At 44.6% G+C, this 288,358-nt stretch overlaps 3 protein-coding genes, 1 long non-coding RNA gene, 2 other non-coding genes and 1 pseudogene across 9 annotated transcripts; 3 read left to right on the forward strand and 4 right to left on the reverse strand.

Moving 5' to 3' along the window:
- Positions 1 to 7,274: 7,274 nt before the first annotated feature.
- Positions 7,275 to 128,248, reverse strand: ADGRG4 (adhesion G protein-coupled receptor G4). Its single transcript, XM_081792955.1, has 25 exons — positions 128,121 to 128,248; positions 127,281 to 127,363; positions 124,608 to 124,715; positions 105,793 to 105,871; positions 90,515 to 91,111; positions 68,375 to 74,017; positions 67,193 to 67,287; positions 65,607 to 65,671; positions 64,425 to 64,456; positions 62,771 to 62,831; positions 61,668 to 61,831; positions 60,102 to 60,234; positions 58,237 to 58,355; positions 48,592 to 48,808; positions 47,860 to 48,022; positions 38,247 to 38,381; positions 33,799 to 33,918; positions 30,294 to 30,339; positions 28,509 to 28,612; positions 26,020 to 26,141; positions 21,432 to 21,700; positions 17,847 to 17,925; positions 14,836 to 15,116; positions 8,741 to 8,842; positions 7,275 to 7,569 (listed from the first exon to the last, which is right to left on the reverse strand). The coding sequence occupies exons 3-25, from the start codon at positions 124,665 to 124,667 to the stop codon at positions 7,349 to 7,351; spliced, it is 8,907 nt and encodes a 2,968-aa protein (XP_081649081.1). The 5' UTR covers positions 124,668 to 124,715; positions 127,281 to 127,363; positions 128,121 to 128,248; the 3' UTR covers positions 7,275 to 7,348.
- LOC145714389 (protein SET-like) lies at positions 30,550 to 31,662 on the forward strand (annotated as a pseudogene).
- On the reverse strand, positions 87,226 to 87,298 carry TRNAK-CUU (transfer RNA lysine (anticodon CUU)). Its single transcript has one exon. It is a non-coding gene; the product is annotated as a tRNA-Lys (tRNA).
- A 14,894-nt stretch (positions 128,249 to 143,142) lies between the features above and the next one.
- On the forward strand, positions 143,143 to 175,257 carry MAP7D3 (MAP7 domain containing 3). Its single transcript, XM_081792956.1, has 19 exons — positions 143,143 to 143,275; positions 148,746 to 148,841; positions 148,949 to 149,032; positions 150,121 to 150,284; positions 153,364 to 153,478; positions 153,994 to 154,098; positions 157,126 to 157,215; positions 158,471 to 158,596; positions 161,416 to 162,020; positions 162,607 to 162,734; positions 163,006 to 163,211; positions 165,173 to 165,299; positions 166,744 to 166,876; positions 168,090 to 168,194; positions 169,191 to 169,244; positions 170,484 to 170,586; positions 171,666 to 171,864; positions 172,761 to 172,806; positions 173,852 to 175,257. Exons 1-19 carry the CDS (start codon positions 143,215 to 143,217, stop codon positions 173,999 to 174,001), a joined length of 2,697 nt encoding a protein of 898 aa, XP_081649082.1. The 5' UTR covers positions 143,143 to 143,214; the 3' UTR covers positions 174,002 to 175,257.
- A 3,426-nt stretch (positions 175,258 to 178,683) lies between these two features.
- On the reverse strand, positions 178,684 to 240,679 carry FHL1 (four and a half LIM domains 1). Of its 4 annotated transcripts, XM_081793069.1 has the most exons (8): positions 240,544 to 240,679; positions 219,016 to 219,089; positions 183,329 to 183,510; positions 182,907 to 183,081; positions 182,016 to 182,185; positions 181,366 to 181,552; positions 180,543 to 180,742; positions 178,684 to 180,192 (listed from the first exon to the last, which is right to left on the reverse strand). In XM_081793069.1, exons 3-8 carry the CDS (start codon positions 183,482 to 183,484, stop codon positions 180,109 to 180,111), a joined length of 972 nt encoding a protein of 323 aa, XP_081649195.1. In that variant the 5' UTR covers positions 183,485 to 183,510; positions 219,016 to 219,089; positions 240,544 to 240,679; the 3' UTR covers positions 178,684 to 180,108. The 4 variants fall into 4 exon arrangements, with proteins under 4 accessions (XP_081649195.1, XP_081649194.1, XP_081649196.1 ...); XM_081793068.1 differs by lacking the exons at positions 219,016 to 219,089; positions 240,544 to 240,679 and adding an exon at positions 190,773 to 190,893; XM_081793070.1 differs by lacking the exons at positions 219,016 to 219,089; positions 240,544 to 240,679 and adding an exon at positions 184,470 to 184,637.
- LOC145714039 (uncharacterized) lies at positions 192,975 to 194,660 on the forward strand. Its single transcript, XR_014136775.1, has 3 exons — positions 192,975 to 193,047; positions 193,462 to 193,531; positions 193,618 to 194,660. It is a non-coding gene; the product is annotated as an uncharacterized LOC145714039 (long non-coding RNA).
- On the reverse strand, positions 217,011 to 217,115 carry LOC145714737 (U6 spliceosomal RNA). The gene has a single exon (XR_014136954.1). It is a non-coding gene; the product is annotated as a U6 spliceosomal RNA (small nuclear RNA).
- Positions 240,680 to 288,358: the final 47,679 nt, after the last annotated feature.

Raw genomic sequence — 288,358 nt, forward strand, 5'->3', positions numbered from 1 at the left:
CTGTAATCAGTTGTGAAGTCTTCAGGGCAGATGTGGGAAGCCACAGACAATTAAGCTCATTTTCATGTATTGATTTTCCTTGGAGTAAGGTCAACCTGTGTACCCAAGATCTCAAAATCATCATTGATAACAGCACTCTTCTCCATCATTCGGGGATGCTTATTTGGAACTCTTCAGCTCTCTCAACACGTCCTGATATACCCTAGCCTTTAAAAAACAAGTGAATATGTGAATAAGGCATGGGAGGAACCTCCTCTCCCAAGCACTGTTGCACCCTCATTGAAGAAGTACGTCACTGAACTAGCCATTCATTCAACCAAAATACATTCAGTCCTACGTCGTGTGTTGTGGGCAAATGTGGGACTTTCCCCTCGCTTATCTGTTCATTCTTTTTTTTTTTTTCCAATGTTTATTTATTTATTTATTTTGAGAGAGAGAGAGAGAGAGAGAGAGAGAGAGAGAGCACGAGTGTGGGAGGGTCAGAGAGAGAGGGAGAGAGAGAATCTCAAGCAGGCTCCATACTGTCAGTGCAGAGCCCGACGTGGGGCTTGATCTCGCAAAGCGTGAGACCACAACCTGAGCTGAAATCGAGAGTCAGACACTTAACTGACTGAACCACCCAGGTGCCCCCTACTTGTCCATTCTTAACAGTAGTCTCATTTCTTTTTGCAGAATGACTTCTTTCCTGGTGTGGGTTTTCCCGGCAGGATGGTAAATCCAAGCTCCTGTGCTACCACTAGCAAAACCAAAAGGCTCCCTGAAGGTTTCTTCTGCCATATCCCTTATCTGACTGCTTATTACAGCACAAAATTTAAGCTCGGCTGATCAGAAGCAGTCTCATGAGACTCTGAATCGTAAGCTAATAACATGAGGATAGAAGAAATTGCTCTTTATTTTTCCCAGGATTGACGTCATTTCAAGACTTTTCCTGGCTAGAAAGTTACCCCTATGGTTCCTGGTTTGTAGGTCTCTCTTTTTTTTTAGTCCTATTCTTTAACCCTCCCATTAATTATTTGAGTTCCCCAAACCCTTTTAGCCAACTCCCTTTTCCTTGGGTAACCAGAACTGACAATATTGTCAATTTAAAGGCATTTTGTTTCTGTCGCTGGCAACCGAAGAACCTTGACTGAAACATTGTGCCAGGCACTGATTGTACAACAATCAACAAGACAGATGTCGATTCTGCCCTCATGAAGCTTACATATTAGTGGGTAACATAGGTTTACTCAGCACTAAGAAACCTGAGATAAGGAAGTCAGCCATTGCTTTCATAGACTCTGTATTTTAGATCATTCATTCATTCATGCACATGTTGAATATTTATGGAGGGCCTATGAGGTGCCAGACATTATAAGAATGAATTTAATCCATTTCATTTGTTTTGTCTGATCAACAGAAGTATGTGACTAGGTCTTTCCTCCATTGCACCAAACTCATCATGTCCCCTAAAGGCTTGAGATTCAAGACCAGAAAGACCATCAATTAACCTTAGGTCTGAACTTTTGGAAGATACAAGGCTTACCTCCTCTTACCCTTTCAACAGCCCACCTTCCCGTATTTCTAGGTTCAGGGGAGGTGGACCATCACAGACGGTCACTGTCACCTTTGGGACTTCATAAAGAACATTTGCCTATGGTATTGAGAAATGAGATCCTGCCTTACCCAAGCTGCCCCACTCCAAACCTAGAACATCCCACCTTCAGCTTGCCCAAAGACTGTGCAATTTCCTGCCTGTGAAGCACGACTCTTCCCGCCATACCCTTGCTGCTTAAACCATTGACTATTCCAGTATGTGTATCTGGTCTCCCCAGGTGGACAGTAAGCTGTTGGAGGTAGTGACCTATGGATGACACGTCTGAATCTCTCTCTTCATGTCAGGGCTCAATGGGGTAGGTTGTTGATTGAAAGCAACACAAAGGTTCTAGGGCCTCTTTTCCATAATCACATGGGCCTGCCTTCACACGAGGGTCAGCCATTTTGTGGGCCCAGAAAGAGCAAACCAAAGGATGCCTGAAAGATGTTTAATCGGTGTTTTCCCCATAATTTCCAGCTGTCATCTAATTTGCAGAAAACCCATATTTTCACTAATTAGTAGGAGGAGCCATGACAGGAATCATGAACTTTTCTTTTTTTTTTTTTTAATTCTTTTTTTTTAACGTTTATTTATTTTTGAGACAGAGAGAGACAGAGCATGAATGGGGGAGGGTCAGAGAGAGAGGGAGACACAGAATCCGAAGCAGGCTCCAGGCTCTGAGCTGGCAGCACAGAGCCCGACGCGGGGCTCGAACTCACGGGCCGCAAGATCATGACCTGAGCTGAAGTCCGGCGCTTAACTGACTGAGCCACCCAGGCGCCCCAGGAATCATGAACTTTTCTATAAAATAATGTTTCTTTTGCTTGACAGCATATCAGGTCATTAGAGATGGGCTGTACATTCATCACTCCAGCCGCAGCAGAACAATCATGGGCATTTTCACAGCCAAAATGATCCCCCAAGTCAAAGCATTTGCAGAATGCATATTTTTGTAGATTTGCTAATTATACCCAAGTCCTGTCCCTAAATTTGTTTTTGAATGAAGCTGACAATATTGTCAGTTCAAAGATATTTTCCAACATTCAAGACATTTCGTTCATTGTTTATGTTAGTCCTTTCGCACGCACGTGCACACGTGCACGCACACTCACACTCGCCTTCCCCTACAAAAAGTACACATAAAGAGTTATAGAGAACAATGGTTGTAGGATTGCCTCAAGAGCAAAAGCCCAAAGGCAAGGGGGCTGACTCTGAGGCAGGTACGCAGGGGCCTAAGGGCCTACCTACATCTTTACGTTACTTCAGACGGCAAGGGGGGCAAAGGGAAATCTAGGAGCTTTATACCGGTGACTGGCACCAGTGTTCCAGTCTACGTAGCAGTCAGCATTAACTCTTGCTTACGGGATCCGATGTAGTGCCTTTAATGGGGCCGATACGGCGGGTGGGCCATGAGGGGCTGAGAGGCATGCGGGTGCTAGAAAATTTGTAGACGTCATCTCGTTTCTCACTTGAACTCTATGATGAATGTACTATTGCCGTTATTTCCCTGGGTCTCGATTCTGGGAAGCAACAGAGCTGCGATTTGAACCCAGCTCTGCTGTCTCCACAGCCCGCGACACCATACATATTCCCAAGGATGATGGGGGACTTGATTTATACTATTGAAACCCAGGAGTCTATCTTTCTTCCTCATTGGAAAGGTCCAGTCGTCCTTATTTACGTATTCATTCATTTATTGCCTAAAGAGTAATACAGTCTCTCAACACAACATTCGAAAGAGGGATAGGGTGAAAAGTACGTCTTCCTTCTTCCCAAATACCCGGCTCCCCTTCCTGAGGGCAACCACTGATGGCAGCTGCTGTGCATCGCTCCAAAATGTTCACCTCTTCACTCCTTCCTACCCAAGGTCAAATGTGAGCAGGCTGCTTGGCTCGGAAGCCCCAGTGGCAATATTTGGAACAGGATTAAAAAGGCCACACGTCGTGCTTAGCCACAGAGCATAAAGCAGGCAGAATTCATCCTCGGTACTCACTCTGTTGCCTTTGGGTGACTCTCTCCACCTCCATCCCTGTACTTTCTTACTCACCCTAACTTGTCCTCTCCTCACTAGAGAGAACCACCCGCTTCAAACAGCTTCTGCTCTGTTACGTTCCTCAGAACCCTACTCGCTATGCACCCCCCACCCCAGGGGCTGTCTTGGCTGAGAAACTCATCCCCACTAAGGAGTTCTTGGGTGTCTGTGGACTGATGAGGCACCCTTTTCACAAAACACGTTTCCACTTCAACAAGAGGATTCAATCAAAGAGTGACTTGAATAATGGGGATTTCAGATACTTTGTCATGACAGGCCAACAGGATATTATTTTTTCCAGTCTGACTCTTCCTACTTCCCCTGTGGGTGTCAAGCCAACTGGGTGTCAGAGAACTTTGGCCACCCGAAACCGTTCCATTCCCAGTGCAGTAAGGACCCTGATCTTGATTTTTTTTTTTTTCTTGCACGATGGGACACTTAGAGTTTTTGAAACCAAATCTCCAGTGCTGTAGACATTTCTCCCCTAATATGTCATAAATACAGGCTCAAATCTTATCTAGAAAAAGAAACAGCTACAACAATGAATAGGAGAATTATGCTGACTTTAATATCCACTAAATGCTATTTGATTCTGCTCCTTCCAAAATAATATTTAGAGTTGGAGCAAAGTTGGAGCAGATGGCTTCACAAACCCAACATTTTTCCCTAATCTGGGGGTAGGGGGGGGGCGGGTATCTCTGCTGGGAATTAGTGAAGAAATCCTTGTGAGTGGAATTCATTTGGACGTCCACAGGTAATATTCTTTTCACATAATTAGACACAACTTCATAACCCCAGGGAGAGAAACACTAGGGATCTTCATCAAAGCCACCTGCATTAAAGAAACAAAGAACATTTTCAGCCATGGCATTGGGAACTTTGCACATAGTAGAAGCATAAGACGTTTTTTACCGAACAAAGGAGCATACAGAGGAATTAGAAAGGAAGTCAAGGTAATGGTGCTTCCCTTGGATAGTTCATACAGATCCAGGGCAAAATAATTCATCCTGCCAGTACTGTTGAGGCAATTACAAATGCATGTGTTCGTCGTGCATTGAGAATAACAGGCTGTGTTCTTCATGGTAACCTTAACCTGGGGGGAGGAAATTCACGCACAAACCTTGAAGGTCTTCAGGAAGAGACAACATAAAATGGTAACACACACATACCTACGTCCCCTGAAATTCTTACCCGGAAGGTTTAGCGGTTTCTCAAGCCCGAGGCATAATTTCCCTCTGTGCTAATGGAAATTAAGCTGCTGGCTCTGATGGCAGCATCCATTCCGCAGATTTAGAACACGTGGCCCAAGAGGCTACACTATCTGCCCCACCAGATGAGTTACTATTGCAACTCCAGGCCCCTTGGCTCCCTGGATCTATTGCTTGGTACAACATTAAGATCCTGGACATGGTATTAAAGACAACCCCCAAATCCTGGACGTGGCGGGACAGTAGAGACATGTACATTTGAGCCATATATTTGCTAATGAAACAATATCCCCCAGGGACAGCAGGAGAGCCAATACTAATTAACTCTTTTGCAAAAATGATGTTTCCCTGTCAGCCTCAACTATTATCTACTAAGCAGCTTCCACCGCTCCTGCCCTCTCTATGCTATGGCTCCCCAGTGCCTCCATATGAGCCCTGGGACGTATTTGCACATCAGCTTGCCAGAGTGATGGACCCTTGTGAGCACGGAAAGAGTTGCTTCCTATGACCAACTTTCTCGTACAGAGATGGAGACTGAGATTGTACACTAGCTAGTCAACCGGCCTAAACTGGAAAACAAAGCTGCCCCATATAGTCCTGAAGCTGGTAGGCGCTTTCGAGATTATCTCTCCGAGCCTCCTCGTGTTTAAGGTAGAGAGAATATAGCTCTGAGTAGAGGAGGGATGTGCCTGAGGTCACAGGGTTAGTGACCGAGCTGGGCCTTGAACGAAAGCCTTTTGACTCCAAGTTTGGTGTTTTTATTTTACGTTTTCAAATTTATTTATTTATTTATTTATGTATTTATGTTTAAGTGATTTCTATACCCAACGCAGGGCTCAAACTCACCATCCCGAGATCAAGATTCACACGTTCTTCCAACTGAGCCAGCCGGGCACCCCTTGGTGCCTTCATTTATTTATTTTTTTACCCACCATACTGACTCCAGATTCACTTTAGCCTCTGGGAATAAATCTGCTGTGTGGAGCCAACACGATGAAAAATGCAAGTGGACCAGGCGGGTCTATAACCAGCACCGAGAAGGTGGGAGGAGGCCTACGGCCAGGCCTCCAAAGGTGTTCTGGGTATGTGAACTGGCATCTCCTTCGGTCCTCAAGGAAGGCAAGCAAACGTCATTGCACCATTGTCCAACTAGAAGCACAGAGTGGTCACGGCAGCAGCCTGAGTACCTAAGTCCTTGCTCCCTTGGTCTTTCTCCTCGCTTTGGGCCTCTGGATCGATCCTTTCCCTACATTTTCCCTCCCAATACCCGTCTCCACCTCAAAAACTCTCTCTGGACCTAGAAATTTGGCTTCCTGGGGAAGAAGCTGAGCATCTAAGAGTGTAGCGCCGCTCAGTGGGCATTCTTGGTGGTGTGCGATGTGCACTAGTCTGAGAGCCAGGCGACCTGAGTTCTGGCCCCGGTTCTGCTGCTGATGGCGAGTGAGTGTCTATAAGGCATTTTTCTTTCCCTGCTTAAGGTTCCTCATCTGGAAAATGAGGGGATCACACTAGACAATGTCGAAGGTTCCTTCTGGCTTTAATAGTCTCTGACAATTATTATTATTTTTAATCCAAGTTAGTTAACATATGATGTAATAATGATGTTAGGGAATAGATTTAGTGGTTCATCACTGACTTATAACACCCCGTGCTCATTCCAGCAAGTGCCCTCCTTAACGCCCCTCACCCATTTAGCCCATCCTCTCACCCAACACCCCTCCAGCAACCCTCAGTTTGTTCTCTGTATTTAAGAGTCTTTTATGGTTTGCCTCCCTCTCTGGTTTTATCTTATTTTTGCTTCCCTTCCCTTGTGTTCATCTGTTTTGTTTCTTAAATTCCACATATGAGTGAAATCGTGTATTTGTCTTTCTCTTATTTCACTTCACATTATATACCTTCCAGTACCATCCACATTGTTGCAAATGGCAAGATTTCATTCTTTTTGATCACCAAGTAATATTCCGGTGTGTGTGTGTGTATGTGTGTGTGTGTGTGTGTGTGTGTGTGTATGTGAGAGAGAGAGAGAGAGAGAGGCGCTATCCCATCTTCTTTATTCACCAGTTGATGGCCATTTGGGCTCTTTCCATTCTTGGGCTATTCTGACAATTGTTTTGAATTACACATGAATCTGTTTTGACCTTCCGTCTCTTCCCTCCCGCCTTAGTCTAATAACCCACCAGATTTGCACATACTAAGTTCACTAAGTGCTTCCTTTTTTATTTATTTTTTATCTGAGAGAAAGAGAGAGCATGAGCAGAGGGGGAGGAGTAGAGAGAGAGAGAGAGTGAGAAAGAGAATCTCGAGCAGGCTCCACGTTCGGTGTGGAGCCCTATGCAGGGTTCAATCCCATGACCCTGGGATCATAACCTGGGTTGAATTCAAGAGTCGGACGCTCAACCAACTGAGCCACCCAGGCATCCCTCACTAGGTGCTTCTAGACACACTTTCTCAGCCAGGAATAAGCCCAGGTATATACCTGCACGTGTGCCTTTAGTTTTAAGGAAGAAGTATTTCCCAAGACCATGTATGTGGTCACTAATTCAGTATTTCTGGAATGTAAGTGTAGACAACATGCCTTTGTCTCTCCCCATTTGGGAAGCTTGTTTCTGAAGGAATGCATCGTGCGGAGCCTAAAGATTTGAAAGTAGAACTGGTTGCAGGTGACTTGAAGGATGGTGAAAATACTTTGTGCTGGAAGGTTTTCTTCAGTCGCTCTTGTTTGTGCCTAACCTGCTGTCCACACCTGCTGTCCCCATCTGAAATAAAACCAGAAAAGTTAAAAACATAAAACTCACCAAATTCTACACTTAACATGGGTGAATTTTATGGTGTGTAAGTTGTACCTCAATAATCCTCTTAAAAACATAAAGTTCAATGCACAGAGTGTCTGTTCTAGGCACCTCAAGGAGTCAGCTTTTCTATGAAGTTGTGAGAAGTAAGTTTATACTGTAATGTGTGGTACAGGCAGGCCCATTCACTTGCCAAGGATGCCTGCTTTCCCTAGAGCCCGGTACGGGGACCAGCAGGTTACTGACATGCCCAGTACAAAGAGGGAGACCTAGGGGTGCCTGGGTGGCTCAGTCGGTGAAGCGTCCGACTTCGGCTCAGGTCACGATCTCGCGGTCCGTGAGTTCGAGCCCCGCGTCGGGTTCTGTGCTGACGGCTCAGAGCCTGGAGCCTGTTTCGGATTCTGTGTCTCCCTCTCTCTCTGACCCTCCCCCGTTCATGCTCTGTCTCTCTCTGTCTCAAAAATAAATAAACGTTAAAAAAAAATTAAAAAAAAAAAAACAAAACAAAGAGGGAGACCTCTGTGCTGCTACTTACAGAACCTTTGAGTCCAAGCACTTTCCTTCCCTAAAAGAAACACACTGGGCTTTGCATTGAGACTGAGAGAAGCTGTCTGAATCGGATGGAAGAGCCTTTTGATACATAGGAAATCAGTTGTCCTGGACTGGAGATATTCTCAGAGGCAACATCAGGGTCCACCACGTGTCGCGCTGTACAGGATGGGCCATCGCTCCACCCAGCCTGGCTTCTCCTGCCTCCACTATCACTCCTTGCTTCCCACATCCACTCAACCCACTGTTGGCTATGGGCCAGAGAGCCCCTGTGATCCGGGGCCTGGAACACAGTAGGGCACGCAATCAACATTCTTTTAATTGAATTGAGATTGAGGTGACAGCAAGGACAAGCAATCCAAGGAATCTGGGCCAAAAGACAAGGTTCACTAAGTTAAAATATGGTCCAAGTCGCATTCTTCGCTTGACTTCATTCATCTCGGCACGAAAGTACAAATCATTTTCGTGACACGGAAATAGCCGCCATTTTGATGCTGATACTCTATAAACTCAAGTCAGGTGACAAGTTAATCGGATCAGTTATATAAAACCTATAAAATTCAAAACCTTACCCAAACGGGCATCTTACCAGAAGAGTTATCCAGTCGTAACCACCCACAACAGAGATGTGTCTGCCACTGCTCCCGCACACTCTCCTTCATCATGCAGTAAAACACGAAAATGAGGAATCCTACATCAAAAGAAGAAGGCCAGTCTTCTTCAGTTTCTTTCACTAGCTGTCACCAACACCCAGACCCAGGTCTACTCTTGTCACCATAGATATTCCTCCTGAGGAACCCCAGGGCCATTCTGGCTTTCCGAGCTCATATTTCGAGCTTCCCTTTCAAAGGCAGTGATGGTAAGAAGGCCTCTATCAAGACTTCAAATCAACCACAGTTTTCGTCTTGGGCTGCTGTCTATCCTAGAGCTTGAGACATCAGCTCTGCAATGGTAGCCACCCTCCAAGATGGCTCTCAATGATCCCTACGTACTGGCATCTGTATCCTTGTGTAGTCTCTTCCCACACTGTATCAATAGAATATGGCAGAAGTGATGGCATGTCACTTCCAAGAATAGGTTATAAAATACATTGTGGCTTCTTTCGTCAGTCTTTTTTTTTTTTTTTTTTTTAACATTTATTTATTTTTGAGACAGAGAGAGACAGAGCATGAACAGGGGAGGGTCACGAGAGAGGGAGACACAGACTCCGAAACAGGCTCCAGGCTCCGAGCTGTCGGCACAGAGCCCGACGCGGGGCTCGAACTCACGGACCGCAAGATCGTGACCTGAGCCGAAGTCGGCCGCTCAACCGACTGAGCATTGTGGCTTCTTTCGATCTCTGATTACTCCCTCCAAAGGAATCCCAGTGTTATGTCTTAAGGACACCCTGCGGTCCTGTGGAGAGGCCCACATAGTGAGGAATTGAGGCTTCCAGTCCACAGCCATGTGAGTGAGGCTTCCTGGAAGCAGATTCTCCAGAGCCAGTCAAGTCTCCACGTTACTACAGCCTTGACTGACAGCCTGATTGCAACTTCGTGAGTCCCTGAGCCAGAAGCACCCAGCTAAGCAGCTCCTGAATCCCTGATACACAGAAACTGGGTAAGATAATAAGCGCTGTTGTTTTAGGCTGCTAAAATTTGGGAACACTTTGTTACACAGCGATAAATAACTAATACACATGCTCTTTGGCACAATTACACCACGTGGAAACCATACATTTGGATGCCGTCATTTTTCACTGCCAACCCTGATTTTGCCCTGAAAGTGGGATAGACAGAGAGAAGCTGATGGTATCCACCAGCAGTGTTGGCAATTTCTCACCCCCATCCTCTAAAATACCTCCTTGTGGGGCGCCTGGGTGGCTCGGTCGGTTAAGCATCCGACTTCGGCTCAGGTCACAATCTCGTGGTCCGTGAGTTCGAGCCCCGCGTCGGGCTCTGTGCTGACTGCTCAGAGCCTGGAGCCTGTTTCCGATTCTGTGTCTCCCTCTCTCTCTGACCCTCCCCCGTTCATGCTCTGTCTCTCTCTGTCTCAAAAATAAATAAACGTTAAAAAAAATAAAATAAAATACCTCCTTGGGAGAGAAAAGTAGGACTTGAGATTATCCTGATGGCAAATGCTCTGGAGGGCCAATTGGATTTCCTGAAGTTTGGAGGCGGAATTGGCAGAAATAACTCCCATCGTCAGCCTGATGTTTATTTGTGGCCCAGGCTAAGTGTCTTTTTATCCACCAAGCCTCTCCAACTGCCTCAAACTGGAACTCATCCTTTTCATTTCTGAGCTCCCATAACACTCTGTTTCTTACACAGTTTGCTACATGTGGCCACTTTCCCCATGGATTGTCTATCTCTCCACCCAGCTGTAAAGTCTTTTCATCTTCATATCACATCTCCCTTTGCCTCCAGTACTATGTGTGGCAGCCCAGCAGATAGATAAGTTTGTTGACTTGGCCTCCAGGGCACTCGATACGCAAACTCTCACAGTTTTCTGCAACCTTCGTAATATCTTCCTGGGCCTCAGAATCTTTCTTTTGTCCCAAGTGCAGGTTGTCACCCTTTGTTCGCTACACAAGGTTTGACTTGCCCCCTCACTGGCCAGTTGTGCTGAAGTAAATGATCAGTGACGGATTGAATCTGTCTCGACTCATTGCAAGTTGAGCATGAGCCAATGGTAAATGCCCCCAAAGCTCGCTTCAGCTATAGCATTTAGTGGAAGTCAAGAATCTTTCTCATTGCCACGTAGTACTCCATTGTGTATATAAACCACCATTTCTTTATCCATTCATCAGTTGATGGACATTTAGGCTCTTTCCATAATTTGGCTATTGTTGAGAGTGCTGCTATAAACATTGGGGTACAAGTGCCCCTGTGCATCAGCACTCCTGTATCCCTTGGGTAAATTCCTAGCAGTGCTATTGATGGGTCATAGGGTAGGTCTATTTTTAATTTTTTGAGGAACCTCCACACTGTTTTCCAGAGTGGCAATGAGAAAGAATGAAATATGGCCCTTTGTAGCAACGTGGATGGAACTGGAGAGTGTGATGCTATGTGAAATAAGTCAGTCAGAGAAAGACAGATACCATATGTTTTCACTCTTATGTGGATCCTGAGAAACTTAACAGAAGACCATGAGGGAGGGGAAGGAAAAAATAAAAAGAGGTTAGAGTGGGAGAGAGCCAAAGCAGAAGAGACTCTTAAAAACTGAGAACAAACTGAGGGTTGATGGGGGGTGGGAGGGAGGGGAGGGTGGGTGATGGGCATTGAGGAGGGCACCTTTTGGGATGAGCACTGGGTGTTGTATGGAAACCAATTTGACAATAAATTTCATATACTGAAAAAAAAAAAAAGAATCTTGGCTGAGGTGGGTGAGGGTCTCCTGCCATCTTGCCCTCGTTTCGACCTTTCTCCTACCAGCACCGTATTCAGTTTGGGTGGCTTTGTTTTGAGACGATGACAACAAATCGAAGTACTCGAGAATAGAGAAGTCTTGGAGTGGGAACACAGGGCAGGGAGAGATGGTAGCTATGGCTACAGATCTGAAGGGGCTATCACGAAAAGAACAAATTAGGCGTGTTCTGTGTGGTGGCCAGGTCAGAACTGGGAGCAGTGGGAGGGAGCCACGGAACAAGCACGCAGTAGCACATCCCAGCTAATCTTTACTAGGTAGTGTAATCATAGCCATTATGCTATTCGTCTTGTTTTTACAGATGAGAGACCCCACAGTCCAAGAAGTCTAGTACATTTGACCCAGTCACAGGGCTAATGTGAAGTGGCCGTGTCTAGACCAAATGAAGGCAGTCTGGCTGCAGAGCCCAAGGTCTTAACCACGGCCCTATGGATACCACCCTCAAGAAAGGGCGACCGGGTGAGATGTGGAGCCGATCGGAAGCTTCAGTGGTAATCATATTACAATATATCAGTGTATCAAATCAACATGTTGCACGCCTCACATTTACACAGCTTTAAATGTCAAGTATATTTCAATTAAAAAAAGGAGAAGAGTTGAAGGCTCTGCTTTATGGAACGGTGAGCTCTCGGTCCCTGGAAAGTTTCAGGGGGAGGCACGTGGCTTCCTGTCACTCAAAGGGAAGTTGGATGGGGAAGATCTCGGGTCCCCAGCCCCAGCCCTGAGACTCTCTGAGTCCAGGTGGGAGGCAGCAATCTGGAGGCTAAACGGAAAGACATGTCTCACCAACTCCCCTGAGGGCTTTATCTCCATGTAACCAAACAACGGTGGTGATGAATCGAGCAGCGTTCACCCTTTCTGAGCAGCAACCACCTGGAAGGCGCTGCAGCAAGCTGGTGAGAGCAAAGCCCGGTCTCGGAGCAGGTAAAACTCCTCCAGCTCCAGCACAAACGAGGGGCAACAGTGACAGGAAGCACCTATTACCGTTCTGATTTCCTGCGTGGCGTTTAGTTTGTTCTCAGACTTAAAGGTTATTATGTGAATTCCAATGAGCTGCCTGCCAGCTCTCCCTCTCTGCCTGACAGCCTTCCCTTTTCTTTCCAATAACAGATTGATCTGCTTACTCACTAGAACACAGGCATGAGGGAAGATGTCAGGTTTTTGTCACCTGCAGTTTTATTTGTGCATCCCTCCTTCAGAAATGGCTCATCAGGCGCATAATTTTTTCACGCCGGACCACAGGGCAACCCCCTTCAGCCAGAATTGCAAACTTGCCATCTGTCTTGTAAAATGGCTAATTTGTTCACTTGTTTCACTGCATTCTTGTTCCGGGTGTGTGTGTGTGTGCGTGCGTGCGTGCATGTGTGTGTGCGTGCATGTGCGTGCGTGCGTGTGTGTGTGCAACCTGAATTTGAAACTCAGGGCTCTGCAACCCCCTCCTCTGCAAGATGGCACATTCTATCTTGTGAGGCAGGACTAGGAACTGGAGACACTTGGTGCTTGATTGACATGAAGCGTATCTGACAGACAGAGACAGCTTGACTCTGTTGACGCTGGATCTGTGGGACTTTGGATTTAGTCCTCAGGAGATCCCCAGTTGGATTCTGCTTCTAAGCCATGGAGACTTCCTGCTTAGATACTACTTTCTCTTTCCACCGCAGGAATGGAACACTTGCTGGTTTGAAAACACCCCTCCTTCCTTTCTAAGCTCTAAACTGCTTTGCTTTCTCATTCTTTTCTCAGCTTCCCCGTTAACCCCTCTTTCCAAACGGTGAGTGTGTGTCTCTCCTCAGAACTAGTGGGTGGGGTTATTGCCGAGGGAGAAATCCGCCCCGGCATCTGGTTCCTAACCCACTTCTGTACACATTCTACACCGAGGCATTTTGTGTCTTCTTACGTCTCGATCAGAACGTGCTTGGAAGATTCTGGTGGGACAGAAAGTCTCAGCTGATACACTTCATTGCTCTAAAATGAAGATGGTTTCTTGAATTGTATGTAAGACGTGAGAGCAAAAATTGTGCCTTATTCTAGATTGCTCCCCCGTCTCCCTGAAGCACCTTGCAAATGCCTGGCATAGAGCCACTACGTACCAATTCATATTTCCGAAGATTCCTCAGGGGTTAAGAATCAGACGACAAAGTGTTCCGAAGTTATTTAAATGCTAGGTTAAAATAAATTTTAAAGTCCCCCCCCCCCCAGCAGAATTTCTCAGAAGTTTTTACCTTGGTAAAGGTAAAAACATGTATTGTGCCATTTTAAGAATGGGAGAATATAGTTTTCTGCACTTCCCAAACTTCTTTGGCCATAGAACTCTTCTCTTGCTGGAGGATCCTATGGACCACCCACGGACTGGAGTTCGGTAAAGGGGCTTATTAAACAGATACATAGGAGCAGTAGGCGAGACCCTAACTCAACATGCTGCCCAAGTTCACTCACAGCTGCCCCAGTAGCTCAAATGAACTGGGCCAAACTTGAGAATAAGAAGAACACAGAGCAGAGTTTTGAGAGTCCCAGGAAACCGCTCTGCGTGCCTCTTGCCCCCAAGATTTTTAATAGGCCAGGTCAGGTTAAAATGAACATCAACAGTTACTCAGGGGTATGTTAACCAGATCCCTGGTTTTGGCCTCCCATTTAATCACTTCATTACCACTTGCTCCATTCACCAGAAAATCGGGGTGAAATTAAAGAGCTATAGAAACACTAGCTTAGGATCATCTAATTCAACCAGTCGTGGTGACTTTTTCAAGGTCAATGTGCAGCAATACCAGAACCTTGACCTCTCACCTTGGCCCTCTGCTGTTTGCACCTCACCTGCATTCCTTCGTGACTGTCCACTTTCCTAGCCCGGCTCCTTCCCACAAGATTAGGATCTCTGATGTAGCCAGAGCCTAGGGGGTCAAAAGTTTAATATTTCTACTGTCCAGTAATTGGTGTATTCAACTGGATCGCGCACTTAAGAATGTCAATGCAAGTGTGGGTCTGTACACTTATGCACAATGTGTTGATGCAGCGAAGACTGTAGAAAGTATTACCAGTCGGTGTTTGATATAAACATCGCCAACTAGCTGGGGTTGAATTAGCTCTCTGGGCTTTTCTTTATATCCCCAAGCAGGAGGGAGCTCATTCAATGAAGTCCCGATGGCTAGCTAATGTTTCCAATGGCTGCCTGTCAATTCTTTTCCTCCTTTCAACCCCCAAAAGGTGAGATTATCTTCCCAACCAGCAAAGCTTTGGTGGAGGTCTGGCTAGCCAGAGAAAGTACAAAGAAACAGATGTTACCTTGCAACGTGTTGAAAATGGCAAAAAGATATAAGAAAAAGATCCTCACAGGTCCCCAGGCAAAGAAGGCAAACCCCCAGGTGAGGCCAAGTAAGAAGGTCAGGCTTGTTGTGCCTTTGAGGTCACGCAGGATTATCTTCCGCCGGGTCCTCTGGCTTTGGGGGTTCATGGAATTCAGTTGAGCGAAAACAGCGCAGAACATGGAGAGATTCATTAGAAATATGAGGCAAAAATAGGCCACAACTGAGGTGTAAAAGATAGAATCATCTTTAATCCAACAACTGTAAGAGACAAAGAAGAGAGGGCCGTTGTCAGGTAGAGAAGCACAAACTTGCATTTTGTGGTGAGAATCTGAAGATCACCTCATCGGTTTTATTTCACCTGAGAGCACCTGCCCCTGGAGAGGGGAACCGGTCTGGCAGGAGTTCACTCACTGGGGACACACTGGGGCTGGAACCCCAACCTCCTGAGCCCCCAGCCCAAGGTTGTTTCCAGCGCCAGACATCCTAGAGGCTTTGCAGGAACTTCTCAGTCCGAATCCCCAGGAGGCTACTCTGTTTCTCAGCAGCAGAAAAACAGATTTCTTATTTTCTTCCAAAGTGGCTTTCCACCACCACCCCACCCCGCGCGCCCTCCCCCTCCACCTTACACCTAAGCTTTTATTTGCAGGATGGATTCTGCTTTGCATGATAAATATCACAGTAAAAGGACATGAGCAATGACTGCTTTTCTGAATGTTATATCAAACAATGACGAGATCATCAGTGTTAATGAAAATGCAACAAAAGGAGAGCAGCTCCGGTCGCATTGCTTTCAAATGTGATGTATATGTTAAACCTCTCTCCGCAGTCTCAGGTTTGGTCGACAAAAGGGAACACTGGCCGCTGGGATTGATTAATGAATGGCTCTACTGTTTCTATTAAAGAAGAAATATGTGACGATTCATAAGAACAGATACTTCGGCTAATTAACATTTCCAATTACTAGAGGCGGAATCTCGGGTTGTTGAACACGGACAAGCTTTACTAATTTAACTGTGTGTCAACTTAGCCGAGATCTCTTTTCCAGAACCAGGAAAATCCTTTGTGATGATATCGTTCGCGTTGGTGTGGATATTTTCATGTATGTGAGTTTGTGTGTGTTTGTGTGTGTTTGGAGGGAGGGAGGGGAGAAAACATTTGATTTCCCTAATGGAGTCTGATACTTAGGGTTGCCTGAACATCATCTTCAGCCTTAAATGAGGCTACCGAAGACATTTGAAAAGGGGCAGCGCTACATGTTTGGATACAGAATCATCTCTAAGGCATATTGTTAAGTACCAAACAGAGTACGTCTACCATAACAGAGTGTGCAAGAGAATATCTACACAGATCTGATTGCTGGTAATAAGAGTTGCATCAAGGGACAGAGACTGTGTGGCTAGAGGTTGGGAGCGGGGCTTACTTTTCATCCTCTATCCTTTTGTACGTTTGAATTTTGTAGTGTGTGCATGTATTACTTCTTCAAAATATAATTATAAACAAAGCTCTCAGAGCACTCTGCCTCTTACTAACCAATTCACATATGAAAGAGCTCTTTTCATGAGTGGAGTTGGTTTTGTTCTGGTTTTTGCTTTTGCTTTTGATCTTTGAAGAAGAATCTCCATTAGGTAGACACTGGGGACCCTTTAAGCCATGGAACAGGCATGGAGGAAGGACAGAGGAGGAGACGAGAAGGAAGGGAGGGGAAAAGGGAGAGAAAGGAAGGGTAACAAGATATTAGAACTGGAAGGCATCTGCTGAAGAGGACAGTATAATTCTGACCCTCTGGAAACTGTCGTCTCAATAGGAAAGATGGGGGAGTCTGGGGGTCCAGACCTCCTACGTTTGATTCAAGTCCAGTGGGAGAGGAAATCTGTAGTAAAAACAAAAACAAAAACAAAAACAAAAACAAAACAAAACCAACTTGAGAGGCAACAATGAAGACAATGAATCTGCATTAGTAAAAAAGCAATAGTGCCTGGCTGGTTCAGTTGGTTGAGCGTCTGACTTTGGCTCAGGTCATGATCTCATGGTTCGTGAGTTTGAGCCCCACACTGGACTCTTTGCTGTCAGTACAGAGCCTGTGTCAGATCTTCTGTCTCCCTCTCTCTCTCTCTGCCCTTTCCCCACTCGTGTTCTCTCTCTCTCTTTCAAAAATAAACAAACATTAAAAAGAAAAACCCAATCAGAAGCATGAAATGAAATCATGCAGTCTAAAGAACCACATGGTAACTAGCTATGTGCCTATAAAAGAAGGTTCTGGAAACGTAAATGGCTACCTTCTTGGGGCTGTGGATGAGAGCATCAAAGAGATTGGGCTGATACAGTAAGAAGAAAACAAAAGATGATGAACACAGCATGATGTATAGACTCATCAAATCACTAAGCTGTACACCTGAAACTAATGTAATGTGGTGGGTCTACGGTACTCAAAATAAATAAATAAATAATAAATAAATAAATAAATAAATAAATAATTAAAAAAAAAAAGAAAAGAAAAGAAAAACAGGACAACAAATCTGAGCCAATTTACAAAGGAAAGCAGTGGAGTGTTTTTCAGGGGAGGCCTTTGTGGAAAGGTGGAAAATTTCCTTACAGTGGCCACGATAACTCCTTCCAAGTTCTGTGAGCTTTCTAATCATAACTGCTGCAGGTTAAGTAGCCCTTACTATGGAACAGGCCCCATGCTGAGCACTTTATATACATGATGTCATCTTAATTTGCACGCTACATTGACAGCAAACATTATTGTTCCCATTTTCCAGTGGAGGAAATGGAAGGAAGAGGTAAAGTAAGTTGCCGGAGGTCACACAGAGAGCAGGCACCTAGCCATTATATGAGTGCGCCCATGACTGAGTTTAAGCCAAAAAGGCTGAGGCTGAGTCCCCCGCCCTCCCACCCCCCACTGAAGCCAGCATCAAGACTGAGCCGCAGGTCAGAACACCTCCCCGCACACCCTGATGGACAAGAGCATCAGCGCCTGGTACTTACAATGGAGTCGTTGAGCTTAGGGTTCCGTATAGATCTTTTTTCACACTGAGTGTGATCGCCACCATGATCCCTGGGATTCCTAGAGTGGGGAAGCAAGCCAAAGGCATTCCATTAGGAAGCAAGGAGCGGTCCTGATCATGGACTGTGGGCCCTGATACACCAAGACACTGTTTAAATGAGCCACAGATGTGCGGGCATCAAAATACCATTGTTTGCAAAATGTTTGTGAAGTCTTCCAAGTTAAACATTTCTAGGAGTTCTCCAATCTGCTAAACTAAACAGCATGCCAAAGGCTCCAATACAACGCCCACTGGTTATTAAAAATAGCTCAAGCGCCAAAAAATCAACTTGGCAATAGAAGTATCTAGTTCGGAATGCAGGTTCATATCAAGCACTTCTTCCCAGATGATGGGCTGCCGATTTTTTCTCCTTTTCCATAGAGCCCCTGACTTCCCGGGACCTTTTTGTCTAGGTCACCTTGGAGGAAGGGTGCAAGCAATCAGCTGCAGCCTTCGGTGCTTTCTGACAGGGGAGCTGTTTCCACACTCGTTACTATTTGACATTTTGACTAGATCGACCAGTTAACGACCAGTCAATTCTGCCAGACTATAATAAAGCAATCAGTTCAGTCAAAGTGGTCAAACGTGACCCGAGTGTAGACACAGGATCGAAAAATCCAATTTCAGGTACATTTGCAAAATTTAAATGATCTCTTTATTTCTAACAATGTATTTCTCCTAAACTAAGAGCATTACACCTGCACACATTTTAGGGGTTTTTGTGAGATACTTTGCAAGGCTGTTCTAAACCCCAGAGTGCTAAGTAGGCATCTTGAAAAACCCTCTACTGTCCGATTCTGTGAGAAACGAGACAGTCCCTTTTGATCGGTGTATCACACACTTAGCGCAGTGCCTAGCATGATGTAGATATTTACAAAAACACCTGTTGGGGAAAAAAACCCACAGGAACAGACCCGTAAATATGAGAAACAAACTAATGGTTGCCAGGGCGGGGGGAGAGAATGAGGAATGAGCAACTTGGGGGAAGGAGACGAGGAAGAACAGGCTTCCGGTTATGGGATGAATAAGTCACAGGGCTGGAAGGCACGGCGTAGACTCGTCCGATCACTAGGTTGTACACCTGAAACTCATGTGACATTGAGTGTCCACTATACTGCAATTAAAAAAATGTTTTTAATCTGTGAGAGGCCAGAAAGGAGGGATGGAGGGAGCTCTCACGCTCACGATGGAAGTTGGGAGGTGGTCCCCAAGCTGTGTTTACACTTCGGTAATTAACAAGTTAATAAATTACCGATTAACAAACAAAAAGATCCCGACTGGTTGTTAACAAATGTGGACTGATCTGCTGCCCTGGACAGGGATTTAAATACAGGAGTAAAACCTTGTCAACAGGTTGCAGAGCAGGAAGCCGATCTGAATCTGGGCGGCACACCCTGTGAGCCCGCACGACTTTGAGAAGACCGCAGGCGCAGGCCTGTGAGGAGGTGCTCTGAGGCCATCCCCTACCGCCTCTCTATCTCCTGAGTGGGGTCTGTCACGAAACATTTTCTCATCCCTCCCAGGTTCGGAGGAGGTGTGGGGCTTTGCGCCCTGCCCCCTCAGAACAGAGCTGCAGGATATAGAACCGCATAGCCTCAGCTCAGAGCTGGTTCTTCAGCGACAGGGAATCCCTCAACTCGTGTGGTAGCCATCTGTTCCCTTTTGTCCTTCTTTCATAGCGAGCGGGACGAGGCCTTGGCAGCTGGCACCTTTAGCTACTCTTCCGTCCACCGTCTATGTAAGTGATCAGCTGAATCTGGAAGCAGCTTCTAGCACCGTGACAGGTCGAGCCAGTCAGGCCGTGGCCTTGGCTTGGGTGTGTACTTGACACTCCCGAAATGTATCCTGCCTCCAAGTACCGAGTCTTATTTAGCCTTTCCTGCCTCTCCTGGTACACCAGCAAGTGCGTGTGGGCCGAGAAGATCGGAAAGAGAAGTGAGCTCTGGAGAGCACACTTAAGGAGCAGGTGAAGCCGGAAGGGGCTGAAAAGGAAGCTGAGGATGACGACGAGAGAGGAGAAAAGCCGGGACCAAGCGCTTTTTACAGCCCGTTTACTGTTAGCCATCTGTGGGTTATCTGCATGGGGGGTTATCCATGAAGCCCCTCCCATATCAGTTTTCAATCCCTTGGTTGACTTGAGATGAAGACTTCCAGGCACAGGAGGAGTATACTGACTGCTTTTAGCTCCATGTTCCTGATGGATTCTAACATGTACTAAAACAATCGTAGATGATGCTTTGCTTAATATTTGCCTGTCTCTGCCCCCCGACATTAGCATGGATAACAGCACTGTGTATCCAATGAAAGTGTGTGTGCTATGTTAATGAGCTCATTAAAAGCAGGAGGAGCTAATTGGGAAGCTGTTGTCTTTACAAGGGCGGCGGAAGATAAGATCTATCCTCACATGGATCCGAGGCATCCCACTTAATATACATCTTCTGTGTATCCAACACATTCTCTGAAGTCAAACTCTGGTTTGAATAGGCAAAGCGAAGGGACAGGAGCTGGCCTGACCGTGTCAGAAATACAGGGCGGCAAACCAATTAAATAACATTTAAAAGAGGGAATAGTCATGCTGGGTTCCCTTCCTGGCTTTTTCCATAGAGAAGCAGTGACCGCCAGGAGGTATAGGGGGAATCGGGGCGTGTCTGACCCCGCACCCCTCCCCACATTGCACGCGCTCTGTCCCTTCAACAGCAGGGCTAGGTCACAGAGGTTACATGTCCAAACTCCGGAGCCAGATACCTGCTCCAGATCCTAGCCCTGCCACTTACCAGCTGTGTGCATTTTGGCAAATCACCTAACGTCCTTGTGCCTCAGTGTCCTCACCAGTAAGTGGTTATGATGATGAAATCTTTCTCACAGAGATATAAGGAGTGCTAACTAAGTTTGCAAAACACTTAGAACAGTGTCTGGCACGTGTAAGTGCCACCTACAGAAGTACTACCATACGTGTAAGTGTTGGCTATCACATCAGTAAGTATTTGTTGGGTTTTAACTTCTGTAGAGAGAAGGATAGCATCTGACAGGTTCACCGCGGCAGGTCCTCCATTTAGCACAGTACACAGCAGGTGCTCAATAAATATTTGTGGGCCAATTCCTCACCATAGAGGTGAAAAATTGAATTTAGGGGCACCTGGGGGGGGGGGTCTCAGTTGGTTACGCACCTGACTCTGGTTTTGGTCATGATCTCACGATTTGTGGGTTCGAGCCTTGCATGGGGCTCGTGCTGACAGTGCAGAGCCTGCTTGGGATTCTCTCTCTCTCTCTCTCTCTCTCTCTCTCTCTTTCCCTTTCTCTCAAAACAAAGAAAATAAACTTAATTTTTTTTTTAAAAAGTTGAATTTATAGAGCAATACAGGCAGAAAGAGAGACGCACAGCCAAACACCAGTGAGCCAATCCTTAATCCCTTACTGATGCTAATACCAGAATTTGGTCCTGAATAATGCGTCTCATGAAGCTTGAATTAGAAATACGCACAAGGCTTCAAACAGAGACATCGAGGCCAATGGCAGATACACTTACCCCAACCAACTAGACAAAATTTAAGGATATAATTGGGAACGTAGATGTTGAAGACTCGGACCAGAGAGATATACATGTGGACCCCCTCCAGGCCCATCCAAGTCAAAGAAACGAGCAGGAAGTAATGAAGCGCCCCTGCGGCTGTGATACACAGTCCCGCCTTCTGAAATGACGCGGACCAGGAATTGACCAGAAATGCCAGGTTTAGCATCAGTAGTGCTGTGCACAGGTTGATCAGGATTTTGGAAGGATGATCTTTTCGAAGTTTGCTAAAAGAAAAGACACAGTGTTTAGTTAGGTAGGGTCTCTGGTTTGAATCAAGCATTGCCACATCTGATCTGCCTAATAAGTGAAAGAACAAAAGAAGTGACTGTTGAACTTGCTCGTTCTACCTTACACGTCTGGATTATTGAGCTCCCCACCCTCTTTCCAGGTAGTCAAAGTATCCTAAATACGGTGCCCTTTTCTAACAGGAATAATACTAACCTCAGGCAGCTAAGCAGCCCCCTTTTATTTTTCTTTTACTTTCTCCTTGTCTTTTTCTCTTGGGGAGAGGGGAGGGAGGTGTTTCCTGAATACTACCATTCTATCATCACTCCTTCAGCAGACTCAAAGCTTGATCTACTTGTTACTTCTTGTGCTGTTGATTTTAGCTACCCTGACAGGGGTGAGGTGGTATCTCATTGTGGTTTTGATCTGCATTTCCCTGATGATGAGTGATGTGGAGCATCTTTTTGTGTGTCTGTTGGCCATCTGGACGTCTTCTTTCGAGAAATGTCTGATCATGTCTTCGGCCCATTTTTAATCGAATTATTTGTTTTTGGGGGGTAGTCAGTTGTATCAGTTTTCTTACATATTGTTTAAACCATTGTATTGTACACATTTTAGAAGTTTATTTATTTATTTTTTAGTAATCTCTACACCCAACGTGAGCCTCGAACTCACGACCCTGAGATCAGGAGTCACACACACTTCCGACTGAGCCAGTCAGTGCCCCAGTTTTTTATATATTTTAGATACTAACCCTTTATCAGATATGTCATTTGCAAACATCTACGCTAGAGGTAGAATATTTTCAAATCTCAGAAGGCTCCTTCGTTCCTTCTCCCATTCAGTAACAACCCCCAACTCCCCCTGACACATAGTAGAAGTAACCAATATTTTAGCTTTTGTCCCCACAGGTTTAGTTGGGCCTGTACTTAGTACTTCATGTAAATGGAACCATGCAGTATGCTTTCCTTTTTTTCTGGCTTCCTTTTGGCTCAACTCTGTGTCTATGAGCGTTTGATATTATGTTGTATTGTTCAGAAACAGTTCATTCTTTTTGTACTGCTGTGAAGCATTCCGTTTTATGAGCATACCACAATTTATTCATCCAGTCAACTGTTAATGTACATTGGGGTTGTTTCCAATTTGGGGCCACTATGAATGAAGCTGCTGTGAATATTCTTGTATATATCCTTTGGTGGACACATGTCCACATTTCTCTCGAATAGTAAAGTTTCCGGGTCAACAGCTAGATATATATTCATCTCCAGTACGTATTGCCAAAGAATTTTCTAAAGCATCTGTGCCATTTTGCATCCCTACCAGTAACGTATAAGAGTTCCATTTGAGGGGCGCTTGGGTGGCTCGGTTGGTTAAGTCCGACTCTTGATTTCAGCTCAGGTCATGATTTCATGGTTCGTGGGATCAAGCCCCGTGGAGTGCAGAGCCTGCCGGGAATTCTCTCTCTCCCTCTCTCTGCCCCTCCCTGGTTTGTGCACACTCTCTCTCTTTCTCTCTCACTCTGTCTCACCCTCTCAAAATAAATAAACATCTTTAAAATTTTTAGAAAAGAGTTCCAGCTGTTCCACACCCTTTTGGGCACTTGCTCTTGCCAGTATTTTTAATTTTAGCCATTCCAGTAGGTACACAGAAATATAACTGTGGTTTTAATTAGCATTTCACTGATGAATAATGATGTTGAGAACCTTGTCACATGGCTATTAGCCATATGAGTAAAGGTTAGGATTACACATGGATATCCTCTTTTGTGAGGTACCTGCTCAAGTCCTTTGCCTACTTTTTTTAAATTAAACATTTGTACTTCATTTTTTAATTTTTATTTATTTTTATTATTTTATTTATTTTATTTTTTTAATTTACATCCAAGTTAGTTAGCACATAGTGCAACAATGATTTCAGGAGTAGATTCCTTAATGCCCCTTACCCATTTAGCCCATCTCCCCTCCCACAATCCCTCCAGTAACCCTCTGTTTATTCTCCATATTTATGAGTCTCTTCTGTTTTGTCTCCCTCCCTGTTTTTATATTATTTTTGTTTCCCTTCCCTTATGTTCATCTGTTTTGTCTCTTAAAGTCCTCATATGAGTGAAGTCATATGATATTTGTCTTTCTCTAATTAATTTTGCTTACCATGATACCCTCTAGTTCCACCCGCATAGTTGCAAATGGCAAGATTTCATTCTTTTTGATCGCCGAGTAATACTCCATTGTGTGTGTGTGTGTATGTGTGTGTATACATATATATATATACTACATGTTATTTTTCCATTCATCCATCGATGGACATTTGGGCCCCTTCCATACTTTGGCTATTGTCGATAGTGCTGCTATAAACATGGGGGTGCCTGTGCCCCTTCAAAACAGCACACCTGTATCCCGTGGATAAATACCTAGTAGTGCAATTACTGGGTCACAAGGTAGTTCTATTTTTAGTTTTTTGAGGAACCTCCATACTGTTTTCCAGAGTGGCTGCACCAGCTTGCATTCCCACCAACAATACAAAAGAAATCGTCTTGGGGCGCCTGGGTGGCTCAGTCGGTTGAGCGTCCGACTTCAGCTCGGGTCACGATCTCGCGGTCCGTGAGTTCGAGCCCCGCGTCGGGCTCTGGGCTGATGGCTCAGAGCCTGGAGCCTGCTTCCGATTCTGTGTCTCCCTCTCTCTCTGCCCCTCCCCCGTTCATGCTCTGTCTCTCTCTGTCTCAAAAATAAATAAACGTTAAAAAAAAAAAAAAAAAAAAAGAAATCCTCTTTCCCCGCACCCTTGCCAACATCTGTGGTTGCCTGAGTTGTTAATGTTAGCCATTCTGACAGGTGTGAGGTGGTATCTCATTGTGGTTTTGATTTGTATCTCCCTGATGATGAGTGATGCTGAGCATTTTTTCATGTGTCGGTTGGCCATCTGGATGTCTTCTTTGGAGAAGTGTCTATTCATGTCTTTTTCCCATTTCTTCACTGGATTATTTGTTTTCTGGGTGTTGAGTTTGATACGTTCTTTAGAGATTTTGGATACTAACCCTTTATCTGATATGTCATTTGCAAATATCTTCTCCCATTCCATCAGTTGCCTTTCAGTTTTGCTGATTGTTTCCTTTGCTGTGCAGAAGCTTTTTGTTTTGATGAGGTCCCAATAGTTCATTTTTGTGTTTGTTTCCCTCACCTCTGGAGACGTGTTGAGTAAGAAGTTGCTGCGGCCAAGATCAAAGAGGTTTTTGCCTGCTTTCTGCTTGAGGATTTTGATGGCTTCCTGTCTTATGTTTCGGTCTTTCATCCATTTTGAGTTTATTTTTGTGTCTGGTGTAAGAAAGTGGTCCAGGTTCATTCTTCTGCATGTTACTGTCCAGTTTTCTTAGCACCACTTCCTGAAAAGAGTGTCTTTATTCCATTGGATATTCTTTCTTGCTTTGTCAAAGATGAGTTGGCCATACGTTTGTGGGTCCATTTCTGGGTTCTCTATTCTGTTCCATTGATCTGAGTGTCTGTTTTTGTGCCACCTTTGCCTACTTTTAATTGTATTGTCTATCTTTCATCTGTAGGAGTATGTATATATATATATATATATATATATATATATATATATATGTATATATATGTGTGTGTGTATATATATGTGTGTGTGTGTTTGTGTGTATATACATACACACACTCATATGCATCCTACAAAAAAGTCCTTTGTCAGATATATGCATTACAATATGCATTGTAAATATCTTCTCCCAATTTGTGGTTTGCCTTTTCACTATCTTAATGGTGTCTTTTTTTAAAAAAAATTTTTTTAATGTTTATTTTTGAGAGAGAGAGAGAGAGAGAGAGAGAGAGACAGAGTGTGAGTCGGGGAGGGGCAGAGAGAGAGAGAGAAAGAGAAAGAGAGAGACAAAGAATCTGAAGTAGCTCCAGGCCCTGAGCTGTCAGCACCAGAGCCCCATATGGTGCTCAAACCCAGGAGACATGTGATCATGACCTGAGCCGAAGTCGGACGCTTAACCAACTGAGCCACCCAGGCACCTCAATGGTGTCTTTTGATAAAAGAAGTTCTTAAATTCAATGAAATCCAGTTTATCAACTTTTCCTTTTATGCTTAGTGTTTTTGTATTGCTTTTTAAAAATCGAATTACAACCCCCCCCCCTCTCTTTAGAGGAGCCTGGGTTGTTAGTTTTTCATCTATGCACTTCATAATCTAATGGATTTGACCTCTTCTTATTGTGATGAATAGGAACATTTTACGAAATTAACATGGTTACAGTGACAACAGCATTCATCAAACCAAATTAAACCTACTCAGAGCAGGACTTTATCAACTTACTGAAAAGCTATGTATGTCACCATTGCAACTCCCAGGAAAATGGAGGAGATTCCACATCCAATGTATGTTATAAGCACTAATATCCGTTCATTCACTGCATCCACTGCAGACCTGGATAAATCCTAGGAAATGCAATAGGCTGTGTTTGATACATTTTCCAGAGCAAGTTTATGGTAAAAGCCTTCCAGGGATCACTAGCGGCAGGTTCTCAGGATATATAGCATCTCAGCTATAGCTCTTACAAAACCGGGGTACGTGGATGGGTATACGATAAGACTGTATGTTGTTTTTTTGAGTATGCCTAGTGCAACTTACTGTGTACAGGTCATGAAGAGTCATCAACAGCACTGGAAGAACATTTAGTCCTTGGTTTTATTGTCATTAACATGTTCCACACTTAAAATATAACCAAACTAATAGAGGTGAATTTGGGATGCAAAGTGAATCATTATTTGAACTAAGCGTTCCCAAACACTACACAGAACATTAAAAAATGTTCCTTTTCTTTAGACTTTAAATAACTTTCATGAAATTAAGAGACAAAATGGGCTTTAGGGATCACATAATCCAGAAATGTCTTAACCTGAGGACCATAGGAAACCTGAAATGGCATGCAGAGTCATAGGAATCTGTGTGTGCCTTGTTCTGGACACAAGGTCCGCAGTTTTCCTCAGATACTTATAGAGATTTATGAATTATAAAAGGTTAAGAAGCACTGGTCCCCCCGGTAGTTCCCAACTGGAAGCGATATTGCCCTTCTCCCAGGGACATTGGCAATGTCTGGAAACATTTTGGTTGCCATAACTGGGGGTGCTACTGGCATTTAGTGGGCAGAGGCCAGGGATGTTGTTCAACATCCTGCAATGCAGAGAACAGTCCCCACAGTAAAGAATTCTTTGGTTCAGAATATCATTAGTGCCAAGGTTAAGAAATCTCGGTCCACTCCCACCTTTCACGTTTCAGAAGACAAATCTAAGGTCCAAACAAGTAAACCAACCTGATCAAGATCAGATAGGTAGTTAGTGACAGAGCTGGGATGTGAGCCCTGGTCTTTTGACCCCCTACCAACTTGGAGAGAACTCAACGTAATTCCTACAATTCAGTAAGTATCAATGGAGTGCCTCTCCTTTTTGAATAAACATGGTTAAAAAAGAAAAGAAAAGGAATATAAAACAGACACTCGGCCCTCAAGGAGCCTACCATTAGTAGGAGAAACAACTCGTGCACAACACATTTAGATAACAGTATATCATATATATAATAAAGTAAGTTAAGAAAACTAAGAAAGTACTCAGAAAGGGGTCGAGAAGAAGAAATACATTTTAGAGCCATCGTCTTCCTTCCTTCCTTTTTTTTTTTTTTAAGTAAACTCTCCGTGCACCATGGGGCTCAAACTCACAAGCCCAAGATCAAGAGTGGCATGCCAACTGAGCCACCCAGACGCCCCTTTGAGAGCCATTTTGGAGGAAACCTCAGCAAGTCCTGATGTTAGGGAGGGCCATAGGGAACTAAAGAGATGGTAGAGTTAACTAACTAATGAGGCTCTAAGCCCGAATATGTGAATTGGTCAGATAGCTCTTATACTGTTCTTGCAGCCTGACAATTAAAAATTTGAATGACGATACCCTTTGACCCAGCAATTCTACTGCCATCAATTTATCCTACAGAAATAGTTACACCAGTGTTAGGAGATAAAATGAGTAAAAATGTGTCTTACAGCATTGCTCATGATGGAGGAAAACAGCAACAACTAAAACGCCTGTCTATTGGGGACTGGTTAAATTCACTGTGTTAAATCCACACAAGAGAATTCTATAAAGATGTTGTGAAAATTGAAGTAGATGGATATGTATTTGCCCGAAAGGTGTCCCACTGTATTGTTTAGTGCAAGGCCAGTGGCAAAAAGAGGGTGAATACTTTGATCCCATTTTTATAAAATAACAACGTGTTAATATACACATAGGAAAGGAATGTGAAAGAATGCATATAAAGGTGTTAAAGTGGTGATCTTGGGGTGCCTAATGGCTCAGTCAGTTTTTAAGCATCTGGCTCCTGATTTTAGTTCAGGTCATGATCTCACAGTCATGAGATAAAGCCCTGTGTCCAGCTCCATGCTGACAGCACAGAGCCTACTTGGGATTCTCTGTCTCTGTCTCTGTGTCTCTGTGTCTCTCTGTCTCTCTCTCCCCCCACCTGCCCTCCCCCCCCTCAAAAATAAATAGATAAACTTTAAAAAAAGGTGGTGATCTCTTGGGAGGGGGATTATAGGGACCTTTTCTGTCATGTTTGAATTTTGAGAAGCAGACATTACTTTTACAAGGAGAAAAAATAAATATTTATTTCAATCTGCCTTACTTCGGATGGACGAAGAGGGGGCTTTCTCCCCCTTGCATGCCACTTTTCCATAAGAGTTCACACATATATTTCTGGTCTGTAATCTAATAAAAGTTGTCCAAATTCTATCAAGGAGCGATTAAGAGACAACTCACCATTAAGACTCCAAAATGGGTGAGGTGGTCACACTGACAGATTGTGTGATTTACGTCTGTTTCCTTTACTTTACAGCCTGACGAGTTCCATCCACCTTGCCCATCTGCAGGAGACAGAAGGGAATTTCAAAGCAATTTTGTTTTTCTCAGAAATGTTTAACTTTTCATTATGGGCACCTTCCGAGCGTGTGTTATAATTAGTATTCTTTGTTAAGAGAATAAGATAGAGGTATAGTTGAACATTGAAATGAAATTAAGTCTAATAGGTGAAATTGACTTTTTGGGAACTTCATGCATGGCATACCCTCTTTGGCTCTCACTTCTGGTTCTGGCACAGGAACTTCTACAGATTCCTGCCAGAGATGAGGACAGACTCTAATCACGAACAACAGTTATGCCACCATGCTGGAGTGACAGAGTAAGAACTGTTTTCTTAAGTAGCACAAATAGAAAACAGGTAGATCTAGAACTTTCTGAAGGACATGAGCTATGGAATATGGGCTGACATTTTGGCCTGCTTGGTGGCCCCAGAATAGACATCTGAAACAACCAGTTCAAGCCAGATCATGGTCTGTCACTCCTTAGGGCCAATTAGAGTCTCTGGTTTACTTGACACTTGCCTAGTTTCTCACTCCTGAGCTTATTTAGGGGTTTTAAAACCAACCCTCGCACCTCCATAACCTGTAGATCTCAGATACTAGGCCAGATCTAGAGTAAAACGTCCAGTATAGCACTAGACCAGAGAGGTTATCATAAAATAGGCAGCTAAGTGTCATTAAAATTTGTCCATCCAGGATAACTCCATAGATTCCAGAGGTTCTGGATCCATGGACGGAGGGTGGGGGGCAAAGGGTGACCCGGGAGAAGTCTGGCAACTGGCATTGGTGAGCATGTGGATTAACTTACTGAGGCTGTGAGGGTCAAGGCTCATCATTTTACAAGAATCTTATCCTGGGAGACTTGGAGAAGATCAGGAAAGGACATGCTATCCCTGTTGTAGGAAAGGACTGGTAGTCCCACATCCCAGGGAGTCAAGCCGGAGGAGAATTTCCTTTTTCTCCCAGAATTTCAGAGAGACTGAAAAGGGAAAAGTTCCCAGGCAGAGGGGCACATAGTCATTCTTGGCATTCCAGGGAAAATGGATTCTGGGTGGGAATACTTTGAGATTTGGCAATATCCCTGGAGATTCCAAGGGAGAAGGCAAGCCTAGGAGGAGGCCCTTTAGCAATCCCCAAGCCCAATTCCTTCTCTTACTGTCCCCAACGACTCATACCTAGCCAAACAGGAAGGGCCATTTGAGACCCCCCCAAGAAGTCTTACCCCCTCAATGAAAAGATAAAAAGATTGGGGCCCCAGGAGAGTCAATGGACTACCCAAGGTCACACAGTCAGTCTAGAAGAGATGAGGGGAATAAAGAAGATAGTAGATGTTGCAAATCTTCATGGGAAAACACAGATGAAAAGCCAGGTGTTCGTTTCTCAACTTGCTTCAAACAGCTCAAGGCCACTCTGCACCCGGTCTTCCAATTTTCCTTATTCCCGAGCTATATGATTTTTTTCTAATCCCCCAAATAAGTCTCTTATCAAGAAGAAAGGGCTTCTTTTTTTAACCTCCCATGCCCTAACTAGGTGTAAAACTAATATTCGTATCTTGGTCCGTCAGAGTTCTCTGTAGGGTCTGGTAAGACAGCACGGTTCCAAGTCATCCAACGGCCAACTAGAAAAATGGTCAGGGGCAAAGTCACACTGAGAGCCGAAAACAAAGCTTGCTAAGAAAAATACTTACCGTTACTCCCAAAGTCCCAAAACGCACAGTGAACTTGATCATAATTCTAGAAAAAAAAAAAAGACAAATCGGAGGTAAACATCTTTCCTTGTGATACTCTCCACATGATGACAACTACACACAAGAAACATGTTTCTTCTTCATGTTTTTTTCAAACAGTAGAGACACACATACTTAGATCATTCGCTAGTTGGTTTTAAGACTAACCCCAGGTGACTTGGGGTTTACAAGTGAGAAAATGGCATGTTACCGAACGATGGTCTGGTGTGTGCCCTTTAAAATATTTGGTAAAGAGGAGTAATCAGAGCTTCTTCCAGATGTGCATCTGCCCTTATTTCATGGCCCTTCCTCACAGCATGGCTCTCAAAGCCAGTCTTCCCTCCCGCCTCACAGGAAGAAAAAGAGACTGTCTCCTGCCCCTAAGCTGAAGGAGACGTCAACTTGTCAACACTTGCCGAAGGGGGGAAAAAAAAAGAGCAGCAAGAAGGAGCTGAACATATTGATGAAGTACAAAATGAAATAGACAGACTTATGCATGAGCCAGTGAGGACATTTTGAAAGTACAACAGGAATATAACAAATTCTGCCAACCATTTTTTCAGAAAAGGTTGGAATTGATCGCCAAGATCCCAGATTTGGGGGTAACAGCATTTGTCAACCATCCACAGTGTCTGCACTGCCTGGGGAGGAGGGTGGAGACCCTGCATTATTTTTTTTTAATGTTTTTAAGTAGGCTTCACACCCAGCATGGGGCTTCAACTCACAACCTGGAGATCAAGACCTGAAGCTGAGATCAAGAGTTGGACGCTTAACTGAGCCACCCAGGTGCCCCGGAAGGGGGGCTGCATTATCTGACAAGAGTTGAAGTGACAGAATTTGGAGATATTCAATCAGGTTACAGAATAGATTTTTACTGTGATGAAAACCCTTACTTCAAAAATAAAATTCTTTCCACAGAATTTCATCAGGACAAGAATGGCATTCCCTCTTCCAAGTCCACTGAAATCAAGTGGAAATCCAGAGAGGATCTGATGAAATGTTCCAGTCAAACACAGGATAGAGCCAGTAGGAAGAGACAGCGTGAGGCATCAGAGAGCTTCTTCACCTGCTTTACTGACCATTCTGATGCAGATGAGTTTGGAGGGGTCACCAAAGACAGTATTTGGCCAGATCTGTGACAGCGCTATTTCGTTCCCAAAACGGATGATGAAGGAGGAGGAGGGGAGGAAGAAGATGATGATGATGAAAATGAAGGAGGATTGGAAGATATTGATGAAGGGGGTGACGATGAAGGTGAGGAAGCCGAACGTGACAATGAGGGGGAGGAAGGAGAGGAGGAGGAGGAAGGAAAAGCTGACTAATGGAACACACATGGATTCCAACCTTTCTTTGTCTCTGGGAAATTTCCTCGTCCCTGAGAGCAAGTAGCTCTCTTTCTTTTCCCCCTCCTCTTGTGCTCATTCACCCTGTTTTTTGAAGCCTCTTTTCTCCCCTTTTATATCATGGTTCTCAACTTATTGTGGGGGGGAAATACCTTGAGCATCATACAGTGGGAAAATAATCTCTAGCCTTTTCTGTTCCAAATGAACTTTTATCCCTTCCTGTCTCAACAAAACTTGATGGAGTCAACACCACCGTGCTCTGTGAGAAAACAGAAAAACTTTCTGCCCCCCTAGTTCCGCTGGAGTCCGGAGGGTGCTAGCCCCTGGGTAGGAGGACATATAATTCTAGCTTTTTCCCTACTTTCTCTGTATATTGGGCTCAGAGATTGCAGTGTTCCTATGGGAATATGAACAGTGAGCATTACCAACGTGTACCTGTCCACTTTATCTTGTTTAAAACAAACAAAAAACCTTTAAAAAATGGGGTTATAGAAGGTCAGCAGGGGCGCCTGGCTGGCTCAGTCAGTTAAGCGTCCGACTCTTGATTTCGGCTGAGGTTGTGATCTCATGGTTTGTGAGATCGAGCCCTGTGTTGGGCTCTGCACTGACAGCGCAGAGCCTGCTTGGGATTCTCTCTCTCCCTCTCTCTCTCTCTTCCCCTTCCCTGCTCATGCTCTATCTCTCAAAATCAAGAGTTTTTGTTTTTTTTTTTTTAAATAGAAGGTCAGCCAAGGGTTGGGTTTGAGATGTTTGGGTGGGGTAAGTGGGCATTCTGACAACAATAGCTTCTCCTCTGGCATGTTTAGTTGTGATGTTTAACGGACATCCTTGCAGTTGAAGATGACACTTTGATAAAATGACATTCTCTCCTAATAATGACTTGAGCCCAGCCACTCAACGGGAGAATCAGCAGAACCTGTAGGATCATATTTGGAATTGACATGCGTTATTGTAATTTTGTTCCTATTGATGTTTAAATTTTCTTTTTGTTTCACTGGAAAGGAACGATGATGCTCAATTTGTTAAAAGTGTACAAGTGGCTTTGTTACAGTAAAACTAAACATGTACACACACACACACTATATATATATATATATATATATATATATATATATATATATACATGGTAACACAAGAATTTGTCACACTCTCCTGGTGCAAGACCCAGGAGGAGCCTCTGGATGGTCAATGCAGGTCTGATGTGGGGTAGGTGTTCCTGATGGGACTTTGGAATTTGGAGCTCACAGCTGAGATCAAGCCTTATGGATACCAAGTTGAGCTGCATGCTTATTAGACCCAGCGGGCATTGCTGGGGCCTCACCAGCTCCTAGAATGTCCAGGGAACTGGAGACAATGAGAAATTGGTTATTGGTGGATGCCTGGAGAGCTGGGGCCCCTGCTGGAATTGAGAGCTCTTACCCATCTAACATGTTCCATTTGGTATCTGTTTTTTATTACTTCCCTCTCCCACTCTTCCTTCTTCCCCTCTAGAATTAAGACCTGTGAAAAATATGCTGTGCCATATGGTCTTCTAGATTGGGAATAAAGGAAACTATTAAGACTTCACACTGGACATACATTAACATCAAAGAATGGAATAGTAGTTCATTCTTATACTACAGCTAAATTTGATCATTTAGTAATATATACCGTATGTTATGCCATATGACTATGGCTTTAATCCTTTGGTGATAATTAATACATATTTTGATGCTCTCCATGGCAATTCAAAAGGATAAAAATGTCCAATTATTTTAAATTGCTTGCCTCACTCAAAAACAAATGGAATTAAATATCATTTAGTGTGATGGGACAACTGAAAGACCCACCCACCCTAGTCAGTCCTCTCTGCCGATCTGTCATAGTGCTAGGAGCCCACCATTACTTAGTTATCCCCTGAAGCTATGGCATTATTTCTAGAAGGCCTCCATTACTTAGTTATCCCCTGAAGCTATGGCATTATTTCTAGAAGGCCTCCATTACAACACATCTCTACTATCTGGAATGGGACGATCTTCATTGAGTCTTAGAATCACATATGTTAAGTAGCCAATTGTGTTTAACAAGAAATTCACGAGGGGTTCTGAGGCCTTTCTATTCCGAGGTGAAAATGGGTATGTTACCTGGTTTCCTCCAACATGCTGCAGAGAAATAACCACTGGGTCAGCCAAGTTTTGAACTGATGTATGTGAAACGCTGGCACTCACCACAAAGGTAGTTAATGCTTTAGTGACATTTTTGGTCTGTAGATGAAACATATAAGGGAGAGGGGTTCAGGTCCTAAATTTCCAATTTCTTGCCTGTTAATCGACTCAGAATTATTAATGCATGGCACTAGGTACAGAAATATAGAAAAGAAATTCACAAGCTGAGGAGAAATCTTTATTTTTTATTTATTTTTTAATTTTTTAAAGATTTTATTTGTTTTCAGAGTAAACTCTGCCCCCAACATTGGGCTCAAACTCACGACCCCAAGGCCCAGAGTCGCGTGCTCTAATGACTGAGCCGGCCGGGTGCCCCTGAGAAGAAATTTTTAGACGTCATTTAGCTCACCTCCTGTCTTCACATAAGGTCTCAATTTTACCCAGCTAAAACAATTCACTAATCCCAGCTACATACCCAAATATCTATTAAAAAAAAAAGCATTGGCTTTGTTAATATTTTGTTGTTACCTGCAACTCAGTAGCGCACTAGGAACAAAGTGAAACTATTCCCGACTTTGATAACTCTCTGAACCCTGACACTTGGGGCACTTTCAGAAGATGCCACATTTCTGAGCCCTGAAGCCACTGAGAACTGGCTGATTGTGAACACAGCCTGGGGCTCTGCTAGGAAGCTACTCATTTCATGTTCCTGCCCAGCTGTGTTCATCCGAAACCAGCCTAGTGGTTCAATGCTCCCTTCCCAGAGGAATTCCCCCGGGGCGGCATGAGGTAGAGGTGGACCTACAGCACAATATGGTGGCAAGGGCCCTGGCTGACAGTCAAAAGACCAAGTGCTAGCCCAAGCCCTCTTGTTCCTTGAAAGCCTCTTCCCCTCTCTGTTACACTGGTAACAGGAAGAAAAGTGGACCAGGCGATACCTAACAACCCTCTCAATTTAGTCTAAGACATACAGTTTTCTGTAATGGAGATGCCAAAAGAGGGGCAACACACAGAGACCCAGGACTTAATTAACCTGTCCTCAGGTTTTATTTTCCTTTCCTACAAAACGGCGGCCATGCGGGAAAAGGAGCTAAATCATTTCTCACTCTTCCGCTCTTTGGTTCTAGGCTCAAGTTTTACCAGTTTCACTTCTGAACCTTTTAGAGAAGCTGTTCCCTCTGCCCAAAGCGCTCCTCCATCCTTCTCCCTGCCCCCTTTCATCTCCTAGCTTCTACTCAACCTCGGGTTTCAGCCAACACCTCTGTAGGCCTTTCCTGATCTCCCAGACAAGGGTAGGTGTTCTCTTCTATGCTCCCAGAGCCCCTGTGCCATATTGTACTTGCCTAATGCTCCGTCCTTCTCCTAGAGAACTGCCACTAGTGGAGGAGGAGGTGTGTGTTTTCCAAGAGGGGTGTCTTAGCAACAATTTTTTTTAATATATGAAATTTATTGTCAAATTGGTTTTCATACAACACCCAGTGCTCATCCCAACAGGTGCCCTCCTCAATACCCATCACCCACCCTCCCCTCCCTCCCACCCCCCATCAACCCTCAGTTTGTTCTCAGTTTTTAAGAGTCTCTTATGCTTTGGCTCTCTCCCACTCTAACCTCTTTTTTTTTTTTTCCTTCCCCTCCCCCATGGGTTCCTGTTAAGTTTCTCAGGATCCACGTAAGAGGGAACACATATGGTATCTGTCTTTCTCTGACTGACTTATTTCACTTAGAATCACACTCTCCAGTTCCATCCACGTTGCTACAAAGGGCCATATTTCATTCTTTCTCATTGCCACGTAGTACTCCATTGTGTATATAAACCACAATTTCTTTATCCACTCATCAGTTGATGGACATTTAGGCTCTTTCCATCATTTGGCTATTGTTGAGAGTGCTGCTATAAACATTGGGGTAAAAGTGCCCCTATCTTAGCAACAATTTTTAAAGTAATATGGTGTAATGGCAGTTAAGATTTTGATCAAAAGATGTTAGAGGAAGCCGCATCAAAGCAAGGCCATGAGACTCGGGACCCGGGGGAAAGGGAGCTAGAGGCTGGCATCTCTTCTAAGTAGCCCCCCCAACAATCAGGGGCACAGGCCCCTGGCTCAGGTCATCCCCTTCAAAGTTGGAATCTTTAGGCTTCTGTTCTCCCATCGGACTGTAAGCTCTATGAGGGCAGGCACCATGTCTGTCTTGCTTGCTGTTGTATCCCCAGCATCCAGCACCACACAAGACACACAGTAGGAATTTGATAAATATTTGCTGACCGAATAATAATTGTGTGACCAAATGAATACACTGTGTCATCTCTAGCAGGTCCCTTCCCCTCAATACCCTCATTGGTAAAAGGAGATGCGCCACTGTGAGTTACAAGGGCCCTTCCAGTTCTGAAAGTGATGGCACCATGACGTCTGTCGGCTAATTTTGGCAAAGATCTTTAATCCCCTTCAATGGAAGGTGTCAGTGAATAAAAATTACTGATTAGGGGTGGAATCTATGCAACATAAATTTATCTTCTGTTCTATGAGACAAACACAGCCCTCTACAGAAAGGAGAGAAATTAAGACAAAAATAATGGCATGTCAGATGATACAGGGAAATTTCAAGCTTACCAAAAGGGTCGGAGTGCTATGAGCCACATTCTTAATTTTTATTAAAGTCTTTGTTCATTAACTCTCTTGTCTCAGACCTAACCAGTTTTTTTCCTTGTTTTTTAAAGATAAGCCTTAATAAATATGTATCTACTGAAAACATGTTAGGTACCTAGCCCTGTGCTAGGATCCACGAAAATAAAACATGTCTGACCCATGACATATGCCACAATCTACTTAGGGAAACCAGACCAGAAACTAGATGGAGGTGTAAGACAAGAATGCAAGCAGGGGGTGAGGAGGAAAGCAGGGGCTCACGAACTCCAGGCAGGCTTTCTGGGTGGGATTTGAGCTAAATCCACAAGAACAAATAGGATTTAGATAGAAAGAAATGGGAGCCACTAGAGAATTCCAAGAGAACAGAACACCCTACAGATGTAGCCGGAGACGATGTATTATATTTGAGTTGGTATGTGGTATGGGTATGTGGTATATTTAAGCTGGCCCAGTACAATCTCCCTGCAATGACTCTGTGAATATTTGACCATTATAAATTCATTCCTTTGGATAGCCTCTCTAGGAAATGAAAACATACTTGACTGTTAATGTATGGATCTCTTAAATACTTGAACTTTGGAGTCAGACAGCCTGGATTGGATTACTAGTTATGCCACTTCCTAGCCGTGTGACCTTGAGCAAAATCACTTAGCCTCTTGGTTTTAGTCCATCCAAGCTGTTAGAACAAAATACCAGACCGAGTGGCTTATCAACAGCAGAAACTTATTTGTCACAGCTGTCGAGATTGGAAGTCCAAGAGCAGGGTGCCCACATGGTCAAGTTCTGGTGAAGGCTTGCTTTCTGGTTGCTAGATGGCATCTTCTTGCTGGGCCCTCACATGATGGAAGAGTCAAGCAAGCTCTCTGGAGCCTCTTGCATAAGATAACTGATCCCATTGTGACGGCTGCACCCTCAGGACCTCATCCCCTCCCAAAGGCTCCACCTCCTAATACCATCATCTTGGGGGTTAGGGTGTTAACGCATGAATTCTGGGGGACACAGCATTCAGACCACAGCACTCTTTGGGTCAAGGTTTCTCATAAGCAAATGAGATAATAAAGTGTGAATGTTAACAGTTAATAGTGATCATCAACTATTTCGTGCCAGCTCTGGGTGCTGTCTTCCCAACAGCTAGATGGGGCAGAGTGGGCCAAACAAATGAACCTGTTGTTAGACTGAGCCCCCCAAACAGGCCAATAATGATAGCAACGCATAGTTGACTTTAAATTCTGCCGGTCTGGCCCCAGAATCTGTGCTCATAACCACCACATCGTACTGCCTCTTTGTTTTAATGACGGGTGGGACAGGAGCCCTCAGAAAAGGTTCTGTGGAGGGGGTAGGAAGGAGCAAAAAGTGCTTGAAGGCAAGGGTCTCGCTGGACACCACTCAGCTGCGAATAAATTGGCCCCAAAGAGTGGGCATGTGAGGCTTTGAGGAGCCAGGGGAGATTCGGGGGCAAAGCACAGGCCAGCTGAAGCAGCATTGCAGCAGGAGAACTTGCTGTTCTTTTCTGGTTTGAAAACATCTTGAGGCCTCTGTTTGGTCACCAGATAATCCTTAAGGTTCCTTCCAAAACTGAGAGGCTGTGAAAATTAAACACTGTGGAACATCATTAAAGAAGATGTTGATTCATTCTGAGGGCCAGGGTTTGTGCCAGGAGACTCACAGAATAAATCAGAGAGCGTATTCTAAAATAAACAGAACGTCATGAAAATAGCAAGAGTTCATAATTACAATGAGTCACCGTATGTCACCTCGTGACAGTTACCAGAGGCAAGAACTTACCTTAAAGAGTGAAGTTTGGCCAAAAAAATTAAACAAGATGGTGTGTAAGCTGCTAAGAGGAATTCTCTCCCTCAGTGATTTAGGCAAATATATGGAAGCCAAAATCCTTCCCAGAGGGACTTCACCCAGATAAATCTGCCAAGACAAGCCAGAAATAGAAACTGGAATCATCACTCATGAACCTGAAGCCCTCCCGACCTCCCACCCCAGCCACAGCCACAACCCTGGAGGACCCCGCTGTGAGGCGGAAGGGTGGGAACGAGTTCTACAAGCTATCCTTTTATGCATGGACACAAGCACACACACAAGCTCTCTCTCTCTCTCTCTCTCTCTCTCTCAGATCACAGGGAAAGACATGACCAGGGTGCACACAGACACACACACACACACACACACACAACTTTTTTCTTTCCCAACTTATCTCTGACTTTCTCTCCTTCTGATCTACTTCCACCTGGGTATGCACAGAGGTGGAAAGGGGAATGATGAATCAGGTGATTTGCCTGATTTATTGCTGAGAATCAGAAAGCCTTTGAAAGCAGGCCCTCTTTGCCCATACATTTCTGAGAGGGAAAAAAAAAAAAACCAGAACAAAAACCAACACAATAGGAGCATTAGGCACTTGCCCCAAATGTCACTGGGCGATGCTTTTGTTAAAAAGCAAGGCAGAGAAGTGAGGCATTAGGCCTTAGGAATTCTTCTAGGGGCTCACTATTAGAAGAATTTGCTGATTTGATTTGGTAATAGTATTTTATAAGTACTAGACCATTTTTGAGAGTGAAAAGAACCTTTACCAATCAACTGGGACCACAATTGGTAAACCTGGACAATCCCAGGCAAACTAGGGTATATGGGCACCCTTACATGAATTTGCTCATTTAATACCTTTATCAGCTCTGAAATATATGTTGTATTATGATATCAAGAGGTTCAGGGAGATTAAATTACTTGTCTAGGGTCACACAGCTGGGATGTAATTGAATGAAGATATTTGTCATTTGGGCCTACATTTTCCCCATTATCCATGCTGCCTGTCAAGGAACTATTATCTAGCTAGCTGTATCATGGGGACATGAGAGTTTATAATATTTCTAAAAATTATTTGTGAACCCCAAAGCCATACGGTTCTTCTCCCGCACAAATGAACTCTGCTAGGGCAATGAAGTACCATGGAGAAGTTATGATTTAGCTTCAATGTGTAAGCAGTTTGGTACCCAGAATGTGCTTGAGGTTGGTTGATTTGTTTCTCCACCAAAGTCTATAATAGAAAGCCCTGTATGTAGCCCAGATACAACGGAAGTCAACATCTGCCTCCGGCGTAGCTGAGTAGCTCGGAATGGATTCGACCCCCCTGCACATAACTATACAAAATAACCACGACTCGAAAGCACTGGAAAATGAACAAAAGCAGGCAGATTCTGGACAAGAGTAGACACGTGGAAAAAGGTAACATTACAAAGTGAGTTAGTTACCTGTTTTTACAGCTCTTAACCTGATGGCAAGGTGAAACTAATGCTGTGAACACCACTCAAAATTCTGATAGAAAACTCGCGGTCTTGGTGGCATGAAGAATCATAAAACAAAGCCCAGGGTAACCCCAGTCTGTCACTGGAAGGTCGGGGCGGGGGCTGGGGTGAATCACGGAAAGGAGAAAGCTAGAGAAGAAGAGCCAAAATCCTGAGTATAAACTCTGTCTGGCCTCTGAACCACTAATGTACAGGACGGACTCCAATGAAGAATAAAGGAACTTAACTGAGATTTATGCTGCCATCCCAAAGATGGAATCCACAGTTCAATTCCAACTGAGTTATTTGCCTGGTATAAAAAAAAGTCAATAGTTTTCTGAAGAATATACTAGAAGCCAGAATCTCCATTGTATAACATTCACAGTACCCAGGACATAATTCACAATTACCCCACGTGTGAAGGAAGAATGAATGTGACCCACTTTCTCTCTCTTTTTTTTTAAAGTAGGTTCCACACTGGGTGTGAGCCCAACATGGGGCTTGAACTCAGGGCCCTGAGATCAAGACCTGAGCTGCTATCAAGTGCCAGATGCTCTAATGACTGAGCCACCCAGGTGCTCCCAAATATCACCCATTTTCAAGTGAAAAGACAATCAATGGAGATCAAACTGGAGATGACCCAGATGTTGGAGTCAGGAGACAAGGATTCTTAAGCACCTCATGTAACTATGCTCAGGTATTTAAAAGAAAATATACTTGCAATTAATCCAACAAGAAGAAATAAAAGCAGAGAAACAAGCAAAAGAAGGGACAAAATGGAAACTCTAGAACCAAAAATACAATAGCAAAAATGTTTTAATTGCACTGGATGGGTTTAAGAGTAACATGAAGATGATAGAGGTCACTGGACTGGAAGAGAAATCAGAAGTTATACTATCAGAAAAATAGATAGTAAAATGATTAAAAACATGAACTTAACCTCAGGGACCTGTGGGGTGACATCCAAAAATCTTACATACATGTAATTGGAGTCCCAAAAGGAGAGGAGAAAGAGAACAGTGAAGAGGTAATATTTAAAGAGATAATGATGGAAATTTCCCCAAATTTGATAAATTTACAGATTCAAGACATAAATTTACAGATTCAAGAATCTCAGAAAACCTCAAGCAGGATAAATGCAAAGAAAAACACACTCACACACATAAGACCAAACTGTGAAAAAACAAAGAAAATATTGAAAGCAACCAGCGAAAAATGACCTTTTATACATCAGATACAGAGAAACAAAAATTCAAATGATTACTGACTTCTGATCAGAAAATGTGGAATCCAGAAGAGAGTAGACTATGTTCAAAATGCTAGGGGGAAAATGCTGCCAAGGGAATCCAGAATTCTATGGTAAACAAAAATATCCTTCAAGAATAAAGGCAAAATAGAGTCATTTTCAGATAAACTAAAACCAAGAAAATTCATCACCATCAGACCTGTACTACAAGAAATACTAAACAAATTTCCTTAAAGGGGTGCCTGGGTGGCTCAGTCGCTTAGGCGGCCGACTTCGGCTCAGGTCATGATCTCGCGGTCCATGAGTTCGAGCCCCGCGTCGGGCTCTGTGCTGACAGCTCAGAGCCTGGAGCCTGTTTCGGATTCTGTGTCTCCCTCTCTCTGACCCTCCCCCGTTCGTGCTCTGTCTCTGTCTCAAAAATAAATAAACGTTATAAAAAAATTTTAAATATTAAAAAAAAAATTTCCTTAAGTTGAAGGGGAAATGTTACCAAATGGAACTCTGACCTTCAGGTAAGAATGAAGAGCATTGAAAATTATAAATATATACATAAATATTAAAGACTATTTTTTTCTCTCGATTGCATAAGACTCTTTAAAGCAATAATTATAACACTGTCTTGTGGAGTTTCTGATCTACTTAGATATAATATATATGACAACTATAACATAAAAGACAGAGGTGTAAATGGATATGGATGGTCAAAGTGTTTTACATGAAGTAGTACAATATCTCCTCTAAGTATATTGCAAAATATAAAGATGCATATTGTAATTTCTAGAGCAACCATCACAAAAATAATGCAAACAGATATAACTAAAAAGTCAGTAAAAAATGAAAATTCAGTTGTAATACATATTAAAAAATTAACAAAAAAGCATCAGGAAAAGAGGATCAAAAACCAAAGGGACAGATAGAAAATAAAATAAAATGGTAATCCTAGATCCAACCAGATCAAACATTACATTAAATGTTAAAGGACTACACACTCCATTTAAAAGGCAGATATTTTCAGGATGGATAAAAAACGTGAAACACAAGCTGTATGCTATCAACAAGAAGCACACTTTTTTTTTTTGAAGTGCACTTTGAATATGAAGAAATAGAAAATAAGTGGGTGTAAAAACAAATGTATATGGAATAGTAAGCATGAAAAAACTGCAATGACTATATTCAAATCAGATAAAATAGACCATAAGACAAAGAACATTACCAGAAACAAGTAAGATTAGAGTTATTATGGGGAAGACACAACAACACAAATGGATATTATATTTATGTCATATTATAACAGAGCCCCAAAATAAGTAAGGCAACATTTGACACAGCTAAAGGGAGAAAGAGAGAATTTCACAGAGTCAGAGATTTTAACACCCCTCTAAATTAGGAAACAGCTAGTAAAAAAATCAGTAAAGACACAGATGGCCTAAACAACATTATCGACCACCTTGAGGTCTGATATTTAAAGTACAACATATGCAACAAGTAGAACACACCAAGTGTTTCAAGTGTGTGAAACAAGTCCCAACAAATTTAAATGGATTGAAATTATCCCAAGTACACTCTGTGACCCATACGAAATAAACAAGAAATCAAAAACAACAATATGTGTTGGGCGTTCCCCAAAAATTTGGGACTTAAAGAATGCACTCCTGAATAATCCACGCATCGAGGAAGAAAGTAGGAAATATTTTGAACTGACTGCTTATGAAAATACAACACATCAAAATTTGCAGACTGCAGCTAAACAGTGCTTAGAGAGATATTTATAGCTTTTTATGATTTACTAGAAAAGAAGTACCTAAAATCAATGGCCTATGGATCCACCTTAAGAAACTAGATAAAGGAGAGCAAAATAAACACAAAATAAGTACGTGAAAGGAAATACTAAAGAGCAGACAGTAACAAAATAAAAAACACTCAATAAAGAAAATTAACAAAGCCAAAAGTTGGTTCTTAAAAAGGATCAACAAAATTGAAAAATCTCTGGCTATACTGACCAAGAAAAAAAAGAACAAGAAAAGAAATCAACACTATCAAGAATTAAAGAGGGATTATTACTATAGATAAGAGATTGACAAATTGGTCAGCAGGTCAATCCTACCTATGGCTTGTTTTCATATATCTCAAGCTAAGAATGGCTTTTACGTTTCATTTTTAAAAGAATGTGAGGAAGGAAAGGAAAGGAAAGGAAAGGAAAGGAAAGGGGGGAGAGAGAGAAAGAGAGGAAGGGAGGAAGGGAGGAAGAAAAAGAGAGAAAGAAAATAAAAATTTCATCAGAGACCACCTGTGACTTACAAAGCCTAAAATATTTACTGCCTTTTACAGAAAAACGTTGCTAACCATCCCTATAAATTCTATAGACATTAAGAAATAGGAAAAGGGAACCTGGGTGGCTCAGTCCATTAAGCATCCAACTCTTGACTTCAGCTCAGGTTATGAGTTCGTGAGTTCAGCTCAACTCATAGTTTGTGAGCTCCAGCCTTGCAATGGGCTCTGTACTGACAGTGCAAAGCCAGCTTGGGATTCTATCTCTCCTCTCTCTGTGTTCCTCTTCTGCTCGTGCACGTGCTCTCTCTCTCTCCTTTCTCTCTCTCTCTCTGTCTCTCTCTTTCTCAAAATGAATAAACATTAAAAAAAGAAATAGGAAATACTATGAACAACTATTGTCAACAAGCTTCACGAGTTAGATGAAATAAATTCTTAGAAATATATAAGTAACCAAAACACACAAGATGAATCAAAACATATAAATGGCTCTATATCCATTAAATTCATTGGGTTTGCTATCAAAATACTTCCCACACAGAAATTCCAGATCCATAGAGTTTCCTAGTGAACCCTATCAAGCATTTGATGAAGGAATAACACCAACGTTACAAATACTTTCCAAAAGTAGAACAGGGACTATTTCCCAACTCACTGTTAGAAAGTTGGCACAACCCTAATCTAACTAAATAAATAAAAATAGAATTAAAAAATTAGAAAATAAAAAAATAATTAGAAATAAAATATTATTTTAAAAATGAGAAAAAAATCCCAGACCAACATCCTTCATGAACATAAACACAAAAATACTTAAAATATAAGTTGAAAACAGCCGTATATAAAAAATGATAATACATTGTGACCAGTAGCTTTTCTTCCAGGAATACGAGATTGGTTTAACATCCTAAAATCAATGTAATCCACCATATTAGAAGAATAAAGGAGAAAAGCCAAACAATTATTTCAAGAGGTACAGAAAAAACATTTGACAAAATTCAACAACCATTCACAATAAAATTTTTCAGCAATCTAGGAACAGAAGGTAACTTCCTCAATCAAATAAAGGGGATCTAAAAACAAAACAAAACAAAAACATGGCTAACATCAGAGTAATGGTAAAACAGTGAACACATTTCTTCTGATATCAGGAACAAGACAAGGATGTCAATTTAACCATTTCAATCCAACATTTTATTGGAAGCACTAAAATCAAAAGAAAGGAATAAAAGGAATAAAAATCAATAAGGAAAACATTAAACTGTTTCTATTGCCAGATGACATTACAAAGAATGTCCTAAGGAATCTCTATAGCAGGCACCTGGGTGGCTTGGATGGTCAAGCATCTGACAGTGGCTCAGGTCATGATCTTACAATTCATGAGTTCAAGCCCCTCACTGGGCTGTCTGCTGTCAGCACAGAGCCCACTTCAGATCCTCTGTGCCCCCCTCTCTCTCTGCCCCTCCCCGACTTGCACTCTCTGTCTCTCTCAAAATAAACTTAAAAAAAAAAAACCCCACAAATACTTTTTAAAAAAGGAATCTCTAAAACAACTGCTACAGCTAACATGTGAGTTTAGCAAGTTCATAGGATAGAAAACTAGAGATAGATAGATAGATAGATGGATACAGAGAGTATCAACTTTATTTTTGTATACTTGCAGCAAATAATTAGAAAATTAAATTTTAAAAAATCCCATTTGCAACAGCATCAGAAGACATAAAATATTTAGGAATAAACCTAACAAAAGACATATGAAACTACTCCACTTAAAAATACAAAACATTGGGGCACCTAGGTGGCTCAGTTGGTTAAGCATCCAACTCTTGATATCAGCTCAGGTCTTGATCTCAGGGTCAGGAATTCAAGCCCCATGTTGGGTTCCATGCTGGGTATGAAGCCTACTTAAAAAACAAACAAACAAACAAACAAACAAACAAAAAACCAAAACTATAAAACATTGTGATACTGCTCTGTTTAAAACTAGAAAGCATAAATTTATTCCTAAATATTTTATGTTTTCTGGTGTTGTTGCAAGTGGAATTTTTTAAATTTAATTTTCTAATTATTTGCTGCAAGTATATAAAAACAGTTGACATTCTATGTCTATCTCTATTTATCATCTAGGAGGGCACTTGTGATGAGCACCAGATACTGTATGAAAGTGTTGAATCACTATATTATACACCTGAACCTAATATGACACTGTATGTTAACTAACTGGAATGAAAATAAAAACTTAAAATAATAAATAAATAAATAAACAAACCACAAAACATTGTTGAGGGAAATTAAAATCGACCTGAGTAAATGTTCTTGGATGAGAAGACTCAATATTATTAAGAAATCAATTCTCCCCAAAATTGATCAACAGCATCGAGGCCATCTCAGTCGCTCTCAACACTTTTTTTTTTTTTTTTGGTACAAATTGATAAGCACCTTCGAAAATTCATACGGACACAGGAAAGGCCTAGAATAACCAAAGCTATCTTGAAAAAGAACAAAGTTGAAGGACTCACACTACCTTGAAGTTGAAGGATTTCAAGACTACAGGAATCAAGACAGTGTGATAATGGCATAAGAATCCATAAAAAAATTAAAGGAACAGAATCGAACGCTCAGAAATAGACCCACATCTGCATGAGTATTCGATTTTTTTTTTTTTTTTTTTGGTCAAAGATGCCAAAGCAAGCCAATGGGGAAAGAAAAGTCTTCAATAAATGGCAATGGAATAACTGGGTATCTATATGGACCAAAATGACCTCCAAACCATATGCTACACCACACCTTCTCACACCACACATAAAACTTAATTCGATGGGGTTTATAGTCCTAACCATTAAAGCTACAACCATAAATCTCTTAAAGGAAAGCATGGGAGAATATCTTCATGACCTGCCGGCAGGCAAAGATTTCTTAGACAAGTCACAGGGTGTTGCTCATAAAAGAAAACAACTGATAAATTATACCTCATCAACGTTAAAATTTATCCTCATCAAAAGACATCACTGAGGAAATGAATAGGCAAGCCACAGAGAAAACATTTTCAAGACATGTATCTGATAAATGCCTCGTATCCAGAATATACAAAAAATATTTACGACTCAATAAGAAGACAGACAACCCAAGTTAAAAAGGGGCAAACGATTTTAACAGATACGTCACCAAAGAAGATACCCAAATGGCCAATACAAAATTGAAAAATCAAACTAGTGTGACACTGCATATCAACTGTCGTTCAATTTTTAAAAAATGAAACAATCACTCCACAATCCACTTAGGAGCCAGCATGATAGGTTCTTACAAATTTAAACTTATCACTCCTAGGTATTCACTCTAGATACATGAAAACATATGTCGACACAAAGACTTTTACATGAATGTTCAATGAAGGATTTATTGTTCATAATAGCCCCGAACTGGAAACAATCCCAACATCCATCAACAGGAGAACAATGTTTGGTATGTCCATACAGTGGAACATTATACAGCAATAAAAAAGGACAAACTATAGAAACAAAAAAAAAGCTATATGAAAGAAGTCTTATATAAGAGAAAACATATTATATGATTCCATTTATATAAAGTTCCAGAACAGGCAAAACTAGGGTGGAAAAATACCAGAACGGTGGCTGCCAGTGGATGTAGTAGCTACAGGGATTGACTGGGAAGGAGCAGGAGGGGAATTTGAGGGATGACAGTAATGTTCTATATCTTGATATGGGTTTGGAGTTACACAGATGCACACTTCTGTTAGAATTCAGCAAATGTATACTTAGAATTTGTGTATTTCCCCATAAGTAAGTTTTATAATTTTTCAACCTGTATATATTTTTTTAAAAATGGTGCCCTCCCAAATTGTCTTGAGCAAGGGTTGACAGCCTGTGGCCTGAGGTGGTGTGGTGTGGTGGAAAGGGCCCAGGCTTTAAATTTTTTTTAATGTTTATTTATTTTTTGACAGAGAGAGAGAGAGAGAGAGAGAGAGAGCGCGCGCGTGCAAGTGGGGGAGGGGCAGAGAGAAAGGGAGACACAGAATCCGAAGCAGGCTCCAGGCTCCAAGCTGTCAGCACAGAGCCCGACGCGGGGCTTGAACTCACGAACCACGAGATCATGACCTGAGCCTAAGTCGGATGCTTAACCGACTGAGCCACCCAGGTGCCCCGAAAGGGCCCAGAATTTAAAGCCAAACAGACATAAGTTTGAACCCTGGCTTGGCCATTAGGTTGTGTGTCCTTGGGCAAGTTACTTAACTGCTCTGTTTCCTCATCTGTACAGACAGTAGCATAGTGCCCCAACATATAATAAGTACTCCATAAATAGTAGCTAATAATAAAATAACATGTGAGATGATTTCGGGTCATGGGGCCAAAGATGGCGTCATCGCACATCTCGTGGACACCGTTCCAACCAAGATATTCATCTACTAAGGGTTCTATCTGAATCTTCCCTGGGATATGTGTACTTCCATAAGGTCCTCTGAAGACTAAGACCTTTAAAAAAGACAAAAAGGATCCCCTCTCCCTCCCAAGGAGTAAATGAACGAAGACTTGGAACAGTGCTTGCCTGATTGGCTCTCAGTTCCCCGAACTGTACTCACCTCAGGGTCTGCGCCTTCGTTGTAGGAGCGAATGCTGAAGGCCATGCCTTCAAATGTGTGGTCTACCCGCAGGATGGCCAAAGCCAGGCTGGCTGCTGTCAGATTTGCTGTCCTCCCAAAAAACTCCATCTTGTGACCAGCACGCTCAATTATCCTCAGAATTCTGCAAGGAACCACAAGTAGAGAAGAGCATTACTACCTCTTTAATATAAAACCCATTCTCCTTACAGGATTTCCTCAGTGTAAGACCTTTCCTTCAGTTTTAATCTCTGTTTTTTACATTGTTTAGGAATTACTGAATAAAAGCACCGGCAGGAATATTTGGGGGATTAAAAACATCACATACGGTGCCTCCTACAAGACTTGGTTACTGATAGGCCATAAGGTAGAGGGAGGTAACTGGTATTATTCTCAAGCTTTTTGCTTGAGCACTGGGTGGATGCATTTTATAGAAATTGGGGGAGCCCCGGGGCTGGGAAAATAGATTGGAGGCTTGGTTTGGGGTAGCTATTTATTTGAAAAGCTGCTACGATTAAAGTTGAGTTAGAATTTGCCATGCATTCCTTCACAATTGGGACGTGAGTGCGATGACCCCCTTGCATCACACAAACACGGCTTTGGATGCATAGCTACCTGACCTTGAAAACTGGTGATAACTGCATACAAAGGAATGAATTATAAATATTGTGAATATCATGCAAGAATTTATTTTACCGAAATATTAGTACTTACTCATTTCTCACTTCACGCAGATCAGATGCTGAATTGTTTTGCTTTCCCAAAACAGCACTGATTATTTGTAGTATCATCTGGGTTAGATTCATACTTATCTCATGACATTGTGAAATGTCAGATACTTTAGAAACAATAATCTTTGTCTCATCTTCATCCAGAGTGGGGGATTCATTTATTAAGTTTAAAATGTGCTGTGCAGCATCACCTGCATTCTCTGGGGAAAGAAAATCGAAATGTAAAACCTGCATCACTTTGTTTTGGGAAATGCCGGTCTGCTTCCTTCCCTTTCAAAAGTAAAGGCAGTGAGGATGCCTGTGGTGGCTCAGTTGGTTACGCGTCCAGCTCTTGATTTCAGCCCAGGTTATGGTCTCACGGTTCGTTAGTGCGAGCCCTGAGTCAGGCTCTGTGCTGACAGCGTGGAGCCTGCTTCAGATTTTCTCTCTCCCCCTCTCTCTGCCCCTCCCACACTCGTGCGTGCGCACATGCGCTCTCTCTCTCAAAATAAACATTTTTTTTTTAAAGTAAAGGCAATGAAATAGAAATACATACCAAGGCAGCAAAATTTACAGTCAATAAAATGCTGGACCTCAATTTCTTTCTTTTTTTTTTTAACGTTTATTTATTTTTGAGACAGAGAGAGACAGAGCATGAACGGGGGAGGGTCAGAGAGAGAGGGAGACACAGAATCTGAAACAGGCTCCAGGCTCTGATCAGTCAGCACAGAGCCCCACGCGGGGCTCGAACTCACGGACCCCGAGATCGTGACCTGAGCCGAAGTCGGACGCTTAACCGACTGAGCCACCCAGGCGGCCTGGACCTCAATTTCTATAACAGACGGAGTCCCAGCAAGTAGCACAGAAGTCAAGTTTTTATTCATTAAATCCTTTTTAAAATACACCAGGGAAACCTTTTTGGCACTGAAGATTAGCTCGCAATTAGATTCTAATTAAGTTAAGACTTTGAGTATTGGATTGAGTTAAGTAGATCCCACCTGTACTAAAATATCAGCAAACACTCTCAGTCTGTGTTTTCATAATCAAAGATGGCAATGATATTTTTTCTGTCAAGAACCAGCAAGCACAGGAAAAAAGCAACTATGGACCAATATATAGTAAAGAGCAACTTAATTTAGATTTTTTTTAAAGGGTAAGAACAGTAGATATTAATTCGCCCACTTTTTTCTTCACTTTTTATTATGGAAATTTTCAAACACGCACAAAAGTAGAAAGAATAGTATAATGACTCCCCATGTACCTCATGAATCACCTAGCTTCAACAAGTGTCAATGAAGAGCTAATCTTAGTTTATCTACACTCTCACCCACCTTCCTCAACCCCAGATTATTTTAAAGCAAATCCCAAAAATATCATTGCATCCATAAATACTTCAGTATGCATCTCTAAAACCAAAGACCTGTTTGTCATAACCATAATGCCAGTATTTGTTAAACAAATACAACACAAATTAGATTTTCGTTCAATATAACCTCTATAAAGCTGAGCTCCTTGGGGTGCCCTGCTAGTTTAAACTCCCGTTTAAGTCCAATAACCAAAATATAATGGAAAACAATCGAAACATACAATCCCTTGAGAGAAGTCCGGAGAGAGATTTACACTCATAACGCTTAACCCAGGTTACACTGCAAATAACCAAGTCTGTTGGGGAAGACAAATTAGCAAAAACACCACCCTCTCTCTCTCTCTCTTTCTCTCTCTGCCTCTCTCCCTCTCTCTCTGCAAACAACTCTCTGTCCTTGTCAATGTAAATTAAGCAATCTTTCCCGAGATTCTCTCAATTTCCACCCTGGCCCCCCCCCCTTAACCATTACCACAATCTGCCCAACAATGGAGGTGGCAGAAAGGGGGAGCTTGAACAAGGTTGTAATTACTTCTAAATTAATATTTTGTCCTTGTCACATCTATCTTCTGGTCTGTTAAAGAAACTTGAGAAAATAATAAGACTGAGATGGGGGAAACGTACGATGTGCTCATTCACAGATTTTTCTATTGCTCTTAGTAAATTTTCAGGCTTTTGTTGTAAGTGGGATAGCCAGCGCCACCTACCCAGAGTCATTCTTTGGGCCTCAGTGGCGTGACTTCAGTCCATGCAGTCCCTGCTGTCACAGAAGGAAAGTAAACAACTGGCCAATGGGAGACTGACTACACTGTGGAAAGTAATCACAGGCTTTTCACCTAGAGTCATCCAGTTTTTAAGTCAAACGCAGGACACATCACACTCTTTGCGTAAAAAATGCTAAGTCCTCGAGCGAAAGCAGTGGAAGGAATCCTCCCTTGTTTGTTGTAAAATAAATCGGTCTGGGGGGCCTGGGGGGCTCAGTCGGTTGAGCATCCGACATCGGCTCAGGTCACGATCTCACGGACCGTGGGTTCGAGCCCTGCGTCGGGCTCTGAGCTGTCAGCTCAGAGCTTGGAGCCTGCTTCGGATTCTGTGTCTCCCTCTCTCTCTGCCCTCCCCCCGCTCATTCTCTCTCTCTCTCTCAAAAATAAATAAACATTAAAAATTAAAAAAAAATTTTAAATACATGGATCCCCCCTTGCTTGAAGTAGTTACAACTAATCTGACAGTAATTGCGCAATCAAAACAGTAATATATCTGTTATTTATTGAGCAATTTCTACAAGCCGGTATTGTTGTCTGCAACTGCATTACAAGCCACCCCAAATGGAACGACTTAAAACAATTCATCGTTATCCCTCATGGTTCTGTGTGTTGACCAGTTTCAGCTCAGTGGTTCTCATTTAGGGGCTCTCATGCGGGTGCTATGAGATGACAGCTGGAACCAGAGTCATCTGGAGACTGGACGTGACTGCAAGTCCAAGATGGCTCACTCTCATGGACTGGCCAGTTGGGGCTGTTGAACTGGTCAGTTGGGGCTTTGTCCTTTGGCGGTCACTTGAGGCTGTTCCCGACACGGCCTCTCCCAGTGGCTTAGGCTCAGTGGTATGCTGGATCCAGCTGGTATCAACTTGTCAGAACTAATTGTTAAATTTTCGGGAGTTTTGTGAGCTGGTTAAACACAGCCATTATGAACAATTAAACTACAGAAACTTTTATGAAATCAATCATATTAAAAACAGTGGTGATACTCAAAACTCATCACTTCCCAATTACTTTCCTACATGTCAATAATCTGTGCTTCGGTGTTTATTTTTACCTACTGTCTCCGTGTTGCACATCTCTTACCAACTTCGTGTTCAGTAATTGCATGTTGCAGTTTATATTCAGCCATCAGAGAGTATTTACATCAAGGAAATCGGCGAACGCTACCAAAGCACCTTTTGGGGCAGAGCGGGTTGTTACACGTTTTCCAGCACGCCACTGTTTGGGCTTCTTACTGCACGGTGTCTGGGTTCTGAGAGGACGGATCCCAAATCACAGTGTGCAAGAGAAAGGAAGCAGGGATTTCCAGTCCCCTTAAAAGCGAGTCCTGTGATTGGCACAGCATCACTACTGCCAAATTCTGCTGGGCTAAGTAGTCACGAGGCAGTCCAGAAGTGGGGCGCCAGGGTGGCTCAGTCGGTTAAGCATTCAACTTCGGCTCAGGTCATGATCTCGCGGTCCGTGGGTTCGAGCCCCGCGTCGGGCTCTAGGCTGACAGCTCAGAGCCCGGAGCCTGCTTCGGATTCTGTGTCTCCCTCTCTCTCTGTCGGCACCTCCCCCTCTCTCACTCTGTCTCTCTCAGAAGTAAACATTAAAAAAAAAAAAAAAGGCAGTCCCAAAGCAACTCCCAGTTGACAAGGAGGGAACGAATCGATGGTGGACATTTTGGAGACGAGATCCCACAAGGCATCAGACATACGCTTTCCAATTTAATCCTCACAACAGCCCTGTGTGGTGGGTACTAATTCCCTGTATACAGATTAAGACATTACGACACAAAGTTCTAACCCAGAGTTTGGTCCAGTGCTGTTTGATTCCAAAGCTAGTGCTTTTCAACATCACTTTCTACCACAGCATCCGCGCCTTTGTCCCTCTTCTCCACGGTTTGGGGGTTGGAACAGCTGTTCACTGCAGTTCTTCTCTCTGACATCCTGGGAATTATATTGTTCTCTCTCCACCACGCACTATCCTGTCCTGACAGAGGATGGACGCACACACAGGACACACTTCATTAGAGTGTGACACATCTTCAGTACCTTGGGGGTAACAAAAACCGGGCCAAGCAAAGAACCCACAGACTTCCGAAATAACGGTACCTTTTCTAACTCTGTGATATTGAGGGGTGACATGACACGAGCATTGAACGGGGGGAACTGACAAGGTTTTCTCCAACCAAGACATCTAATGCTTGTCAGCAAGATAGAAAGCTAAAGAAACATTATTTCAGCGTGAGTGCATTTTCTTTCCTTTACATTGTACTCATTTTTTTTAATGAAGCGCTTCATTTACAAGGAAAAGTATTCCTCCAAAGCTAATAAATTTGATAATTTATTCTCCCTTATATATATTACAGCACCACTCAACTCTTCTCATCCTCTGCAGGTTTGTTTTTTTTTTTTAGTAAAGTGACTTCTGACAGTTAATTTTCTAAAGATCCCAACCCAATGCAATGCTTTTCTTTCTTTCTTTCTTTCTTTCTTTCTTTCTTTCTTTCTTTCTTTCTTTCTTTTTTTAATGCAGGGCTTTTCTCATTGTTGTGGTTGTTTAACATTTTCTCCTATGGAGAAAATTCTATTAGCATGTCTAAGAAAAATGTGCCGCTCAGAGGAGGGAGGTCAGCATGAAGTACAAACCTCCCTACCTCGCCACCCACGCACTTCAAGCCGCAGCCCTCTCTATTGCCCTGACTCACCATTTCAGACATCGACACCATCAGAGCTGTGTTTACCATTCTAACTCTTCTAGATATTCCTTGGCAAGGATCTCAAATTTCCAAGGCAGACAAGTCTGAGGCGTTCACTGCCTCAAGGCAATTCTCTGGCTCCCCTATAAGGCACTGGGATGTCTGTGCCTTAATTTTCATCTAGGTGTTCTGGGACGCACCCCCTCCCCCTTCACACAGTAGAGCTCTGCCGATGGGAAAACTTGTGCATGCCTCAAAACCCCCGATAAGGAGAGACAGGGCTTTAAGAATAGTACCGTAAGGAGAGGCAGGGGAAAAGTTCACCAAGAGCGACGTCTATTATGCTGGTCAAAATTAGCCAAGACCATCATTCCAGGTCTCTGGAGATTGATGAGAGATCTCACAACAAATCGAGATGCATTTCATCAACAAAATCTATGGACACTTGGTCGGTATGGTGGGAGGCCATGTCCCGCAGCTCTGCCGTGTGGCTCCATTGAGTTAGGCAGCTGAGTGGTCCCTGGGGAGAAGAGCCATCGTGAGTGGCATTTGACAGGCAGCGAGCATTGGCGGTTCCCATATTTCTGACTCCGGTCTGCGGAAGAGCCACGCCGGGCAGCGGCAACAGCTGAATGCCAGCAACAAGTCCCCCTTCCCGTCAATTACACGCACAGCTCCCGCTCCAGAGGGGAAACCCTGGTGAAGCATTTTGTGAAGGACCCAGTCATCATCCCACAAAAACTCTTGCTTTTGGGTCAGGTCAGGATGGCACGGTGTGTGGGTTCAAGGCCCGCGTCGGGCTCTTGTGCTGACACCTACGGAGCTGGCTTGGGATTTTCTGTTTCCCTCTCTCTCTGCCCCTCCCCTGCCTGCTCTCTGTCTCTCTAAATAAATAAATAAATAGACAAACATTACCAAAAAAAGAAACAATCACAACCCAGCTAGAACCAGTCATCCCTGGTAGTCACGGAGAATGTGGACAAGCCTAAGGCTGCATCTTCTAATGAGAAGCATCAGATGTATATACTGCAGGGAACAAAGACTTCACTAAATTAGCGAGCCAATGGTATTTTTTTTTTACAGAAATAGAAAAAAAATTCTAAAATTCATATGGAACCCCTCCACACACACAAGTAGCCAAATCAATCTTGAGAAAGTAGAACAAAGGCATTACACTCCTTGATATCAAAATATAATACAAAGCTACAGTAATCAAACAGCACGGTACTGTGTAAAGGCAGACCTATAAACCAATGGAACAGAATAGAGAGCCCAGAAACAAATCCACACATATACCATCAACTGATCTTCAACAAGAGTGAAAAAAAACACACAGGAGGAAAGGATAATCTCGTCTACAAACGGTGCTGGGAAAACTGAAAATTCACATGCAAAAGAATGAAATTGGCCCTTCTATTACATCGTACACAAAAATCAACTCATACTGATTCAGGACTTAAATGCAAGAGCTGAAACTCAAAAAATCCTAGAAGAAAACATAACGGGAAAACTTCATGACATTGATCTTGGCAACAATCCCATGGATGTGGCACCAGAAGCACAGGCAACAGAAACAAAAATAAACACATGGGACCGCAACATATAAAAAGTTTCTCACAACAAGAGAAATAATCAACAGAATGAAAAGACAACCTACCAAATGGTGAAAAAAAAATACCTGCAAACCACATATTTGATAAGGAGCTAATCTCCAAAATATACAAAGAATTTCTACAATTCATGGGGTACCTGGCTGGCTCAGTCAGTAGAGCATGTGACTCTTGATCTGAGGGTCACGAGTTCAAGCCCCACAGCGAGCATGGAGCCTACCTTAAAAGATAAATTAAAAAAAAGACTTTTTATAACTCAATAGTGAACAAATAACCTGATTAAAAATGGGCTAAGGACTCAAATAGACACTTCTCAAAAGACATAAAAAAGGTCAATAGATACATGAAAAGGCATTCAACATCCATCACCATCAGACAAATGGAAAGCAAAACCACACTGAGACATCACGTCACAACTGTCAGGGTAGCTATTATCAGAAATCAAGAGACAACAAGTGTCGTCAAGGGTGTAGAGAAAAGGGTACCCTGGTACACTGTGGGTGGGGATGTAAACTGGCACAGTCACCATGGAAAACAGTATGGAGGTTCCTCACAAATTAAAAATAGAACTACCGTATGATCCAGCCATCTCGCTTGTGTGTGTATATCCAAAGGAACGAAAATCACTATCTCACAGAGATATCTACAGTAACGTGTTCATTACAACATTATTCACAATAGTCAAGGTATGAAAATAATACAAGTGTCCATCTAGAGATGAATGGATAAAGAAAATGTCACACACACACACACACACACACACACACAGGAATGATATTCACCTTTAAAAAGAAGGAAATCCTGTCATTTGCAACAACACGGATAATAAACCTGGAGACATTAGGCTAAGTGAAATAAGCCAGACACAAAATGGCAAATATTGCATGAGCTCATTTATCTTTTTTAATGTTTTTAATGTTTACTTATTTTGGAGAGAGAGAGTGAGTGGGGGAACGGCAGAGAGAGACAGAGACACAGCATCGGAAGCAAGCTCCAGGCTCTGAGCTGTCAGCACAGAGTCCGACGCGGGGCTAGAACCCACGAACCGCGAGATGATGACCTGAGCAGAAGTCAGACGCTTAACCGACGGAGTCACCCAGGCACTAGCATGATCTCATTTATATGGGGGAATCTAACATAGTCGAAGTCACAAGAGCACAGAGTAGAATGGTGGTGGCCAGGGACTGGGGGAGGGGAAATGGGGAGTTGCTCATCAACAGGCATAAAGTTTCAGTTAAGCAAGACAAGTAAGTTCTGGAGATCTGTTACACAACATTGTACCCATAGTCAGTAGGAATATACCATACATTTAAGAATCTGTCAAGTGGGGGAACTGCCTGGGTGTCCCGGTCAGTTAAGTGTCCAACTCTTGATCTCAGGGTCGTGAGTTCAAGCCCCACATTGAGCTCCACGCTGGGCACGGAGCCTACTTAAAAAAATTTTTTTTGTCAAGAGGGTAGATCTCATGTTAAGCGTTCTTATTACAATAAAATAAAATTTAAAAAAGAAAGAAAGTAGATTAGAGGTTTCCAGGCATTGCAAGGATGAAGGGAAGGGAACGACTGCTAATGTGTGTGGGGTTTCTTTTTGGAATGATCAAAATGTTCTGGAACTAGTGGTGACTGTTGCACACTCTAGTGAATATGCTAAAAACCATGGAATTGTACCCATTAAATGTGTAAAATTTTACATGTGAATATCTTCATAAAAATTTTTTTCAACTACAAGATATCGATTTCTGTTTATCAAATGACTGGAGATTCAAAAGGTTTTTTTTTTTTTTTTAATTTTTTTCTTTTTTGACAGAGAAAGAGAGAAAGACAGAGATTGAGCCAGGGAGGGGCAGAGAGAAAGGGAGACACAGAATCCGAAGACAGGCTCCAGGCTCCGAGCTGTCAGCGCAGAGCCCGACGTGGGGCTGGAACCCACGAAACGCGAGATCATGACCTGAGCTGAAGTCGCACACTTAACCGATTGAGCCACCCAGGCGCCCCATTAATGTTTATTTATTTTTGAGAGAGCACAAGCAGGGGAGGGGCAGAGGGAGAGGGGGACAGAGGATCTGTAGTGTGGGGCTCGAACTCACGAACCGCGAGATCATGACCTGAGCTGAAGTCAGCCGCTCAACTGACTGAGCCACCCAGGTGCCCCAAGACAGGCACTTTCACATCTTGCAAGTGGGAGTACGAACTGGTGCAACCATTACAGACAGCATTTTAACACCATCGAAAGTATGAGTAGCCCGGCAATTCTACTTTTAGGAATTTATCTTTCAAGTATATCCCACTTAGGCAAAATGACATATGTACAATAGCCATTACAACAGTTTCGTAAAAACAAAATGTCATTGACAGCTTAAATGCCCGTCCATAGGAAACAGGTGAAAGAAATAAATTATGGCCCGTGCATGCGGTATAATATAATGCAGTGATAAAAAGCACGAGGAAGCTCTCCAAATACCAAAACAATAAATTTCTGCAATATATTGTGAAGAGAAAAAAGCAATACGGAGAACAGCATAAATAGCATGCTCCACTTTGTGTACAAAGAGGGAGGGAGAATATACACATATATGCATATGTATGGTGTGTGTGTGTGTGTGTGTGTGTGTGTGTGTGTAATTTTCCTTGTAGATACATAAAACATCTCTGTGGATATTTATTGAATGGCAGGGGTCAGCAGTGGGAAGATGTTTCACTGTATAGCCTTTCTGTTTTTGCAATATTGAACTATGTGAAGAATTACCTATTAAAACTTTTTTAAGTTTATTTATTTATTTTGAGAGAGCTCGAGAGAGAGCACAAGTGGGGGAGGGGCAAAGAGAAAGGGAGAGTGATGGTCCCAAGCAGGCTCGGCGCCCCCAATCCAGAGTCCGATGCAAGGCTCAATCCCATGACCCTGGGATCATGACCTGAGCTGAAATCAAGAGTCGGACGTTCAACCGACTGAGCTACCCAGGCACCCCTTAAAACTATTTTAAAGTGAAAAGTAATAATTAGCTACAAATTATAAAATAAAAAACACTATAAAGCCAAAAAAAACCCACTGAGAGTCCTAGCTTAGCAAACCTCACTCCCACCTCTACCAACGTGAACTACTTAGTTTCTGAAATTGGATCGTTGTAAGGTGGATTTTCCCACACGGGGCTAGCCTATACCCTCTCTGGTCTCAGGTCAAGCAGACCAACTGAGGTTCCATTATTTCACTAATGTGTACAGAACAGTCTTACCATCACTTATAGTAATGTTAGCGAGATCCACAATCTTATCAGGAAGTCCTTGAAGCAGTTTGCACTGTTTTAACTTCGGTTTTTCCCACTGAGATTTGCCAGTCTCCACGTTGATTGAGCTGAGAAAGAGAGGAGAGAGGGACAAAGAGCTTTCTCGTTGGACGATGAGGCCAGAATAGTCTTAAAGCAAACAAAGAAGGAACACGGTGTATCTTTGGCGTGCCTCTTCCTTTTGACCACTCCCACTTACAAACACTGGGCTCTGCTGGCTGAGATAGCAAAGGCAGGAGCCCAGTGTTTGTAAAGTGAAGAAAACTTTGCTCTTGGGGAACAAGCGAATCTAGGGTCCCCATGCAGGAGGTATAAAAAGGCAAGAGAGTCTGAGATGAAGCATGGCAATGTCCCGCAGAGCAAGAGCCGGGGCACAGATTTTTGCCCCTCTGGACATGGCTCCTTACCCTCACTTTCCTTTCTTACCCCCATTTTAAAAGGAAATTCATTTTAGAATCTGTCCCCGTCTCAGCATATCATTCCCCAAAGGCAATTGGTATGGCACCCTCTGCTGCTCTTTGCCCCCACCGTCCACCCTCCCCTATTCAATACAGTTCATTTCAAATGAGCGGACACATTTATTGAGCACCCACTGTGTTCTCGGACCTCTGATAGTGCAGACAAACACAGCAGGGTCTGGTCCCGGCAGGAGCGTGTTGTAACTTGGTGGTTTGAGTCTGTAAATGTAACTACGTTTAGGAGGCAAGTTGTGAGACGAAAAACTCTATCAACAAAACGGACTCTATCAAAACCACCAAGCGAGGAGAGCTTATCTGCAAGCTCTGAGCTGAGCTGGATGCTAAAAGGACAGACATGGAGGAGGGCCCCCCTGCCCCGAAGCAGAGAAAATAGCACAAGCAGAGAAAGAGACCTGAGAAGGCACCCACCCGAGTCCACAGTGGCAAATGGCCCTCCTTGGCTGGAATGCGTGGTAAAAAGAAAAGGGGAGCCCACAGGTCTTGAGTACTGTCTTTAAGAGCTCAGACTTAATACCCGAGGCAATGTGGAACCAGAGCAGGGGAAGGCAAGGGGACTGCTTTAATAGTAGCTGAGGGACAATGGTAAGGACCTGCACGGGGGTCGCGGTGGTGGAGTCCGAAAGCAAAGGCTTCATGTGAGCTCTGATTGTGATCACAAAACCAGCATGATTTGATAACCTGATTAGATGTATGAACAGAGTAGGACCCAGTCTAAGATGTTGCCTTCCAAAAAAAAGCTTTTAAGCCTCTGTCAAACCCTGCTGCCCTTCTGGGCTGCCTACTTAAGTTAATGGCATAAACCATTAACAGCAGAGAGTCAGAGAAGAGGGGCTGATGATGTAAAGGAGGAAAATGATAAGGCAACAATAGGAGGGTGATTTAGTAAATTATTATGGCCCATCAACGAGGTAGCTTTGGAGGCAATTTTTCGAAATGGTCATTAAGAAGAATGTAAACCACAGAAAATGTTTGATCAACTATTGAGTGAAAAGGTAAAAATCACATTGCTGATAGGAGGGTGGTGATTGCCACTACAAAAAAAAAGCTACATAAAACTTAAAGGCACACCGGGAACAGCGAGATGAAAAAACACACCAGCCTAAAAAACAGCTGTGTTCCGATGGTGGGATTATGGGTGATGTTTTCCCTTTTGTCTTCTTGAACATTCTTTTGGAACGTGATTATGTTGCACGCGCGTGCTTAAGTAGGTCCGAAGGGTAAAAGAAGGCAAGACAAGGGTGGAAGGGGAGGGAGGGAGCCTGCTCAGAAGCGTGGCCCCAGTTAAGCGGACCTTTGAGTATCTGAACTGGCAGTTAGAACTTGGCCAATACATACCAGACTCTAGTGGCGTTTCCATCCCTATTCTTTATGCATCTAGTTTGGGCTGTCTCGGTAGGGTTGGTTAAGAGCCACTTATAGGTCCCTTTGTATTTAGAGACTGTTTCTTGGGCTTCACACCTTCCAGGCTCTACAGAGAAAATGTATGCACATTTTAAAGGGCAAAAGGCACTTAGAAGAATCATGAACAGCCATTGTGACCCATCATTATTATCCTGCCTGTAAACACCAGCAAATAAAAGAGGAAACTTTTTCTACCAGGCCCTTTAAAGCAGGCTTCACGGAAAATATGTGAAATGCAGCCCTTTCTTAAATTAAGCCTCCCAGCAAAACCTCACATTTAGTCCTTTTCATTAAAAGCACAAATTGACAGGACAGCTTTTTGTCTTGGTGTTTAAAAGTGTTACATTTGCATTGACTAATAGTTCAAGCCACCCACACAAAAACCACAAGCCCTCACCTGCCGGTTGCCCTCCTTCAGAGGTACCCACTGTCAATGATGGGAGACTAAAGACTGACTTCTCCTTCTGGATGCTTCCTCCCTTCTTCAGGGGTTCTGGGGTGGATTTGGTTTTAGTCAACTCCACGTACCGACCGTCGCCAGTATTAGACACGGGAGCCCTGCTCTGATATCGATGCTGAGGGCAAGGTTTTGCTGCCAAGTGTGGTCACATTAAGGGAGAAGTGACCCAGGCTAAGTGTGCGTGGTCAGTCCCCTGTTTTCACTGACCACCCACTGGGCTCATGACCCTGGTTCCAGAAATCTTCCCCCTCGTGTGTTGATAGAATGGTCCGGCCATCCCAGTCTCCTGTAAGCTCTGCCTGTGGCTTCTACCCTTCTCTGCCTGCCACTCATCTGTCACTTGGGACCACAGCCCGCCCTCTGCTACCTGATTAGTTTGTCGCCGAGGACTGTGTGTTCTAACGCGGATGTGTGGTATCCGGGTTAGCCCGCTATCTATTTTGCCGCAGTCTATTGGGGAAAAGTAAGAGAGCTATAGCAGCAATGGCAGGGAGTAAGGGAAGAAATGCCCATGAGAGAAAGGCCCGACTGTTCCCAGATCACTTTCCAAGATGAACAGCCTGGCTATATCAATCAATAAATCAGCAAGCATCTATCGGGCAGCTCTAGTGTGGGACGAGGAAGCTCCCCCACCCTCCGGGTATTTATGCAAGAAAGACAATTCTCCCGCTCCGTTGATGGACAGGCCACTGCTGATGTCCAGAGCTGACCAATGGTCTCCGGTAGTCCCCCTGTATTGTTTATAAGCTCTTACAGGCAGAAAGATTCTCAGGGTGAGTGAGCACTGTGGATGAGGAAAGGGACGTGAAGACAACTCCTCTCCCCTTCAGAACTCAGGACGTCTTCCTATGCGTGCATTATGAGCTTTATAATAAGGGGAATGAGAGGAAAGTGGCTGATGGGCATCGAGGAGGGCACCTGTTGGGATGAGCACTGGGTGTTGTGTAGAAACCAAGTGGACAATAAATTATATATATATATATATGGGGAATATAATAAGGGGAATGGATGCATATGGAATACCCCCCACCCCAAATTACCTAGTTTTTCCACTGCAATGTGTTCCGATGCAACTAACAACATCAGTTGACCTTGTGTGAAGTTTCCATGTGTGAGGTTGCCATGTATTTTCCTTTCGATCCTGCTAATCAATTCGCTGGCTGCTAAAGAAGAGTTGGCTTTTAGGATGACCTGACAAACACAGCTAAAAAGCAGAGACAAAAGAACAATGTCACAGTTATGTCAACAGGGTACAACTTGGCCCGCGGCGCTGAGATTTTACACAGGTGGTTTAATTGAGAGCCCATAAACACCCAACATTTTACGTCAAGTGGCAAGCCTTACGACATGATGGAAGACGGCCCATCGAAATCTTCTGATAAATTTTCTCGTCTGCCAAATAAACAACTCAAAGCCCATTTGCAAAAGAACAGTCAGAAACATTCGCATTCTATTAAAATCAACTAGCCATGCGTTCGCTGGGAGTTTGTGCTAATTAATAGAGAAGAGGGAGTACTCAGGATTTATTACTCGGGAGAAAACCTTTTATCCTTCTGGTCTCCAATTTATCCATCATTACTGCAATGAGGCAAATGGCACACGCTCAATTAGTCTGTAAAGATGTGTTGTGCGGAAGGCCTATTTCTGCAATAGTAATAATGGAGATAATGATAATGATAGTAGCTAACATTTGCAGCACTCTTGCTCCCCTGGTCTTGCTACTCATGTTATCTTCACAACGGCCTCACAAATAGTGCTACTATTAGCCCCATTCCACAGATGAGGGAACTGAGACTTAGCCAAGGTCACAAATACCTAGTATGTTCCACTTCCCTGCTGAGTATTCTGTGGACTTTTCTTGACAGCAACAAACGCTTTATTCCCCCATCTCCAAATTATGACCACTTTGGACCCCATTTTCTTTTCACTACAAAGAGGCAGCAGGCTCTTTGCTAGGCTGTGCCATGACCAACCGAAACAACTTATTTCATGAAGGCAAGAGCCCAATTACAGCATCTGTAAAATAACCACCGGGTACTTTGATCTCCTTCTGACAACTCCGACCCAGAGGCTGCAAATACAGAATTAAATGGAAGGAAAATCAGAACTAAATGTACCAGCTACGAATAAACTCAGTTCTTACCTGTATGGTACATAGGAAATTGTAGCCATTCCTTGCCCTTCCCTCTGTTTCAAAATAATGCAAAAGAAAAGTACATTGTCTCCGAAATCTTTACACAAATGTTACAATCGAGCACAGGGTTTATTGACAACAGCAATCATCATTATGCTTTACATTTATGTAACCCATTGCCATTTGCAAATCAGTCTCAAAAAAGTCAATGCATCTAGTCCTCGTATCATCCCTGTGGTGTGGACAACGCAGGGAAAGTCACCCCATTTTCTAGATGAGAAAGCTAGGTCTCAGAGAAGGTAAGTGATCTGCCCAATGTCACACAGCTGATGAATCACAGCACCGGGAGCAGAAGCTGAGACTTCCGGATCTAGATCCTGACATGGTGATGACAAGGGTAAACACTACCAAGCATTTACTATGTCCTGTGCTAAGCACTTTACATGAATCATCCCATTCCAAAACATCCCTGTGGGGAATGGTAGTATGGTTATCCCCATTTTACAGATGAGGAAACTGAGGCATAGAGCATTCAATTAGGTTGTCCAAGGTCTCCCATTCAGGAAGTGCAAGATCAGGGGTTCTAACCCAGGCAGCCTGCTCTGGGGACCACAGTGTCGCCAAAAGGCTTTTTACACCTATTATTTGAGAGCAATTTCACTTAGGTTATGTTATCTATTAAATTAAAAAATTCAGACTCTGTTCTTTACAGAAAGTATTTTAAATGATGACAGATAGGAAGCCCCCGGGTGGCTCAGTCAATTAAGTGTCTTTTTTTTTTTAAGTATTTCTTTTTTTTTTCCAGTTTATGTATTTATTTTGAGAGAGAAAGCACAAGTCAGGGAGGAGCAGAGAGAGAGAGGAGAGATGATGCTGGGCTCGAACCCACGAACCGTGAGATCATGATCTGAGCCAAAGTCAGATGCTTAACCAGCTGAGCCACCCAGGTGCCCCAAGCATCCAACTCTTGATTTCAGCTCAGGTCATGACCTCACAGTTTCATGATCTCAAGGTTCGAGCCCCGCATCAGACTCTGCACTGACAACACAGAGCCTGCTTGGGGTTCTCTCTCTCCCTGTCTGCTCTTCTCCGTTCACTCGTGTGCTTGCTCTCTCTCTCTCTCTTTCTCAAAAATAAACAATCTTTAAGTTTAAAAAATAAATGACGGCAGATCATTTGGATGGCACTGCAGGCTTGATTTTATTTTGTATAAGCAAAATATTTCTCTCATGTTTAAAAACCTTACGAGCTGCATTGCGTACTAATCCTTTTGGAGTCTGACGTGGTAAAATTTTGAGGCACCGGGATAAGTACTGAGAATCGGGGCAAGGAGGATGGGAGGTAGTTTTGTCACACTCTGACTTCAAACCTATACACATAAAAGGCAGATTTATTATTTACAATCCCCAAGTCCTTCCATGCTCCCATAGCCCACACAAAAGGTACCTCAAAAAAACTGCCCCACAGAGAGTTCAGAAAAGCAGAGGATGGTCTTCCAACTGGGTCGCTGTGCAGATGCCAAAGAAAGTAATGTAATTTGACCCTCAACGGCCATAATTGAGCTTTGCTTGACATACACTTGGGTAGAAGCACTAATTTACTTATATCTACTCAGGTACAGGATGAGTTACAAGTCATTTTGAAAAATTACTTACTGCAGTTTGATCCATGGTTATTTCTCCCTCAGAAGTGTCTCTGTATCAAAAGCATAAATATATATATATATATATATATATATATATATATACACACACACACACACACACACACACATGTAAATGAAATATAGTGTCCAATACATGAGGACTCAAGTTCAGGAGAAAGACAACTGTGAGGCAGAACAGTAGAATCTCCCAGCTTGGAATTCAAACACTAGGGCTCTAAGGAGACACTTCAAAAGAGCTTGGTCATTATCTGAGTACCCAAATGGTGGTAAGTCTTTGAGCAACCCCACTCCCAGGAATCTGTCCCATAACAGTACCAACAAGGGTGCATACAGATATACGTACAAGAGTGGAAATAACTGAAATGTCCATCACTAGGTAATCGGATAAATACACCATTGCACACCCATGCAAAAGGATCCCATGCAGTCATTAAAATGAAGAAGCTAAATCTGTATGTGTTGGCCCGCTAAGATGTACATGATGTATTTTGAAGCAAGAAAAGAAAGGTGTAAAACAGCACGTAGAGTAGAATCCCGTTCTCTTAATAAACGTATGGCCCCAAATCTAGGAGTATGTAGAAAATAAGCTGCAAACCAGGTATTGGAGAGGGTGGGGAAAGGCGGGTTTTCTCTTTGATCTCGGCTCCTCAATACTTCTCAGCACCTGCCCATTGCACTGTCATCACCTCCCCAAATCTGCACCCCAGGCAAGTCTTAGACTAGTCAGCACTCCTCGCCTTACACATTTCAGGTTCCCTTTGGAATATTCTACCTCCTGAAAGTGCGTTAATCAGAAAATAGAGTCTTATAAATCTTCATGCATTGGCCATCCCTAGCCTTTCATCCGTTTAAGGCATGATTTTTCCCCTCAAAGTCACAGAGTATTTTAAAGCCAAAAGGGACAATAAAGGCAACTGAATCTAATTCCACTGTTTCCCTGATTTATATTCCTCTGTTTTGTTCTCTCATTGGCTTTACACCCTACAGTGATAATACACATTTTTCTCGTATTCCAAAGAGAACCTACACTCAGAAGGGAAGATGTAACTCAAAATGCCGACCCTAAATCTCAGACGGAAAAAAACAAAATGAAATCCGCCCTCCCCCGCCCCCGGGATAGGAACATACCCAGAATGCCCCCAAACTGCCTTCGACCCACAATAGATGATACCCCCATACCTGCTTTTAATTTGAATGGCCAGATTAGCAACCGCAAATTCACTGTCCTGAAATATAGAATTCAACTGTAAGAGACAAAACAGATCGATTTTAGTATTCCCACTCCTCTATCAAGCCAGGGAAGTTACCTGAGACAATGTCATCATTAAGCTGCATTTATTATTCCAGTGAGATCAACATTTCCATCTGCTCCACTCAGTTCTTCAATTTACATTTTACCTACTGCCAGGGGCTGAATAGCGTCCCCTCCAATCGATACGTTGAAGTCCTAACTCCCTCATGTGACTATATTTGGGGAAAGAGAGGAAACAGACATGATCATTTACTGTTGGTGGGGTGCAAACGGATATCGCCTGTCTGGGAGGCCACCTAGCTTTATGTTAGAATGTGAAATGTGGGGCCCAAGCGGGGCTCAGTCGGTTAACCGACTCTTGATTTTGACTCAGGTCATGACCTGACCGTTTGTGAGTTGCAGGCCTGCATCGAGCTCTGTGCTGTCAGTACCGGGCCTGCTTGGGATTCTCTCTCTCTTCCTCTCCTACTTGTGTGCTGTCTCTCCCTCACTCTGCTTCTCCCCCACTTCTAAGCACGCTCTCTCTCTCTCTCTCTCTGTCTCAGAATAAATAAATAAACTTATTTTTTTTTAATGTTCAATGTTCATGTGCTTTGATCCAGCAATTCCAGCTCTGGGAATTTATCCTCTAGAAAACCTCAAGTGCCCCCCAAATTTATTGCAAGGGCATATCGTCAGCATTGTTTCCAAATAGAGAAAAAAATAAAAGTGACCTAAATGTCCACCGCTGGGTGTCTGAATTCAAAAAAAAAAATACTATATTACAACCATCCAGTGAAATCCTTTGTATCTGTTAAAGCATATGAGGTAGATGTACATTTGCAATATGAATATGCTCAAAGATATATGGTTAAGTGAGAAAAAGCAAGCTGCAGAATAGGATAATTGTATGGTTCCAATTATTTTTGTAAAAGAACATACATGCATCAGTGTTACCACGGGTATAGGGAGAAAAAAAAAAAAACCCTCAATGAATATACCCCAGACTGTTAAGAGGATTCAATACAAGCAGTATGAGAAAGACATTTACTTTCTGGGGCTCGGATTTCAGTCTCTGGATTTGTTTTTACAGAGAGAATGTATTACTTTTATTTTCAGAAAAAAATGTGAGGATAAAGAAAACATCGTGTAGGAGAGAAAAAATAAAACTGCAGAAAATAAACATATTTAAATACAATAGCATAGGCTTTGTTATCGCTGCCTCCCCACTTTCTCCAATTAGGAAAATTTGGCAGAAGCCCAGAATTTGTGTCGGCGAAGGAAAAGTTCTAAACAAATTAAAATAATGACATCCCATAAAAGCTTTCAGCATTGACACCGTACGTCCTTACAGTGTTACTCACACAGTAGATAAATTTGCAGCAAAAAATCAAAACCAATTAGCTGTGAAATGTATTATGGGTAGAAAGAAGTTAAAGCCTACTTTTAAGCTACTCCGTCCATCGTATATATATGCACATACATATATTCACAGATTTTATATGTACCATAAATATTTAAAAGATTATTTTACCCAATTTTCTGCAAATTCTTTGACAACACTGATAACCGGGATCCTTGGGTCTTCATCAAAGACAGAGAAACTCATTTCAATATTGTAGAAGGAGACTGTAATTAAAAACGAGATTAATTTCACTCATTTAGCTCAAGAAATTTAACTTCCATAAATTTGGTCAACATTGCTTGTCATTTTAGAGAGACCAACAATGAAGTCTCGTTCTTAAATTTTGCTTAATTTAACTCCAAGGTCAAGAGCCAACACTTGGGCTCCATATCCAAAAGCAAAACAGATGTACCATCACATTTTTGTTTTAATTATTTCGGCAGTTTCCCGATTGCTATACAGTTGATGGACACTCTGCAAATCCTCGAAATCCTCAATTTTCTGTAGCCAACACATTTCCAGTCCATTTAATGGTCAAGCTGAACATTATCTCACAAGATCATTTGCACCGAGAAAATATTTATTTCTCCCTATACTTTTCTTTCTACTTCAGATTTGTCTCTGTATCCCTCTTTCTCTTGTCTGTCCTTTCAAATTTCAATTTTTGAGCGTTAAAAGTTGAAGGGACATTCCAGATTTGCATGATATGGAAGCCAAATACTCCCTGGCCATAGATAAGCATTCCAAGCCGGCTGGAGGTGGAGAGTGGAGAAGCTGAGGCCTATATAAGAGGAATTTAAAAAGGCAGGCTAGAATATCTCCTGGAATTGGATGGTTTGCAGTCATCATGTCAGACCTAAGGCCATATAATTCTACACTGGGAGAAGGTGAAGTTCCTGATCGATGTTCACATTGGCAGAGACAGAGTATCAGGAACAGAATGGATGGAAAGCGTGCTTAGAGAGGTCCTACCGAATGAAAAGATACATTTGCACTATATTTCAATAAAGCAAAGGTAAGCGAGATGGCTAGAGAATTCTGTTTGGACCAGGTACCATGTACCCACTGTCTTTTTATAGTAATTTCCACACCCAGTGTGGGGTTCGAACTCACAACCCTGAGATCAAGAGTCACGTGCTCTACCGACCGAGCCAGCCAGCTGCCCCCCGCACCCACTGTCTGAAGGAGAGCAGAAACACCTGTACCCTTCTTTATCCTTTTCTGCCTTCAGGGAACGGCCACCTTAGAGGACACATGACCCAGTGCCCATGCATTCTGTCAGCGATACGCTGCACATATTCTAGAACAGACCTGTGGACTCAGTGGCAACAAGTGAAGTCGAGGTTTCCATAGACCTAAAAGAAGGTGTGGAGTCTAGCCAGATTGTCTCAGGAGAGGAAGAGAGTAGTGAAGGCACAGTTGCTGGAGGAAGGGGTGTTACTCCAGTGGATGTGAGTGGAAGTGAGCCTCCAGTAGCAGTAGATGTATTGGCAGTTATATCTGGAAGGGAGTCCAGTGTAGAGGATGCTGATACAGCTGGGATTCCGCTCCAGGCAGATGTCACGGCGTGGCCGGGCAGAAGCATGGAACTAATAGATCGGGTGTGGTCAGTCGCGGGAGGTGAGCCACTCATTTTGCTAGAGGGTAGAGGTTGAGACACAGTCTTGGAGTTGGCAGTCCCAGTGGTTCTGGAAGATGCCTCAGGGGATTTGGAAACGTATAGGCTGTTATCTGTGAGTTTAACAGACACAGGGAGAGAAGTTGGGAAGCCAGTGCTGATGCTGCCCACTGCAGGTGTAGGGGTGGTTTCGGTGAGTGCGGTGCGTACAGTAGCAAAGGATGGTGTTGTAAAGTTAGTGAACGAGCGTGTCGATGTCCTGTCAGAAGTCAGAGATGTGGACTCTGACAGCTTTACTGTAGAAGAAGTTACAATGTGAGGGGTACTGGATACAGTTGACAGTGGAGAACCCGAAGGGGGAGTGGATAAAATCCAAGCCAGCGTGGGTGAACTAGTAGCCTTTGAAAGTATGGATCCTGAAGTAGCACCAGAATGATTCGATGGGAGTGTGGTCCCAAGAGTTACGGATGTCGCTGTTTTCTCAAACGTGTGCTTAATATCAGCCAAAGTGATAGGGATAGATCTTGAAGATATCGATGAAGGGCTGTCAGGCATCCCCAAGGTGGGAAGAAATCCTGACGTGGAAATTGATGGCTTTGCCATAACATCTCCAGATATAAGACCAGTCTGAGGGGCTGCGAATGTTGACAAAGATCCAGGAACAAGGTATGGAATCTCCGTTTCCATCTTGTGGGGTGTAGGTACATGAGTACTGGTAAACATTGGAAATCGAGAACCTTTAGCTGTGGGTGCGTCCCAGGAAGTCATAAGCAGAGGTTGGGTGTTACTAGGTGTGGTTCTTGTTCCCAGAACTGGAAATTCAACCATTTGGGATGTAAGAGGAAGAAAAGCCTTTGGAGTGGAGAATTTGGCTTCCGTACGATGAGGTGAAAAAAGAAGTGATGTCAAAGAGGGTGGAGTTGCAATGGATGGGGTCTTCACGGATGTGGCACCTTTTGCTGGTTCAGCTGTTGAAGTATTTTCTGACCAGGAAGTCTTCTTCTCTGTATCTGAAGAAAGGTAAGTGGTGGCTTTGACCCTTTTTGTGTGTCCAGGAGTGCTCTTAAAGCTAGTCAAAGACGGGGACCCCTGAATACTCGAGGAAGTATGGGGATGACCTGACGGAGTAGATGAAAACACACTTTCCAGGGCATCAGTTCCAGAAGAAGTATTTGTGAGAGCTGTTACTGTACTACTGCTTACGGGAGACAGGGAGTCCTTGGTAGTCCCAGGTAATATGCCCAGAGTTGCCGTCTCATTTTGTGACGACTGATGGGTTGTTGCTAGAAAGGGCGAAAATGTGGTCTTTGGAATGGAAGAAATCGCTTCCGTGTTCCTAGAACTGAGTAGAGAGGAGGCAGTGGTGCCTACGGATGGAGGTGCTATCCCCGCCATGATAGTGGTTGGGATGGTTTTCACGGAGGGAAAAGTTGACTCTGTCGGAGAGGAAGAGGATGTAGGTGTGATCCTGGAGGACACCTCTGTCACTTCTGAAGTAATGAAAGCAGAGGAAAACAGCGTGCTTTTTGAAGCAGGCCTAGGTGCGACATCCAGTGTAGATGCCGGTACGGTCATGAATGAAGACAATAATGAAGAGAATGACCCGGCTGCTGCGGAAGTGTCAAAAGAGGCAGCTGGAGGTGAGAAAGCAGAGCCACTCACTGACACTGAGGACATCTCAGACATAGGCGCAAAAGTGGCTGTGGAGGGACTCTTCGGGCAATCTGGGTGTGTCGTTTTAGAAGAGTTAGTTACTAGTGTTGCGGGAGTTTCAGAAACTCTCTTGGAGGCAAAGGCAGTGACGCCAACTGGCAGTGAGGACATCTGGTAGATAGGAATGGACGTTGCCATAGAGGTTTTCCCAAGAAGCACCGTTGGTACATTTGGAGCAGAAAGGGCTGTAGTGACCCCATCAGCAGAGACGACTGTAAAAGTGGCACCAGATGGTCCAGTTGTAGAAAGAGACGGGAAGTCAGGGGAGGTCTGTGTGCTTTCAGAAATGGGAGAGGCGCCTGAAGTCAGCTCCGTTTGAGTCTTAGGGGGAAGCAAGTTTGAAAGAGATGTGTTGATGTCTACAGGATCCGATACCCTGGTTGTCCCGGAAGTGACGGTAGACATTTCTGGAATGTGAGCATCTCCTGTGTGGCTTGAGAGGGAGGTAGATGTAGTCTGTATACTCCCAGAAGCGGGAGGTGAAGCTGACATCCCGTCAGGTGGGGTTGCAAGTGGGAAGTCTGAAGGTGAACGTGTTTGATGGGTGGAAATTGCTGTGCTCTCAGCAGCTCCTGTATCTGTCATTTCCAAGGATGAAGTACTCTGGGAGTCTGAAATAAAAGGATTCTCTGCTGGGGACATTTCTGTCACCTCCATAGTTCTAGAGGTGCTTCCCAGGGATGTGGTCATCTGCTCTTTGTCAGAAGGCAAGGTAGAAACGTCGGTCACTAACAGGGTGGGGACCAGTGTGTTTCCAAGATGCGCTGAAGATTGAGAAACGTGATCATCTACTGAAGTACTAGCCTTAGGGGCAGAGGTGTCTGAGGACATGGTCTCATCAACAACAGAGGTTTCTGTGGTGCTGGTCGCCAAGCTAACAACATCCCCACTACTGCCGAGAGTGTGCAGAAAGCTGAGAGCGTGGGTGGAAGTCTCCTCCACTTGAGATACAGGTCGGGTCGTCACCGGTGTAAACCGAGTTGAGATCACACGGGTGGAGGACGCGACAGGAATGTTGTCAGAGACAGACTTAGAGCAGACAAGAGTGGCTGTAAATGGGGTTACTGTGTCAGCCGAGGTGAGGCGATGGGTGGTCTCAGCCTTAGTTGCCACGGGAGTGGGAGGTCTCCACGAGGGGACTGGACGTTCTGTCAGAGAGAGGACTGTCGCGGGTGTTTTACTGACGGAGATCACTGTGGCTTCGGAAGTGGCGTGAATCGAGCGTCTGTGTGTAGGCATGCCGTGGCTGGTTGCCGAAGCAGTCTGACCCAAAGGTGACACTGATGCTGTGGTCGCAGGAGCTGATGGCACAGGGGTTGCTGAGGAATGGGTAGCCGTAGGCTGCGGAGGCAAGATGCCAGCAGGCAAGGACATAGCTGTCGTGTCTGTAGGGATAGTGGCAAAACTGGTCCCCAGAATCCTTCTGGTGGAAGCGCCCAAGGGTTCAGGGAATGTCTGTGCGCTCCCAGAAATGGGAGATGGGGTTGGATTCCCCTCAGGCGGAGCCTCTGAAGTCCAATGTGCTGTGTAGGTGTGGGTGGGATTAAAGATTTCTGTGGCTCCATCATATGAACTCTTAGGTGTGGCTTTCATCGATTTTGTAGAAAGCCAACTTCCTCTCACCTCAGTAGTTGCAGTTCTATTCTCCAATGGGGTAGTCAACTTTTCTATATCGGGAAAAGGGGAAATGGCGACAGAAGCTGTTACCCTTTGTGCAGATTCATCCGTTGCTTCCAGCATTGTTGCAGATGGAGAACGCTCAGTTGTCGCTGCTATAGCTGATTTTCCCTCAAGACAACGGGCAGTTGTTTCTTTCCTTGTCACAGTAGCCTCATATCTTTGTGTTTTTGCAGACTCTGCTACGGGGGCCGTTGTCCCTCCACATGCACTCGTACCACTTGTCTCTGTTAGGATGGTCTCAGAAGCGCTCTCCTCAGGAGAAAAATTGGGGTCAGTGTCAGCAACGGTAGATGCATCTACTGGGGGAGCAACTGTCTCCCTTGGCGTTGAAAGAACCTCACTTCCAGCTGCTGTAGACATAGGGGTAGTTTTTAGTAGGAAGGTGGTAAGTTTAAACTCAGGCAGTGTGGTTACAGACGCGGGTCTTGAGACTGTGGAGAAGTTAGCAAACAACCACGAAGCTGTCGAGTTGGATAGAGCTGTTGTGTATCTGTCTGTAGTACCATCAGCGGTAATAATAGCATCGGCGACAGGGGTAGCCTCACTTTCTGAGGGTGCTTCTGGTGGGATACCAATAGGACTAGTTGTGGACGAATGTTCTGCATTAGAAGCACTCCCATGGAATGCTGGTGTCAGCAGGGTCTGGTCTGGCCTGGAAGCCCAAGTGGCTTCACCGGTGGAGAGTAGTTGGGCGCCACCATCAGTTATGGATGTGGGACCAGACTCATATGCCTTGGCTGTGGAAGCTGATCTAGTAGAATTCAAAGAGGGCATGTTTCCACCATCTGTGGGTGTATTCTGGGTATGTGTCGGCCCAGCTGTTGTCGGGGGGAGCACAGTTTCAGCCACCGTGGTGGCAGGTGTGACTCCAGGAGTCGAGGCTGGACGTGTAGTCTCAGCATCACGAACTGTCTGTACATCCTGAGCTCCGGTGAATGGAGAGGATGTCCTGAAAGAAAGGGCCATAGAAGAGGCCTTTTCTGGTATGAAAGTAGATATCGTATCCTCCATTCTGGGTGAAGAGACGTCCTGGAAATCTACAGATGTCAGTTCTGCCTCAGCTGTTCTTAGCACAGGCATCATCTCAACGGGCCTCGTTGGGAGTGGTTTTGAATGAACTGTAGATGTTATTTCTGTGTCAGTTATTGCCAGTGTCGATGCTGTCTGATTTCTAGGAAATACGGAATGCACTGGAGCAACTGTGGAGATGAGCACAGACCCGGGTGGGAATGCGGATACAGTCCCAACATGAGTAGCTGTAGCCGAAGTCTGTTCCACCGTGGACCGAGGCACTGTTCCAGCATCTGTAGATGTAAGAAACTCCTGGCTAGCTGTGAAGATAGCAAGTGCCTCAATACCTGTGGATTTCTGCTTGGGCCGAGATGTTGCAGATATGGGTGTTGACTCAACAGATGAGAATACGGATGTTGTCTTCATAATGGCCGACTGAGATCCAGTCACTGAAGTTTTGGGTCTAATTGAATCCTTGGTAAATCCAGATGTGTACGGAAAATCAGTAGCTGCAGTTTGAGGAAATGTCTCGGTAGCAATGGCTTCAGCCATTTTTGTTGTCCCGGTGCTCTCTGAAGATGGGGATTTAGTTATTTTCATGGAATTGGTGGTAGTGCCTGTGGAGGTACCCTTGGTAGGCAGAGTGATGGCTGCTGAAGTTGACAAACTGTCTGCCGTGAATCTAGCAGTCCCCGCTACGGATGTCTTTAATAATTTGGGGGCAGTCACTGTTTCCAGAAGTAGAGACGTTGTATTGGAATATGATACGGTTGCATAATCAGTTGCAAATACAGGCATGCTTTTAAACATCATTGTAGAAGAATATACTGTCTCTTGCGGTTTTAGTCCAGTAACTTGGGATGGAGTTGTCACATCTACTTGTTGAGGAAGAGTCGTACTCATTTCCTGAGTTGTTATATTTTCATAGACAACTGAAAAATGAGAAAGCATGTGTTACTTTGGATTCGGCTTTGGAAATCAGAGACAATTCTGTTAGAAAGAGCTCTATAATTTTTTCTTGTATTTTTAAGAGGAGATAAATAACTGATATAATCAAACCACTTGACTACTTGGTTTTTCTTAAGATAATTTTCTACTTTCTAAAATCTCTATATTGTTCTCAAAATGCCCTGGTTAAGTAACAAGTAGAAGGACATCCATTTCATAGTGTCTCCATTAAAAATTGGAGGCACCGCTAAAGGAGGGATGAATGCTAGAGTCATGTACTGATTAAGAGGTTTAGCGCTGGGAAATGCACCAATTTCTTGAAAGACACAAGTGATCAAGGCTCACTTAAGAAGAAATAGGTAACTTGAATAGTCCCGTATCTATCAAAGAAGTTGTACTGTGTAGTTAAAAGTCTTCCCAAAAGGAGGGACAGCTTTGGATTCAAATAGATGTAGTTTTAAATCCTGGTGCCATCATTTTTCATTATGTAACCCTGAACTAATTGCCTAACCTCTCTGTGCTGCAATTTCCTCCTCTCTAATGTGAAAAAAATAACACCTACCTTATAAAATTGTTTTTGAGAAATGAGCTAATGCATATAAAACACTTAGTATAGCACCTGGCACACGGTAAGTGCTCAAAAAGAAATTTAACTGCCATAAAGGAAAGTTTCAGACTTGGTCAAATTTCTATTACTCTTCTAAGCTCTATAGATTAAAGATGTTTTCATCTGGAACCTCAAGCTTAAACTTCTTGAACATGCACTACACACACACACACACACACACATATTTGTCAATAATGTATGTACATATATATAATAAATTTGTATTATGTACATTACAAGCATACACAAAAATAGAAATGTCAAAAGGATATGATAAAAATAAATAGAAATAGAAGTTTTATAATATCTTCTTCCTGCACTCTGATGTACTGTCTGTGTGCCCCCCTAGAATTGTGTACCTCACTTTGAAGACCACCGGGGCCTAGATTTTATCTCAATTCAAGTGAATTAAATTTAACAAGTATTGTGAATGCCATTCTGGGTCGTGTGAGAAAGAAGCATATAGCTCTCACAGCATGATTCCTTCCCTCAAAGCGCTCACACTTACATTAGAAAAGTCTTATATTACTGAAATGTTTTTAGACAAAAATATAACATAACATTCTTAAACAAAACACTGAAAACAATAAAAAATAATAGTACAGTGTATAATAAAGTGAACAATTTGGGGCGCCTGGGTGGCTCAGTCAGTTAAGTGTCCAACTCTTGATCTCAGCTCAGGTCTTGATCTTAGGGTCGTGAGTTCAAGTCCCGTGTTGGGTTTTGCACTGGGCGTGAAGCCTACTTTAAAAATAAATAAATAAAGTGTGCCTGGGTGGCTCGGTCGGTTAAAAATCCGACTTCAGCTCAGGTCATGATCTCACAGATTGTGAGTTCGAGCCCCGTGTCAGGCTGTGCTGACAGCTCGGAGCCTGGAGCCTGTTTCAGATCCTGTGTCTCCCTCTCTCTGTTCCTCCCCAACTCATGTTCTGTCTCTCTGCATCTCTCAAAAATAAATAAATGGGGAAAAAATTTTAGTAAATAAATAAAAAAAGTGAACAATGGAATACAACCAGGTTCCAAATGTCTCTGAATTGCAGTGGGAGATCAGTGCAGTGAGAGATCAACACAGGCTTCAAACTAATGAGGAAGCTTTCTTCTAGAAGATGTTGGCCTTTGAGAAATGATGGGGTTTGGGTGGAGAATCAAAGGCTCGTGGCGATGAATGTGGAGGCAGTGGAAGATCAGTCTAGCTGGGAAGGAGTATGTTGGGTAGGGCTGGGAAAGAATGTCAGACTAGGATGTAACTTGAAGGGGAGGGTGGAGAAACGGGTAACAGAAGATAATGTAGCAGCTTCCACACACTCACTATGAGCCAAGCACTGTACTAAATGCTATCCCATTTCTTTTTTAGTAGTTTTCTTAAGTTTATTTATTTTTCTTAGTAATCTCTACATCCAGCGTGGGGCTCAAACTCATGACCCCGAGATCAAGAGTTGTGTGCTCTTCCAAAGGAGCCAGCCAGGCACCCCATGCTATCTCGTTGAATACACCTAACAACCTTATAAGGTGGATATTACCACTACTCCCACTTTAGAGGTGAAGAAACAGAGTATTGGCAACTTTACACGAATTGCTCAAGTTCACAGTTCAGACCAAGGTCTGTCATCCATGCTCTTAAGCACTCCACCCTTGGAAAGGATGTAGATTCTTGAGTGAGGAGCACGAAATGAATAAAAGTAGTCTTTAAAGCAAATGACTTTCGTGGCAGTGTACAGGATGGGTAGGAACAGGAAGGCACTGAAAGCAAGGAGATTCTTTAGGAGGCTGGTAGAGTCCTATTCCTCACCTCACTCCCATCAACTCTGAGCCAACCCGACTATCCATCGCCCCCATACTTGCACTTGAGAGGTCAAGCACTGCTGGCCGTGGTCACACAAGGGGATGAATTAGTGTTTCTATAAATTCCTGATCACCAACCCCAAATAAGCCTCTCACACTGCCCAGCCACCCTACTATTTTCTCTGCTCAATTTTTGCTACTACTCTCTACAATAACTATTTGAAGCCTTCCTCATTACCAAACTCTGCCCCCTCGCCCTGTGTTTATTCCGTAACTGTGCCCCTTACTTCATGGGACAGAATAATTGAAGTGATCAGAAACTCAGCCGTGCTACTGTCTCAGTTATCCCTCACCGGCAAGTATGGCTCCTTTTCTTAAGGAGCCTTTCCTTCCTGATTTAAAACATACTCCAGTCTCTTGTAATACAAAATAAAAGCCCTACATCTGGGGCGCCCGGGTAGTTCAGTCGGTTAAGTGTTCGACTCTTGATTTCGGCTCAGGTCATGATCTCACAGTTCGTGGGATCGAGCCCCGCATCGGGCTCTGCACTAACAGCGAGGAGCCTACCTGGGATTCTCTCTCTCCCTCTCCCTCTTCCCCTTCCTCCCTCTCTCTGTCTCTCCCTCTCTCTCCATCTGTCTCTCGAAATAAATAAATAAACATTAAAAACAATAAAAGCCCCACATCCCTCTACAGGTACTGCCCTGTCTCCTTCTTCCCCATCACACCCACTTTAAAGAAAGTTTATCTATACTGGCTGTCTCCACCCTCCCCGGCTCCTTTCTTTAGCCCACACTGAACTGGGTTTTTTGTCATCATTCCACTGCACAACACCCACTAAGGCCACCAATGGCTTCCATAAGGACAAATACTATGGATACTTTTTCAGTCTTCATCTTACTTTACCTCTCAACAGTTTTGGACAATGTTGACCACTCCCTTCTTCTTAAAATACTCCTTTCATTGATTTCCGTGACATAACATGCTCTTGGGCTTTCTCCTTCTTCTCTGGCCACTCCTTTTCTATCTCTTTCGCAGACCCATCCTATTTAACCCAGTCATTAAATATTAGAGTTCCTCAAAGCTTGGTCCAAGCACCTCTTCTCTTCTCACCCTGTGGTTTCTTTGTTTCTTTTTTTAAAAATATTTATTTATTTTTGAGAGAGAGAGACAGAGCGTGAGCTGTGGAGGGGCAGAGAGAGAGAGGGAGACGCAGAATCCGAAGCTGGCTCCAGGCCCCGAGCGGTCAGCACGAAGCCCGACGTGGGGCTCGAACTCACAAACTGCGAGATCGTGACCTGAGCTGAAGTCAGACGCCCAACCGACTGAACCACCCAGGCGCCCCCTCACCCTATGGTTTCTTCACACACCTCCATATTCCAGTTTACACCTATACACAGATGAATGACAAAGTTCTATCTCTCGACCGGATCTCTATTCTGAGCTCCACATCTGTATACCCAATTGCTTACTTGACATCTGTTGGCTATCTCATTAACCCTTCCAACTCAATATGCCCCAATTTGAACTCGGTCTTCTCTCCAAACTGGGTCCTCCGTCAGGACTCCCTCAGTGAATGGCATCATCATGCGTTCAATTGCACAAGGCAAAATCCTCTCCCTCTGTCTCCTTTTTCTCTCTCGTCTGCCATAGCCAACCCATAATTTTGTCCTATAACTCTTATCTCCCAAATAGCTCTTGACTCCATCTGTTTATCTCCATCTCTATCACTTACCACCCTGACCAAACCCCCATTGGCCTCTCACCTGGACTGCTGCACAGCCTCCCACCTGATCTCTGCTTCTGCTCTTGGTGCCCCTCCAGTCTCTTCCATAAGAAAATCAGGGTGATCTTTTTTGAAATGCAGATTTGATCATCTCTCTCTCTCTCTCTCTCTCTCACACACACACACACACACACACACACATTTAGCTCCCTTTAGTGGCCTTCCATGACTCCTAGGATTAAAAACAAATGTGTTTCTTAATAGAGCTTATAAAGCTATACACAGTTTGGCCCCTACCTACCTGTCCAGCCTCACTTTGCAGGACGTTTCTCCTTTGTTTCTTGGGCTTCGGCCCACCAGCCTCGTTTTAGTCCTCCAGTATTTGGCATGCTCTTTCCCACCACAAGACCACCCCCTGTGCTGCTCCCTGTACTTGGAATGTTCTTCCCATCCTTCTTCATTCGATTAACTTCTCCTCATCCTTCAGATCCAAGCTCATGCATCGCTTCCTCAGGGAAGACTGCTACCTCCCTTCGCCTCCACGACTGGATCAAACCAATCTATTCTAGGCTCTTATGACAGCCCATACTTCTTTTTCACAGTAGTTGTCACATCTGCAGTTTTACACTGGTGTGTGCTTATCACTACTGTCTGTCTTCCCCACTACACCATGTGGGCAAGGACCGCCTCTTTCTTTGCTCACCAGTGTAACCTTAGTGCCTGGCATAGGGCCTGTCACATGGTAGGTGTCCAGTAAATATTTGCAGGCTAACTGAACAAGTGGATGACGAGGGGTTGGAATGAAATAAGAGTCATGTTGGGATTCCTAAAGGAAGAATTGACAGGTTAGAGTAATGAAGAAGCTTACGAGATGAAGAGGACGGAAATCTCAGAGAACCCAAATTTTGCTTTTGGGCAACTTGGAGAATAGCAGTGATACTCATAGAAAATAGGAAAATTGGGAAGGCAGCCTCTCTCAGAAGAAAAATATGCAGTTCTGACTTGGATAAGTGGAATTTGGGGTGAAGAACATCCACGTGAAAATGGTGCATAGTAAAATTCAAGACTGAGTCATAATTTTTCTCTGGTTCAGATCACCCAGAATGAAATCATGCATATTTACCATTGGGAAGTTAGCATTTTGAATTTATCCACCTGGGAAGCCTATTACTTATGATGTAGAAATAATTATGGTGGGGTAGACAATCTACTAACTTGTCTCACTGTCTTGAGCATTAAAATTACCTTTAATTTGCATATATAGAAATTCTGAGATGTGTGTAGGATGTTCTTTAGGATTTTGTGGTCATTAGCAAGTAGAATGAATGGCAATCAGAAGTCTGCAACTGACTGTACAGTCAGAGTTGACAAAAGCACACATGTATAAGGTCACCACACACATGTATAAGGGGAAAAGTCTACGTTATATAAAAAGTACTCTCCCACTTAATTTTCCAACATTGTTTCGATGATCAGAGATTCGCATTCTGTTAGGCCCCGTCGAGAAACTGCTACACTTCTACAGCACAATATTTATTTCAAGCTTTCTGCCTTCAAATTTGTCCATAACTACAAGCAGAGGGAGAATTGTCAGGGTTTTTTGGTTTCCATTTTTGCAGATGGCTTTACCACAGCCAACTGGCTTAGCAAAGCTGTTAAAGTGTCACTTATATCACATTTGAGGAGTGTGGCATCCCAGAGCCTGAATCACTCTCTATGAATACACTAATTGTTGAGAAAGAGTACACAATTTCCAGTTCTTTACAAATGATTCATGATGGAGCTGCATTTACTTTTTAGGAAAACAATAAAATACTGAATACCGCAAAAGTCCAAGTTATCTTCTTTGATGCAATATTCAAAAAGCACTGTTACAGGAGTCCTGATGAGTAACAGGAAACTCTTTCAGAACACAGAGGATGGGAGTTAGGTATGATATTTTTATCTGAAGAGGGCTGAGCTATAGATGTTAATTGTTATTAACACTGCCAGTAAGCGTCTCAAAAGAAGCATAAAACTTAGAAAAGGAAAAACAGATGAATTGAACAAAATTGTCAAGCAGGTGGCATTTTAAGTACCAGGTATCTCTTGGAAGATAATGCAACTTACATCACTTCACTTGAATCCGAAGCCTGGATTTATATTTCAGCAAACCTCCCATCTTTGAATCTTTGAGATGAGAGTTTTTTCCCAGAGGGATTAGTGTACCAAGTTTTTCCTCTAGTGTCTTTATTAACAAATACTCAAGTCTTCCTTAATTAAAATCACAGAATCTTTTTTTTTAATGTTCATATATTTTGAGAGAGAGCACGTGAGCAGGGGAGGGGCAGAGAGGGATTCAGAGACAGAATCCAGAGCAAGCTCCACACTCGGCACGGAGCCCCACTCGGGGCTTGATCACGTCACCGCAAGATCCTGACCTGAGCTGATATGAAGAGTCAGATGCTTAACTGACTGAGCCACCCAGGCACCTCCAAATCACACAATCCTAGAACTAAGTCTTGGAGACTGTATTCAACCACTTCATTTAGATATTAGGCCCAGAGAGGTACAGTGCTGACAGGATGAGATTTCCACAGATGGAAAAGGTAGAGAAGTAAGACAGTACATGTCAGTGTTTCAATTATCTAGTACCCATAAGTTCATGCCCTCAATTTACACAGAACCACCACAAACCTAGGAGAATGAAGAGACTCTACCTTAAAAAAAAAACAAGGAAAGACAAACTTAGATAATAAAAGCCAAGTTCTGCACATGCTGAATAGCTCAAGAATAAGCAATCATCCAAAATAATGAGACATAAACCTTAGAAGAGAGTATCACTGTGCTAAACCAAAACAGAAAGGTGCCCTTGCAGGCCTGGGCATTGAAACTCAATGGGGGTCCCAAATTATAGCCATGCCCTGAAACAATACCTGCCTTGAAGAATCATTCATATTCCAAATAAAGGCAATCCAATCAAACGTCAATAGCTTTTTAACCAAGATTTATAGGAATTAAAGATTATTTCAAACCCCAAGTCTGCCAATCAATTACAGTGGGTCAGCAGAGATGTTCAACTGATACAGAAAAAGCATTTGACAAAATCTCACATCCATCCATGAAAAATCCCTTGGCAAGTTAGGAACGGACAGCATTTATATCAACCTGATAAAGAACATAACCAAGAAACTTACATATAAAATCAACCATAATGGTGAAAGACTGAACGTCTTCCCTCCAAGACTGGGAACAAGGCAAGAATGTCTGCTCTCACCACTTCTAGTCAACATACTATTGGAAGCAGAGACATTCCAGTAAGAAGAGAAAGAAATAAAAGGCATTGCAGGAACGCCTGGCTGACTCAGTAGAGCATGCAACTCTTAATCTCAGGGTTGTGAGTTTGAGCCCCATGTTGGGGGGTAGAGTTTACTTAATAAAAAAAATTAAGTCATTGAAGATTACATGATTGTCCATGTTGAAAATCCCAAGGAATCTTTAAAAAAAACAAAAACAAAAAACTCTTGAAACTTAGAAGTGAGTTCAGCAAGGCTGGATGGTACAAAATGAGCACTAAGCCAAGAGTTCTTAGACTTGACACCAAAAGCATGATCCACAAAAAGAAAAACTGATAAATTGGACTTCATCAAAACTAGAAGCTTTTGCTCCATGAAAGCCCGTGTAAAAAGGATCTTAAAAAGCAATCTACAGACTAGGAGAAAATATTTGCAAAACATATATCCAACTAAGGACTAGAATATATAAAGAATTCTCAAGACTCAACAGTAAAACAAATCCAATTTTTAAAACTAGGCAAAAGACATGAATAGCTCACTGAAGAGGATGTACAGATGGCAAATAACCATAGAAAAAGGTGTTCAACATCATAAGGCACCAGGGAAATGTAAATTAAAACCATAACGAAACATCACTACACACTACCAGAATGGCTAAAATAATAAACAGTGACAACACCAAATGCTGGCAAGTATGGAGAGAAAATGCATAACTCATCCATTGCTGGTAGGAATATAAGAAGGTACTGACACTTTGGAAAACAGCCTGACAGTTTCATAGAAAACTAAACGTGCAACTACCATACGGCTCAGCAATGACGCTACTGGGCATTTGTCCCAGAGAAAGGAAAATTTGTGTTTACACAAAAACCTGTACACAAAGACTGTAGCAGGGTGTGGTGGGGGTTTTTTGAGGGGTGGCTATAGCCAAAACCTGGAATCAGTCCAAATGCCCTTTAATGGGTGAATGTCTAAACAAACTGTGGAAAATCCATACCATGGAATCCTACCCAGCAATAGAAAGGAACAAACTATGGATACACACAACCTGGAGGAAACTCAAGGGAATAATGCTGATGGGGGGGGGGGGGGGCAGAGCCGATGCCAAAAGGTTACACACTGTCTGATTCCATTTATTAACATTTTTGAAATGACAAACTTTTAGAAATGGTGGACAGATGAGGGGTTTTCAAGGGTTAGGGAGGTGGGGAGCAGAGGGAAGCGGGGAGAAAGGCAGGAGAGAAGTGGTTGTGTTTATAAAGGACAACAGGAGGGATCCCTGCAGTATTGAAAGTGTTCCCTGCCTTGACTGTGGTGCTAGATGCACAAATCAACACAGGGGATAGAATTATGTAGAACTTAATACACGCAAATGGGTACAAGTATTAAACTAGAGAAATCTGAATACGGTTAGCGAGTTGTATCGACATCCATATTCTGGTCGTTATGCTATAGCTTTGTAAAAGGTTACTCTTGGGGAAAACAGAGCAAATTGTACAAGGGATCTCCAGCTGCATGTGACTCTACAGGTATCTCAATTGAAAAAAAAAAAAAGGCAAATGCAAAAGCCCACACCGTGCAGGTAGTTGAGTGATAACTGAACGTCCATTCCTACTGGAAGGACCACAGAAGCCATGGAGTCTGGCCTCCATCTTTGAAGGGCTTGCAAACATGTTTTGCCACATTCATTCTGTTTCCACTTGTGAACAAGTGATCATTTGCACAAATGATTTGCATGAACTTTTGTATTTCTGTATTAAAGTGGGGATAATCCACGCTAATTCACAGGGGCCTGTGGGCTTAATTGCCATTTGCTCCTTCACTCTAGACAAAATTGTATTATTGTAATCATTGGGAGCTAGAGAACAGAGGTATAGAGTAGCTGAATATTTATGAGGCATTTTGTTGCAGGTGTACCTGCCAACAGAATATTAAGTAGAACATTTGCTAAGGTACCAAATTCTGCTTATGATTTGGGTATATCACCTCATATTAAGTCTTTGTGGTTTTCTAGCCTACATATTGCATCTGGCTTTTTCTTCCAATCACGACCTTTGGAAATATAATTCAGAATGTGTTTATTAGATTTGTGAGAGATAATAGTGACCAGAAACTGCTACAGACAGATCTGCCCATGGGGCAGAAGAAATACAAAACGAGCATCTTTAAGATAATGACCAAAATATACATGTTTCAAAATGGTGTCTGTATTCAGTTTCCAGGAAAGGACATGAAAAATGAATCCTGAGACAGGGAGAGAGACAGGTGAAACCGTCTATCTCTGAATCTATAGGAGAACGTCACCCTGTGCAGGGGAATACAAATAAGGAAGTTCAAGGAAACTACAAACAGCCTCTGCTTACCTTTCGTGATAAAAAACGAGGATAGCCCAGAGACTTGATATACAAGGGCCAAACCAAATTGCCTTTTAGCTAGTAGAACCCATCGCTATGGAACCTTTCCTATCAGAGCTGATAATTGCTTAACGGGCTTAATAGTGGGCCAAACAAAGGCCTCAGAAAGTGCATGAATGGTAGCATCAATCTCTGCATATTCTAAGAATGGTTAGTTCATAGTAATTCTAAAGCAGCTGGAGCATTAGATCTCTTAATAAACCTGAGCAAATCAATAGCTCCACCGATACAGGGGCTCTGAGTTTCGATACAGTGCAGCCTTCCCGGGATGGGCTTGGTTCATGTTATTCCACTCTTTTCCAAGGGGATTTCTCAACTCCATAACCAGGGGCTCATTTCGTCTGAGCGCCTTTGGGAAGACTCTTCGTCTTCGTACATTCACAACTCAGAACAAATCCTTTGCCGGATCATGTGTCTGAGCTAAGATTAGGCGATTATACTCAACATAACCTGGAGAGGAAATTCAGGTTGTGCTCAGTCCCTAATGGTCACCTCAAGAAATTACTGTCACCAACCATTCCTTTTTTTTTCTTAACGTTTTTTTTTAATTTATTTTTGAGACAGAGAGAGACAGAGCATGAACGGGGGAGGGGCAGAGAGAGAGGGAGACACAGAATCGGAAGCAGGCTCCAGGCTCTGAGCCATCAGCCCAGAGCCCGACGTGGGGCTCGAACTCACGGACCGCGAGATCATGACCTGAGCTGAAGTCGGCCGCCCAACCGACTGAGCCACCCAGGCGCCCCCAACCATTCCTTTTTAAAACACTGTAGACTTTGTCACAGCTGAAACCTGGAAATAACTTCAAAGTCCTTCAAAGAGAGGTCGTCGAATAAATTATAGGAGACCTTTACTCTCTCATACTAACCCACACCCTCCTCCCAAATAATCAGGCAGCTCTATGTTCTATATTTTCTGATATGGGAATGCCTCCAAAATATATGATTAAATGGATTTTTAAAACAGATACGAAGACTATGCACATAATGATGATCCCAACTGTCAAAAAGAAAAACAAAGACTATTTACAGGTAAACCAAGCTTTACATTGTGTCTGCAAGGATACATAAGACATTGTTAACATTCATCACTTTCAGGGAGAGGCACTTAAGGCAAGAGATTGACGAGAAAGGAGGCTTTTACTTTTTTTTTAATTTTTTTTAAATTTTTTTTTAACGTTTATTTATTTTTGGGACAGAGACAGAGCATGAACGGGGGAGGGGCAGAGAGAGAGGGAGACACAGAATCGGAAGCAGGCTCCAGGCTCTGAGCCATCAGCCCAGAGGGAGGCTTTTACTTTTAATTTATGTCCTTACTCACTGTTTGAATTTTTACCAGTGTATCTATTGCTTTTACTTTAAAAAATAAATCCATCTTTTAAAAAAATTTTGTGGGAATGCAAGCTGGTGCAGCCACTCTGGAAAACAGTATGAAGGTTCCTCAAAAAACTAAAAATAGAACTACCCTACGACCCAGCAATTGCACTACTAGGCATTTATCCACAGGATACAGGTGTGCTGTTTCGAAGGGACACAGGCACCCCCATGTTTATAGCAGCACTATCAACAATGGCCAAAGTATGGAAAGAGCCCAAATGTCCATCAATGGATGAATGGATACAGAAAATGTGGTATATATATATACAATGGAGTATTACTCGGCAATCAAAGGGAAGGAAATCTTGCCGTTTGCAACTATGTGGATGGAACTGGAGGGTATTGTGCTGAGTGAAGTTAGAGAAAGACGGAGATGATATGACTTCACTCATATGAGGACTTTGGGAGACAGGGAAGACGGGCATAAGGGAAGGGAAGCAAAAATGATATGGGGACAGGGAGGGGGACAAAACAGAGGAGACTCATAGATGTGGAGAGCAAACTGGGGGTTGCTGGAGGGGTTGTGGGAGGGGGGATGGGCTAAATGCGTAAGGAGCACTAAGGAATCTACTCCTGAAATCATTGTTGCACTAGATAGATGCTAACTAATTTGGATGTAAATTTTTTTTTGGATGTAAATTTTAAAAAATAAAAAATAAAATGAAAAAAAATAAAAAAGAATTTTTGCTACTTAATAAAAAAATAAAATAAAAATTAAAAAATTTTGTAATGTTTATTTCTTTTTGAGAGAGACAAAACACGAGTGGCAGAGGGGCAGAGAGAGAGGGAGACCCAGAATCCGAAGCAGGCTCCAGGCTCTGAGCTGTCAGCACAGAGACCGATGCAGGGCTCGAACTCATGAACCATGAGATCATGACCTGAGCCAAAGTTGGACGTTTAACTGACTGAGCCACCCAGGCACCCCCAAAAGAAACCCATCTTTTTTTTAAATTTTTTTTAATGTTTTTATTTTTGAGACAGAGAGAGGCAGAGCATGAGCAGGGGAGGGGCAGAGAGAGAAGGAGACACAGAATCCGAAGCAGGCTCCAGGCTCTGCACTGTCAGCACAGAGCCCGACACGGGGCTCGAACTCACGGACTATGAGATCATGACCTGAGCCGAAGCCGGACGCCCAACCGACTGAGCCACCCAGGTGCCCCAAAAGAAACCCATCTTAATGAATAGTTAAATTAATAAAATAGCTAGTAAAAATGGTAAATCAATTTAAATTGTTAAAGCTTATGTTCTTTTCCCTTGCAATTCTACTTTTACTAATGTGCCCTATGAAATTGCTAGCCCACGTATACCTAGATGTACGTACAAGGAAATTTATTACAGCATTATTTGTAACTGCAAAAAATTGGAAGCAACTTAAATGCCCATCAGTAGTGAGTTGAATAAATCATAGTACATCTATACAATGGATAAATGCAGCCCTAAAAACAGATGAGGTTGATCTAAATGTACTGATACATCCATGATAATATTAAGTTAAAAATACATCAAATGATAAAATAATATGTATGTACGCATATATTATTTTTGGGTTTTTTTTTAAAACAAAACACACACGCACAAGCACACATTATAAATCTATAGAAAAAAAATCTAAAAGAATAGATACCTCTGTGGAGAGGGTGTGGGGTAGGTTTTACTTTATATTCATGTACTTTGTCTTGTTTGAGTTTATATTATAGTAAACTCCATATAATAAACAACCATAATGTATTGCATTTGTAATTTTTTTAAGTTTTTCTTTGTTTTCTTTTTTTTTTTTTTTTTGAGAGAGAGAGAGGGCTCAAGTGAGCGAGGGGCATAGAGAGGGAGAGAGAGAATCCCACAAGGGGTAGAGAGAGGGAGGGAGAAAGAGGGTTGGCGGGGGAGAGAGAAGTGGGGCTCACCCAAAGTGGGTTCGAACTTAACAAACTGAGATCATGACCTAAGCTGAAGTCAGACGCTTAACCGACTAAGCCACCCAGGCACCCCTATTTTTTTCTTCTTCGAAGTAGGCTCCATGCCCAACATGGGGATTGAACTCACAACCCTGAGATCAAGAGTCACATGCTCTACCAACTGAGCCAGCCAGGCACCACCTGCATTTGTAATTTCTAAAACCGAAGAAAAGATGCTTAAAAACAACTCCAAAATTAAATTACTAATGACTGGCAACTTGCTGTTGTTATTATTTATCACTGTGTTGTCTAAATATTCCAGAGACATCTCCAACTATAGTGAATACTTGCTTATTAAGTCCAGGTAGGGTTCGTGGTTTTCAGGAAATGTTCCCCAAAAGCCTTGTTCTCATGAATATATAAATATATACATATATAATTTATGTGTCAATAGATTTATTGAGATTTGTAACCTAGCAATGTGCTCATTAAAATTTACTTGTTAAAGGTCATCATCCTTCTATGGACCATAAATACCAGTTTATTAGGCAAAAGCTGAAGCTAGGCATGTTGTAATCACTCCTATTTATTCATGTAATTGCCCCCTTTTCCCCATATGTCATGTGGCCAGGACGGAGGTAGAAATTCTGTGGTGTTACAGCTCCTTCTGTGGTGAGCTGCAGCCAGTAGCCGAATTGCCCCAGGTGGGTTATTAGCACCAGCAAATCCCTTCAAAGGAAGCTTGTAAAACAGTGGTCATAATCTTTTGGGGGCCACAGACCCCTAGACATAGTCCTGCACGGTGCGGGGGTGAAAGAACACGAGCTTTGCAACAGGACAAATCTTTGCTCACATCTCAGCTCCACTAATTTAATTGGTGACATCAAGCAACTTACCTGACCTCGTTGAGCCTCTCTTTCCTCATCTGTAACATGCCTGGTACAGCGAAAGAACTTTGTAAAATGTAGCAACGTATCAAAATACTTTTGAATATGATGGAAACTATAGACTTCGTCCTCAGGAAAAAAGAATCCATCTTGCATTTTTAGTATGTTGCGTGCAATTTCAAGGGCTTTGCCCACCCATCGAGGCCATTCTGGACCTCTGGACCCCTGGTCTAAGGTTTAGAAAGAACATTTGAAGAAACCTGAATAGTAGAAATAATCTTTTCTACTCCTTTTGCTGGTTGTCATTTCAGATCGTGTTTTCTTTTCCTTTTTGTTGTGTTGGATGATTTGTGTATTATGCCTATCAGGACTCAATCAGACCAAGAAGATACATTGTACATTAAAGAGTGTACAACAGAGCAAAGTAAATGGGGGTTGTCTAGCACTTTAACGCATCAGTTAGATTTAGCAATTTACCAGCAAAGTGGTAGAAAAGGTCATGGCAATTCACTAGCCAGATTAGGTTTTCAAAAACCACTCCTGAGCATATGGATTTAATAGAGCCATACTTCCGGTTCTTTAGATCAAAGATAAAGTTACTTTAAACTGCTTTGGGTGAGCTGTTCAGGCTTAACCTGCTAGTCCTTAGCTCCTTTTTGTAATCAGAGCCAGCTAGGACTATTCTCTTTTATTTCCAAGGCTTCAGAAAAGAGAAAAACCAAATGCCTTCAGGTAGTCACCCAAAGGAATAGCATTCCTGTTCCTTTGCTTTAGTCTGATCTCCAAGAAACACAGAAACCCTCTGGAATGCGCCTCTGCCCTTAATTCAAACAGTACCCAGACCACTGGTGAAAACATATCTATATAATCTGTGAGAGCCTATTAAGCATGGGTCTAGCCCTCATTCCCTTGATACCTCTCCCCCAAATCCATAAGAATCGTCAATAAAACCTAAAAATGAGTGAACATTTCAGGAAATGAGAAAAAAAAATCCCATCTGGATGTTGTTATCACTGACTTTACCCACGCTCAGGACCTGCTACTGCTGAGGGTGGAAAAGATTGGATTTGAGGGGAGAATGGGGTTGTACAGAGAAAAGCAACCCTATATTTTCTCATCGAAATTGGAAAGAAGGAGAAAAATAACATGCGTCATTCCAAAAAGCCAGTTTTCTTACAAGAACTCCATCCCAAACAGTTCTCTAACATCATCATTGCTCACAAAAGAAAAATGAATTGGTTTATAAATCCCATTGCTTGCTAAAAAGGACCCAGGACTCCTTGGTAAAATGGCTGATTCTTGCGCTTAGCAGAAAAAGTACAAGATGAGCCTATAACATCCTGTTGTGCTGAAACTAAGGAAATACTCAAAAAAAAAAAAAAAAAAAAAAAAGCTGGGAATGTGTCAAAAGGACACAAGAGCCAGATGGAAGGACTCCCACTGGCCAAAAGAGGGCCAATTTGAACATCAAAATAAATGATAGCAACAGATTGTAACCCATCGAATAAGGGAAGAATCCATGAGTTCGTGTTGGTATAAACACATAAACAACGGAAGGAATATATAAGTAAATGTGGAAGAAGAAAACACTCTCCCTTACAATAAAATACGAACTAATACATGTTGAAAAATAATGGAGTTTTAAAAATCATCACTATGCAAACAAGTCACTGAGGCAAGAATCATCAATAGATGTAAAACTACTGGGTGAAAGTTTGATAATAATGGGATGTTTACATAGCTTCCAGATATTCCCCCCGGAAATTAGTTAATTACAAAGGGGAAAATAGCAACTGCACAGTGGAGAAATCTAGAATCATCGTCAGAATCAAATGATCATCGCCAGTAATGGGAAAAATTGGCATCATGAAAGACAGGAAAGGACTAAGGATCTGTTCCAGATTCATCTAACAAGACGTGGTAACTAACTGCAATGCATGATCTTGAATTGGATCCTGGACCAATCAAAAAATAGCTATAAAAGAAATTAGTAGGATAATTGGTTAAATTTGAATATGGAGTATGAATTAGATATTCGTGCTGTATCGGTGTTCCACAAAGAGAATGTCCTTATTCTAAAGAAGTACACACTGAGATATTTTGAGACATTTAGGGGTAATGAGGCATTATGTCTGCAACTTACTCTCAAATGATTAAGAAACAGATAGTGTGTGTGTGCGTGTGTGTGTGTGTGTGTGTGTGAATGGAGGAAGAAAGAGAAGGAAAAAGAAGAATAAAACATGGGGAAAATGTAACAGTGAATGTGGGTAAAGAACATATTGAAGTTCTCTGTCCTGTTGTAATTTTTCTGCAAGCTTGAAATCATATCAAAATAAAACACACACAAAAAAGGAAAGAAAATAGTATTTGTCCTACATTAAAAAAAAAAGATGACAAAATGGTGGCAACCGTGGGCCCCTCTGAAGAAAACAGAGCCTTGGCCAAGAGTGGGTCATCCAGAGCAGCAAGCAGACGACTGCATCAGCACAACCCTTGCCTAGGAGGACAATTCAGAAGTTACTCACAGCAGCGCAGTCTCATGTCAACAGTTGGGATGACCTTGTTGATGAGCCAAACATCTTCTTCCCAACTAACTACGTTTCCACCCAAACACTTCATAAAGTCCTCATTTTCCAGGACGTGGTCCCAGAGTTGAAAGTAGTACAAGCTGCCAGCGAAGCCAGGCAGTGGGCTTTTAACCTGGCTGTCCCAGTTCTTGAGAAAATGTCCTAGAATCAGAGTCCCATTAGGTGTCAGGCTTTGTGGTTGATCCATCACTACCAGTATCCTTTCTGTATTCAGGAAGAGCTCTAACCTGCCCTTCACACCATCCCATATCAAGCAGATTGTATGCCACTGAAACGGAGTCAGTTGGTAACGGATATAAAAAGTCCTCCCCAAGTTGTACAGTATTAGCTGCTGATGGTCTCCTGCAAGTCCAAGGTCTATGTCTTCTCTGCCCACGTAGGAGAAGGCCATCCAATCGCTTGATTTGTCATCCACGAATACCAGGTCAATGCATGCTGTGAATCGACTGAGTTCAGGAACCGTGTTGGTCAGGCTCACGTACGTGTCAGCTCTTCCATAAAAATCCAGTCTTTTTCCTTTCAGTGAAAGTGCATCTGTCCAAATTTGGGGATAGGGGAAAGAGAAAGCAAATGAAATTTCAGTAACAAAAACTCAATTTTATCATCTTTGGCCACATAGTCATATCCAGGTTACACAATACCATTATGAGTCAATACTGCTGCAAAACAGCCCAAATAATGGAGATACACAAATCATCTCTGTTTGACATTGGCATGTGACATTTTTTGGCAGAAGAGTTTCCTCCTAATTATATTTTGCCTGCGCTAATATGAAAAGTCAGATTAGTGTTCCCAGAGCACACACCAGCTGGACATTTCGGGGAGGCAGCTAGAAGTATGTAAGTAGTTGGCAGGGAAGAGGCCAAAGAAAAGGCAGCTTGGACTTAAAATTTGCTGCACATAATCTTCGCTCGTGTAATCAAAAGATAGCTATTTCCATCTACCTAACTGCCTTATTATATTCATGGTGCAACAGCAATTTATTTCTGCAATGCCTTTTCCTGAGCCAAATTACTTGATTTATTCTGTCTCTGGAGACTGCGTCTCGCTGAAGGCACCGACAGGGGCCCGGAGGGTGACCAGGCGGACAATACCGAAGCTTCAAGGCTTCTGTCTGCACTCAGAAATAAGATAAATGGCACTGCCTTGAATGTACCCCAATTCCCCCCTTCCAGCTCCTCACCAAGGGAGCTGCGTATCTTTAAGAGGTTCCAGGGGGCCATGGACCCAGTTACCACTGGCTCTGGAGTCAACGAGCCTGGGTTGGAATCTCAGCTCTGACATTCATCAGCTGTGTAACTTTGAACAAGTACCTTAACCTCCCCATGCCTCAACGTTTGCCTCAATAAAATGGGGAGTCAGGGCCCCAGTATGCAGGCACAACTCGGGCCCACCATTCACATTATAATCTACACCAGATAATACCCCTATCTAGTGACCTTACAAGCTTGAAGATTAAGTGAGATGATGCATGCCGAGCCCTCTCAAACATTGCTGAAGAACACGGCCATCGGTACAGTCATTTCGTGGTCGATCTGGCAATATCTATGAAAATTTAAACTTGAGCATGCCCTTTGCTTCACAGGAAGCCATTGGTGAATGGTGACAGTATCAGCGTTACAAACCTCACACCCCAGGCCACGAGGCAAATATCTGAGAATTGGCAAATATCAACCTAATTCCAGCCCCAGCACGGTACCTGACAAACCAAAAAGAGCTTTATGACAGAACAGAATTCCAACCTCTCTCTGCATTAGGGATGTGACACTGGGACCGCCACTCTACAACTGACAGAGTCCTGCCAGAACAGCACACTACAAAGGCTGGCAGGAAGTGACCGCTTCCCTGCTTCTGGAAGGTGTCCCCAGATGAAAGCTTCTAGGTATTCTCCAGCCCTACAATATTCTCTCGCCCTCCATTCCTCCACTGATGTCTTTCAAAGGCAAACAAGTACGTGCCTGCCCACACGCACGCATGCGCACACACGGGCACACACACCCCACCCCCCACCCCCCGCCTCCCGCCATGTGCCGGAACCCATACCATCCACCTGCCAGTGAGCTATTTCTGAACTGTCCATGGTGGATGAGCAAATGTTTATTTCTATCCCTGGCTTATGTGATTATATTATCTTATCATCTTTCATGTGGCTAATAAATCTAGAGGTCATCCCACAAGGCGATAATCACTATGAAACCCAAATCTCGATTATGGTTGGTTAACTGCTTTTCTGTTCAACCCCCCAAAATGACGTCAAATACAACGTTTAAGAACAGGTTTTATGATGAGCATAAATCTCCAAGGCTCATTTGTCCTTTAAAGGAGAATGTATCATAATCCCATATTATCTACAGGGCCCCTCCTCTCTGCAATATACTCATACAAAGCCAGTTGCCAAAGGACACAAACATGCAACATAACTGCATCAGAAATATAAAAAGATGGCCCCTCGCTATTTTTGAAACACAAGTTACAACAAGGAGATAACCATTTTTACCTTTTGAAATGATAGCACTTTAGACTGAGAATAGCCAGCATTGACAAGCTTGTGAGGAAACATGTCATTTTAATACACTGTCGTGGGAGCACCAATTAGTACGATCTATTTCTTTAAGTTTATTTATTTTTTGGTAATCTCTACATCCAACGTGGGGCTCCAACTCACAACCCTGAGATCAAGAGTTGCATGTTCCACTGACTGAGCCCGCCAGGCGTCCCAAGCATGTGGCTCTTGATCTTAGGGTTATTTATAAGTTCGAGCAACACATTGGGTACAGAGATTACTTTAAAAAAATTAAATCTTGGGGCGCCTGGGTGGCGCAGTCGGTTAAGCATCCGACTTCAGCCAGGTCACGATCTCACGGTCCGTGAGTTCGAGCCCCGCGTCAGGCTCTGGGCTGATGGCTCAGAGCCTGGAGCCTGTTTCCGATTCTGTGTCTCCCTCTCTCTCTGTCCCTCCCCCGTTCATGCTCTGTCTCTCTCTGTCCCAAAAATAAATAAACGTTGAAAAAAAAAAAATTTAAAAAAAAAAAAAAAAAAAAATTAAATCTTGGGGCGCCTGGGTGGCTCAGTCAGTTAAGTGTCCAGCTTCGGCTCAGGTCATGATCTCACGGTTTGTGAGCTCGAGCCCCGCATCGGGCTCTGTGCTGCCAGCTCAGAGCCTGGAGCCTGCTTCGGATCCTGGGTCTCCCTCTCTCTCTGCACCTCCCCCACTCTCGCTCTGTCTTTCTCTGTCTCTCAAAAAATTAATAAACATTAAAAATTTTTTAAAAATAAAAATAAATAAAATCTTTAGGGGCACCTGGGTGGCTCAGCTAAGTGTCTGACTTTGGCTGAGGTCATGATCTCATGGTTCATGAGTTCGAGCCCCACATCAGGCTCTCTGCTGTCAGCACAGAACCTGCTTCAGCTCCTCTGCCTCCCTCTCTCTCTGCCCCTCCCTTGCTCATACTTGCTCTCTCTCTCAAAAATAAACAAACATTTTTTTAAAAATCTTTAAAAAGAAAAAGAAGGCTCCTGGAGGAGGATCAATGTTTTTTAGCATATTCACAAAGATGTTCAACCAGCACAATAATTCAGTCTTTTTTTTTTTTTTTTTTTTTTTTGTAAACTCTACTCTCAACTTGGGGCTGGAACTCATGATCTGGAGATCAAGAGTTACATAGCTCTGCTGACTGAGCCAGCCAGGCTCCCCAAGACAGTCTTTTTTTCTGATGGGCAATTTGCCAATATCTATGAACACTTTCATTGTGTATAGCTGTGTATATACTTTTGACCCATCAATTCCATTTCTATCAATTTATTCTAGACAAATGTACATGTATACAATAATGCAAGTACCAGGATATTTATTGCGGTATTGTTTGTAGTTGAGAAAAAGTAAGAATATTTGTATGTCAGTCCATAAGTGACTAGTTAAGCAACTGTTACCTCTGTATAATGGACAATTAAAGCAAACAAGGTAGATCAATACAATCATGGAGAGATTTCCAAGGCTCCACATTATATGAAATGTGAGTTACATAAGTATAGACAGAATATTATCCTACTGTTTAAAATAAGAGAAAAATATGTGCCTTAGCATAGAAAAAAAGCCAGAAAAACACACACCAAGCAGTTAAGAATGAGTATCTTTAGGTGTGAGATTTAGGGGGAGTTTTACTTTCTGTGTTACTTATTTCAGTAATATTTGCACTTTTTATTTTTTTGTTTTTAATGTTTACTTTTTATAGAATTTTTCAAAATTTTATTTATTTTTTGATAGAGAGAAGGAGACAGAGCGTGCGTGGGGGAGGGGCAGAGAGAGAGGGAGACACAGAATCCGAAGCGGGCTCCAAGGCTCTGAGCTGTCAGCATAGAGCCTGACATGGGGCTTGAACTCACGAGCCATGAGATCATGACGCTTAAACAACTGAGCCACCCAGGGGCCCCTTAATTTTTTTTTTTTTTTTTTTGAGAGAGAGTGTGTGAGAAAGAGAGGGGCAGAGAGGGGAACAGAGGAACCAAAGCGGGCTCTGTGCTGTCAGCAGAGAGTCCGATGCGGGGCTCAAACTCACAAATGGTGAGATCACGACCTGAGCCAAACTCAGACACTTAATGGACTAAGCCACCGACGTGCCCCGATATTTGCACTTTTTATACAATCATGTGTTAAATTTATAATCAGAAAAATAAAGATGGATGGATGGATGGATGGATGGATCGATCGATAGAACCACTTGTGGCCATACTTGAGACTCTGTGTTTCTGGGGGCAGAGGTAAGGTCTACCTGGATATGAGCAGAAGTTGGTGTAATGGAGTCCAAAGAACCAGCTCTGAGTCCTAGGTCTGCCCCTTACTCACTGCATGAACGTGGACAATTAACGCACGAGAAAGCTTTTAGGACAGTGGCATTTAGTGAGCACTGTATGAATGTTAAATACACCTACGTCACTTCTTTGTGTCTCATTCCTCCATGGTAAGATAGGAATAATAATTACCGTCCTCACAGGGCCGTTATGAGAGATGGCGCGGTAATAAGTGCCATTTAGGTTTTATGTATGAAATGTTTATAAACTGTGAAGCCCCGTGTGAATGTCAGCTGCCATGTTCACCACTGTCATTATTAGAAGTCTCTTTCTTCTCCCAAACCTCTTTTGTACCCTCACACAGGCAAGAGCGTCTGCACGGAGCCCTGCTGCAGCCCCCGGGCCCCCAGCTGGGGCTCAGAGGGGACCAGGCTGTGCCGAGGCGGGACAAGGGCTTTGCCCTTCTGTTTGGACTGGCGAGCAGCGTTCTCAGCTGGGCCTCTCCAGGGCCTGCTTCAAAGGCCACTTGTGCCTTTGCATATGATTTAACTATCCATTGCAGATGTCTGCTTGGACGCTGCCATCTGTTCCCTGGCAATTTTCAAGCCCAAATTGCATGATTGCTCCCCCGAAGCGTGTTCCCTCTTGATTTGGCTCCTCTGTGTCTCCTCGCCCCTATCCTGTTTCCTTTTATTTTCAATTACATTTATTGTTTTCCTCACTTAAAAGAAAAACCCTGTTTCTTCCATTATAGAAGTGATACTGTGCATGCTTTTTAAAAGAAAAAATGGAAAGCATTAGAAAAGTAAAAAGATGAGAACAAAGTCAGCCAGAGCCCTACCACCCGGAGACAACATTTTGGCAAGTTTCCTTTGGCGTTCCTTTTCTTCCGTGCACGAGTTTTGTTTATTTCTACGTGGCTGAGATCATATTGTGTGGAAAATTTGGTACCCTGCTTTTCTCACGTAACATGATGACATAAGTATCTCCCATGTTAGGAAAAACTTACGAGCCTCGTTTAAATGGCTCTGTTACAGCCCTGGGAGTGCCAGGCACCATTTTATTTACATTGAGAAAATTCACATACTACAAAATTCACCATATGAATCATTTTAAAGTGTACAGTTCAGTGGCAGTCAGTACATTCGTGATGGGATATGACCATCACCATTATCTAGTTCTAGAACATCCTCAGCCTCCCAAAAGGAAACCCCATATCCGTCAAGCAGTCAATGACCCTTCCCTCCTCCGTCCTGCTGGCAACCACTAATCTACTTTCTGTCTGTATGGATTTGACCATTCTGGACATTTCATATAAATAGAAACATCCAAGTGACCTTTCTAGTTTCTAGTTTCTTGCACTTCGCACAACGTTTCCAAATCCATCCATGTTTCAGCACGCATCAGTACATCATTATTTTTTTTTAAGATCTTATTTTTTTTAAGTAATCTCTACACGCAACGTGGGGCTCGAACTCATAACTCTGAGATCAAGAGTCACACGCATTTCCAACCGAACCAGCCAGGCGCCCCAATACATCGTTATTTTTGATGGTGGAATGACATTCCATTGTAGGGATATACTACATTTTGTTTACTGACTCATCTGTTAACGGACTTTTGGGTTGTTTCTACCTTTTAACTATTATGAACAGTGCCTCTGTGGACACTCATGTCATTTGTTTTGTGTGAACATGCCTTCGTTGCTTTTGGGTACATATCTAGGATGGGTCATGTAGTAATTCTGTGTTTAACTTACTGAGTAACAGCCACTGGTTTCCACAGCAGCCACTTCATATTCCCTCCAGCAGTTTATAAGGGTTCTAATTTCTCTACTTCGTCACCAACATTTGCTATTTTCCATTTCTTTAAATTAGTGTTATAACCATCACAGAGGGTGTGGAGTGGTGTCTCCCCATGGTTTTGGTTTACATTTCCCTAAGGACTAATGACATTGAGCATCTTTTCATGTGCTTGTTGGCCATGTGCATATCTTCTTTGGAGAAATGTCTATTCAAGCCCTTTGCCCATTTTTAAGTTGTGTCATTTGTCTTTTTGTTGTTGAATTGTAAGCACTCTTTATATGTTCTATTTTTTTAAATTTTTTAATGACTATTCATTATTGAGAAACAGAGGGACACAGAGCATGAGCAGGGGAGGGGTAGAGAGAGGCAGAATCCGAAGCAGGCTCCAGGCTGTGAGCTGTCAGCACAGAGCCCAACGTGGGGCTCGAACTCACAAACTGTCAGATCATGACCTGAGCCAAAGTCGGTCACCCAACCAACTGAGCCACCCAGGCGCCCCTGTTCTATTTTTTAAAAAATGTTTTATTATTTATTTTTGAAAGAGACAGAGCACGACTGGAGAACAGGTAGAGAGACAGGGACAGAGGATCCAAAGCTGACAGCAGTGAGCCCGATGCGGGGGCTCAAACTCACAAACCGCAAGATGACCGGAGCCAAAGTTGGACGCTCGATGGACTGAGTCACCCAGGTGCCCCGATATATATTCTAGATCCTAGGACCTTATGAGATGTGTGACTGGAAAACATTTTCTCCCATTCTCTAGTTTGTTTTCTCAGTTTCTTGATAGTGTCCTTTGATGCGTAAATCTTTAATTCAGATGAAATCCAATTTATCCATTTTTTCTTTTCCTGCTTATTCTTTTGTTGTTGTTGTTTATTTATTTTGAGAGAGAGAGAGCAGGGCAGGGGCAGAGAGAGAGAGAGAGAGAGAGAAAGAATCCCAAGCAGGCTCCGCACCGTCAGCAAGGAGCCTGACACAGGGCTCGAATGTACGAACCATGAGATCACGACCTGAGCTAAAATCAAGAGTCAGATGCTTAACTGACTGAGCCACCCAGGCGCCCCACTGCTCATTCTTTTGGTGTCGGTTCTAAGACTCTATTGCCAAAACCAAGGTCATGAAGATTTCTTCCGTTTTTTATAGTTGTTCTTACGTTTGGTCTTTCATCTACTTTGACTTAATTTTTGTACATGGTGTGAAGAGGGAGTCCAACTTCATTCATTCTTTTTATGTGTTTATATGTATATGTATAAGTTTACATGTCCAGTTGGGCTAGCACCATTTGTTGAAGAGACTATTTTTCCCCATTGAATGCTCTTGGCCCCCTTGTGAAAAATTAACTGACCATACATATATGCATGGGTTTCTTTCTGGACTTTCCATTCTGTGCCATTAACCTATATCTGTTCTGATGCCAATAACATACTGTTTTGATTACCATAACCTTGTAGTAAGTTTTGAAACTGGGATGTGTGAATTCTCCAACTTTGTTCTTTTTCAAGATCGTTTTGGCTATTCAGGGTCCCTTGCAATTCCATATGAATTGCACAATCATCTTTTCCTTATCTGTTAAAAAAAAAATAAGCCCTTGGATTTTGATAAGATTTGCAATTAATTTGTAGATATCTTCGGGGAATATTGACATTTTAATATTAAATCCTGTTATCTTTTTTTAAAGTAAGCTGTATGCCCAATAAACCCAAGATCAAGAGTCAAATAGCTCTACCGACCGAGCCAGCCAGGCACCCCTAAATCATGTTACCTTAATATTAAATCCGTGAACGTGGGATCTTTTCCATTTATTTAGGTCTCCTTTAATTTCTTTCAGCAATGTTTGCAGTTTGAATGTAGAAGTCTTTCAACTACTTGGTTAAATTTATTCCTAGGTATTTTATTCTTTTTTTTAATTTTTAAAAATGTTTATTTTTTAGAGAGAGAGAGAGAAAGAGCGTGAGTGGAAGAGGGATAGAGAGAGAGAGAGGGAGACACAGAATCTAAAGCAGGCTCCAGGCTCTGAGCTGTCAGCACAGAGCCGGCCGCGGGGCCGGAACCCACAAGCCACAAGATTATGACCTGAGCTGAAGTCGGACACTTAACCGACTGAGCCACCCAGCTGCCCCATAGGTATGTTATTCTTTTATATGCTATTGTAAATGAAATTATTTTTGTAACTTTGTTTCAGATTGCGCCTTACTAGTACATAGAAATACCACTAAATTTTTGTGTGGATCTTGTGTCTTGCAACTTGGCTGAATGTGTTTATTAACTTAAATGTTTTTTTTTTTTTTTTTGCAGATTCTGTAGGGCGTTCTATATGTAAGAACATGTAATCATCTGCAAATAGAGATGGTTTTACTTTTTCTTTCCAGTTTGGATGCCTTTTATATCTTTTTCTTGCCCAAGTTCTCTGGCTAGAACTTCCGGTAATGTTGAATACAAGTGGTAAAAGTGGGTATTCTGGTCTTGTTCCCGATCTTAGGGGAAAGTTTTCAGCTCTTCATCATTAAGTATAATGTTTACTGTGGGCCTTAGCTAGATGGTCTTATCAGGTGGAGGAGGTTCCCTTCCATTTCTAGTGTGGCAAGTGTTTTAGTCATGAAAAGGTGTTGGATTTTTGTCAAACTTTTTTCCTGCATCAATTGAGACGATCCTGTGGTTTTCCCCCCTTCAGGCTAGAAATGTGTTGTATTACGTTAATTGATCAATTTTTACATGTCGAACCACCTTTGCATTCATTCGTGGGATAAATTCCACTTGGTCAAGGTATATAATCCTCTCAATATATTGCTGGATTCAGTCTGCTAGTATTTTGTTAAGAATTTTTGTGTCTAGGGGAACCTGGCTGGCTCAATGGGTAGAGCATGAGACTCTTAATCTCAGAGTCGTGAGTTAAAGACCCATATTAGATGTAAAGCTTACTTAAAAAAAAAAAAAAAAGAAATTTTCAGAGGCACCTGGCTGGCTCAGTCAGAAGAGCATGCGACTTTGGTCTTGGGGTTGTGGGTTCAAGCCTCATGTTGGATGTAGAGATGCCTTAACAATTTTTTAAATCTTTAAAAAAAAGATTGATAGAGCAAAAGATTGTGTCCCAGGTCTGTCTCTGGCAGATCCTGGGGGGAAAATAAAACTCTTGCTATAATGATTACTCAGTATGTAATTTTACTTTGCTTTTTGCTAAGTTCCAAAGCTGCTCTGCCTGGTGATGCCATGTTTACACAATTTTGAAGCAGAACTGAATTCACTGAGCATGAAATAACGCCAGTTTTTCCCAGAATGCTCCAACTCTTGTATTGACTGATTTTCCAGGGCAGTGGCTTAACCAGAGTCTTGGCCCTCTACTGCCAGTTTCCAGTGCCCAGCATCATGGCTGGTACCTATTAGGTCCTTTATAGCTATTTTCTGATCAATGGTTTGCCCACTATTAGGGCACTGAGTTGGAGTCTAATGGATGGCAGATAGAGGGCCGTTCCTTGTGCAAAGGCATCAGAGATGTGAGCGAAGTATCTGACATAGAATGAGAAGTTCTGAACTGTAAAGTTTCCTCTTCCTATCGGACCCCAAAAGTCACAAATACATTCATTTTAAAAGTCACGGAGTAAAAGGCTTAGAATTCTAAGAGACAAGCAATCCAAATGATTCTTTTTCTGCACAACCCCTTAATTTTCTGCAGACAGCATTAAGCAATCATCAGATATATCCTGTATTTGTTTCTCTGTCCTCTCTAGGCCAAGTTTCTCCTTGAAATGTTAAAGTGTTTCAAAACTTAGGGGCCTGAGATTCTAGATACACTGCCTTGAACCATCTTAGGGGGAGTGGACGAATGAAGCTCATCACAGTCTGGCACCATAGGCATGGCCTGGTCTCTGTTTCTCCCCCGGTGAGGTGACCTGCTCTCCTCTATTTTACTCAAGATTTCCAATCCAGAGAGCCTTACTGAGCAGTCGTTTGGGTGCTGTAACAAAGTACCACAGACCAGTGCGTTAAACCACTGACATTTATTGTCCCACAGCTCTGGCGGCTACCAGCTGAGATCAAAGTGTCGGCAGCGTCCTTTCCTTCTAAGGGCTCTGAGGGGGAAAACCTGTGCCTTGTCTCTCTCCTAGATTCTGGTTTGCTGGCAACATTTGGTGTTTTGTGACTTCTTTTGATCTCCCCAACCTCCACCTCTCCCTGTATGCGTGTCTGTGTGCAAATTTTCTCCTTTTATAAGGACACCAGTCATCTCAGATTAGGGGCCCACCCTACTCCAGTATGACCCCAACTTTACTTAACTAATTACGTTTGCATTGACCCTACTCCCAAATGTGATTACATTCTGAGGTGCTGAGGGAGAGGACCTCAACATATGAATTTGGGGGGGACACAATTCAATTCATAATACTGCATAAGGCTCAAGGCCCAGCTAACCACCTGGAAATACCTCCTATCAGAAGGGGGAGACAAGGCAGAGCAAATTTTAGGGAAGGGACCCACCAGAGGCCTCGGCTGCTTTTATACCCTGGAAAATCTGGCCACCCTGAGGACGGGCATTCCACAAGGGTACACCATGCCTGCCTCAACTGGGAAATGTCAGCACTCGCTCCTAAAAGGGGAGTGGGCGGACCCTCATTTCCATAGTATGTGAAACCTATACCTGCACAAAGGGCCTTCTGGCTCTGAGTATCACAAACTCTCGCAAATGAATGTTCAGGAGCGTGGAAAACTCTCGTAGACCAGGTCTGAGTCCTAGCAGATCCGTGGCTGTCTGAGTTGATCTGTGGATAGATGCTTGATACTGGGGAGCTCCATTACCCACAACACCATGGTCATCACGTGAACAGCCATAGAGAATGGGAGTTACTGCCTGATACCCACTGCCTACACTTCCCGCCGGTCTTGTGAGTAACCGGCTAACCTGTGGATAAGCCAGATCTGTCATATGTAAAAGCATCCACCTTTGAGCCTCGTTTCTGTCACCAGTCACTAACCACAGAGTTTTCCAACACACCTGCTCTTCCAGGCCACAGGACGCTGACCACATATGAGGCCTGTCAAGAATTCTTCTCAAAATAGGAAGCAGAAGAATCACCCCCACATAGGTAATGTGATTGTTCCTTCAAATTTTGGGTCCAAGGCCCATGTCTTACCCAACAAAATGGATGTCTTTACTCAGAAAGCCAGAAGAACCCTGGAGAATTCATCTACTCAACTATGTATCAGTGCTAGAGTGAACTCATATTCACCTCAGTCCTTGGCCCTAATCAGCTTACATTCCAGAGAGAGAGGTAGTCAATAAACAAGTAAATATAAGAATTACAAATTAGCAATGAATCATGGGAATCTACTCCCGAAGCCAAGAGCACACCATATACTCTGTATGTTAGCTAACTTGACAACAAATTACATTTAAAAAAGAAAAAAAAAATTACAACTTGTGGGGTGCCTGGCTGGCTCAGTCGGTAGAACTTGTGCTCTTGATCTCGGGGTTGTGAGTTTGAGCCCCATGTTGGGTGTAGAGATTACTTAAAAATAAAATCTTAAAAAAAAAGAATTACAAATTGTGAAAAGTGCTCTGAAGGAAATTAATAAGCTGATGAGTTAGCTAATGGGGATAAGGCGAATGGGAATATCTACATTAGACAGGATAGTTTAGGAAGACCCCTCTGAGAGAAGAGTCGTTTCCACCCAGTTCTAGGAGACTAAAAACAGCCAGGGCTACAAAGATGTGGAGTAAGAGTGACCCAGACATGGGTAATAGCATATATAAAGGCCCTGAAGTAAGACTGTGCTTGACATGTTCAAGGAATAGGAAGGAAGCCAGCACGTCTGGGGTGGAGTGAGAGAGGCAGCATGGTAGGAAATGAGGCCCAAGAAGCAGTGGGAGACCAGATCACACAGTGCTTTTTACGTCTTATTAAAGAATTTGGACTGGGGTACCTGGGTGGCTCCGTTGGTTGAGCATCCAGCTCTTGATCTCAGCTCAGGTCATGATCTCATGGCTCGTGAGTTCGAGCCCCACATCGGGCTCCTCGCTTAACAGAGCGGAGCCTGCTTGGGATTCTCTCTGTCTCCCTCTCCCCCTGCCCCTCCCCTGCTTCTCTCTCTTCCTCTCGCAAAATGAATACATAAACTTACATAAAAGGATCTGCAGTTTATCTTTAAAAAAGAATTGCGATTGTATTCTAATTGTCATGGAAATGTATTAGCAGGTTTTGAGTAAAAAAAAAAAAAAGTGACACGCTCTGACTTGACACGTTAAAGGATTGCTCTGGCCGTGGTGTGGAGAACGGGCTATAGCAGAGCACGAGTAGAAGCAGGAAGACCAGTGAGGAGTCTATTTCAGGTTTATTCCTCATCTGCTGCTCCATTCTGCAACTATTCAGTCCCTGACCTGTCTTCATCCATTCTTGCTGGCTCGGCTCTCAACCCTTAGACCTTAGGACAGACTTGGTTTCTTCTTTTTGACCTTTGGTGTTCTTCCAGGAACATGGCTTTTTTCCACACTCTGGCTCCGTCCATTTAGAGCATCTGAGTCTTGTGCCCAGTGTTGCCCTTAGCGCTCTATCCTACGATGACCCTCACAGTTGGGAAGCTGGTGACTCATCTGGAGCCCGAAGGGAACCGAACCTTAGTTATGCCATTGTTTCAAGGACAGAATCCTCCCCCACCCCCCAGGAAGAAAACGATGAGCTTCTCGCCAATTGAAGAACAATTAGAATTAATTATTTGATAACCTCAAAAAAAAAATCATTGTCTTGACCCATGGTTTTGAGACTTAGTCTGGAAAACCTTGTGAATGCTTTAAAATGACTTCTTCAGGTTGAAAATCTGCCTACCCATCATAATTTCCATTGACCAGTGACATTCCTCACAAACTCATTCTCATTTTCCAGGACAACACATTCTTCCACTTTTTCTTTCATGACTACAGTAAAGACTTCCAGATCCCTCTGTTCCTAGATCCCTCTATTTCATGCCCCGTGACCCCTCAAAAAAAAACCCACGTAGAGTCTGTGTCACATATAGCATCACCAAACAGGAGTTCAAAAATGTGTGATTTCAAGTTGCATTAATTTATTAAATAAAACAAACTTAGTGAATCAGCAAATAGGTACCTAATGCCTAACCTGTGGGTCAAGTCCTGTGCTGTATGTTTTGGACAGAGAAATGGAGAAAACAGCTTCTGGCCTTTGAGGAAACAGGCAGGGAAAGATAAATCAACATCTTAGCAGGTAGTCAAGGCCAGGTGACAGAGTCGCCGCTGTGCCCCATAGGTCCCATTTCAAGCTTTATTATGAGAAACATGGTTTCCCATCAGGCCCTGAACACAGCAAGAAGCCAGTCAGTGTTTGTTGTTGATGGTGATGATGATTTGGTGTTTTTCCAGAAGATTAGCACTCAATCTGAGGGCTATTCAAATTAAACCCCAGGTCTATTTCATCAAGAATTGTCACTCACTGGCACGCATGACCTTTTAGCTAAAGACTGATGTGCTAAGTGAACAATGCTATCAACTGAATTTACTTAATGTGGACAAAGTTGCAGCCTTCCAAGACAACCTTTTCCTGAAGTCTCCAAATTACCAGCTACTTCAGTTCAATTGTCTCAATCATCTATTCACTGCAGAATAAAAACAAAGACAGAATCTATCTCCAGTCCTGCCACGGAGCCTAGGCAAGGTCTGGGCCACCCCAGAACAGATGCCTGTCTGTCACCGTGGATCAGTGACCAGCTTTTGGCACACCTCAGTTTCCCCATCTACATTCTATGATTGATTGTTGCCATGTAAAGGAGATAAAGGTGATATCATAATAAAATAAAATAAATAAATACATAATATATACATAATAAAATAAAGTAAAAGAAAAGAATAATGACCGTATAAAACAATTTTAAAAACTGTTGGATTTAAAATACATATTGTATTTTTAAAAAATTTTTTAATGTTACTTATTTTAGAGAGACAGAATATAAGTGGGGAAGGGGCAGAGAGAGAGGGAGGCACAGAATCCGAAGCAGGCCCCAGGCTCTGAGCTGTCAGCACAGAGCCTGGTGCGTGACTCGAACCCACAAACCGTGAGATCATGACCTGAGCCAAAGTCAGATGCTTAACCGACTGAGCCACCCAGGCGCCCCTAAAATACATATCTTAAAAGAAAGAAAGATGATATTATCATGCTGCAGGGAACTTTAAATACAGCATTTTGCATGAGAGAAAACAGCCCAAAAGAAAACTGAAAGCTTCTTTTAAGTGTGCATTAGCCGTCAAATGGCATTTCAGAGCTGCATTAAGAAATGTCAAAGACAGCGCCTGACTGGCTCAGTTGGTAGAACACACAACTTTTGACCTCAGAGTTGTGAGTTCAAGCCCCATGTTGGGTGTGGAGGCTACTTTATTTAGGAAAAAAAAGAAAATGAAATGTCAAAGACAATCATCCAAACTACTGGGTACTTGAAGCCAGTTTTCTATCAGTCTTACACAATCCTGAGTGAATGGATGCATTTACTGAAGTTTCAACTTGTCCTGCAGCCATATTGACCCAAAGGAAGCCGTTGAGAGGCAGCCCCACAACTTTGCAAATGGTTCATCTCACCTACTGTATATAAGACATTGAAAGAAATCACAAAAGTACATTTTCTTACCTGAGAGAAAGGTACCGCTCAACATGAGAATCAATCCATAAAACTTCTGACATATGATGTGTTCTTTCATTGTGTAAACCTGTGTTCAAAAAGTCAGAAATATGCCCAGCTGAGATTCAGAACAAAAGGTTTATTTCCAAAAAAAAAAAAAAAAAAAAAAAAAAAAAAGGTTTATTTCCAAGTGTATGTGACCATACTTCTCCCTCCCGTCCAATGCAAGGCTTTTTCCTATTGCTTAAAGCCATGTCTGCCAGCCGCAGTATAGACGCTTGCCTGAGTTATGCAGCCTGGCTGAAACCTCACTGATTGGTTTATTTGCATATCCTTCCAACAAATTGTACCGAGTGCCTACATGTGCCAGAGCCTGTGTTACACGCTGGGAATAACAGTGCCGGGAAGACAAGTTAGCCCAGAGGGGAAGACACACATCGAATGCGTTAATTACAAAATGGGGCTGCACTCAACCTTAATGCACACATCTTCAACCCAACGACTTGCAGTTGTAACGATCCGAAACATTTGGAAGAAATGGCCAAGGTAACTCCTGAAATCATTTCTATTTTTAGAACAGATCTGTTTAGAGAGACCTGATCACCTCCTTCATTCACCCAGCTTTTCTCCTTAAAAAAAAAAAAAGTGTAATTAAAGCTGCTTATTTGGGGAATACCCTGGAAAGCCCCCTTCTCCAGCCAAAACAGTGTTAAAACTACAAACCTTACAGAACATATTACAGAAGTTTGGCAGTAGGGTGCTGATGGGCCTTTTCTGATTTTAAATAAAATGAACTTCTGAATGACTTACAGATTTAAACATTTCTTTTCCTATAGGATAATGCAACATATTGTATTTCTTTCCCCTTCTAAGTGCGAATAAGAAGGGAATTTGTATGACTCGGATGGATTTTCTACACCACAAACTTAGAAGTGGGGGAATGTCTAAATCTCTTACGACTTGTGAGATGAAATGCAGCTTAAATTCACAGCGCTGTAAGGAGGACCAGACTGAGAATCCATAACTAGCTGTGGGCCCGTATTTCTGTTCCTTCATTTCCCTGGGCCTCAGTTTCCTTATCTGTAAAAATGGAGATAATAATCTGCCTATTTCCCAGAGCTGCTATACAAGAGGATCAAATAAGGTGATATTTCAAAGGCAATTTTCAAAGTATAAAGTGCTATAGAAATGGATATGATTGCTATCTATAAAATGGAATTTTCAGTAGCAAACAATCCAATTTATATCTTTCTTGCATTTCCTCTAAACTTTTATAACATTTCCAATGTATGTTTCAGAAACTTACCTGGCACCCAATAAATAAATCATGGGACACAGTACAGAATACTATGCAGCCATTAAAAGGAGTCAGGTAAGTCTGTCTGTCAGGTATGAAAAGGTGGGTGGGGATACGGGATGGGCCCTGAGGACTTTCCTTTATATACAATGCAATTCTGTGCTGCTCGGCTTTTCTACGATCATCATACATTACCTATGTACTTTTACAATTGAAGGAAAGGAGACAGGAAGGGAGGGAGGGAGAGAGGAAGAAGACAAGATAGGAAGGAAGAATGGATACTAAGTAGGTTTCCTCTATGCCTAATACCATTCTGTACTGTTTGAGTATTTTATACTGAGCCTGCCTGTCTCGTATAATTTTACAAAATGGAAAGAAAGATGGGAAGGAGGAAAAGAAGAGAAAGAGAGAAAGAGAGAGAGGGTAGAGATTAAGGACCTGTGTTTTATGCCTCTTACAATTACATGCAATGTGGTTCTTTTGTGCTTAATAGATGTTGTTTTCATCATTTAAAAGAAATTTAAAGGCAGGAAGAAAGGAGGGAGAGAAGGAAGGAAAGAGGGAGGTAGGGCAGAAGGAAGGGAGGGTGGAAGAAAGGAAGAAAGACGCTTACCTGAGAGCTGGATTCCTCCAACTTCCCACCCCGTGTCACTGTGGGGTCCAGAAGGAGAATTTGCTTCACGAATGACCAGATCTGGTCTCCAAATCCCTACGTCTGATGTGAAATGGAAAGAGCAAAATGCACGAAGGCTCATTATCTGCTGGCCATGCCTCAGTCACCTTTTTTTTTTTTCTTTCTAGATCAACTCAGCCTCTCTGCTCTTAGCTTTATGGGGCTTACTGACCAGGGCAGATCCTCTTTCTGTGGCTTGCAGTACGTCATGGGGCTGCTTTCCCGAGCATGAAATCAGCCCGAGCAAAGTTCTCAGGTTATTACATACCTGCAATTACCCATTAATGCGAGGGCCCTTTCCCAGTGCTCACCAAGGATTATCTTCAGTTGCTAGTTGATTATCACTTTAATTAAGTTGGATATATTAAACCGGCATTTGCTCACTTAACTAAGGCTCATTTCACTTTATTGAGAACTTGGGGGTGGGGGATGGTGTTCAGACCGGTGAGCAGAAATCAGAGGCCAGGCAAGGATTAACATGTTCACATCTCACCCCGTCAGGACGACGGGGCCAGCTTTTTACCCTCACCACAGATCCATTCTTCAAAGTGCTTTGAAAAGAGATGCGCAGGGGCGCCTGGGTGGCGCAGTCGGTCAAGCGTCCGACTTCAGCCAGGTCGCGATCTCGCGGTCCGTGAGTTCGAGCCCCGCGTCGGGCTCTGGGCTGACGGCTCGGAGCCTGGAGCCTGTTTCCGATTCTGTGTCTCCCTCTCTCTCTCTGCCCCTCCCCCGTTCATGCTCTGTCTCTCTCTGTCGCAAAAATAAATAAAAAAAAAAAAAAAAAAAAAAAAGAAAAGAGATGCGCAGAACTGGTTCCGTGGCCTTCTCAAGAGAGGGGTGTAGTTTTGTGCTCCAGAAGGTGTCATTACAGTGCTTTGGAATGACGGAAATACCAGCAAATCCCATCAAGCATCCAGGGATGATCCCCGCCAGGCTCTGCACTTCCAAGGTCAGGGCCCTAAGTTCAGAGGGTACAATGACACAATGACTTGCTCAAAGTCATAGGGAGGATGAGAGGCGGAGCAGGAGTCACGACGACGGAGGGCTCCTGGTTCCCAGGCCAATGCGCGGTCCTCTCCCTCTCACACCTTAAATGGAAGAATTCAGTTTGCTAACGGACTGAGTCAACCCGCTATCTTCAGGCCAGTGGCTCTCCGCAGGGGAACGGGGAAGGAGGCAGTGATCAGAATTATCCGTCACTCACCCCCAAGCCCGGAAACTGTTCGTGGTACGGCGGACGAGAGCCCAGGCTTTCCTGAAAGATAGACGAGTGTTTGATCCTCAGTTGTGTGACAGACAGCCAGGTTCTTAACATCTCTGGAGCCAAAAAGTGTCCTCGTTTGTAAAAGGTGGCTAATACCGCTCACCTCATATCCCTGTGAAGATTACGTAGGACATTCGGTGCAAAGGGCTTAGCCCAGAGCCTGGCAGGGATCCCGGTGCCCCTGCTCCTACCTAGAATGCCACCGTCTTCTCTTCCCACCGCGCACAAGGCTAAGCTTTTGTGGCCTGCTCCCCACACGGTCCACACGGCTTACAAGGGAGCGTGGGGCAATTGTCAAGTGTCATCTTAGCACTTCCTTGGCACTGACTTCTCTTTCACTTCGGGCCCGCTCATCGGTCTGCCTCCCCCCTACCCCCGTAACCCGATGAGCTCTGGAAGGACAGTAACTCCGTGTTACTCAGTGGCTCACACACTGCCTGGCACGTAGAGGGCGCTCATTCAATATGTGATAGATAACTGAATGCGTGACTATGCCTTTCTCCCCTACTCAAGCGTGTGCTTCCTGGGGGACAGGGAATCACATCTCTGTTCTCCTCGTGCCCTGCCCCGGGAGTTGGCACAGCGCCCGGCACTTAGTAGATGCTTCGTGCACATTTGTTGAAACTGAAAAAGAATTTAGAGGAAAACTTATTCTTATGTACTTGGATATGGTAAGAAAATTCTCCGGGGGTGCCTGGGTGGCTCAGTCGGTTGAGCGTCCAAGTCTGGATTGTGGCTCAGGATGTGATCTCGAGGTTCGTGGGGCTGAGCCCTATGTCGGGCTCTGCTCTGGCAGCATGGAGCCTGTACGGGATTCTCTCTCTGCTCCTCCACCACTTGCTTGCTCTCTCTCTCTCTCAAAATAAATTAATAGACTTAAAAAATTTCTCCGGAAGGAGACCCTGGTGAGAAGGGTTGATTCTAGAAAAGGAGACTGAGAGGTCTTGGATGGGAGAGAAACTTACATTTCTCTGGATATGCTTTTCTTCTGTTCAAACTTTCATCATTTGCAAGTGTTACTTTTTCAAAAAAAAAAAATACTGCGTTTATTTATTTATTTTTTAAATCCAACATGGTGCAGGGCACCTGGCTGGCTCAGTCAGTAGAGCATGCGACTCTTGATCTTGGGGTTGTGAATTCGAGCTGCATGTTGGGAGTAGAGCTCACTGAAAAAAAAAATCTGATGTAGTGCAACTGAAATGATTGACTGGAAAATGAAACGTGCAGAAAAATGAAGAGGCTGGAGCCCTTTGGTTGAGAAAAAAAAATGTCACCTGAGGAGGGAGGCTTTCAGTGGGTATCTTCCATCCTCTGGAAGATTAGAAGGAGAAAGTTGAGGATCTGTTCTCTGAATGTACAGAGAGAAATAGGAAACGGACTGAAATTGCAGTGGGAGGTGTGAGTTAAACATAAAGAACTAGTTACTGCTGATAGGAGTTGATAAACACCAGAAAAGGCTGTCACAAGATGTGATGAGCCATCCATACCCAGAAACTCAAAGGTCTAGACAGCTCATATGGCTTTACTGATTTACTTGTCCTCCCACAGAGAGAGATGGCTGAGCTTATGAGACTCTGTCCCTGTTTCTGTCACTAGAAGAGACCTTTACTCCGGTGAAGGTCCCCGTTGTCATCATCCCCTCTTCCCTTCCTGGGGTGAGCATCCCACCAGGCCAATTTCTCAACTGGAAATTTCTCTGGAAATTTCCATACAACATGGCCCCCACCCACAAACCAGCTATTGAGTTCAGGTCTCAACTGTAGACACAGTGAAAGGATCCGATGCTCGGGGAAGAAATCATCTGTGTTGGGGACTTGCTAAGAGATTTTCAAGTACAACTTTGATTAGGTCCGCTTGCCACCTTACACGCTACCATCCAGCTGACTCCCTGCTGGCTCTTATTCCCACCCTACCTTCGTACATTCGCCACATGTGTGGGCAACATGGTGATGATGACGATGACGATGGTGTCCATGTCTAGTGTTTTTATGGTATAGATGAGATAATATCTGTAAAGCACTTAGAGCACTGCATGGTACACAATAAATTTATAAGTATTGGCTCTTATTTGCTGTTCTTCTGCACCTTGCTTTTCAAGCTCAACAGTATTCGTTTCGTCAAGAACGCTTGGCGGTTGTAAGACGCTGGGGCTTCAGCAGTGACCCAAACAGATAACCTGTCCCTCCTCACAAAGTTGACGTGCAGGTGTTCCAGCAACAGCGCTGTGGTCAGCGTGCCAGGAGCAGAGCAAGCCAAGGGGACAACAAAGAGCAAAGAAGCAAGAGACATAATGGAGGGCCAAATCACACACGCTCTGGTGGGCCATTTCCAGAACTTTGGCTTTACCCTGGAGAAATGGGGAGGCAACCCGTGCAGAGTGTTTCAAAACTTGTGACTTCAAAATAACATCAACCTAGCAGAAGAGTTGTCAGAAAAATCGGTTGTTAACATTTTGCCACATTTGCCACATCCCTTTTTACGTTTATTTCTGAAATACTTAAGAGTAAATTGCAGCCATGGTGCCCCTTTACCCTGAACACCTCGGCTGGCATTTTCCTGAGAGCAAGAATAGCTTCTTACATAACCACGGTATAATTATCAAAATTGGGCAATTTACCTTGAGGTAATACTACCTCCTATACGGTCCACGTTCACATTTAGCCAACCGTCTCACTAATGCCATCTTTCATGGTCTCCCCCTCTGATCCGGGAGCAATCTAGGATGACAAGCTGCTTTCGCTGCCATTATTTTTTAGTCTCCTTTAATCTGGAAAGATTCCTCAGCCTTACGTTGACTTTCATTACATTGACATTTTTTTGAAGTGTATGCGCCTGCTATTTCACTGAATATCCTTCAATTTGGGTTTGTCTAATCTTTCCTCAGAGTTCAGGCTACGTATCTTTGGCAGGAACAGCACAGAAGTGCTGTTGTGTCCGAGGGACATCCCGTCAGGACACACAGGATGTCACTCTGTCCCATTATTGAGAATGTTAACTTTGATAACTTGATTAAGATGGCATTTGCCAGTTTCCTCCACTGGAAACTTATAATTTCTCCACTTGTAATTCGTAAGTGATGTGTGGAAAAATGCTTAGAGTCTGTGTAAATATCCCGTCCTTCCTTCTTTTGGGGCTGCTGTAACAAAATACCACAGACTGGGTGACTTATAAACAACAGACATTTGTTTATCACAGTTCGAGAAACTGGGAAGTCCAAGATGAAGACACCGGCCAGTTCAATGTCTGGTGACGGCCCACCTTATGGTTCATAGATGGCCAACTTCTCCTTCCATGGCAGGAGGAATGAGGAAGGCCTCGGGGATCTGTTTCATAAGCTCTCCTAATCCCACGCAGGAAAGCTTCACTCTAGTGATCTCCCAAAGGCCTCACCTCCAAGTACCATCACACTGAGGGTTAGGATTTTGACATACAAACTTTGGTTCCTTTGAATTCTATTGACCGTACCGCAATGAAAAAACAAAACAAAACAAAACAAAACATGGCATTGCAAAGAAAGCCCTTCTCTAGCCTGGTCCTTGCGGACTTCTCCCGCTCCATCCCCCACTGCTCTCCTTCCTCAAATCCTACACTTTGCCCATAGCGAAATTTCTACAGTTCCCCCAAATATTCCATTCTCTTTTATTCTTCTGTGCTTTAGTGAATGTTGTTCCTTTTGCTTAGAATATTCTGTTTTCGATGTTTATTTATGTATTTTTGGGGGGGGGGGCGCGGTGGAGACACAGAATCGGAAGCAGGCTCCAGGTTCTGAGCTGTCAGCACAGAGATGGACTTGGAGCTCGAACCCACAAACCGTGAGATCATGACCTGAGCCGAAGTCAGATGCTCAACTGGCTGAGCCACCGAGGGGCCCTTAGAGGATTCTTTTTTTAATGTTTGGTTTATTAATTTTGAAAGAGAGAGAGAGAAAGCATGAGCAGGGGAGGGGCAGAGATAGAGGGAGAGAGAGAGAATCCCAAGCAAGCTCCACGCCATCAGCTCACAGCCTGATGCGGGGCTTGAACTCATGACCTGAGCTGAAATCAAGAGTCAGATGCTTAACTGGCTAAGCCACCCAGGCACCCTGTGCCTAGAATATCCTTTTCGCAGCCTGTCCCTCCTGCACCCCTTGGCCACCTAAAAATTTCCTACTTGTCCTTCAAGAGTCAACACAGCTATGTTTTTCTTCTGGGAAGTCTTCCCTGAGCCATCCCTTCTCCTTGCATCCCATCCTGGGTAGAAATTATCACTCGGGCCATTGTGGCACCAGCGTTACTCTCCTTCGGCCACCTTTCTGGACTCCTAGGAGAGATAAAAGTCCCCTTTTCAGGTTCTTTGTGTCCTAATGTATCAAGGGTAATGATTGGCCCCTGATACAAGTTGATGTAAGTAGAGGCCCAGTGCTGGAATCCTTGGGACTTAACAGTGGTAGTAGGGTTTCCAGGAGAGCCGAGGCTTGCTCAGACCACCCCGGGGATATAGGTAGGCCAGAATTCAAAGGAGCCTGGGGCACAGGGAAGTGGGAGACAGGCTTAGTTAACGAAAAGATACAACTCAGTTGAGTTTGGGGGCATCTGTAAGACTATACCCTTTCCCTAAGTGGCCACCAAATCTTTTATAATTTTTTTTTAGAAATGTTTATTTCTTTGTTTTGAGAGAGCGAGCGAGCACAAGTGGGGGAGGAGCAGAGAGAGGGGAAGAGAGAGGGAATCCCGAGCAGGTTCCGTGCTGCCAGCACAGAGTCCGACGCGGGGCTCAAACCCGCATACCGTGAGATCATGACCTGAGCTGCAATCAGGAGGCGGACGTTCGACCGACTGAGCCACCCAGGGGCCCCTCACCCTTCTTCTTGTGATGACGTGAGATAATTAAATGCCTAGTGATGAGACGCAGTGAGGTAAACGATGTAGGCGTTGCTACCCGGTGTTGGGGGCTACTGATCTTGTCAGGATTCGTCAGGAGGGATCACGTGCCTCTAGACTGTAGTTGACCATGGGTAACAAACTGTGGGAAGCAGAACTGAGGATGAGGAGAGACACCGGTACTGTGATTCATAGAGAGGCAGCAGTCACTCACAGTAGCCAGGAGAGGGAGATGTTTGGCATTTTGTGGGTTGCACCGTGATCTTGGTTTTGTCTGCACTTAGACAAAATTATGAAGCAGCCTTCTTCGATCTTACTCATCCCGGTCTTAGAGTAACCTTGGCAAACACTGATGTTCTGTAAGATTGTTCATGCCCAACAGGAGAATAACGGAGTCTACCTGTGGGTACCAAGCCAGCTTGTACTCCGGCTCAGCTGCGAGCCTCAGACCACTTCCTGGGTGACAGGGGCTGCTTCCTTTCTTTCTCTTTTGGCCAAGGACACATGAAGTCCAGCTACAGGACATTACTCCATGATACCCAGATTTCCCTACTACCCATCAAGATGGTTGTTTAGAAAGCACAGTCTGTAGCCGGGCGGGGGTTAGTCCCTCCTGCTTGCTGCAGGATAAACTGTTGCATTCTCTGATATGCAAGTGACCGCACAGGAAGAGGTCAATATAGAAAGACGGGGAGGTTTGCATCGGCCAATGTAACACAAGCCATTACCAGAAACAAGTATCAGTAGCAGGTCTTAAAGTCAGGGGCCTAGACTATGAAACCCAGCGAACAAAATCATGTCCCAGGATCCAATCAAGTCTGTTCTAGACAAGCAGGTGGCTTTTTCCTTTAGCTTAGTCGCAAACTCTTCTGCTTGCTCTGTATTATTATTGACATAAGTGTAACAAGTAATATTTGCTGTAGCACAAACTCTCCCTTGGCTGGCTAGGAGGAAATCAAGGGCTAGGCAACTGTCTGTGACAACACTAGCTAATGAATCTAGACGACTTTGTTGGGCTTCCAGAGCAGAAGTGTGTCATTTATGACTTCTACTAGTGGCAGAGACAAGTTTGGGGCCACCTGTCTGGCTGCGTTACCCCCATTATGGAACTGCAGCTCCACGTGTAGGCGGAACAAGGGAATCAATTATCCCTCTTGCGAGTTCTCTTGAATAACCTATCTTTGCCTCGTTTGGGAGGCTTCTGGGTGTCTTTCTCAAGGTATAAGGCTGATAACTGCATAAGAAGTAGTACTCTAGTGAAGCACAGATTATATTAGCAATAAAACTATTATTTACCACTATAGGAATAAGCCAATTTGTGTCTCTCGAGATAGACAAATCCCTTTAGTGGAGTTAAACAGTCCGTGCAAAGCAGGTTGAAGAGGACAGACCATTGCAACCAGAAGATCCTCAATATCAGGGCCCACTCTTGATCGACTAGGACTTGCTGATAAGGGCTTCAGCAGCAGCATTTTGTTGATGTGAGGCCAAGGTCCAATTTTTATAAGACTGCCGGTCGGGGTTAACACTGGGAAGGAAACAAGTACCAGAAGGGACCTGTAAAAGGGAATCTACCTCCTGAGGTGTTGAAAAGAACAGCTATTCAATTTTTGTCAGCAGGGATAGGTAGGGGGTAACAGAGCCAGCAGTCAGTTCAATTCAGGGCAGTGGTTACAGAAAAAAACACATAAGAGGGTTTGGTGTTTTTCTTAAGAGGTAGAAGGAGACCTGAGGAGGCAAAAATAATCGGATGGAGACGAGGGATGTCACATTAGTGTTCTAGAGGGCATCAAAATAGAATAATAAGCAAGACGCGTAGAAGAATGAAGGAACAAAATGAGTGCTGAAGAATCAGAAAATTAATCTTGTTCTGTCGTCTTGGGCAGAAGCTGCCCACCTCTGAAGTCAGCAGCTTCTGGAGGATTCCTAAGAATCCCAGGCTTACGATCTCCAGGTGGAATGGATGTCTGCGAATCAGGATGAAGTGACATACATCTTTTAAGGTGGAAATCATGAACTCAGGGATCAATACCTCGGAGCTCTACTGCTATGACAGCTGTTAACGGTAGCCGATAAGGTCCCTTCTGTGAAGGCTCAAGAGCAGTTTTTCTCCAGCCTTTTCCAGAAGACAAAATACCCAGCTTGCAGAGCATGCAGAGGCGGTTTGGGTAGATATTTGGAAATGTGGCTTGCACCTGTTGGCGATAAAGCCGGAGGGATGGTATGAATGTCTCGCATGAGCTAATCATACCTGCTTATAATAAGGGTAGAATCTAAGGCTGGGGGGGGGGGGTGGCAAGGGGTGAATTTCCCAAACACTCAGGGCTTATTATTTCACTAATCACTTTTTAAAGTTTATTTCTTTATTTTTGAGATAGCGAGCAGGCGGGGAAGGAGCAGAGAGAGAGAGGGAGAGACAGGATCCCAAGCAGGCTCCACAGTCAGCGGAGAGCCTGACACGGGGCTCAAACTCATGAACCTTGAGATCATGACCTGAGCTGAAACCAACAGTCAGATGCTTAACCGACTGAGCCACCAGGGCGCCCCCTCATTAATCCTTACTAATTCATGAGATAACTCGCCAGACTGAGAGGGGTTGACCTTATAGACATGAAAGCTAGCGGTAATACTTTAAGCTATAGAAAGTTTTAAGGTTTCCGAGAGCTTTGTTAGTTATACAATCGGAGTTCCATTTATTCTCTTTACTTTTCATGAGGACTCTGGATGATAAGGACAGTGTTCTGGGTAAAAGAGAGACGTTTACAGAGCTCCTTAATAACAGTGCTGGTAAATGAGTTTCTCTGTCGCTAGAGAGATAAGTTGGAATGCCCCAGACTGGGAAAAAAAATGAAATCAAGATTGTATTTTTGCCACATTTAGGGCCTGTTATATGTTGAATCGTGTGCCCCCAAAATTCATATGTTGAAGTCCTCACCCCCCAGGACCTCAGAATGTGATTTTCTTTGGAGACAGGACCTTTGCAGATACAATTGGTTCAGTTAAGATGAGGTCATCAGGGTAGGCCCTAATCCAATATGACTATAGTGTCCTTACAAAAAGGAGAAATTCAGACACAGACAGGGAAACTAATGCGAAGAAACACAGGGAAAGGCAGCCATCTACAAGTCAAGGAGAGAGGCCTGGAACAGACCCTTCCCTTACAGCTTCAGAAGAAAGCAACCTGGGGTACCAGGCTGCCTCAGTGAGTAGAGCCCGACACCCTTGATCTCAGGGTGGTGGGTTCGAGCCCCATGTTGGGCATAGAGCTTCCTTAAATCAATCAATCAATCAATCAATCAATCAATAAGTAAGTAAAGAAGAAGAAGAAACCAACCCTGCCTTCATCTTGATTTTGGACGTCTTGCCTCTACAGCCATGAGACCAACCCATTTCTGTCATCCAAGCTACCCAGTCTGTGGTACTCCATCACAGCAGCCCTAGCCCACTAATACAGGGCTGCACTCTCTGAGAGGAAACGCTTTAACCCACCCTGAAAACAAACAATAACCAGGCATATTTATAGCCCATTGAGGAGACATTTGTATAAAGCCTATTTGGAGGTGTTCAAAGGGCCCTCCAGGCTTTGGATCGTGTCAATGACCCACTTGACAGTTTAACCAAGATGGTGCTGTTAGCTGGTATGGCACGTTTTGACACCTTTATCTTTTGGCATTTGGTAAATCTAGGCACAGATGACCAATGAGGCCATCTGAGTTGATTTAATTTCTGTGATAAGTTTCTATTTTAAGAGTAAATTTAAGCCTGTGAGAGCATATCCAGCTTGTCAGTTTGGGTTTTTGTTTCTCACGGATGAACAATTAACAAACGTAGTTGAATCAGCGTTCCTCAAGGGAGTCTCTACAAGGTCTGTGCAGCGTATGGATAGGTGCTTGCTGTTGTTTTTTGTTTGCTTGTTTAACAGAAGCCAACAGTTATGGGGTTTCCTTTCTCAGGCAAAGGAAGGAGGCCGGGTTCATAGCGTTGCAGCAACCTTACGAGAGGTAGGTAACAAGCTAAAAGGTGGTGAGCATTTTTTTTTAATACAAAGCATGAAGAGCTCTGAAATTTAGTTAGAACTAGCCTCGCTGAAGTTTCCACATGTTTACCTGCTGCTGTTACAGCTCTTAAACCAGGGGGATGTTAAAGCAGGCGTGGCTGCTGGGTCTGACGAAAGACCGAAATAAGCAATGGGCCTCTGATGAGGGTCTCGGAGGAGGAGCTCGTAAAGCAGGACCCCGGGGGGCCTGGTCATGCTTTTTATGAACAAAAGGAGAGGTGGGATTGTGAATCTAGAATTCTGAACAATTTTGTGATAACGTTGTTATGTAGGTCTTTGTGCTTATACATAAATATGTTTCTTCTACCTTGAAAAATATTTGATCATTGAAATATATTCATGTATCACCTAGTCCTGGTCTACCTATGTCATAGTTCAGGCCGGGTCATAGTGGGTTGATGAGCACACAATAGGGCAGTCTGGGTGGGGCCTGGGTATACATACAGGCTTACCGCCTGGGACAGCTCAGACACCAAAGAAGAGCCTAGATGAAGACATCGGAAACCCACCTTCGTGGCGAGGCTCCGATCCAGAGAATTACCAACGTCCATTCACCCACCACGCAAGCAGTCCGGTCAGAAGAACAAGGTAATGGGAGGTGGGGTGGATGAGACACACAGAACAAGTAAGAGTGATCACCGAGCTAGGGCTTAGAGGTGAAACTCTCTGAAGAAGACTATTTCTTTACTATCTCTTTATTCATTTAGCCTATTTGTTCCAAAATGAACTGGAGATAGCTTACAAGGACTCATTCAATATAGTAATCTAAAAGAATCTTAAAGAAATACATAGAGGGCCAACGGATAAGGGTACTGAGCAGTTAAGCTAGTCCAGAAGCCAGGTAAAGATCCAGTTCTGACACTGGGTCTCAGGACAAACTAGCAGCAAAAGGGAGCATTTAAACTAGGGGAGAGAGGGTTTCAAACGAGACGGTGGGCCTGGGCTTGGAAGGGAAAGTAGCACTTGTATGAGGGGGGATGAACTAACAATATTTCGGGCCAGGGTGAGCACTGATACCTTTGTGCCTAGAGCACACATGGTGGGGAGGAGCCTTGGGGATTGAATGGGGCTGGAGGGGACTTAGCAAGCCACATGGGGTCCTGAACGCCCCCAAAGGAGCAGGACTGGGCTCCATTGCAAAGGCTCAGCAGTTTACACAGGCCCTAAAGTGTGAAAAGCTGAGATATGCCTTAGAAAATGTGTTGAATAATAAGGTAAGTGATGCATCTCAATGTGACTACATCTAAATCCCTAGGTATGGGAACAAACAGAGATAAGTGTCTTTAACAAGGGTTACCTGGTTACTGTGATGTAAGAAGTCTGTGACACCACAGAATAGGAAAAAGGACACTACACGGAGGTACCAGGGCAAGAAAGACTTCAGGAAGCTCCTAGTTAATAATGGCCCTTTTTATTTGCACCTGTGCCACCAGGGAAGGTTTTCAGAGGGAGAGATATGTTCCCCGACATTACATTCATGTGTCAGCACAAGGTATTCTCAGAGTGGATCAGGAACCCATGGGAGGAAGGAGCCATGATGCTTTCACTGTGAGGCATTGATGACCTAACAAACTAAGGACTCCCATTGGTGGAAGCTGGCCAATGGCTGCCTCCTTCTTAACACATCCTCGGTACAAGAGCCAATGTGCTTGATTCCCACCTCGGCACCCACAGTATAGGGGAGGACGATTAAGAGGAGTCTGGATGGCCCTCGAAATAGTGTTCTTTGTAAAACATTTCGAACTCCAATACTAAATCCTGCTCTGGGGGATGCAACGTAGGGTGGCAGAAGTCATCCCTGATAGCACTATGCACACATCAGCACAAAGTGCTTCCTGAGTGGTTCAGGGACCCAAGGGGAAGGGTGGGGAGGAGCCATGATGCCTCCTTTGTGACGTCTTGATGACCTAGAAAACTAGGGACTCCCATTGGTGGAAGCTGGCCAATGGCTGCCTCCTTCTCAATCACATCCTCAATAGAAGCAGCCAATGTGCTGGCTTGTCACATCAGCACCCATAGTACAGGGCAGGACTGTTAAGAGGATCGGGATGGCCCTAGAAGGTAGGGTTCCCCCTACCACAGAGAGCTCACACACTGAATCCTGCTCTAGGGGAGGCAATGCAGGGTGGCAGAAGTCATCCCTGACATCACTATTCACACATCAGCACAAAGTGCTCCCTGAGTGGCTCACGGAGCCACGGGGGGGGGGGGGTGGAGGGGGCAGGGGTGGAACTATGATGCCTCCTTTGTGACGTGTTGATGACCTAGGAAACTAAGGACTCCCATTGGTGGAAGCTGGCCAATGGCTGCCTCCTTCTTAATCAGATCCTCAGTAGAAGCAGCTAATGTGCTGGCTTGTCACATCAGCACCCACAGTACAGGGCAGGACTGTTAAAGGGTCAGGATGGCCCTGGAAGGTAGGGTTCCCCCTATCACAGAGAACTCACACACTGAATCTTGCTCTAGGGGAGGCAATGCAGGGTGGCAGAAATCCCTGACATCACTATTCAAACATCAGCACAAGGTGCTCATTGAGGGGCTCTGGGACACACAGGGGAGGGGGGCGGTGGAGCCATGATACTTCCTTTGTGACGTGTTGATGCCTTAGGAAACTAAGGACTCCCATTGGTGGAAGTTGGCCAATGGCTGCCTCCTTCTCAATCACATCCTCAGTAGAAGCACCCAGTGTGCTTGATTCTCACCACAGCACCCATAGTATAGGGCAGGACAGTTAAGAGGAATCTGGATGGCCCTCGAAATATTGTTCCCTGTATAACATTTCGAACTCACACACTAAATCCTACTCTAGGGGAAGCAATACAGGGTGGCAGAAATCCCTGACATCACTATTCACACGTCAGCACAAGGTGCTCCCTGAGTGGCTCATGGGGCAGGGGGGGAGCCATGATGCCTCTTTTGTGATGTGTTGATGACCTAGGAAATGAAGGACTCCCATTGGTGGAAGTTGGCCAATGGCTGCCTCCTTCTCAATCACATCCTCAGCAGAAGCAGCCAATGTGCTTGATTCCCACCTCAGCACCCATAGTACAGGGGAGGACTCTTAAGAGTAATCTGGATGGCCCTCAAAATAGTGTTCCCTGTATAACATTTCAAACGCAAACACTAAATCCTGCTCTTAGGGAAGCAATGCAGTGTGGCGGAAGTCATCCCTGATAGCACTATGCACACGTCAGCACAAAGTGCTCCCTGAGTGGTTCAGGGACCCAAGGGGAGGGGTGGGGAGGAGCCATGATACCTCCTTTGTGATGTGTTGATGACCTAGGAAATGAAGGGCTCCCATTGGTGGAAGCTGGCCAATGGCTGCCTCCTTCTCAATCACATCCTCAATAGAAGCAGCCAATGTGCTGGCTTGTCACATCAGCACCCACAGTACAGGGCAGGACTGTTAAAGGGTCAGGATGGCCCTGGAAGGTAGGGTTCCCCCTATCACAGAGAACTCACACACTGAATCCTGCTCTAGGGGAGGCAATGCAGGGTGGCAGAAGTCATCCCTGACATCACTATTCACAGGTGAGCACAAGGTGCTCCCTGAGGGGCTCTTGGTGCCACAGGGGAGGGGGTGTGGAGCCATGATGCCTCCTTTGTGACGTGCTGATGACCGAGAAAACTAAGGTCTACCATTGGTGGAAGCTGGCCTATTGGCTGCCCTTCTACTTTGTCACCAACACTATCAGCAACCAATGTGCTCCTCACCACCAGATGCTTTCCAAATCATAGGGTCAAGCCATTAGGAGGAATAGGGGTGGTCTTGGAAGGTAGTAGTCCCATTTCCACCAACTAGACCTCATCTTTGGTGAAAGACCTGCACGGGTAGCATTTGTCATCCCTGATATCACTATTCATATGTCAGCAACAGGGTACTCTCTGAGTGGCGGAAGGATCCATGGTGGGGAGGAGCCATGATGCCTCCATTGTTGGGTGTTGATGGTCCTGCAACCAAGGCTTCCCATTGGTGGATTCTTCCCAAGGGCTGCCTCCCCCTGCATCATATCCCCTGTATCAGCAGCCAGTGTGCTTGTTTACCACCCCAGCACCTCAAATCATAAGGTCTGGCCATTTAGACAAATAGAGGTCGCCTTGGAAGGCAATGCTCCCCCCATGACACCTCCACCTCCACACAGTACAATCCACCCTGGGGAAGGAATTCAGAGGATTCCTGAAGTCATCCCTAACATTACTATTCACATGTATGACCAAGGTTCTCTCTAATTGGCTGAAGGGACCAATCAGGGGTAAGAGCCAGGATGCCTCCACTGTAGGGTGTTGACTGGCCTCTGATTACATATTTCCATTGGTACAAGCTGAGCCAATAGCTACCCTCCTACTTAATAATAGAGTCTCTCTGCCAACCACAGTGGGGGTTTGTGTCAGATCTAAAGGTGAAAAGGTCTCTCCCCCATTACCACTCCCCTGAGTATACAAAAAGCCTAAGTGGGTTTTAATGAAGGGATTATTATATCTTGAGACATTAAGTGATAAATGTCGCTGAGAGTTTGTGGAATAGGAAAGACAGTATTGCACAAAATGGGAAAGTAATTTTTAAACCTTTCCACCTAATTATATGTAAATGTATATAATATATGATCTATATAATTTATATATTATATAAACATATAATGTAAAAACATTGCCAGTCAGAAAAGGTATGGGTCTTTTCCTGACCCCATTTGAATCTGTTGAAAGGGATTTTAATTTCCTTTTGGGATATATATATGAACTGGGTCGTGGTTGCTATGGAGATCTCAAAGCTCATCCTAACTTCTCCGTGGTTATGTCTGAAATTATGTCTTTGGGGAGATTCAAATTATGAGAATGAGGACTGTGGGTGTCTGCCTCTCAAGATGCCACTTGTTATCAGCTACCCTCATCTACTAAACTAGAAAGACTCATAGATTCCCAATCTTAATAGATGATTACATTTCATAGTAGATCTTTTATCCTGTCAACCATCCTGAATAACACACCAAATTAATTTGGGGGCATAAATGGATGTGCTTTTTAGGAGAGTTTGGCTCTATTTTCAGCTGTGAATTATGCATTAGTAAGAATTATTTGGACAGCATTCATCATCATTTCCGAAGTTAATGAAATTCCATTACACTTCAGTACATTTTCATTTCACCCAGTGGTAAATTAATTCTCCCTCACTCTTTCTGTCTCTGTCTCTTGCTGCTCTTTTGCATCATTTACAGTAGTTACAGAGTGGGAACAGGGAGAGGCTTCCTAAGTAGAATAAGTTAAATAAGGGCCAGGAAAGACAGATGTTACTGATTCCCTCTATAATGGTGATGTGCTCTATAACTCAATGCCAAGATGAGCAAGGCTGCTTGTTTTCACAGCTGTCACTGCTGTTTCCACTGCTCAAGAATTCAGGGCAGGGTCTGGGTTCTGGGACGTAGCTGGGCTACAACCTAGAAGTCTGGCATACATCTCCTCTGCTTAACACGAAGCTCACAAGTGTTGTGAGCTGCCCCAGGCAGTGCGTGCCACCCAGTCACATCGATGAATAGATGGCTTGACCTGGGGGAGCTCCGTGGGCAAAAGAGAAGGCCAATAGCATTGCCAGGTCCAGCTTTGCCCCACCCAGGAGAAGCGAACCTGGAGCTCTCCTAGGTGCTGGATGTTCACCTTTCATTGTCATTGGTCTCATCCTTCCTGGTCCCACCCTACTTCCAACCTAGTCATGGCTCAAGCCAAATCCTGCTCCCACAGGTCCCCTGCCCAGTGGCCAATAAATCCCTTCTTCTGTCTGGCTCTCTAGCAACTGACCAAGGTGCACCCTGGAAGCTGCTTTGACCCCCACTCACAGGAGGCTCTGCCTGTTTCTAGACTCTTCTTCCAGCTAATAGTACACAGGTTGAAAGGGAATTCTGGCTCAGAACTCAGAAAGAGCAGGGTTGGAGTGCCTTGGACTTCCATGGGAACACTGCCAAGTTCTGTACCAACGTGAGTCCTAGCTTCCACAGCATGAAATGGAGATATCTCTCTCACACACTCATTATAAGCAAGATATGAGATAATGTACGGGAAAGTATGGAGCTCGGGGCCTAAAACGTGGTAAATGACTGTTATTATGATTATTACTGGCTCATTCTAATGATGTTCGCTGACTGCTTTCTGATTTCCTGCACCTTTTCCCTTCAGTTTGCTGTTACGCACAGCCTCCTGCCCATCCCCCATGAGGCTTAGAGGGGGAATGGGAGGCACTAAAGTATGGCAGTTCCAGCACCACTCACACTAACACCCCCAGCTTCCCAGTCTAAGCCAGTCTAGGCCCACCCTAAGCAAACCATTTGCTTCCTTCTCCATTCCTTCCTTTCATAAGTTATCCCAGACAGCTTTGCTTACATTGACTATTTGGAGGTTGGCATTCTGCCTACAGAAAGTGAGGGAAGGGTAGGGCTTCTATCTGTTCCATTCAGCCCAACACTGAACCCTGTCAGGCACTGTGCTAGGCAAAGAAATATTTATCGAGCACCTATTCCATCTCGGGCACCACACTAAACACTAAAGATTTCATGATTGGCAAAGTTAGACATGGTCGCTGATCTCACAGAACACAGTCTACTAGGGGAGGAAGATATTAATAAAATAGACATGTTAATGATTTAACAACTCCAAACTAAGATAGGTGCTCCTAAAAAGGTGCTCACCTTTTTACCATAAAGGTGAAGCAGCTCATGAAGCTTCGGGTCAACTTTAGGGCTCTTCATCTGAATAGGCCCCTGTAAGTGCTGGGAGATGCTGGGAGTCAGAGTGTTCTAGATGGAGAGAGATATAGATATGAAAGTCACCCTCAAGATGATGCAGGACTTGGAACAAAGAGGAAGGTCATCTCCAGAGTGTTTACTGATTTAATTATATAAGTAATAGGTGACATATTATCAACTTGCAGCCTTTGGGCAGATGTGTGTCTCATCTAAGAAACAGAATGGAACCTTCGAATCATTTATAGAGGGAAAGGGCTCCAAGTTCCTAAATATCAAAACCATACAAAAACAAGTCTGTTTCCATGGGCGAAAAAGTCCTCAATCAATCAATTCTGTCAGAGCAATTAGAAATGATCCCAGTCAGATGGATTGTTTTCTGGTCGATGGTATTCGGCCAAACTAACCGGAATGAAATCAACCAGCTGGCAATCCCATTGATTGTACAATCATCGGTCATTTTTCTAGTCCAAAAAAATGACCTTCACATGAGCAATTCAGGCATGTAATAACAACACAGACTCTTGCTTATGTACAGTAGTCATCGCTTTGGATTACCCTTCAGCTTGATTTAGTTGCCCTGTGTAACACAATGTATATTTATTCAGATTATTTGGTGTTCTCTATTTCAATTAACTCCAGACAGGTCCCCTCTAGAGGTAAAAGACAGCAGAAGTTTATTTACCTACATTAACCAAATTGGCAGATAGTTAGGCAAACAGAACCATGGCAACCTCTGTCTAGAAAGCTGCCCAGAGCTCACGAGCCAGGAGGGTGATTTGAGTCAGGTGGAGATAAGAGCGTAACCTTGACTGTAATTCATAGTTGTCAGGGAAATGGCAGAACTGGGGAGGTGCCCTATTCTTGCTGAAAGCAGAAGCCATTAATGTGGGGAAGTAATTAGTATTGATTGAGAAAGGTACAGTAAATCCTGGGACCATGTGCATCCCCTTATCAGGAGATGGTTTCCAAGGGTCACCAATCCCAGGAAGCTCAGATTGTCGTGACTAATTTGGAACTCGGTAAATCTGTACATAAACCTGAGGACTAAAAGGCTGCATGATGCAGTCATTAGAGGGACCATTGAATTCGACCTGGCTCCCAGAGGCTCTGCAAAAGGAGAATTACACCAAATGGTCACAAGGTCTCTCCCTCTGTCTCTCTCTCCCTCTTCCTCCCCCACCCCTGCCCCGCCAATTTCACAAACTCCTCCCTACTAAAAACAATCTACAAAAGTGATCAATTTCTTAAAATTGAAAGGAGACGTGTATTCTCCCGAGGGGCACCTGGCGGGCTCAGTTGGTACAGCATGCGACTCTTAATCTCAGGGGTTGTGGGTTTGAGCCCCTTGTTCTGTGTAGAGATTACTTAAAAATAAAATCTTTAAAAAAAAAAAAAAGTAGGTTTCTAAAGTATGTAATTCTAATAGAAAGAATGTCAAATAAACTCCCCACCTTTGGACCAGGCTTCAGGCTGAGACCAGGAACTTAAGTGTTTCTCCAGAGTTCATTTCATTCTGGAATGATTTAGTCACTACATGACACGTGGTCACTACTGTTTTTAGCTATTGCCCCGGTCAGGACCCTGCTTATAACAATACTTTCTTTCACCCTGGACAAGAAAAAGTCCATTCTAGACAAAAGACCAAATTAGTACACATTTTCATCCTGCTGTCCTTGAAGATTTCTCCTCACCAGCAATGTAGGAGAGGTGCAAATAGCCTGCATCCTTGCCAGCATTTTGATAGTATCAGTTTTGTTTTTGCTTTGTTTCTATTTGAACCATCCCGATTCGGTATGCGGTGGTATCTCACTGTGGCTTTAATTTGCATTTCCCTCATGACTAATGGGGTCAAGCATCTTTTCATATGCGTATTTACCAGCATTATGCCTGACACATAATAATTGCTACCTGCCAAGATTTCAGGTGGTTTCTACCCTCTTCTTCCCAAATGCGCGATTTTTAACAGAGGCCATCCAGAGACCAGATCTTACCTCCCCGCTGGGGGTTTTAAGTAGCTGTCACGTGCTGTAGGAGGAAGGCCTTGGGGAGCCAGGGAGACAAAGGGGTGTCTCTGAAAGTTCTCAAACACCACACCTTGTACGGGAGCACAGACTGCTGGTAGTAAGAACTGTCCTAATTCTAAAAGTTCTTTTCAGTACTAAAAATTCTTCCCAATTCTAGCTTCTCTGGATTAAACACACACACACACACACACGCACACGCACACACGCACACGCGCGCGCAGTTTTCTCTTTTTAATTAAACAGTTGTTTCCGTCAGCTGGATTGGAAGGTGGCTTGTAACCAGAACTGCCCATGCCGGGCTGGCTGCGTTATTACAGTTATGATTCATATCAAATGAGATGAGAACATTTACTATCTTTACAGCCTCCCTTCACACTCTGAAATCAAGTCTCTATAGTTTCTCATTTCTTTTGCTGTTTAACAAGAAAAAAGCAACTTGATTCTTGAAGCCTGGAACCTGATTACATTTTGACTCACTCAATATTTATTGAGTATCTAAAACATGCTAAAACTAGGCTAGACAGCTGGGGGGGGATTTCATGAAATATGGACCTAATCTCAACCCCAGGAGGGCAACCTGTGGTCAGTATACCTTGGGCTTACTTCAGGAAGCAGCGGAAAATTCTGCTGGTCGTCCACGCTTGGTACATGGGGCCGAGGCATGAAGCAAGGCTCCTTAAAAAAAAAAAAAAAAAAAAAAAAAAAATAGGCCTTTTTCTTTTTTTGATGACCCTCTGAACACAAAGTTTCCTTTAGTCCCCGACTCACTTCCTCATTGTAACAGCATTCTGTGCTTGTGTTTAACTATTTCCTGTCCACATTTTCCAAACGGCCCTGTTTCTTATTCTCTGCCTTATCAAGAACTACAGGGAGACAGCATAAAATGTTATATAAGCCTTAGCCTGTATTCTTAGCCTAAAGAACCTAAAGAAGTCAAAAGGGTGGGGAGAGGTGGGGCAAGAGTAACATTACTATTGTGAATATTTTGTTCAACTTACAGAACTATGTACCTAACAGATGAGAGATCGATGACAGATAGATGCTCTTGTTTAAGGGAGCTCTCCACCTAGTCGATAATTTAATGGAAGTTGGACGAGATCATATTTGACAGCAAACACTGGAAGGATGTCCATCCCTTCCAGTGAATAATTCTGTGCATGCTTGTGTATTACTGAAGAGAATTTCATGTGAGCGAGGAAGGTTTGAATCACTTACCTACACAGTCAGTTCTTAATTATCCATGTTAACAGAGGGAAGCAATTGCTCTGATAAGCTGAAACAACAGATAATCAAAAATTCTTCTCCTTAATTAGTCACCTGTCCTCCTACAGTCTGTCTCCCCCTCCGCCCGCGCCCAGCAAACGTTTTTTGTTGTGAACCAGGGAAAATGTTTTCCCGGGGTAATCTCTCCCCCTACAGGCAACTAGCCTACCAAACTGTTCGATCAGTTCCCCGAGGAGAGGCTCCCACACTCGTTTCGGGCGGGGTCGGTGGGGGGCTGGCGAGGAGCGACTCTTCCTCTAGCTGGAAATGGGCACGTCCACTGGCCAGCGTGCACCCGCGCACCTCCTGCTTCCGGTACTGGCGCATCCGGGAGGCCAAGGGAGGAGGCGGGACCGGGTAGTGATCAAGGGCTGGGAAAGTCAGGGGGAGCTGTGGGACTCTGGGTAAACTGCTCCCTGAGCCTCAGCTTACTTAGTTGTGAATGGGGATCACAATGAATACCTCATTGACCTTTTGTCAGACGTGAATGAGATAATGCAAAGCCCCTGGTGACGTCAGCCATTTTATCATTATCATTATCATTATTATTATTGACTGTGCCAAGAACAATTATTACAAGAGTAAATGGATCCCCTCAACTAGGAGCTGTGAGCTTGCTGCAGGTGATTTATTATAATCGTACTAAAAACTTCTGATTGTTGAAAACACATTCTAGCAGATGCAGGTTACCCCGCAATAACCTTTGCTTTCATTCTCATTCTGATAACCCTGGCCGGCAGAGGAAAAGGTAAGATTACACCTGGTGCCCTGGGAGCCCCGGCACGCCCCCAAGGGTGGGAATGTCTCTCCGGAAATTGAGATTCCCTCGCTGGGAGCCTCAGGGGGTCCCGATGAGCACTTCATTCAGCACGGAGCACCCTGTAGCGCTTAAAGCTCCGGGAAGCGGGTAAGCGTCCGCTCCTCCCGGTTTCCGGTCAGACCACCCTCTCTTCCCCACCGGAATTACTCAGGCTTCCTTTAAATTTGTAAATATCGTTCATTACATCTCCAAACCTTGCTCCCGGCCTGGGAGCTATTCTCTTCGGAAGGTGATTTTGCAAATAATGTAACCTCATCCATTCTGGGTGGACTTTATCAGACCAGCTTTCGGAATTCTGGGACCCGTCTACTGTCACCGCTGCCTACGTTAACTACCTGTGTGACCTTGGTCAAAACACTGGTCCTCTGTACTATAATGGGTGCCCTAGAAATTCTCTGAGGCTGGTTCCTTCCTGCTGAGACCTTCCAGGGTTCTAGGCTTCCAGTCGGGGAGGGGAGAGCGTGGAAAAGGACATGCACAGGCACCATTTGAAGGAGGCCCGAGATGGCTCACGTGTACTTAATAATACTGCCCAGAGAAGCTGTTCTCCTAACCTCATTTTAGGCAAAGGGAGAGATTGGCCTGCAGAAACATCGCAAGATTTAACGTATCTGTGAAATCCCATATATTATCTGATCACTAACATGATTTCTGGTACTTTTTCCCTAGGCCTCCACAGAGGGACCAGACCTTGCCCAGAGGCCATGCTCCCTTTCCTCACTAGGTGGCAGCAACACTTAGCTTTGCCCAATAGAAAAAGGGTCCGTTGTCCCTTGTATGACTAGCTCAATCGTCTAATGTTTGATTGGGGAGCATCCCCACGCCTTTCGTTTCGATTTCTGTTTGTATTTTCCTGAACAGCTAGTAATTGAAAATAATGGGACCGATTTCAGGAGGAAAGCCAGAAAAGAACCAAAGCGGTAACTGAGTAGGACCCTTTAATTTGTACAGGGTGAAACAGCTCTGGCCAAGGTCATACAGGTAGGTGAAGTGGCAGACTAGGAACTAGAACTCCGGTCACTTAAGTCTCAATCCCAATCTCTTCCACGCTCCTTCTTTGGGGAGGTAAATATGCCCAATGGTTTCATTTAGCAACTGTACGCCCTGAGGCAGATTGGTGAACCTCTCTGGACCTGGAAGGAGTTCCTCATCTGTAATAAGGCCGTAATAATAGTATCTACTTCCTAGGATTTTACAAGAATTAGGGACCCGGAGTGCCTGGCTGCCTCAGTCGGTGGAGCATGTGGCTGTTGATCTCAGGGTTGTGAGTTGAAGCCACAAGTTGGGTGTAGAGATTACATAAGGAAATTTAAAAAAAGGAATTACAGACCATGTGTGGAAGGGACAGAGAAGCACGTCACACTCAGGGAGATGTATCACAGGCAGGTGTGTCACACACAGGTATGCCTGAAGACATTTTGTTCCACAATTTCCCACAGCGGAGCCTGATACAACACACTATGTACACAGTTTTCCTTCTCCCCACACAGGGCAGTGCATGCATTTAAAAAAAAAATTAATGTTTATTTTTGAGTGGGAGAGAGACAGAGTGTGAGCAGGGGAGGGTCAGAGAGACAGGGAGACACAGAATCCGAAGCATGCTCCAGGCTCCGAGCTGTCAGCACAGAGCCCGACGCGGGGCTCGAACTCACAAACCGCAAGATCATGACCTGAGCCGAAGTCGGACACTTAACCGACCGGACTGAGCCACCCAGGTGCCCCAGTGCATGCGTTTTTTAACATAAAGCAATAAAGCTAGCCTCAGGAAATCAGGAATGGGAGAGGATATTCAAGGCCTCTTTCAAAGCTAACCGTCTCCCAACAGTCTCTGATTCCGGTATGGAGGTGAACTGTGTCTAACTCCAGTCTCTCCCATAGGGAAAGAAGGACGAGGCGGCTGCTGCTTCGGTTATTACCTTCACCTCCATCACTCACCCGCTACGGTAAGACAACGGTAAGACCTGCGACAGTGGCGCAGGGGCTTGCTCACAAGACGAATCTCTGAGTACCACACCCAATCTAGTTCATCCGACTCCATTTGAAACATGCAGAAGACTATCAGATCCGAGGACATCAACACAGGTAAGCCTCAACTTTCTCCTTCCAGCGCCATTGATTGGGGGCGAGAGCACTGCATTTGTAAATATAGTGAAATTGTTCTTAGGATACACACTATTGAGTCTCTCCAGAGAGCCTAGGGCCGGGCTGGGTCATGTGTGGCCTGTTAGAGTCCTAGAGAGTGACTGGAGCTAAATTAAATCCAAACGATGATAATGCCCGATGTTGATAAAGTGTCTACACGTTTATACAATGTTTTGTCTACTCTTCACAAAGCACTTTGGGATTGTGGTCTCATTTGATCCTGGAAACAACACTGGAGTCAGTGTGGCAGATAAGTTACCATATCATAAATGAGAGTATGAGAGGCAGGACAAGATCAAGCACAAAGATCATTGAAATCAAACACACACGAATTCATATCGCTGTGTGCCTCTGGGCAAGATAAAAATATCTCTTTTTTTTTTTTTAAGATAAAAATATTTCTAAGCCCCAACTTCCTCACCCACAAAATGGGGATGATAACAGTGTCCACTTCAAGGGTTGTTGTGAGGATTAAATGAGATGATGCATGATGCATGGAGGCAAAGGGTCTTGAGTCAAAAATGTCCCTTATCTTTCTTCAATCAGTGACAGTTTGTTGGTGACAGAAATCAGAACAGGCACCCCAAGCCCAGTGGGCCAAATGTTCAAATTCAAGCACGCAGACACATAGATCTACAGTTAGATTTTTCTTTGTGAAATGGCAGGCTTTTCTTCAAAGCCCAAATCGCCTTTTTGTTCATGATGGGAAATTCACAAGTGAAGCCCCAGCATTTTATTTGGTGAAGTGCTTGGGACAGTCACACCCCATGTGAGGCTTTGTTAGATTTTAACACAGAAACTGTTCGTCCTGTTCTGTATTTTCATGGTCACTTCTGCTCCAAGACACTGAGTAGGAGGAGGAAGTCAGAAAAGGGCCAGGAAAAGTCTAGCACTGGCAAGGGGTGGGAAAGGAAGTTTCAGGCAAGAGTCCCAAGTTCCTCTTCTATGCCTCGACAGAACACTTAAACACTTATTTTCCCAATGATATAGCCTCTCATCACTGGGGACACACAAACACAGTCAACTGGTGGTATTTCTCTGGAAAGCAGTCTGGTTTGAGAGCTCTTTCTGTGTTTCCTTCCATTTTTGAGAACATATTCCAAGGAAACCACCCCAAAAGGGGTGTGAGGGTGGGAGGGTGGTAAGCTATGGAAGATTTTCCAAGCCCCACTGTGTATAATGGTGACAAACTGAAAACAACCCTCGTGTTCAATAATGGCAAAGTACCTAAAAAAGAAGTAGAGTCTACTGACCAGATGGAATGTTCTTTGGGCAGTAAAAGGGTAAGTACTGGGTCTGTGTTAAGTGAAAAAAGGAGATGACAATGTGGTATGGACACAAATGTTACAACTATGTAAACCTGAAGTATAACATGGACGTGAATATAAAGGAAGGAGAATGTTTAGTGGCTAGAACGTGTTCATCCAGTTGTGTATAGCTCTTGCCACTTTATAGACCTTGTCTGGTTTGATCTTCCTGGCAACTAATCATCTTGTCAATTTCCACACACAACATTGCCCCGCCCCGTGCCAGGATTCTCATCCGGATTGTGTTATGATGGCATTTTTTAAATTACTGCTTTCGAAGTTTATTTATTTTGAGAGAGACAAAGACAGTGCAAGTGAGGGAGGGGCAGAGAGAGAGGGAGGGAGAGAGAATCCCAAGCAGGCTCTGCGCTGCCAGCCTCAGGCTGTGAGATCATCGCCTGAGCCGAAACCAAGAGTTGCATGCTTAACCAACTGAGCCAACCAGGTGCCCCCTTTTTTATTACTTTTTAAATGTTTATTTTATTTTCTTTATTTTTGGGAGAGAGAGAACACATGCGCACATGCAGGGAAGGAGCAGAGCGGAGAGAGAGATTCCCAAGCAGGCTCAAACTCTCAGCCCAGACCCCGTGAACCGTGAGATCATGACCTGAGTGGAAATCAGGAGTCAGATGCTCAACCAACTGAGCCACCCAGGCACCCCGGAAGCTAAGTTTTAAATCTCACCCTCTCAAAATCAAGTGTCTTTGAGCTCTCAAATAAGTCACAGTTTTGAGTTTTTCTCTCTTTGGTGCTTCTGAGAATCCCAGCTCAGCATGCTCACTCCAAAGTATTCCTTAGCTTGTTTTGAAAGGTATGGTGCAAAATGCCACCGGAGAAAAATATAACTGACTTTTCCTATTTTAAAACAATACACAATTCAAAATATTATGTTACTATCATTCATAGTTCCATGAATTTTGGAGACCATACTGAAAGTGCTTCCTTTCTACCACACCCAGAGAATTGGCAGAGATGACGGGGAGTGGGAAATGTACTGAGAAAGAATTTGGAACCATGCACAGATAGTGTAAGTGAAAAATGTTGAAATTCTGTGCTGTGACATCCCCAAGGCTGAAGGGAAACTTGAATCTGCTTTGGTTTCAGTTAGCGTTCAAACAACCTTATGGTGGAGGAACTATGTCCCCTAAGTGCGAGCTGTCCTTCGGGGCTGGGTGGAGTGCAGTGTTGAGCCACGTGACCTGGGTTAGCCCCAACAGACCTGAGGTTCTTCAAGGCCCTTGTCTTTCTCCTAAGAGAACTGTTCTCTTCAGGGCACCTGGGCGGTTCAGTTGGTTAAGCATCTGACTCTTTTTTTTTTTTTTTTTTTTTTTTTTAATGCGGTACCTATTTTTTTAAGTTTATTTTGAGAGAGAGAGAGCACGCTGGGGGTGAGATCAAGCCCCGCGTCAGGCTCTACATTGACAGCGCTGAGCCTGCTTGGGATTCTCTCTCTCCCTCTCTCTTTGCCCCTCCCCCACCCACGCTTTTCCTCTCTCTCTCAAAATAAATATTAAGAAAAAAAAGAGAGAACCATTTTCTTCTTGCAAGATCTAATAAGGCCGTGTCCATTTGCAAGAAATGAGGAGAGTGTGAGCATCCTACTGGCTACAATCTATGTTTGGGCTATAGCTACTCCTGCCTTGTGCCTTCCCTAGGAGGACATGTGCCTGCAGGCAGGGGACAGGGTCTGTGACTGCAAGAGGGAACAGACCCTACCCTGTCCCCTTCTGAAACAGGCCTTCTCCTCCCGTACAGCAGGGGGGAAGCAGAGAAGAAAGGAGGGTGGGGAGCAGCGACACAAAGCGTAGTGATTCTGTGAGGCTTCAGTATTCTGGTTTACAAGATTTCAAGTGTATGAATGATTCCTGTGTTCGTCTCCCCCCAAACAAGCCTCTTTGTTAGACAGTTAAGCACAATTATTATTCTTTGCATGAAAACTTGATCTCTTGTCTCTGACTGCAAACCCCTCTTCCAGCATCTAAGCTCCAAAATGCTTATTCTCTTGGTCTCCTCGTCTTTATTATCCTATCACCTTGTGAAACATCTCTAGCCCTCTGGCCACAAACGAAAGAAAGAAAACTTATATAATGACAGCATTTCTCCCAGCACCAATTTTCTTCATATGACGAAAGCGTCGAATTACCTATTCCAATCTGCACCCTGTGCTACGTTATCATTGTTAATAGCATTCGGCATTTTAGGGGATAATTCTACTGGCCTCATGGCGTAATTGGCAAGCATAAGTGAGACAGTGTGAAAAAAGCATGTAACTCAGTGTATATTGAGAATGGAACCTGATCCTTTATATCAACAAAACAGGTTTTTTTAATAGGTAGTATTTTATTTTTTTAATGTTTATTAATTTTTGAGAGACAGAGTGTAAGTGGAGGAGGGGCAGAGAGAGAGGGAGACACAGAATCCGAAGCAGGCTCCAGGCTCCGAGCTGTCGGCACAGAGCCCGACATGGGGCTCGAACTTGCCGCGAGATCATGACCTGAGCTGAAGCTGGACCCTTAACTGATTGAGCCACCCAGGCGCCCCATCAACAAAACAGTTTTAAGCAACTGTTATTATGCTCATTTTACAGACGAGGAAACTTAGGGTCAGTATCGAATAGCATTTAAGTGGCAGGACTGGGACCCAGGCCACCACACCATAATGGGTAAAGGGGAATGTTTGGGGACTCAACAAGTTAGCCAATCTGTTACTCTCCTAGCCAGTTAGTTACTAAATTTTGAAAGCTTATGTAATGACAGCATTTCTCCCGGCACCGATTTTCTTCAAATGTCATTTCCTCCTTCTATAAACAGGCTGCGCACATCCCTGACTCACATTTGAACAAAGTCATTTCACATTTTGAATTTTCTTTCCCCTGCAGTCAGCCCTATGGCAATGCCACAGGCCTGGGGCCAAATGCCAGCTCATAGTGGAGGATGTGTGAATGCCATAGGTGAAGAAAATAGCATGAGACTAACTGACAGTGGTCCCCAAAGTGCAATCTTACCCAGAGTTTCCCCAGCAGGCTGTGGATTAAGATATAAATGACATATGGAGATGTCAGGCCTGCTGTGGCCCATGTTCCTGTCAAGTGCGCGCACTGGGTCATTTTTAATCATGCAAACGCCGCCGAGCAGGCTTCCCAAATATTTCTACAGAACTAAAATTGAAATCAGTGTTTTATTTGTCACACCTTCCTTCTGAAGTCAGACTCATCTGCAGTATCCCACTGTACACACATCCAGAAGGAACCAGAATTTGGCACACACACCCTCCTCCTCCCAGAAAAAAAGAACTGGTTAGTTCCAGGAGACTGAACAGTTCCTCCTGGGTATGTTTCAGTTGAGTTAATCATCCCCAGGCATAATAATAAATATCACCACCAACAACACAAACCCGCTACGGAACACCGTGCGGAGTTCTGAGGATAACACGTGTGAAAATTTACCATCCGATAAATAGCAACCGTTTATGCAGCCGGGTGGTAAGAGCTGCTTCTTCCAGGAAGCCTCTCGGGTTACGCTGCTGCTTGGTCACTTCCCCCATTCCCACACCCACCCCCAGATTCAAATAGCAATTGGGATTTTGCTACTCTTCTTACCCTTGGTGTAGGCTGCCATGCACTGTTTTTAGCGGCCCTCACTTGCTCTGGCTCCTCGAACCTCTCTGGGAAGCTCCAGAACTCTGGACTCAGTTTATCCTGCCTCTGAACTTGAATCCTGCCTCTGTGTGGTGGGGAGGAGTAAAGCGGCACGCAGGAACCAAGGCGTTTGCCTGGTTTTGCGCCCGCAGAAAAGCGTTCCCGGAGGAGGTAATGAGAATTGAGTCAGAGAGGGGCCAACTCGTTGGACCCCTCGCAAAAATCATGGTTGTTTAACATCTTTTAAGCATGCCTTTGCCAATGTGGCCGTATCGCAATCTATTTCCCTCCCATCTCCCTTTTCCGTTTCATTGGGAGGATATGGGTCAAATTCCAGCTGGATTACATAACGGTTCCCAGCACCCCATCAGCAATGCTCACTTCTTTTTCTTCCAAAAGACGATTTGGACAGTCTTTCACGTGTGTGCAGAGAAAAGAGCATTAGGTGGGGTTCCAGCTGTGGGAACGTGAGTCAAAATGAAGGACTAAAGTTCGTGGCCTTGACAGTCACTCCTAGCTCTCACCTTCTGTGATTGTCTCAGTAATATCTAGAATCTGAAGAAAAGCAAAGCCAAGGGTATGTGTCTTTCACAGGAGCAGAGATCTATCGTCTATTTTCCCACTGGTGTCAGGAATAACCTGTGCTTTTTTTCTTCTCCGCCCATCCACCCCAAGAGTCTTATCTGAAAACACTCCTCCGGGGCCCGGAGGAGCTGGCTCTTGGGCGAATCTGACTGTGGGAAGTTTTGCTCTGTGTTGCTGAGTCCTTCACCCTGGCCGCACACAGGGATGAGAACCCATTGGCAAAACTTGCTTAGGCTCTTGGCTGCCCAAGTGTGCATTCCTCTAGACCCACGTGCCCTGGGGAGTATACACACAGGTCCCCTTGTACTCTGGGGCCCTTTTTTTCTTTCCTGAAAGTACACATTCTCTAAATAGATCTGCCAGTTGGCCCTGAAGGAACAATGGGGTTTATAGTGCAGGCTTTCGACTACAACTGTATCAGCCCATTGACAAACAATTAAGTTTTGCAAGAGGAAATTCTTTTTTTCTTTAGATTTTTAAAATTTTAAAGTAATTTCTACACCCAACGTGGGGCTTGAACCCACAACCCTGTGATCTATAGTCACATCCTCTACTGACTGAGCCTGCCAGGCGCCCCATGTCTCAACGTTTTAAAGACCTAAGAGTTTTTAGAACCGTACGTGGTCCCAGATAGAACTTGATGATTCATGAAGTGCACTATATAAAAATGGATCAGATGCCATCCATCTACACAGCCTTCGAACATCTAGACCAACCCCAAAGCAACAACCCGTTCCTTCTGCTGCAGAGGGCTCAGTTTACCATATGATAAACTAGAGGCTGAGTGTAATAGGTAAAGAAAGGGACAGGATCTACCCTAAATCTGACCACAGCTCCCTGGGAAATGTCTCTGCCCCTCCGACTGTCTGTCTGTCTCTCCCCAGGAGAGGAGTTTCTTTCGCATTGCACTTCCTGTGTGCGATCTGGAAGTTTCCCCCTCAGATCATCCAACTATCTCCTTTGAAAATGTAGGTGCCTGTGTGTGGTGGAGGGAAAGAGAAGGAAAACCAAGTATGTTGTGTGTCGTATCAGACTCTGGCATGGGAAACTGTGGTACAAAATGCTTTCAGGCTCCCCTGCTGCACCTCCCTGAGTGTGATGCCCTCCCTCCTCTGTGATGCCCTTTCCTGTGTGTGATGCTCCCAGGCGACACCTTGATGCCTTGGCTTTCAATCCACCCTAGTAGGGTAAAGCAGCTGCCTGCCCTTAGTAACAAAAAGAGTGTTAAGTATCAGGAAGTACTAAACACTAGATCTATATAAGAATTTTCATATTTATCACCATCAAAGCATATATATGAGATATATGTTATACAACTAATAACACTTATAGAATCAGAAACTGTGGGAATGGGGCCCAGCAATCTGCATTTTAACAAACAATCCCGACTCCTCTTTTCTCCTCATTTTCTCCCATCTGGATTTCACCAAGTTTTAGCTCTGTTAGAAATTCCAAAGTGTCTGTAAAGGGCACTTCTTGATATTTTATGCTTTTGGTATCCTCTGAAGCTTCCTTTATATTACAGACCTGTATTTCGAATGAGAAGGCCCAGCCCGTGTTTGCTCTACTTTATTTAAAGTCAAGAGGGAAAAAATGAGGACATTTTCTTGCCCTTTAACAATAATTTTCAGTCTAGACCTTTTCAACCCCCCAGTGGCCACCCAAAATATTTTCATTTCTTCCTCCTTCAGTACTGTAGAGGCTGGTAGTACTCTCTCTCATTCATTCAACAAACATGCCTTGCATGCAATAGAGGTGACACTTTTTCCTTGACATTTGCATGTTGAACTCAGTCCTGAGTACTCAGCATTGATTGATTCGGCTCAGCCTTTCTAGAAGAAAGCTGCTTAAGAGGAATCATATTTATCTCCACTGCAAGTCATATATTAAACACGCATTTCCAATGGTTTCTTATTCAACACTTTGAGTCAGTTCTATTAAAGGCTTAAGAGACAGCTACAGACACTTGGGGTTGGGTGATATAGTTGTAGGAAGACTTTACCATTATAGAAAGTGCAGCTTGAGAAGGCTCAGTAGCCTGTGTGGGGACTGGATCAATGAAAAAACGGAAGCCACGGGTTAGGAGTTAAGAGTGGACTGGAGATTGCCAGCTGGTAAACTGGGAGACACAGTGGAAGGATTATTAGACACAGATACGTGGGCTTGAGTCCAGGCCCTGCCACTTCCTAGCTGTGCTAACCATGGACAGGTTAGGCAACCTCCCCGTGCCTGTTGCCTCATCTGTAAAATGAGGATAAGAACAGAAGCTACCTCATAAAATTGTGGTGAGGATCCTGTGAAATAATCCATGCAAAGCTTCTTGCACTGCACCTGCCATTGGGTAGGCACTGGACAAATAGCACCTCTTACTATCTGCCCTAAGTGTCCAAGATGTACCTACTACTCCCAACAGATGGCCACTGCGGCCACCACACACCCTTCCCCTCTGAGGTTTGTCCGAATTTCCAGTTTGGAGGGAAATATCCCCCCCCCGCCCCCCCCCCCCCGCCCAAACCAGTGGTGGTGGTCTTTTCTTCCTTTCCTCAAAAGCTCACTGTCCCCACTGTGGTAAGCTCAGGCCAAGACGATCAGCCCCCAGACCACCCCAGGAAGCCAGGGAGTCCCTAAAAAGAGAGGGCACAGAGAACAAGGCCACCCTGGTTCTCCAAGCAAAGACGAGGTGGGGAAGGGGTGGGGGGTGGGTGTGAAGGGTTTTAGCATGGAGGTGGGGGGGCGGGAAGGGGGTGGAGACTGCTGGGGTAGGAATTCCAGAGCTGGCAAAGCTTTGAGAAATTACCAGAGCCTGAGGTAAGCCTGTAACGTAGGAGGGAAGAAAAGTGCAGATTTGGGGAAAGAAAGGAAAATGTGAGTAGATTTGGCAAGGCGTGAGTCCAGAATGAAACCTCACTCTTCCCCCTGCAGCACAGCCGGGCTGCAGCAGATGGGAGGGAAGAGTCAGAAATGAGAGGCGAAGGAACTCAAAACCAGATCCCTGCCTCCACCGTGTGCTCGATTGGCTGAATCTGCCAGGTAGTTCCGGGATGGACAGGAAGAACCAGCTCAGGGCTGTGAAGCTTCAAAGTCACAGCTCAGTGCCGTGGTCGTGGCAGTTTTGATGCAAATGTGTTGGACGTGGTGAGTCCACCGAGTGTTTGTATGACATGTGAACTCAGTTTTAAAAAAATTTACCGCTTAATAGAAAAAAAAAAAGGTGACAAATCCGAGACCTATTGTGGCTGTGGTTTCTGAATGTTCTTCCTGCTGGTGTCAGGTCTAAGGGAAAAATATAGCCAAGTGGGAAAAAAAGGGAGCAGGATTCCAGTTCTTTTTTGCTCACTGGGGAACGTATGCTTTCCAAACACAGGAGGAGAGGAGCTGCCTGGGTTCTTTCCCAGATGAGTCTGGGTTGGCTCCAGAGGAATAGACTCATTCTACCCAAGCTGGCAGTCTTTACTTCCAATATTTTTCGGAGAGATACACAGTTTCGTGGGGGCTTCTCAGGGAGCTGCTCTAGCTGCAAGGAAACCTCCAAGGGGGGGAGGGGGCCTGATGTCTCATAATCAGCATAGAATCATTGGGGGGCAGGGCTCCTTCCCTGCCTCTTTCTCCCCAATCTGCCAGGCTCAGAGTGGGTGGCCAAGAAGTTTGAGTGACTCCGCCTTTGGAATTAATGAATGCATGCTAAACTTCACGGTGGTCTATCAAACAGAAAGAAGGGTTATCTATAGATTAAAAGAGACTTAAAAGGTATAACCGTGCCGTGTGTGAACCTTGTTTGGACTTTTTTTAAATGTTGATTTTTGAGAGAGAGAGAGCTCATCACCAGTGAGGGAGGGGCAGAGAGAGAGAGGGAGACAGAGGATCCGAAGCAAGCTCCGTGCTGAGAGTGCAGAGCCCCATGTGGGGCTCAAACTCACGAACCTCACAAACCATGAGAGTGTGACCTGAGCCAACGTCAGATGCTTACCCGACTGAGCCACCCAGGTGCCCCCCCCCCCCCGCCTTGTTTGGATTTTTATTCAAACATAAAAAATAAGACAGTTGAGAAAACTGAACACTGATGAGGTAGCAGATCATTTTATTTGCCCTGCACCATGTTTTTCAAAACTTTGAATGCCGTCATCTAAGAGATTTTACATTAAAATCCAGATTTCCAGGCACGCCTGGATGGCTCAGTTAGGCATCTGACTCTCATCCCTCTGAGCTCTTGGAACACACTTTAATTACTCACCCAGCTCCCAGCAAACCCTGCCTGTGTTTGATTTTTGGTAAACCTCCTCCCCCCCCCCCCTCCACACCTGGGCAGGATTAAGGCCTTTAAAGGCTCTACAATGCTCGAAAGATTAGGGAGGGTTCTTCCCCAGTATGTGATTTCAAATCAAATTTTGTTTTTATTCAAAGTGGTGGTGTTTACAAGACAGCTGAAGACACACATTCTAGATTTTAAAAATTCTCCCGTTTTTGTATTTTGAAAAGTTTCACACCCGCAGAAGAATTGAAAGAACAAAAAAACAAACATCTATAGGCCCATCTAGAGTCACCAATTTTTAACATTTGGTGATGTTTGCTGTTTCAGACGTTATAATGATTTTTCCCTAAATTCTGCAGCAATTATTTTTTCTGAAAAAAGCCATTTTCCTACGTGACCACAATATGGTTCTCGCGCCCATGAAACCTGACCTTGATACGATATTATCCAATACACACACGTTCATACTCAAATGTATCCAGTTGCCCAGTAATGAATGCTCTTTAAAGTTATTTTTTTTCAATCTTGTTTCTAATCAAGGACCGTGTTTCACATTGTGTTTCACATTTGCTCTCTGTAGTCTCCTCTGATCTGGAACACTTCCCTGATGTTTGTCTTTAATCTTTCCTGACATTATTAACATTTTGAAGCATCCAGGCCCGTTGTTTTGTAGAATATATCCACAGTCTGGATTTATCTGAATGTTTCCTGATGGTTAGATGGGTTTCAATATCTAATAACGGGTTCAACATTTTGAACATTTTTGCAAGAAACTACAAAGGTGGTATTGCATTTTTCTAGATTGTCTGTCTGTGAAGTTCTAGGTAAAGTCCTCAAAGCTGAATTTGTGTGTATGTGCCTTGCTCGTGCCTTAATCACATGCGTGTCTTACTAATAATCATGGCTACCATCATGTGCACCATGCAAAACATTGGTCTGCATATACGGAGGAGCACGGCTTTGGGTACTTTATAATGCCAAACTTCCCCCACCCCACCCCATCCCCGACTCCCACTGCACCCCGCCTATTCCCCTACCAGCATTTTCTTCTCCATATCCAGTGTTAAGCTACAACCTCACCGACACTTATTGTCCATTCTTTAAATTTGCTAGATCTGTAGGTGTAACATGATATCTTTCAGTTTTTGTTTGTATTCTCCTGACTGCTAGAGTTTGAGCATCTTATGTTTATTGATCACTTGTGATTTTTCTCCTGTGAAAGACCCGTGTATGCCTTTTGCTCACTTTGTGGAGGTTGTCTTTTTCTTATATATTTTTAGATCTTTATGCATTCTTGATGCTAATTTATGAACTATATGTATATCTATAAATCTCCACTCTCATGAAACAGTATCGCTGACGACTAAGCACATGGAGACTGGTCAGACATTTTGGGTTCAAATTCCAGTTCTGTTAGTAACTGTGACTGTGAATAATTGAATTTCTCTCTGCTTTCCTTTTCTTATCTATGAGATGGGAATGATAATGGTACCTACTTTATCGGGTAGTAGGGGGATTAAATGAATTAATATATGTAACGCAGTTAGAACAGTGCATGGCACATAGTAAGAGTCAATAAATATTTGCTGTTATTAGCTTCTTCCTTTTTATAGCTCCCATGTAATTTTGAGATACAGTGGGCTCATCAAAGTGCACATCCCACAAGTGATCTCCTGACCCCTACCTGTGGCCGCATCACAAACCCCTTCCCTACAACCATGTGCCACACTACAGTAATCACAGGGGTGACTTGACCTCGACCTCGTACAGGCAATCACGCAGGAAGTGATGCCTGCCCCTCAATGGTGTACGAGGTGAATTAAGTTTTTTCTTTGTGAATGGGAAAAACATTCCGCAATCATTTTTGCTTTTTTTTTTTTTTAATTTATTCTCAAGTGTGTTAACATACAGTGTAGTCTTGGCTTCAGGAGGCGATCTTGAAGGGCCGCCTCCAAAACCTAGAGAGATTAATGTCAGTTAAGTCCTCTCCTTCGCTGTAAAGACCCACAAACACCCTAAAGACAATTCATGCAACATCGAGACCTAACAGGAACCTCTCTCCCAGCCTGTCTCTGGGCCTCTTTCCTCCACTTGGGCCTTTCTTTCTGTAGTGTTTCAAAGATGAGCAAACTCCGGATGCGAGCACACCAATGAGGCACTCGGTATAATGCTCCCTAAAGGAACGAATGAATGAAGGAATGTTACTGCGTTGCTAGGTAGACTAGATGAAAGTAAAAAAAGAATGTTGGATGGCCCACCCGGCCAATGATTGGCTGGCCCACGCAACAGAGGAGAGGGTTTCTTTAGACCAGTAGGTCGCGGCTCAACAGGTCGGGACGTGGTGCGTGGGGAGCGGCGCGGCAGAGTTTGCGGATCCGAGGTGGGCGCGGCGGCTCCTTCTGGCCCCGCCCCGCCTCACCACGCCCCCTGGCGTCGCGGCCAAGGCAGGCGAGACGGCGGCGTCGGAGACTGCGCACTGGGCCCCCAGCGCCGCCAGCGGTTCCCACCTCAGAGGCTCGGAAGATGGCGGAGCGTGCCGGTACCGGCGGCGGCACATCCCTCAGGGGACTGCGCGAACGGATGGGTGAGCGGCCTGGCGGCTCCGGGGGGAGTCTGGGCCCGTGCGGGAGGCGGGCTGCTCGCGGCCCCGAGGACCGTTGGAGTGGCGCGCCGGTCGCCAAAAACTTTTCTCTGAGGTGGCCTCGCGCCGTCCGGTCCTCCCCTCACCCGCCCGGGAGTTCCCTAGGACGGGACGCGGAACCGTTGGGGGACGGGGGCGGGGTGAGGAGACGGCCGGCCGGCCGGCACCGCTGACGGCCGAAGTCCCGTGGCCAGCGGCCCAACTGCCGCGGCTAACGGTCGAGCCCCGCGGGCGGGGCGCGAGGGAACTAACGGGCGCGGGCGGCGGGGGATGGGGGGAGGCGCGCTGGGACCCCGGACCCCGCGGACGGTCCCGGGCTCCGCCTGCCGTTGGGGGGCGACGGACGCGCCGCGGCCCGGGATGTGCGAGCGCCGGCCGGGACCCCGTGCGCCGGGGCAGCCCTGAGCCGGGAGTTTTCCCTCTGGCCGCGGCGCTCGCGCTCCGATCGCCTCCCACGGTCGCAGTCCTCGCTTCTCCAGAGGTGCTTAATGCCCCGCTCCCTCCCTGTCAGGGTCCGGTGGGGACGGAGCCTTGGGGGGCTGTTGCTTTGAAAGTTGGGAAGAAACTTGCGTCTCTGCTCCTGATTTGCCTGCTGTAGCACATGACTTCGCCAAGATGTCACCTTCCGTGGGACATCTTGCCCGACCCTAGGCTGCAGCGAAGGGGAAGCAGCACTTCAGAGCGCTTTCTCCTAAAACGGTCCCGTCGCCAAAATGTCCCCCCGCCCCGCGCGCCTAAAATCGCTAATTTTCTCAAATTTGGCAGCGCGTTGCTTAGCCCAGGAGGCTGCTTCCGCTAGCTGAGCGAAATGGTATTTCTTGCTTGTGGGAGGTTGCTTGCTGTTCTCAGGCCAGCTTCCTGTTATATGAGCTTGAATAAAACCATCTTAATTAATTTTATTGAAATCCTTAGGGATATTTTCATTTGCATTTGAAAAATTAAATTACCTTTCTTCGGAATACTTTGAATCAACTCCCTAATGCATCAGTAGCAAGTACCCTTTCCTTGGGAAGTCAACCCCTTCTGTCTCTAGCTTATTCTGCTTCACCTAGAGAGTTTGCAGTTAAGTTCGGATTGTTTCATTGCTTGTTGACACCTAAGGCTCTCTGCCATTGGTTTATTGCAGTGATTCAAATTAACCAGCATTCTGGATAAACCGCTGCCCCCCCCCCAAAAGAAAAGCATTTTTGGAAAGGATATTGAATGTTGTGAAGTACTTTAAATTTTTGAATGAGACAGTTGCTTGAATTCACAGTATATTTCAAACCAAAAACTAAGCCATGCAAAAAGGACTTAACCCAGAACGGCAGTTGACCTTGCTGCCCATTTCATATGAGGAATTGAAAATATCACATGTTACATGTTAGAGTTTCACAGGGTACCAGCTTAACTAGATTTGCCCTGATGGATTTCCTGAAAGGGACAAGGAGTCTTTGAAATGTTTTGCTACTTTGTGAAATGAAATGCTACTGTGACAGTTACTTTTTATTCTGTTACCCAAACAACACTGAATAGCACTAAATCTGTTAATCTGGCCAATTTCATTTCCTGCTGGGAACCTGGCTCCCAAAGTTAAAACATTGTACTAAACAAATAACTTCTTCAGGTGCAGGGTAGTAGTGGGACCGGCACAGGGCCAGCAGCTGTGGGAGTGGTCAGGTATTGATTGAGCTGCTGGAACTGTCTACTGCTAGACCCCCTAGTGCACTACGTCCAGCAGGAGCCCATGATAGGACTTGGTGGCAATTACGTTGTTTTATTCTCTTTTCCAAATAACAGTGAGTAACACTAAATCTGTTAATCTGTAACAATTAGTTTCACAGTATGGTGGTTCTCTGCCACACTCATAGCCTTTTTTATTAAAAAACCTTTCAATCATTTTTTACAATCTATCCCTTTGCTACCTAATAAAAATAGTAGTGTATGTGATCTAATATTTCTAATGAGTACAGAAGAAAGGATTTGGGGGAAGAAGGATCATGGTGGGGAGGGGCTACAGATTTTATGTTGAATTCGGAGAGTGATATCAAGAGCAGCAACTGTGGCAGACAATTTAGAATTGCCGAATAAGTATTGGGATGAGTATTTTATCATTGGCATCTCATGGGATTAAGCATTTGGAAGATTATTACCATTCTTGAACTAGTTGTCACAGAAAAGTATTCTTCCTTTCTTGTATTTAGTTTGCCCTAGTGACACAGATCCTGTGTGTCTGGGGGGCAGGCAAAGAGAAGCTGGAACTTTCCACTATATTGAAGTTGGTAATGAGCTAAAACGCTTTATATCCAAAAGAGGCTTCAAAATTTCAATGACAGCTTTAAAAAATCTATTAAATCTAAAGCATTCTTTAACTTTGATATCCTTAGTAGTGGCTATTTTTGGTTCAGTGCATTCTGAGGCTTTTACTGGGCTTGATATCCAGGATGATTGAGTTTGTAAGTTTTCCCTTATGGGAGGAGAATGGTTTTCTTCCCCCCCCCCCCGCCCCCCCCCCCGATTTATAAAAAATGTTTGTTTTTGAGGGACAGGCAAAGAGAGAGGGAGAGAGAGGATCCAAAGCGGGCACCAAGCTGACAGCCAGAGAGCCCTGAGGTGGGACTCAAAACTCACCAATCCTGAGATTGTGAGCTGAGCCCAAGTGGGATGCTTAACCGACTGAGCCACCCGGGTGCCCCAAGAATGGTTTTCTTCTAATGTCTTTGACAAGTTTTTTCTAAATTCAGGCCTTTCTTAGCAAAGCATAATAGTGCTTTCTTTTAGAAAAATAGTTAAGTGCTTTATTTTAAAATATTTCCATTGCTTATTTTCTTTTTTAGTTTTTAAGTTTATTTATTTTGAGAGAGCCACTGGGGAAGGGGCAGAGAGAGAGGGATAGAGAGACAGTCCCAAGCAGGCTCTGATGGGGGGCTCGAACTCATGAACCGTGAGATCATGACCTAGGCCTAAACCAAGAGTCAGATGCTTAATCAACTGAGCCACCCAAGTGCCCCACCATTGCTGTATTTTCTTTTTTTTTTTCTTAAAAGTTTTTTAGCATTCATTTTTTTGAGAGACAGAGACAGAGCATGAGCAGGGGGAGGCAGAGAGAGAGAGGGAGACACACCATTAAGTAAATGGTGAGGTAATATACATTATTATAGCAATTTTTAGTTAAGTACCATAAATATAGATTAAGGTTCATATTTCAGTTTTAATAAACTCTACACATTTTCTTAATCTCCAGGCAAAAGGTAACTTTTAACTTTAATTTGGGATTCAGAATTAGTATAGGACTTAAACTGCACCTTGCTGTAACCTTAAAATGAATGGTAAGTGAATTTCCTCATTCAACAGAGTTTAGTAAAATACTCTGTTAAGCTCAGACTAAAGCCTTTGTCCCATTGCCTGAACATTTTAAGTGGTTTCTAGAACCTGTCCTCTTGGTAAATGTATTTCTTGCTGGTAAGAATTTGGATATAAAGTTCTAAAAATCAGACGATATTATTTCCACACTGACCTTTAAATGGTTTAGTTCATTATTCCCACCACAGCTAATTCTGAAGTTACTACTGTTTAATGAGGTCTTTATGTCTGGTAAAATTGTATATTTTGAGAGAAATTGCCCTTATGGTCAGCTAAATTGTGCCAAAATATGGACTTTGTTACTTCTAAGCAGGAAAGCCGAATGTGCAGAACCAACTGTTGTTTTTTCTATGCTCACATAGACATGTTACAAATAGGAGGGAGTGTATAGGAGGGTTTAATTAATTTATACACTATATTTAAGAATTTTTCTTAATGCACTGTAGTACTTAAATTCAGAGGATAACTTCTGGTACATAAAATTGCTAGTTGTTGAACTAGGAAGGAAGCTGAGAAGAGTCTAATCTTCAAATTTACCTAAATCATGGATTATCAGAGTTAGGTCTCTGGGGTAAAAAAAAAAAATCCTTTTTCCCTTTTGAAATAGCCCTATGACTGCAATTGTGACATCACGTTCAAGGTTACTCTGTAAAATGATTCCTGGATATCTTTCCTCAGTGGCAAGGAACATCTCAGAGTCCCTTCTTTCTATGAGGGCAATGACAGCCACTCTATTCCTTTAATTATTTTAACTGTCCATCTTCCACTGTTCTATTTTTTCCTGATATGTAGAAAACAATTGTACGCAGTATCGCAGGGACATATTTCCTAGGCTTTTACAAGGGTAGAAGAGAGTTTTCAGTGTTAATCTCCAGATCCTTCCTGAAGATGCCCAGCATTGTGGGGCATTTTAGATATGGCCATACGTGGAATTAAAGGGTTCAGGGTATCCCCTATAGTAATTGGTGTATCATCCTAGAATTTTAGTTTTTCTTACTCTCCTCAAATTGTGCTCCCCTAACCTTGTATTTCACCTTTATTGAAGTTATTTACTACTTTTGGGCCTGTTTTACAAGGCATGTGTAAATTTATCTTTGCCTGACACTTTTCTACCTAGAATAATACTATCTCAATGGAAATTCCTCCAGTGCTTCTCCACCTTCACTGTGCATTAGAATAGACCTTTTAGCAACTGATAATGCCTAGGCCCCCACCCCAGAGACTGGGGGTGGGGAGAAGCAGTCATTGCTAATACATTGCTTAATGTATTTAAAAATTTTTTTTTAATGTTTATTTACTTTTTGAGGGCAAGAGAGAGCGCACGTGAGCGGGGGAGGGGAAGAAAGAGAGAGGGAGACACGGAATCTGAAGCAGGCTCCAGGCTCTGCACTATCAGCACAGAGCCTGACACGGGGCTCGAACCCACGAACCCTGAGATCATGACCTGAGCTGAAGTCGAACACTTAACTGACTCAGCCACCCAGGTGCCCCCATTGCTAATGTATTTTTAAAGCAACTTAGGTAACCCTAGTGTGCAGCCACAGTAGAAAAGCCCACATGTAGGTAATTTATAAATTTACTTCTTTAATATTGGCCCAATCTTTGAGGATCTCACTGTTGACACTTCTGCTTCTAAATTCAGATCCATAAATGCCAACTCTTTTCTAAATTCCCAATTTATGGCAAAACAGTTTTTCCAATTCCTTGCCAGCTCACTTTTTCTAGTACTTGCTGTAATGTCTTGCCTGATGCATTTTTGAAAGCTATTAATCATTAGTTCCTACTCATCCACAAGCTTGTGCTGCCACTCCCACTCACAGCTCTCTCCTTATGTCCACTGGTATGCCAGCACATCCACAGTAAACAGCTTTAATTCTTAAACTGTTGTTGAACGTCATAGGTACTCAGTATGTCTGTATTGTTGACCTGGATTAATCTATCATGATTTTGCCTTATAGATGAGATGCTATCCTTTATCATCAAAGACGACGGCCTGTGCTTTGTTTGCCTCCCCCTGTATTAACCGTATTCTTATTATCTAATCCCTTCCCTTTATGTTCCTGTGTTCTAGTTGCGGCTGCTCACGCCATGGCCGAAGAAAGACGGAATCAGAGTGGTTTTAGCTCTGCATCTCAATCCTCAAATATAAAATCATCATTCAAGCCAGGTATAATTTCTAGAATGCTTTGTGATAGATGTCAAAGTGTCATGTCATTAAAATTTGATATCCTATTAATGTCTTACTTTTTTCTCTCTTTTTTTTTTTGTTTTTAGTCATAGATGGATCTGTCCTTAAAAGTGACACCAGGCAGAGGTTGGCGAAGGAGCGCCGAGAAGAAAAGAAAAGACAACAAGATGGTATATTTTAGATTTTTAAAAAATAATCAGAATGAGTGAATTTTCTTGTAAGGTTATGTATTTCCAGAGTGGTTTTGCTTACTTTTCCTGATCAGTTTATATCATAGATTACATTTTTCCTAGGATGTATTATATTGGATTCAATGATTATACTAAGTAAGATAAAGAAGGCCCAAGAAAAATATTTGATTAAATTGTTTAATTTTTGAAGTAGTAAATTCTGTTACCTCCAATTTTCTGAAAACTAAAATATGAAAATTTCAACATTTGTAGAAACCAGAGGAATGGGATTTCAATAAAAATGACTCTAAAAAGGAAAATGAAGTTGCTAATAATCCTAACATACACTTCTTAAGTGTAAATTAGAATCTAAAAGAATATCCTTCTACAACTTAAGGGACTGCTTTTTCAACTGCATTTTTCTCTGATCTTTGAAATCCCCTGACAAAACTTGTGCTCAGCTTCATTCAAATGGATATCATTTGTCTTTGTTTTAATGAGGAGCGGTTTCTTCCTGTAGCTCTTCAGAAGAGTATTTTAGAACTGCATAGATGCTCTCCAGGCTTTAGAGATGGGAAATTTGAAGTAGGAAAACATCATGCTGTTCATAATGTGGTACATGACTAAATCCATGATTGTAGAACTGGCATGCTGGAGTGTGGTCTGCATAGATGAGGCCTTTGAAAGCAGTTTCCTAAGAGAATGAACAAAAACATTCTGCCTATGTGTTTTCTTTTTATTTCTTATTTTAATGTATATAGCAGGTTAATCTGGTGGGGTTTAACCTTGGCTCAAATCAGCAGAAATACCACATGAAAGAAAATATTTGTTTTTAATTTGGAATCTTAGTTTGGACAGGATATGAGTGGTCATCTAAGCCATCTCAGTTCTCTGGAGTTAAATGAACACCCAGGGCAAATACTTTAGTGGCCATTCTCTTACACTCACATGATCTTTTGTTATTAGCATAGGTTATGTTATTTTTAAGAGAAGGAGATATATTACCTTTTTCTTTCTTGTGTATAATGTGGAAAAGTTAAATATTTGCTTGGCTCTTACACCTTGAAAATGTGTTTGGAATATTTCAGCCAACAAAGAAACACAACTGCTTGAGAAAGAAAGGAAGTCCAGGATCCAGTATGAAAAACTGATGGAAGAAAAACAACGAAAGCTGAAAGAACAGAAAGAAAAGGATGAACAGCGGAGAATATCCGCAGAAGAAAAAAGGAAACAAAAATTACAGGAGGAAAGGGTATGTATTTTTGTAGCCTGTTAATCAGATGACACACTGTGTTGCCCAGCACCGGACCACTTTTTTCTTAGCCTTTCTGCCTTTACTGCCCCCTCCCCTGCCAAAGGAACCATCTCCAGTTCTCGCTGCTTCCCTTCAGTGGTAGAGCCTCTTGTCCCTGTCGTGTCAGACCCCTGAGTTTAGAACCACTAGCTGATGTAAAAGAGGAGCCTTGCAGGCCCGGGAAGAGAGCCCTTCCACTCTCCCTGACTGACCCTTCCACTGAGCCTCTGGAATTTGCCCTGATAGGCTCCCCATCGTACTTCTCATGGCGGCTCCTCTGACTGCTTGAGTGCAGGCCAGTCAGAGGGGAGCACACTTCCCATCCGGCCTCCCCTGTCTTTTCTCCTGTGTGCCCCCCCCCCCCCTTCCTCACCACGCGTCCCCCGCAGTCCCACTCTTTCCCCTGCCATTCTGTAGTCCTGCTGCTCTCTTTACCTTTCTGGACTCTTGGTGTCTGGCACCCTGTGGGTATGAGTCATTGCCTTAGTAATGCCCTCTATTTCCCCTTCTGTCCCACTTCAGTCAATTTGTCTTTTATTGTCCGTACTTGGGCATCTGGCTACCTGTCTTGTTCTGCCTGATTCTCTCTGACATCAGATTTTTCTCCTGGAGGGTCACTCCACTGCTTTACTCTGAGGATCCTTGACTTCTTGTGAATCTGGCATGTTCTCTGGGAAACCATTCTTTTTCTTGCTGGCATTCTCTCTTTTTCTTTATTCCAGTGATTCTCAAGTGTCCCTAAATCTTAGTCTGTCTTCTGGTTCTCCATCTGACCTTTTTCTGCCTGAGGTGCCTCACTTTTCTTTCCTCTTTCTTTGTCTTAGCTTTTCTCTCTTTTTCTCTCCCTGTCTTTGAGCTTTCTGCCTATTCTCTCAATATGTGTGTTTTTATCTCCCCCTCTTTTCTTCTGTTGCTCTAATTTAAAGTTTTCTTTTTCTGTCCTTTCTTTTTGGTTCCATTTGTCCCCATGAGGCTTCTTCTCTGTAGTGCTCACTTTCCCTCCTTGTCAAGCACAAGGTTGCTCTCACATGCCTCAGCCCCTGCCCCATCTGTGGACCTTCCTTATTCTAGGACTGTTCCCGTGCCATTTCTTCCCCATCAATGGTCCACTCACTACCACTTCTCTGTCTTCTGAACTGTTTTCTGTGGTTGTTTATGCTCTTTTTTCCATATTCCAGAGTATTTGATGAATTCTCCTTCAGAATTTCTATCACTCTCCATCTTCCTCTGTGAAAGAGCTCCTTAATTTGCTTCTGTGGTAAAGAAAAGGAAGGACAGGGATAGATCTGAGCTAAGAGACTGAAAGAAGGTAGAATAGAAAACTGCAGAGTGGGGGAGGGTCCCTGGAGGAGACAGACTCCCAGGGACTTAGAGAAAAAAAAGATCATCTTAGAGAAAGAGGAACCTCAGAGAGATCCCAGAGAAAAGAGAATGTAACATAATGGCACTGCAGAGGGGGAGGAAGCCAGAGCTGTGGCAGGAGGAAACAGGAGGAAGGACCAGGAGAAAAGGGACAAAAGAGAATCAACCTCACAAAACTAGTTGGGGTGTGGGTGGCGAGGCAGTTCCCGTGAACAGAGCAAGAAGGAACCCTTGGACACTGTGAGCAGCCTGAAGGTAGAAAAAGAGAATAATTCCTTAGAGCAGGGAGAAAACCCAGACTCCATGGTGCTGAGGAGGGGTAAGTGTGGACAGACATAGGAGCCAGGGCAGGAGCTTAAGTAGGAGCCACAGATGCAACTGGAACCTGAAAGCATAGAGAGCTAGTCCGTTTGGAAGCAGGGGATAGAATTCTCAACAATCAGTGATGTTTGAATAATACAAGACGGATTATGGTTTTTAGTGTTTATTACACTTTCTGGGTTTCTGGTAATTTGAGGCAATTTTCTGTTAGAAAATATCATTTTAAAATATTGCCACTAGATACATTTCATTTTAAGAATTGCAATTGCTTTTCTCCTCAGGGGATATGGGTGAGTCTCCATTTTCTTAGTATGTTGGTCTTTTCCCTCAGAGAAATGGTGGGGGCATTATAAGAATGATGTTGCTATGAAACGGTTGTTGTCAGGGAATAATACAAAGCCTCCTGGCCCTGCAGTTGATTTGTTTACCTGAGTACAATCCATGGTTTGTTACAGCACAAAATTATCTGAGAAAGGAAAACCATGCATGGCTGTGGGGTTGTTTTGTCACAGTGTGGTGTTTACATTTGAAAAGCTGTTCTCCTGAGCAGCTGGATTAAAGTTGAGGTCAAGGGGCACCTGGCTGGCTCAGTCATAAGAGCATGAGCTCCACATTGGGTGTAGAGATTACTCAAATAAAGAAAAATAAAGTTGAGGTCCAGACAAACCCCTTGATTATCTTTTTTTAACTTTATTGAGGGATGCCTGGGTGGCTCAGTCAGTTAAGCATCCGACTCTTGATTTTGGCTCAGGTCATGATCTCAAGGTTCGTGAGTTCAAGCACCACGTCAGGCTCTGTGCTGACAGTGCGGAGCCTGCTTGGGATCCTCTCTCTCCCTCTCTCTCTGCCTTTCCCTTGCTCTCTCAAAATAAATAAACTTAAAAAAAAACCTATTGATTAACACTAGAATTGAAGATCTTAGAAATGTGGGTATGATAGATGACTCTGGCATAGATTTCACTTATATGTATATTAGTTGATTTTTTTTTCTGCCTCATTGTACAAAGAATTTAAGGTTATATATACATTTTAAATTAAGTTTATTCATTTTGAGAGAGTGTGTGTGTATGCACGAGTCGGGGCGGGGGGCCGGGGGGGGGGGGGGGGAGAGAATCCTAAGCAGGTTCTGGTTTGCCAGCACAGAAACCAACGTGGGGCTCAGTCCCAGGGACGGTGAGATCATGACCTGAGCCCAAATCAAGAGTTGGATGCTTAACCGACTAAGCCACCTAGGTGCCCCTCCCAATATTTTTAACTTTTACCTGATGTCCCCTAAAATTTTGCTTGATAGAAAAATTTGGTGATGGGATGGTTTTATAATACGTAAAAAATTGTTGGTGTTTATTTTAAATAGGAGAGATTCAAAGCCGTTGTCTACCGTACACTGGAACGGAGCAACCGTGTTGATCATCGTCAAAAAAGATGGTCGTGGGAAGGCTCTACAACCATGAACCCTGAGACTAAAAATGGTAATTAATACAGCTGTTAAACTTGAAGTTCATTCAGGTTCATATTTGGATACTGGCTATTGCTACAAGGTGGCTTTACAACAAGATTTTGAACTTTGTATCCCAAATGAAAATACTGCCGTGTACTCTTTGGTGTGCACAATAAATTTATATTGTAAGATTGCAAAAGAAATTTCATTATCATTTTATCCATTATATCTAAAATCTTACCACTTAAATTTGTTATCTCTGGAAAAATGATTAATAATAAAGCTTTATACAACTTTATCCAATGCATATTTTAAAAGTAAATTGCCCCATTTACTATTGAGGGTACTGTAAATTTTCCTAAAAATGGGCATAATTTTAGTTTCATAAAACTTAAATTTCTATCATTTATAAGGAATGACCATGAATATTGTGCACCTAATTAATGCACGTCTATACTCGATAGAACTACATCATGAATTCACTTTGTTTCAGCTAATGATGCTTCTTTTAAATCTGAGTACAGTAAATATTATATCTTTTCTCAGCTAATAAACGTTCTGTATCTACTGAAAAACTTGAACAAGAGATTTCCGGTTTACACAAACAAGTGCCTATGTCATCTGCAGGTGTTCAGAATTCTGTTGCCAAGAGTAAGTAGTTATTTCACGTGTTCCACAGAATTTTAAACCAATGAAATCAATTCTTTATGTATTTTTTTACAGTACTACTTATCCTTTAGACTGTAGAACATTTAAATTTATTTCAGAAGAACACCACCTTGTTTTACAGTAGATAGCGATGGTCATTACAGTTTTGGATTTTCATCAGTATTAATCCTTATTTCATGATTTACGTATGAATTGTCAGATGGCTTTGTTGGTCTCAGGTAGCCCAAACTGCAACATATTTTGACTAAAAGACATTGCCGGTAAGTGGCACAATAATTTGTTATAAAAGTAATTCATATTCTGCCAAACCAGTAAATGAAATTGTTTTTCCTAGAGAGTAGCTAAACTAGTTATTCATTTTCCATTAAGTTTCATGAATATCACCTCGTGTAAGGAAAATGTTAGCATATATACTCCAACAGACAGGTTGATCTGCTTCACATATATTTGTTATGCATGACAACCTTGTAAACTTGACAGGCAAGTATAATTACCTTCCTGGTTTTATAATTAATACCCCAGGAAATTCAGTGCTTTTCACTCTATCATGCTTGTTTATGGTTTATATTTTGGTCTTTTGATAGATGGATCATGATGTTGAAATTGTACATTTCAATAATAAGCTCATGTTTTCCTCCAAAGCAAATAAAGTGATACCCATGTTTCAGGGGAGAAACATTGCTAAGCTCCACTTTACAACTCTTCGCAGTGCTAAGGTGGTGTTCTTTAAAAGAAAACAAAGTTATCTAGTATGACTACTTCAAATACCTTTTGCTTCTCGTGTTTTCCTTTCAAAAAAATCTTACCTGAGTGTGTGTCAGTGACCATTTCTGGCTTGTTGCACATGGTGCTCCTCACTGATAATTGAAATGGATTAGGCAGCCATACCCATCAATCAAAAAAAAATCCTTTCCAGTGACAGAAACAGAAGTGACTTTGGCAGGAAAAAGACATGGCAAACATATTCCATCTTCCCACTTTTGTGCCTTATGAATTTAAAAAATGCATAATTATGGTCTGAATTCAAAAATCTTTCTTTTATTAGATACCTTGACCTATTTTTGAGCAATGCTATAAAATTCCAGTACAGCAAAAAGATTCTGGATCTCATTAAAGTATAATTAATTGTAGCAGTAGTTAACCTAGTGGAAAAGATTTCCATTTTTATCCAGATATTACAGTTTTAAAATGTTGAAAAGGATTTTTGTTTTGTTCAAACTTACATTACGTTATTTATACTTTGAGGACTCCTAATTTCTAACCATGAGCTTGAGATGTCTTTTGTTGTTTGTCAGTCTGTGGTTATCATATTTTCTGTCATAATGGTCTAACAAAAGTTGATCCACTTAACACCCTAACTCTTGATAGGCTTTCCCAGAGCACTTGTGTGTAGCCTGGGTTCATTCGTAGATTAACGTGGGAAGGTTTTCTCTAGTACCTTCTTTGTCATATACTAAATTTATTATTCCTTAGTTCAATCATTGCAGTGTCATATACTTTCATTTTAATATATCTTGATTGTTTCACAAGCATTGACTCTGTTTTACTATCTAATTGCTCTGAGGAGTTAGCAAATATTTCTTCCACAGACACGTATGACATTTTTAATATGTGCAAACACTAGTATGCTTTCATTAATAGGTTTACTTGATATATCAATGAGACTTGTAATGAGGAGGAACAGGTGATGACTTTCAAGGTAATAATTAGTTAAATCGCACTGAAGGAGCAATTCCAAGTAACTTTTTAGATGATTTCTTTACTAGTTTTTAATACAAGAAGGTGTGTGTGGAAGATACTTTTGTGAAATAACTTACTTAAAAAGGTACAGTATATTGCACACTCTGAGATGATGAATGTTGTGATTAATGATGCCAGGGAAAATAAAGCCAGTATTGGCGGTGGCTTACCTTTGTAAAAATCTCTTCAGATTGGAATGAAATCTGTTTGATCCAGAGAGATGAACATTTCAAACTCAAATTAAGTTCATACTCTAATAACCTGTAATGTTTTAAATAGCCCTGTTTTAAAGCTTGGCTGACTCAAATTGTCTGTTTTTCTTCTGCCACTTGCTGACTCAGTAACTGTTCACACTTATCTTGTCATTTCTTGCGATATGATGGTAAAGGATATGTGATTTAATCACACGATTGAATCGATTATACCTCTGGATCGTGCTGTTCAGTTACATTATCAGTTCACGGATTTTCAAATGATGCTACGTTGTCAATATGTACAGGTCCCCAATTTAGTTTACAGGTTCCCAAAAGAGAAGTTATTCTTAAAATTTTTTAAATGTTTATTTCTGAGAGAGAGACAGAGCACCAACAGGGAAGGGGCAGAGAGAGAGAGAGACCCAGAATCCGAAGCAGGCTCCAGGTTCTGAGCTGTCAGCACAGAGCCCCATGTGGGGCTTGAACCCACAAACCGTGAGATCATGACCTGAGCCAAAACCAAGAGTCAGATGGTTAACTGACTGAGCCACCCAGGAGACCCAAGAAGTTATTCTTTAAACAGACACTCCTCAGTATTCTGAGCCAGAACATTTCAAGTGAAATGGAAAAGTGTCTACACAAAGCATGTTTTTCATTAGGTTGCTAAAATCGCGACATCTATGCCAAATGTTAACGATCATTTTTAAAAAGTTTAAAGCCATAATCATTATAACTAAAGTATACATTACTTTAGTAACAGAGGTCATGGATTGTGTCTAAAATTTAAAATGAATGTTTCTAATTTGGGAATATTGATCTTGTCAGGTAGTATTAGACATTTTCTTCTTAATTTTTACTGTTTTTTTTTTTCTAAATACTTTTATTTCAGATAACTTAGAGTAAATTAGTTTTAAGGTTGGGGATGTAGAATCTCTACATAAGATTTGAAATTTAAATAAATTCTTATAAGCAAGAGTAAAGAAGATAAAAAATGTTTGAAAAGAGGAGTTGACTCCTAAAATAACACAGTTAAATAATTTGTAAAAAATAATTATCCTTTGCCCTTGATCTCCAGAAACAACAGAAAAGAGAAGTTCGTCTTTGAATAGAAGATCTAACAAACTGCAGTCACCTATGGAAACAGAAAAAGTAGAAGAAAAACCAGGTGGTTAGTTATTTTGTTTTTAATTTTTTTTTAATATTTGTTTCTGAGAGAGAGAGACAGAGCACGAGGAGGGAAGGGGCAGAGACAGAGAGACAGAATCCGAAGCAGGCTCCAGGCTCTGAGCTGTCAGCACAGAGCCCGACGTGAGGCTTGAACTCACCAACCATGAGATCATGACCTGAGCCGAAGTCAGACACTTAACCGACTGAGCCACCCAGGTGCTCCCAAGTACTAGTCTTAAATAGTGGCTTAAAAGAGATCTGTTTATGTCAACATTTCGTTGCTTGAGGAGTTGTTCCTAAAACTGGAAGCCAAAATATCCCTTAACATTTGGCTGAAGCCAAGAGTCTGTCTTTAAATGAAATATGTAATTCTGCCATCATTTGAGCAGGAGGTCTGTAATGAAGCTGAGAGACTAGATCACAGAGTGTTGGTGTAGGTATAGATTTGTGTCGGAGGAGTTGATGCTCTTCAAATACTTCATGAGTTTGCGTTTAGAAGTTCTAAGTATTGGCCATAATTTGAACTTAAAAGCTTTGCTCTGTTGCTTCATGGCATTACTCACATCTAACCTTTGCACATGTTTGAACTGCTGATTATTATACGAAAAAATTCATACTTGTTACTGAAGTACTTCTTTATTTAAAGTTTCTTTCTAATACCTTTCCTCTCCTTTTCTCTGTCAAACACAATTGTTGCTTTTTGTTTCTACCAAACCATTCACTTACAGAATGCTCTCCAGTTTGTTGATTAGGGTCAAATCCCGTTATAACAAATGCCATTGTCACAGGGATATTTATGAACATAAAAATTTATTGGAGCAAGATATTTAGAAGATGCACTTTTAACAGAAGAATTCAGTCAGTCCCTTGGAGCTTTTGGCAATGAATCTGACCAGAGTAGGATTGTCAGTGGCAGATATGTGTAGGAATCCATGTCAAAGGCGTTTTGCGTGATAGACATATGCGAGCTCCTCTGCAGAGACTCCATATGTTGGCTAGGACTCTGTTAAGTATGCTACGTAGATTTCTTCACTGGGGTTATTATGTATGCTGGGGCCTTTGCTTCCTTACTCAGTGCTCTCTTCCCCAGCAAGGCCGTCTCTGGTGGCAGTGTTCATTCCCGTTCTGGATGTGTTGCTCTCGTTGCCTCTACTTCCAGGCTGGGCAAGTTCTCATTTGCAGCAGTTCACATTGCTCTTTGTTGCTTTGCATTTATTTGTGAGACCTCAACTACGTCTGTTCTCCTCATTCAGCTCGACACCAGCATACCAGTCTTCGGGAGAATAATTTAATCAGCCGCCTGCTGGTCCCAACAAAAGCTTCAATAGCCAGGAGCAAAAGTGCTGCTTCATTGTCGGTCCCTGGAAAAGAAACCCCAGGTAATAGGCATAGGGCAGAAAGCCTGAAAGTGTTAGTATTTGCACTTAAAAAGCAGGTCGTATCATTTAATTGGTTGCAGTAAGGCATAAAAATAATTTGAATCAGTGGTTTCCAAATGACTGATTTTACCCAACAGTTTTATGTTGCATGTTTATTTTATGCCTTCTAGCCTGGTAGATTAGTTATCTGGGTAATGGGTAATTTATAGGATGAGATAGGTAATTATGGTGGTTGTTACACTTTTACATGATTTTTTAAAAGATTTTTTAAAGTAATCTTTACACCCAACATAGGGGGCTCGAACTTAGAACCCCGAGATCGAGGGTGGCATGCTCTTCCAACTGAGCCAGCCAGGCACCCCTAAGTTTTTAAAAGCTCTGTGGGTTTCTCAACCTGTGCTTAAATGTGTCACAGCACTGTAAGAAGTACTGGATGTTAAAAGTATCTGGAAACTTACGATTTAGAGGGAGAAAGTTTTCTACCTCACCCAACTTTTTTTCCTAAAATATGAAAGAGTAACACTGATCTGCTCTTTAGCTTTTAATTAAGGACATAAAGATTGTTGGTAAAGTAAGAACAGTCTTCAGGCTTAGGTGGATTTTCTCACTTGTAGGTCACGTAAAGTGTCAGACATGCCTGTGGGGGGTAAAATGCACTGTTCCCATCATTCTTTTCTTTCTTTTTTCCTCCACTTTTTTTTCCCAGAATTTATCCCAGCACCTTTGTTTTTTTCTTCTGTTGTTATTCATATGATTAGTAAAATAAATCAGAATGCTGTCACAGACTTTCTGGTAGTGCAGCTTTACTTCTTTTGGTTCCAATTTCTGAATTTGTTTATGCCTCATTATAGGATGTCAGATTATTTTCTGCCAGTCTCCCTCCAGTCTACTGTAAGATATTTCTTTTATTGCTTTTATTTTTGTTTAATATTTTACTTCCATTGAAAATGCAGTATCTTATCTTAAATTTCTATAGCTAATAGAAATCTAGTTATTACATTTTATATATTTTCTTAGTGCAAACTGTCAATGTTAAATCACGTGACTGTTTAGGTACACACAATATGTAAATATAATACTTTTTCCACCAAAATGAGGGCCTAAAAACATTTAACTTAGTCACATTTTTTATTCATGAGTCGTCAGTCTTTGGTAATTTGTTCTATTTTGGTTATTTGATGAGATCATGTAAAAGTTTACAGAGGAAGTGACAGATTTACCAAGTCTTAAGAAAGCTATCACCAAATACTTTTTAAAAAACAGTTACTTTTCGGGGCGCGGGCGCCTGGGCAGCTCAGTTGGTTGAAGCATCTGACTCTTGATTTCAGCTCAGGTCATCATCTCACGGTTTGTAATTTTGAGCCCCACTTGGGATTCTCTCTCTTTCCCTCTCTCTGCCCCTTCCCTGCTCATGCGCGCGCGTGCTCTCTCTCTCTCTCTCTCTCTCTCTCTCTCTCTCTCTTTCAAAATAAATAAATAAAACTAAAAAATTTAAAAACAATATTTACTTTATTATACAAGCAATGCATATTTAGTGTAGAGAAAATTTTAAATATAATTTACTATTATCCCAATAGCCCACTCATGACTGAATATTTGTTTATATATTTTCTTCACAAGATAGGGTTATAATCTGCTTTTGTTTAATCTGGATATATATCCTTTTCTATGTCCAGAAATTGTATATTAATACTCTGAATGACTGTCAGTATTATCTAAATTTCCTGTTGAATATTTAGATTATAGTTCTCATTGTTTCAGTATTATCAATAATGCTGTAATAAGTAACCCTTATTGCATACATTTTCATATCTGATTTTTTTTCATAAGGATAGACCTAGAAGTGAAATTGTGGCAACAAAGACTATGTACTTTGTAATGGCTTTTGATACATTATTGCCCCAATCCCCCCTACCAGGAACATGTGCAAATCCACGACCTCACCAGCAGTGTGGGGCTGCCTCTTTCCCAACGTTGCTGTTACCACTTTCCACCTTCTTTGCTGGTACCGAGTATTACCATTTTTATCCATTTATTAGGCAGAAAATATTTAGATTGTGAAAGCTGGAAGAGACCTTGAAAATCCAGCCCGTTCTGATTAATGTGTTATTATAGTTTTTATTATGGGTGAGAAAATGCTCTTTTTATATTATATTCCAAAATAGCCATATATAGAATTTCTTGCATAATCACTTGTAATCGTAAGATCCCTGGCCCTGGTTAAGTTGTTTTAGATTACTTTTAAAAAGTGTTGAACATCTTGTAATGTTTTATGAAAATCACTCAACCGTAGTATGATTAAATGAGAAATGGCAGGGAGCCTGGGTGGCTCAGTCAGTTAAGCATCCTACTCTTGATTTCAGTTCAGGTCGTGATCTCACGGTTCGTGGGTTCCAACATCGCGTCTGACTCCACGCTAATAGCATGTAGCCTGCTTGGGTTTCTCTCTCTCTGGCCCTCCCTTGCTCACGCGCATGCTCTCACTCTTGCTCTCGCTCTCAAACTTAAAAAAAAAAAAAAGATAGCTTATTGCAAACATCAACTTGGGAGACACGTCCTCTTCATCTATAGTAGACTGTTGCTTTCACGACGCCTCTTGATGGTGGCACTTCTGAAGTACCAACTTTGTGATACTTTTGTCCTGTGTCTGTGATCCGTTTCACTAAACGCTTCTGTGTTGGGCGTAATCCCTGCAGTTTCCTAATAAACACGGTCTCTTTTCTCTTTTCCTGTTCTTCTACTGTTAACAAGGTGTGTTTCTGCCTTGTTGTCAGGTTGCTAAGTGTAGAGAATTTCATTCTGTCCTCATTCACCCACAGGCAACCGCTATCCCGTACTACAGTATGTGACCACGCCCCTGCGTGGCCATAGCAGTGATGAATTGAAGAATACCATAGTGCTTCGCAAGTCAGCAATGGCCGTGCCTCCCCAGGAGAAAGTGGGAGCGCTCCCCAAGGCGAAGGTGGAAGCGCCCCCCAAGGCGAGCACGAGTATGGAAGTGGCCTCCAATGTGAACGTGGGAGCGATCCCCAAGGTGAGTGTGGAAGTGGACCCCGAGGCGAACATGGAGGCGGCCCCCGAGGTGAATGAAGCAACCCCCCAGGCAAGCATGGAAGGGTCCCCTGAAGGGAGTGTGGAAGCATCAGCTCAAGCAGGTGCGGAAGCACTCCCTGATAGCGTGGAAACATCCCCGGAAGTGAGCGTGGACATGTCCCTCGAGGTGAGCGTGGACCCATCCCCCGAGGTGAGCATGGACTCGTCTCTCGAGATGAGCACGGATGCGTCCCCTGATGGGAGCATGCAAGTGTCCTCTGAAGCAAGCGTGGAGGCATCTACCAAGGCTGGTATGGCAGCGTCCCCCAAGGCTAGTGTGGAAACGCTCCCCGAAGAGAGTGTGGAAGCATCCCCCGAGGCCTTCCTGGAGGTGAGCGTGGAAACATCTTCCAAGGTGAAAGTGAGAGATTTTCCACAGGTTTATTAAGTGCCTTTTATTGTCCAATTTTCTGTTAAAATCTGTGTATTTAGTTGTGTAGGTCATGATAGGTCAAGTTTCACAACATAAACAAGTTCTTAGATAGTATTCTGCAATAAAATCAGTTACATAGGATAGGCCACTTTAATGATTTAAAATGATGATACTCGTACCAGTTTCCCCTCAAAGCTGGAATATTAGTTTTTAGTAGAAAGGAGGAAGTATAACTGTTACAGGAACTATTTCTAAACTGAAGAAAAGTTCAAGAAGAAATAATACAAACCTTTAATTAGGATTTAGAAATAGAATCAGGTTTTGAAGGGAAAGATTTGTTTTTAATTATTTCTGTGAACTTCTTGAAATTCGTAATCTGAATTGTTAGTCTAGAAGAACATATCTGTGTCTAATTCTCATGCTTGCTCCTTTTAAGGAGCTAAAATTGTATTATATGTTCAGGGTATGTTGGTCTTAAAAAGGCAAGCCAGCTGCAGAAAGGTAAATGCTGATCTCTTAATCTGACTGTATTGGCTCTGTTCAGAAACCAGAAATGGACAAACAGGCCAACAACCCTGGTACAAAGAAGCGCCCATCGTCACAAATACCATGTTATAAATGGCCATCTTCTCCTGCAAGTGGGTGGCGCCCACCCTCTCCCATCAGTGTTAAGTAAGTAGCTTAATTGCAACTGTTCCTGATAGGTGTTTTACCAGGATAAATGTCACATCAGTGTTTCATAAAGGAAATAATGGTAGTATGCATTGTAAATAGGAAAAAATCTTCAAAAATGGACTGACTTCTGTTAGAAAATATCTCCTAGTACCAAGACATTATATTTTATGAAATGGCACATTATAAACTAATGTGTTTACTTTATATGTACACATATCTACTACAAAACCGTATCCAACTTCCCCCATTAATGGTTACTTTTTCTCAGCAGGCAAATGCAGAAGAATCGCCCCCCGTCCCCTTCACCTGTCAGGTCAAAACAGTCACAACCTTCTCTTTGTTACAAAGTAATTCCTGTTCAGCGTAACCTACTTGCGCAAAATGTGTTAGGTACTCTTGGAAAGAAAAGAGAAGCAGTTTCTAAAACCACTAGCAGCTCTGAAGCTGTGAGCCAAAAGCAGACGGTCTGTGAAGGTAAGTTCCTTCACTGAGAAGTTTATTTTGGCAACACGGGAAGTCTTAAGGTAGTTCAGAAACGGTCACCTTTGTTTTATTCCCCAATTCTGAGAACTTTAGGGTGTAAGCTTTCTTTTGATGAAGAGAATTTAGCCAATCATTGGCACACTGCTTACTTTTCCTTGCCAGAGCTTCTTCCCCTCACCCCCTTGTTGCGGAAAATCCATTTTTGGAACTAATGTTAAAAGTACTGATTAGATGAGTGCATTGCTGTAGGTGATCCCTAGGGGTCCCTTCCAGCTCTGATAGTGGATGGTTCTGTGAATGGCCCTAAGGTATTGTCCATCTTTGGGGAGAGCACATCTGGCCATATGTGGCTGAGTGGATTTCCATCGGGAGCTGAAGGTCCGTTTCCACACATACACCATAACGTGTCTGAGCAGTATGTGGGTTCCTAAAAGTCCCATATTGGCATTTTGCCTGTGACATGTTCTTAATGTCCATAGATATTACTTTATTTTATTTTATTTTATTTTACTTTGTTTTTTTGACATTAATTTTAAGTACACAAGTAAATTTTGCTTTTTGAAGGAATTCCACAGTGATTTCTTTATGACAGGAATAATAATTTTATTGCAACTTATTCATTCCTGATGTCTTAAGATCCTCATTTTCATATGTTATTTACTTATTTATTTTTAAAGTGATTTATTTTGAGAGAGAGCGCTTGGGAGGGGCAGAAAGAGAAGGAGAAAGAGAGAATCCCAATGTGGGGATTCGAGAGAAGCCCCAATGTGGGGCTTGAACTCATGAACCATGAGATCTTGACCTGAGCTGAAATCAAGAGTCAGATGCTTAACTGACTGATCCATCCAGGCACACCCCAATATGTGATTTATTTAAAATAGACGGGGCGCCTGGGTGGCTTGGTCGGTTAAACGTCCGACTTTGGCTCAGGTCATGGTCTCACGGTCCGTGAGTTCGAGCCCCGCGTCCGGCTCTGTGCTGACAGCTCAGAGCCTGGAGCCTGTTCCAGATTCTGTGTCTCCCTCTCTCTCTGCTCCTCCCCTGTTCGTGCTCTGTCTCTCTCTCTCTCAAAAATGAATAAACGTTAAAAAAAAATTTTAAAGAAAAAAAAATAAAATAAAATAGTCATCACATGGGGCACCTGGGTGGCTCAGTTGGTTGAGCGTCCAGCTTCGGCTCAGGTCATGATCTCACAGTTTGTGGGTTCGAGCCCCACGTCGGGCTCTGTGCTGACAGCTCGGAGCCTGCTTCCGATTCTGTGTCTCCCCCTCTCTCTGCTCCTCCCCCGCTCATGCTCTGTCTCTCTCTCTCTCCTTCAAAAATAAATAAAAACATTAAAAAAATTAAAAAAAAATAGTCATCACATGGACTGAAACCTTACAGCATGCCCCCATGTGGTCACCTTATTTTACTGATAGTCTTGGTTTCTTTGGTTATGTAGTTAGCCACTTTATGACCAATCAAATATAATAATTCACTATTACCAACATTCATTTAAACAGTAGTTATTTAGTGAAAATTATGCACAAATTTCACAATGTATGCTGGGTATGTTCTTGTCTAGTCAAGTATTTGTATACTTCATATAGACTGAGCATAAGTTTGTCTTCCTCTGTGTTCAGTGCGTCTTAATCTTTTTTCCCATAGGGTCATTTTAGTCAGGTCGCTCTCAAAACAGCTAAACCAAAGTGGGAGTACATTATTTCATTTTGGAGCAAGGGGATGTTAAAAAGAAACAGACTGCTACTTCTGTTATTGGGAACGGGATTGGGGTTTTGAACAAAATCTGTTCTTTTAATCACTTACTTACAGACTGCATGTTATTGATAAAATTTGGATCATGTACACATTGAGTTTTTAATATTGTTGGTTGTCTCGCACCTCTTTATTGGGCTTACAGGTATGAAGTTCCCTAAGCTAACTGTTTTGCATGTTGTGTTGATTTCAACTAGAGCCTAGTAGTAAAAGCACACCAGGGACTATGAATGCTGAGGAGGCAACAAAAATTTTGGCAGAGAAACGGCGCCTTGCTCGTGAACAAAGAGAAAAAGAAGAAAGACTACAAAAGGAAGAGGAAAGGTAGGTACCCTCAGGTTAAATGTATTATAAATAATATGAAAAATCAACGAGTAACTGACTTTTTCTATACTGTGAATCAGAAGTGACTCCTTGCCTTCAGAACAAATGTGGGAAGCCTGTCTAGCAGAGAGGATACTGGTGTGTAGGTAGATGGTATAGTTGTCCTTAGTATCTGTGCATCATGTGTCATTAAGTTGTACTGTAAAGATGCTTGAGACCAGAACTTGTGTCGGGGTCCCATATCTCGGCAGGAACACCTGGGTGATCACGCCAGACTGTTTCGGTTGGCATTCATTGGAGACCACCCCTTTGTTTCAAAACTCTTTTGTAACTTTAGAATTTGTAAGCCTGGAAAGTATACTTCCTCATGTTTTGCTAGAGGTGCTTTCCAGGGACCTTTGTGATGCCTGAATCTCCTCAGTCATTGCTGGAAGGCTTTCCTGTGAGCAGCAAACCTCATGTACAGTTGTGTTCATTCTGATTCCATCTCAAGGTTTCTTTACCCTCAGTCTTAGAGCGCAAGAGGGGGAAGGGCAGAGGGAGGGAGGGAGAGAGAGAGAGGGAGAGAGAGGGAGAGAATCTTAAGCAGGCTCCATACTCAGCGTGGAGCCTGATGTGGGGCTCGATCCCGTGACCCTGGGATCATGACCTGAGCCAAAAGCAAGAGTCAGATGCTCAACCAACTGAGCCACCCAGGCACCCCAACCCTCACTCTTGAAGCTCACTTGATTTAGGGCTCTGGGATATAAACCTGCCTACTGCCTGCGAAGAATAACTACAGTCCTGAGTTGTTTTTTAAGTGGTAAGTATTTGAAATGCAGTCACATGCTTTCAGTGTACTTTAAATGAGTTTGGAAGAAAGGAGAAGGGGATGTTGTGAATAGCAAAAACTGTTAACTGGAAGGCCATCATTCATCACTTCATGTAAACAGCTAATTTAACGTTTTAAAACCCCTGCGTACCCGTCATTGTGGATGGGGCTTTCCCCTGGGCACCACCAGACCCTCCTTTAAATTACATATGTGTAAATAAGGCCTTTTGGAGGGTCCCATGTGTCTAAAATAGTTAAGGAATGTTTTTCTTTCTCTCATTTTAGAATGCAGAGTGGCCCATTATTTGATAGAAATCTTTCTACTCCCAAGAGCTGGTTTCCCACATTTAAAAAGGGTGAAATTGTGCAAATTTTGTACAGTAACAACACAGAAAATGTAACGAATCTGGTGTAAAAATGTAAGTTGTGTTCCTATACACAAGCAGTTCCACTATAAAAGTGCACGTCCAGGGTCACCTGGCTGACTCGGTGGAGCATGTGACTCTTAATTTCAGGGTCATTTCAAGCCCTACGTTGGGTACAGAGGTGACTGAAAAGCATGTACTGCTGCAACCTCTTATGTGGTAGAGACCGAGACCAATACTAAGAATTGTTTAAATATTGTGTCATTAGGAAGGTGAAGGAAATGGCAGAGAAAGGAGTTGATACCCAAGGAGAAGAGTTCTCAAAACTCGAAGATGGACAAAGACGCGATGAAATGAAGAAAGGATGTACAGATCCGGAAGACCAGAAAGTGCTGCTACAGGTTTGCTGTATCCACTCTATCGGCGGGTGACCAGGTTCTAAAATTCAGTGGAAGCCCGAGGCAGCCTTTGTCCAAGAAAAGGGAGGACCAGATCCAGGCTTCTCTGGCTGCATATTTCCAGCACAGTCTAGCCATTGCTTGGTGCTGCTGCAGGTCATTCTCAGCCACCCTTGGCACAATCCTAGAAGATTCTCCAAGTGCAACCGAAGCAGAAAGCAGCAAATTATAGATTAGTAGTGTTTTATTTTGTCTACATAAACAACATTGCAGCTTGGCTTCAGAAAATCAAATTGCTCACAGATTAAATGTCCTAAGTGAGTTTTTCTGACCCTGCATTCTGTGGCAACACTCACAGCCGCACTCCAGACACGCTTCCAGCAGAGACGATAAAAAGTACGAATACCTCTAAAAGTTCAAAGCCCTCCATGGGGCGCCTGTGTGGCTCAGTGGGTTAAATGTCCAACTCTTGATTTCAGCTCAGGTCCTGATCTCACGGTTCATGGGATTGAGCCTCGTGTCGGTCTCTACACTGACAGTGAGGAGGCTGCTTGGGATTTTCTCACTCCCTGGCTCTCTGCCCCTCCCCCACTCAAGTGCATGCTCTCTCTCAAAATAAACTGTAACAAAATTTAGAAAAGAATAAAGTCCTCCAATTCTCCAATAATGTCTCACCCATGCAAATTCGAATCACTAGGTAAATAAATCCACAAACTGAGCTCAGACTGTACTCAGTTTGAATTATTAACATAGCCCACTTTATATTCCATTTTTAGCCTATCCCTTAGTAAAATCAGGTATTTGTTACATAAATGATTGTGTGCATTCGCATTCCTCAAGAACTACCTTTAAGGATCCTCTCGGTGTTTTTGAAAGGTGTAAGACTTTTCAGCTCCTGTTGCTGTGTTCATGGATAGCTACATAATCACATACTTTCAAACTATAGTGGCCTGGTAACCACTAATGATAACCCTGGGGTCCTGGAGGGGACTGACAATGGCTTCTAAATCCTCAAGATAATAGCCTAGTTTTGTGCATTTTAGCTAATGCTTTGAAAATTGGTAATTCATGAATGTTGTGCATATAGGTACTGTCAGCCAAAAGGTTACATTCTTTTATGCCAGATAACATTTTACTATTTAACTTTTTCAACTGATGTTCTTGGTTATCACTCATATATTGAGATCAAAATGGTATTTTTATACAAATTTTCTAGAAGGGGGACACCAAAATAAAAGCTGATGAAGAGGCTGACAAACGCAAGAAGGAGCACGAGAGAATTATGTTACAGAATTTGCAGGAGAGATTAGAAAGAAAAAAGGTACTCTTTCTGTTTTGGGAGTTTGGTTCTTTTTGGAAAAATGTTGGGCACATGATATCAAAACGTGTTCTTCAAAAATCACAAATAAGTGGTACGCTAGCCTCTGATGGTTTTCCCACTAGAACTCTCTAATCCAAGGATCTCACCCTTCCTGCATAGAAGGGTCTTCTCTTACCATACCTCTCCATCATGGACCACTGGTGACCATTACAGTGACACCTCCATATTCGCCGACCTCTGGAAACGGAGTTCGTTTGAATAGAATCACTCCAGTCATTGGGAGGGGTTGACGGAAGTTAGTGTCTTCTAAACTAGGCTGGAAATTGCAGCAGCTTGAGCAAAGGAAGCAGAAGGGTGCAGGCTTCTCTGAAAGGCCAACACACAGGCTGTTTGTAAGGTAGGGCCTCCCTTTGTCCAACTTAATTGGCTCGTCTGGGAGCAGAGAAGGCCCCGGCCCAGGCTGCAAGGCCTCTGTTGAGAGATGGAGGTCGCCCTGAGGAGGCCAGAGAGCTATAGTTCTCCTCACCTTCAGGGAAGGAAGTGTGCACCGGGGAGAAATTTCCCTCCTGGGTGTGTGCTCTTTCCAGCAAGAAAGTTCTGATAGTGTCGCATCAGTGGGGTGCAGTCTTTTCATTAATATCTGCTTCACTCATGGTCTATTCGACTAAAGTACGTTAAAAAGTCCTCACTGGTTTGCAGCAGTACATGCTTAGTTTAAGTAATGGGTGTCTAAGTCTGAACTTCGGAGTGAGAAGTCATTGGATCTGTGTGTTAGGATAGCTAGTACCCACTCAAGACATTTTCTGGACCGACTGAAACTGGGATTGGAAGGATTCTGGTGGCCGCCGTAGGGTCTCTTGTCTGCTAAGTCTGTGGCTTGGGAGCAGTCAACTGACACTGTCCACTTATGGAAAACAGAAGTAATCAACTTCTTCAGGACCACTGTTTTGTTTTTAATCTGTTTTCGTGTTTGAATTTTTATTTTCCTTTAAATAGAGAATTGAGGAAATTATGAAGCGGACAAGAAAGACATATTCAAATACCTCACAGGTAGTCTATGCGTTCCTGCCAGCGGTGCCTAAGAATTCCTGTTGCTTCACCTTCTTGCCGACTTTTTCATTCTTGCCAGTCTGGTGGTAATTAAAGTATCACACTCGCATGTCTCTGATTAAATATTAAAGAGGTTGAGCATGTTCTCCTATCTTTAGTTAGCTGTCATGTTTTTTCTTGTGTGAGATGCTTATTCAGGTCTCTGCCCAAAACTTTTGGGTTGATTTGTCTTTTTCTCACTTGTAGTTCTTAAAATGTGGATGCCACTACTTTCTTGCTTATATGGACTGCATATATCTTCTCCCAGTTTATTTGTGGCATGTCTTAATGCTGTCTTCTATTGGATAGAAGTTCTTAATTTGCACATTATTGAATCTATTAATATTTTTTGATGATTAATGGAGTCGAGTGCCTTTTCATCTGCTTTTTGGCCATTTGAAGATCTGCTTTGGTGAAGCGCCTTATCAAGTCCCTTGCCCATGTTTCTGTTTGGCGGCTAGCCTCTTTCCTACTGATGTGTAGGAGTTTTTACCTGCTCGAGTTATGAGCCCTGTCAATGTGTAGGTATTGCTATAGTTCGCCTCATACTCTCAGAATGCCTTTTGCTGAACAGAAGTTCATTTTAGTGAGCTCAGATTCAGTGGTTTTTTTTTTTTTTCATTTATGGTAATTTTTTTCATTTATGGTATGCTTTTTGGGAGTCTATCTCCATACCCCAGCATCCTGTCTTTTGATGCATCTAAGACCCCTTTCCTCCAGAGTCTGTGCCCTTTACCCTTTGTGCAACAAGATTGATATCTTGGTTGTTTACAGTTCCCCAGCATGGTCATCCATATCCTGAAAATTCAGAATAGAAATGTCATTTCTGGAAAGTGCAGGGAGTCACCATCTGAAAGATCATTTAGCCCACTGGCTCAAGCAGCAGCCAAGAACTTTTTTTAGCTATTTATCAATTGTCCCTTCCTTGGCTTAGTTAGGGCTCAGAGCACACAGAGAGGCCACATGCCAGCCCAAAGCATTGTTCCTTGGCTCCCACTCTTGAGTGTCTTTCCCTAACTGAAAGACACAACTAGGGCCACCTGTTCTATCCCCTGTAGAGTCTTTGGGGCCAAAGAGTTTAGATTTTTTATCTCTTAATTAAAATTAGGCAGCAGCCGGCATGAAAGCTGTTTTCTTTGAAATAACCAAGTCAGGATAATGGAAGATTAGATGTAACCATGACTTCTTTTCTCATCGTAGGCTGCAGAAACATTCAGTGACAACACATATGAGGAGGACGAGGCAGATGATGAGGACGAGTCAGAAAGCGACGATGACTCCTTCAATGACCTACATCCATCAGGTTTGCTTGCCTTTTGAGTTCTGTTCGTCACCATTTAAGAGTTAAACTGCCTGGGTTCATCCAGGGGCTCCTTTGCTTCTGAGCTGTGTGGCTTTGGGCAACTTACTGAACCTCTCTGTACTCAGTTTTCCTACCTGAAAAAGGGGAAGCGAATGTTCTCTTCCTAGTGTAGCATGAGACTGCAATGGGATAATCCATGTAGTGCTAAGAGCACCTGACACATAGGAAACTCTCGATAAAGGCTGCTACAGCAGCGGCTGTTCTTGTTTTGCAGGTTGTGCCATTACAGTGTAGGTGGTAGCTCGTAACTGAATGTGAGGATTATGAGCATGTCACAGCTCAGGGCCTCACATGGCATCCATGACTGATGACAGGTGGAATGCCACTTTCCACCTCACTGAGAAAAATAGGATTCCTGTCGTGATCTGAGTGTTCTCTGAAATGTATGGCTGATTCCCTTCTGAGTAGGAACCACTTTATGGCAGCAGTACTAGGAACTTGAGAGAACACTGTTGTCCACGTTTTACCCCACAAGTGGATATGAACACGCGAGTCAGGTGTTCTGGGTACCAGGGATACAGACAGGAGGAGGTGTGGCCCCAGGAGAGCCTGTGGGGAGACAGACGTAGGAGCAGACGGTGACCCTGCCACAAGCTGGCCGGCCCGAATACGGTGAGCAGTAGGAGCAGGGCCAGGTGTAGGGTCGGCTCAGGGCGCTGAGGAAAGCTGAAGGTAGAGGGAGCCCCGGCATCAAGACTAAAAGAACAGGCGGGGTTGGCGAGGTGGGCAGTCAGGAGGAGGGGTAAGAAGCATGCTGCCTGCTGCCCTCTGCCCTCTGGCCTGTCTTGCCCGGCAGAGGAAAGAGGGCAAGTTCCTTAGAGGTGGCCCCTTTGTTCTTTGAGGCCAGAGTGGGCCTGTGTGCCGGGTGGCGGCTTACACCCCAGAATACTGCTGCATGGCTCTTCCTCCTGCCTTTATGTGGCCGGCCGTACTCCGGCCCGGCAGGATCATGGCCTTTGCCTCTTGTTGTCTGCATTGTTGAAACTCCAGTTTTAATCTTCTTCCTTTCTTTTTCCAAGCCTTTATAAATGGCATGGATTCATCCACAAAATTCAAAACACATTTTAAAAACATGAAGAAGAACACTCCCAAGCTGGTGTTTTTAGACGCCACTTCTGGCCAAGTCCATAGAGAGACAAAAACATTTTTTAATGGCGACATGAAAACCTTCAGACAAAAAAGTGCGAAAAACCCTTTGACTCAGGCGAAGGGTACCAGGTGAGTCCAGTGAGCCTATCAGAATACACTCGGTGGGAGTCCTACATGAGATTAGTGACTGAGGTCTTAGTTTGTACCAAGCACGGTGTCAAGCACTTCCAGAAACAAAGTAATCCCCACAGCAGCCTTGCTAGGCAAGGGTTATCATCTTCACTTTTACAGATGAGGAAACTGAGGCACGGAGAGATTACAGGTCTTAGTTGCCCAACATCCCACCGTTAAAGGGCAGAGCCCACATTCAAACTAGATACATCTGACTCTAAGCTGTGCTTTTGTGCACACTGGTTAGCATTTTCTCATAAAATCAGGGAAGGGGGGGCACTGAGTGACTGCTGCATACCAGGCATCTTTTGCTGCTTATTTTAATTCTCATTGTGACTCTGAGTTCAGTATTGATGTCATTTTACATATGGGGAAACTGAGGGTCAGAAGTTTGGTTGGAAGAGTGGGAACAGATTCTTGGAAGGGAAGGCTCCCTGGGGATTCCCTAAAGAGACACTGAACCTTCAGGACCCGTGGGAACACGATGGGCTGAGAGGCGCAGTGTTGGGCCAGCATGAGCGCTGGAGCTAGGAGAGCCACGTTCGTCCTCACTGCACTGCATAGTTGTGTCTCAGGTCAGAGTGAAGTAGGGATGGGCTTCTGCATCCCTGCACACGCAGCTGCTCTTTGCCCTGCTTAGTGTTTGCTGAACCCTAGGACTTTGCAGGACACAATTTGGAAACCAGTGTGGTCTGTGATCTCCAGGGTCCCTTCCAGCCTTCCTATTCCAGGATTCTGAAGGTTAAGTTACTTCCAAGGCATTTCTTAGAAGTTAATTAAAGGATAAAGCTTCTTTCAGGACACAGCCTTGGTTCTGGGACAGTCAGGATTCTAACCCAAACCTCTCTTTCCAGACCGTCCAGCAAAAGAATGAGCAGCCGAGCAACAAAAACCAGAAAGGCAAGTGAAACCAGCAACACCGTGGGACCTAACAAAAGTGTACATCCAGAGGCACAGGAGTGGATCTGTGACAAGACTGTTGACATCAGAGATGAGGCAGAGTCACTCATGTCCAGTATCCCTCCTGATAGCCGAAAATACCACCTGAAAGGTTCCATCACATTCCATCAAAGTCCCCAGATGCCTTTAGATGACAAGAAAAACAAATGTGTACCTCTTCTATTGGGTAAGGCCTCATCCTGTCTTCACATTGTTTGAAAGGCAGTTGGCCGTGAACCCTCCTGCTTTGGCTTTTCCAGGGCTTTCTTGGCACCTTGTAACTTCGGAGGTGAGACGGGAGACTGTGGTGGATCCAAACACTAGGTTGATCTCAAAGAGCTTCCATTAAGTTGGTTTTGAGAGATGGGGCGCCTGGGTGCCTCAGTCGGTTAAGCATCGGACTTCGGCTTAGGTCATGATCTCACGGTTTGTGGGTTCGAGCCCCATGTCAGGTTCTGCACTGATAGTATAGAGCCTGCTTGGGATCCTCTCTCCCACTCTCTTTCTCTCTGCCCCTACCCCACTTGCACTTTTTCTCTCTCTCAAAATAAATAAATACACTTAAAAACTTAAAACGTTGGTTTTGAGAGGGTAGATAACTTGATTTTAGTTTTTATGCCCTGAATTTCCTATCAGACGTATAAAATAGGTTCTTTTCAGCCCCCAGTCCACAAGCTGCTTTACAGCATACAGGTAATCATTTAGGGCAGAGGTTAGTGAGGCCTTTGGAATTAGTCTCTCTCTCACCCTGAATTTCCAAAACCAAAAGGCCTTTGCTTTTCTTTCCTTAAGAAGCTGTCTTTGAAATTGAGAGGCAGCTTGGGCCTATTTGGGAGTTGGAGTCATGGGGAATATTTAGTACAAGGGCACCAGTGTGTCAGCAACTTGGATTGGGGAGGGGGTTGCCAAGGGTCCCGGGGCCTACCCCGAAGGGAGGCTGAGGCCCAGTGGCTGTGAGACCAGCATCTTCTCTACTAATCTTTCTTTTCTTTTTCCCTCTGGTCAGATATGTAAACCTCGTGCAGCCCAGAGGAAGATTCATCCTCCGCTCTGGATTTCAATTGCTAGGCCCATCTCCCCACATTTCTCTGCCTCTGACTTGAACCTGGCCAAGAAAATGACCATCCAAGAAGGAGAAAAACATCAGTCACCTTAACACGTGTCTCAAAAGATGCGCATACCACCTTGATTCTTGCCCACAGCAAGGGTTTTGAGTAAAGACCTGTTTTTGTTTGTCTGTAGAAACCTCCGCTGTCTTGTTCTTGTTTTCCAGCCGGTATGTGTAAGTGTATACACCAAGGGTGCCTTTTTATCAAGTGGTAACTCTTGAGTTTCTAAACCAAGGAGTAATTTTCTCTCTTAAAATAATGCTTATTCTGTTTAACAGTTACATTACTTTAACAATTCAAAGCTGACATTTGATCTCATAGACGACTTGATGGGGGGTGCGAGGAACTCAGGATTGCTCACAAGAGCTTTACTAGATTGTTTATAATGAACGGGAGGTTGCAAAATATAGTTATAAGTCCCATGTTACCGTTATGTATGTTTTTAGCTCTGCCATCACCGGAGTGCACAGGCCCCGGCACTCCCAAATGCCAGGGGTCCTAGAAAGTGTCGTCTTGGGACAGTTTAGCACCTTTCGTGCTTATCATCAGTCTTACCTTTTGAAGTGCACGGGGGGGTTTATTTCCAAAAACGTGCACTGTTTTTATTGTGCCTACAGCACTATGTGGCTGTTGTGTGGTGGGGCACGTGTCATCCCCCCCCAGTGGATTTTGGCGCGCCGTCTTTTTCTCCTCGTGCTCTCCAGTCCTGCCTTCGGTCTGCGCTCAGCCTTGGCATGTGGAGCCGGACTTGCTCGGCCTTCTCTAACCACTGGCTGCAAGTGAGTACAAGAGCAGGGCCATTCTTCCTTTGGTCGCCGTGATAGATAGGCGCGCGTGCGCACACACACACGTACACATTTGCACACACGTTTGCATGCATGTGCGCACACACACGCACACTGGGATAGCTTCCTGAAATCCATCAAATTCTGCTTAAACCAGCAACTAAAACTTGAATGCACAATAGTTGTCCCACTGCTGATGAGTTTTGTAGTGAATCACAGTTTCAAGCAGGCCCATGTTCCTTTCTAGCCACCCGTCTTGGATTAGTTAAAGGAAAGAATTATTCTTTCCAGTTCCTTAGTTCTTTGCCATTCAGTGTACTGTACCAGTGTTACAGATAGAGCCTGGTGCCTTAGATTTGAAAACTATTTTTATACACTAGCTCTTTCATGAAGAAGGCAGAGACAATCATCCTAACAAATGAGTTTCTGGTATTTTTCTGCACAAATGTCACATGTTGGAACACTCCGTTATTCTTCTGTTCATGTGTGTGCTCTGTGAAATAAACTTTGCAAATAAAGCAAGTCTTCTTTTCATTATAATAACAAAAAAATACTGTTGCGTGGTGTAAAGGTGACCCCAATTGTTAACCAAGCTTTGAACACGGGCAAGAGGCAGTTCAATAAAAGGTAAGCAAATCCTCTGATGCTCCCTTTCAGCCACGTGGTGACTTGGTAGAGCTCCACCCCTGGGACATTAGATATGAATTTTCAAATTCTGCACCTATTTCCAGGGCTCGTTACTCTGGCCAGTGGTGGCTCTTCTACTTGAGGCCAGTAGTTACCAACCATCTGTTTACTGTGGTGAAATTCACAACATGTCCCAGTCTGGTGGCATTTAGTGCATGCACGGTGTTGTGCAACCACCACCTGTACCTGGTTCTAGAACGTTTATCTCCTCCTCAGAAAACCTGTACCCTTTAAGCATTCACTCCCCACCCCTCTCCCCCAGCCCCTTCGGGGCATCGCTTTTGGTGCCTGCCATGGCGGGGAACACTTTACATCTTTGAGTGCGTGCACAGGCGGGCAGTGATTGTGCTTCTCTACACATCTGTTCGTGACCTTGCTGTTCCTGTGCACAGCTAAAACGGATGTTTGGATCTGCCTGTAAGTGTTTAGTTTTCAATCTTGAAACGCGTTCTGGTCTCTTAGGTTTTTTGATCGGGCGAGGTCCTTGTTTACAGTCTGTGGGGTCTGGCGCTTAGGAGATGGTGGCAGCCACCCCCACTTCCCGTTCCGTATTGTTGGGCTCCACATCGGAGCTGTTGAAGCAGGATGTCGTGTGGTGTACACACAACCCGAAACGTGGCCAAAGCTCCCTGTCTACAGCTCCAAGGTGGTGGCCGCCGGCATAGCCTTACCCCCTTGCCGTGGGCTGGTGCCCGGGCCTGTTAGGGGACAGGGTTGCTTCAAGTTTCCTTTCCTCTCCGGGTAGTCTCTTGGCGTCTCTCCCCCTGACAGACAGGTCCCTAACTTCTGCCAGCGGGTTCTACGTATGAGCACGTCTCCTACGCCCGTGTCATCTTGCACAGGTACGAAGCCTTCGAACAGCTCTGACCCCTGGCAGCCACCGCGGTGCAGTATGGGATGCTGCAGAGGGTGGCAGATGGACCCGAAGTCCTGCGTCTTAGCTGAGGTGGCTGTGAGCTTGCTGTGTGACTTCGCGTGCATTTTCACGTGACTTTGTGCTGCGGTCTCCGAGTGCCCTTTTAGTCCTGTGGAATCACGCCTTGGGGCAAGAGGCAGAGGATCAGGAGGCGAGGCAGGAACAGGAGCAGGAGCCAGTGCCGAGAAGCAGAAGCCTGGAGGCAGGCCGGCCGCCACATTTCATCAGGGGTCTGTGCCCTGTGGCCCGCTGGGTGCCCCGGGCCCTGCAGGCCTGGCTCATTGAAGCAGGCCCTGGAGAGGCCACCTTGCCACTGGTCTCCCTCTCCACTGATCCAGTTCCAGGGTTCCTGGATGGGTATATCCAAGGGTTCCCCAAGTCTCGTAATAACTGCAGTTACGTTTACGCGTGCCATGATGCCAGGTACTTTATTAGGCATCTTTTTAAAACCCTGTGAAGGTGGGTATCCATTTTTACCCAGGAGGACACAGACTTGTGGAGATTGGTACTTGTTCAATGTCGTACGACTAGGAAGAGGCAGAGCTGAGGCCCAAATTCAAGGCTGATTGTAGAGGCGACACCTCATCCTGCTTCGCGAGTGGGGAGGGTCTTGTGGTTCGTATGGCAGGTAATACGCCGTTTGGTGCCGGAGATGAAAATAATTGCTAACGTTATTTGAGTGCTTTGACCAGGTGTCCATCGCCCTATTAAGCATTTGTATTATTACCGTATAATCTGCGTGTGATTCTGGAAGGTAGGAATTCGGTCTCATTTTATAGGCAAGGAAAGGAGCTGAGTGAGGTTAGGTGAACTTGCCTGTGGTCTCAGTGGCATAGAAAATGGCAGAGCAGCTGGGATTTGAACCCAGGCAGTCTGCTCCAGAACCCACCCCGTTAACCACAAGTAGGTGCGTTCTGGAGATGCTGATCCCCCTGGTTATGAGGGAGAAGAGCGTTTTCTGATTAAAAGTTGTCAACTAGGAATCTCCCCTCCTTCCTCCTGAGTCTTAATGGGTCAGTCTTCAGATGAAATACCGAGCAGAAACCCAGAAACCGGATAGTTTCCTCACTGTGATGCATCAGACGCTGCCCCTACCCTGGGGGGCTCACCATTTCTATGGCAATGTCCGGTCATAAGTGATAGGCTGGAGATCTGTCACTCGTTAGCCGTGTGACCTCAGGTAGACCTCTTGACTTCTCTGAACGTCTCTCATCTGGGAAATGGGGACGATAGTGCCAGTGTTGACTGTGAGGATTAGGTATCCGGGGCGGGGAGTCTGGCCTAGGGAAGGCAAAGCCAAGCCGGCCAGGGTGGAGGCTGGAGTTCTTGTGCTGGTGGCTGCAGCTAGCGGTGCTTTTTTGTTTGTTTGTTTGTTTTAAGGCAGAGCTCGGCCCTGGCGTGGGCTGGGGTTTTGCAGGCCGAGTGGGATAGGAAGGCCAAAGGGTGACAGGATGGAGGGCAAGCACAGAATCTGGGGTGGCAGGGGAAGAGGAGAGCAGCCACGGTGCCCAAAGGCCCACAGTCCGCTGGGGGGGGAGGGCACTGAAGTGTGCTGTGGTCTCTCCCCGAGGAGGAGTCCTGAGTGGAGTCCCCTCTCCATCCCAGGCTCGTCCCCTCTGGGCCCTGTCCCTTGCCGCAATCTCAGTAACCCAGCCTGCTTCCAGGGGTGGTGTGTGAGTTCCCCACCCCACCCCTGCTCCCTCGGGGCCCCAGACAACCACTCTCTTCGTGGTTTTAACTGCCGATTTCTCCAGGGGAACAGACACAGGGGACTGTCACCTGTTCATAAAAACGCCCGTGGTTTCCTGCTGGCGGGTTTGGATTCCCTGCTAACAAGGTCCGGGTAGCTCCACAGGGGTCCCGCCCTTTGCTTTAATTACTGAGGCCCCGATGCCCTCTCCCCGCTGGCTCAGCCATGGCCACAAGGGGGAGCGGGTTTCTCCCACAAGGGTGGAGGGAGCAGGGATTGGGAGTGTTCCACGTGGATCCGTGCTCCAGAGGGCACACGGAGAGGGGGGCCAACAGAACGGGGGCTGTGAACAGCCCAGCAGCCCTTCGGCTGTCGTTCTCTTCTCACCCCACCTGCTCCTGGCCCAAGAAAACAGGGCCCTTTTTAAGGGATGTGAACATCTGGGAGATGCTGCTTCTGGGTCAGCGTGGGGCGTGGTGGTTTTTGGCCGGACCCGAGTGCTGCTGCGGGCTCCGGTCTGCTTCTAAATTCCTCTGTTCTGTGCGACTGCTCTGAACAGAGTACGCGCTCGAAGGAAAGCGGTCATCGAGGGTCTGAGAGCAATGGTGTCCCCTTACAGCAAGTCCATGGGCAGAATTAAAAGACGAGGCGTTATTTATTTATATGCTGCTTTATTTCCGTAAGGGTACACTGAAACTTTAGGATAACAGCTAATGACAAAATGTAGAAATGAGGCATTGGCTTGTCTAACCACTCCTACGAGAATGTTAATATGCACTGTCATTACATGTTTACTTTTGATACTGTCTCATTATACTATGTAATAGAACAATGTTGATAAGAATACGGTAAGTTAGGTGAGCCTGCATCTCAGGTAAGCACTGCGTGGGAATCCGCTTGTGCCTGTGAGGGTGGCAGCCGCTCCCCCAGAGATCCAGCTGAGCTCTTGAGGGACAGTCCTAAAAATCACAAGAAAAGGGACTTGGCGGGCCTCTTGAGCACACAGACAAAGAGCAGACAACTACTATGCTACAAGGGACTCCACTCTAGCCGCTGTTTGGAAATGTCCTATCCGTGTCAATGACAGTCCTGGCGCCTGCTCAGCTACCCCCCGCTAGAGTGTCACGGTTACTTCGGCAGGATGAATTTCAAAACCGCAGGAACGTTCGAAGGGGCTAAAATATCGACATGCAAGTCTCCAAACCCATAAACTACGTTACTATGAATTAAAACGAGAGTATTAAAAAAGAAAAAGAAAAAGGGCAGCTGGGTTAGTTTTGTTAAGCCTCCAGAAGTAGTCGCCGTGACGATGTTCCTGTGAAACAGGCTCGTTTTCTCAGGTCTGCCTACACTTTCCAAATCACCTGCCCGTTCCCCGCTTGAAAGTGGGAACGTTCAGAAAACACGCCACACGGGGAAATCGAAGGTTAGTACGGGGGAAAGGTCAGTTTAGAGTTACAGCCAAGTTCAAATGTTAACTTTCTGGAAATTCGTATTAGTCGTTTGAGAGCACAAAAGAACAGCAGGAAGATTTCGAGGAGGAGGTTCAACCATGCAATTTGTTAAGTTCGCTCTCTGCTCACAGACAGGTGAGCAGCCGAGTTGGAGCAGCCGCCGCAACTCTTGCGTGTCCTGAGGACACGGTGGGTCCCAGCTGAGCCACGAGACGCATCTCAGCGGGGGCTTTATGTGTTACGCTTCTCGCTCACGTCACTAAGCAGCTAAATGGTGAGCACGTTTCTGCTCTATGATAAACATGCAGAAGAGTCAACCTATCTACGTGTTTGTGTTTTCACCGCAGCTGCGGAGAAGTGGCCGCGCCGCTACATCCTAGTGTGACCACTGCGTGCCCGTATCTGAGTAATACTGTAAAATGGGAGCAAAGACAGAGGAAGCAACTTTAGAGGTGAGAGGCCGCTCTGGCCCTCCGGGTGGTGCAGGGCAGAGGGCGAGGACACAAGAACAAGACTCGATTCCATTTTACAGGACAGGAGCCCCTGTCGCTTTACAGCTTTTTGGCACAGTCGGGGCAATACACTTGCTCCTGGTGGAAAACAAAGCGCTTGTTGGCCAGATTCATGGAGCATTTTTTGCAGTGGAAGCAGTAGTCGTGCCAGGATTGTCCTTCATAGGCCACCACACTGGAGCCTTTACCAAACCCTGGGGAAACGACAAGAGAAAACAAAGGAGGCCGCTGAGTGGGCACAGGCGGGAGGCCGAGCGCCGCCTTGCCCGTTCACGGAGCCGACAAGCACGCGGGGGCAGCGTCTGCCCGGCCCCCGGCCGCCCTCCGCCGCGCACCGACCCCCGCGTCGCCGCCACCCTGCTACGGCTCGCGAGGACCTGAGGAGATGCCAGAGCTCAGCCGCGAACCCGCACTCCCACGCCACCGCTATCGCCCTGTGACACGCACCGACCTCCCAGCATAACCAGTTTCTTTGATTTAGGGCCATGGCATCAAAGTGGCCACCAGGAGGCAAACTTGGGCTGTTCGCGGGGTGTGCACTTACCGGGCCTCGAGGAGCTGCTAAGCTTCGATTTTTTCTACAAAGAACCACCACCCACGAGGGACAAGTCCTCTCTCCACCCGGATGCCTGCCCCGGAGGTTGGCGCTGGGAAACAGGGTGAGAGGCAAGCGTTTCCCGTGGCACACTGGGGGCTTCCTAGCTTTAGAGACTGGGTGGCTCACTCTTGACACAGTCCTTTTCCCTGAGGATGGCAAAAGTCTTCTCAAATGTACATTTCAAGGCTCCCCGGGGAGATGGGAAAATTGGAGGCGGGGAAAGGGCCCGGGGCACGTGGATCGCGGCCGCGTGAGGAGGAATGAAGTGATCAGCTCTGCTTCTGATCGCCAAACAGCTGCCCGCAGCCACCTCTGAGCTAGCCTGCCGCTAGGGGTGCTCTAATCCCCGCCTGCCGCTCGCAGCCTCCCCCCCCCCCCCCCAACTCCCGCCGGCCTCATCCGCCCCCCTTTCCTCTCCCTTCCCCGCCGGACTCCCCCCACCCCCCCACCCCGCTCCCACCGCCGCTCCCACCGCCACACGCGGTGCCTGCCTGCCCGTGGCCATGGCCGTGGGTCTCAGGCTCGTGAACTCCGGCAGCGTCGTTAGTCAGCAGTAGTCAGGAGGTGTTCTGTATTGCAAAGGCTAAGCTGGCCTGGGGGAGAATCCAAACTATTCGGGGTGGGGGGGGGGCCTTCGGGACCACAATGGCAGGGGGACAGGACATTCTGTGGGGCCTTTGTGGATGAAACCGACGGCGTAGGAAAATGAGAGATGGTTACCATGCGCAAGACCTAGCCTGGCAGACTTAGCAAGGACTCTTTAGCCTACCAGTGATGGGGTTCTTGCATCCAGCACACTTCTTGGCCACAAAGTTCTTGTAGCAATCCACGCAGTAATACTGGTCCTCCACAGCGGTGAAACGCTGCCCAGCCAGCTTCTTAGAGCAGGTAACACACACAAAGCACTCGGCATGCCAGGGCTGATCCTGGTAAGTGATTCCTCCAGATGTGATGGCCTAGACCAGGGAGTGTAGCACCGGATTCAGATTCAACAACCATTTTGTTGAATGCCTACTACGTGCCAGGCACTGTGCTGGGCGCTCTGGTAGACAGTATCTCATTTGATCGCCACAGCGGCCATGGGAGGCAGGTGCGATTATTACCCCCGAGCTACAGACGAAGACACCGAGGCTCAGAGAAGGCGGGCCCCTGCGTGGGGCGACGCGGCGATTAGGGGGTGGAGGCGGGCCCTCTAGAGCCGGGGCCGCCGCGCCTCCCCAGGGCGCCCGCGGACAGCCCGACTTGGCCCCGGGCGCCGCTTTCTACCGCCACGGCGTCCCCGTCTGCAACACGGGAATAATAATTCCCACGTCGCAGGGCCGTCGTGACGATGGAATGGGATAGTGTGTGTGCAAGTGCTCTGCCAACTGTCAAACACTTCCAGAAACGAGTCAACGCGGAGCTCCCTCGACAGCGTACCTTGTTGCACTTCACGCAGTGCTTGGCGAATTTGGTCTCGTGGCAGGTCACGCAGTAGAAGTCCTCCCCTTTGGGGAAGAAGCTTCCGGTCCCGATCACTTGCTTGCAGTTGCTGCAGGTGAAGCAGTCTTTGTGCCACACGGTCTTCTTGTACTCCACGTTCTGATCTCCTGCGGGGAAAGCCATCCACAGCCCGGCTGACAGGGCCCTGCAGGGGGCTGCTTCCGCTCAGCCCGCGCGCCACCCCCCCCCCCCCCCCCCCCCCGGGCCTCCAGAGGGGAGGGCACACAGGCCCTGCACAGTTACCGGCCTCCCGCTCGCCCCCAGCTGTGCTATCCACGGCGGGAGGTGGGGGGGGGGGCGGGGGGTGGGGGGGTGGGGTGAGGGGAGGGCTTCTCCCCTCCGTCCTGCTGGGGTTGTGCAGACCCAGACTCCCGTGGTCGAGGGGGAAGGGGACCCCGGCAGCGGTGTTTCAGGATGGGGGGAGGGGCTGAATCCCCGCCCCACCCCCACGGCCGGCCTTTGCGGACTGGACCTGGAGACTCGGAGACTCGCTGGGGGGAGGGGCGGAGGGGGCAGCTGGCCCAGAATTCCACCCAGGAGGGCGCATGCTTTGATCACTTACTCTACCCAAATGAGAAAGCGCTACATACTTTTCACTTCTTTCTCTTGCCACAGACGGCTCTCTCCAGTGTTCTTTAGTTGCCGAGTGTGTGCGTGTGTGCGAGCATATATGTGTACGCAGATATACGTGTATATATATGCGTGCATATATACGCTAAAATCTAAGCGCGGCTCGCAGCAGCATCACCCCACCACCGCGAGCACCCGGCATCATCTCCGCCCTCGGGGCCTCCTCCCTGGCTGCCGGGGAGGGAGAGGGGGCGCTACCTGCCACGATTGGCTTGAAGCACCCCTTGCACTTGGGGTTGTCCTCCCGAGTGGTGCACTTGTTGCAGAAGATCTTGTTGTCCTTGGCCACAAAGGTCTCGTTGGCCAAGGGGTGAAGGCACTTGGCACAGCGGAAGCAGGTGTCGTGCCAGTAGCGGTTCTTATAGTGCACCTCCTGGGGACCGAGCAGATGGGGTGGCTGCCGTGAGTGGTGCTGGGGCCCGGGGGTGGGGCGGGGGGGTGTCAGGGGCGGTGGCCCCCCACCGAGACTGGGACAGGCCGAGGCCAACGTTCCTGTGAGTAACCCTGTGAGTAACACGAGGGGCGCCCAGGAGTTCGTGAAATACGAGCAGGCCCCGCCTCGGACTGCCGTCCCGGGCCCCCCCCCCCCAACCCCCACACGCCGCCGGGGCCACCGTTACCTTGGAGTCGGCGCCGATGGGCTTCCGGCAGTCCACACAGGTGTTGGCGCAGAACTTGTCGAAGCACTTGAGGCAGCAGTGGTGGCCGTCCTTCTGCACGTACTTCTTCCCCTGCAGGTTGTCCCTGCAGTAGTGGCAGTCGAACTTCTCAGTCATGGTGCCCACCTTGTAGCTGGAGGGACCTGCGGGGGCAACGGGCCGGGCAAATGAGCCCCGGGAGGACGGTGCGCGCGGTGCCGCGACCCCACACTCTTCACTAGGACCCGGGAAGAGACAGGCCCCCGGGGCCCTGGGAGAGAGCCCTGCCGGCGGGAGGAGGGGGCCGGATGGGGCGGGGGTGGGGGGGACAAGAGGGGATACGGGCCGCATCCCGGAGGCGGGCTGCTTGGCAGCGGTGCCCGCGGCGCGCCAGGCCCTCCCTCGCCAGCCTCCGAGGCCTCGCTCCCTCCTTTAGATCCGCCAGAACACTTTTAAATCCCTGAAGGGACCCCGAGGAGTTCCGTCCGCCGCAGTTCACGGCCCCGGGGCCCGAGCCGGGGCCCCAGAGCGGACTTCTCACAACGGCGTTCTCCGTCCGTCCGGACCGGCGAAGTCTACGACTGTGGACACTCGGCACAGTGACCTGCCAGTTTGGGGCATGCCCACATCAAGTCCCCCCTTGGTTCAAGCAAGTTTGTGACTTAGGACATTTGTTTTAAAAACTGCAACTTTAAAATAGGATCTACGGTGGGTGGGGGGGGGGCAGGCTTAAAAAAAAGTGTTAAGCCGATCATTCGAAGAACCCCTCCCACTGCCTTCACAGGAACAGCCACCCGAGTCCCCCAGCGCCCCCCCCCCCCCCCCACCGAAGCTTGCGGCACTGCCGAGGCGCTCTGTTCGTCCCGCCAGCAGAAAGGTACCAAACGGGGGTTTCTATTAGCTCCCGACTTCTTTAAACATATGCCGGTCTCCCCCCTCCGCCCGAACGAACGTGGGTTCCGTAGACAGCAGTTATGTAATCGCACAGGAAACACCAGAACGGAGACGCTGTTCCCAGCTCCCCATAAGCGCGGTTCCCGTGCTCGCAAATGCCCCCGTGTCATCTGCAGAGTGCCATCTGGAGACGAGTGAGGGAAGACGGCCGGGAGGCCCCGGTACTCACCGCAGCTCTTCCACTGGCCCGGCGGCCCCAGACTCCCACTGTGCGGCCCGGTCCCAGGTTTTTTTATACAAACACATGTCCGAGTTGTTTGGATCCTGTTGCCACCGGCAACCAAATAGCAGAGAGTGAGCTAAGGAAACCACACCCTGCGTCTCGGAGCCGCCTCCGGAAGGCTGCTGAACTCTCACTCACAACTGGGTGCGTTTCGGAAGCCAGGCTGCCAAACAAGCGGAGCGCGCGGCTGGCCCGGGAGGCACAGGGCCCGGGGGCGGGGGGGGGGGGGGGGGGGCTCGGGGCCGGCTTCGGCCCCCCCCCCCCCCCCAGCGACCCTCAGACACACCCCCTCGCCTCCTGGGAATGAGCCGCTGCCGCCAGCGGGAGGCATTCTGGGGCAAAGACAGTTGCTTGAGCCCGCTGTGCCACGGTTCAGAGGTTTCTCGGGACCGGAGGATGGCTCTTACTGGCACCTTGTCCCCCAAAGAAAACCAGGACGTTCCCTTACGTAAACTGGGTTAGAAACGAAAAGTAGAGGCACAAGTGAAACCAAGGTCTGTCTCCTTGAAGTGCGCACCGTTTACGTAAGGTAGCTTTTAAACTGCCATCGGCCTCCGTGCAAACAAAGTGCCCGTCACAGTGATCGCACGCTGGCAGTCACCCTCCGTTCATTCCTGCTGGCCCTTCACCTGTCCCCTAAAACCCCTGTCTCGTTAGCTCTTCTATACTGAAACCTTGCACCCGACAAAGATTTACTTTCTTGTTAAGAGCTGAGCAGAGAAACTAAATAAATCTCCAGTAACAGTAATGCCAGGAAATTAAATTATCAGTGGCTCCTAAATACCATTTGGCAGGAAATTAGAATTTGTAAGATTAGACAGCACTGGCTTCCTGCGCGGCGAGCAGTCATGGCTGGGTTAGCCCTTCGGAGACTATCTTCCTGGACCATATTTGAACATCCCTCCTCCTCCTCCCTCACCGAAGTCTCTATTTAGAAGACAACTCTGGGCCGCGCTCATTTTCCTGTCACTCTTCCGATGTCTTTCAAAAAGGAGATGACCTCCAAATACTTCTAAGCGTTAAGTCCCATATAGAGTCCCTCCCGACGGGAGCCCCGGCTCGTGGTATGTCGGAGCCCTAGCTTTAAGCTAAACATCAAGGCGCCGGCGTCACACGGCAAACAGACACCAGGCGACACAGTGAGTCCTGTTCAGGCAGCCCGAGGTTTGGAGAGAAGGGAAACCACTATGGGTCACGGTACCAGGGAGAGCATACCTGCCAAGCCTTTCTCACTTCAAAACCACATACTTTGAGAACCTGTCATCTTACCAATGCCAAGTTCTTCACTGCTCACTTTCATAGTTCTAGAACACGACTGGCTCACACTTTCGAGGCATCCAGCCGATGACATAAGCCATGGCTCACCACGGATCGTGGAAGGTACCAGAGCGTGTCAGAAATGGGAGTCGTGTCCGCACGGCTGCACGCCACGCTATCGGCCCTATAGCAGAGGGTCTTGAACCAAGCAAAGGGAACGTGAAATAGCTCGCCCCAAGTTAATGGTGCCTCTATGCAGAGTCCCACTTCTTAGTGTTTTCGAGTCCTGGCTTTTAGGCATTATTATTTGTTTTCCTTCCTGTCGTAGGAGAAGCCCAGGGTCAGCTTACATTCCCCGCCCCCGTACACTTAAACCCAGAGAGGCTGCGCCCATGTGGACATATTTCAAAGGGCATATCCTCTCAGAACTGATTTCCACAGTGGACTCGGGCCTTTTTCGTGTGTGCGGAAACACGTATTCGTCAAGATAAAATAGGCACTTCCGGGAGCGTTGGCTTTATTGCCTAATAAGTAAACAGGCTGGAAATACTTAAAGCATGTTAGCAATGCCGATGTCAAGCCCATGAACTTTAGTTCTTTTTTTTTTTTTTTTTTGCAATAATTCCAATCAAGTGGAACTCCGGGCAACCTGAATTAGCTTACCTCGTGTTTTTCTCAATTTAGGATTATTTGGTCCCAGACTATGGCAAGCCTTCACGTAGCATGCCCAGGAGGAAGTCGGAGTACTAGATTCCGGCCGACGAGATACGTACCAGGTCGTAACTCTGTGTCAAATGTGAACGTGTGCAACGGGGAGGGATGTGGCTACCACTCATCTTCAGAGCAGTTACCGATTCTAAGACAACAGCGTACAGGCGACAGCGCCGACACACACACGGGTTCCTAAAAGACCGCGAGCGCCCGGGTTCGTGGCGCCACCGAAACAAGCCGCAGCGCAGTCTCGACTTCGCGGGGCGGGAAAAGCTGGGCGCCTTCCTTCCTTCCCCGATGTCAGAAATAACGGGGCGGGGGGGGGATGAAGGTAGCGTTTTAACTGGTCTTTGAGGCTCACTTTAATCTTCCTGAATTGCATATACTTAAGGCGTTTATCTCATAGGGAATACGGTGTTTAGTCCCCTTAGCCATTTCCCAGACCGCGAAGTATGAAGCCGCCTAACCTTCCCCTTCCCTAGCATCCCGAGCTGTCTCCCCGGACCCCCTGACGTTATCTGGGAAAGGGCATCGTGGGTCATCACTGGTAATAGTGGATACACAGAATGACAATGCTCCCTCCCTTCCCGCCCGTCCTTGTCGTCCTTGTCACCACGCGTTTGCCCTCTGGCAGCTCTCTGACGGATCTTAACCTGGAGGTGTGAGCCGGGCGCATATGCAGGGCAGGGCCGAGGCTTCTCTATCACAGAAGAAGGTTCCAAAGTACTAGGAGTCCCGCGGACCTAATCGCAGGCCCTGAGTACACCAGTCATACAGTAAGTATGTGCCTGTGGATGGACGGGTGGGGGAGAGAAGTCACCGCCACTAAGCTCCTCCAAAGCTCTTTTATCAAAAGCATTTTATAACAAATATTTGTTTTTAAAAATCAGGGCACAGCTCTTGCCACCCTAAGGTGCTGATGTCTGACCCACAGTCCTTTACGGACACAGCGGGTGCGAATGCATCGGAGTCGTGACCGGGTGATCCCATTTTAGATACTTATTCCAAGGTGGTAGCCTTTCTTGCTGTGCCTGCTTCAAAAAGACACATCGTCCTTCCCTTAATCAACAAGCTTCCTCTTCCAGAAAATTCCTGAACTACAGCCAACATGCTAAGAGGTGCCTACATAAACCTCAGTGTCTCAATAAAAAAGCGTTGGCTTTCGGTTCCCTCGTGTGCACACTGAAGGAGAAACGTGATGGTGCGACATTTCTAGAACTATGAACCTCTCATGAGAGAAGATTCAGTTCACACTTAATAATCTTGCTTGTGTTTTTAGGTGTATTTTCTCATGTATTTCTTGCTAATACCCATCGTTCCCCTCCTGCCCGAGTGGTTCGAAATAGGAAGATTTAAGGAAACCGTGAATCTTCGAGCAAAGCGACATTCTTCGATGTGCTCTCCCGGAGGAGTATGGTGCACAGTGTAAACAACGAACAGCAACCCGGATGGAAGAAAAAAATTGGGGCTATTTCTGGTCTGTCAATTGCTAAGTCCAACACACCAGTCCGTTAGTCACTCTGCGTATAAATACTGGCTTCTAAAGAAAGGATATATCGCTTTCCTGAGAACGTTTGACAAATGGAGCGAAGCCTTGGCCGATGAATAGGACGCTTGTGTGGCAGACACACTAACGCACCTGGAGGTGTTGTCAGACGTTTGGGAGTAAATACCTGACTGGCTGCAATGAGACGGAGTTCATGAGTCATGGCTGAAAAGCAGTCTTTCATAGAATCTCATAGAAAATCAGAAAGTGTTTCTTTCCCTTAAAAACAGAACACGTACGGAACGATTCAATGCTATGTGCAACCTCACTTGTACGCTACATTCAGAGAAAAACTCATAAATCTCCTTTGGGTCACTGATAAACAGTTTTAGATTATACCCGGTACAGGAGGGTTGGATAGAGATTATTAAACAAAAACTAGGTGCCCCTGGATTTCCACCAGGCTAGATTCTATGCGAGTATTACTCTGTCCATATACGAAGCTTTTCTTAATGTTGGGCGTGTTATGTGGGCACCTTCCAGCTTGCGTATCAGAAAACGAGTGCTTCCGACCTGGCAGCAGCAGGACGTGCGTTTTCAGTTTTCCTAGCGGTGGGGGAGCAGCAGGCGGTCGTTTGGTGGTCACGACAAGTATGCAACGTTCAAGTTTCACCCTTGACCAAATCTTCTGGCTGCCATTTTCAGTTATTTTAAGAAGCCAACCCAGTTTGATTACTCGCTCACACCACCATTTCATTTTCCATCCCTGCCCCAAGAAAAGACTCCTGGGGCAGTACGTATAACCCACTGGGCAGTGGCCGGTGAAGGGAACTAGTGGCTGTATAATATGGCAGATGGCCTTACTTCCCTCCCTGTCCACACCACCCCCCCGCCCACCCCCAGCCTGGTCCTCAACTCGAAAGGCCAAGGGTAAAGGCACTGATCTACATAACTTTGCAGACTGAAAGTGTTCAATAACAAAAATATAAATTCCTGTCCCCAAAATGTCCTCTCAGTATATGGATGGCCACTGAAAATGGATTCTGACCCAATTACCTGAGCCTCTAATTTGTCTATACGAAGCCCATCTCGGGGCAACGTGGATTTTCTTTTCGTGAGGACCTCTCTCTTCTCTGCTTTCACAGGCCTATAAATCAAATGCAATACAAAATGATAGTCCCTGGTTTTAAAAACTGTTTGTGGGGGAGGCCTGGGTGGCTCAGTCGGTTAAGGGTCTGACTTCAGCTCAGGTCACGATCTCACGGTCCTTGAGTTCCAGCCCCGCGTCGGGCTCTGTGCTGAAAGCTCAGAACCTGCAGACTGCTTTGGATTCTGTGGCTCCCTCTTTCTCTGCCCCTCTGCCATTCATGCGCGCTCTCTCTCTCTCTCTCTCTCTCTCTCTCTCTCTCTCCCCCTCTCTCTCAAAAATAAACATTAAAAAAACACCTAAAAGGTGTCAATAATCTGTCTCATTTAGTCACTGTTATAGCCTCCATATTTATATAAGCAAGAATACTGTCAGGATTTTGTGCAACTTAAAATTGGAGGCTTGGGTGTGCTGTAAATAGGTCACCTTTTAAATGTATTTTCCTATTCTGTCACTTAATAAGTAAATAAAATGGGGAGTTACTCTACCAGTTGACATGCATTCAAGGCCCATTGGAACAACCAGTACAGCTGAATAGCCGGCCTGCACCCGGAGAACGGACGTGGTGGCCAATTACCACAATCTCAGGCATGTGGCGCCATGTTTGTAAAATGGCTCCTGGGGGGGTGGGGGGCAAAACTGCTCTTCAACATTTGGGAACAAGAAAAACACTGCATATTAATTCACCAAAGCAGGGAATGCCATTGCAGTGCGTTTGTGTTTAAACACCCAAGAAGACTTTCTAAAAGTATTCTCATTATTTAAATTCTGATGGGCAATTACGAGCTCTCAAAATGAGTTTTTCCTGCCACCCAAAATTAACTTGTCCTATAATCTGAAAGCCCGGAGACAGGACACAGTGCCTGTCTCTAAGAAAGGGGAGCGTTCCTAAGGCAGAGGGCAAAGGAGCCACAGCGACATTCCTGGCTTCGGAAGAGGGACCGGCAGCCGGGTGACCTCAGAGAGCCGGGCTTTCTGGGGAGACGGCCCGTCCTTCAGTCCTTCAGCCCGTTCCCTGGGTGTCTGTCCATGGCCGAAGGGCTTCCTTTGTGCCAGGTTACAAAACAAGAAGACGACTCTCACGCTAAGGACGGGCTAGAGGTTCGGAAACGTTGCCCCTTTTTCTGATAAGAACAATGACCACCCTACTTGTCACATCCAAAGGATCATAGCTGCTTCTCTTCAGAAAGACTAAGCACATCATTCAGAAAAGGAAAGAGGTGGTAAGTCACTATGGACTTTCTCAGTTGTCAGTATTTCTCCCTTCAGCTCTATATTCAATTGACCTTTTCTAAACACTTGAAATTCGATTTAAAGCAGTCGCGACGAACATCTGTATGTTATAAATAATAAAAATTGCTAACCGCCCCCCCCAATTGTTCCTCACACTATCTTTTACAGTTTCCTAAGATGTCCTAAAACATGTAAACTATGGTAATAAGTTTCTATTTTTAAAGAACAAGCCACTCGACCTGCCTTTAGTGTTGGAGACAGCAGCAGAAGGCAGCGACAGAGCAGAGACCAGCCAGGACTTATTATGTAGACAAGGCTAAAATCAGTTCATCAAAAACTATCTTTTAGTCGAGTGATGGATTCCCTGCCCTAACACAACCGTGTCCGATGGAAGATAAAGAGTATGAAGCTTTACCTGAGTGTCTATGGGAAGCCATGGCTCAGAGACCAAGTTCAGGAGCGGCACCTAGACCAGTCTTCCCTCGACCTCAGCTGATAAGGCTGTGGCTCATTTGTGAACATACATTTAAGGGGAAGCGGCTAACACAAAAATAACCGAGAGCAGATGGCCCACCCCTCCCCAGAGATCACAACCTTAATCCCACTAGAAAATTCTTAACCATTTTAGGTGATCCGAGGGAGAAGAATAGGACCCAGTAAAAATACCAAACACTACATATAAATACCTGTGGAGCTACTCAGCATCCAAATTAGCTCCAGAGCCAGAGAGGCCACATAGAAAGTCATCCCTGTACCGGAATAAAATTTGGACTCAGCTCTGGCATAGCTTAACGCTGAGCCACCCTTATTAATCCACTTTATATGCCTAAACAGCTTCCTTTGGGCCCTACGAAGAAGTGTTTTGTGCTGCTAATGACAGAAATAACCGTAAGAGACAGACTTATATTAACCGGTGTCATTAAAAGGCGTTGGACACTAGGAATAGAGAGGTCAGGGGCCCCGTCTACGTCCTCCTTGGTATGTACCAGAGACCAGCAGAATCCTGAAGGTATTCTAGCCACACATCTGAAGGTATTCTAGCCACACATCTCCTTCGTGTCAGATGAGAGACATACACATATACAGCCGCCAAGTGCACGAGGAGGATACTTTTGTCCCACAAATGAAATCTGCTTTTCGGCATCAGGGACAACAAAAGTCAAAACACGGATGAAAAGGAAGAGGGCAACCTAACGTGTTGTAACAGCTGGAGGATGGCCTGTAAGTCCCTCTGTGACCCCACGCCCGTTCCCTGCCTGGCCTCATCCCCGGCACCCTCCCTGCGCCCTTCGCTCCAGCCTCACGCTGGCCTCCTCGCCGGCCTCCACACCCTCCAGACGCGCCCGGCCTCGGCCCCGACACTGTCCTCGGCCCCGACACAGTCCCCTGCCCCCCCCGCCCCCCCAACCCCCCCCCCCCCCCCCGCACAGAGCCCTCTCACAGTTGCTCGTCTACCTCCTTCCAGGCTTTTGCTCCAAGTCACTTTCAGTGGCCTCTCATTGGACCTATTTCAAATTGCAACCATGCTCCCTGTCCCCTGTCTCCACCCCCTTCCTCGATTTATTCTCCACAGTAACTGTGGAAAAATGAATTAAAAGAAGCAAAACGTGCCCATCAAACCTCAACACGGTCCCACCTGGAACTCAAAAGTGCCTTTGGCCACTGAACATCAAGGCAGGCATCTGAATGGCTGAGTTTTACAATTCTTTTTAAAAATGTTTATTTTTGAGAGAGAGACACACACACACAGATACACACACACACACACACACACACACACACACACACGCACGCCACGAGCGGGGGAGGGGCAGAGAGAGAGAGGAGGACAGAGGATCAGAACCGATGCAGGGCTCACATTCATGAACCGCGAGACCGTGAGCTGAGCCAAAGTCAGACGTTTAACCGACCGAGCCACGCAGGCGCCGAGTTTTACGATTCTTACTTCTCCAAACGTTTAATGAAACAGTTATTCCAACAGCTGAACTTGTAACTTCTCGTTAGCTGGAAAATGACAGAACAATAAAAGCCGGGATGTTACAGGCAAATTTATCACGTGTTGGGTCCAGGAGTCGGTCGGGGACAAGAAGTGGGGGGTGGCACTGTGCCCCCCAGCCCGCTCCGGCCCCTGTCTCAGCGGCCTGGCGAAATGCTGCGGGGAGCCCGGCCACTTGGGAAACGGCCGCACCCCTGAAATAAAGGTCAATGTGTCTCCTGGCAGATATGTGCGTCTTGCGGGAGATGATGGACCGTTACGAACCGGAAACGAGATTTTAGCGAGGTGCGTTTCGAGGTAGAGCCTTCCTCCAGGAAGCCAGTTCTGGCTTCAAGCCCCGCACGAGAGGGCGCGTTCCCTCAGCAGGCGCAGTAGTTAGCATCTGGAAACGTCCCAACAGAATATGGACACAGTGATGGCCTCATCCAGCTGGCCAACAAACCTATTTTGCCCGAAACACGGGAGAAAATACACAACCCAGAGAACTCCTTTCTGATCTGCAAGTGTAGGACTAGCACGGGCGAGTCTGCCTGCGGCTGACGGCACCTCCACCCCAGGTCGGCCCCGCCTTCCTTCTCGAACCTCGGGAGGCTTGACTCCGGCCTGCTCTGACACGCGTCCCCCCGCCGCCCACGGCCTCGAGTGCCAGAGCTGCAGCTTGCGGAAAACCAGAGCAGAAGGGGCCCCGGGTGAGGTGAGACACGGTCCCTCGCGAAGAGAGCCGGTGACCCGGCCCCGCCCGGGGTCGGCGGCCCAGAAACCCTGGCGGTCGTTTAGCAGACGCCCCAGCAGCCGCGGCTCTCGTGAGCGTCTGAGCCAAGTTCGTTACACGGTAACAGCGTGATGTTTCGTGGTTTCCTCAAGAATCACTGTGCTGTTTACAGAGCGCCTTCATCTACCGTGGCCGTGGCTGGCCGCTGTTCGGCGAACCGGTCTCTCTACTGTCTGAGGGCCACGTTCCAGGCCTTCTATTCTCTCACGCTGCGCGGCGTGCGTCAGGATGGTTTTTCAGCGAGTGTCGGGCATCAAAAACCCGAAGCTGCCTCTGGCACGCCACTCTCCGAGAACCGTTCGCTTCCGAGGCTCTCTACCCGCTTTTGTCTTGCAGCTATTCCGCAGTCGGCTTGTAGGCTCCACCTGTACGTGACCCCATCCCCTGCCGTCGTTTACTTTATAAGGTAAACGGCGGATGTCCTACTATGCGGTGCAAGGGGTTTTTCTGGTACCATATGGTCCAGAGTACCATATGGTTCCGTCTTCCAAGTGGCTCAGCAGCAATATACAGATGACCCGTCACCGCAGCAGACGGAAGGTGGCACCCAGCCTTATCGCAGGCAGGGGTGTGCCCGGGGGCGCTGGTGAGACCTGCCGGATGTGATGACACGTGACCTCTCGGGTCCCTGAAGGCCGGGTAAGAGGGGCCTTCCGAGGAAAGGCGCGGTGTGAGCAAAGCGGCACGTGGCCCGGCGGGGGCGGGAGCCCGGGAGCGGGAAGCAGGACACGTGACACCGGGAGGGAAGGGCACGCCACCACAAGGACGGCCGCTGGGCGGTAAGCGGGGCACCTCTCGGAGGAAGGGGGTCTGGGGGGCCAGGAGACAGCCCGCGAGGGTCCTGCCGGCGTCAGATGAGGCCGAACAAATGATCGCAGGTGGCGGCTAGCGCCACGAGGGTCACCGCGGGGAGGGACCGGAGGGGACGGAGCCGCCGGGCCCTTGGATGTCGGGGATCTGGGCGACCGGGGCGATGACGGGGAACTTTATGTGGCCCGTTACGAGGAGCTTCTGCTGAGGTGTCAGCGGCTCGCCCCGTCTCACGGGACGGCCCTGGGCTGTCGCGTCGGGAGAGAACCAGGCAAAACTGCGAGGGCCGCGGGGAGTCACGTGTGCAGGCACTTGCACACCGCAACCCAATCCCGGACGCTCTACTTCAGGAGCACCCCACGGGAGGATCACACTTCACGCACGAGGCAGACACGGCAAGTTCCGTGACCCAGTTGGCCCACGCCCGGGGGTTCCTCGGCCCCGGCCACCTGGCTTGTGGTCACCCTCCTCCCTTTCCCATAGTTTTCTTTCACCAAAGAAATTTCCAAATGGCTGCGAACTTATTCAGTTACTGCCATTAGTCACGGCCAGGGGCAAGGGCCTGACGGGCACGTGCCACGGAGTCTCTGTGGGCCCACCTGTGGTTCATCTTGGTCACGCTCCACCCTCCTCCCCCTCCTCACGCCTGCCACTAAGTCATACACTCAGCAGGGTTTTTCCCCTCAACAGAACTCTGCCCGGCTACTCGTCCCTCCGGCCAGGGATCTTACTGAGTGACCCCAGCGGCGGGAGGAAGGCACCCGGTCATGCACCCTGATATGCTGGGAGTCCATGTCGGGCTCTCCAGAGCACTTCTCGGCCAGTGCAGCTTCAGCCCATCTCATGTTCCTGTTAATCTTTAGGGTGGGAAGAGTACTTCTGCTTCCTGACAAGGCAAATTGTGCAAAGTCACGGCTTAAATGTCACAATTCAGGGCGTATCTGTCAGGGAGTCAGCTGAGGGAGCCCCCCTAGAACCACATGCGGGGCGATTTCATCGCGCAAGATCCAAAGGAAAGCGAGCCCCCAGAAGTGTGCCTCCCCAGAGGGTGTCTGGATTGCAGAGCAAAGGAAAGGGGCCCCAAGAAAGGGGAGGGCCTGCCACCAGTGAGGGAACATGCAGGAAATGGAGGGCCCCGCAAACAGTCAAGTGCCTTGAAAATGCTAATTCACTCCAGAGAAGACCAGCATCTCACGATTAACCTTGGATGGGTTCCTTGTAATACTCCTAGATTAAGAATTCAAACACGTGCCTTGGCCTCTACCATTGGATCTTGGAAAATGTCCTTGTGTGATTAGGAATAGTTTTTTAAATTTTCTTAAAGATTTTGGCTTTTTAAAAAAAAAATTTTAATGTTTATTCATTTTTTGATAGAGACAGAGCATGAGTGGGGGAGGGGCAGAGAGAGAGGGAGACACAGAACCCGAAGCAGGCTCCGGGCTCTGAGCTGACAGCACAGAGCCCGACGTGGGGCTCGAACTCATGGACCGTGAGATCATGACCCGAGCCAAAGTCGGACGCTCAACCGACTGAGCCACCCAGGCGCCCCCATTGGCTTTTGTTTTTTTAGAAGTTTACTTATTTTGACAGAGAGAAAGAGGGAGAGAGTGGGGAGGGGCACAGAGAGAGGGAGAGAGAATCCCAAGCAGGCTCCTGCGCTGTCAGCACAGATCCCATGAACCGTGAGGTCAGGACCTGAGCCAAAGCCCGATGTTTAACCGACTGAGCCACCCAGTCACCCCTAAAGATTTTAAGTAATCTCAACACCCAACGTGGGGCTCAAACTCACAACCCTGAGATCAAGAGTCACATGGTCCACTGAGCAAGGCAGCCAGGCACCCCAGGAATAGTTTTAAAGGTCTCCTGTCCCCAAAGTCTGCCCCCTCTTATACTGTTCCTAGACTCTCACCAAGATGGGGGAATGATCCCAGTCACATGCTATATATAGATATCTTTGAGCCTCTAACCAGAAATCACCAGTGCGGACAATGCTGAACAAATGATTTTCAAAGTAAGCCACCATGGTGATCTCAGATTTAAAAAAAAAAAAAACTGAAATGGCACTTAAAAAAGAGAAAATAAAGAAAAAAATGATAGGAACAAAGAAACAGAAACCAGGAAGAGTTTCAGAAGGAAACATATAATAAAATGCAGAATCTCCAATCAGAGGAAAATAAATGTTTCATGAAACCGAGAAGCTAGTAGGGATAAATCTTTGTCATATTTTAGGTGTTAGAATTCTCTTCCAGTCTATTTCTACCATCCACTTGTGATAGATCTGTTTTATTTCCATGTTGCCATGTGCCGTGACTCAAAACACCCTTTCAATCATGCTAAGTCCTGGCATTCACCAAGCCCACCTGTTATGGACATTTCAAGCCTCTGATAGATGTTCGAGGGCTAAACATTCCATGACCCTAGTCTTTATTCTTAAGGCTGTTAACGGGTCGACTGCCTTGACCAGAGGCATCATCATAATGCCTCGTGAGCCCTGCTTCCTGATGGGGGATCTCACCTCGTAACATATAATCTGTCTCCATTTACCAAAAGACCGTAATTAATACCCTGCCTTATTATGCCCCTGCTCGGCCGTGGAATTCAGGGCAAAGGTCAGAAACCCTTGTTGAGTGGGGCGCAGGCTGGCAGTGGGGGCACAGGAGGAAGGGGACAAAGCAGTGGTCTGGGGGTCACTCAGGAAGTCTCCATTTTGTTAGGCGATAGGCTGACTGACCGAGAGGGGGCAATCCAGGGTTCTGGAGGATTGAAACGGCATTAAGGTGAAAGCCTCGCTCGGTCCCCACCTGCCAAGTTGCTCCGAGGGCCATCATTTGTCTGCCTGAGCAGTGTCACGAGCCAGATTCGAGGCACACACTCACAGGCAGACCAGGAGGGTGGTGGTCCCCAGGGAGTCGTGTCTGAGAGCGCGAATGCGAATGGCTCTCTGTGGGAACAGCTACTCTGTTGGCAAGGACGGGCGTCATACCGTGAAAACGCCACAGGAAGACCAGAGTAAAGGCCAGTGTGATCTTGTGGGTGGCCTACCATGACGTGACCGCCCCAACCAGTAGCTTGTGTTGTCCACCCGTGCACAGTGGGGACAGAGGAGAACGGGTGGGGTCCACGCGCGATGCCACCTTCACAAAGACTGCTTTAGTTTTCCCATCTGTCGTCACGCAGAGTTGCAAACGACCTTAGGTACCAAGCGGCCCGGCCACCCCATTTCATAGACGGGAAGACTAAAGCCCAGAGACGGGACATGACCGGCTTCGCTGCATTACCGGCAGCTCCAGATCTAGAACCAGAGTGTCCGGACCCCCAGTGTCCCGTCCCTTGTGCCACATCAAGCTGCTTCCAGCGACGGCTCTTGACTCACGGCAGCGTACAAGTCGGGACCGTGCTCTATGGTCCCTTGACTTTAGAGAGTAATAGGCAGAGGCTCGGTGTCCAGGTCACAGACCTCAACACTAGGGTAAAACACTCTAGATTCTCTCCTGCTACGGCGAGAGTCTCCTCAGATACCATCTACTTCAGCTGAGGCAGTGGGGCCGCAGCAGCTGCCGCAGAGCAAGGCAGGGGAGGTCCAGGTTGATGGAGGGGTAGAGGGTCCTCCCACAACAGCTGACGCTCAAGGAGCCCGAGCAAACGGTTCCAAAGCTCTGGAAGTCAAGCAGTACGCGCGCCGTGCCAGGCAGCGGGTACATGAATAGAATGACAGGAACACGAAGTCCAGCAAATAGAACACGAGAAGCAGTCTGCAGCTAGAGTGGCCGAAGCCACCAAAGGTCACGCACTCGGAAAGAGGACATCACATTTATCTCAAATCCCAACCTTTCTTGTTCTTTTTCAAGCAGCGTGACGGTCGAAGAGAACACACACGTAAATATGTACCGCGTATAAGGAAGACCGGCCCGTCCCAGGTGTGGAATGGGCGGCCGACTGCTCCGCTGCATTCGGTGGAATTCAGACAAAGTGGCGTCCACCGGGCCCCTGGCCATCTTGGAGGGCTTCCGTGGAAGAAAGTCAAGTCTTAATTTTATAGGCGATCGGCAGAACAACGAACACTGTTCTAAGACAAGCAACGTGGAGCGTGCTCAGAGTTTAACACGGGTGGATCTATTTTATACGGTTTCAAGGGAATTCCGTAGCGGCAAAGGGCCCGAGCCCTGGAGCCAGAGCGTCTCACATCGAATCCGGTCTCCACCACTTACTGGTTGCGTGCAAGCCAATTCTACTTACGTCTCTGTGACTCAATTTGCTCATCTGCAGAATGGGGATAACAGGAGTGCCTAGGTTTATAGGGCTGCTGTGAGAAATAAAGCGCTAAACCCTTGCACAACGGTGGCTGGCACCCAGTGGGCACATTTTGCTATTTATTCAATTATGCTTTAAAAATGAGGATTCCCAAGCAGCAGACTCCTGCAAAAGAAAAATTTCTTTTCGAATTTACCAGTTCACAGGGCACACGGGAAAAACAGGTAACAGCCCAACTGTGAGGGTTATGAGCCTGATGCGTCAACAGGAGGACAATCTGACATGTCCCAGGGCCTCAGAGGAATCAGCCTCTGGCAGGCACAACAGCCCAGAAGACGGCTGTACATCCTACATGGATGTAGACGGTTTAGGGACAGGTGATGGGACACCTTGGAAAGACAAGGCTGCTCTCTTGATCCTCTAGTGAAAATAAAAGACCCACTAGGTGTAGGTCACCTGCTCAGACTTGGGGTGAGAAAGGAGTTTTCCTACATCCCTCCTACCAAGTAAGGTCCCAGTGAGCCCAACGGATGATTACACTTTCCAACACAACAAATGAAGGCTTGCTTGGGTGAAAGCCCTTAATGAGACAGGCCACCCGTGGACCGCCTCTCTGATCTCAACTTGGCCCAAGAAGGCTACCGACGAAAAGAGACTACCTATAGCATCAGAAACAGTAGCTCTGGCCAGAGCGTAGGTTACTTCTGTATGTATGACGGGAGTTGTTTTTACATGTTGGTTAAGCATTAGACTACACTAAGAATTTAGCGACTATCTCTAATGTTTCTTATTTTTGAGAGAGAGAGAGACAGAGTGCGAGCAGGGGAGGGGCGGGAAGAGAGGGAGACACAGAATCCGAAGCAGGCTCCAGGCTCCAAACAGTCAGCACAGAGCCCGACGCGGGGCTCCAACCCACGCACCGTGAGATCATGATCTGAGCAGAAGTCGGACGCTTAACCAACTGAGCCACTGAGGCGCCCCTGACGTGAGTTAATTCTGAATGAATGCCAAGGACGTGGATCTCAAAGAGCTCTCTTTCTAGGCCATGCAGAGGAAGGGCTCAGCAGCTGACGTGAGGGAAGACTGCCTGTGGGGACACTGGACTTAAGTGAAGCACAGGAAGGCGTCAGGTCTCAGGGGCGGCACAACTGAAAGCTGCATCGTCTATCCCACTGCTGCCCAAAAGCACACTGTGGTCATCCCCCCACGTCCACCTAGATGAATTCGGGTTAAAGCACCCGAGTTGGGAGAACTGACAGAACAGTCACCTGACCAGCCCACGGACAGGCCGGATGCTACGGTGGTAACCGTCCTGCTGGATGACAGCTCACGGGGCCACGGCACCTGCGATGTGCCAGTGACGCAGTCCTGGAAGAGGAACTGTGTCTGTCCGTCAGGCCCACCGGTCTCCCTCCTTTCAGGAAGGGCTCCTGAAACCCTGTGACTCAGCTCAACCCAGGAAAACAAAAGAAAGGGAATGGGGGCAGCTCCCGGGAGTAGGCAGGCAGTGCCGGGGCAGGGGTCCCTCTGGGGCCAGTTCCAAGGAGAGAAAGGGCCGGTCCAAAGGATTCTCTGAGGCTCTGGCCAAACCCACCATACCCGTCTCTCCCAGTGCCATGGACTGGGAAAGGCCCACAGCCACGGCATCTCAATCGCACATACTGAACATTCTATCAACCCAGGCTTCCTTCTTTTGGGTTAAGAGTATCCCCCGATAAAATGGGAAGATCGCTGGCGCGTGTTTGTGGAAGTAGCTAAGAGGGTATGAAGGACTCTGGTGTTGTCGGTGAGCCTATGTAAACTATCTTCCAATGGAAACATTTCATGGGTGAAAACGTAAGGTTATTGTTTTCTGTGTTCACAGTGATTCTTAAAACATGTTTCCATGTTCCTGACTCCGAGTTGTTTTTTCATTTTATGTATTAAGACACAACTTAACACGCCATAAAATTTACCCTTTCAAAGCGCACACTCCAGTGATTTTTAGCATATGCATCAAGTTGAGCAATCATCACTCTCATCTGATTCCATAACATTTTCTTCACAAAGAAAGACACCCTGTGGCCGTCAGCGGTCACTCCCTAGACCCTCCCTTTCCTCCAGGCTCCCGGCAACCACTAATCTACTTTCTGTCTGTGGGTCTGCCCATTCTGGACACTTCTGTATAAAGGGGATCATACAATATGTGTGATCTTTTGTGTCTGGCCTCTTTCATTAAGCCTCATGTTTTCAAGTTTCATCCATGCTGTAGCATAAATCAGCACTTCATTGTATTTTACTGCCCAACAGTATTCCATCGTACGGATACACCCCGTGTTTGTTCACTCACCTGCTGACGGACACGAGCTGTTTCTTCGTTTTAGCCATTATGAATGATGCTACTATTGAACATTCTTTTTTGTGTATGGATTTCTTTTATTTTTTGAATATTAAAATGTTTTTGGGGTGCCTGGGTGGCTCAGTCAGTTAAGCGTCCGACTTCGGCTCAGGTCATGATTTCGTGGTTTGTGGCTTTGAGCCCCGCATCCGGCTCTGTGCTGACAGCTCAGAGCCTGGAACCTGCTTCAGATTCTGCGTCTTCCTCTCTCTCTGGCCCTCCCCCCCCCCCCCCCACTCTGTCTCTCTCTCAAAAATAAATGAACATTGAAAGAATATTAAAATGTTTTTTTCTAAAGGTACAAAAGATTACTTACTGAAAAGTCTTCCTCTCCTGCCTGTCCCCAAACATGCACTTCCCTTCTCCATTAGTTACCAATGATCCCAGTGTCTTCTTATGGTTCCAGAGACACTGGGCATATGAAAAATATGTAGCTGTATATATTTTTTCTTTCTCCCTTTTTAAAAACATGATGGTGACGTGCTACACGTACTCTCCTATACTTTGCCTTTTCTATTCTGTGTATTTTAGCGAATTCTGCCTGTTAGTGCCGAAAGAGCATCCACTTTTATGACGTATATGGTATTCAACTGTGTAGATATACCACAATTTTTTTATATGTAATTTTTTTTAATGTTTATTTTTGAGAGAGACAGAGGGAGCGAGCAAGCAGGGGAAGGGCAGAGAGAGAGGGAGACACAGAATCCGAAGCAGGCTCCAGGCTCTGAGCTGTCAGCACAGAGCCCGATGCAGGGCCCAAACTCACGAACCGCGAGATCATGACCTGAGCCGAAGTCAGATGCTTAACTGACTGAGCCACCCAGGCGCCCCCCGATGCACTACAATTTTCTTAATCAGTCCCTTATCGACAGACATTTGTTTCCAGTCTGTTATTACAAACAACGCTGTGAGAAATATGCAAAGTTCAAAACCAGGGAATGAACCAACTAGTAAAAGCCGTAAGTTAATTTAATCAGATTGCCTTCCTCTGACAGGCAGCAGGGTCAGATGCATGAAAGAGTCGTGACTCCCAGGAGAAGGGAGAGAGGAAAAGGAAAGGGACGAAGGGATCTCAAGCGGCCCAGGCAAGCACCCACCAAAGCTCACTGAAATGGCACATTTGTTTTGTCCAGGCAGAGAGCAGACCACGTGGAAATCCCGTGCCAACTATGCTAAGGCTACCCTCCATCAATGAGCCACCCAGGGAGGAAGTGGCTTTTGATTCCAAGTCTAGTGCTCCTTGCACCAAACCACAATGCCTCGCGATTAATTACAAAACAAGAAACTGAGTAAGACACTTATCCGGACGACGTGCATATAGGTTCACACGGCGCCGCGCCGTGACAGACTGGCGGCGAGGGACGATCTACGCCCCAACATTAAGGAGGCACTTAGTGTTCGTCGAGTCTGCAGGCTGAAAAGCTGCAAGGTCCACATGGTATCTGATTTTCAGATGTTCCTGTGCTCCTTTTTATCTATTTTTGAAGACGAAAGGTGGCGCCTTGGCTAGAGGTTATAATGGAGGGGCACAAGCCCTGGGCACAAGCCCTGCTGGATGATCTTAGACTGGCAACAGGTCACTGATGCATGCCACCACCAAAGTGCCCGGCTCTGAGTCATAGGTCTGACCTTCAAACGGCCTGCCGGGAAAACAAAACACCATCTTCCTTCCTTACAGAAACCTGCTAGGGGTTTCTCGACTCTGTCTGTGTCAGGGTTGTCCATTAACCCTGTGAGTGTTTCTTTTTGACAGCAGAAGAGTAGCTGGTCATCTGCGGTCTCAGAAGTCGGTCTTTTCTGAAATGGGCACTGGTTTTTCCGAGGTCACGTAACTAACCGAGGCCAGGTGGCTCGTGTTCTATTCATCACTGACTTACCAACTTAGATCGCACCTCCCTGCTTCTATGGACTAACGAGAAAAAGAAAGGTCACCAGCACCGCACTCCCATCTCACGGCAGACACTTCAAAAGTCAACTCTTTGGATTTCAGGAAAAGGGGCTGATGTTTATAATTCGGCGTCATATATGCAAATCGAATGGGAAGTATGGCTACCAGCTGTTTTTGTTCGACGTTAAAACAGAGATCCCCATCACAGTGTTGTGGCGATTCAGTGTGGCAAACCAGCAGCGTTATAAATATCGCAAAACCACATTAATTTTAATTCACTTCAAACTGTCTACTCATTTAACCTCACAAATAAATGCTGAAGCCTACATAAATGATCACAGTGGACAAGGAAGCGAGCAGAGAAGAGATTAGTTCAGGAGCTTAGCAAGTTCAAAGCCAATTATGACCTAACTTTGTCAAAATGGAGAAAACACTATACAAGTTAAATTAACTGTAAGCTTGGGGCGCCTGGGTGGCTCAGTCGGTTAAGCGTCTGACATCGGGTCAGGTCATGATCTCGCGGTTCGTGAGTTCAAGTCCCGCGTCGGGCTCTGTGCTGACAGCTCAGAGCCTGGAGCCTGCTTCGGATTCTGTGTCTCCCTCTCTCTCTGCCCCTCCCCTGCTCACGGCCTGTCTCTGTCTCTCAATAATAAATCAATGTTAAAAAAAATTAAACAAAAAAAAATTAATTGTAAGCTTTCATTTAATGCAAAGACCAGGAATGTTTTGACGACTTTGTTGTTTCGTAACTCAAGGAACGAGCAATAGACATGGAGTCAGAAATGCCAGCGAAGAGTCCCGGGCTCTGTTGGTTCATTTTCCTTCCCCGTCGATACAATGGGGACATTAATACCTGCCCTGCTTTCCTTGTCAGATTGTTTTAGGAACTACATTAAGTCACATGTGCCCAGGTACTGTATGAACTGAAAAGTAATATCAAAATAAAGATTTCTAAAAGAAGAGAAAAATACATACATATATCAGGCTTTGTACCGAAGCAGGTAGGGTGTCCTCGTTTTTCAAGTCTTCGCATGACTCACACCCCACGATTTTCACAAAAAACATATGCCCATTTATCATGCACCATAAAATCTAGGAGCGGATCATTGGCAAAAGACGGACAACCTCCATGACGGGGATTCTCTCTCTCATCAGCCCACACGTTCCAGGAGAGAGAATTTAGAAACAGTCATATGGGTCTTTCGCTTTTACTTAGGGTCTAGGTCTTTAATCCTCTTGTATTTCATTACTATTTCTCTGCAGAGACACAAGGAGCTGGGGACAAATGTATAATAGGCAAGCCCCACATACTCTTGGTTCTTCGCTTTGATCTACAAATCAAAAGCATACTCCTCTGCACACGGGTAGAGGGCAATTTTAGTTGCTTTAAGTTAACTGACAGTTTACCCTTCAGTCTCCACAAAGAGAATAGTTTGGAAAACACCCAACAGAAGAAAACCTGAAGCCAAGAGTAGTTTGAAGACTTCTATCCCAGAAAAACTAAAGAAAACAAGGAGCACTTTTTATTTCTGTTGTGGGAAGGGCTGGAGATTTAGTAACAACTTGAAGAAGTGAGTTAATCCCTTTGTAACATAGCCAAGACAGGGTTTATTTTCCTACTGTTATGATGGTAACTTAGAACACACAGGACAACAATATCAAATATCAATTCCCTCCAGAGCTGTAACTTTCTAAATGTAGTAATTAGTAATTTGTCAAGATCATCGTTCGACATTCACATAGTTTCTACACAGTCATTTGAACCCCCCTGCCACGTTCTGTGGCACATCCTCAAATGCCATCAAGACATAAACCAGGTACCATCTTCATGAAAGAAGGCTACAGGTGTTCCAGACGGATAAACTGAGACATTAAAAAAGATTAAGTGTCTCGCCTTAAGAGAGGGGGGCGAGGTCAAACTAAGAATAGAAACGCAAGTCCTGTCACCTGTCCTGACCATAAATCTAGACAACTGTCCACCTTCCTGCCAACAATAAGTACACAGTCTAATCAATTTCTGTGTGTTTTAAACATACGTGTTGCAGGGAGAGAACGAATCTTCTAAGCGGACCGACGGAAATACTTAGTTACGGGCGGTGCCAGACATACAGGCTATGGAATATAAAGTATTCGTGTACGCAAAACACCTCTTTTCAAAAATTAAATCTGATTGATGGTAATACCTAAATGTTAGTGAAATAACTCAACCACTTGAGTTGTAACGGAAGCCAGATACAGTTTTCACCTGCCCTATCAGACCACAGGCAGTTAATCAGCTGTATTATTGGTGCTTATGCCACCGTCACGGAACAGGCCAGTCACATTCTGAGATCAAAGAGCAAGTCGGCGGTAGAGAGGAATCAAGACCTCTGCGACCCAACGGTCTCTTCTAGGACCAAAGTACACACAGTTCGAGGGTGCCGAGGACTTTTTATGGGGTTGAAAGGGTAGCGCGTCTATCTGAGGAGGCTGGTAAAGTTTCTACAACTCCCTGTGCGTAACGTCGTTGTGTTCCAGAATTTTGTTGTCGTCGTGTTCTGTGGACACATTTAAAATGTAACCACCCGGTTCACCCCACATCCCACACCTACTCCCTTTCCCAAAGACGTCTGCCCTCACTCTTTGGTCTTCCGTAGTACGTTCTCTTGGAAGGTTGGAGATGGGGAACACGGCAGAGACCTGCTTCTACCCTCTGGGGAAGGGGAGAAGCTGCTTGGAAAGGCTTTTAAGGGATCTGCCAGCTAACTCAAGAGTACAAGTGAAGACTTCCAGAAGGAAATATACCCAGCCAACCCCCTGGGCCAAGGGAGAGTGTTTGCACATGATTCTGGGGATTGAGAAGGAAGGGAACAACAACACAGCTTTGCAAGAAGGTAGAGAGCGCTTTCCGTACAACGAGGGTCAAAAGCCATGCACTAACCTCTTTCACCTCCATCCCGCTCTCGCTGTTCCAATTGTAACGAGGGTGTCTTTTTTTTTTTTTTTTTTTTTTTTTAATAATTTGCACTTAACACCTTGACACCACGGTTCGGGATCGGATCCAGCAGAGACCAATTTGGTCCTCAGTTAACTGCTCCTCCCTGCTTTCCAAATAAAATAGATTTTGTTGGAGTGACCAACACTTGCTGTTTATATAACACTTCTAAAGATGAGCCTGCCTCTCCATGAGAAGTGGAAGTTATTTGGCTCCTGTCTCAACAACTGAAAACAAAACCTACAAGGATACCCCCCGCCCCCCTTATTAGGGGTCAGCATCGTCTGAGTCACGAGTAAGTTCAGATTTAAAAATACACCAGTATTCTTTTCCAACTCCATGCCAGAATTCCAGAAAATCTGTTACTTTTAAAATAAGGCTTCCAAATTTTTCCCCCCAGTAAAACTGAGCATTTATTTTACATTTTGCATAGGACTCTATGCCAATTCCTGCACATTTGTGTGGTGCTCAAAAAGCCAGACTCCGAGTGCGTAAAATATATAAAGCTACCTAACTGGTGAAATCTACTGCATTTAGTTTGAAATGCATCCAAAAATAATATGGAATTATGGATAGAGAGATGGGTAGATCTGGTGATCAAACAGATACGGTAAATAACATGTTAATGACGGACTCTAGATGACGGGTATACAGGTGTTCCCCCACGGAATCATTTCCACTTTAACAATCTTCATCATAAGATGTTGGGGGAAAATAAAATATAGCTAAGCAAACATTTTAAAACACAAACTGAAGCCACACACAAGCAGGTGCTGGCTTCCAAAAGGCATTTTAGACTCTGAACACAGAATGTGGTACAATCCAGAACGAAAGTGAGGAACCGCGGCCTCCATCTGAAAGAGATCTGCCAAAGCCATTGTAAAGCTTCTCAGGCATAATCAAAGAAGTCCCGAAAAATCTCCTAACGAACTGCAATATTGCCCACATATGTCTTCAGACTTCGGGTGAGCAGTGTGAGCTATGGGCCAAGAGAGAGACCTTTTAGAAGGTTCCCTAGTCCATTGACATGGCCCCAACTGAGAGATGACCCTAGGAGCCAGCCTCCAACCCCTGAACTACCTTTCCCCTTTTATGGCAGTTTCGAGTGGAAAGCATATACTCATCTGTTTCCAGATTCCTAAAGGTACCAGAAAAAAAAAATCTAAATATAACAGATGGCTAAGCGCTCACGGTAACTGAAAACCAAACTGTAACTTCAGCTTTCTCAGGCTGATACCTTAACACCATGGGTTTAGTGGAACGGTCTTGCTGAAGACCTTTTGTCTTTATTCCCATAACAGGAATATTACCCTGGCTTTGATGGATGACAGATAGGTGTCATCCAAAATTTTATTTTGAGTTGACATTAATAACCTTTACTTATTTCCAAGTCAATCACTAAGTGTTGTCCAGTGTGTTACAATTGACCACAAAACACAGTGGAGTGTGTCCATTGGTTTTTGTCAGTTTCTCAAGTAGTTCAACACACTCTGAAAAACCTAATTCAAATGTTGAAGGCTCTGCAACATTTTTATGAATTCTAGGGTTCCCCACAATATAATGGAAAAACCATTAGAATGGAAGGACCCATGGGCCACCTGGCTGGCTCAGTGGGTGGGGCGCATGACTCTTGATCTCGGGGTCATGAGTTTGAGCCCCACATTGAGTGCAGAGATTACTTAAAATTAAAATCTTGGAAAAAGAAAAAAAAAATGGAAGGACCCTGCATTTGTACTGTTAGTGTTTATTAAATCTATGACCCTCTCTCCCCTCCCCCTGGGTAATATAAACAGCCACTAAACCTTCCCCAGACCTTGGGTAAGTGGTAGCACACTCATAACCTCCTGGTTCTGAACCGCTTTCCACATCCCTTACCACACGTAGCTCTAACCTTTTGCCCTCCTAGCCTCAACCCCAATTCGCCAGTTTTCCTCAAATAAATAAGACCCTCAACTCTGTGTCCTTGGCTGGCCTTCCAAATCTCAACAATACACGTGGGGTGACCGTGTAACATGGGGGAGAGAGGACGGTGATGTGTGCGTGTTTGTACGCTTGCTGTAGTTAGAAAACCAAACACCCCAGAGTCTGAGAAGGGAGCTCATTTCACATTCAACTTACCATCTCTTCTTAGGCATCATCAAAACAAATGCGAGAACCTTAAAAATCTGAAAACAGCTCTAAGAATGTCAAAATTGAAACCACAGAAGGATGTGCACACTCAAGTGTTTGGGGGGGTGACGTATACGGATGCTGGCGGTTTACTTTGAAATGCATCCAAAAATGAAGGTAGACTAACGCACGGACGGATACGTGATGCGGCAAACGCGGTGAAATGTTTAAGTGTAGAACCTGGGTGGTGGGGATGTGAGTACTGACTGCATAACTTCAACTTTTCTGCCTATCTGAAACGTGCATAATGCAATGCTTACAAAACCACGATGCCGTACCGCAATGAGGCGGGAGGGCCTGTTGTGTTCAAGAATATGCTCCAATGATGTCAGGAACACCGGTGTTAGAGGAACAGGGAGTCAGATAAAGATCCTCAGATAGTCCTGGGTAATACCACAGTAATGCTATCTGTGGTTTCCAATTCATAAAATGCCTCTCGTTCAATGAACTGTTTCTCTAGTAAATGCTTGCAAAGCCGCTGCCACTAACTAGTAACCGATGTGGAGGACGTCACAGAAAACATCGGTATTCCCGCTCCGAAACAGGTTCCAGTTTCCCGGCGGAAGCAGAGTGCGGTCGTGCCCCCTCCCCCACAGGTCTGTTTCCCCCCGCAGGTCTGTCCCAAGACCCCCAGCAGATGCCTGAAGCCACAGATAGCACCGAACCCTGCAAGAGACTATGGTTTTTCCTCTACACACACACCTATGATAAAGTTTAACGTATAGGTCAGGCGCAGGAGATGAGCAACAGTAACTACTAGCAGAATAGACCCAGTATAACAACGTCCTGTTAGAAGGTTATGTGAGTGTGGTCTCTCTCTCTCTCTCCCACAATATCTTAGTGTACGCGCTCTTCCTTCTCGCAACGATGATGTGAGGTAAAATGCCTACGTGATGAGGCGCAGGGAGGTGAATGACGCAGGCACTGTGACGCAGCATCAGGCGGCTTCTGATCTTGACGCTACACCGGGAGGACCACCCGCTTCCAGACCATGGCTGACCAGTGACAGAAACCCCAGAACGCGAAAGCACAGGTAACGGGGAACTACTGTCCAGTTTAAGACAGGGGCCCCGGGGCGCCTGGGTGGCGCAGTCGGTTAAGCGTCCGACTTCAGCCAGGTCACGATCTCGCGGTCTGTGAGTTCGAGCCCCGCGTCAGGCTCTGGGCTGATGGCTCGGAGCCTGGAGCCTGTTTCCGATTCTGTGTCTCCCTCTCTCTCTGCCCCTCCCCCGTTCATGCTCTGTCTCTCTCTGTCCCAAAAATAAATAAAAAACGTTGAAAAAAAAATTTAAAAAAAAAAAAAAAAAAAAAAAAAAAAAAGACAGGGGCCCCAACCACACGCTTGACTCTCTCTGTGCCTCCGACTGTCCCAGTAATAAAAACAGAAAACACCCTGGAGAGGACCGAAGGAGTTGGCCCAAGAGCCTGTGGAACATCTGTAAGGACTGAGGATACAGAGGGCACAGCTTGGAACGTTAAAGGAAGGGCTGAGAGTGACGGAACACGTTGTATTGTCTCCGGGTTCAAACCTGTCACGTGAGCCCCGAGCCAAGAGTGGAACTCACCTTCTCCAACCAGTGAGCATCTGAACCCCTTTAGTGAGCAAAAGGCACCACTGACTGTGAATGCCCTACCACACACATGCACACACACGCCGACAACCACGTGCACAAACCCATCACCAGAATCCACAGAAAAATCTCCACTGGTTCTGGAAAAGAGACACTTGGGATGTCTTAAGTAAATTACTAATTCATAGTCCTGAAGAACGTATATAAACGGTCCCGTCACGTACGCGTATCGCGTGGTTTGAGAGGTGTCGACAGACTCGCAAAGACCACAAATTCTCATCCAACTACCTAAGGGCCACTGCTTTACTACGTAGGTGAAGAAGTGGTACGGAAATGTATTTGATTTTTTTCTTTAACCTCTCAGTGAGAGATGCTGTATCTGTATCAAGTGTGAAGCTGATCTGGCTGATAGGATAGGGGAAGGGGGCCGCTGTTCTAAATACATTTCGCAGATTTCATCCTTTTTAGTTGAATTGATTTGATGCCTAGAGTTGTTTAAACAAAATGCAGATATTAACAATTAAAGAAAAAAATCAAATGAATTATGGCCAGTATTAGCACAGCTCTCCCATAACGATAGGATAATGATGGTGACGATGATCATAAGGAGGATGCGGGTGCTACTCTTTCTCGAAAGCATTGTCAAGGGCTTCAGCCTTCATGGTTGGATGTCTGCAAAAGCTGGGACCTCAGCTGTGCCTGTTGTACGGACCGTGATAAAACGGACACGATTCCACTGTGAAGCTGTGACTTGAATCTAGTAAGTTTCAAACCCAGGACTCAGTGACTATCCAACATTCATCTCTCAAGGATGGATCTCTTTACAGGCGAGCATCTGTTGGCTTCTCAAGTCTCTGTCCTATTAATAGACAAGGTGATGATAGAGAAAGCCGTAAAACGACTTCCATATCCACAGAGTTTTATGACGTTACAAGAACTTCATAAAAACATTACGTATTCACAAGTTCCTATTTGACTTGAGCCAAACTTGATAACAGAAACGAACCCTGTTATTTCACTGGTGAATAAGGGTGCAGCCGCACTCATGTCCCCCTCTCTCCTCGGCCTCTGTGCGATGCTTGTTAATCACTGATGGGCTCCTTTGCTTTGGTTTTAAAATTTATTTATTTATTTTGAGGGACAGAACGGGAGGGAGGGGCAGAGAGAGAGAGGGAGAGAGGGAATCGCAAGCAGGCTCCGTGCTGCCAGTGCAGAGCCCGATGCCGGGGCTTGATCCCACAACCGTGAGATCATGACCTGAGCTGGAATCGAGTCGGACCCTCAACCAGCTGAGCCACCCAAGAACGCCTCCTCTGATGTGGTTTCAAAGAGAATTCACATATATGAGTCTGCCCCTAGAGAAGATGAAGGAACTTGCCAACAGGTGAATTCTCCATGAAAAACTAACACAGGATACACAAGCCTTAAATAAAGTCAAGCACTCGGACTCGATTTTGGATACATCATTAAACTTTCTGAAACCCGAGTGTCCTTCCAAGTCTCAAAGCAGCATATGGAAGAGGATAAAAAGTTTTAAAGGGTCATTTGAACCAACTGAAGTCCCAGATGGTTTGACTCGAGCTACCTTAGAGATCAGGTAGCCCATGTCTTCATTTCACATCCAGCGGGTACAGGTGGAAAGCTAGACTTCCATTTCAGTGCCACAATCTGGCTTTTTCCATGGGAATCCTCATCAAACCCAACCTTTATTATGACCTCCATGGCACAGCTTAATATGCTCAAATATGAAATATGGTTTAGACATTTATATGCGTGCCAACTTATAATCCTGTGACGAAGATACTTTTTAAAAATAAAAAAAATGTGCAATATCCAATCAGTGTTCCCACTGATGTAATATTCTTACAAATGGCTCCCTCATAAGAATTTCTTATAGACAGTTCATTCACATTAACTACACAATACTTTATTTCACTGAAAAGAAAATGATTTCCTGGGGCCATCAGTAATGTGGTGTGCATGTGTGTGTTTCTGCAAAAGACTTGCCAGCTTTCTCTCCAAGTGCTATATGAACTCTGATAGAAGACGACCGAAAGAAGCCCAGACTCTGGAATTCCACTTTCCGAGAGTGCAGTTAGGACCCTTCCTCTAAGTGAGGCAGTTTCTCTCCTCCAGTGAAAATGAATTCCTTCTATCTCGGAGGCTGGGAAAGTTAGGAGATGTACAAGAGGTCAAAATTAAGTCCATTAAATCCCAGCCCCGGATTTAGTCACCATAGAGACAGGGGAGATAAATAAACCAGTAACCTTAACAAATGTGCTGCACCTTTGCCAGACATATCTCTGACTTACCATTATTTTTACTTAAGTATCTTTCAGTCCAAACATAACTGACGATGAAGACGACAAAACCAAACAGAACTAGGCCCAAAAGAAATAGGAATGCTCATGCAGGCAAAGGGCAGGCAAGGAGTCAAGAGCTACCCCCCTTAGTAATGCGCTCTCTGTTCCCCTTGAAAAGCGATTGCAACATGGAGCTCCAGAGGCAATGACATATGGGGAAAATATGTGGTGCTAAAGCCAGAGGAAACCATGTCAAAAAAGAAAAACAGACATGAAGTAACTGACCTAATTAAAGGAGAAACGCACACTTCCAGCAGGGAAACAAGTATATGTGACCCGGGGAGCACAGCCGGAGGGGAGGGGATGCTGGACGAAGGCTCGGGACGCTGGAGGGGATTTTTGTCACTTAGCTAAATGCCACCAGAAGGGAAAACAGGTACTGCCCTTGCACTACGGCTCTGCGAAGGTTCTGCTTAAGTGGACAGGGAGCCTTGAGACATCAAGAGTCGCTCCCTGGCCGCACAGCAGTGAAAAGCTCGGAGACAAATGGTTATACTTTAACACGTGGGACACCAAGGGGCCTCTCGACCAACCGCAGAGAACAGACGAAACATGGGCAAAGAGAGGAAAAAAGGAAGAAAACCGAGAGGTCAGGGTGATGGAACGAAGCAGCAGGGAGGAGTTCTAGCATGACAGCCCCGTGTCTAGGCTCTAGGCGGGAGTCCTCATCACGAGCCACGGTCGTTTACACAACACCAATGGCTTGTGGCATGGGGTCGAGAAGGTAGAAGCTGAGGAGTCTCGACCTCTAAGCGAGCCGTAGACTTCGGGTAAAATGTGCAAACAACAGGACAAGTAATATGAATAAAACCTCAAATGAAGTGTTACTTCTAGCTCTCGTCCACACGCACGCTGGCACTTTACGAGGCTATCATCACAGCACATAGACAACGGCCGTATTAGACAAATTCTCCCATATTGGTCTGCAAGCATCAAGGTTATCATTTTGAACAGATTCATGGAATTCTCCTGCATGCACGTATCCTACTTACTTAACCAAGAATCTTGCTTGAGCACACGAATGTTTAGATCCTAACTTTCTGTCCCTACAAATACCACTGTGACGAATACCCGCAACATGCGGCTTTTCTTTTCTTCTCGTAGAACAATTTGCTTCTTGGAGCGCACGTCCCGAAATAGGACTACTGGATCAAGGGGTACCGATCTGTGACTTGGACCACAAGGTGCCACAAAATGTTCTAAAAGGCTTATGACCAACTTGCAGAGCTCCCAGCAGTAAGCGCTTCTCAGTTTCAAGGTAACCAACCATATGAGCACTACGTGTTTTCTGTTGTGTCGGCTTAAAAGGCAAAAAATATACCTTCTTGCTGTTGCATGCCACTGAGGCTGCGCATTTTGCCATATGCATTTATTCACTCTGACAGGACGCGCATGTCTTTTGCCTCTCCACCCACCGGAGAACTCATTCAGCCAGCGGCTATGGAGCGCCTACCACAGGCCAGGCACGTGCCAGGCCTCACAACCCACGCGGGCTCTGTGCGTAAGATAGAAATGAATGATTTTATCACCTCCGCCACAAACTTTCCTGGCACGTTCTCATTATTTTTTTCCTCAGCTTTACTGAGGTTGAATTAACGAAAATCGTACACATCGAAGGTATCCGGGATGATCTGACACACGTACGTTCTGTGAGTTCATTACCACAATCAAGTTAGGTAACACACCCACCACCTGAGACGTCCCGTTTCTGTGTGGGTGGTGAGAGCACTGAAGGTCTGCTCCCTCAGGAACTTTTTATGGATTGGAGTCCGTTGATCTCTTCTTGACTACTTCTATCATTTTATAGCTTACAGGTTATCATTTATCCAGGGACTGGATAACTAACTGTCCCATTTTCTATGGTCTCATTCATAAGTTTTCCAAGCGTCTCATAAATATATTCTCTGATAATTACAAAATTAACAGCCCTAATCCCTACTTCATGATTCCCGAGCTTTACCACATGTGGCTTTTTTACTACAAGTACTTAACTTAAAGCAAGGGTTTTTTTTTTTTAATGTTTATTTATTTTTGAGAAAGAGACACAGAGCACAAGCAGGGGTGGGGCAGAGAGAGAGCCACCCAGGCGTCCCCCAAAAGTCCATTATTTTTAATACAACATAGCCCGTGTAAAAGAGAAGTTTAATTTTTATTTTAAAACTTGCTTTAGGGAGCCTGGGTGGCTCAGTCGGTTAAGCGTCTGACTTCAGTTCAGGTCACGATCTCACGGTTCATGAGTTCAAGCCCCATATTGGGCTCTGTGTTGACAGCTCAGAGCCTGGAGCCTGCTTTGGATTCTGTGTTTCCCTCTCTCTCTCTCCCCTCTCCCACTCACATCCTGTTTCTCTCTCTCTCAAAAATTAAAAAAAAATTAAATTGGCTTTTAAACGTTATCCTACCACAATGAGAAGTGAACTCAGGTTTATCTATGAAGATCTGACCACAAATAGCCTGCCTAAGATCTCTTTCTCTTTCTTAGGCCAAAGAAAAAGATTTGTCAAAACATCACTGCATGACTGCTTTTTCGTAGGATTGCTTTAGGGTCAAGTCCCCTTGCTACTCAAAGGGACATAGGTCCTCGGACTAGCAGTGGTACAATCTGGGGCTTACTGGAGTTGTGTAATCTCAGGCCCTACCCCAGACCTCCTGTGTTAGGATCCACAAGTGAAAGTTTGAGGAAACACTGGGGTAGACCACAGGAACCTGCCAAATTCTGCCGATGCTCCTTCTCTTAATCAGACACCATCAGAAGGTATCTCTTTCCTCAAATGTTTGTCCCCAACCCTTTCTTAAAAAAGTAACCTCTACACCCAATATGGGGCTCGAACTCACGACCCCAAGATCAAGAGTCGAATGCTCTACTGACTGAACCAGCCAGGCACTCTCAACCCTTTTAATGCATGCCCTTAAATTAAAATGAGTATCACCAAACATCATGTACCTGAAAATTACAAGCTAGTATTTTCAGAGAAAGGATGGCTCTCAGTCTATAGCCTCAATTTCATCCGGACATGAGCTTTCTTGAAAACTCACTTGCCTGAAAGAGCCCTGCAGGTCTTAAAAACGAGTAAAACATTCAGATAATGGCCACATTAAACACTGAGATAAAGGACCTCTGTCCTTTGTATCAAGGAGGTGAGAGGGTGGTAGGGACCCTGGCAAATTTCAGAGTTCACGCTCCAGCCAAAGGCACGGCAGCTATCCGGCTGTTCAGCCTAGTGTTGCCCAAAAGGAATACAGGCTCAATGTTGCCAGATCTTCTGATATTTCAAGAGAAGCTGAAAATCTGGATTTTTGAAACATGTGAAATCTCTCAAATTTTAAATGCTGGCAATTCACTTAAAATTTTAAAAGAACACCTCTGTGTGCCAGATTCAGCCCACCAGTTTGAGACCTTGGCTCTGGACTGATGGTTTCCAAATTCTTTAAGCTTGTGGAAGCCATCTGTGCTAAATCTCGTGCTCTCTTGCTGGTACACGAAGAAGAGAGGTCACATTGATATAAATGGTACAAACCAAATCACTATGACTACCACATTTTAAATTTGTGTTTTGTGAATATTAAAAACTGCCAAATCAATAATTAAAGTGACCATATGTCAGTGATACAAATATTTCCTAGATGTGAAATACATGTTTAATTCTTAATTAACAACACTGTCATTCCTACAGAAACAAATACAAAGAGTACCCAGCTCATGTGTATGTTAAGAATTATGTTGGGTTCAGGGCTCCTGGCAGGCTCAGTCAGAGAAGTGTGCCACTCTTGATCTCAGGGTCGTGAGTTTGAGCCCCACGTTGGGTGTAGAGGTTACTTGAATGAATGAAAACTTTAAAAAGAGTAAAAAAAGAATTATGTGGGGTTCAAGTTTTTGTTCCAGGGCACCAGGGTGGCTCGGTCGGTTAAGCATCGGACTTCGGCTCAGGTCATAATCTCATGGTTTGTGAGTTTGAACCCCACATCGGGCTCTGTGCTGACAGCTCAGAGCCTGGAGCCTCCTTCAGATTCTGTGTCTCCCTCTCCCTCTCTCTCTTTTCCCCTTCCCTGCTCACACTCTGTCCCTCTGTCTCAGAAAAATAAACAAACATTAAAAAAAGTTTTTGTTCCATACAATTCTATAATGAAAAGGTGGCCAAGTGGAATAATTTCAGGTTCTTGAAAATAAAGTTTACCTGTGATAAAGTTTACTACTTTCCTAAAGTGTTCAAGTGTTTTAAGCAAATTTACCAAATTTGTGTATAATTTGTGTGTACAAAACACACAATTTACATTTGCTTTCACTTTGGGGCGCTTGGGTTCCGGGCACAGGTGCGCCCCAGCAACACCCGTATACTTCATTACTTGTGCGTTCCTGCCTGGAGGTGCCAGACATCACAGTCTCAGAGAGCAGACTGGAGACAGGGACTTTGAACTGCACCCCTGAACCCATCCAGGCCTACTCAATACTGGGCAATTTAATTTAAAAAGGAAAATCGGGGGCACCTGGGTGGCTCAGTCGGTTAAGCATCCAACTTCGACTCAGGTCATGATCTCGTGGTTTGTGAGTTCCAGCCCCACGTCGGGCTCTGTGCTGACAGCTCAGAGCCTGGAGCCTGCTTCGGATTCTGTGTCTCCCTCTCTCTCTGTTCCTCCCCTGCTTGCACTCTGTCTCTCTCTCAAAAATAAAGATTAAAAAATTAAAAGAAAAAAAAAAGGAAAATCAACTTTCAGTTTCCCCATCTGCAAAAAGGAAAATCATCCAGGGATGTCCCACAGTTGAAGAAGATCAAGATGAAAACGTATTATCCTTTTTCTTTTGTTCACGCCTACATTCCCGGCTTACTACGTAGTAGGGCTGAATTAATGAAGACATCAATAAGAAAAGCGAAGAAAGATCACAAGATACAACTACACTGTGACTGGAACTGCTTCACATCAATCCTATAGATTTCTATCACAGTGCAACGGAATTTAACAGATTTGATTAAGTCACAGAATTTAACAGATCTGATCAAGTTGTGGGGCGCCTGGGTGGCTCAGTCGGTTGAGCGTCCGACTTCGGCTCAGGTCATGATCTCACGGTTTGTGGGTTCGAGCCCCGCGTTGGGCTCTGTGCTGACGGCTCGGAGCCTGGAGCCTGCTTCGGATTCTGTGTCTACCTCTCTCTCTGCCCCTCCCCCACTCGCATTCTGTCTCTCTCTGTCTCAAAAATAAACATCAAAAAAAATTAAAAAAGAAAAAAAGATTTGATCAAGTTGAGAAACTCACTGCTCTAAAAGGAAACCCAAATGGGGCACCTGGGTGGCTCAGTCGGTTAAGCGTCCGACTCTCGGCTTCGGCTCAGGTCATGATATCACAGTTTGTGAGTTTGGGCCCCACACCGGGCTCTGCGCTGACAGCACAGAGCCTGCCTGGGATTCTCTCTCTCCCTCTCTCTTTCCCCTCCTTTGCTCTGTCTTTCAAAATAAATAAACTTAAAAAAACTTATTGTATTTATTTTTTTTTAAATATGGAATGCCTCACGAATTTGTGTGCCATCCTTAGGCAGGGGCTGTGCTAATCTCTGTAATCATTCCAATTTTAGTGTATGTGCTGCTGAAGCGAACACTAAAAAAATTTTTATTTTTTTATTTATTAAAAAAATTTTTTTAACGTTTATTCATCTTTGAGAGACAAAGAGAGACAGAGCATGAGCGGGGGAGGGGCAGAGAGAGGGAGACACAGAATCCGAAACAGGCTCCAGGCTCTGAGCTGTCAGCACAGAGCCCGACTCGGGGCTCGAACCCACAGACCGCGAGATCATGACCTGAGCCGAAGTCGGAGGCTCAACCGACTGAGCCACTCAGACGCCCCTAGAAAAAATGTTAAAAGGAAACTCAAAGATGCTAAGTTTGGGTCAAATTAAAGATGTCACCGGAGTGGTTTAATATCACAAAATCACTTCAGATATGTATTCAAAAACCTTCCATTAGAATGTTTCATTTATAAGAATACACATAGCTTCCGTCGAAGTTTTCTACGATGAAGCGTACCAAGGTTGCAGATGGCTACAGGCAACCCAAGCCAGGTCCCCCCACCCCCGGCCAGTGTTTCTAACCAGGCTGACGGGCTATGCCCTTCTGTGGACCTCCTTCCACCATCTAGTCTCTGTTGCTGTGGGAAAACAAAGGCAAGCCGCCCTCGGGTTCCTCAGAGGACAGTGAGAGTCATAGTTCTGCTCTGGTGGGGGACGACCTAAGATTTGATTTGAAGACAGGTTTCTATCGTTAACGAATAAAAGTTTGAAAACAACCATTTTAGGTAAAGGCTATGGATGACAGCCACGGCAGGGCCCAGACCGAGCCAGCAGGGTGCATCTCTCACAGCTGACAAATGGCCGAGGCTTTGGTCTCTGGGCCGGTCCGAAGCCCCAGGCCCTGGGGAGACCTTCCAGCTTCCATGTCATTGAGGAAACTGACAAAATTCCAAGTAAACACTTCTAAAAGTCTGTCCTTTTTTTTAAATTCTTTACGGTGTCAATATATGTATTTTAAAATGTGTGAAGAAGGTGGCAGCAAGCAGGGATACCGGAGACAACTTTGGCCAGCTAAGTGAGCATCTGCCCTAACGGAAAGCAATGACCCTCATCGAAAGCGAGACCGAGCAGAGGCAGAGGGCGGGGGGCGGGGCATACACCAAAACGCAGCAAGCTTCTGACGGACAGAAGTGCGAATCCTGACTGGTCTGCCGCTGGCAAATGTCACCTCCCCTCCCGCAAACGTGTGCATGGCGGGGCACAGAGAGCAGCAAGACTGGGGCCCCTTACGCGGGGCCTGGATGAACCCTCTCTGAGATGTGCGAAGCTGAATGTCCCGTCTCTCAAGGAGAGCACTGAGTGACCCTGAATCTTCATCACGGAGTGTATATAAGCCCTGTGGCTAAATGACGACCGAGGACGTCTGTGCAATGTGCGCTAAATGAAAGGGTTGCTCGATCTGGCTGTTCACACGGGGGCAGCCACGCTCTGAACTTCGATTCTGAGCTGAAAACGACGGGCTGGCCCTCGCTGGCATAACCCAACGGAAGCCCTCTCTGGAGTTCCTACCCCAGATCTTGCACAAAGATCCCTCCCCGACAGCTGATTGGGTCAGCCCCGCCTTCTCCCGCAGTCTCCCTGCTCGATGCCAGTACTGCTCGGCGTAGCTTTCCTGCTCCCTACTGTTCACGCTGGGGCATGAGCACATCTTTATCTTCAGGCAGACCTTCTAACGGTTCTGTTGTGCTTGGCACCTTCACTTTTCATGCCCCCAAATTAAAAGTAAATGAGATTGGTTTTTCCCCTTGAAAAGCCAGTCCCCAGAAAGCGGATATTTAGGATAAGCAGGGATATTTGCTGGGTCAATTAAAATGAATCCTGTTCAGTCTACTGTACAACTAAAGCTTTTTTTTTTCCACAGTGTCAACCCCAACACCACTAATTGGAAGGCTGAAGGTCGGTGTACGAACTTGTGGCCGTCAGTCAAACTTACCTCACGCTGGATGTGTGGTGACTGGGATGTATTCAGCAAGGGCTGGACACGGTGGACAACAACTTCCAACGTGCCTAAGTTAGGAAAAAACGAGAAGCGAGACGCAAAGTTACCTTTTCAGAAAAGAAGTTAGAAATTCCAAAAAAAAAAAAAACAAAAACCACCCAAAGCCTACTTCCTTCGAAATGCCTCACGGTAACACATTCTACTTTATATTTACAACCCTTAAAAGTTAAACCGCCCGGATGTTCCACATACTTCCCCAGTGTCTGTTTATCCTACAACATTTGTGCCGGCACCGGGTCTAGCCCCTCATCATCAGGCTGCCTTAGCTCAAACACTCAGCATTGTTAGCACAGTGAGCTCATGGCCTATTTCAGTTTTAAATTAACATTTGGCAATCACCCGGGTAATCAAAACAAATGACTCAGTCGTTTAGAATAGATTTATTAGTTGAGCCTTTTTTTCCCTCTCTTTTAACATCTTTAGAATATTTTGCCACAGGAGGGCTCAGATCCAGGCAGAATGTAGAGCACAAGTCACCAGAGGAATATTTAGAGGTGTTTCCATGGAGACGAGGTGCCGTGTGACCACTGAAGTTATCTCCAATCAACAACAGCATCAGGATGCAGGCTGGTGGGCAGGCTCATCCCTGCCCGGGGCGGAGGGCTCAGCATCACCAGGAAACAGGTGTGCTCTGTGCTGTTCCCATCACCCAAGCAAAGACAGTCCCCTGACAGGCGGCCCTCCTCGAGCCCTTGAGGCCTCCCCAGAGGCATCTCACTGCCTTACCCATCCCCACCCCCCCCCCCCATTCAAAGGGCTGGCTGGGAGAAAGGAGGCGTGTGAAATCCTGAAACTCATACCAAGAGCACTTTTATATCAGCTGTGAAATGTACACGAGCAAATGAAATCTGAGGGAAAGATCGCTCCCTGTGAGGAGGGCCCCCATCTGTTCTGTTCACTGCTCTATCCCCGTGCCCAGAACAGTGCCTGACTGCCACACAGGAGCCTCTCGAGAAGTATCTATGGAGTGAAGCAGGGCAAACCTAAACCATGGGTTCTAACCAGGCTCATAACTGCCCCTCTTCCGCCCCCAAGCAACCATTTCCGGGCTGATCGCCTAACAAGCAGGGGTTAGAGATTTTTTTTAAATATTAACGTGCTGGAAAATAAATCGCTGGTCCGGTTAGCTCAATAGGCTAATGGGTTCATCTGTTTAGAGATCTTAATGACAACTGTCACGTTCAAGACAACTCTCCCGAACTCAAAATGGACAAGTGTGCTGACTACAGGGACAGACAGGTTCTTGTCTGCCAGATCAAAAGCCCGGAGGAGGGGACTCCGTGCCAGCAGCGAAGAGCTAGCTTTCAAAGGCAAACGTCTGAAAGTGACGGACTTCAAAGAAACACCTTCTCGTCCTCTTCCCACCTCTATTTAACTAGAGATAATATTTTCACGTTCTGCCCTACGAATACACATTACTGGTTTCATGCTACGTCTCGTTTGTTCCACAGAACTTAAAGTGTCTTTGTCTGGGTGGCAGGGACGGAAATCCCGCCTTTCTTTCCTCACAGTACTCAGCACAGCACGTATACATGAAAGGTTTCGCCCGGTCTCTTTTCCCACTACCCACAACCCATTCACACGGAACTCACTGTTTCTAGAAGGTGCCACACCCTGGCGTGCAACCGTGGTGAGAATGCGGCACGGCACAGATGTTCACAGCAAGAGTCAGACTGCCTGGGTTCGAACACCGGCCCTGCCTTATGCCAGCTGAGCCTCACAATGGTAAGCGACTTCACAGACAGGCTGTGAGGTGACAAGGGGGCGGCGCATACAGAGCGCTTCACAGTGCCCCACATGCAGCAGGTACTCCCCAGATGGGAGAGAGAGACAGCGATCACCATTACCCCAGCAGGCGCAGAGCGGGAGTGTTCTCACACTCGGAGGAGGGGCTCGCGTGCCGCCACAAATCTCTGGCACCAAACACACCCGTTTAGATTCAGTCCAGCTTAACCTTCAAACCTGAATCCGCCACACGCTAGCCTTAACGTGCTATTTCACTTCGCTCCCCCTTCTGGAAATCATTTTTCCCGGAGATGGGGTTCAGCACGCACCGGGCTCTACTTGAAGGAATCAGTTCTGTACTTAAAGAACCGGGATCGCAGCCCCCTTGACGCCCCAACCCTGCCAGTGCCTTCCGTGCCTTCCCTGTCTGCTCCCCACCTCTGCGAGTTCAGGCTTCGAGGGGCTGGGGCGGAGGGGCAAGAGGCCGGTCTTCTAGTAGCCAAAACCGAGACCCTTGGGGCTCTCCTTTTCGTAGGAAACCCTTGCATGTCATGTCCCCAGACACCCTCCAGAGGGCAGAAGAGAGAAAGGCCCGAAGGCTGAGCGGGCGGAGCTCACACACGGGGGTCCGACCCGGAGCCCCGCCAAGGTCAGCTCCACAGTTCGTGCTTTCACTGTCAAGGACTAGACCACCAAGAGTGATAAAAACGTGCAGCGAGATTTCACCACAGCACCTGTAGCTCCACTTCACTGTTGGTGCCAGGGCGTCCCGCGTCACACTCAGTGGGGGCCGGGAGGAAGAAGACACTCGTGCAGGTACACGTGTGCACGTGGAACCGCGCCTCTGACCACGCGGGGCACAAACCGTGTCGACGATTTTGCACAAGTCAGAATATAAAAACCGAACGGCAGCCAAACACACTGGGTAAAATGTGAGGACAGCCAAGTAAAACCCAAACACTTTAGGGTCAGCCATGCTTGAAACTAAATCATGTGAATCTTACCACACCCTGACAGAATAAGTCAAATTAGACAAACCTTTTGTGTGACTGCAGAAGAAGCCAGGAGCTACGATCTAGCGACGTTTAACGTACACAATCATCCTCCTTCGGGTTTGGCAACAGTATCGTGGCCACAGACACTGGTGACCCTGTCACACTACTGACAGCCAAGCTTACACGACCCCCAAGTCACCGATCGATTGGGTGAATTATGTGGAAAAATAAAATCGAGAGACAGCTGCTGTCTGAATGAAACTAAAAGACCAGTTGAATCAATCAAAATGGATGAACCCCACAGATTCAGTCTTCTCTAAATTCTCTGAAATGTGATCGTCATGGTAACCATTCCTTTATCATGCTTTTCCTTCAGAAAAGATATTCTTCTTTCCTTCAGTAAGATACTCTTTTCCTTCAGAATATTCTTTTCCAACCTAAGAAACCAAAGAGTACTGAACCCCAAATATCTTTTATTTTAATTTTCTTTAACATTTCTTCATTTGAGAGAGAGAGAGAGAGAGAGAGAGAGAGAGAGAGAGGGCAAGCATGGGCAGGGGAGGGGCACAGAGAGAATGAGACACAGAATCTGAAGCAGGCTCCACGCTCCGAGCTGTCAGCACAGAGCCCAATGCAGGGCTCGAACCCACGAACCTCGAGATCATGACCTGAGCCAAAGTTGGACACTTAACCGACTGAGCCACCCAGGCGCCCCTATGAACCCCAAATATCTTAATTAGGTACACTTAGGATGGCAACGGGCGGCTCACAAGTCTCATTTTTCCTATTTTTATTCAAGTGCTCACACTACTATGGTAGTCAGAAACATTGGCATATGTACCGTTCAAAACGCATTTTAAATGTTACCATAGATGTGATAAATACAGATGAGCTGGCCACCATCTCCGTACTTTTAGCAGAACTGATAAACTGGCTCTCGTTCAGCAAAATAATTTACTGGTAAAAATAAATACAGATGAGGGGCGCCAGGGTGGCTCAGTCTGTTAGGCGTCCGACTTGGGCTCAGGTCATGATCTCATGGTTGGGAGTTTGAGCCCCGCATCGGGCTCTGCGCTGGCAGCGTGGAGGAGTCAAACTACTCTTGACAAATGTTTTCGCTGGAGTAGTAAAACGTTAAGAATACTTTTGCAACAACAACAAACATAAATAAGTGGGACTACATCATACTATAAAATGCTTGAGCACGGCAAAGGAAACCATCAACAAAATGAAAAGGCAGCCTACTGGATGGGGAGAAAATATCTGCAGATCATATATCCGACAGGGCTAGTATCCAATATACAAAGCCCTCATACAACTCCATGGCCAAAACCAAACAATCTAATTAAGAGATGGGCAGAAGATCTCAACGGACATTTTCCCAAAGAAGACATTACAGGTGGCCAGCAGGTACGTGAAAAGATGCTCAATGTCATTCATCATCAGGGAAATGCAAATCAAGACCACAGTGAGTTTCTACCTCACAGCAGTCGGAATGGCCATCATGAAAAAGACAAGAGAACACGAGAGTTGGTGAGGATGTGAGAAAAGGGCACCCCTGTGCACTATGGGTAGGGATGTAAACTGGTGCGGCTGCTATGGAAAACAGTACAGAGGTTCCTCAAAAAATTAAAAATGGAACTATCATATGATCCAGCAATCCCACTTCTGGGTATCTATCCAAAGAAAAGGAAACCACTAGCTTGAACACACAATACACCCCCCCCATACACACCCATGTTCACCACAGCATTATTTACAATAGCCAAGTCATGGAAACCACCTAAGTGTCCACTGACTGATGAATTCATAAAGAAGAGATGCTATTATACGTGCTGTGAAATATTATTCAGCCATTAAAAAGAATAGAATCTTGCCATTTGCAATGACATGGATGGCCCCAGAGGGCATTATGCTGAGTGAAATAAGTCAGACAGAGAAAGACAAATACCAAACAATCTCACTTATATGCGGAATCTTAAACAAACAAACAGAAAAAGCTCATAGATACAGAGAACAGAGTGGTGGTTGCCAGAGGCAGAGGGTCAGGGGTGGAAGGAAGGGGGTCGAAAGGTTAAAAAACAAAAAAACAAAGACTAGAGCTATTTTTCCATGTATATCATTGCATAATTGCTGGTAAAAGAGCTTTATGAGAATAAAGTAGAAAACAAAAACAACATAATAAAACTTTAAGAATACCTAAGAACAAAAAAAAAAAAGCCATCAGTAACAGTGTAGAGGAAACTAAAATTATCAGGCATTAGGAACAAATGGGAACAACACAAAACAAAACAAATGGCGAAATCCAGCAAGAAAAATGGAGTGGCAAATATTTGCTAAAGTCAAAAGGTAAAACCTTAAAATTCTTGTCCTTTGCCCTAATGTTCAATGGTATTTTTGTTGTGTTTTAAAAATATGAAGATGGATGTCCTTTCAATGACTAGTACAACAGCTCCCAACTAAAACAAATGATAAAATAAAAATCCACTTAATTGACTGATAGGCTCGAATTAGTCATTGCCAAGTTTACAACTTTCCCACAACTCCAAGCATTCTTTCGTTAAGAAACGGGATTTGTTTCCCCTGCCAGGATGACCGTGGGTAGCTTTCTGGGTGACTACAGTTCTGTATATTTTTACATAACTCACTGGGGAATACCCGCTCCCTAAGTCAAAGTGATGAGGGACAGAGGATGAACAGATCCAGAGAATGTGACAAGTCCGACAGAAGCATCTAGAGCACGCTGGCTGTCTCAGAAGTTTGAGAGGCAGTACTGGGCCAAAGACATTCTAATACTGCCCTCACTCCCATAAACCATCACCAAATCCTGTCCGTTTGTCCCGCAAAAGAGCCTCCAGACCTTCTCTTCCTTACGATCTCATTTTTGCGATCCCAATCTCACCCATTATCACTTCACACCTAGATTACTTCATCACACACGCTCCCCTCAGATTAATTTTTCAAATGTGCCACCTTGAATGCATCACTCCCTTTTCCCTAAACCTTCCTCCACTGCAATCTACAGACCAAGTTTCTAGCACGACATCCAAGGCCTTCCCATCAGACCCACGTTTCACCCTCCCCCATACCCAACTCTGGCTTTGGCTGACTCCCGGCCTCCGGGCTTTGTCACCACCGGAGAACAGGTGCTTCGGCTCATGCCACTCTCCCCTAAACCAGTGATTCTCAAACTCTGGCTGCACCTGCAGACCCAGAACCACTAGTGACGTCTGGGTGTCCCCCCACAACCAATTCCGTACGATGAATCTAACGTACAACTAAATTTGAGAACCACTGCCCCAAATTCCTACGGTCCATGGCTGTGAAAGTTTAGTGGGCATCAGAATCTCCTGGGAGAGCGGGAGTTGTTAAAACATGAGGTGCTGGGCCCCACCCCCAAGGTTTCTGATTCAGTAGGTCTGGGGCAGGCCCAGGAATCTGCATTTCTAACACGCTCCCAGGTGATGCTGATGCTACAGGCCCAAGGATCCCACTTTGAGAAACACTGGTCAAGAGTTAGAATTAGTATAATTATATGGTACAGATATGTACTGTATACATACAACAGTAACCGTCATACGTACACTTCATTTAGCGAAAGGGAATGTACCATCTTCCGGAATCTCTTCTACTATTGCTCTGTACTGTTTGTTCAACTTTTTAACACATTTGTTTATGAGCCAATCCACAGACTGTCTTAGAGATTATCTAGTCTGGTTCTCTTTTTCGAACCGAGACCCCAAGAGGGAAAGTGATTTATCCAAGGGATCAGATGGTTATAGGCAAACTTGGGCTAGGATTCGAGACTCCCAACTCTCTCCTCCTCCCCCTCACTTCAGGCCTCTCCACCACACCCTTCCTGTGTCTTTAATAGCTTCTCCAATTAGAATGGAAGTTCGTTGCTTGAAGAGATCGCCTTTTGTTTTTAATAACCCCCCATGGCATCTAGCAAGCCTAGCAAAGTGCCTCGCACATAGAGTAAGCACTCAATAAACGTTTGTTGATTTCATTTTATGACTCCTACTTTCTAAGCCGTGTCTGGCACTCCGTGAACGATCTCCTCACACGTGGGCAACCGGGCAGCCTGGCTCCAATCAATTGGCCACAGAGTAAATCCTTCGCATCAGCACGCACTCTGCTGGAATCTGCTACAGGGACAAGAATGAACACACAAAGAAAAATCATAGGGGCTTTGAAAGTGGACGGATAACTTTATAAGGTGCCACAATTCAGCTTTCAACTTGTATGTCAGAAAACATTCACAAAGTCCCTCGAAGTTCCATTATTATACCTAACAAATCACTGCGGCAGTAAAAACCTGGCAGATAGGGTAGTCTAAAGTACATTGCTCTCGTAGTTTGAATGCTTAGGCCAACAGTCCCCCAACTTTTTTTTGTGCTGACATCCGCCTTGTTACTTAAGGGAAAATTCACAAGTAACTGACTTAAGGGCAAAGAGGAAACAGAGAGGAAGAAGAAGAAGGAGTGCCAACAGGCTGTGAGAAGCACCTGGGTAAGCAGTAAGGGGCAAGAGGATGTCACATACCTGCCCCGCATGCCATCGCCACCTACGCCTTTCCAGGCCTTCCAGCTATTTCCAGCAGCTTGAGCAGGGGGAGCAAGACTAGCCTCGCGGCTGACCAAGCCTGTCTATACCTATGATGCAAATACATTATGATGCGGTCAGATGGTTACTTCTGCCATCTCTACGATGGACAGAGATTTCTGTACAATCGAGTCAGCTGCAGAACTCGGTATCAACTGGGACGGTGACCACAAGGAATGCGTTGGCTGTGCCTCCATCCAGTTCGCCACTGGCAGAGGGTACCCTGTGATCTTAGCAACTGAACTGGAATCCCCAAGCCTCCACATGGACTGTGACTCAAGGGAGAGGTTATTTCCGTCCCCTCCCCCTTGTTAAAATCTGCCATTTCTGGCAGAGGTAGGACCACAGGTATAGTCGATCAGTGAAACTAAGTAGTGAAATCAAGAAAAAAACGTGTAACGGTTTATCTAGTAACAGGTGTAATGATGACTACCCGTAACAGACCCATACATAAAAATTCCTTCTGATATACAAAATAAGTAAGTTTTAAATAGGTGAGTTCTATAACCAACTCTCCCCCTTTATTCATACTTTTTCAGGTAACTCTGGAGTTTTTCACCCTGGGTCTAATCACAGACTCGAGGGGACACATCCTGTGAACTACCATATCCCCCAAGGCACCCATTCCTTGGGTGATCACCTTCATTTATGTTCTAATCCTTGATGTCTTACCTGTTTTTTTCTCTTCTGGTCTCTCTTTCTCTTTTTGTCTCCCTCAGTCACAATGCCCCTCTCAGAACCCATCCCCTCACCTCTGCTTACTACCATCTACCGTAGAATGTTTTGAGTTTTTTTTCTTTTTTAAGTAAACTCTACCCTCAACGTGGGGCTCGAACTCATGACCCTGAGATCAAGAGTCACACGCTCTACCAACTGAGTCAGCCAGGCGCCCCTAGAATGTTCTGTTTTTACAGCCAGCTCAAGAAAGCAACACATGCTTCCAGTCGCTCATAATAATCACCCAGTTTCAATGTATACAAACAAATTACAGTCAGACCTTAAAAAGCCTGATCTTTTCACATGGGTTTACCGAAGAGCTGGCCACAGTGAATAACTGCACGGAGGTTCCGCTGTTAGGTCTATGCTACTACGAGCCATGCAGTAGCCTTTGGGCCAAAGCAATCAAACTCTGACCTGGGTACTGGCTCAAAGACTTGGTATCAGCTCGCCAACTGTCACTGTTGCTAGTGACACCATAAACACAAGGTATCACTGGGTTATAGGGCTGGGGATTTATCAAGGCTGGGGCCCCACTCCACCACAAAGATGGCATGCCCCCCCCCCCCCAACGGTGGCAGATAAATAAAGCCCCAACCCAATGCCCACACAGACCTGTCCGGTAACTATTGTGCAACCAGACATTGGTTAGCAGAGCTGGGCCTCTCTCGGAAGCTCACCCTTTCACTTTTCAGGGGGCCCGGGGTACCAGTTACATCATTCAAGGAGAGCACTTCTCTTATTTCACCAGTGCTTAACAACAAACGCTGCACTTTTATCTGCAAGTAAGTCATAAAAAGTGCCTGATGTATCCTTTACGTTTCTGAATCCTAAAGGGTTTTTAAATGGATTTTTTGGCAATTTGGGGTTTGCAGAGAAACTGATGAGAAGGTACATTTTCCACATACCTCCTCAACATCCCCCTCCAGATTTCCTCTATGAACACCTTGGGTCACTGCAGTACATTTGTTACGATGGAGGAGCCAATATTCATAAGTTATTATTCACTCAAGTCCACAGTTCACATCAGGGTTCACTCTGTGTTGCGGAGATTTTAACAAACGTCCAAGGTTTTCCCCCTTTACAGTACGTGCTGAAGAGCAATAAGTTACCTTACCTCAAGACAATTCTAGGGGGCGCCTGGGTGGCTCAGTCGGTTGAGCGTCTGACTTCAGCTCAGGTCATGATCTCATGGTTTGTGAGTTCGAGCCCCGCGTCTGGCTCTGCACTGACAGCTCAGAGCCTGAAGCCTGTTTGGGGCACCCGGGTGGCTCAGTCGGTTGAGCGTCCGACTGGGGCTCAGGTCATGGTCTCACTGTCTGTGCGTTCAAGCCCCGCGTCGGGCTCTGTGCTGACAGCGCAGAGCCTGGAGCCTGCTTCGGATTCTGTGTCTCCTTCTCTCTCTGCCCCTCCCCTGCTCATGCTCTGCCTCTCTCTGTCTCAAAAATAAAAACATTAAAAAAATTTTAAAAAAAAGATGGGTTTCTTTTGGGGGTGCCTGGGTGGCTCAGTCAGTTGAACGTCCAACTTTGGCTCAGGTCATGATCTCACGGTTCATGAGTTCAAGCCCTGCATCGGTCTCTGCGCTGACAGCTCAGAGCTTGGAGCCTGCTTCGGATTCTGTGTCTCCCGCTCTGTCCTTCACCCGCTCGCGCTCTGTCCCTCTCTCTGTCTCTCAAAAATAAATAAACATTAAAAATTTCCTTTTTTAAATTAAGAAAAAAGACAATTCGAACTGCTTTAGCTTTGTAAAAGGAAGTTTCGTAGGATTATAATGTAAATCGTTTTTAATGATTCTTGGTTTCAAAGACCGGCTCCCTCACAGCCCACAAACATATTCAACTTTGATCACCTGCAAACCAACCGTTCGTGACTCTCAAACCTCCAGCACGCCTCCCACCTTGAAAGGGGTCTGAAGAAACTGCTGGACCGCAAAGCGAAAAATAAGAAAAACAACCTCCAAAAAGACACCTGACATGTTGCAATTGGTCGGTCTGCAGACAACTCAGACTGGAGAGGTTTACAAAAGCAGCGTGGCCATGAGAAAGCAGAGCGGCGTGAGAGAAGCAGCATCAGGAGACAGAAAAGACAAGGAAGGAGAAAATCAGGAAAAGGAAGACGGGGCAGGGCAGGCACCGTCACAATCACGAGTGGCACGCGGAGACCAAATGGACAGAGCGACTGCAATGGACAGCCAGCTACACGTAAGAGAAAAGTGAGCTGGACTTTTGATGAGGGGCTAAGTGAGGAAGGGCCAAATTCCATCTCAGTACCGTGACCCTTAAGTTGCCGAATGATTCTTCCAACTCAACGTGTCAACGGGAAAGCACCATTTTGCATATGGAAAGCTTGCTTTGCACATAAGCGTGTAAAGATGGCACACCTTCCACCCCCAGGAAATTCCCTCTGAAACCTGTTTCAAATCTTTTGGAAGGCTCAGGGGATAGGGTTTTGCTCCTGTACAATGATTAGATACACCCACTAGCTAGAGGCATAAATATGGTGAGATGCAAAATACTCTCATTTTTTTCATTTTTACTTTATGAATAAGTGTGAAGCAAAACTCAAATGATTTGATGCGTCCTGTTCTTGGAGGATTTGACATCTCACTGTAACTACTTCAGGAGAACACCAGAATCATTTTTCCGTTCATGAGAATCATTTGTTTCATCAGAATCCTTTCTCTCTTAGCTGGAATCTCCCTTTGACCCAAACGTGTAAGGAGTCTATTTAATAAGGATGCTGTCGTTCACTTGCAGGCAAAATTCTTAAGTGCTCATTTTTAGGAAATTGGGAAAACATTCTAAGACCTCAGACCTGGAATCGCTCTGTAATATTATTTTATCTTAAATGAGAAGAAAACTGTGTTTCAGATATACATCTGGTCTCTGGGTAGAGAAGGATCCACCAGCTTGCAAATGTCAGCTTGCCAAGTGGCTCTCGTGCAAAGCAGACCAGTGGTTGCCTGAGGATGGGGGCACAGGGAAGAATGTACAGTAAAAGGGGCATGAGGAAACTCGGGGGGAGTGATAACGATATCCTACATCCTGCTGGTGGCAGTGGTTCCATGGGCATGTACATCTGCCCAAACTCCTCAAACCATATGCCTTGAGTGGATGCAATTTATCGTATATAAATGATATTCAATAAAGTGGATTTTATTTCATTTTAAATTTTTTAAACGTTTATTTATTATTGAGAGACAGAGAGACACAGAGCATGAGCAGGGGAGGAGCAGAGAGAGAGGGAGACACAGAATCCGAAGCAGGCTCCAGGCTCTGAGTGGTCAGCACAGAGCCCTATGTGGGGCTTGAACCCGCAAACTGCGAGATTATGACCTGAACTGAAGTCGGATGCTTAACCGACTAAGCCACCCAGGTGCCTCTCAATACAGTGGATTTTAATGAAGTGGATTTTAAATTATCTTGATCATCCCACAATGCACATGTATATCACATTATCATGTTGTACTCTTTAAACATTCACAGTTATATTTGTTAATGATTCCTTAATAAAATAGGAAAAGTTTGGATATTAAAAAGGGGGCTCTAGCTAAAAAAAAGGGGGTCTAACAAAGGCACACTGCTTTATCTGTAGATGCGGGTATAAACTTTCACCTCCTATTAGTTTGGCTGCTCGGTTTCTTCCCTTAGTGTGGTTACGTGTGCTTACTACACTGTAGAATTCCTTCCCAATTCCTTCCTTAAAGGAGGCAGAGCTTCTCGCGGCACCTGGGTGGCTCAGTCAGTTAAGCATCCAACTCTTGGTTTCAGCTCAGGTCATAACCTCACGGTTTGTGAGATCGAGCCCCACATCAGGCTCCATGCTGACAGTGTGGAGCCTGCTTGGGATTCTGTCTCCCTCTCTCTCTGTCCCTCCCCTGCTTGCTCTCTACCTCTCTTTCTCTCTCTCAAAAATAAACACTAAAAAAAAAAAAAAAAAGAGGCAGAGTTTCTTGTGGCCTAGAAGGAAAGGGCCTAGAATTTGAAAATTTGAATTGAGCCTTGGCATGTGGAGATGTAGAATCGTCGACAAGGAGTTTAAAAAGGCTCCTTAGCTTCCAGAAGCTATTTGCTGAGGAACTTATCATTTTAATTATTTGAAACTAGTTATTTACAGGCTATTTCTTAGAAACTGTTGAAAAATATAAAATTGTGTTAATTCAAATGCCTAAATCCACCACTATAGCTCAGGGATACAGAAATGTTTGGACTTCATGATTTGTATGTGTGTGCCCGTGTGTGCTCTGTAGTCTCTAAGAAACCTGGCGGGGGGGTGGGGGTGGGCGGGGGGACACCTATTACTTCCCTTCACCTAGACACCTGAAAGTGCAGATGACTGATTATGCCCAGGCAGACACGAGCAATCAGATTCACGAACAAGACTGATGTGTAAAACTAGACCTGGCAGAGATGCACTGAAAAACCAATCCTTGATGTCTTCCTAATAAATCACACGTTTCAAATTTGACAGGAGTCAAGCGATCTTATCCACACTCTAAAACTGAAACTGAATAACAAGACTTAATTGATCAAATACAGAAATTTAGTTTTGTACTATCCTCGTCAAAATTACCTTGACGATAAAACCTGTGTGTGCCCAGCTATCATTTTCTTAGTATTGAAAAGTAAATTTAAAACCTCATGGATATTACAGGGGCGGCCGGGTGGCTCAGTCAGTTGAGCATCCGACTTTGGCTCAGGTCATGATTTCACGATTTATGGGTTCGAGCCCCACATCAGGCTCTGTGTGGACAGCTCGGAGCCTGGAGCCTGCTTCGGATTCTGTGCCTCCCTCTCTCTCTGCCCCTCCCCGACTCGTGCTCTCTCTCTCAAAAATAAATAAACATTAAAAAAAAAAAAAATATATATATATATATATTCCAAGACATGAAATGTTACACAGGCATCACAAGAATTTGTAATATCCAGAAGGACTTTTTAAATGTTTATTTATTTATATATATATATATATATATATATATATATATATATATATATGAACATATATATAAATGTTTATATATATATGTGTGATTCGGAGTGTTTTTATGTGGGTAAATAAAACATGAATTCTTTTTTTTTTTAAGTTTATTTACGTATCTTGAGAGAAAGAGAGAGCACAAGCGGAGGAAGGGCAAAGAGAGAGAGAGAGAGAGAGAGAGAGAGAGAGAGAGAGAGAATCCCAAGCAGGCTCCACACTTTCAGCACAGAGCCCGGCACAGGGCTTAATCCCACAAACCGTGAGATCATGACGTGAGCCGAAATCGAGAGTCAGACGCTCACCCGACTGAGCCCCCCAGGCGCCCCCGTAAAACATGAATTCTTTCTACAGCAGGGAAGCACTGACAACAAAGACTTATTTTGATGGTTCTTTTTCTAGGTCTCGCTGCGTTTAAAAACCAGTACATGTGTACCTTCTGTGCATTTTATATCTCTACTAGCTCAAAAATGAAGTGCAAGCAAATCTCACCAGTTTAAATCCACAGGAGGCCCGGTTTTCGGGAGACAGAGTACTGCAGGAAGCCAGGAAGAGCTGGCCGCTGTCTGACATTAGCAGGCGATAATAAGAAACAGGAGCAAAGACTACTTAAGAACACACCCCTAGGCAAGGATACAATTTTCTCATTTGTTCAGATGGTAAGCCCTTGGCAATGCGTATCCATATTCATTGTTTCACGTAGCTTTAGCTTTGCTGGGGCCTTGGCTGTAGGGAAGGGACGATGTCGTGTTCACGGTTTACGCGTCTATGCAGCCCACGTGGTCTCTGAACCTATCTTGTTTAATTCTGTTCTACCGGTGGCCTTTCTCTATCGAGTAACACCAGCTCTCCATACCCCACACGGGCTCTGGAAAGGAGCCTCCCTGCCTATGCCAGGCAGAAAAGACCTGGCCCGGTCCAGGCTGGGGTAACCCTAACACTGGCCAACCGCGTAAGGGGAAGACACCGTGGCGGATGCACCTGATGATGTGGATACATGCAGAGCCCAGAAAAAGGAATGTGGGCAGAGTCAACTGGACTGAGAAGAGTGACCCTGCCAGTGACACAGACACACAGGCAACGGACACACAAAGAAACGAGGAATGAAGAAATGAACAAGGGCACGGAGAGAAAGCAAGCTTAAGAATTTATCGAATGGTGCCAGGTGAGAATGACCGTGTGTGCGTGTTTTGTTTTAATGACGCCATACTGCCAGCATTTGCTACAATTTGCTTACTTCCTACCGAAGTTTGGAAGCAGATGCAGTCTTTAAAACTTCCTTCCCCAAACTTTAACAGGTATCCCAGTCTGTGAAGTAAAAAATACTCATATGCAAAAATAGCTGTGATCATGGTCTTCCAGACGAGCATTTGGAAAGACTCTTATAAAGCCACTGTTCGTGTCTGTGACCACAGGCAGTCTGACACGCCTTGCCACTTGCCCCACAGGCCAGGGGAAATTAAACTGAGGGCTAGATGCACGCAAGACGTTCCCCACCACTGACGCTCAATTTCAATAAAGCAAACGAGATGACAAATTCCTGTACTACTCCCAGCTGGTTATTTTTTAAAGATTTTATTTTTTTAAGTAATCTCTCTACTCTGTGGGGGGCTCAAACTTACAACCCCAAGATCAAGAGTCACATGCTCCGCCGACTGAGCCAGCTAGGCGCCCCTTTCTCTCAACTGTTTTGATATGAAATTAGGAAATACTTGGCCTTTTTTGGTATCCTTTAGAATAGTAAATATACTTCCACCATAAAAGTCTGTTCTCTATTTTTTAAATGTTTATTTTTGAGAGGGGCGGAAGGGAGAGAGAGAGTGTGAACAGGGGAGAGTTGGAGACAGAGGGAGACCGAGGATCCCAAGGGGCCTCTGTGCTGACAGCACAGAGCCTGATGCAGGGCTCGAACTCAAGAACCGGGAGATCATGACTTGAGCCGAAGTCAGACGCTTAAACGACCAAGCCACCCAGGTGCCCCCAAAAGTCTGTTCGTTTGAGGGACAGACCAACAAAAAGTTCGTGACTGTGAAGGGTTTTTAATTAGGAAATAAAAACTTGCCTACGTATGTAGGACCTAACGCTTCAAACTGCAACTCCAACATTAACACATTATATGACCTGAGGGGCAGATGCTTGAACTCTTTGAGCCTCATAAAATGAAGGGGGGTGGGTCCTGACAGCCCTTTTAGTGTGGAAATTTTTTTAATGTTCATCGATTTTGGGGGAGGGGGCAGAAAGTGGGACAGAGGCTCCGAAGCGGGCTCTGCATTGACAGCAGTGAGTCTGATGTGGGCGCTCAAACCCACGAACCATAGAGATCGTGATCCGAACCAAAGTTGGACTCTCAACTGACTGAGTCACCCAGGTGCTCCTCTGGCGTGGAAATTCTATTACTCAAGTTGGAGAAGGAGACATGTTAAAGAGCTCACATGATGAGGCCACCAGATAGTTCTCTAACTCCCCGGCACTATTCCCATTTCATTTCTATGACCAGGACTTCTCTCTAGAGATGCAATGATTATTCAGAAACTCTTTTGGTAAAGTTAAAAAAACAAAAACAACTTAGACTACATTTAGAAGCTGGAGATTTTGCAATGGACTTGAGTCCGCCATTGGAAAAAAAAAAAACAAAAAACCAACACTACATTTTAAAAAGAGATACAGAACACTGTCACCAATTTCTGGGTGGTGGGTTACAGCTGATTTTTATATTCTTTAGGCTTTGCTGTATTTTCTGAGTTTCCCCAACAATGTGAAAGTACCGCTATTATCATTAAAAGCTTGGATTTTTGAAAGGATTAGTGCATTCTTGCAAGTTTCATCAGATCTCTCAGTTCTACTCTAAAATCATTTGGGGGGGAGGGTACAAAATCAGTATCACAATGCGTGCCCGTACCCAGTGGTTGATCACCCGAGGGGCTGACTGCTGCGGAGTCATGACATAATTATTATACTCAGAATCTATGGCTCCCAGACCTATGTGGAAATCAAAACATGCATTTTATCTAAATAACATTTCTTTTTTTTTTCCCCTAGCATCCTGGCCCTTGAGAATCATGGTTAAAATTCCTTTCCAATTTAAAGTAAATGAAATGAAACATGAAGTCCTCCTTCTACCCACACACACACACACACAAAATTGCTTGCCAGACAAAATATGATTGCTATTGGGCTGGTTTTTATTTTTCCTCTTGTTATGCTCAAAAATACAACACGTCAAAAGTTAAAATAAATATTTAGCTGTCGAAACAAAACACACCCCCATATGGAAAACACAAGTATAAGTTTGATGACATTTATTTAAAAACAATTTCCACAGCAAAAACAAATGTCTAAATTGTTTAAGGAGGTGACAAAACTGAATGCTGTCAGTACTAAGCTTAGGACTAAGTAAGTCCTAAGAAAGGTAGAAGGATGAGACGCAGAAAGATATAAACACAGTTCGGTAACCTCCCATTTCATGGTTATCAAAACAGTGTCTGGAAAAATTCAAGAAAGACAGAAAAGGAAGTTCTCCAAAATGACCACTACAGGGCTTAGTTTGGGGAGATCTCTAGCACAAGTTCTCAGTCGAGCTCAGCTCTCCCCACTGGAAGAAAGTACAGGGATTCACCTCCCCATTGTCTACCTGAGTATAACCCATCATCTGTGACATGTGACCTCTGAAATCACTTGTTATCCAGGACCCGTTACTCACCTTTTTGCAGCCTGCTCAACTCCCGCCCGCCCCACATCCTTCACCAACCCCAAAATTTAGAGAAAGCAGCAAGGGACACCGGCTTCGTGATGGGACTTACGTTCAAATCTCAACTCGGCCACTTAGTTGTGCAACCTCAGGTTACTTTGCTAACCTCATCTGCGAGATGTGCGCCGTTACTTTGCAGAGCTGCTGTGAGGATCCAATTACATAACGGCTGTGAGTCCAACTAGTGTATTTTCTAGAACTACAGCAGGCCTTCGAGTAATGTCAGTTCCCTTTCTCCCCCTACTCCTGGCCACTTACTTCCAAGTATGATCAGATTTAACGTTCATGGCTTTAATTACTCTCAAGCAAGCTCAATGGTATATAGGACATGTAGTAATTTTAATTTTGTTAAGTAAGACTTTGAATGGAGCCTGCCACAAGGGAGACAGTATGACGGTGTGCTCAAAACCCATGAACTTCTGAGGAGTAAGATGATCTTAATTTTGATGTCTGCCTCCAACCCGGACCAGCTGTAAGGCCTCGAGAAGTCACATTGCCTCTCTGCGCCTGGTTCCTCGTTTATAAAATGAAGGGAATACTGAACGTATACCAGTGCCTGGCATTAGAGTAGGGCCCGTAGATGGTAGCTCTCGCTGGTCTTTAACTATTCAGGTCAATGGACTCATCTGTTTGTAGACCAGTCGAGTGAGCTCAGCCAACGTGAAATATCACATCAAGACACCGTTCCTGTTTTCTAGTCTCCGGAGGTTACGTTTTACTGCATCTTGTAGAGGGAATTACGTCAACCTCAGCACTACTGACATTTCGGGGCAGATCGTTCTTTGTTGCAGGGGCCTGCCGCCTGTGGTGGAGAGAATGTTTAAGCAGAATCCGTGGCCTCCACCCGCTACACACCAGCAGCACGCCGCATCCCAATTCATGACAGCCAAAAATGTCTCCAGACATTGTTCAATGCCCCGTGGGGGACAAAACTGCCCTAGTTAAAAACCACTGGGCGGGCACGATCCACAAACAGAGGGATGTGCAAAGATCTCAGGAGGTAACCCTGCAGGAGGGCCAGGGTTTACTCCAGCTACTATTCAGTATCATTCACACTCTTCTGGACTTCATCATCCGTCATCCATAATTCAAAGGTGACCACAGAACAGTAATTTTGTTTGGCCCCATTTGCCGTCAGAAGATGCTTTTAAGTCACAGGACGGACTGCTGGCCCGGCCGCTGCGTCCTCACTACTCTGCACAGTGCTATAAAATGCCCAACTTAAATATCAAGAAGTCCGCTGTGTCCTATGCACTTCACGTAAAACGTATCTTCTTTAAAAAGGCCATAGACCTTAAGATCCTGAAGACGAATTACAAACCATATTACCCAAAATGAAAAAAGTGCATCTTAGTTGGCAAGAGGAGGTACTGTGTAGACAATGAATAAATGCCCTGGCAAGAAACGACTCCACTGTGTGCGTGGTCAAAGCACGTTTAATGTATACAAAGTGCTATATTAATGTCCAAGACTCTGGCCACCTCCTGATTATGTACCACAAATTCACTGTCTATTCTCTGTTTTAGTAACTGCCCCCAGAAGGTGGAAGCCATTTCTTACCTACTGTGTATGAACCTAGCACAGAGCCTCTGGCACAAGCGGTAACTCAGTAAATGTTGGCTGAATAAATGGATGGCCGTATATTCTGCTTAATTAAGTACTCCGTTGACAAAAACAAAACAGAACCAAAAAAAATACCCACTTTTTTTTTTTATTTTGCTCCTGTCCCAACAGGAGCTGAAAGAAAAGATCTTCCAAGAGAAAATAATTACAGTCTACTCCCTTTTACCCCAAATCCAAACAACTGGATAGTCCAATGAACCAAAAAAAGTTTGTAGGCAAAAGTTGGGGAAAGCAGCCAAATAGATAAGGCCTAAAGTTCAAGCAAGCACAAACATTTGTTCAACTCCCAATGCTGCTGGCACCGAAGGGGGAAAGGGAGGGGTTCAGGGCAGAAGGGAACCCGGAGGTGGAAAGCAGGGAAACAGGGCTCAGCTTCGGTAGGTCAGCCTCCACTCCCTCAACAAACTGGTATTCCTTTTAATGTCAAAACTTTAGGAGTGAGGGTCAATTTCTTCCACAAAGGCTTCATTCTTCAAATGGCTATAAGCAAAATCTTCAAGAATGCTCAGAAACATACTTGACCATTTTTGTTAATTGCTCAAACCTCTTCATCTTCCCTCCCCCCGCCCCCACCAGTCCCGTGGGGCAGACAACACGTTCTCCAAAAGCTGGGCAAAGACACCCATTTACTCCTTTTGTCTACAGGAACTTAAGTCCCCACTACCCATCAACACATTTCCCTCTGTAAGATTTGACCACTCCTAACAGTCTATTCATAAGAGAAAAAACAATCAGACTTAAATTGTATTCCTAAATGCACGCGTTTTAGATTCTTTGTCGCCGGCATACAGGATGTATATCGGAGTAACATAGAAACGCTGCACAGAACAGTGCTTACTTAAATGCATTTTTGCCTGAGACCAAAAATCTCTATTTTCACTTAAACATTTCCAGTTTAGTATTTCCAGTAAATAAATAAAGTAATTATTTAAGTGGTCCATTCCTTTGGTAGACATTAAATTAGCTCCAATGCATTGGTATCCTCCAAGAGGAATTTTACCAGTTTAAATCTTATACGAAATTTTCTTTTCAACTTTCACTCAAAAATCCAGACTTGGTCGGAAAAAACAGCTTTTCTTCTCCAAAAATTCAATATGGGAATGGTAGCATAGAATTTCAAAAACCATATATGGTTACAGAACCTATATGGGAGCCTTAGACTATATACTTATTGTGAGGCGGTTTGTACAAATCATGGCCTATCTAACCAATTTCCTGTTGCGTAAAGATTATATTTGCTCTTAAAAATGTTAAATAACCATTTTTAAAGACTGAAGGTAAAAAGTAGATTGGAACCTTATGTAACCGAAATGGGAAAACACATATAGCCTCGCCACATTAAAGGCATATGCCTTTCTAGTATGTATTCTTCTTCAAGCAAATATGAGCATGAGTTTCCAAAGGCAAAGCTACCATCCCAGAAGCCCTTGCTTCTTCAGTGTGAAGAGTGGGGGAGGGTTCTGTTCCTAGAGAAGATGAGCTGGGGAGGGAAAGACTTTACAAAATTCCAAGGGACTCATAATTTAAACGTTTGCTATTCTGCAAAGGTTCGCATTTCCAAGGAACAACATCAAATTTACATTAAAACCGTCTTAATCAAGATAACTAAAAAAAAAAAATTATTCCTACTGCTCTATAAGCTTGCCATAGATTTGATAACCCAGGGAAGAATTACAGGCAATTACAAAATGATGGCTCCAATTAGGAAAACTGGATCCATTCCAAATTCAAATCAAAGGGGGCTCAGATAATCCCGATGGGATCATTGAAACGAATATAGGGAACTTCCAGCAAAGGCATACGTTTTTTCTATTTCTCCCTCTTCTAAAAGCCAAACTAAATGCTACAACGACGTATCCCTTGCCCTTCAGGAAATTAAAAAACCAAACCTGGAGTCCCCTTTATAAACCTTGGTCCCTTCTTTCCCCAAGGGGCCTCCCTGGCACAGGGTTTTATAGTAAAGGGCAATCCAAACAAACCTGAGGAACTCGCACGGTTCCCAACGCAGAAAATGATCTAGCACTGAACACGAACCACACACAGTCTTCCCTTGCTGATTTTCAAACCTCTACCTAGTCCTGGACGGCTGAGAAGAGGCCGCGAGGAATGGAAGAGAAAGAGAAGGAATGGAAAAGAAAGAGAAGGAATGGAAGAGAACCAGAAACTTCGAAAGCAGAAACCTCTCTTCCAGCACCTAGAACAGACAGCACCTTGGAGAGATTTCACGCTTTTTGAGACGGAAAGGTCACACCCTGCAGTTTTGAAAATCCACCTTCTAAGGCTCACCCCACGTGACAGAACCTTCCTCCGGCTTCTCCAGGTTCCACGTTCCACGCTGGAGCTGAAATCCCCACTGTCCCCACCCCCATTCGCCACCCCCCCCCCGCCATCCCCCCAAGAGGGAAGAACCGCTGCGGGCCCTCCCGGCCCACCTCACTCCCTCTGCACCCCACCCCCAACTCCTCCAAACGCCCCCCCCGCATCCCCGTCGAGAAAGCCCGGCGAGCCCGCTCACCTCCACGCCCGCGCGTCCCCACCCCCGCCCTCTCCGTTGTGCGAAACCGGGCAGGTTCCCCCCCTCGCCGCCTTCCCATCCCCGCCACCCCGGAGGAGCGCGCCGAGGAGGGCCCCCAGCCTCACCCGCCCGCGCCCCACAGCCACCCCGGCCGAGAACGCCCAGAGGTGCCCCCACCTCGCCCCGCCCCCACCGCCCTCCAGCCTCGGTGGGAAAATCAGGGGCCCCTTCCCCCTTCCCCACCCCCCGCTCCCCACCATTCCGCGGAGGACGCACCGGGAGCCCCCTGGGCACGCCCGCTCCCCCGCCCCCACGCCCGCCACCCCCGGTGGCGCGAGCCCGGGGCGGCCGAGGCACGCACCCGCGGGGACCCCGCGGCCCCTACCCCGGCCGGCCGGCCCGCCGAGGCCCGAGGCCGCAGGTACCGACCGCGGCAGGCCGGGCGGCCGGGGCGGCGGCGGCGGCGGGGCAGGAGGGCGGCCGCTCCCCCGGGCCGCGGGGCCGGCGGGCGGGAGGCGCACACGCACGCACACGCGGAGAGAAAGCGGGCTTACTGCCTGGCGATGCTCGCCCGCGCAGCTGTCTCGGCGGCGGCCGCTGCCTGCACCGAGGCCGAGGCGCGGCGGCGGCGGCGGCAGCGGTGGCGGCGGCGGTGGCTGCGGACTGAGCCCCCTGGGCCGGGCGCTGGATGTAGGGCGCGGGAGGGGCGCGAGGGGAGGGGCGCGCGGGGGAGGCGGGGAGGGGGCGGGCGCGCGCGCGGGGGCGGGGCGCGGCGCGCGCTGCCCGGGCTCTGCCCGCGGGGGCTGCGGGGCGCGGCGCGCGCGCGGGAGCCGGCCCGGCGCGGGGGCGGGGGTGTCACGCACCCAGCGCGGCCACGTGCCCCCCGCTTCGGGAGCGGCCCTGCTGCCGACGCGGCGCGGGTGCGCGGGGAAGGTGGCCGCGGGGAGGCGGGGGCGAGGGCTCCCCGGGAGGGGCGGCTCTGGCCAGGAGACCGAAGGGAGGGAGGGCTGGGGGCGCCCGCCCCCCCCCCCCCCCCAGTGCTGCAGCCCTCGAAGCCGGCGGGGAGTCACGAGTCACTGCAGGCAGCCGCGGCCGGGGCAGGGGGTGGGAGCAACAAAGAGAGTCGAGCGAGCGAAGGTGGCCTCACCAGGGGCCTCCGCTAACCTGCGCACTCCCTGCAAAGCGGCAGGGGCCCCGGGGTGCGCCGGGTTTCGGTCTCGACTGCGGAACCCCGTGGGCCGGAACGCTGCCGAAGGACCCACCGGCGACCCTTCCCCTTGGTAGCAAGCCGGAGAGAGCGAAAGAAGCTCTATCCGTAATCCCAATACCACCATGCAGAGGGCTTTACATCACTCAGGAGAGCAATGATGGCAAAGCGGCACGTGGCTACTCATTCATTCACTCAACATTTGGTTTACTGAGCCCTCACCACGTGCCAAGCACCGTGCCAGGTGCTAGGGATAGAGTGCGGAGTCATGCGGATCACCATCCACCCTTCCCTGGGAGCTTTCAATCTAGTGGAGGAGACAGATGATAAAGAAGTGAGAAAATAATCAAATTTGGGATAATGCCAGTGCAGGAAAAGAAGAGTGTGCAAATTGTGTGGTTAGGAGAGGAGGAGGTGACATTTAAGCCGAGCCCTGAAAGTTAACGCCAGAAGCAACCGTGGAAAGAGCCAAGGAAAAGCATTCCAGAAAGAGGGAGCAGATGTACGAAGGCCAGAAAGAGGAGGCAACTCTTGATGCCTTGGAATTAAGAGGTGGTGATTGTGTTTGGCACCAGCAGGGCCTGGGGTCGGGTGCAGAGCATAATATAAAGCTGGACAGGTTGGCAGGAACCGGATCTCATACTACATCGTAGGCGATGGGCAGACCGTTTTATTCCAAAAACAAAGGGAGGCCATTGAATGAATGGCTTTCTCCCAGGGCATGGCATGATCTCATTTATATTTCTTTTACATTTGTTTTTCTTTGGAATAATTGTAAATTCACATACATCTGTAAGAACTAATACAGGGAGGGGTTATGTACCCCTTACCCAGCTTATCCCACTGCAGAACTATAGCCCAAGACCACAAAATACTGACCAATCTTATTCAGATTTGGCTGGTTTTACTTGTACTCGTGTGTGTGTTTAATTCTATAAGATTTGATCACACGTCTAAGCTCATGTAGCCACCACCACAATCAAAATACAAAATAGTTCCATCATTACAAGGATCCGGCCTGTTGCTCTTTTATAGCCACACCCACTGCCCTAGTCCGCCGGGTCCTTGGCCACTGACAGCCATTAATCTGCCCTTCATTTCTATAATTTTTTTTTTCAGAATATTGTGTAAATGAATCATACAGTATGTAGCCTTTGGGGATTGGCTTTTTGCCCTCAGCTTAATTCCCTTGAGCTACATCCAAATTGTTGTGTGTATCCATAGTTCTTTTTTATTGCTGAGTAGTATTCTGGGTCTGAGATATATATATATACATTTATGTATTTATATATATATTTATATTTATATAAATATATTTATATATATTTGTATAAATATATGTATATATACATATAAATACTTGTATAAATATATGTATATATATATATTTAATGCTTATTTATTTTTGAGAGAGAGAGAGAGAGTGACAAGGGGAGGGGCAGAGAGAGAGGGAGACAGAGAATCCGAAGCAGGCTCTGTGCTGACAGCAGAGAGCCCGATGTGGGGCTTGAACTCACGAACTGTGACATCATGACCTGAGATGCCGTCGGCCACTTAACCAACTGAGCCACCCAGGCACCCCCATCTGATATATATTTTTAAAGATCGCTTGGCTTGGGATTTGATGGAACAGATTTGAAGAGGAAATTGGAATTGGAGTAGAGACAGTATAGCGTGGACAATTGTTTTGAGACCTTTCACTGTACAGGGCAACTGAAGTCGAGTGGAATGAGAGGGACAAGAAGGGAGAAGAGAAGGTTCCCTCCTCTCTTTTGAATTTTGAGAGATGAGAGCATGTTTAGGAATAAGCAGGAGGGAGGATTAGCTGATGAGAGAGAAAGGCCTCCTTACGTCCCTGCCTAGGCAAGATGAAATGAGAGCTCGATTTCACGCAGAGGTTGGGCCCTCCACCTGCTAAAAGGCATTCTCCACTGTAAGACCATGGATGTACATGCTGATCAGGGTGCCAGGTGGGGGTAGCTGGCTGTGTGTATAGATCAAGCCAATCCAGTCTGATGACTTCTCTTTTCTCTCGAGGTGCACAAAATGGGTGCTGGCCTCCCTCTGGAGTGACCATAAGTCCTTGCAAAGTTCCCTTCTCTCTTCCTGGCACCAGTGGCCTTGGGCCTTCCCTTTTCCCACTCCACGCCCTCAGAAGCACTGAAGTTTCGTCTTTGTGGATGGCAGAAGAGACTGGCTTTACACTCGCTAGAAAAAGAAGCCGATCTGCCCTACCCTGATCCCAGAAGCCTCTGATAAACAGGCAACTAACTCCCCTAGTAAAATACCAGCCCAGCGTCCAGCCCCAAAGTAGCCAAGAGGCTCCCAAATACGGAAGGCTCTGAATGAAGGGCCCTCTCCCTGGAACCTCCTGGTCATTCTTCGGCGCTCAGTCAGCGTTATTTGTGGTTCATTTCTCAGAAGCCCCCTTTCTCCACCCCCTTCTTTTCTCCATCTTTTCTTCTTTCCTTCCCCTCCCTTCCTGCTCCCCCTTCTTTCCCCACCTCCACCGCTTCCTTCCGCCCTTCCTCCCTTCCACAGATATTCCTAGCGGGTACGAGGCACCGATCTCCCACATTGCTCCAGCTTGGTCTACACGCAAGGCCAGTCCTGTCTGCCTCTTAACACTTCATCTCCTCGGATTTGAACTCAACGTCTGTGGGTCATGGAAACACATTGTTCCGCTTAAAATATGTGGGGGGACTGTGTTGCAGAATAAGCAAAACGGATAAAACGAAAAAGGCTGCCCACATTGTGAACTCATGCGCTACATTCTGGTAATGTTTTCAGCATTAAGAAGCAACAATAAATTAAACGGACTAAAATCAGATGGTATGATCTCAGATCGGATCTTTTTCATTTCTGTTTCAGTAAGGAAATATAGGCATGAGGGGAAGAGTCTTAGGTTTCAACAGAATTTAAAACACCTTTAGAAGGAAATATGAAGCGAGTATCAGCACACAAAATAATCAAGTCCTTTGCTTTCTCTTCCAAAAGCACGATTGCAAAGTTACTGAGAGTGTATTGGTGTACCAGCATGGTATTATGCGGGACAGTTTATATGCATCATTTCATTTAGTCTTTACGTTAGATTCTCATCCCCACTGTACAGATGAGAAGACTGAGGCTCAAAGAGGTTAAGCAACTCTGGAGCCAGGATTTAACACCGAGCAGCATGGCTCCAGAGCCCCCAGTCCAAGCCAGTATACTCCACTTCCAAAACAACGAAAGAGGAGAGAGTTAATCACCTTTACTATGGTCATCCAAAGTGGCCAATTCTTTCTGGTGAGTGATTCTTGTTTCCAAAGTGCTGCCTAGTCCTTCATCTCAGTGATTTTTTCCTATCAGTGGAAGCCATGAAGTTCAAATATCTTCTTCCACAGGGGCCTCAAGCTGACAGACAATTGCCCCCTTTTGTGGTCATCACACACGGTGGCAACGGTGGAATCTGGTGCATCTGTCTCCCAGGGAGCACATCTACCTCTCTGGCCAGCCTCGCCTCCCACTTCTTCCCTCTCAGACTCTATGGACCATCAGCCTGGGGTCTAGGGGGAACTTGAAAGACATTCTGTGCACTCCCCTCTGGAAAACTTGACTGCAGTTCCTTTGTCGAGAACAGTCTTTTTTTTTTAATTTTTTAATGTTTTTTTAAATTTATTTTTGAGACAGAGAGAGACAGAGCAGGAGCAGAGGAGGGGCAGAGAGAGGGAGACACAGAATCTGAAGCAGGCTCCAGGCTCTGAGCCGTCAGCACAGAGCCCAACGCGGGGCTCGAACTCACGGACTGTGAGATCATGACCTGAGCCGACATCGGACGCTTAACTGACTGAGCCACCCAGGCGCCCCTAGAGAACAGTCTTTTTTTTTTTAATGTTTATGTATTTATTTTGAGAGAGTGGGGGCACATGCAAGCGGGGGAGAGGCAGAGAGAGGGAGAGAGAGAATCCTAAGCAGGCTCTGCGCTGTCAGCACAGAGCCCTACGTGGGATCTCACAAACTGTGAGGTCGGGCAGAATTGATTTATACTGTTAGTATAGCAGGGAATCATGTACAGTCCTGATGCTTTCAAGGGGTCTGTTTCCCCCAACAGATCATAGACATCTTGAGGGCAGACAATGTATCTTTCTTGTTTATACTTCCAGTTTCTTGGAACACAGTAGGCATTAAATTAATATTAATTTTAAAAATCATTTCATTATGACAAAATGAAGACATGTACCAAATAGAGAAAATAGTGTAATGAACTTACAGGTACGCAGCGCCCAGCTTTAACAATCGTCAACACATAACCAGTTTGGTTTCATTTACATTCCCCACCTATTCCCTCCAAAGCACACACACAGTGGGCTATTTTAAAGCAAATGCAACACATCATATTCCATCCAGAAATAATTTAGTATTCATTGCTAAAAGACGGAGACTGTCGGGGCGCCTGGGTGGCGCAGTCGGTTAAGCGTCCGACTTCAGCTCAGGCCATGATCTCGCGGTCCGTGAGTTCGAGCCCCGCGTCGGGCTCTGGGCTGGTGGCTCGGAGCCTGGAGCCTGCTTCCGATTCTGTGTCTCCCTCTTTCTCTGCCCCTCCCCCGTTCATGCTCTGTCTCTCTCTGTCTCAAAAATAAACGTTAAAAAAAATTAAAAAAAAAAAAGACAGAGACTGTCTTCTTTTCTTTTTAAGGTTTTATTTTTAAGTAATCTCTACATCCAACGTAGGGTTCAAACTTATAACCCCAAGATCAAGACTCACATGCTCCACTCACTGAGCCAGCCAGCCTCCCCAACTTTCTTCCTTTGTTTTTTAACATACGTGCAACATGATTATCACACCTCAAAGCAATGAACTAAAATTCCTTACTATCAATAAATACCTAGTCAAGATTCAGAATTCCCCACCTGTCTCCCAAATGTGTTTTACAGTTTATTTATTCCAACCACGACATTTTTTTAATGTTTATTTATTTATTTATTTTTGGGGGGGGAGGGGCAGAGAGAGAGAGAGAGAGAGAGAGAGAGAGAGAGAATCCCAAGCAGGCTCTACACTGTTAGCGCAGAGCCCAGCCCAAGGCTCGATCTCATGAACTGTGAGATCATGACCCAAGCCAAAATCAAGAGTCAGCCGCTCAACCAACTGAGCCACCCAGGCACCCCCCCACCCAGGACATTTTTAAAGCTTCATTTATTATATTTGATTGATGTGTGTAGTTAATGGTTCTTGGATGAATGAATGAATGAATGAATGAACGAATGAATGAATCCTCCCTACCTTCTCTCACTAACACGTCTTCACTAGTCCAAATTCTATCCATTTTACAAAGACTCATCTATCTGATGCCAGAATCTATTCAAGCTCTCCCAGCTAAAAGTAATCTCTCTCTTGCCTCATAACATTTTTCAAAATATCTGTTGCTCTTATTACATTTAATCTTGTATTAAGGATTTTGTGAAGACAGCTTATCTCTTTCTGTAACTTTTTCAGCTCCATGAGTTAAGTAATATACCTTAATCACTATTGTGTATCTAGTGGCACCAAGGACAGCACCTTGCTCACGTTAAACAACCAAATAAATTATTTCTACACTGAATGGACTTTAATTAAGACCAACATTCATAGAATCCTTTGTCTCCCTCGAGTACAGTGAAAGGACCACACGCTTTGGAATCTTGCAGACACGGGTTCAAGTTCGAGCTTGGCCACCTAATGGTTGTGTGGCCCAGAGCGAGTTACAAATTCAGAGGTCTTCAAAGTTTTTTCTGGTGACTATAGTAAAAAGGAAAATAACAAAACAAAAAAACCCAAAAAAACATTTTGCTTTCATGTTCCCTAAAATAATTTTGAAAACCTGTTAATCCCCTCACATACTGTAAATTGGTATCGCAAAGTTTTCATCCCACGTTTAGTCACAAAGGAAGTTATTTTCAGTATATGGTAAATATCGACATCTTAAAATAAAATGGTTACATTACTTTTTTGAGCTTGTCCAACTGAATCTGAATACAATAGCCACTTCATACCCACCATCAGCTATTTTAAAAATACATGATCAAGATCTTGAAAATTTTACATCGTTCCCTTTTTCTCCTTTCCACTTCTCCCACAGAATGTTGTCCTAATGTAATATATTTTATGCTTATCAGTGTATTGTTCTTTGCTTATAAGTCTAATTTTGATCACTCTACATACTTCTCGGCAACAAAAATGTGACCATTAATTAAAATCTCCACCACTCCCCCACCCCCACCTCTGGCAACCACCAATCAGTTCTCTGTATCTATGGGCTTGAGGTGTTTTTTGTTTGTTTAGATTCTGCATGTAAAAGAGATCATACAGTATTTGTCTTTCTCTGTCCTATTCACTTAGCATAATGCCCTCAAGGTCCATCTGTGTTGTCACAAATGGCAAGATTTCATCCTTTTTTTTTTATAGCCAAATGATATTTCATTTTATTCCATATATTCCATTTTATACCGCATTTTCTTTGTCCATTCATCCGCTGATGGACACTTAGCTTGTTTCCATGTCTTCACTATTGTGAATAATGTTGCAATGAACGTGGCAGTGCAGATATCTTTTCAAGTTAGTGTTTTCATTTAAATACCCACAAGTGGAATTACTGAATCAGAAGGTAATTCTATTTTTAATATTTTTGAGGAAACTTCATTCTGTTTTCTGTAGTGGCTGCACCAATTTACATTCTCATCAATACAGCCAGGGCAGTTGAAATTAATTTTCAAAGTTTCCTATGACCATAAAGCTCTATGTACTAAAAATAGAAAGTTTTCTGGATAGAATTATCCTTAGTGCACAATTGATCAAAAGAACATAAATATTTTATAAGATTTGAAAAATAATTTAAATATACAATGGAACAAATATCTTTGAAAGTGTATCTCCAGAGATGGATAAGGTGTTTTTCAATTAGTTCATGCATTTGTGGATAAACATTGCTAGAATGAGACAGAATTCAGTATCAATTTGATTTTGATCCTTTTTTTTTTTTTTTTTACTTTTTAAAAATGTAAACGCTAAGAAGCTTTGTTCAACAGAAATAGGTAGAATGAAATGAAAATTTTTCTCACAGCATTGTCACACAATTCTCTGCATTTCTTCTGAGTTATGTACAAAAAATCCCATTGCGATCTATCATCAGAAGTTAATTTTAATGATTTATTAGCTGACAATTCCATTAGCGCCTTCGGCAGTTTTGTTGAAAACAAAGAATTAGAAACCACCTGTGTTGCAAAAGGTCTTGTTAAGCGGTGATTAGGGTCATTCACTTTTCCACACCAACACTCTGATTTTGGCTGGTCTCATTGTACCCAGAGGTTTCTGCCTCCCCCCCTCCACCCCCGGGGGGGGGGGGGGGCTATGGACCAAAGTCAGATTAGTGACAGAGGGGAGTGGGGGTGGGGGTGGGTGCATGATTGTCTTTCTTTTGTAAAATGGGAGAAAGGCTGTTGGGCCAGAGGAGGTGAGAAAGAGAATCCACCTGGCAGAGTCGGTATTCTCAGGAGATCAATTTTAGGAAGTTGCGAGTCCAGAAATTGATTTCTTTACAACTGAACGTGCCCAGGGGCTTCGGGCAATTCTTCATGTATGCCCGTTGATATTCGCAACCTAGTTTGACTTATTTGACCTCATCCCAGTTTCCACATCTGCAATTTGGGACTGGCGTTACCTAAATCACAGGATTAATATGAGGAAGGAATTAAATGACACACCACATGTATAGCACGTAGCACAATGTCAGACACACAGTAGATATTTAGCAAATACTAGGTTCCTTCCCCACCCTTACACCCTGACATGCCCATTTTTACACAAGTACAACTGATAATCATTTTTTTTTACAGCCTGGAAAGTGTGTTTAAAAAATGTCATGTGGCCAAGATGACACATGAAATCAATAAAAGTGGGCTGAAAATCCAATTCAGGATATTTCCCGGTGTATTATTTTTAAGTTTCAGACAGTTTTAAAAAGAAAAATACAGAGAATAGTATAGCGAACACTCCTGCTTCCATTACTCAGAGTTAACAGCTGATAACAGTTTATATTTACTCTAAGTCTCTCTTTTGAGACACAAAGGAATTAAATATTATAGGTAAATATTTAATATTGACCACTGATGTCAGTCCTACCCCCTTCTCTCTCTTACGTCAACCACTATTATGAGTTGCTTTTGTTTTATGATTTTATGATTAATGTACATTAGTGGTATCATTAGTATATTTCATTCTGCAACTTATTTTTGTTTGTCTAGTTGACTCAATATCGTGGGTGGCTTTATACATTCCTCTCCTTCTACCCCACCGTCATCATTTTAGAAGTTATACATTCTATTTATATCATTTAGTCCAATGTAATCCGTATCTCTATCCTTCTCCTAATTTCTGCCCTCCCCCCTGCCCCACCCCAGCTTTGGTGTTTTTGTTGTTTGTGATTTTCGTTCCAGTTCTTTGTTCTGTTTTTGTACGACATGTTGATTTAATACATTCATATATTGCAACACGATGGCCAGTGTAGCCTTAGCAAATGTCTATTTGTTTTTAAATTGAGAAACAATTCACCTACCATAAAATTCACCCTTAAGTGTATAGTTGATTGGTTTTTAGTGTATTTACAGAGTTTTGCAACCATCACCACTATCTAATTCCAGGACATTTATCATCCAAAAGAAACCCCGCTAGCAGTCAGTCTCTCCACCATTTCCAATCCCCCACCCCCTGCCCTCGCCCCAGCAACCATTCATCTACTTTCTTTCCCCATGAATTTGCCTATTCTGGATGTTTCATATAAATGAGATTATGCAGTATGTGGCCTTTTCTGTCTGGCTTCTTTCACTGAGCATAATATTTTCAAGGTTCATCCTTTATATTGCTGAATAACAGGCCATTGTATGGAAATGTTGTTTGTCGATGTACCAGTTGAAGGACATTTGAGTTGTTTCCACATTTTAGCTATCATGCAAAATGTTGCTATGAATATGTGTGTATAATTTTTTGTATGGACATGTTTCAGCGCTCTTGGGTATGTGACAATTAATAATGGAAACCTTGTTTGGAATGGAGTCATTTGTTATTGTCAGTTGCAGACCCAACAAGAAGAGAAGGACCCTGCACATGGATAGTACTTTACTACCCCAGCCTGAGGAAGGAAGGCTTCCTCCTCTCCCGGGAAACAGCCCAGCCAATGAGAGACAGTCACAGCTCAGCCAATGAGAAGCCACTATACCTGGAACTCCCAGTTTACTCCAACGGACCTCTTGTTTACAACCGCGCTCCCAACTGCCGCTCTTTCTCTGTTAAAGAGAGTATCTGTCCTTTGTTTTCCAAACTTGCTTATGGTTTTGCCATAACTTGTTTGTTCTGAATTGCAACTCTGTGCTGTTCCTGAATACACCTATGTTTGCTGGTAAAATAATTGGCAGTTTTATTCTTAAAGTTAACAAATACATACCTAGGAGCAGAATTGCTGGGTCCAATGGTAACTATATGTTTAGGCTTTTGGGGAACTGCCAAATTGTTTTCCAAAGGGGCTGCACTATTTTACACTCCCAACAGAAATGTATAAGGGTTCCAATTTCTCCACATCTTCATCAACACTTGTTACTGCCTGTCTTTTTTAGGATAATCATGCTGGTATGTGTGAAGTGGTATTTCATTGTAGATTTTGCATTCCCCGCCCCCCCCCCCCATGACTAATGATATTTGTCAGTTTCTGCAAAAAAGCCAGCTGGGATTTTGATAGGGATTGCATTGAATTTGTAGATCAATTTGGGGAATATTGTCATCTTACAAATTAAGTCTTCTAATGCATAAACTTGGGATGTCTTTCAGTGTATTTAGGCCTTCTTTCTTTCATTCTTTCTTTCTCTGTCTCTGTTTCTTTATTTCTTCTTTCTTTCTTCTTTCTTTCATTCTTTCTCTCTGTTTCTTTTCTTTCTTTCTTTCTTTCTTTCTTTCTTTCTTCCTATTTTAAGTAAGCTTCACACCTGGCACATAGCCCAACATGGGGCTTGAACTCACGACCTTGAGATTAAGACCTGAGCTGAGATCAAGAATCAGACTCTTAACCGAATGAGCCACCCAGGTGCTTCATAGGCCTTCTTTAAACAATTTTTTTCAGTTTCCAGAGCATAGGTTTTACACCTTTTTTGGTTAAATTTATTCCCGAGTGCTTTATTCTTTTGATGCTGTTATAAATGGAATTGTTTTCTTAATTTCAACAGCAGATTGTTCATTATTAGTGTGTAGAATTACAATCGATTTTTACATATTGATCTTGTACCTGCAACTTTGTTGACCTCATTTATTAGTATTACAAGATCCTGTCATTCACAAGTAGAGATACTTTTACTTCTTTCTTCCTAATCGGGATGTCTTTTATTTCTTTTCCTTGCCTGATACACTAGCTAGAACCTCCAGAGCAATGTGGAGTGAAAGCGGTAAGAATGGACATCCTCGTCCTATATCTGAACTTAGAGGGAAAGCTTTCAGGTTTTCACCATTAAGTTTAAGGTTAGCTGTGGATTTTTGTACAGGCAGATCCTCTCTATTACTCACTGGAGTGTTTTTATCATGAAGGGATGCTGGATTTTGTCAAATGCTTTTTCTGCGTGTATTGACATGACCGTGTGTCCTTTATTCTATTGATATAGATATTCTACATCAGTTCGATTGATATGTTGTAGTACGTTGCTTTTCTGTTGTTAAATCACCTTTGCATTCCTGGGATCAATCCCACTTGCCCAGATGCATAATGCTTCTTATATGTTTATATGTTGTCAGATTCAGTTTGCTCATATCATGCTGAGGATTTTTGCACCTACATTCATAAGCGATATTGATTATAGTTTTCTTGTGGTGTCTTTGTTTGGCTTTGGCATCAGTATCAGTACACTGGCCTGATAGATGAGTTAGGGAGAGTTTCCTGGTCTGTTTTTGGAAGAGTTTGTGAAGAATTGATATTAATTCTTCTTTAAATGTTTGAACAAATTCACCAGTGAAGCCATCTGGTCCTGGGCTTTTCTTTGCGCAAAATTTAAAAATTACTAATTCAATCTTTTTATTTGTTAGAGCTCCGTTCAGATTTCCTATTTTTTTCTTGAGTCAGTTTCAGTAGTTTGTATCTTTCTAGGAATTTTTCTATTTCATTTATATTATCTAATTTATTGGTATATATGTGTTAGCAGTACTCACTTATTCCTTGTAATTTCTATAAAATCAATAGTAATGTGCCTTGTTTCTTTTCTCATTTTAGTAAATTGAGTTTTCTCTCTTTTCCTGTTGGTCAGTCTCACAGAAGGCTTGTGAATTTTATTGATATTTTCAAAGAAACGACTTTTTATTTGGCTGTATTGTTTTTCTCTTCTGTATCCAATTGGTTTCTTCTTTTTTTTTTCAATTGATTTCTTATTGTACATACCTACCTCATAATCGATTAACATTTTATGCGTTAATTTTCCTTCTTTATCTTTGGAAAATTTATGTGTTTTTGTTTATATTTTTGTTTTCCTCAACTTTTTATTTTGAAATATTTCAAACCTCTAGAAAAATTGCAAGAATGGCATCATGAAAACCCATCTACCCTTCACGTACATTCATCTCTTGTTAATATCTTTCCACATTTGCTTTACCTGTGTATGGAAGTCTATATCTATACCGTCCTATCTATTTCTCTATCTGAACCATTTGCGAGTTATAGTTGCAGATGAAATGGCACTTCACCCATAAATATGCATTTCCTAGAAACTAGGGCATATGCTTGCATAACCTCAGTATGATAATCACACTTGGGAAATTTAACATTAATATTAAATCATTGAATTTGCATCCATAATCACATTTCCCCAGTTTTCCCAATAATATCCTTTAGAGTTGTTTTTATTTTTTTTTTTAAAGATTTTATTTTTCAGTAATCTCTACATCCAATGTGGGGCTCTAACTTACAACCCTGAGATCAAGAGTCACATGCTTTACTGAACCAGGTAGGTGCTGTTTTTAAATCAGAATCCAATTGAGAATTAAGCATTGCATGTAGTGTCTCTTTAGTCTGCTTTGATCTAGAATAATTCCCCAGCCTTTTTTTTTTTTTTTTTTTGCTTTCCTGATGTTGGCATTTTGAGGAGTCCAAATCACTTATTCTTCTAGAAAGTCCTTCAATTTGGATTATATATGGGCAAGTACATGTGTCCTTCTTAGTGCACCATATCACAAGGCACACGATGTCAGCTTGTCCCGTAGTCATGTGAGGTCTGATCACTTGGTTCCAGTGGTTTCCAGCAGACTTCTCCATTGTAAGGGTTCCTTTCCCCCTTGTAATTAGTAAGGAATCTGTGAAGTGATATTTGGAGAATGCACGTGAACACCCTATTCCTCAACATGCTTTCACTTGATAGTTTCAGCACCCATTGATGAATTCACTTGAATCACTTATGGTGGTGATTACAAAATGACGATTTTTTATTTCTGTCCTTTCTTCCACATTTCTGAGCTAGAACTCTCCTATAAATAAGAGCTCTCCCTTCTCCTCCGACTGTGTTTGAACTTGTTTCAGTATCTGTATGGACTCATGGGCCCTTTATTTATCATTATTCAGTGTGTCACAATACCTCCCTATCCTTATTCATTTTGAGGCTCAAATGATCCCAAATATGTCTAGTGAGGCCCCCTTCTAGCTGCCTCCTGTGTCTTTTTTTTTTTTTCGTACATAGTCTCTCAGTGGATAGAGTGAGCATCTCCTCGCTTTCTGACATAAGTAGATATTTTCACATCATTCTTTCCTCACCCTGGACATAGAATGAGTCTGTTCTCCAAGGAGGTAGTGGGGTAGACGCGGAGACGTCCAGATCACCCTTTGGGAAAGGACTTGCGGTGCAGCTGCCGGGAGTGTGGTCAGTGAGCAACCCCCAGCTGTCAGCTCCTCCTGGGTCTGCCTCAGATGCAGAACCACCTCAGCTAGGTGCACGCCTTCCCTGGGGCAACCCACATCCAATGACTGAGGGAGACAGGGGTAGGAAGGCCCAGCTTTTCAACCCGATGCAGGACACTCCGTTAGGGCAAAATGCAGCTCCAGAGCTCCCTGCTGGGATGACGGAAGCTTTCTCAGCTCCGAATCTCCTTTCTCTTCTCAATCCTGCTTCCTCCTTCATCTTTATACATTGCCGATCCCTAGTAAATATCTTGGACTTCAAACTCCATCCCAGCATTGTTTCCAGGGAACCCAACCTGAGGTGCGTGGTACTTAGCATCCAAGATCTCGGTGCTGTGTGCTCATTGCAACTGGGATATCATTGCTTCTAGCCCCTTTTAGTAGACAGATATGGATTTTTAAGTCATGAGTTCACGCTAGTAGCTATGTTCAATCCCGCATCACATGGTTCTTCCTTTCCTTTCCCCATAATACAGTTTGTGTTTACTTTTACTCACGGTGAGAACCCTAACTCCCAATGTATGTACTCATTTACAACGTATTGAATTATTTGCTCCATCTAACGGCACACACAAAATGGCTTCAGAATTGTTACAGCAATATATTGCCAATAATAAACTTACTGAAAATCTCCAAGATTACTTTACAGCTATATTTGAACTTTGTATAAAGTATCCCACTGAACGTGGACAGTGAGAGTGTCAAAAAGTTATTGGACTAACAAAAAAAAAGTTATTGGACTAAATTGTGTTTTATTCTGCTGTGTAGCTATATTTTCAATGTGGTGTGCAGTTAGGCTGATTTATTTGTTTGTGTTGAATTTTAGCTTTTTCCTCACATTAATTCAATTTTTGGAATACATAAAAATTTATATATAAATATAAAACAGAAAACATACAAACACATACTCCCAAAAGTCCCATTGCCCTTTCTTGCATTCCATTTGTTTCCTTTTTTAAAAAGTTATGTATTTATGTATTTATTTTTTGAGAGGCAGGGGACAGGCAGAGAGAGAAGGAGAGAGAGAGAAAATCCCAAGCAGGTTCCTCACTGGCAGTGCAGAGCCCGATGCGGGGCTCGAACCCATGATCTGTGAGCTCATGACCTGAGTCAAAAACAAGAGTCAGACACTTAACAGACTGAGCCACCCAGGAGCCTCTCTTGCATTTCATTTGCATCTACTTCCTTCAGGGAATCACTTTTCTTAATTTCTGGTTTATCTTTCCTGCAAAATGTATTTTGCAGATATTAGCAGATACATACATATGTATTTCCCTTTTGTTAGACAAAAGGTAGCATACTGTATATAGTATTTTGCATCCTGCAAACACAATACAGTCTATGAAGACATAATACAAGGTTGCTTTAAAGTCCTCTTTAGATTGTCCTTCTGTCTTCATTTTTCAGTTACTGGGTTTGCTGACCACTTGCCAGGGTGCCCATCTTCCCACAAATTTGGTTTTGGAGCTAATTATCTGTGGGGATTTTCTTCTTGTATGCCCATCCCTGTGAGGGTGGTTTCTCAGTGGCCTCAGGTCTGGCCCCTCAAGTTAGCGGCAGCTCAGCTCAAGGGTTCTTCCTGCAAGATTTCACAGTGCTAACGCCCATGCCCACATGGCACAAACCCAGACGTAGGGGCCATGTTAGAGTTTTCTATTCAGCGGTTGCCTAAAGCAGGCAGGAGATACTGGCCCCATCCTGGTGGGTAGGCAGAATTCTTCCAGCCTTTGGTGTCGGGGAGAAAGCACAGTTCTAGGCCTTGGCCTCACAGCGGGACCCCAGTCCCAGCCCTGGAGCACATACTCAGCAAGTTTGGCTCCATTGCCCCATGGACTTGAAGCCCCGGTCCCGACTGCTCATGGCTCACCACTGTAGTTTCTTTCTCTGTTTTGGTCCATGCCAATTTTCCTCTCACATTTGCTCTTTATGTACTTCTGAATGCCCCTTTAAAGACGTTATGGATCATTCCCGTGTGTTTGAAATAGCACGGGGAGAATTTTGCATGTTTGCTTCACCATCTTGACATGAAACGATTCATTCATTGATTCGATGAACCTTTATTGAGACCCACTATGTGCCAGGAACAGGTCCGGATTCTTGGGACACCAGAGTATATTGAAACTATCATAGGTAATCAAAGCTCACTTTTTTTTTCTCTTTATGCTTTGTTTATTAAAAAATGTGCACTTTGCCTTCATAACCCAATAAACCTTTCAAATATGTTAGGATTGCTAGGATCTCTTGAAGGAGTGCTCACCTCACCCGCCTCCTCCTCCCTCACCTCTACCTGGATATACACTCTCAAAATAAGAAGAATTTCTATAGAGGGGCACCTGGGTCGCTCAGCTGGTTAGGTGTCCGACTTCGGCTCAGGTCATGATCACGCGGTTTGTGGGTTCGAGCTCCTCATCGGGCTCTCTACTGGTGGTACAGAGCCTGCTTGGGATTCTCTTTCTTCCTCCCTCTCTCTCTCTCTCTGCCTCTTCCCCACTTGCACTCTGTCTCTGTCTCTGTCTCTCTCTCAAAATAAATGAGCTTTAAAAAAAAGCAAAGCATTTCTATAAAAAGTAAAAACTCACCCCGAGAAGAAAAGCTTTTCCTTTATTCCTTAAATCCTCCCATTGGATGCCCAGGAGCCCTTAAATGCTAAAGTGGACCACATGAATTTTTTTTTTTTTGTAAAACAAAAACAAAAACACAAAAAACCCTGCCACCTACTCAGTACTCTGTATTACTCCCCAGGACCTCTTATGTAGATGGGATCTTGACTTTTTTTTTAATGGTAAATTATTTTAAGGAATTCACTGCTGATGTGAATTCTGGCTTCCGGGCAGACCTCTTACTTCTGTGGCCACCCTCCCAACGTTTCTTGGCTGACCGATGTCTACTGACGCTGTGCGTGACATTTTTCCTGATTGTTGTGTTTCACGTCTTTTTATCCTTCTCTGGAAATGCTAAAATTGGATGCATTTTCAGTCTCTGGTTCAATGCTGAGACAAAAGGCCTCCTCTGCTCTTTGATATTTAACAGGCTGATGCGCTGACTAATTCTGCAGCAGCCTTCTGCATTAGTTCAGTTGCTAAATATAGCAGTGGACATAGTGTCTGATAAAAGCAAGTTAATTAAACATTACTTTTCAGCCATTAATATTTCAGTTGTTCACTGTTTAAGCACCAACAATATCGTGCAAAAAGCAATTCAAACCAAAAGCGCATGCCTATTCAGAATAGTTAAATGCAAGAGTCAACCATTTTTCTGCCATTTCAGAACAGGAAGCCACTGATAACTGCACTTCTTTCCCCCCAAAATGTGATCTCACCCACATCAGAGGCTAATGTTCCCTTTTTAGAATTGCTGAGGGCAAAGGGGAGCCAGAGAGACCTACTGAGGCAGAGCCAACTTAGGCTTGGGAGGGTTGTTCTGTCTGGGGTTAAATCACGTCAGTGTAATTGTTTTCTTAGTCCAGACTCTACCATGTATGCTTATGGTACGAATATGTGCACCCCTGGCCTGGGCTCCCCAAGCTTCAAGTCAGCTGAATATGAAGCAGCTGAATCCCAAAGAGCCAGGTAATTTATGTTGGGTATTGATTTACGGTTTTGGCGACATTGGACGAACATGCGGGCAAGTGAATTCTTGACTTGTTTTCTAGACTGGCATAGTTTAGGAGTGAGAGCCATTCTTGGTCGAGATTAGGCCTATATTTGGGAATTGGGTAAGAAGTGATTCTCTGTGAAGCTCACCGCGAGGACAGCCACAAAGGGGAAGCCAGTGACTGAAGTTACCGTTAGTTTGGGTCATATTTTGTCTTTTCTGGGTCCCCCGCCCCCAATATCTTGCTCAGACAGCACATCGTTAATTGCTGTGAATTCAGTACAAATGGAAACTGTCTTAATTCTATGTTTTTTTTAAACATGGCAGAAATAAAGAAATAAAAATAGTTTGTGTTTGTTGACTACTCTGGCATTTTTTTAAAATGTTTGTTTATTTATTTATCTTGAGAGAGAGAGAGAGATAGAGAGAGGCAGAGAGAGAATCCCAAGCAGGGTCCGCACTGTGAGCGCAGAGCCCGACGTGGGGCTCGACCTGTCGAACCATGACATCAAGAATCCAATGCTTGGGGCGCCTGGGTGGCTCAGTCGGTTGAGTGTCCGACTTCGGCTCAGGTCATGATCTCCCGGTCCGTGAGTTTGAGCCCCGCGTCAGGCTCTGCTGACAGCTCAGAGCCTGGAGCCTGCTTTGGATTCTGTGTCTCCCTCTCCCTCTGCCCCTCCCCCACTCATGCTCTGTCTCTCTGTGTCTCTCAAAAATAAATAAATGTTAAAAAAAAAAAAAAGAGAATCCAATGCTTAACCGACTGAACCACTCAGGCACCCCTGTGTCTGGCATCGTTTTAAGAACTTTACATGTATAATCTCATTGAAACTTTACAGTAATCCTATGAAGGAGGTACTATATTATCCTATTTCATAGATGATGAAACTGGGGGTTCAGAGAAGTTAAACAAGTTTCCAAGGGTCACACAGTCATTAAGGGGTTTTGAGGGGCGCCTGGGTGGCTCAGTCAGTTAAGCGTCCGACCTCGGCTCAGGTCATGATCTCACAGTTTGTCAGTTCGAGCCCCGCATCAGGCACTGTGCTGACAGCTCGGAGCCTGCAGCCTGCTTCAGATTCTGTGTCTCCTTCTCTCTCTGCCCCTCCCCCACTCACAGTCTGTCTCAGTCTCAAAAATAAATAAACATTAAAAAAAAATTAAAAAAGAGGGGTTTTGAATATTCAAGGCTGGGCTCTCTGACTCCGCTGTGCTGGCATAGACTTCTTTTCATTTTCGTGTTCCTCGCCATCGTGTATAATGTGTTTTAGAGGTGTTGAATCATGATTTGCCATTGACTTACGTCATCATTTCGGGGGAATTTTTGACCATAGCCTGGCATACAGTGTTTCAGGTGTGCAACATCGTGATTCATCAATTCTATGCATTCCTCAATCCTCACCCGATAAGTATAGTCACTACACGATATTGTAATATTATTATAATTAATTGGGCAATGAATTAGTATTTATTTACTACTGTATGCCTAGCACTGTGCAATCTGCTGCAAAAGACTCAGAGGAAATTAAGGCAGGACTATGTAGTGGAAAGCCCTCCACTGGCTTCTAGACCAGAATAAAATCTGAACCTCCTGCCATGACCTATAAGGCCTTGCATGCCTGGCCCTTCCCTCCCTTCCCCATTACAGCACCTACCAGCCTCCCCGTCTTCCTGGGCTCCAGCTACACTGGCCTTTCCTTCACTGAACACACTCAGCTTATCTCTGCCTCAGGGCATTTGCGCTGGCTTTTCTCTCTGCCCAGAACCATCTTCCTCCACAATCTCATGTGGCTGATTCCTTGCCATCAAGTCTCCTCTAACCACCCTATCTCAATAGCACCCACCCCCAGGTCACTGTCACAGATCTTGCTTTTATATCTTCACAGAGTCTGTAACGATGGGAAGTGGACTTGAACGTTTGCTTATTGTCTCTTTCTCCCACGAGAATGTGAGCTGCACAAGGGATTTTTGTCTCTTTTGTTCTCTGTGCTATCCCAAGTACCTAGAACAGCACCTGGCATGTAGCAAGTGCTCAAATAAACATTGATTGAATGACTGAATGATAAAGTGCTAACTTGCTTGTTACCCAGATATGTAAGTAAATCACAGGGGTTCTGAAGAAAAGGAGAGAAACGAAAGAAAATTTTAAATAGGAGGTCAGAGGGGCACCTGGGTGGCTCAGTGGGTTGAGCATCAGACTCTTGATTTCGGCTCAGGTCATGATGCCAGGGTCGTGTGGACCGAGGCCCATGTTGGGCTCCATGCTGAGAGTGGAGTCTGCTTGAGATTCAACCTCTCTCTCTCTCTCTCTCCCTCCTCCAGCCCTTCTCCACTGCTCCCGCGCACTCTCTCTCTCTCAAATAAACTTTAAAAAATAAAAAAAATAAAACAATAAAGAGGAGGTCAGAGTTCAACTGGGAGATAGGTTTTAAAAAATGACGACTCAGAGCGCATTTTATTGTTTTTCGATGTGATTATCTGTGGCTCCTCTGTCAGTTAATCATATTTAAAAAGCCTAAAGACATCAGGGGGATGCCATGGAACAAAAAAAAAGCTTTTGAAATTTTAGGATAATTAGCCCTGTTTTATAAATAATACGTCTGGCACTTGAGTCAAAACAAATTGAGAAATTGAAAACTAATCAGTTATTGGCTAATTTCGAGCAGTGATGATTGCTCCAAACCTCAGGAGAGGATTGAATGTGCTCAACAGTCAGACTCAAAGGCCTGCTGTGGGGGGGGGGGGGGCGGTGGCGGTGGGGGACAGGCAGCTCCTGCAGGGACGCCCCTCCAGCAAATTGGAGTTGCGGCCCCGTATATGCATGCAGCAGTGTAGGCCTGACACGGCCAGGTTTTCCCCCTTTGTTTGTTTGTTTGTTTGTTTGTTTGTTTTCAAGAAAAGCCAGAAATCCAGCTTTTTAGGTGAAACTGCTTGATTTTTCAATGTTGGCAACTAATCTAAATAGTTTTAAAATACCACAGGGGCCAAATAAAACATGTCTACAGGCTGAACTTGGCTCACGGTCTCCTGCCCTGGCTTTCTAAAGTTCCTTCCAACTTCTCAAATGCCTCCAGCCCATGAAATTTCTTTTTTAAAGACACATAATCTGGGTAAACATCTTAAAACCCTGATTAGCATAGGAACCTTTTTTTTTTTTTTTTTTAGATCGAAAGAAGAAAACAAAGTAGTTGAGATGTCTTAAAGCCAAGATGAAGAAGAAATGGGGACCAGGCTCGGTAGGTGAAAGGCTGGTGTAAATTTATGTTTGGTGCAAAACCCAAAATTTATCCAAAACTTTAATTGCAGAGTCTTGATCTTGGTCTTTGAGAAAATTGTAATCACATTGGATCAGATTCTCAGTTCATTAAAGAAAGGAGGAGATTAATACCAGCACCCAGGAATTTTCCATGTCCTCTAGAAGAATGATATAGAAATACCCACTCGTCTGAGAAGTATACTAAATAACTATCACCGTACAACTTTCTAGAAGAACCAAATAAGCAGTTTCACATTAACTTTTCTCAGATAAGATGGGGTTGGCTTAGAATTTTTATAATATTAAATCCATTAGTGAAGTCAATTGTTTCCCTATTACCGAAACACATTAAGAGGATAATTTAAAAAGTTTTATTACTCAGCAGACTATTGAAAAACATTGGGACCCCTGAAAACAGCAACCTAAACATATTACCAACCTTTGATTTTAAACTTAGAGGTTGATTGTGGTGATTTTTTAACCCATTATTCACAATGTTACAGTAACAGAAACAACAAGTATTGATGAAGATGTGGAAAAAAAGGAACTCTTGTGCATTGCTGGTGGAAATGCCAACTGGTACAGAGGAAAACAGTATGTAGGTTCCTCAAAAAGTTAAAAATAGAACTACGCTATAATCCAGTAATTGCACTACTGGGTATTTACCCCCCAAATACAAAAACATTAATTTGAAACAATACATGCACCCCTATGTCTATTGCAGCATTATTTACAATAGGCAATGTATGGAAGTGGCCCAAGGGTCCATAAACTGATGAATGGATAGAGAAGATGTGAGATATATCTATATATATCTATATATATAGATATATATAGATATATATAGATATATAATGGAATATTACTCAGTCATCAAAAATAGTGAAATCTTGCCATTTACAGTGAAGTGGATGGAGCTAGAGAGTATTATGCTAAGCAAAATGTCAAAGAAAGACAAATACGATAGGATTTCATTCATATGTGGAACTTAAGAAACAAATGAGCAAAGAAAAGAGAGAGAGAGAGAGAGAGAGAGAGGCAAACCAAGAAACAGACTCTTAACTGTAGAAAACAAACTGATGGTTACCAGAGGGGAGGTGGGTGGGGAATGGGTGAAATAGATGATGGGGATTAAAGAGTGCACTTGTCATGATGAGCCCTGGGTGATGTATGGAAGTGTTGAAATCACTATATTGTCCACTTGAAACTAACATAACACTGTATGTTAACTATACTGGAATTAAAATTAGAAGTTAAAAATGTGACAGTAACAATTTGAAAATAAAATTAAGAAAAAATCCATTTACAGGGTGCCTGGGTGGCTCAGCTGGTTGAGCATCCAACTCTTGATCTCAGCTCAGGTCTTGACCTTGAGGTTGTGCGTTCAAGCCCTGCCTTGGGCTCCACGCTGGGCAAGAAGCCTACTTTTAAAAATCATTTAAAAAAGAAAAATCCCATTTAAAATAGCATCAAAAGGAATGAAATACTTAGGAATAAATTTAACAAAAGAGGTATAAAACTTGTACTCTGAAAAGTACAAAGCACTGTACAAATTAAAGAAGACCTAAATAAATGAAAGATATCCCACATTCATGGAAGGAGAAGATTTAATATTGTTAAGTGGTAACATGCCCCAACTTATCTACAAATTCAATGCAATCCCTATCAAAATCCCAACAGTCTTGGGGCAGCTGGGTCGCTTGGACAGTTAAGCATCCAACTTCAGCTCAGGTCATGATCTCATGGTTCATGGGTTCAAGCCCCACATTGGGCTCTGTGTTGACAGCTCAGAGTCTGGAGCCTTTTTCGGATTCTGTGTCTCCCTCTCTCTCTCTGCCCCTCCCCCACTCACACTCTGTCTCTCTCACTGTCTCTCAAAAATAAGCATTAAAAAAAATTTCAACAGTCTTTTTTTTTTCTTTTGCAAAAATGGCAAAGCCCATTCTTAAATCCATATGTAATCACAGGGGTCCTGAATAGTTTAAAAAATACTGAAAAAAAATACAGTTGGAATACTAACACTTCCTAATATCAAAATTTACTACAAAGTTCTAGCAACAGAAACAGTGGGGTACTGGCATAAGGGTAGACATGTAGACTAACAAAATGAAATTGAGTGTTAAGAAACTAACCTATACATCTATGATCGATTGATATTCTACAAGGGTGCCAAGGTTATTCAGTGGAGAAAGAATAGTCTGTTCAACAAATGGTGGTGAAGCCACGATTTTGCTGGATATCTACATGCAAAAGGATGAAGTTGGACCCCTACCTCACACCATATATAAATATTAACTCAGAATGGATTAGAGACCTAAACATAAGAGCTAAACTATAAAACTCTTGGGAGAAAATATAGCAGTAAATCTTGGTGACTTTGGATTAGGCAAAACCTTCTTAAATATGACACCAAAGGCACAAGTGACAAGAAAAAATAGATATTGGACTTCATCAAAACTAACAACTTTTGTATTTCAAAAGGGCACCAACAAGGAAGTGAAAAACAACCCAACAAAATGTAAGAACACATTTGCAAATCATATACTTCAGAAGGTGCTTGTATACAGAACATATAAAGAACACTGACAACTCAATAATAAAAAGGCAATCCAAATAAAAAGTTGACAAAGTACTTGAATAGACATTTCTCCAAAGAAGGCATACAGATGGCCAATAAGCACATAAAAAGATGCTCATAATCACTAATTATTAAGAGAATGCAAATCAAAACCACAATGAAAGGGGAGATCATAAACATTTCCATCTTGGGGCGCCTGGCTTGCTCAGTCGGTAGAACATGTGGCTCTTGATCTTGAGGTCATGAGTTTGAGTCCCATGTTGGGTGTAGAGATTGCTTAAATAAATAAACTTAAAAAAAATTCCCATCACAAGGGAAAAAAATTGTTACTACATGAGGTAATGGATGTCAACTAAACCCATTGTGCTAATCATTTTGCAATGTGTACATATATCAAAGCATTATGTCATATGCCTTAAACGAATACAATGTTATATGTCAACTATATCTGAAGATAACTGGAAAAAATAAAGTGAAAAATCATCTAAAAAAGAAAATAACAAATGCTAGAGAAGGATATGGAGAAATTAGAAACCTTGTACACAGTTGGTGGGAATGTAAAAAGTGATGTAACCACTGTGGAAGAGAGACAATTTCTCAAAAAATTAAATGTAAAATTACCATATGATCCAGTGTTTCCATTTCTAAGTATACACCCAAAAGAATTCAAAGCGGGCTCTGGAAAAGATACTTGTACACGTATGTTCATAGCAGCTTTAGCCACAATAGCCAAGAGATGGAAGCAATCCAAGTGCCCGTTGGTGGATGAATGGGTAAGTGAAATGCTGTGCATACATACAATGGAATATTACTCAGCCTTCAAAACAAAATTGTGATACATGTACAACCTGGATGAATCTTGAGGATATTATGCTAAGCGATATAAGCCAGTCACAAAAAAGCCTAACATCTCTCTGTCTCTCAAAGAGTGAATAAAAACATTAAAAAAGCTTTTTAAAAAGTGGTTAAGATGGCCAATTTTCTGTTATGTGTATTTTACACAATTAGAAACAATTTTTTTTAAATTGGCAAAGGATCTGAATAGACATTTCTCCAAAGAAGATATACAAATGGCAATAAGATATACAAATGGCCAATAACATCCACTGGGGAAATGGGGACCAAGACCATAATGACCTGGGGGCGCCTGGCTGGCTTGGTTGGTAGAACATGTGAGTCTTGATCTCAGGGTTGTGAGGTCAAGCCACACATTGGGCACAGGGCTTACTTAAAAAAAAAAAAGCCAACCATAAAAACATGCCACTTCACACCTACTATGATAGCTATAATAAAAAAGACAGACAATAGCTAGTATTCACGAGGGTGCGGAGGAACTGGAACCTTCGTGTGTTACTGATGCGCTGTAAAATGGTGCAACCACTTTGGAAAACAGGTTGGCGGCTCCTCAAAAAATTAAACGTGGCGTTATCATATGTCCCAGCGATTTCACCCCTAGGGACCTAGCCAAGAGAAACGAGAACGTGTGTTTCTCCATAAAAATGTTCATAGCAACATTGTTCATAACAGTCAAATGCGGAAACAAACTAAACGTTATTCAAGTGCAGAATGGATAAGTAAAAGGTGGTATTTTCACACTTTCGGTTCCATTAGTATGAAATGTCCAGAATAGGCTGATCTATAGAGACAGACGGTAGATTAATGTTTGCCTAGAGCGCGGGTTTGGGGGGGGGGGTGGGAATAGGGAGCATCTACTAATGGCTGCAGCGTTCTTTTTTGTGGTGATGACAATGTTCTAAAACTGATTGTGGTGACGATTGCACAACTCCGTGATTATACAAAAAACCACCGAACTGTATACACTTTAACTGGGCAAATTGCTTGGTATGTGGGTTATATCCCAATAAAGCCATTAAAACATGAAAATCTGCCGCATCTACAGAAATCACAGACTTATTTCACAAACATCGATGGAGCACCTACTATATGCCCTGCATTGTGCGAGGTGCCTTTCGAGGCAAAAAGCTAGATTTTACATCTGGACTGTCTCAAAGAGCTTTCAGTACAGGATGTGTGGGCATCAGTGACTATAATGCATTGAAGAAAGTGGAGACTGAACCAAAGAGATACCAAAAGCTATGATGAGGGTAAGATACATTCTTTTTTTTTTTTTTTTTTAAGTTTATTTAATTAAGGGCACCTGGGTGGCTCAGTCGGCTAAGCGTCTGACTCTTGATTTTCGGCTCAGGTCACCATCTCACAGTTTGTGGGATCGAGCCCCACACTGGGCTCCATGCTGGCAGCACGAAGCCTGCTTGGGATTCTCTCTCTCCCTCTCTCTCTCTGCCCGTCCTTCGTTCTCTCTCTCTCTCTCTCTCTCTCTCTCTCAAAATAAATTAAAATAAATAAAGAGTTTATTGAGTTTATTTATAAAACCTTTTTAAGTTTGTTTATTTTGAGAGAGAGAGTGTGCGCACAAGTGGGGCAGGGGCCGAGAGAGAGAGAGAGAGAGAGAGAGAAAGAGGAAGAGAGAGAATCCCAACCAGGCTCCGTGCTGTCAGTGGGGAGCCCGACGTGGGGCTTGATCCCACAGTCTGTGAGATCATGACCTGAGCCAAAAATCAAGTCAGACGCTTAACCGACTGAGCCACCTAGGCACCCCAAGATAAATTCTTACTGGAGGTATCACTTGGGGTATTGAAGGGTAGTGGCATTTTGACAGGTATAGTTCAGTGGGAGAGGCATTCTATCTGTGTGTGGGGTGGTGAGGCACGGATGGGGGTAGCAACACACGGCAGGAATAGTGGAAATGAGAAGCGCCTATTGTGTTTAAGAGATGTCAAGCATCCCAGTCGACCTGGAGGTAAGACCTGGGATGTAGTGACACCCTAAGGCAGCACAGGCGGGTTGGGTCATATCCTGGAGAGCATCGAATGCCACGCTCACGGGTTTGGACTTGCCTCACTGGGCAAGAGAGAAACACAAAGGCTTTTGAGCAGGGGGGTTACCCTTGCCCCCCACACTACCTGCACCCCAGCCTGAATCACCCTCACCCTCATCCTGAATCACACATTATCAACTGCACATCTTGTCCTCCAGCAAGAGATCTGAGCAAGTGAACTAGAGAGGCTTGTGACCCGACACCAGGCACAGCACAGACGAAGCTCAACGGTCAGAACAGTAGGCATAGTTTGTCTCTCATGTATCTTTCTCTGAAGCTACGGGTGGATCTGCAAGAGGAGGAATTTAGGGTATGTGGATGATATATAAGGTAAAAGAAAATGAAGCAAAAGGTAATTAGAAGTTCCAGGAAAAAATACATTACAAGACAAAAAAATCATATTACTTGACTCCACAGTAAACGATATTAACATAGTTGTAATGGTATAAACACTTTTTCATTTTATTTTATTTTTTATTTTATTTTATTTTATGTTGTTTTTTAATGTTTTTTATGTTTTTTTATGTTGTTTATTTTACGTTGTTGGGGAGCCACCGACACTTATTTGATTTTATTTTGTATTTATTTTTTAATGTTTTATTTATTTTTGAGAGAGAGAGAGCGAGCGAGCAAGGGAGGTGCAGAGAGGGAGGGGACAGAGGATCCCAAGCAGGCTCCACACTGACAGCAGCGAGCCCCATGCGGGGCTCGAACTCACAAACCATGAGATCATGACCTGATCTCATGAGGTTGGGTTGCTCAACTGAGCTGAGGTTGGATGCTCAACTGACTGAGCCACCCAGGCGCCCCAACACTTGTTTTATTTTAAAGTATAATTACTTACAACTAGATAGTGTAATATTGTTAGATTTCATCTACGTAGTCCTCTCGTAGCATAACAAGAAATCAATAGATGATGTCTGAAACCTATGAACTCAGAAATACCAACAAAATCATACGGTAAAGAAATGTGGTCATAATTACTAGAAGGAGGAGCAGAAGGTATTTAAGTGGTTGCTTCTGTGGAACAGAACTAGGGTGTGATAAAAGGTGAGTAGGGGAACTGTGGCTTTTCATTGTGTGATATTTGATTCTGAATTAATTTTTTGTAGTATTCATATATTAACAGATATTTTAAATGATGTGTTTATAAAAAAAAATCTAACTGTGGATCTGCTATGAAGTTTCACCTGGAGATGGTTGAAACCTAATGAGAAGGATAGTATGAAAGTCATGACAAGAGATACTAAGGGCCTGGGGCGCCTGGGTGGCTCAGTCAGTTAAGCGTCTGACTTCGGCTCAGGTCATGATCTCAGGGTTGGTGGGTTCGAGCCCCATGTCGGGCTATGTGCTGACAGCTCAGAGCCTGGAGCCTGCTTCGGATTCCGTCTCCCTCTCTCAAGATCCCTCCCCAACCAGTGCTCTGTCTCTCTGTCTCTGAAAAATAAATAAATGTAAAAAAAAAAAAAAGAGAGAGAGAGAGATATTAAGGGCCCGAACTAGGCTGGTTAGGCAAGCAAATGTTCAACCAGATTTGTTCAATTCACATTCATCCAGACCTTCTTCTGTCAGGAGTCTCATTACAACGTTCTCTCTCTCGTCTCTCCTATCCCAAGAAAAGACCGAAGAGGGTGGAGCCATTTCATCTGACAGAAAGCAGGGTGACAGCTGGCTTCAGGAGCGCAGAGAACTGTAACGCCGATGTGTGTGCTCGCAGGTAGAAGGTTACAGGCAAGGGTGCATAACCCTTGTTCTATTTGCCCCCAAGAGCTGGAGGCTTCCCAAGATTCCATTCTCTTTATCTTCAGCAAATAGATTCTGATCAAATGCAGAATTGAAGATCCAGATATTTTCAAACAGGGTGTTTTCATAGAATTGTGTAGAGGAGCCCCACAAGCTTTCCTGGAATTTGAGAAAGCCATGGTTCAAGAGGCTAAGTGCCTGAGAAGTATTCTATCGAGTTATACAACCGTCTAGAAGCAGTGCCCAAGGAACTCTGCATAGAAGTATTAAAAAATAAGAAACAGAGATGTTGGTTACCCCATGGTTGCACACAACCGAGTGTATATTTAGTCTGCAAGCCCTCCTCCCGAGTCCTCTTGGAACTCTGAAGATTTCCCTTCAAAGCAGAGGTTTCGATGGTAAAAGACGCCAGCACGGTTAGATTGTACGTAAGCCCTGCCATCTGAGCAATCGCCAGGCAGGTTATAGATTAAGTGAATTCAGCAAGTGTGGTGGCTGCAAATCCCTAGACATTTAAGTTTAGGGTCTGATTATTTGAGTGTGTCATGATAGTGTATCTACAGACTAAACAATATCTGTTCGCTGCACAAAGACAAGTTACCGAGGCAAGAAGCCAGCTACAGGGGAGGAAGACGAGAATCATGACAGTGGCTTTGGGGTGTGGGGTGCGGACTGCACTTGGTTTCCATCCCTCCCTCCCCCCTTGCCCTCATCGATTTCTCAATATCCCAGCCAGGTCCACTCTGCCCCAACCCTGAGGGGCTGTTCCACCTCAAAGAATTTCACCCTTGAAACTTGGGATCGTCCCAGTTTGCTCTAACTTGTAGCAGTTAACCCTGCTAAGTCCTGTTAACCTCTGGAATTTCTAAGCTAGTCGATGCAGCTTGTATTATATGGTTTGGGTTCATTGCTACTTTTAGAATATGAAAAATATTTTTTTAATAATTGAAACAATTTTTTTAATGTTTATTTATTTTTGAGAGAGAGTGAGTGGGAGGGGTAGAGAGAGAAAGAAGGAGACACAGAATCCGAAGCAGGCTCCAGGCTCCGAGCGGTCAGCACAGAGCCTGATGTGGGGCTCGAACTCACGAACCGTGAGATCATGACCTGAGTCGAAGTCGGACGCTTAACCGACTGAGCCACCCAGATGCCCCTGAAAAATATTTTTAAAATTAGAAGTTGGGAGAATGCTCAAGAATGAGAGACCGTTTGTATTTTCACCATGGGCACAAGGCATTAAAACATGTCTCTCAACATTGCAGCTGCTAAGTAACGCAGCCAGGTTCCCAGTCTCCTAAATGTTTGCTTATGTGCCTCTGCATTCCCATGATACCATTCAAAAGTTCTGCTGAAGTCCCCCACGATTTAGGTGCACAATAGGAACAGGAAACATCATTTCCCATTTATTCTGATTCCTTTTTGCGATAGACCGAATGTGCCCCCTTCCATTCTTATGTTTGAGCCTAACCCCCAATGTGATGTATTACGAGGTGGGCCTCTGGGAGGTGATGAGGTCATGAGGTGGAGCCCCCACGATGGCTTTAGTGACCTTATAAAAGAGACCGCAGAGAGCTCCCTCACCCTTTCCACCATATGAGGACACAGCAAGAAGATGGCTGTCTGTGAACCAGGAAGTGGGCTCTCGCCAGACACTGAATCTGTCAACACCTTGCTCTTGGACTTCCGGCCTCCAGAACTGTGAGTAATACATTTCTACTGTTCATAGAGCCACCCAGTCTGTGGTCTTTTGTTCTAGCAGCCCAAACGGACCAAGGCATCTTGGGAACCGGGAGCCAACACCATCGCCATTCTAGACTAGACAGTTCAAAGCAGGAAGGGTTTGCTCAAGAAGAGGTGAGTGTGGTGTTTTGTCCTAAATGCTGAGGTTCTGTCATTCATCCAGTGTTGGGGCCTGTGCTGGGTCCTGGGGCTATGGGAGTGGACAAGGGAGGTCTCTTCCCTGCCCTCATCACGCTCACAGTCTAGTAGGGAGAGACAGACCTGAAACAAGAAAACAAAGGGAGAGCATTTCAGGGTGTGAGCAGAGCTATGGCGGACATAAACAGGGAGGTATGGTAAGAGTCACCGGTGGTGGGGGGGGGACTATTACGGAGGTTCAACATTTTCCTTTTGGTTATGACGGCCTTGCCCCGAGAACTTTTCAGTCTAGCGAGGGAGACAGACTAAAAACAAGTAGACCAAAAAAAAAAAAAAAAAAAAAAAAAAAAGAACTAATTGCGGGTTATGACAAAAGAAACAAACAAAGAAACAAAGGGTGGTCAGAGAAGGTCTCTCCCAGGGGGTGCTAATTCAGCTGAGGCCTCGTGGGGGAGAAGGAACCAACGAGCCCAGAGCTGAGGAAAGAACATTCCAAGCAGCGGGAACAGAAAATTGGAAGTCTTTAAGATGGGGGAAAGCAGGTCATTTTCAGAAAGGAGACCAGTGTGGCCTAGCGAACAAAAGGCAGACTGGAAGAAACAAGGTTGGAGAGTTACACAAAGACCGGCTCCAGCCCGCAGTGAGGAGTGGGGTTCTTGTTCAAACTGCACTGAGAAAATGAAAAAGCCGCTTATAGCGTACCGTTCCTTGGCCTTCTGTTCCAGACTGGCTCTTTCTCTGTAAACTTTCACGGGGCAGGTGGCACAGGTTGTCAGTGAGAAATGTGAAATGTTTGAAAGCAGACTAAGCTAGCCTTGGCCTTTAACAGCCCATAGATATCCAAGTGAATATTCAAAGACAGTGGCTATATGCAGACCGATCCTTGTAGACCATTATGGCCAGCAACCTGGTAAGCCAAGTGAAGCTTGAGTCTCTTCCCCCTTCACCTTCTTTAAAATGTCTAGCAGGGGTGGGGGGCCTGGGTGGCTCAGTCATTGAGCGGCCGACTCTTGGTTTCGGCTCAGGTCATGATCCCACGGTTCGTGGGTTTGAGCCCCGCGTTGGGCTCTGTGCTGACAAGTGTAGAGAGCTCTCTTTGCCCCCACCCCAGTACTCATGCCTGTTTTCTCTCTCTCAAAATAAATAAAAATAAACTTAATAAAATGGCTAGCAAGGACAGTGTTTCTAACACGCAGTGATATTTGTTATGTTCATACCGTTTTCCTCCCTTAATAAGTAACTGAAGTAGCAGTTTGGTCAGTAACATACTGCCTCCTTCCAAAGGGGATATGAAGTGGGTCGCATAAATCCATGTAATACCACAGGATCAAAAGTGATCAATAGATAAAGTTCATGACCAAGGGGAAATATGGGTAGGAAAAAAGCATGAAACCGGGAAGAAAGTCAAAACAGTTTGCTGGAATTCTACAAGTGGTTCACAAACCTAGATACGGGCTGTCTGGTAGACAAATAAAAGAAGGAAGCAAGACCAAATTCATAATGTCTATAAGGTAAACCACAGTTTTGCTCAAGATAAGTGCAGCTTTTCCTGGTATGGAAGCCTAAGAGAAATGTCTCTCATGGGTCCTTCTAGACTGGGGACACTGTGCTCAGGTTCACCTCTGTTGTTTTTTTTTTTTTTAAAGCAACTTTATTGAGGTATCATTTACATACCGCAAAATTCACCTGTTTTTTAAAATTTTATGTTAGTTTTTAAAGTTTATGTATTTAGAGAGAGAAAGCACAAGTGGGGGAGGGGCAGAGAGAGAGAGAGCATCCCAAGCAGGCTCTGCGCTGACTGTGCAGCATATGGGGCTCGAACCCACAAACCATGTGATCAGGAGCTGAGCTGAAGTCAGACATTAATTAACCCACTGAGCCACCCAGGCGCCCCTCACTCCTTTTTTTTTTTTTTTAAGATTTTATTTTTTTACGTAATATCTGCACCCAACATGGGGCTGGAGCTCACAACCCCAAGATCAAGATTTGCACACTCTATTGACCAAGCCAGCCAGGAGCCCTCAAATTCCCCTGGGTTCTTTTTTCTTTTGAAGTGTATTTATTTATTTTGAAAGAGAGAGAGAAAGCATGAGCGGAGGAGGGGCAGAGACAGAGGGAGACACAGAATCTGAAGCAGGCTCTAGGCTCTGAGCTATCAGCACAGAGCCCAACGCAGGGCTCAATCTCATGAACCAGGAGATCATGACCTGAGTCGAAATCGAGAGTCGGATGCTTAACCGACTGAGCCACCCAGGCGCCCTCAAATTCACCTGTGTTACGTGTGACATTTGCCTGTGTCCCTGGGTCTTCTGCAAGGCTTCTACATAAGAACACCTAAGGAGGTTTTGGAATCGGGGGAAAGCATTATCTTTCCTTCAGATAAAGTGATTCACGTGGGTAATCATACTTTCTCCTAGCAAACAGCTCTATAATTGTTAGCATATTCCTTCTAATTGCTAATCTTAAGGATTACAGTATTAGTTCCACTTGATAAGATGGAGAACCTAAGAGCAGGGAAACTGAACAATTTAGCTGAAGGCAGACATCTGGCCAGGGCTAGACTTCAAAACTGGACTGTTACCCAAGCCATATTCTGATTCGAATTGCTTAATATGGGTTGATTTCTCCCTGTTTACAGATGGCTACTCCTGTAGTGTGCACATCTCACTCAATTGAAGTCCGGAAATGTGAAAGGGCTCCAGGAATTCAAACGCCCTTAAGGCCCCATGTCAGATGGCTAAGCACAGATTAGCTGTGACTAATACACTCCAAAGCTATAAATGAAAAAAAGAAGATGTTTGCTTCTTCATTTTTGGAGACGCATACAAACATTTTATTTTGAACTTCAAAAAAGTACCATCACGTTGGTCCAACGGGGATGTATAGATAATCACTCAAGAGCACAATGTGAAATATGAGGATATTATTGCAAAAGACCTTGTTATTGTCCAGAATACATTAACAGAAGAATAACAGGCAGACCAAAACGTTCGTAAATTCATCCTTTTTGTTTATCTGGCATTTACGCACTCCTTGTAAAGTATTCTACACGGCCAAGCAAGGATTTGACCATTCTGGAGCCCACAGTCCTCGACCAGGACATTTTATGATCTCTCCAGACTCCAGCCAGCACAGACTAAGAGCTGGAGAGGGACAGAAAGGCCAGAAGGTGCTTTCTGGGATCATCTAAGAGTCCTGCACCGTGCTGAGAACATAGTAGGTAGTCAGTAATCGGATCTTAACCCGAAGATGCTAGGGTGGGGAAAGAGTTATTATTTTCCTGTTTTTTTTTTTTTTTGCCTTAAAAACCAACTTTTTTGTTGAGTGTAAGTGTATAGCTTGGTGAATTTTCACAAGCTGACCACACCTGCCTAACCAGTTAGCCATTTCCAACGGAAGATTTTTTTTTAAGTTTATTTATTTCTTTTGAGAGAGACAGAAAGTGTGAGTGGGAGAGGGGCAGCAAGAGGGAGAGAGAGAGAGAATTCCAAGCAGGTCCCACACGGCCAGCCCAGAGCCTGACGTGGGGCTCGAACTCACGCACTGTCAGATCATGACCTGAGCTCAAGTCGAGAACCGGACGCTTAACCGACTGAGCCACCCAGGCACCCCTCCGATGGAGGATTTTTAACGAGAAATGCGCAAAAAAAAAAAAAAAAAAAATAGGCAAGACCTATCCTCTGCACTGGAGAAAAGCATAGTCTAGTAGAGGAGACAGATGACAAGCAAAAATGCAAAACCGTGTCATTATCATCCATGTGCTGAGGGCCCCGATAGAAGTGTGCACGAGGTGCCCAGATACGCGGTGGAGAAAGGGGTTCACCTTACTTTGACTTACTGAAGTCCTCGGAGAGGAGGGGACATTTGGGATGGATCTTAAGGGACAAGAGTGTCTTGGGTAGAGGAGGGTGGGGACAGAACTTGGCACGTGAAAAGAACAGCATGGACAGAGGCACGTTTGGGAGAGCTAAGGGAAGGAGACTGCAGCAGGAATGCCGGGTTCAGGAAATTCCCCTGTTGACCCCACAGCCTTCTCCCTCGGATACTCTCCTTTTCTGCCTGCCTCACAGCGCAACTTCTCCAAAGATTCGTCTCCTCACACCGCCTCTTCGTCCCCAGCCCCCATCCACTCCTCAACTCACTTTGATCTGTCTTCCTCACTCTCTACTTGACTGAAACCACTCTTGCTGAGGCAGCCGATTTACACGCTGGCAAAGCAAAGGAACATTCTTCTGTCCTATTATGTAGCCTCTCAGCAATATCCAGACGTCAATCCTTCTTTCCTAGGACTATCTCTTTTCTTGGTTTTGGTGGCATCCCACTTCTTGGCTTTCATCACGTTTCTCCTTCAGTGCCTTTTGCTAAATCCCCCTCTTCCTCTGCTCTTGCAAAGAGTTAATACGCTAATGCACGGAAAGTGTTTAGAAAAGTTCATGGTAAATAGTAAACACTCAATAAATGGTACGTGTTATTATTTCTAGTGTTCCTGTGTCATCTGTTTCATTTTTCCAGTCCTGCTATTGATTTATGCTTATTTTAAGTTATTATCCAACCTCTGAATTTTGTTGTTCCTCAGGACTCATGCTTTAAATGCCATCACCTAATTATGAATCACAAATTTCCAATTCTAGCCTTTCTTATCCACTGAGCCCTTTTTTCACACAGTAGCCAGAATATTTTTTGACAGAGAGAGAGAGAGAGAGAGAGAGAAAGCAAGCATGCGCATGCAAGTAGGGGAAGGGCCGAGTGGGAGGGAGAGACAGTCTCCAGCGGCCTCTGAAGTGGGATCCGTGCCGACAGCCAAGAGCCTGAAGTGGGGCTCGACCTTCCAACTGTGAGATCATGACCTGAGCCGAAATCAAGAGTCAGACCCTTAAATGACTGAACCACCCGGGCACCTCCAGAGTATTCTTTTTGAGACTTATAGATCATCATATTCACTGGTGGATATATTGAGTAACTAAGATTGGTAACAAGGCAACAATATCTGCTCTTTTTTTAAAATAAACTCTGTGCCCAGTATGGGGCTTGAACTCACGACCCCGAGATCAAGAGTCTCCTGCTCTACTAACTAAGCCAGCCAGGAGCCCCAAGAATGTCTACTCTGGTCACTTTTTTTAAACCCCAGTATTGTTAACATACAGTGTTATATTACTTTTGAGTGTACAATATAGTGATTCAACAATTCTATACATTACTCAGCGGTTATCATGATAAGTGTATTCGTCAAAAAAAAAAAGTTTTATTGGGGCCCCTGGGTGGCTCAGTCTGCTAAGTGTCAGACTTCAGCTCAGGTCATGATCTCACAGTGTAAGTTCAAGCCCCACATGTGGAGCCTTCTGGGTATTCTCTCTCTCCTTCTCTCTCTGCCCCTCCCTCACTTGCTCTCACTCTCTCAAAATAAATAAACCTAAAAAATAAAAAAATTAAAAAGTTTTATTTATTTAAATGATCTCTACGTGCCATGTGGGGCTCGAACTCACAACCCGAGAACGAGAGTCGCATGTTCTTCTGACTGAGCCAGCCAGGAGCCCCTACTCTTGTCACTTTTATTCAACACCATCCTGGAGGTTCTAGCCAGTGCAATGAGTCAAGAAAAAGAAATGAAGGCATACAAATTGGGGAGGAAAAAAGTTAGTTTTATTCAGATACCATAATTGTGTATAGAAAAAAAATTTAAGGAATCTACAAAAATAAAACAACTACGGTAATAAGCACATTAAGCAAGGTCACAGGTATAAGATCAATATACAAATTCATTGTGTTTCTATATACTGGCAATGAGAAATCGGGAAATAAAAAATCAAAACACATTATTGTTTGTGATAGCATCAAAAAAAGCCTTCAAAACCCAGAAAAAATCTAATAAAAGACATTCAAGATCTCTAGATTGAAAAATAAAACACATTGCCAAAAGAAATTAAAACAGACCTAAATAAATGGAGAGATACATCATGTTGATGGGCTGGAAGTATCAATAAGGGTAGGATGTCAGTTCTCCCCAGATAGATCTATGGATTTATTGCAGTCCCATTTGTAATCCCAGCAAATTCCTCTTGTAGAGATTAACAAGATGATTATAAAATTTATATGAAAATGCAAAAGATCTGGCCCAAACAATCTTTTTTTAAAAACTTTTGTTTTAAATGTTCATATTTGAGAGAGAGAGAGGGAAGCAGATTGAGAGCTGGGGAGGGGCAGAGAGAGAGAGAGACACAGAATCCGAAGCAGGCTCCAGGCTCCGAGCTGTCAGCACAGCGCCCATCGCGGGGCTCGAACTCACAGACCGCGAGATCATGACCTGGGCCGAAGTCAGACGCTCAACCGACTGAGCCACTCAGGCGCCCCAAACCATACTTAAAAACGAAAAACCGTGGATGTTGCACAGTATCTGAATTAATGCTTAATTCTAAAGCTAATAATGTGTGATACTGGCATAAAAACAGACAGGTAAATAGAAAATGTAGGGAGTCCAAAAATATATATTCAATTGGTTTTCAACAAAGGTGCAAAGGCAATTAGATGGGGAAAAGATAGCCTTTTCAGCAAATGGTACTTGGAACAGCTAGATATTCTTATGGAAAAAAAATGAACATTGCCACCCCCTCACTGCTTACTTAAAAAGTAATCTCAGGGGGCGCCTGGGTGGCTCAGTCGGTTGAGCATCCGACTTCGGCCCAGGTCATGATCTCGTGGTCTGTGAGTTCAAGCCCTGCGATGGTCTCTGTGCTGACAGCTCGGAGCCTGGAGCCTGCTTCGGATTCTGTGTCTCCCTCTCTCTGGCCCTCCCCCCGCTCACACTCTGTCTCACTCTCTCTCAAAAATAAATAAACATTAAAAAAAAAAGTAATCTCAGATGCATAATGTACCTAAATGCAGTTAGGTATAGTTAAAACTATAAAACTTTTAGAAGAATATTTGCATGAACCGGGGAAAGGCAACAGTTTCTTACACAAGATATAGAAAGCCCTGACACGGGGTGCCTGGTTGGCTCAGTCAGTAGAGCGTGCAACTCTTGATCTTGGGGTTGTGAGTTTGAGCCCCATGTTGGGTATAGAGATTCCTTTAAAAGGAAGAATAAAGAGAAAAGAAATAAATAAAAGGAAAAAAAGTTACAAACATTTTTTTAAAAAAAGAAATCACTGACATAAATAAAAACAAAGACAAATCAAATTTTAATCAAAATTAAAAATTTCTTTTCATCAAAAGACACCAGTAAGAAAATGGACAATCAAGTCACAGATTGGGAAAAAAAAATTTCACCATACACATTACTGACAAAGGACTGAAGACAAAAACCCCAATAGGAACATGGGCAAAAGGCTTAAACCGACACTTGACAAAAGAAGATAGATGAAAATACACACAATAGGGGCACCTGGCTGGCTCTGGCAGAAGAGCATCTGACTCTTGATCTCAGGGTTGTGAGATCAAGCCCCATGTTAGGTGTAGAGATTACTTAAATAAATAAAACTTAAAAAAAAAGAAAAGAAACACAATAAATTTATGAGAAGGTTCTTGACACTATTGGTCATCAGGGCAATGCACACTAGAGCTGCAGCGAAATACCTCTTCACACTCTTTAGAATGGCTAAAATAAAAAAGACTGACAGCATAAAATGTTAGCAAAGTTGTGGAGCAACGGGAAACCCCACACGATGTTAGGGGGAATATAAAATGGTAAACCATTTTGAAAACCTGTCGAGCAGATCCTTATAAAGTGAAACATACATCTTGCCTGTGACCTAACACTTCCACACCTGGCATCTATCCCAAACAAATGTAAGCTTATGGCCACAAAAAGGCTCACATAAGAAGACTCCCAGTGGCCTTAGTCATGTAGTCGAAAACCAGGAGTAGAGGACCAAAACGTATGTACATCCACAGGAGAAAGGGCAAACGGTGGAAAATCAATATCCTGGAGTATTAGTCACCGGGAAAAAGAACAAACTACTGATACATGCAACAGCACGGATGAATCTCAAAAATACAATGTTGAACAAAAGAAGCCAGACATAAGAGTGTATACCATTATGAGTTTATTTATATGAAGTACAGGAACAAACAGAACTAATCTATAGGTGGGGGTAAGGGGCATGAAAGAACTTTCTAGAGTGATGGAGATGTTTTATTGATTTTTTTCATTAAGTTTTTCATTTTAATTCCAATATAGCTAACATGCGGTGTTATATTAGTTTCAAGGGTACAATATCGCGATTTGACAATTCTATACTTTATTCAGTGCTCGTGATAGAGATGTTTTATGGCTTGATTGGGGTGTTGGTTACACAGAGGTTTATAATTGTCTAGGCTCACTGAACTTAAGATTAATGAATTTTTGCAAATGTATACTTAAAATTTAATTAAAAGTATAAATTAAAATGCAATTAAAATTAAAAATAAAGCCCCAGAGCCTGAAACAGCAACAAAAACACTTCTTTTATCCAACGATTCAATTGGCATCACTGCTTGGATGATTACGTAGGCATCTCAAATGGAACTCGGGTATTGAATGGTAGTCTCAAAATCCTTTGACACCATGAAGAGAATAAAATAAGGTCATGTGATGGAGGATGACTGGACAAGGGATTATTTTAGTTTGGGTAATTAGGAAGCCATGCAGTGAGCTGAGGAAAGAATGTTCCAGACAGAGGGAAAGCAAATGCAAAGACTCTAAGACAGAAATGATCTGGCCACGTGCCTGGAACTTAGTGAACAAGGGAGAAGTGGTGGGAGAGGACATCAAAGAGGCCGGGCTGGAACCGTAGGGTCATGGTGGAGAGCTTGGAGTTTGTTTTGTGTGGGATGAGAAGCCATTGGAGGGGTCCAAACAGGCCCACGGTCTGCCTTACATAACGAAGGATCGCTTTGGCCGCTCTGTGGAGAGTCAGTTGGGAAGAGTGGAAGCAAAGTGGCCAGTCAGAAGCTGCACTGGTTTTTCCCCTTAACCTCTTTACCTCTTACCCCGTTACCTTCTCTGCCTTCTCTGACCCTGAACGCTGAACCCCGTAGATAGAATCTTCAGGGCTCCTTTGCTGGCCGGTTTCTTGTTGAGTTTGGCCAATGGCAGGCACTGGCAGGAGATCAGATGGTGGAGAGGAGACATCGGGGTCCTCATTGTCACTCTTCTTGCCCCATTTCCTTTCTTCCTCAACCAGGTCCTGGCCGTGGCTGTGTTGCCGAAGCTCCTGTGCTGGTTGCTGGTGCTTCAGACCTTTTGGTTGTTTTCTTTAGCCTGCTCATACCTTGGTTTAATGGTCAATAGCTCATGGTTTATATATAATAAAGTCAAGAATATCTTGTTCGCCATGATAAATTGGAATTGTCGACTAGGCATTCGAATGGAAACATCACACAGGCATGCAGACACACGAATCTGGAGCTCAGTACACATGTTGGCTAGAAACAGAAATTGGGGGGGGGGGAAGACAAACGTTTGGGGGCATCGGTGTGTCGGGAGGCAGGCCCTGACTTCCACTGGGGAAACTGAAATTGCCAGACACTCACTTTCTCTGACCCCCCGCAGCCGGGGCCCGGATGTGTGAGCGAGGCTCAGCTGCCCTAGGACTCCCGTCGGGGACTTTGAATCTGGAGCCAGTGTTACAAAGAAGCAAGAGACAATTTCGAATTTGTCCTGATGGCAGCAGCTGTGGCATCAAAGCGGTCCCCGGCAGCGGTTGGCGGTGACAGTGTCAGCATTTGGTGTCCAGTCCAGAGGCACCTAACCAGGCTGTTTTTGTGGTGTGAGCTTGGCTGAGCCTCTGACCCCTCAGTCCCAGATTGTTTCCAAGCCTGGTTCACTGGTTTTCCTGTCAGTTCTGTTTGCTACCTGATTTCCTGCCAGTAAATTCCTTTTTTCCTTCCGTGAACCAGAGTCAGTTTCTGTTGATTGCAGCGAAGAGCCCTTTTAGCACAATGCCTTGAACTTGGGAGGCATTCAACAAGTATTTGCTGATTAAGTGTCTGAATAAGTTCCCCCTCACACAAAATTACTCAGTAAGGAGTCCCATGCTTTTCTACCATGGTCTAATGGCGGCCACTCTTTGTTTTGTTTCGTTTTGTTTTTTCATTGACAGCTTTCCTTGGAGTTTCTAAAGGACTGAGAAACAAGAGGTCAGCAGCTGAAGTGACTGTCATCCCAATCTAACAGGAATAAACATATTGACTCATGGGTGAAGTCAGTTTCCTTCTAAAAATAACACGTGGGAATTATTATTCATGGGGAAGGACCTTCTCTGGATCCTCTGTTATTTAACGATGCCCACATCAACCCACTCACCATTCCCCACATTTTCAACAGCACTGGTAGAGCCCATGACCTCCTGACTTTCACATACGTGTCCACAATGAAAGCAAGGATGCCTTTTGTGCTTTGCCACGGGAATAAAGAGATCACATTTTCCCTTTCAAAACTTCTCAAGGTAATTCAATTCCTCCCTCCCCTCCAGTGCTTTTAAATGAAAGTCAACTGTTGTCTTTGAGGAGATTTAAAGAAATTATTGAAACAGCTGGAGTCTAAATCTGCTGTGGCAAAAACAACAAAAAAAAAGTGTGGGATTATCCTTCACTGCTCTGTCTTACATTTTATTGATTTTGAGCTGCATAAGAGGCCATCTGCTGTGACTCCTGGAAAGAAACCAACTTTCTGTCCACAGACAACTCCAAACCCAAAATGAAGGCCAGCTTCTCAGCTGTGGTGGGGACCCAATCCAGGAGAGTGTGCGGTCACTTGGAGCCTTAGCTGATGGAAAAGGGGGAAATGTCAGCAGATGGAGAAATGAATTAATTTAAAAGGGATCACTACATCTGATGCTAAATTCTGTCACTTCTACCTTCATAGCTGTCTCATACCTACACTCTCCTGTCCATCCTTGTTTAGTCTTGGACAATGAATGCTTCCCCATTTTTTTTAAAGCTTATTTATCCATTTTGAGTGAGAGAGAGAGAGAGAGAGAGGGAGGGAGGGAGAGAAAGAGAGAGGGGGAGAGACACGAGCGAGTGGGGAAGGGGCAGAGAGAGAGAGAGAATCCCCAGCAGGCTCCACACTGTCAGCGCAGAGCCCGACACAGGGCTCGATCTCACTACCGTGAATCCTGGGTCTGTAACATTCTCTTTGTCTCTCTCCACTTATATTTTCCCAGGAGCGCCCAGCGTTCTTAGAATGCAACCTAGATCCCATACTGCGGCACCATCGGTCTTTATGCCTACAAGCCTCTGAACAGCACTCTTTTCTACGTGCGCCCTGCAACCCAGCCGTCCCACAATCTGTTCTCTCTCCCAGCTCTACGTCTTTGCAAGTCATTTTTGTACTTCTTCAATGGGGCCTCCGCCCCTCCGCCTGGGGAGCGATAGTTTGGTAAGCCTTTTCCTTCTCTCCACAGCTCCTGCCTCCTTCACAGAGGGAGGACCTCTTCTTATGGGTTCCCACAGTCTCCTGAAGATATCTCTACCACCGGTCTTATTAAACTGCATTTTAATTGCGTTTATTATTCCCTAGTACTAAATTGTGAGCTCCTTAAAAGCATAGGCCTCCTTCCTTCCTCCCTTCTCTCCTCCCTCTCTCCTTCGGTCCCTTCTTCTCTCCCTCATTTCTTTCTTTCTGCCACACTGAACTATCTGAAATTTCTGAAATCTCCGGTCTGTGGGACTTTGCAACACCGTTTTACCTTCCTGGGCGATCCTTTTCCTACCTTCTAGACTGGAAACTCCTATTCCTTCTGCAGGATTCCGCTGAGATGACATATACTCCAAGGAGCTTCCATTAATAATTCTTACCCCCAGTCCACCGCCCCCCCCAGCCTGACGAGGGGCCCCCCACCACACTCTATGCAAACATGTCATCGCACTGATTACACCCTACTGTGACTGAATGTTTACTCGTCTACCCAGCTAGACCAGGTACTCATTCATTCACTTATTCATATATTTATTCATTTCCTCAAATATTTGTTGAGCACCTGCTGTTCTAGGCACCAGGGATACAGCAGTTAACACAAAAGGCACACGTTCTGCTTCTGCTTCCTTGGAGCTTACATTCTCATGGAGGGAGACACACTCTAGACAAATACATATATCAGGTGATGATAAGGACTTTAAACAAAAAGAAATCAAGTCAAGGCGATAGGGAGGGGCGGGGAGGTGTGCTGTTGAGGGCGGTGAGGAAAGGCCTCTTGGGTAAGATGGTACGTTTGGGCAGAGGACTGAAGGAAGGAAGGGACCAAGCCATGCAGGTACCTGGAGTGTTCTAGACAGAGGGAACAGCAAGCACAGAGGCCATGAGAATAGAATGTGTTGGGCATTTTTGAGGAACAGTGTGGAAGTCAGCGTGGCTGGAGCAGTATGAGTAAGGAGGGTGGTGGGAGGCATTGCTGAGCCTTTGAGTTGGACAACCTTCAAAAGTAAAGAAGATTGGGGCGCCCGGGTGGGTCAGCCGGTTAAGCGTCTGATTCTTGATTTCAGCTCAGGTCATGATCTCCTGGTTCATGAGTTCAGGCCCCACGTTGGGCTCTGCGCTGACAACGAGGATTGTCTTGGGATTCTCTCTCTCTTTCTCTCCCCCTCTCTCTCCTCCCCTTCCCTGCTTACACACACACACACACACACACACACACACACTCTCTCTCTCTCTCTCTCTCTCACACAGAATAAATTAATAAACATTAAAAAAAATAAAGGTCACGGACTAGGGAAGACAGGGAGCTTCACGCATGTTCAGCACCCAACACAGAATAACATTTCGTGAGTATTAAGAGCCGTTGTTTACTTCACCTCTGCCATGGGCTTATTATCTTTAATGCTCACAATAACCCTGCCAGGGAGGGGGTGTTAACCCAATTGTACACATGAAGCAAGTAAGTCTACGTGATTTGCCAAAGGTCACTAAGATAATAGGTAGGACAGGAGGGAACAGCACTTGGGTCCGTCTGATTGCAGGATGTATCCTTATAGCCGAAAAGCAGTACTGAATAATGCCACGGCCTGACTCGGGGAGTGAAATGAAACATTCGCATAGCTTGAACAGTTAAAAATAAAAAAGGGCACGGCATACCGTTTAAAACTTAGAAGTACAAGAAACACCAGGAGCGTGATGCCATGGTGTTCTTACCTTGACAAATGACCACAAACTTGGTGGTCTACGAGAACTGAAATTTATTCTGTTCTGGAGGCCGGGAGTCCAATACCAAGATGGCGGGCAGGGCCAAAGTCTCTAGGGGGAGAGTCCTGGTTGGCCTCATCGTTTCTGGTGGCTTCTCATCTGTCTTAAACACTTGTCATGGGATTCAGGGTCCACCTGGATAATCCAGGATGATCTCGTCTCGGAACCCTTAACTTATTACATCTGTGAAGGCCTTTTTTCCAAATATGGTCACACTCACAGGTTCTAAAAGTTAGAAGGTAGACATATCTTTTTTTGGGGGGGGCACCATTCAACCCGCTACAGCTGGTGACATGACATTAAGAGATTCATAGTCCTCCAATGACCATCCCGACCACAGTTGGGCCCCCACACTCCTCCTGAATCTCAGTCTTTCTCAAATGCCTCAGATCCTACAAAGGAGGAAGCAAAACGGTAATATCAGGTGTGTGTGAATTCTTGCATTGAAGTATCATAAAGTAAATCCAATAGGTTTGTATTTCGACAACCGTGTGCTTGTCCATCACTCCAGACAACCACTGGGGCGACACTCAAAATATTTAACAACTGGTCTGATGCAGGTACCAACCCATCCGAATGGGCATAATCAGTAGTAACTGGTCACTAATCCATCCCGTTCCAGAAGTTTCTTGGTCTTCAGAGTTTTCTTTCACATTACTTACACTATTTGGTTTCCTCAATGACTCTGTGAGCGTAGCAGAGCATGTTATGTCAGAGATGAGCAAACATAGGCAGAGAAGTTAGCTGACCATCCTGAGATCACTCAGTTGTGTTAGATGGAGTTCTTGAACCCTTCTGATTCCTAGGCCGGTATTTGTTCCATGTTACCAGACTTGGACTGCTAGGGTAGACTTAGTTTACTTTGCAATGAATGTAACATCCATGGAAGATTAAGGCTGCCCATCTCTTCAGGAAGTCAAATGGAGGAGCCAGGCCAGTGGTCAAGACCCAAAACGCCTTCAGGAGTTGGCAGGTGAACAAAGAGAGCCCTGCCTGGGGGTGAGACAGACAGCAGAACGGAGCCTGCGTTGATCTGGAAAAAAACATATCTTGCCTAAAGGTGTTTAAAATAATTTTTTAAAAATGTTTATTTACTTATTTTGAGACAGAGAGAGATAGAGAGCCTGAGCAGGGGATGGGCAGAGAGAGAGGGAGAGAGAAAATCCCAAGCAGGCTCTGCACTGTCAGTGTGGAGCCCGACACATGGCTCGAACTCACGAACTGCGAGATCATGACCTGAGCTGACACCAAGATTCAGATGCTTAACAGACTGAGCCACCCAGGTGCCCCCCCCCTTTTTTTTAATAATACTGAGCTCCCCAAACACAACACATCTGCTGCTTTGTGTGTATGTACCCTGTGATACTCCAACCATCTCAATGACAGAAAACAAATTTGAGATTCGGAGAGGCCAAACAATTCTCCCTGAGTCAAACAGCTTGTTATTGACAGCTGAGATGAAAACTGAGCTCCGCTCACCCCTGCTCATTCCTCTTCCCATGCTTATCCCTAGTCTGCACTTGTCCCTATAGAGCCTACCACCCCCAGGACTGTGGATCATAGTCCGGGCTTTTCCTAGCCCGGTGGCACCAACCTCCCTGGGTCCTCATAATCGATTCCCCAAACCTTCTCCTTGTTCCCTATGGCCCTGCCCCATGTTTGGCCTAACTCGAAAAAAGAATTCTTGCTAGCGTAGCAGTGGGAGGCAATGCCTTAGTATGAATCGGTACAGCCAGTTAGGTCGGTTGGCTATGCCAAGTCAAGGATAAATTCCTTTATAGCAGAGTGGTCAGGGTAGGCAATATAACATCAGGGCTAACAGTTTGGGATCTCCACTTACAGAGACCTGGGTTCAAATCCTGCCCGTGTTACTTTGGAAAAGTTACTTATCTCCTCTCTGCCTTAGTTTTCTTCTCTGCAGAATTGTTTCAGATTTGGTTTCTGCTTCCCAGCACTACAATGAGGATTAGAGAGAGTACATGCAAAGTTCTTAGCACGGTGTCTGGCATTCGGTAATCCATCACAAGTGACAGCATTTGGGAAAGAAAATCAATAAAAAAAATACATCCCAATGATGAGTATTCTTCGGCAGTCTGGGCTGCTTCCGTGCTCCAGGTCTAACCGGACTTCAGAGAAGAAAGGGGTGAGAAGGAAGACAAAAATCTTCTAGGTCAAATGTATTCCCATATGTGAATATATGTAGCCAGATTATGTTCATGTAAAGAAGGGATCTTTCATATACTTTCCCTGTAAATAGGGGTTCTTGGCAGGGATGTTTTTGGTGCACCAGGAATAAATTGACAGAAATGGAATAATCATGGAACAAATTGAGGCCAATATATATAATTGGGGATACCAGCCAGGAAACTGGAAGAGGCCAGAGATGACTGGGAATAAACCACAAGGGAAAGAAAACATGGGGCAGACTCCATATCCTCTTGTCCTGCTCAACATTTCTAATCAGTAACTGGAATTCAGACTAGAGGGAAAATTAATTGTATATGGAGGCAGCATACACCTTGCAAGGGATGGTTAAATACCTTGCATGACAGAATCAGGTTTCAGAAAGACCTGAGGGGCACCAGGCTGGCTCAGTCAGGAGAGCATGCGACTTTTGATCCCGGGGTTGTGAGTTTGAGCCCCATGTTGGGTTTGGCGATTACTTAAAAATAAAATCTTAGGGGCACCTGGATGGCTCAGTTAGTTAAGCATCTGACTTCAGCTCAGGTCATGATCTCATGGTTCACGGGTCAAGCCCCGCGTTGGGCTCTGTGTGAACAGCTCAGAGCCTGGAGCCTGCTTCGGATTTTGTGTCTCCCTCTCTCTGTGCCCTCCCGCCCCCTGCTTATGTTATGTATCTTTCTCTTTCTCTCTCTCTCAAAAAAAAAAAATAAATAAATAAATAAATAAATAAATAAAATCTTAGGGGGAAAAAAAAAAAAAAACCAACCTGAAAAGAAATCTGACTTCCCGGCCCAATAAGATAGCTATTGCAACTAAAAAGCCCTGGACACAACAGAACAAACAAACATATGAAGACTCTAAAAGGTGTAGAGAAGAAGGCAGACTTGGCCAGGGACCTCAACACCTCAGGAATGACACGGCAGTGAGTTCTCTGGGTTTCCCTTTGCTGCCCATACATCTGGAATGGGCACTGGAGAAGCCTGCAACCTGGAACAACCAACAGGTATAGATGAAAAACTCTCCAAGAAGGGCCTGCCCTTTCTACCCAAAGGACTAGAAGAAGGGTGGCCCACAAGAACAGAAAACCTTTTTGACAATATCTGCTCCACTCCAGCTAGACACCAGTCTGTGTGTCTATCTCTCCAGCAATTACCACGCTGTCTTGATTACGACGGGCATACAGTGCATCTTCCGTTGGATGCACATTTCAATTTGAGTGGGCACTTTTATTATTGACTTGGGACATTTCCTCTTTTCTAATGTGTGAACTTAGTGCTGTGAATCGTCCTTCGGCACTGCTGTAGTCGTGTCCCACAAATTTGGATGTGTTGTACTCTCATTGTCATTTCTTGGAATGTATCATTTTGTTTCCTTGAGCCTCTTGGCCCATAGATTAGTTAGAAGTGTGTTACTTAGTTTCCAAGCACTGGGGATTTTCCTTTTATCTTTGTGTTCTTCCTTTCTAGTTGGTTTGTGGTTTGATTCCATTGTGGTTGGAGAACACACACTGTATGATTTGAAGTCTCTCAAATTTCTGAATGTTCTTGGTGAATGTTCCATGGGCACTTGAAAATAACATGTATTCTACTTTTATTGGGTGGAGTGTTCTACAGACATTGATTGGATACTGTTGGTTAGAGGTGTAATTGAGTTCTCCAATATCCTTGCTGATTTTCTTTCTAATTGTTCTACCAATTGCTGAGAGTAAGGTGTTGAAGTCTCCAGGTATAACTGTGGATTTTCCATTCCTTTTTTCAGCTTTTTCAGGAAGTTTTTGCTTTATGTATTTTGAAGCTCTGTTGTTTGATGAACATTTAGAATCGCCGTGTCTTAGTGGTAGATTGATCCTTTTATCATTATGTAATTTCCCCCTTTCACCTGGTAGTTTACGGTTTTGGTCTGAAGTCTACTCTATATGATATTAATATAGCCACTATTACTTTTTAAAAATTAATGTTTGTACAATATATCTTTTCCTATACTTTTTCTTTCAATCTCCTTATATTGTTATGTTTGAAGTGGATTTCTTGTAGAGTTGGGTTATGCTTTTTAATTCACTCTGACATTTTCTTCTTTTAATTGATATATTTAAGCCATTTACATTTAATATAGTTACTGATATGTTAGGATTTAAGTTTACCATTTCATTATTTTTTTTCTCTTTGTTCTCTCTGTTTCCTTTTCCTGCCTTCCTGTGGATCACTTAAACATTTTTTAGAATTACATTTTGATTTATGTATATTTGAAAAATGAAGAGTAAAAAAAATCCTACCAAAATTCTTTTTGTGATGACATATGAATTGTCTAAGATGATGTAGGCTTTCTTTACCATGCTCCTGACTTCCCCCTGAGCCCTCCCTGGCAGAATCTTTAACATCTATATTTCTATCAACAGCCTGTCCAAACTAACATAGGATTTTTCTATCATACTTTTCAAAATTCTCCCAGCCTCTACCCATTACCCAATTCCAAAGTCACTTCCACATGTTTAGGAATTTGTTGTAGCAGCACCCTCCTGGTACAAAATCTGCATCAGTCAGGTTTCGACCAGAGAAATAAAACCAGTTTGAAATATATATTGAAATTTATTGGAAGAAATTGGCATATGAAATTGTGGGAGCTAGCTAGGCAAGTTTGAAATCCACAGAATAGACCAACAGGAAGGGCAATCGGGAATTCTTGGTCATGAGCTGAAGATGCTGTCCAAAGGCAGGATTTCTCTGCCAGGGAAACCTCAGCTCTGCTCTTAAGACCTTTTGCCTGATTGAATCAGTCCCACCCAAATTATCTAGGATAATGTCCCTAAAATTCAACTGATTATGGGCTTTCATCACATGTACAAAATACTTTCATAGCAACACATAGATAAATGTTTGGTTGAATAACTGGGGACTGTAGGACACATAAAACTGGCCATGACAGACTGTAAATTACCACAGTCACCTTTTAAA

This window comes from Panthera onca, chromosome X (genome assembly GCF_046562875.1).
Source record: "Panthera onca isolate mPanOnc1 chromosome X, mPanOnc1 haplotype 2, whole genome shotgun sequence".
Classification (NCBI taxonomy): Eukaryota; Metazoa; Chordata; class Mammalia; order Carnivora; family Felidae; genus Panthera; species Panthera onca.

Bases quoted from the DNA above. Each gene is read 5' to 3' on its own strand.
- ADGRG4 (XM_081792955.1), bottom strand. From the start codon at position 124,667: ATGAAGAGCCCTAAAGTTGACCCGAAGCTTCATGAGCTGCTTCACCTT. The intron at 8,843-14,835 runs GTAACATCTGTT...CTTTTGATGTAG, and splicing joins CATTTTCAACACGTTGCAAG to GATTCCTCATTTTCGTGTTT. The intron at 7,570-8,740 runs GTAAGATGCCCG...GTTTTATTTCAG, and splicing joins ACGACTGGATAACTCTTCTG to ATGGGGACAGCAGGTGTGGA.
- MAP7D3 (XM_081792956.1), top strand. From the start codon at position 143,215: ATGGCGGAGCGTGCCGGTACCGGCGGCGGCACATCCCTCAGGGGACTG. The intron at 149,033-150,120 runs GTATATTTTAGA...GGAATATTTCAG, and splicing joins AAAGAAAAGACAACAAGATG to CCAACAAAGAAACACAACTG. The intron at 166,877-168,089 runs GTTTGCTGTATC...CAAATTTTCTAG, and splicing joins ACCAGAAAGTGCTGCTACAG to AAGGGGGACACCAAAATAAA.
- FHL1 (XM_081793068.1), bottom strand. From the start codon at position 190,794: ATGGCTTCCCATAGACACTCAG. The intron at 183,511-190,772 runs GTAAAGCTTCAT...TTGCCCCCGCAG, and splicing joins GGCTTCCCATAGACACTCAG to GTCCCTCCAGCTACAAGGTG. The intron at 180,743-181,365 runs GTAGGCTAAAGA...TGCCATCCTCAG, and splicing joins ATGCAAGAACCCCATCACTG to GGAAAAGGACTGTGTCAAGA.